Source organism: Nipponia nippon, unplaced genomic scaffold (genome assembly GCF_047370975.1).
Source record: "Nipponia nippon isolate SJK-2023a ecotype South Korea unplaced genomic scaffold, ASM4737097v1 scaffold_7, whole genome shotgun sequence".
Taxonomy (NCBI): domain Eukaryota; kingdom Metazoa; phylum Chordata; class Aves; order Pelecaniformes; family Threskiornithidae; genus Nipponia; species Nipponia nippon.
The window spans coordinates 44,653,328-44,941,685 of NW_028262391.1; the positions used below are offsets into that span (position 1 = coordinate 44,653,328).

Sequence of the window (288,358 nt, forward strand, 5' to 3'; positions counted from 1 at the left end):
AACATGCATTCACCAAAGGAAAATCATGCTTGACCAATCTGATAGCCTTCTATGATGGCATGACTGGCTGTGTAGATGAGGGGAGAGCAGTGATGTTGTCTACCTTGACTTCAGCAAGGCATTTGACACTGTCTCACATAACATCCTCATAGGTAAGCTCAGGAAATGTGGGCTAGATGAATGGACAGTGAGATGGATTGAGAACTGGATGGATGGCAGAGGTCAGAGGGTTGCGATCAGTGGTGCAGAGTCTAGCTGGAGGCCTGCAGCTAGTCGTGTTCCCCAGGGGTCAGTACAGGGTCCAGTCTTGTTCAAGTTATTCATAAATGACCTGGATGAAGGGACAGAGTGTATCCTCAGCAAGTTTGCTGATAATACAAAACTAGGAGGAGTGGCTGATACACAAGAAGGCTGTGCTGCCATTCAGCGAGACCTGGACAGGCTAGAGAGTTGGGCAGAGAGGAACCTAATGAAGTTCAACAAAGGCAAGTGTAGCATCCTGCACCTAGGGAGGAATAACGCCCATGCGCCAGTACGGGTTAGGGGTTGACCTGTTGGAAAGCAGCTCTGTGGAGAAGGACCTGGGAGTCAGGGTGGACAACAAGTTAACAATGAGCGAGCAATGTGCCCTTGCGGCCAAGAAGGCCAACGGTATCCTGGGGTGCGTTAGGAAGAATGTGGCCAGCAGGTCGAGGGAGGTTCTCTTCCCCCTCAACTCTGCCCTGGTGAGGCCACATCTGGAGTACTGTGGCCAGTTCTGGGCTCCCCAGTTCAAGAAAGACAAGGAACTACTGGAGAGAGTCCAGCAGAGGGCTACGAAGATGATTAGGGGACTGGGGCGTCTCTCTCATGAGGAAAGGCTGAGAGAGCTGGGTCTGTTTAGCCTGGAAAAGAGGAGACTGAGAGGGGATCTTATCAATGCTTACAAATATCTTAAGGGTGGGTGTCAGGAAGATGGGGCCAGACTCTTTTCAATGGTTCCCAGCGACAGGATAAGGGGCAACAGGCACAAAGTGAAACACAGGAAGTTCCACCTGAGCATTAGGAGAAACTGCTTTACTTTGAGGGTGACAGAGCACTGGAACAGGCTGCCCAGAGAGGCTGTAGAGTCTCCTTCTCTGGAGATACTCAAAACCCACCTGGACGCAATCCTGTGCAACCTGCTCTAGATGAATGTACTTTAGCAGGGGGGTTGGACTAGATGATCTCCAGAGGTCCCTTCCAACCCCAACCATTCTGTGTGATTCTGTCTGATTGTTTTCATTCTAGTTTTTTTATATTTCTCTCCATGCTTTCCCTTTTTAGGCTGAAATTCTGCAACATGCATTAGTATGTAGTTCCTCTAAAAACTCCTCTTACTGGAAGGCTTGATTATTAATGCGGAGATTTGGAGCTAAATGCAGGTAACTTGTGCCAAGAATGAGGGCAGAATATGACTATACCGCACTGCAATATGGCACTTCACACCTGGTTTTTCATCCCATGTCAAGTAAATGTTCTCAAAACTGACTTGACATGTGATGAATGGGCAGAATGGGCATTCAACCCTTAGCTGTACCAGCCTGTAGTGCTATAAATTTAATTGTAAGTCTAAAAAAGGCCCAAGATTTTTAGATTTACTATATTGTTTCCAAAATATACTTTGATTAGTTGTGAACAAATATGTCGAAGTAGTGAGTGGCTTTCATAGTTACCCAAGGTACATATAAGATATTTTAAAAATATATTAGCCATAGGTGAAACTAGCTAATACCTGCATCAGTATATTTCATCATTTAAGCAAATGGGCTTGAAGTCAAATTAGTTACTTATTTTGCTGTCATCTCTGCTCATTAGTGGAAAAAAAGATAGAAATAAAGAAACAAAATTGTTCTAAAAAGTAATATTTAAGTAAATGTGTGCTAGTGTATACTTAAGGCTATGCAAATAAGAGCTCTGCTGTGTTTGTGCAGAAACATAATCAAAATATTTCCTTCAAATTAATTTACCTTCCTTTAACAGGATATAGTGTGTGAGGTATTAGAGGCCTCACGTTTCCTCTTTCTGGTAGCACTAGATCTTGTTTACGTGTTGCGGCTTTTCACAAGTTTGGTTGGCCTGAATTTTTTTTTACCCTTTTCGGAAACAGTGGCTTCTTATTTTTCTGACATGGGATGAGCCTAGTGTAATTGTACTAAACTTTATCCTCAATTTCAAAATGAGTTTTTATTGTTGTGGTGTAGAAAAAAAGGAATAGGAACAGGAAATTACTCTGGTTTTAAAATAGGCTTTTTACAAGTGCCTTCCAGGAGTGCATTAAGCAACATGCCTTACATCTGTCTCGTGTGTTTTGTTCTTTGATTCTCTCCCTAAGGGAGAATGGTGTGTTCAGTGGAGCATTTTGTTTTGGTAGGGTTTGTCATTTGATTTGCTTTATATACAAACTGTCTCTGTTTATATCGGACAGGAGTGTGCCTTGCATTTGGAGCACAGGTAGTGAAATTTGTGATGCCTCTTCAGGCCTGTAGGAGTCATTGAAGGGAACACCACGATGCCAACCCAGTAACATCACTTTAAAGAGTGTCTTAACAAGACTAATTCTTGTTAAACATTTTGAAAACTCAATTTATTCAAAGCATTTTGTGGAGAATTCTCTTGTTTTTGATTTGGGGATTTGTTTTTTTCTTAGTTGCATTAACAATTCCTACATATAAGTGGAAAACCTCTGTATCTAGAGGGGACACTGATTGGTATCATCACCCAAGTCCCACAGAATGAAGAAATTTCAATTTAGGAAATGCCAACCAGAGCTCCCCTCCTAAAGACTTGCAATACAAACCAAACTTTGAATTTACTAACAAAAAAACTTTTTTTTATCTCCTCAGTGAAGGGCACAAGAAATAAATGATAGGAATAATAGCTGATAGGAACAAGTATGGTTTGCTATTAGTACCATTCTTTATTGGTTTTAGGTAGTGTCCAAAAAGACCAATTAGAATTAGATTCCTCTTGTGTTAGACCCTATGTATACTAGAAGAAATTTTACAGGTTTTTCTCAGTGCTGTATCCTTCATAAGTACATTGCATGGTGTAGGCAGACAGGCTGGATACCAAGAAACACAGACAATGCAGGAAAATGTGTTGGCCTCCTTTACAATATACGTAACTATGAAATGCAATATTTGTTTTTGCTGTTTTGTTCACCTCTGTACAGCAGAGAAGTACATATGTATCTGGGCTGGGATTTTTCTGTGCTGTACATTATCTGCTAGACAGCAACAGTAATTAGACTAAATTTAGAATGTACAGAGTGGTGAATTTAAGTTTTCAAAACAAACATGCTGGAGTTATGCACACAAGAATGCCTTAAATTGATCATTGAAAGAAAAAAAGAAATGGACTGAATCACTTTTAATTTTCTGGGAAAAGATGGCTGTAAAATATGCTAAAGGATACAAATAGGCAGAAAAATACCATTGTAAGCTGGGATTCAGATCTGATTTCATTTCTTGTCCAGCTGTAAGACAAGGAAGAATAGAATTTTTATCAGATTGACTGTGTCACTGTGATGCTGCCTCGGTAACAATGAGATCATTTCCTTTAGTCATCCAGCAGATGCAGAAGGGGATGCGTATCCTTCTAAAAAGTCTAACATAATTATCTGTAATCTGTGGTGGGAATACAGCATTGCCCATGCAATTGGTATGAATATTTGAAAGTAAAGAGAGAAGTGCAGTCTGGTCTAAAGATGTGCCCTAGAAGCGAAGCTACTTTTTTGTTGTGGGGTTTTTTTTGGGGTGGGGGGTGGGGGGGGTGTTTGTGGGGTTTTTTTGTTGTTGTTGTTGGTTTTTATTAATTTATTTACTGTAAGGGCTCACAATAGATGAAAATGTAGATTAGGAAATTTCATATTGGTATAATTTTTGTTCTGTTTACAATTTTGCCACTTTATTATATGGCAAATTCAGTCAGACATTTGAATGGAACAGAAAATCTGGTTTGCTCCAATGCTATTTAATATTGGAAAAGTTAAGAAGAATAAGAAAAACTCACGCTTTTTATTTAAGATACTTCAACTTATAACTGAATCTGTATGAAAGGCCCATCTTCTTACAGAACATGTAACTAAAAATCTACTCAAGGCCAGTGGATCTGCACATAGAAGTCTGTATACGCTTTTCTAACATTTGAAAATAACATCTATAAATCATGTCATTAAGAAACTGTCTAAAACTAATACAAATACCTTACATTCTTAACTCACTGTTAGTTTTGAAATCAGAAGCAATAGTCTCGTTTCCTGCAGTAGGTAAGGCTGAAAAGTAAACACTGAACAAACGAGTCGTGTGGCTTCGGTTGCTGAAGCGATACCAGAAGGGTTGCAGCCTAGTGCCAGGGAGTGGCAGATTCATCTTCCCCTGATAGGCAGTTCCTTGCTATTTTCTATGTTGGCAGATATTAAATATTCTTTATTTTGCTATACATACTTATTTGGAAGTCATAAATTGATTTATCCTAAGTAATTAGGGTAGTTTCAAGTAATTGGTATCTAAATTATTTATCTTTTTATTCTGCCGTTTTCTTTTTTTTGAGACAGAGGGGAAGCATATTTTTATTTTACCTTTTCAGAGAAATAAAACTTGCTTGGAGAGCTGGGACTGTAAGGAAAACATGCAGTATGTCAGAATTTGCAGTAAAGTAATGAGCTCTCATTAACACTGCGTTCCACCAAAAAGTTTCTTACTCTTCCTAATAGCTTTTCGTACCAACAGAGTTTTCCCCAGTACAATTAGAGACTATGTATAGTACCTAACTTTGAAATGACAGATACATTCAAAGACATGTTGCTGAGATTTTTTACTTACCGATTAGCTAAAATAAATACACATTTCCTTCTAATTTCCATGGCTAGCAAAACAGAGGCACACAATTGCATCTTGATAAAATGTTATGTTTTTCAGCTTTTTTTTTGAACGTTTTCTAATATACGGATTCCTCAGACTGTATATTGTATTTAAAGATATAATGCTTGCTGAATTCTTGCAATAGCTTTGTGCAGCATTTCTATGGAAAAAGCAAAAATCGAAAGGGCATTTAAATAAGGGTGGGGTTTTTATAAATTTTTTTTTTAGTAGAGTCATTCTACTTATTTTCTTCCAATCCATCACCAAAACCCCACACAAATAGAGGATTTAAAATTATATCAACAAGACACAGGGGCTGGATGTACATGTAGACGACAGTGGTCTGTTTATTCAGGTCTTAGAAACTAAACAAAATTGTGTTTGTAATGGGGTAGGCAGCGTGTGTGGGTGGAGGGTGGATGTGGAGTGAAAGAGAAAGTGGTTGATAGCTTGTTGCATTATAAATGTTTCAGCAGGAGGTATTTGGAATGGCTCCCTCACTTCCATGTTGTGAAATCATAAGGGAGTTATGCTGCATCCCAAATGAGTGCTAATGAAACCTTTATACCAAGCACCATCATGTATTCTGCATATGCTACATATGATGTGGGAAAACTCAAATTAAAATTGAGGGAGAGAGAGAATATGCGATGGAGTGGCATAAAGGTTTTATCAGCATGAGGTTGGGAGGGGGTGCCTTACTCACAAAAGGAAAGCTGAATTTATTAGTTCGCATTTTTTCTTTCCCTCTGAGCCTTCAGTCTTGGCACTCACTGTAGAACTTGGGCTTATGGGCACAGGCTACAAAAATAGTTTCAATAATCTATTTTAAAACTCCTTTTATCTTTCAATAAATACTTTTTTGACAGAATATATATGAGACAGTTCAGGGTACAAAAGTCTTACGAGCACTTGTTTGGAATGTTCTGCATTTCTCACTCCTAATTTTGCAGTCTGAAAATGTGTGTGTGTGTTTGCATTTTGGGTGCTTTTAAACTCCCATATCTGAGCTTCAGCCATTAATCTAGCTAACTGAAACAAAAACATCCTTACAAGAAGCAACATTTCTTCCTTCACCTTCCTTCTTCCTCTTCTCTGCCACAAAATGCTTTTTTCCTTCTCCCTAGAGGTATCATCTGCTCATCCCTTCCAAACTCTCAGCATCTGGACACTGTGCAATTCTGGATTAGTGAGTTTGATGATGTATCCCAAGAGTGATCAAAAGTTGGAAATGTGAGAGTGTGCTGCACAGACTCTCCCAGGTGTTTAATGTCAGTAATGTAATGCTCATTGTAGCTATTGGAGGTCATCTTGTAAAAATGTTAAAACTACTACCTTTCCAGCCTTTCCAAGGTCAGTACGGTTTCGAGTCATACTGCCTTTACAAATCAATAAACATTTAAAATACCTTAAAAAAAAAAAAAAAAAAGACCGAGATCTATAGTTATGCATCATTTGGCTTGTAGTAATGATACAGTCATATGTGCAAAATCAAGCTTTTCTAGGAAAGTAACCACTGTGAAGTGGTTGTGCCATTAGGAAGTAGCTTCCTATATTCACCTTTTGTTTTTGCAGTATTATTTCGGGTCTCTCTCTCTCTTTCCATTCCATTTTGTTTGACTGTAGTTCTAGAACAACCAGTAGTAGTAGTAGAATTTTTTAATATGTTAGCTGACTTCCGATTTTCAAACTAGAAGTAGTCAGAAACAGTCTTTAATAAAGATGACCTTTAGTTATGCTGCAAGATAAGCAGTGAAAGAGGGAGGGAAAGTATACTAAAGCATGAAGAGTTTGTGGTAGTTGTTAGTGACAGGAAAAAACAGTGCAAGTCTTTTGTTATTCGTTAAGGTCAATTGGTCATTATGTTATTGCATCTATTGACTTTGAATCATGGAAGAAGAAAATCTTTCAGATTTTACAAGGAGGTAAGGTAGCATGGAGGAGGATTTTTCCTTCCATGACTTGTCTTCTTCCTGACCTGATGCTTTCTCTCAGCAGGAGAAATTCCTCACCTTACTTTTTCCTGCTTGCCCAAAATGAATGCTCTAACAGCTTCCCTCCCCATCCCCCACCAAAGAAAAAATTCATATATTATCTACAAAGAAAAAAAAAAAGCAGGTAGGAGGTCCAGAAGATTTGTTCCTACATCTGATAAAGTTTTTACTTTTTTTTGTGGTTACTCTACTTGAATATATTCTCTCTGATCTGTAGATAACAGGGAGAAAAAATCAAATCTTGGAGAAAGAAATGGAAACTATTCTTGCCATAAATCTTCCTTTTTTCCTCTTTACTGAAATAGAAAATTGACTAGGAGTTGAAAAGCAGTGTGTATATGCCTGTGTGCATGCTTATGAACCTTTCTTACCAATGTAAGAAGTGACATTTTCCTAATTTCAGTTTATATAAAAAAGGCTTTGCATGACTTTGATTTTCATAACATGAAGGTCAAACAATTCAGAATAGTAACAATAATATTCTTCGGAAATTGACCCATGAAAATGTATTTAAGTTGTCTCTGGAAAACTGCCCTTCAAAGCTCCTTCCCAAGTAAACTCGCAATGACATTTTAAAAACAGAACATGGATGCCAGTAACTATGGGGAATTTTTGGATTGTTTTTGCTAATTTGGTAACCACACACAAAATACCCGTTACACAAATCAAACTCCAGTAATTTACTATCCAGGTGCCTGATCTTGTAACAGCCAGCATGCTGAGAAAACATTTGAGGATATTCAACTCAGTTTATATATGTTCTGTATTGCTTTTTCTATTACTTTGATTGCCGATCTAACTTCCCAAGGCCTTTAACATTGAGAGAGATAAAGCTGCTACCCTGTTTAAGGCACAAGGAATTGAAATATCAGAGTAATTTGATGTCAAATGGGTCATTCAGTTAAGAATTAAGGTTTCATCACGGTTTTATATCATTTTTTGTTCTTTTTCATAAAGAAACAAAATGTGGTGTTGCCTGGCTAGACTCAAGTGTTTGGGTAAGATAAATGTACTGACTGTGTAGATATAACACCCCCATGCCTTTAGCAATAACATGGACAGGAAGGATTGTTGAACTGGAAAATCGCAGGTCTGGAGTGTCCAGGGATCTGCGTTACCTTCCCATCTCTGTCAGACTTCATAAATGAAGCTTTGAAACAGCTTTCAGAGGTAAGTACAGATCATCCTCCTTTTACAGAAGGGAAAACTGAACAACAGAGTGATTCTCGGGAGCTAAAAGGTAGTGTGTGCATTTTACCTGAAGACACAGAAGTAGCCTGGCAGAGTTGGGAAGCTAGCTCAGAAGCCCTCCTGAGGTTTGGTACAGAGGATTTGTGTGGAAAGTTCACCCTCAATTTTCTTTGAATGTAGAGAGTCAAGTTAGGAGGCTTTGCTTTTATCAGAGACATTGCAAAAGGGTGAGAAGGGGAAGGGGGGTTTAATAGAAAATGTACAAGGATGAAGTCTTCATATAACCTTCTGTGGATATTCTTTGACCTCTGTTTTGAGCTCTCTCTCCTTTGTTGCAGTGTATTACCTGATACTTAAGAAGTATATAAATATAAAGAATACTTTATGACTATGTTAAGTAACGTATTGAAAAACATACAAGTCACCACAGTGATGAAGACCTGGCAAAGAATAAAAACTCCCATCTATGATCAACTGGCATGGAGGAGTTCATATGCTGAGAAAGCTCTGGTTGGGTCCCCCGCCTTGTGCTGAGAGCACAGTGGTGTAAAACCAAAAGGCCTTATTCCTAGGGAAATCTTGCTTAATGTCAAGGTAGTTTTGCCTTCCTAGGTAGCGCAGTACTGGCCTAGTGATTCTTTTTTTTTAATGCCTGAATTCTGGAAAGGAATTACTTGACACCAGCTCTCATTAGTCTTGCTACTGTATCTTACATAGAAGTTGAAGAAGCTCTATAGAATATCTGGTGGATTGTTATTCCATATATCATAGAATCGTTTAGGTTGGAAAAGACCTTTAAGATCATAGAGTCCAACCATTAACCTAGCACTGCCAACTCCACCACTAAACCATGTCCCTAAGCACCACATCTACCTGTCTTTTAAATACCTCCAGGGATGGAGACTCAACCACTTCCCTGGGCAGCCTCTTCCAGTGCCTGACAACCCTTCCGGGGAAGAAGTTTTTCCTAATATCCAACCTAAACTTCCCCTGGCTCAACTTGAGGTCATTTCCTCTCGTCCTATTGCCTGTTACTTGGGAGAAGGGACCAACACCCACCTGGCTACAGCCTCCTTTCAGGTAGTTGTAGAGAGCAATAAGGTCTCCCCTCAGCCTCCTCTTCTCCAGGCTAAACAACCCCAGCTCCCTTGGCCCCTCCCCATAAGACTTGTGCTCCAGACCCTTCACCAGCTTCGTTGCCCTTCTCTGGACACGCTCCAGCACCTCAATGTCCTCCCTGTAGTGAAGGGCCCAAAACTGAACACAGTACTCGAGGTGTGGCCTCACTGGTGCCGAGTACAGGGGCACTATCACCTCCCTGGTCCTGCTGGCCACACTATTCCTGACACAAGCCAGGATGTCATTGGCCTTCTTGGCCACCTGGGCATGTTGCTGGCTCATATTCAGCTGGCTGTTGACCACATATATATATATATATGTATTTTATATAATATATATATATGTTGACCATCTCTCTCTCTCTCTTCTTAAAGACCAAGTGTAGCTGTGGATAATATATGGGTTTCTTGGCCCCACAAAGACATACCTGTGAGAACAAATGTTGTGAGTTGTCCATGTTTTGCTTTAATGATTTTGGGAGTGATTACACCATGAATCTCTTCTATTTGTTGCCCCCTGGTTTTAGTTCTTTAAACTTAGACCTGACTAAATTTTCTTTTTCTCTCTGCATTTTTAAAGCAGGAAAAAATATTTTTGGACTGAAAACCTTACGACATGATTTCTAAAGGAAATACCATGTATTGATCCATAGTCATGTGGTCTGTTGTGGTTGGCATTGTTTTATTGCCTAGGTTTAATGGTTTTTATTGGTTAAAGCTTTTAGTCTCAAGTCACAGCAGTTACAAGGGCGCATTGTGAATGTCTTGTGGTTGTAAGTAGGGTATTAACCTGTCTTGTTTAACTGCTAGCTCATTCCTCTAGAGGCATCATGTTTGTCAGATCATTTTTCAACTGTGCCACACAGGCCTGTGTGTGATATTTATTCTCCCTGTAACAAGTTCTTTAATTAATTTATAGATGGGGCACTTAGGAGCTCCATTTTGTTACCTACTATTATTATCATTACTTTTAAAGTAAGTTTTGGATAAGTCTTCATTTTGTCAGTTTGGTGTTTGTTTGTTTGTTTTTTGGTTTTTGGTTTTTTTTTTTTAATTAAAGTGTGTATTCTGCACCGAGTAATCTTGTTATGATCGTGCAGTAACTGAGAATTATATGGTTCTGCTCTGGTTTAAGTGTGAGCACAACATGACAAGATGGATGGTAGTAGACAGTGTAGTTTCTCTTGTTGCTACTGAATTTCAGCTTAGCTTCCTGTAGACCTCTAGGTACTTTCAAAGGCTTCTCAGAAGGGGCTGGAATCCCAGGGTTATCACATAGTTTGTGTGAAGCTAGACCACGAGGAGATTGCTGTTTGCCTCAAACCTTCCAAGTTCAGTTAATTTTACATCTACTCCAGGGCCAAAGTTCCTCGTTCCTGGCTGTGACCCTTGAAACTGTGTACCCATTGCACAGAAACAAGCAAGTGAAAATGCAGCTGTGTTAGAAAATCTGATGAATGAGCCCTGGCAGAAGCAAAAGGCAGTTTCTGTGTCTGAAAAGCACGTTCCTGAGGTGAAGACAAAGGAAGTATTTCTTCATCTTGAAGTAGTTTGCTGCTTCCTTTTAGCTCCTGTCAGTCACCTTTATCTATCTCAGGTATTTATAAGGCACCTATCACTTCAGGATCTAAATGGCACAGGCCTCCTATGGAAGGCAGTTTAGATAAAATAACAACGTGGAATAACTAACTGACAGACTGCAGAGTCTCTTCAAATGTGAATTCACTTGGGAGAATCATAGAATGTCCTGAGTTGGAAGGGACCCGCAAAGATCATCGAGTCCAACTCCTGTCCATGCATAGGACAACCCCAAAAATCATACCATATGTCTGAGGGTGTTGTCCAAATGCTTCTTGAATATTGTCAGGTTTGGTGCCGTGACTACCTCCCTGGGGAGCCTGTTCCAGTGCTCCAGCACCTTCTGGGTGAAGAACCTTTTCCTAATGTCCGACCTAAACCTCCCCTGGCATATCTTCCTGCCGTTCCCTCGGGTTCTGTCATTGGTTGTCAGGGAGAAGAGATCAGCGCCTGTCCCTCCTCTTCCCCTTGTGAGGAAGCTGTAAACTGTGATGAGGTCTCCCCTCAGTCTCCTCTTCTCCAGGCTGAACAGACCAAGTGACTTCAGCCACTCCTCATACGGCTTCCCCTCTGAATCCTTCACCATCTTTGTGGCTCTCCTCTGGATGCTCTCTAGTAGCTTTGTATCCTTTTTGTACTGTGGCATCCAAAACTGCGCAGAGCACTCAAGATGAGGCCGCACCAATACAGAGTAGAGCGGGACAACTGCCTCCCTCGGCCGGCTAGCAACACAGTGCTTGATGCACCCCAGGACATGGTTAGCCCTCCTGGCTGCCAGGGCACACTGTTGGCTCATGTTTAACTTGCCATCGACCAGAACCCCCAGATCCCTCTCCGCAGGGCTGCTCTCCAGCCTCTCGTTCCCCAGTCTGTATGTACATCCAGGGTTGCCATGTCCCAGGTGCAAAATCCGGCACTTGCCCTCATTAAACTTCATACGGCTGGTGATTGCCCAGCTCTCTAATTTGTCCAGATCTCTCTGCAGGGCCTCTCTGCCCTCAAGAGTGTCAATGGCTCCTCCCAGTTTTGTGTCATCAGCAAACTTATATAGTAGTCCTTCAAGTCCTGCATCCAAGTCATTTATGAAGAGCACTGGTCCTAAGATGGATCCTTGCAGAACCCTGATAGTGACTGGTTGCCAGCCTGCTGTAGCCCCATTTACTATAACCCTTTGAGCCCGACCCATCAGTCAATTGCTCACCCATTGCATTATGTGTTTATCCAGCTGTATGCTGGACATTTTGTCCAGGAGGATACCGTGAGAGACAGTATCGAAGGCTTTACTGAAATCCAGAAAGATTACATCGACTGGCTTCCCTTGGTCAACTAGGTGGGTAACCTTGTCATAGAAAGAAATTAAGTTTGTTAAGCAGGACTTTCTCCTCGTGAACCCATGCTGGCTGGGACCAATGACTGCATTGTCTTTCAGGTGTTTTTCACTAACTCCCAGAATAATCTTCTCCATGATTTTGCCAGGCACAGAGGTGAGACTGACAGGCCTGTAGTTACCAGGGTCATCCCTGTTGCCCTGCTTGAAGATTGGTACATTTGCCAGCTTCCAGTCAACTGGGACCTCTCCAGATTCCCAAGAGCATTGAAAAATCATTGAGAGAGGTCTCGCTATGCATCAGCCAGCTCTTTGAGTACCCTTGGATGAATCCCATCAGGACCCATTGACATATAGGGATCCAGCTGGAGCAGCAAATCCCGCACAAGTTCTGGATTGGTTGGGAGTTTATCGTTCGCACAGCCATGGTTCTCTAGCCCAGGGCTCTGGGACCCCCAGAGCCCATTGTTGGTGTTGAAGACTGAGCGAAGAAAGCATTAAACATCTCTGCTTTGTCTACGTCCCTGTTTGTGAGGTGACCATGCTCATCAAGTAGCGGGCCAGTGTTATTTCTGGCCTGCCTTTTGCTATTAACGTATTTTTAAAAGCCCTTTTTATTGTCCCTCAAAGTACTGGCCAGCTTCAGCTCTAATTGAGCTTTGGCCATGCAAATTTCCTCCCTACAGTGGTGAACAGCATCTCTGTAGTGCTCCCATGTTGCCTGACCTTGCTTCCACTGGCCATACATTTTCTTTTTTCATTTTCGTTCTAGAATAAGATCCCTACTCAGTGAGGCCAGCCTTCTACCTCGCCTGCTTGACTTCCAATATTTTGGAATTGCCTGCTCCTCTGCTCTTAGGAGGCGGTACTTAAAAAGTGACCAGCACTGATGGACCCCAGCACCTTCAAAAGCTTTTTCCCAGGGGACCTTACTAACTAGTTCCCTGAGCAGCCTGAAGTCAGCTGTCCTCATATCCAGAGTTGAGGTCTTGCTGGCAGTTTTCCTCCTGTTACCACAGATTTTAAACCTGGCTACTTCATGGTCACTGTGGCCAAGGCAGCCACCAATCGCCACTTCACCCACAAGACCCTCTCTGTTAATAAGCAACAAATCGAGGAAGGCACCTTTCCTGGTCAGTTCCCTTAGTACCTGTACCAAGAAGTTATCATCCAGATGGTTTAGGAATCTTCTGGGCCTGCTTGTAGCAACTGTGTGGTATTCCCAGTTGACATACGGCAAGTTGAAGTCCCCCATAAGGACAAGGGCAGATGACTTAGAAGCATGCCTTAGTTCTTTAAAGATTAACTCATCCGTGTCATCATCCTGGCTGGGTGGCCTATAGTAGACTCCCACAACGACATCCGCTTTATTTGTCTGTCTCTTAATCCTTACCCAGAGGCTCTCAACTGTGTCATCGCCAACTGCTAGCTCCATGCATTCCAGCCCCTCCACTACATACAATGCCAACCCCCCTGCCTCGCCTGCTCTGCCTATGCCTCCTGAAGAGCCTGTAACCATCCATCATGGCACACCAGTCACAGGACGCATCCCACCAGGTTTCACTTATGCCTATGATGTCATATCTCTCGGACTGGGCCAAGGCATCTAGCTCCTCTTGCTTGTTCCTCATGCTGCGTGTATTTGTGTAGAAACACTTCAAGTGCAGTTCATTGTGCCCATTACCTCATGGAGCAGTCTGAGGAGTTTCACTAGCATGCAGCTCCTTGAATGAATACATCCCACAACATTTAACTACTAATATATAAACTCAATTGTAAATATTTATACTCTACAGTATAACACAGAGTTTTGGCACATTGTCCATAAAATCTTGATATTTTGAGACTAGTAGAATTTAATTTTCATATATTTCATGCAACTATATTTTTAATCAGTTTTCCACAGAACTGTATGCTGAACTGCAGCAGGAGTAAAGTAAATATTAATGAAAATACATTTGACATAATCTTTTAATAACGAAGATATACTGGGTAATACCAGAATATTATATTTACAAAAATATCCTTGGCTAAATTCTGAAGTAATACTGCAAGATGAGTTTCCAGAGCCTAAATTAGCAGATGACGAATGGAGGAATGATAGATTTGGGGCAGTATATGTTTTCCTGTAGGTACAAAGGATGTTGGGTAGAAGCATTTTGCAGAATGTTGCTTGGGTATCACTGAAATGCTACTTTCTGCAGCGGTAAAATTCAGGATCAGAAATCTATTGCTCTTTTACACTTAGCCTGAATTACAGAAAGAAGTATTGTAATTTGTCTCTAATAAAATATCTGATAATCATTTTAGTGGAAACCAGAACTATTCAGAAGATGGAGGTTACTTTAAGATGAATATTGTATGGGCAGAGGTAAATTAAAGAACTTAGCAAATTTTAGTGAAAATGCTTAAAAACCATCTAAATCTCTGTGTATTTTAACTAGAGGTTCTGGCTCACAGTCCTTAATTGTACTCAAAACCATTGTTCCCAGTAATGTTGAACTCTGGATTGATGTAACTGTACTGAATATACTATGAAGAAATAAGTGCAATTTATTTAAGTAAAATCCTAAAATCAAGGGAAGAGAAAACAAGTTAGAAATTACTTGCTGTTTTGCTGTTATTAGAAAAGCAAAAGTTGTGGGGTTTGGGGGAGGTTTTTTGTTGTTTACACTGAGTCCATTTCATATGTTCAGGTGTTGTGCAGGTAAAAATACTACCAGGTGCTGAAAGCGCTCCAATTTATCCCACCTCATGGGCTCTAAATCTGAAAAGGTGACAAGAAATGGCTGTTTCAGTGAGTTCTTTCAGTGTCATGCTAGACCTAAACCCCAGAGCATCTATAAGACACGTGCCATGCTTTGAGCAAGTAGAATATGTTTTCTGTTCCTAAATGAAGTTTAATATTTTTCATCTGGAGTTGGTTTTCTACTGTCAGCAAAAAAAGACCGTGGATGCAGTTGTGTATTTATGAGCAAGTTTTATCTCTAAACAGATTTGTAACTAAAAACAGAAATATCTTTTTATGGGAGACAGCTGGTTGGGAGATTAAAGAAACACAGCAAGGGAGGGGAGTTCAAATTAACAAACATTCCTAGACAAGGAATGCCTGTAAGCATTAGCAAGCTTTTAGCTAGCGACCTAAAAACATATCTAATCTCATCCATGGGTCTGTACTGATGGGTTTCACTTTGTTATTTGCTGATAAAGAAGTCTTTGAAAAGTCCAGTGTGGAGCCATAACTCTTGTACACCTTTAAGTATCAGAGAGACCCTAGAAATATGTGTCAGCCTAAAAATCTCCAATTATACCATGAGTTGGAGCTCAAATGGTGTCAAGCAGTTAAATCTAACCAGATGTTGTGCTGGTAAAGTTTTCATTGGGACAAACTGTTCTGAGTCTTTAGCAGCTTCCCAGGAAGCTTCAAGGTCCTTGAGCAGTCTTGCAGAGGCTTTTCACCAGAATAGACATTTTGTTCTAGGGAAAGCAAAATTTGCTCCCTGAAGAGCAAAATATCTGAAGATGGGCAGACAGGAATCAGTTTGTCCACAGCCCGCTCAGTGTGTAAGTCAGGTCATAGTAGTACATTTTATCGGTCATTTAAAACCCTTTCTGTTACAAGAAACTGTGCAAGAAAATTTGCATGATGTTCCTGCTGGTATCAAGATGGTAACCCTCAGATGGGAGCTTCTAAGCATATTTTTAATAACTATACAGAAAGTCAGCTCTTGAAAAAAGAGGCAATTGTTCTGTGCAGTGAGCATTTGAATAGCTAGACCTTGAGTTATTTGACAAATCTGGTTGAACTTTTCTCATAAAGTATACAGTAATATGTCATTTAAAAATAGTTGGAGTATGCCTGTGCATATTGTATTCTGTCTTTCCTTGTTTAAATATTATTACTGGGAATGCTGCCAATTTCTAACAGAACTATTGTTTGTTTTTAAATCAGTATAGTTACATTTGGATTTGTGTTCATTTTTATATGATTTTTCAAGTTTGTCTTATAAGGGCACATCTTCTGCTGGAGTAAGTAAGCTCAGATTTACTGAATTCCAATTGCAGCATAACAGAATCTTATCTATGTTCAGAAAATTTCCAGAAATATTTGGGCCAAGGAGAGAAACCAAATACCAGCATTCTTGATATCAACTGCTTTGAAGCCAATTTTTTTTCTTCTTAAGCTTTACCTGTTGCATGATCGTGTTTTTGTGCTATATCTCATACATATCCCCTAAAAAATCAAAGGGTGGAAAATCCTGTCCTCAATGTAGTTAGTTTAAATCCAAGTTTCCCAATATCCATATGTTCATCACATCTGCTTTACTTGTTTAAAAAAAAACAAGTTTGCTCTGAAAGAATGAAGAGAAGAAGGGAGACTAAAATTATTTATTCTGATAGCTAATAAATGCATGAAGGAGGGAGAATAATGGCCAGTACATGACTTTCTTTATGTTGCAGATAAGAACGTGAAGAAAAATTTGAAGGAAGTTTGTATGCTAGAAATCATGTGCTTGCACATCTTTGTGCTCTGGCCCCAACTCCCCCAAGAAGCTTCTGAATGCTGATATTCGGCCATAAAATACGGCTTAATGAAAGGGATGTAGGTGAATATGAACAGAAATGAGTTGAGATACTTCAGCCCTGTTCCCTGGGTTCTTTTCTTCTGTTTCATTTACGTGACGTTACTCCTTCTGTTCCATTCAGGACTCCAGGTACTATGTGGAAGATAATTTATCCCACTTATGTTTGACGTCCGTATTTCTCAATAGAGGTTTGTTTGAAAACTTGCAAAACCAAACCTTCCTAGACAATATCAGAGATTATTTGGATGTTGTACCATTTGTACCATTTGTTGTACACAAATACTAAGTCATATGCTCTGGCAGATTTCTCATTACGGGCTTTTAGATAGAACAACAAATTATGTGGTTGGTGAAAAACATGCAAATTAAATTTCTAAATGGAAGAGTTATAAGATCCTTAAATTATATTTCTGTCAAATCGTAGATCCAATGGAGATTTTTTGTGTGTTTGGTTTTTTGGTTTTTTTTTGTTTGTTTGTTTCTTTGTTGTTTTGTTTTCTTTTTTTAAAGGAAGATATTAAAAAGACTTATTTAGCCACTTAGATATAATTTAAGGGTGGGTTTTTTTCTGTGGGATTGTGACATAAATATTTTGGGGGTTAAATATGGAATTTTAGAACTGTTCTATTTACTTTTTAAAGTGGATTGAATGCAGGTGTTTGTAGCGATTTATGCTTTCACCTTCATAGTTGTAATTATGTATATACGTTACAAATCAGAATCCTATCTCTGAAAATCTGTTTCTTTCATTGCTTTGTGAGAGTATCATCAGTTTAGATCTTTCTCACACATGTTCATGATTATATCCTAATGAGGAAACATTTTTCAAATTCGTAAGTTAAAAAAAAGGGGAAACAATGTATCTGATTCTTCAACCCAAGCAAGTAATGTGAGATTTGCTTTATTTTGACTGGAATTCTTTCTTCATTATGTGCAATTCTAATCCAGAACACATTTTTATTTCCCTCAAATTGACATTCCTTCAGCATGTGCTTGGATGGAGATCTAAAAAAAGACTGAAATATATTGTGAAGGCACAATTTTTTTTTTTTTTAAACATAAAAATAGTATTGGTGAGTATCTATTCCATATATTTATGCATGGAATATTGCCCTTTTCATAATCCTTTCTGTCAATTTTCCAGTCATAAAAATTGAGATGGAAGGGACCAGTAAATTTTTTGTGTATTTGTCTGCTATACAAAGATATTCACTAGGTATTTCAAAATTAGATTTGTTGTTTTGGTGGTGGCTAGTTGTGTGTTGGGTTTTTTTCCCCCCCTCAAAATTATGTTATTTGTCTCTTCCATTTACATTTCTGCCATATGAACTAACCTTGGCAAGTCACACCTTGAATATTTCTGTAGATGGCACTTAAATCCTAGTTTTATTCATTCTAAGAACATACCTTGAATACATCCTGGTACATTCTTTTGTTCAGAAAAAAAAAAAAAAACTTAAATTAAAAAAGTAAAAATGTGGATATTTTTCATAAACATAAAAAAATGAAATCTAAACTTTCATTTGAGCAACATTCATTTTTTCAGTGTGAATAGCCTTTGACTGCCTGGTGTGCATACTGTAGAACATTCACACCCTTTGTTGGTGAGGAATATTAATGTTGAAAATATCAGCCATAAAGCCATAAGGGGACTAGTTCTATAACCTGTGTTTAAAAAAAAGAAAAGTTAATAGACATCTTTTGCTACCCTGTTTCTTCTCCTTTAAAAAAAAAAAAAAATCAATGTGGAGAACAATAGCAGCTGCAAGTAAAGGAGCACTCTGAAGGAAATTCCTTCTGTAGTACAGGCATGTGTATGGAGCTTAGAGAGCAAGTAATCAAAAAGAGTTTTTAATTTCAGGATTGGATGGAACCATTAGATTATCTAGTTTGACCTTTTATGTGCAATAAATCTTGCCCTTTTACTTTACTATACTGGTCCCCATGATGTGAATGAGGCAACAGTATTTTAACAAGAAAAGCATCTAGATGGGAAAAGATGAAGGCACCATGCTTCCTTAATTATTGTTGTGTTCAATTATCCATTATGAATATATGCCCAGTTTGGATTTGTCTGATTTCAGTATGTTTTATGTCAGGTATGTTTAGGATTTCCCCAGCTAAGTCTGATGTCTGTTAAGTATTCATCAAAGAGTTTAATACCATTCTTCTGTAAAAAATAGCGTTTGGTCTCGCATGTCGTCCATTTGTCACTGAAAGTTCCCATTGTCACTGTGACATTACGGAGACAAAGTAACAGTTTGTTGTTGCAGTTCTAGCTACAAATCAAACCGTTAAGTTCTAGTCTTGCTTGCATGTTTCAGTGTCTTCGTGCAGGGTGTCTGGTTAGAATAATGTTTCCTAAGTAATTTCTTTGTGCTATCTCATCTTCTGGAGTCCACACCATTTTCGGCATGCATAGTCAGCTTAAATGAATTTCCTAATAGCATTTCTGTGAGTGAAACTCAAGTATTTCCTTAAAATTAAGAGCCAGCTGAAAGATTCTTATTTAACTTGTTTCATTTATATGCACTGTTTGTTTTAAATGTTAATGTTAATATTTTTAACGCTTTACAACATTTTTGCTAGTGCTTTCTTAGTAGCCATAATACTTATAGTTATTAATTCTTTTAAAATGGTGTTTATACTCTGCAGAACTGAAATCATAAAAGTCCCTGGTAATAGGTAATATAATAGGATATCCAGAATTACAACAAAACTGAAAAGTAGGTATGTTATTTTTTTCTTTAAGCTTGTACTTCTTCCCCTTATTGGCAGGGCTACATCAGCACCAGTATTCTAGTACCTTCCTGTCACCTTATCAGTGAGAATTCCAAGGACTTTTACGTAATTCTTATTTAAATGTTGAAGGATACAATGGACTGAACAGTTGCTGTCATATAGCCAGGTCTAGAGTTCTGCACCGATCCCAAAGAAGTCATTGGCGGGAAGATGAAATTAAGCTAAGGGTCTTAGTTCCTGTCACTGGAGCGTTTTTCAAATTTTGGAAAGTAATAAGTACAGTTGCAGTAACAATTAAAAGCACTGCAAATAACAGAAAATACATGCTTATCATACTGGAAACATTAAGAAAGTGATGTTAAAAAGAAGAAAACCTCCTGACATTAATGCAGAAAGCAAGAAGATTATATACCACACTATTGATTTGATACAACCATTACTGCTGTTCAGTGGTTACCTAAAGGGTTAGCTGAAGGTTAAATAAGAGTAGTAGTAAAGTAAAAAGAAAGAAGAAAAAGAAGCAGAGGGAGACACAGAAAGATAGAGTGGAATTATCTTATCGATAGCCTGGATCAATTATTTTTTTCCCTGGGAGAATTTACGAGGTGTCCTATCATCGTCCATAATTATCTCCTGCTACTGCAATAGCTTTTTCTCTCTTCTAGCAGCCAGACAGTTCTGCATCTACAATGTAGAATCCAATTTATTTTTATGTTGCATTCTTCATTCAAGGGATAACAAAATGCTTTTCAAATAGAGCAGTGTTACATTTTTTCATAAAGTTTCCATTGCTGTTTTCCCCAATGAATTTTCCCAGATGGAAGCACTGTTCGCTATAGCAGTAGTCCAAGACATGTAACATATAGATGGTTTTTAATTGGATTAGTTGATACTGCTGTATTGTAGTGAGCAAGTCAATATCAGCAGGTCACAAATGGAGTTAGACTAACAGGAGATTTTGCTAAGAATGTCTAAACCAAACATTTCTTCACTGGATGTTTTAGTATGTTCTGGTGGATATTTTAGTCCATATAAATCCCTTAGCACTGTCAACGTTTCAGGATTTCTTTGGCTTCCTCTAGGGAATCTGTAAATGCTAAGACTTTCATGACTACAAACCCTCAAGATGATATAGAAGGTTTTAATCATGACTTGTGGGGCATGTGCTGTTTATTCTCATACTAATAAATGAGTCATTTTATACAAGAAAATTCAAAGGAGGAAATTGGCCATGGTGCGGCTTTTCTAGTTCCATAGATTGTATATAACTCAGGTCCTAGCATGGCCTGTACCAAAAGGATTGAGGAACAATGAAATGTTGTAACCTTGGATAAGTGACTAAAGCTGGAAATAAGTATTTCAGCTGAAACAGGATGGACATTTCAAGGGGAAGACAAGATCCTTCGGTATCCCTGAAACAAGATTTCATGTAGATCAGGTCATGAAAGGCAAGACAGAGTCAGGTGTATCTCACCTTTTGTGCAATGGAGAGCACAGTAAAGGTTAGAAACAAGAAGTGTAATGGCTGTATGAGAATCGAGAACAATAACTTTTTATCCCAAAATCTGTGAAACACTAACTGAGAAAAAATGATAGGAGGGAGGTCATGTTTATTTCTGCATTGCATGCCATATTATTTTTAATCTACTGAGAGAAAAAAGCATAGACGTGATTTGGGATTTACTCATGTAGATCATTAATTCTACTGTTCTTGATCTTTTGGAATTTTTTACTTTAAACATTATCTTAATGGACATCTTAGCACATTCAAAACATCAGTGGAGGAAAACAGAGCTAATTCTCCTGTCAGAAGACATTGAAGCGTATGAACACTTCGAAAAAGCATGGCTGGGTATAGGCACTCCTACTCCATAGTGATGGGACTGCAGTGTAGAGTCTGACTAGTTCCCAAAAGGTTCCCCAAGGGGCTACTAAGAATGAAATCTAACTAGTGTTTTCTGAGACTAAGTGGTTTCAGCCAGCCAATTAGGGCTCTAAGCGTATAGAAAGAGCTCCAAGGCTTCCATATGCTCCATATTTCCTTGACTAGAACCTGTACAGCTAAGAGTATGTTTTCCTGCAAATTTCTGTTGACTAAGTGAACACGATACCTAAAAATGAAGAAGAAAGTGCATTCTGATGTGTTTACTTTAACAGTAAATATAAGAGTTAGTTAAAAAGCAAACATTTTTTTTTTAAGTGATAGTTTAAGCAAAACTATGATAAGCATTATAAAGGAATAAGCCCAGGGACTCCTAAAATAATATTTTATGTATCACCAGATGGTTGTGCTAAATGATACAAATAATCATGTTAACCTACTCACTAAGACATTACCGACAAAGGATGGTGTAATGATTAAAGACAGTTTACTACATTCTCATGTTTTGTTTTTACAAATCCAATGAGTTTTAGTATAATTTACTTAGAATATTCTGGGTTTTTTTTCTTATTTGGCTTTTTTTTTTTTGGCTTTGTATTTGACGTGTTCTACCTGAAATGTTATTCTTCCATACTAACAGGAAGAGTATGGCTAGTTACAGTGCTTTGGAAAATTGCATACTTCTAAGATGAATGGCAATTAACACCTTTTTATTTTAGGATTTCTGTAATATCTCTTTTCTTTGACCTTTGTATATTGCCTTGTAGCTATTATCCTTACTGTTCCATACTGTATTTGATGTCTTACCTAGGTTTTTTCTGTCTTGTGAGTCAAACATCAAGTGTTTATGATTTTTGTAGGTCACTTCAATGTTATATTCATACTGGATTCTTTCAAGCAGTCTGTGCTTTGAACAGAAGCAGCAATATGTGATTTCTTTCTGTACCTTTCCCTTCACTTTATATTGTTTTATTGGGCTTCCTGGACAGTGTTTCATATGTCTCTAAGTTTTATTGGAGGATCAACATTTTATTTTTTATAATCATGTTGTGAACTGGAGAGGGACAAGGATCAACATATAAATAAAGAAAAAGGATATTTCTCTTTGCAAGTGGCGTAGATGTAAATGAGTTTAGTGGTGATTTGAAGAATAGCAGCATAAGAAGAGAAATTGTATTCTGAATCAGAGGAATGATCCAAATAAGTAGTTGTGGAGAGCAAATAGTACTTTAAGCAACATTAACTTCCCTGTGTACTCTGTGGCCTTTCCGTGAAGACCTGGTAGTCTGTAAGCCAAGAACCAGTGAACTGCTGGTTCTTATACACTGCTAAGAAGATGGGAACTACAAGCAGTTGTGGAGTTGGCACCTCAGTCAGAGCTTCCTGAGATTTTGGTGGTTTGGTCTCCTCTGACTTCTGAGCTGTAGAATATGTCCTACGTGTTCTGAACTGGTCTTGTAGACAGGGAATAGAGTTTGTATGGCTGCAGAGCCTGGAGATTTATCTGTTCCCTTATTTGTCCTGGTATGAGGAAGGGAGAGAGTAGATTGATTTTACAAGTTTTAAAATGTTTGTATTGCCTTTGTAAATCATGTTTTAGAAAGCATTAGTCAGGTACTGTTCTGTGACAAGACACTTTAGTAAGCAAACAGGTTGAGGACAGATTGTGGTAGACAGATGTGTGTCTATGGTGTGGAGATGTGATACTGAACTACCCCAGGAACAAAATCCTAGACTTCCTCAGTCTACAAGATTAGCACTGTGATCATCATTTAGCAGACAGGATTAGCACTATGCTAATCATTCCTCTGAATGATGAACATGTATGTCCAATTTGCTCTGATGGCTGGTCAGGGTCAGAATGAATAGCAATGTCAACTGCTTTTCACCCTTTGTACATGGCATATATGTCCTTTAATTACCCCAAACCATTCTGTGCTAAGAGCTGAGAATGCTGATAATTATTTTCCAAGCCATCAGAAAAAGCAAAAGAAACTGCTCCCAAACTAATCTGTCTATTATTCTATTAAAAGTAACAAGCATGTTAGTTTCCAGTGTACTCTAATGGAAACCTTTTCTGTATATCTGATACGATGTTTCCACAAAGAATTACTGTTACCTTGAACATTATCAAGGCAAAATGAACCCATCATTCCTTAGAGGAATTTACATAAAAATGAAGCTATTCCACCCCCATATTGTAAGTAATACAGTAATCTACTCTTTATACTCCCTTGGCTTTTTAAGCCTTTTCTAAAGTGTTGTACAATACAATGCACTTGATTTAAATAAACTGTTTCATGATAAAAAACAAAGAGTCTGGTAGAGCTTTTCTATAATTGTATGATGTCAGAAATAATGGGCAGAATATTCTGTACATAAAAACTGTCATAACTCCTGCCTTCAAAACAGTTTTGTGAATTAATATCATAATTTAACAGTTGTAGGGATAAGTTGCGACAGGCCCAATATGTGAAGACTGGACAGCACTGTTGAAGTTAGTAGACTGGTTTAGGTTTAACTGGAGAAGAACCATGAGAGCGTGATCCTCCCCAAGAAGGAACAAATGACTTCAGCTACAATCAATAAAAGTTACTTTTATCCAGGAGAGGTCCAAAATCTTTAATATACATGTTTTCTCTCTGCCCCAAAACAGTAACAAAGAAATGCAAAACAATTCAGGAGAGAAACAAAACAGAAAGGATTAGTTAATTATGGTTTATAAATGTACTGACTTGCTGAATATTCTAATGAACCAAAGCAGGAATATTTAATTTCAGTGCTACTCAGCTGAGGAATGTTGCCAAAACCAGCACCTATGGAAAGAAAGTAATACCTGTCAGACTATGGTTGAAGATCAATAAAAAAATGTAACCTTTTAAACTTTGATGTAATTTGTTTACTATTAGATAAGTGAGTAAAAGTGACAGATTACCACCATGGTATAGCTGAACCTTGTAAAGAATCATTAATACTTAATCAGTAGGAAACATCAGTGGCAAAAGCCATAACTCAGGTACAAGTCTGCCTGGCAAAGGGGTTCGTTAGAGCTCTGTCACTGGTGGGGAGCATCTGCAATGCTTCCCACAAATTTGTCTGCGTATGATGCTGACTGCAGCAATTCTGCTGCTGTATCACAGTGGATGAGTTGGTGTTGATATATGGAACCAGAATCTCTCCAACAGAAGTAGCACAGCCCTGCTATTTTAATGACATAGATCTCAAAGTAAGTCTGTGTTGCTGCCTGGAACAGCAAAAAAATTCTCAATTTTCAGCTAATACTGAAGAAATTTTGGAGGAATTAAGTGTATTTGTGAAGATAAACTACTTGCAGAATTGGGGGGGGGGATGTTAAAATACAGAGGAAAAGGGTCGTTTTTTCAAAAATGGTATTTTCACTTTTTTATTTTATGTGTCTATATATATATTTATTTTGGCACTCCCTCAATGCAATATTCTTTAGAACAGGACTTGCATGAGCTGAAAAGAGACAATTAATATGCACAGTGTCCTGGAGGAGAGATGCTCCTGAGCTGCAGCTGCTGCTCGCCGAGGTAGATGCTGAATTGACACGACATAGACTAAACGTGCCTGCCCTGTACTAAGCTGTAATTCAGATGCAATTCTCTGTATAGCAATGACATCTTGGGGCTGGGAATAAAAGAATATAGTCCTGATAGTTTCACTCGCTGGATCTGGGTTTGGATCTAATAGTAACAGCAGCTTTACACTGGAATAAGTGAGCTGTTAAAATCACAAATTAATTCATGTGTAAAAGTGCCCTTTCCTAAGGCACTTTGTTTGATGACAATGATAATACTACTTTGTATTATGATGATAATACTTTGCATTTCTTTGGCATCTTTCATCTCAGGATTTCAAAGCGCTTTACAAACATAATGAGTCATGCCTCACGACACCCTTGTAAAGGAGATGAATGACAAGTCTCATTATAATTGCTTTGTTATGGAGACAGATTTTTAGCATTTATGTTTAATGGAGTTATGGTATTTTGTTTGTTGAGAAGGCAGTACATAAGTTTTTAATTTCTTGGCAAGTCTGTAGATTCTTTAGACAACATTTCATTTTAACTTAGTTATTCTTCCCTTTTCCTGATGTGGATCGTATTTCTGTAGATTAGTATGGATAGGAATCTGATTAGATTTGCTGTTCTTGTTTTCTTTCTACATGCCACTGCTAGTATTTCAAAATATTTAAAAAAAAATGCATTGGAAACACTCTTTATTTTGAACATAAGGTCTTCATCTTTAGAAAGAAGCCACGTGTAACTCTTCTACACACCAAGATGAAGTTTCTTCCCAGATCTTAGCCATCATCAAAAACTCTTCTATTTTCTTCCCCAGTTTGAGCTGGTAGCACAAAACACAGGTCACCAGTGTATTTAATGGCTTTTCTGTGTTTTGCATAACTATTTCTGTAATTGGGGCAAATGTCTATTTTTGACATATGGATCACATTTTTTTCTGAGTGCGCCTTATAAAGATTATAATACAATACAATGCTTTTGTTTTCTGTGGAAGAACTATATTATGCAATTATAAGCAACACTTAATACACATTTTCCTATTATTTTTACACGTTCCCATGATTTTCTAGTTATATAACAGTTTATAACAATGGATATCTAATCTTCTCTCTTTGCCTTTTAGATAGGTTTTCAAATATGTGCTTTCAAGGACTTTGATTACAATACAATATTTTGATGGCCAATGAGGCTTACCTGTCAATTCCATCCAGAAAATGCATAATGGTATGATAACCTCGTTATCTTGAACATTGCACTGCTTTTAATAGAACTTCACTTAAGCATCTTCATCAATCATCAGATGTCATGTAATCTGCACCATGAATAAGTTGAAATTTGTGCTCAGACTTGATTATATCATTATAAATGTTTGCTTTTACGCATTTTAACTGCTGCCTTTTCACATTTCATTGCCTTTTACATATCTAATACGTATGAAGATTGATACAAATAGGCTGTTCTTTTTTTCATGGAATATGTAAATTATAAAAAGATATTTATACTGGATACATTATCATGAGAACCCATCCATAAGCTCCTGGGGAACAAAGTCATAGAAGTAATTTATTATTAAACCAGTGAACTTCATAATTTGAAAGTTCAGCAGAATATTTCTGTGTACATCATTATTGTATTAATTGATACAAACACTCATAGGTGTTCTCATAAAACTCATTTAAACTGAGAAGGGAACTAATTTTTTCCATTTTGTTAGCTGAATGAAACAATTTAAACATTTGGTTTTTCTCATTGAAATGAAACTCAAAATATTTTTGTAGATGAGCTAAATGCTTTATTCTGCTCAAAGAGGGCATTACAGCTAGGTTTTAACCATTTAGATTTGAAAATTTAATTTTAGCTACATTTCATTTTGGTTTACAATTATAAATAACATTTTCACACATTTTGTTTAAAATATATGAAAACAATGTTTTGACTTTTCTAAAATGTTTCCCTTTCCCAATTCCTCTCAGTCAAACCTGCACATTGGATATAATATCCAATACAATAGTTTGTTGTTGAAACTTCAATTTAATATTTTGACTAATAACAAATAAAACTTCAAGTAAATCTATTATGGAAATGAACATTCTAAACTGTAGCTGATAAAAAGACATGCAAATTAAGGCCCAAATTAAACAAGGCACTGAATATTTTGTGCTGAAAAGAAATATTCTTTTTGTTAATTGGGATTTTAATTGGACATTTACAGAAGCTGAAGTGCCAAATGCTTTGGAAAGTGAGACATTGAGTTCCACGAGGGCTATTTGATTTAGGACAGAGAGGTGAAATGCATAGAGGCCATGGATATAACTTCAAGCTACACAGACTAGGAATACTGTACTGCAGAAATAATTTTTATTTCATGGACTACTCAGGAATGGCATGTAGGACATGCTTCAGTACATAGTATACTTTTTTTTTTCTTATAATCAATAAAAAATACCAGTATTTATATTTCCTAGTGACAACTTCATTTCTAGAGAATGAATTTATCTTGAAATTTGAATATTTTCTCTGGTCTTTTATATCAGGCTCTGCAGCCTTTATGTGTGATTGTGGGCCATAATTGCTCTGGGCAATAAAAATAAGCTATTTTACTCTGTATGTGCATTTCTGTTCCATTTTATTTCAGAAAAACTGCTACGTAATTGTATGAAATGTGAACTAGAGTATTGTTGCGTCATATCATCCAAATAATAAAAGGTCACTTCTGAATTAAAGAAGATGTTTTCTTTAAGGTTTTTCCTCAGCCAAATTTAAGGGCAGTAGAATTTGGAGATTTCTTCAAATTAGCCCATTATATAATGTTTCATGTTTACTGTAAAATGTCTACATGTACTTTAGATTATTTTAAATTATTGTCTTGGTATATTTAAAATCTGCATACTTCAGTTACTGCAGCATATCCCTGAAGAGGATGATTTACAGTGCTTGATTTTCAAGGCTAAAGGTGCAAAAAAAGTGTATGTCTACTTTTTGTGGGTTTTATTCAATACCTTGGTGTACAGAACCATTATAGTTGTACGCAGAAAATATCCATATATCTGCTCAACTTCACGACTAGTCATTTTGTACATGTGTGCATAAGCAAATTGAAAGGACACACAATACTCAAAATTGCACACATGGTTTGGGAATGTAGCATTAATCTCTTCTCAAAATCTCTTCCCTATAGATCAGCACCAGAACAGAATTCACTGTTTGTTAATCAGTTCTTTGGGATTCTCGTTTATTCAGGAAAATTTGTCAGCTGAGCCTATGACTTTCAGAGTATCAGAAGATGGATATTGTGTCCTTTTATGCAGATGAGAAATTAATTTGAATGAAATGAAAATCATCCTCTGCCTCAAGAATTACAGATTAGATTGTTGCACTCATCTCATTGATGCTCTTTGAGAATTCTGCAAATAACAGCTACAAAGATCTAAGAGCACAGGCCTCCAGACAAAAATAAATTTTTCCATTAAATTCTAGAGGAATGCTGTTTAATGAATGAAGGAAAGGAAGATGAGGCATCATCACTGGAATCAATATTTAGACATGGAAGTGCTGAATATCAGTCTTGTGTCCAGAAAAAAGCAAAATAACTCAGACCAAGATATTGAAATGTCTTCTGAGTTGATTCCAGTATGAGTATATCATGAACAGGAATTAGGTAGCCAAATGTGGACCTTGATATCAAAATACATATATCTATGCTTTAAACCTATACTTAAAGTTTTACTGAATGAGTGGCGAGAAGAATAGCATAAACCTATCCAATAACTGAAGTCAAATGAATCCAGTAATGTACATATGCTCTCATAAATGCCCTCGGAGTTCCCTTCCGCTTGCTTGCAGCCTTGCTTGTTCTATTACGCTCTTCCACGGTGTTCAGTTTCTCTGCCAACTTCCAGGTCCTTCAAAGAGGTTCTTTTGGCAGCTGCAAATGCTCTTATGAGCAACTGCATTTGAAATTTATCCAACTCTCAGACAGTTGTAAAATCTTGCAAATTGAAAATCCTTGGATCTCCTGGGATATCACTGTTTAAGATCATGTTTAATCTCCTTTTAATATCCTCTCAGCAGTTTGATCCTGATCTTACAGTGATGTAAATTCAAAGTAACTCTCCCGAAGTCAATGTAAAATCTAAGTAAGCCAATGGTGTTATTTTGGATTTATGGCATGAGAATAGAATCTGGGCATAGCATCCTTATGTTTAAGCTCATTGATATAGCAAGTGTAAAATTTTCTGAATCATGTACTCTTCCTTCTCCATCTTTACTAGCCAAAAGGTTTGTTTGCTTTATTTGAGCTTGATCTGAAGACTAATGATGATAATAATTAATCAATTACATTCTCTAGCTTCTTTACCTCATCTGTTTGCCTCTTTATGTTGCAGGTCACCTATAGAGTCTTTGTCTGTTAACTTTTCAACAGAACAGATACTGAAATGGTACAGGAACAGTATTAATTTAATTGCCTAAATCACTGCAAGAAAAGAAAAAAAAAAAGTCTCCCTTTTCTCTGCATGATCAGGAACTTCAACCATTTGGGCATATTTTTTAATCTTGGTTTTGTTGGACACTTGTAGCCATCACTACTATCAATTTTAGTATTGCAGTTAAAGGGCTAAAAGGTCCATGGATCCAGTCTTTTTTTAAATGTGCGAGCATGCGTAACTCTTGGGGACATAAGGGTGTTATTTATCAATACTGTTCTTAAGTTCTCTGTTTCTAGTACTCTTGAATCAAAATTTTCAAATACTATCATCTACCACAAGCAGTGCGATCTGATTAAAACTTCAAAGCAATGCCAAACTGCATTATCAAACTGAAAAAGAAAACGCCTAGGCCTATAATATAGTACCATGTACTTTATGCATGGCATCATAAAAAACAAGTTGTAAGAGGCAGGGACATGACTTTATTTGCAGAAGGCTAGATGAGTCTCCATTGCAATAATTTAATTTTAGGATCTGCGGAATCTATTAACTGGCTCATTTTACCGTCTTGTAGGTATGCTCTTGAAATTTTAGAGCAGTATCTTGGTCCATTGAGGACAGGTCTTGGTGTCTGTTATGGAATACAGAGTAGGCAGCAATGGAAGAGAATATCCACATCTTTCTGAAACACCACAGAAGGCAACTTCTTTCCAAGAAGATGCTTAGAAAAGTTAAGGAAAGTCAGAGGAATAAATACATCCCTAAAAGCAGAAAGCAACTACAGAGAACCTCTTAGAGGTTACTACATGGGAGAGGGTTGCAGGTAATGCTTTCCATGGAAATGAGTTCATCTAGATGCTAAACAGTTTAGTGAGGGCTACTTGCACATTCCTAGACTGCAGCAGTGGAAAATGGAGAAAGATGAGGCTTTCTCTGAGTAGGTCTTATGGAAATGAAAGCATTGTCCGTGGATTAAGGGCTCTGCATATCCAGAACATATGTAATTTTCTCCAATGTTCCTAGGAAAGAGCCATTCAAATGTGCTAAATTGTATGAAATGCTTATGTGAAACACTTCTTTGTGTTGTATAACCTGACTATAGGCTAGAGAGGCCTAGTCCATGTAGAAATTCACATTAGTTTATTTTTTAAATATGCAGTTTTTCTTCCTTTATTGACTAAATCAATGGGGATGGTGCACTTGATTTTCAGATGGAATATGTTTTTCTTCTAGGTGTATTTGACAGTGTGGCAGCATAGTTTGAGCATGTTTTCCATGATTTGTTAGCACCCACAATATTTCACTGGGAAAAACCTGACATTGTTTGATGCTTTAAGCATCTGTGTTAATTTACCTTCTGATTTTGAATAATGGAAGGCAGAGAGTAACACATCTCAGCTATTGAATCAACAGAAGATGTGTGGGGGGGGTGGGTCTCAAAAACTAAAAAACATCCCCAAACATATAGAACAAATAACCAAAAGCATCAAATGACCAAGAAACAGAAATGCATTATAAAAAAAAGCTGTATTTCTCACTGGTGTCATAAAATACAGTGGGGACAGAAATCTTATTTTTTAAATAGGGAAACGTCAAAAATTAAACTGGCATACAAAATGTAAGTCACATAAGAATTGTTTACATTAGTTTACATGGTTGTTGCTGTGACATTATTCCTATAACAGTGGTAGTATATTTGTAGTGGCTGTTTGGCTGTATAGATACACAGTGGATCTATGTGATGAGTTGAGCTGTGCAGTTGAAGACTGACCAGCCAACACGTCTTCTCATGAGCACTCACTGGTTGGTCAAAGGATAAAAGGAGCTCATTCAGCCCTTTCCCATGTGTGGATGCTGCAAAGCTACAGGGCCTGATCTAAAGGTCACAGAAGTCAATGCGAAGCCTTCCCCAACTTCCGTAGTCATTGGACATGCCCTGTTGAAGTCTCCCATCTCATGTTCCTTCGGATGTAGAAACTTAATGTTTGTACTGATTTCTAATAGATGCCTAAAGGACACCATTTTTTTCTTAGAAGCTTGTTAAGATTATCTACCTAGACACGAATTAAAGATAAATATAGATATATATATATATGAGCTTCCTGAAGTAAAGCCTATCATTTTCAAGCATGTCTCTCATCACCTCTCTGAGTGTGATTTATAACCCTTGGCCTACTTATATGTGGAACTAAAAATGCTATGCAATATTGGTTTTATGTTATTGGGAAATACAGAAAAAATATCATCAGACTCTTTAAATAATTATCTGGACTCAAACAAAATGATACCTTATTATACGTAGGACTTTTAAAAAAAAAAATCTTAGTGATCAATGAAATTTTACACCATGAGGCAGATTTATAGTAAAGCAGTGCCATTTCATTTTTCAACAAGTTTAATAACTGGGATTGTTTTCGTGTTTTGTGATTGATTATTGTGTGAACCATCTAATGTTTATAGTTATGACTCATCTGACAAACTCTAAAGTCTAGTTATATTTTTATCTTCTGATAAAAGCAATATTAAAGAATTATAATCTTGTGGTCAAGAAAAACTATATTTCTTTTTATAACTTTTTTAATCCAACTCATTAGAGAAAAGTCACTTAGTGTTTTTTTCAGTAGCAGATAAATGTTAATGCAGTGATAGCGTATCACTTTGTTCAGTATTATGTATGGCTTAAAGTAGAATTTATGGCTAACCGTTTATAATTTTGTCATTATTTTGCCAGTCTATATACAACAGCTCAATTTATAATTGTTTACCGAACTCTTGCACTCATGATAGCGATTGATCTCCTGGATCTGTGCAACATGGTTATTCATATACTGATGTAAAAATGCCTTTGATTATGGCCTTGTACGGATAGATAAGTAGCTGCTAACTCATAGTACCTGGAATAGCATGGGGACATACACAAAAATCACAAATAACAATCTGAAATACTTGAGGCGCATGCTGGGCAAGATTGACTATCTCAAGCTGTGGGCATTAAATGAAGAAAGATCTTTGTGCTAGATAAGCATGACTGCCTGGTGTTCATCAGTACAGAAGGGTTAGCAGCTGAGATTACAGGAACATCATTCTCCTTTAAATCTTCTTGGGCACAGTTTGGGCTATTTGCAAACTGATGTTAGATACACCCAATATAGGTGTAAGGAGTGTTTGCAGCAGAGCAGAAGTACATTCTAACAAATCAAATGTGTATTCTTTAAACAAAACACAGGAAAATGGAAAAAAATGCATAATTGTGAAGACTTAATGTATTTTTTTCTTAGGTTTTGGAAGCAGCATAATCATTAATTGTACAGCACATCCCACACATCTCTCTAGTAAGATGCAGTGATTTTTTTCAAACTTGTTTTCTAATAAAATAAATTATATGAGCTATAAGTTGAATATATTTGATGAATATATTTTGAGGCCTCATCCTCCTTGACATGCAGACAGTGCCATACACACAGATGTGTGTGCATGCACATATATATATAAAAATGCATTTCTTTCTTTTAATGCACAGTGTCAGAAATAAATGAGTCTCAAGTTCCTAACTAAATAATACCTTGTCTAAATGAGAAATTTAATTTTCTGATCTGTATTTCTAAAAACCCATTAGGAAAAGACATTGATGCATTAAAAAGTTTATGAGGTCTGTCTGACTCACCATTTCTCCCCCCAAATTCTTTTGCGCTGTAATTTTTGGATACTAGGTTGGAACTATAAATAGAGTCTATAGTTGTGAATCTACATTGGTCAGCAGACTCTTTGCATACAGCATTTTTCAATTAATGTCCTTATGAATACTATTCTCTGATAATCTACTTCAGTATTGTAAAAACCACTCAGCTGGGGCTTGATTCTTGATTGGGTCAAATCCATAACCCAGGGTAACCAAAAGGCTGTCTCAGTGCTTCTGCAGATTTCCCAGGCTTGAGAGACCCTTCAGAACATAAAACCTGACTAGTCCAGTCCTGCATGGTCTTCAGTACATTATGGTAGAGCTGAGAAAATGGGATGTTGGCCAGAATGCTGCTGCAACCTTACTTATCACAACAGTTTTTAAATAAAATAATCCCAATAGATTCTAAGGACTGTATCAGGGTGAGATGGTCTCAAAGCTCAGTGACAGAAATGTCTAATTGTCCATACTCAGTACATGCCAAACCACTTCCTTGGATTTTATAAAACGAAGGTAGCTCCCCTCATCAAAGTCTTAATAAAAACAGACCTAGCTTTAAAAAATCTCTGAAAACTGGAGAAAAATAGACTTCTATTCTACTGCAGCCTAAATGAAATTGGACTCAATTCAGTTGTCTTTTATGGGAAGGCAGGTGCTTATTCTGTGGCCTGAGTCTGACCACTTGGGTTTGACTGAAGGTGAGGATTTTCATCTTCATCATGAAAACAAGTTAAAATGTGAAGTGCCATCAAGGCCAGACTCCATTGGCAGATTAATGAAAAAAGCTTTGCTTCACTCTGGGTATGGGAATGAGACTTTTTTTTGTAGTGAACGGAGAAAGGAGATAAACAATGCCAAAACATGGGTTCCTCCTTGATATACCAGGCACATCAGTCCTGTACTTGAATGTACCACCCTGGGCACCGCTTGGAACAGGTAATTCAAGCTGATGATTTATCACTGTAGCTAGTGCACTTACAAGAAGCTCCATGTGCATATCTGAAATTTAAAAAACAAAACCTCCCAAAACCCTGCGTAGCACTGTTTATAAGATTGTAGTATTTCTGTAGTTCAGTTTGGACTTTACTGTAATTCTCTTCCCACTTAAAAATTTCCTTTTCTTTCCAGGTTTCAATGCTTCAAGTATAACCCGCTGGTACAGCCAAAGAAAGATTTTCGCATTGCTAACTTTGTGGAGATAGTTTCTGTATCGGTTGTTTTGTGTAGAATTTTTTTAACCTCAGTGTTTTTGCCTTTGTTTTAACCTTTCTCAAGTAAACACATGTTGTTATATTCTTATATTTCTACAAGACAGACATTTGTTATTGGAAAAAACAGCTTTAGATACCAGCTGCTTTGAGCTGTCCATGCTTGTAAAAGCCTTGTTTCCTTGCCACAAGATGCACACACTTTTCTTAAGTTGTACTCTTCTTACACACTTGTCTTCTCACTGTGCTGGCATTGTGGCTTTAATTAGTTTTCCTTTTTTGGCCTCATTAAGAACAACTTTTTTCTTTCTTTCAATCCTGCTCACGCATTACATTTTCACATAGGAATCAAATTTTGCTTGGTTTCATCAGCAAAATGACACTGAAACTGAAGGGCATTTTGGACAAAAACTTTGTTCAGACTATGTGAAATATCCTTTGTTATAAATCTCTTCTTGTCTTTCACTGTCTCTCTTCCTTCTTCCTAAACTCCCAGCTCCTGTGGATAGCAATATGCTGTTCATGTGCCTTTTAAATCTCTGATACTTCCCAGGTGAGAAGAAAAGTGAAGGAAATTGCGCGTTTGTTAAAGGTTGCTGAGAAGGAAGAGAGTCTGTTGAAAGCCATGTGGGAAAAGGGCCTGTAGGGCCTGGAGAAAACAGGGTCAAAAGATGGAAAGAAGTTTCTTCTTTCATACTTACTGTGTAGATATGCCCAAGCTATTGAGTAAATGGGACATTAATAAATTCTTTTGAATTGCGAAAGGCTTTTTGGAGTTCAGTTTCCAAAGTTCACAGTTCAAGCTTTTTCACGCACCCTAATACAAATGTCCAGCTTAAACTTACAATATACCTGCTTATGCTTATTTCATGAACTCAGCTGCAATGTTTCTTAGAACAACGATTCAATTAGCAGAAGTGCGTGTACTCCTTCAGATGCTTAGAAAACAAATCAGTTAGCTTAATTTCAAATGATAAATGGGTTAATTTCCCAAGCAATGAGCAGAATTTTAACAAACTTCAGATTCTGTAGGCCCACAGTAGATAAAGAAACCTTTTTTTTTAGGTTTCACAGATTTGTTATCACAGATGTTCTTAAGCTAAATATACGGATATGCAAAAACCAATACTGTTTAAAATATGTATAAACTTCCTTTATTTATGTCTGACACTGATTTAATTCTGACATCAGGTTTCAAGCAGCTGTAAATGCTAACTCCAGACCTCACTGTACTCCCCTGCTGCTCTGCCATGACTTCCATGGCAGCAGGATAGCTAAAGCCTGCTTTTTTGGTTTGCATCTAATGTTTTCTGAAGAGAGGTGGCAACTGTAATTAGAAAGATTTCCCACTAGTTAATCTGATCCTGTCCACATTGAATTTACATTGGCTTCAACATGCCATTCGTAAAGTTACCATCTAGCCTAAGGCTTCGTAGATGAAGTGTCACCAACCAGTAGAAATAGTCTGCAAAGGCAGAAATTTGCAGTAGTGCATCCTCTTTCCCTTGACTTTGTGTATGGTAGGAATGGCAAGGTCTGACTTGGGCAGTCTATGAAAATCTCCCGTCTAATGTGCTGTGAGTGCACACATGAGCACTGGTTGAAATTCAGTGGAGTAGTTCTGCAGATGTTCCAAGGTGCGTTTCTTCCCTGCACACTTCTTTTTTATGTGACCCACTGACCCACTGTCATTTCTTGTGCAAGGACTCTGTGCAATAGTTCTCCTGAAAAGACGGCAGGGTAGTTTGGAACTGCCTGAATGTAAACTGTAATGGCTAAAGGGAATGTATACCAAATGTTGTCATTTATCAGCATCACATACTGATTTTGGTTTGACCACTTCTTATTTTCTGTATCTAACATAAAAGGTATGACTCATCTCATCTGACTTGTAGATGGTTGTAGGTAGGTTTCTAGTCTGAGCAAGCTGTTAAGAACCCTTTGGTATAGAGAGGCATCTCCAGCTAGCGGCCTGTCCCAGTTAGAGAGACTTCTTTTTGTTGACATTAAATGAACTCTTACTATAGATAGCCTGTTAGGTACTCAATTTTAAAATGGCTTAAGGTAGGTGAAATTAATTCCACAGTGGTTATTAATGTAATCAGACTTGGGACTTGGCCAGAGGTGCAAACATATAGATTTCAGCAGGAGTTTTGCTTTAATCTTGTTTGCAATAAGAACCGTCTATCTATAGATCCTATAGGAAGATGAACAAATGAGAGAAAAATAATAGCAGAATCTGATTAGTTTACACCGAGATTTCAATGCAGAAGGAAGGGAGGAAACAAGCCACTCATCAGATCAGATGTTACTACACTCATTTGTTAACATGCCTCCTTGAATGGAATTAATGAAACCTTTCATTATCGATCAATACGCTCTTTGACTAGAGAATATTATGGGTACCTATTGTATATGCTTAATTAGATTGAAATTGCTTTCACATTTCCTTTAGATTCAAAAAAATCTGATCTCAGCAGTTTAAAACATGGAATTAAAAAAGTCATTCCCTCCACTGTACTGCTTAAAGCCAGCAAAAAAAGTGAAAAAGGGAAAAAAATCCTGAGCCAACTGCCCAGCTCTGGGCTTCAGCTTAGTGACAATTTTGGCAGAGCTGCACTTAGTACTCACTACAGTGAAAAGAAAGAAAACAAATGGTAATTCTCATACTATCATCACAGGAGACTGATCGTGTCCATTAAAGGCAATAGCTTTGGACTGGGACTATATGGAACTATTTTGAGACATATTTCCCTTCTTCTCATATTTTCTGTCCAAAACCAATTTCTTGACAAAACTGTTCTAAATTAATGTGCATCACCCTCCTTCCTCAGCTGCGTCTCCCCAAAAACATTCTCGAGTGATCCTTTACATGTTTTATTTCTCGACAGCAATTTGTCAATCCTGGAATTTTCTATCAAAAACCACTCCTAAAACTAGTTTTCTTAGCACCACAGTCCTATCCCCATCAAAATAAAGCCCTTAGTACTTCAATACCAATCAATTTGCTGTCTTCTTACCTCATGCTTTCTGCTCAGCCAAGGGTGTTTCTGGGTTTGTTCACTGTTTTCCCCTGTCTGTCCCGAGCTCTGAGTTTTCCAGACCAGGGCTGCTCCCCTCGTTCCTCGCCTGCACTGCTCACAGCCACCTGGGTCCCAGAGCGGGGTCCTGGCTGCTGTGTCAGCGCTCCAGGCCGCGTCGCCCTGCACTCGCCTCAGAGCCCTCCCGCCTGCGCCCTTCCACCTCATGGTACGCACGGGCCTTTCCCTGCTGCATTTGTGAACCAAATTGTGAACTCTCAACACCTCTCTAAGGCAAATTTTAGCCTTAATTCTCCAAGGCTCTCAGCTCTTCAGCCGGGAGGCTCCTGCTCTTTCCCTGGAGCTGACATCAGGCAGGACTTGCTGCTCCATTGTGCGAAGTTCAGTGTCCCTCGGCCTCCTTCGGATGCATTATCAGCTTTCCTCCTTCAAATTCTTTGTTTGTACAGTGGCAGGTTTTGTGCCAATTTTTTTTTCTTTGCCTGGAGTTATTGGCAGAGCTAATTAACCACAGAATATAAAAGCCTTGTTCTTTGGGGCTGAGTGGTGTGGTCGCGGAGCAGCATGAGTGCTGCCTTGTGGTGTGGGGGATGAACGGTCGGATGGGTTGCCTGAGGATGGGCAGATTATCTTCACAAAGAGGTACCTAGTTATTTCCAACAGCAAATGCAATCCTTATTCTTGAGGGGCTGCGTGTTGCATCCTTCCCTGTTCCGCTCTGCAGCTACGCAGATGGCACCGACTATGCTGACAGCCACCTCAGAGCGCGCAGGTCTTGGCCACTGTGAGGAAAGCTGATGGGTGAGCGGGGACTTGCAGGCTCACGTGTGCCTGTGTGGGCATGCCAGGAGGGGACTGCATTCTGCCTCTGGGTTTGGATGGGTACATCGGCCCAGGGCACTTCTCGCTGGGCTCACAGAGCTCAGCTCCACCTGGGAATTGTGCCTGGGATTTTCACTTTAGGTAACGAAAGCGGAGAGAGAGAGAGCGAGTGTGGCAGCCCCTGGGTCAGGTGTGTTTGACAAGGAAAGAGTCACTCCCTCCACCTCCAGTGGGAGGGCAGGCTGCCTGGGCAGAGAAGGCTGGCCTCGGCCTCTGACTGCGAGCTACAATAGACCAAGATTTTCCAAATCCAGAAATGCTCGGGGAACTTTTTCAGGTTTTTTTACTGGACAAATGTCTGATCATGACAGGAAACATGACTACATTCAGCATAAAATGCTCCTGCTGTTTGTCCAGCTCAGACGATTTCTCTGTGCTACGAGGCAGGGGGTAGCCCCCCAGGCAGAAGGCTGCCAGTGGCAGCGGCTATGGCTGGCCATGCTCAGGGCTCTGGCGTGGGTTTCAGCCCACCCGCGCGAATGCCGCTGTGGGGTGGTCCTGGGCTGCCTGCAGAGGAGTGGCGACAGGGAAGGGACGGGGCATCCCTCCCCGCAGCCCGCCAGCACAGCAGGACGGGTGTCCCCATCCCCCTCGCAGACTTGCATGTGGGTGCCCGTGTGGCTGAGGGGGTGCAGAGCCGACCCGTGGGGTGGGGATGGCGTACCCTACCCATCCCCGGGGGCTGGCTGGGCAGAGGGGGAGAGTGCCTCGGGCTTCTCACCCCCTCACTTTGCCCTTCCAACCCCAGCTTCTCCCCCGCAGGCATCAGAGGGCACTCAGGACGCTGGGCCCTGCAGGAGGGCAGGCTCTGGGGTCTGCTTTCCTCTTGGGGTGGGGGGAAGGGAGAAGAAAATAGAGAAGAAGCAACAGCCTCCAGCTTTTCCCTTCCTCTAATCTTGCTTCACTCCCCCTTGCTCCCTCTCCCTCCCTCTCCCTCCCTCTCCCCTTTCCCCTCCCTCCCTCTTTCTAATTCCTGCCACTAGCTCGGAGCCTCATTCAGCAGCCGCTGCTAGTGGAGTGTAATAGGCTGAAGATGCTGCCGTGTCTGCTCAGCGTCTAGTTGTGAATGGGACTTGCCTCCTCTCCCTCCTCCGGAGGTGGCCGAGGGAAGCAGCCAGCCCCGCTGGACCCGCAGGTAAGCGGCGGCCACAGCCGCCTGCCCCGCGGAGCCCCCGAAAGCCGCGGGGAGCAGCGGGGCACGCCGCCGGCGGAGTTGTCTCGGGTGAGCGGGGCGGCGGGCGCGCTGCTGCCGGGCGAGGAGGCGGCTCGCAAAGGGGAGAGGGAAGGAGCGGGGTGGCCGGGGGAACGGTCGCCTCCTGTCGCGCAGAGCAAGGGGACCGGGCGGGAGGATGCGTGCGTGCGCACCAGAAACTTGACAGCAGCGGCGGGGCCGGAGCCGGGGCGTGTGGCGGGGGGCAGGCAGGCGTGCCCCGGGGCGGGGGGCGCCGCCGAGCGGGGCCGGGGCCGGGGCGGGCAGCGCCGGGCGAGGAGCGCGGCTCTGCCGCAGCTCGGCGCGGAGGCGGCCGGCGGGCTCCCCGAAGGGGCGAGATAGGCTCTCCAAAGGGAGAAGGGAAACGCTGTGGAAAACGGTATTTTTTTTTCTTCAGCTCTTGCTTGGGGGGGGGGGGGCGGGGAGGGGGAGGTCGAGCGTTTGTCTGTTTTAAAATGTTCCTCCGGATAAGCAGATATTGAAAGCCCCGAACTGAAAATCTTTTACTTGCGCTGTAGCTCCCAGGCATGAAATGGATATAGAGAAATTATGAGTGCATGAAATGAAGGATACTCTATCCAGAATAAAAAAAGGGAAAGACTTCGATTTATATATATATATATATTAATTTATCTTTCTTGCTGGCTTTCAAATGCATTACTATTCACAAGGTACCAAAATGGTATCTGTCTCTAATACGGGCTAGTCCAAAAAGCATTAGACTCTTGGGTGATACATGCATAAGCACATCCCTGAGAAAGGTAAAATAGATCAGGCTGCAGGTCCCCATAAATACCATTAACTTTTAGAATAAAAGTGCTTCCTGTGCAGTCCTTTGGGAGCACATATAGCAGTCTGACATCATGATACAAATGCCTTTACCTTCTATAGAAGTCCCCTTTTATTGTCTACTCTTTTAAATATTCATTTGGTGAGGAGAGAACCAGTATGTGCTAGGAGATCTTTGTACCATTGCTACAAAGGACAGCGTGGCTATGTAACACAGTATTTACCTACCGAGATATCTGTGACAAAGGAACCTCTTTAGCAAATGAGGTCACTAATTCAGAAATTGGCCCTTTATAAGGAGAATGCTCATTTCTTTTTCACGTTCCAATGACTAGTGTCTCCCTGGGAAAGACTTTCTTCCTGTTGATTTGTGATGGTGATACAATAAGAATTTCGTAGACTCTGCGCCCCTCTATTAAGAAATTAAATATTTTTAATTATTTAATAATGAAACTGTTGAATGAGAAAAGCACTAACAGATTCAGAAGCAGGGAAGCACGCACTCAGACATTACTGTATGTCCGTCTCTTTCCCCCCTCCTTTGCTCTTACGCTTGCTTCAGTGTTCCAAAGTCTGTGTGATTCTCCAGGTAAATACTTTGTTCTCTTTTTCTATGCTGGCTAAGGTATACCAATAAATTGCTTTCACTGTAGAAGTTCTGCAATAATTAACCTGACATGTGCCTCAGTCAGGTCTGTCCACTGAGATTTGGAACACAAATCGATGATTGTACTCAATCCTTTGGATGATTTTATATGGAGAGATACATAGAAGTATATGGAAGTGGAATTGCAGATGTTTGCTTATGAACAGCATTTTCATAGCAGAGCGGCGCGGTTCATGTTGCTGAGGAGATGGGCAGTAAGAACAGTAGGGAGACTGAGAGCAGGTCTGGTTTGAGCTTCATACCTTAACGCACAAAACATTTTTCTAGCCTGTTTCTTAGTCTACTACACTCTAGAAAACAGAAGTTTCTGACTGTACTTCTAAAGCAGTTCTCCTTCCTCTTGCAGGAGAACAAAATAAGGTTACAGAACTAAGAACAAGATCTTAAATAAAAGAATTAGAAATTCTTTAGGAAAATTACCTAAAAGGCATCTTTCTCCTGCAGGTTCCTGTTCTTAGGCCCTGGAATAGGGTATTTATTTTTTTTCACCTCAGCCTTGCACTAGAGCATCAGAGAATGAGCACAGACAGAGAGTGCTATTTATAGACTTCTCTACACCAGCTTTAACTTTGCTAAAATTTTAAGTGTTGCTTGTCCAAAAAAATCACTAAGAGCTAGATTACTTCATTACAAGAAATGCTGCTACAACAGGGTATGTCAAGAGATGAGATAAGTCATTGCGATTTATCATCAGCAGTTTCAGAAGGAAATATGTATGGAAATGCTTGATTGAGAGACAGGACAGCGAAATTAATTTTTGTTTTGCATAGCAATATGGGGAAACTACAAAGATTAGAATGATTTCTGTGATTTATCTGATAAAATGCTTTAAAATATATCATGTGATTTCAGCTTCAATTAATATGCTATTCTGACAAAATTTGACATATTTAATTTAATTTAGTGTAAGAAACATATGCGAAGTTCAGAGTTCCAGTAGACTGAAACACTAACGTTTTTGTTTTCTGAAAATGCTGTAACTAAACAAAGCATAACTTGAGAAACAAATGTTTTATTGCTGAGATTTCTACAATATTCTTAGAAGTTATTTCTAGCTCAGACGTCATAGAAATTTAAAGTAATTTCAAACTTAAAACTAGCATCTCCTCTTTTTGTTGAACCCCCTAAACCAATTTTGAATCCATTTTGTGAGCTGGATGTTTAGCGAAATATCTTCAGTGTGTGAGAAACAGAGGTCTCATCTGGAATCAATTAATCTGAAACAGTTTAGGAACATACTTCCTGGACTTTTTTGTGTCTGAGTCTTTCTACTAGCATTTTAAGCTAAAAATCTGTGTATAATTTCCTATGCTATACTCTTTTTTTTTTTTTTTTTTTTTAAATGGCACTTCAGTTTTCCTTGTGCCTTTGTTGGGGCCAACCCAAAGCTTAGAGAAATAAATGGAAAGATGGCCATTGATTTAAATATAATTTGGATCAGGCACTTTGTCCATATGAATTAAGAGGACTTACTTTACACTTAAGTATTGTCATTTTATGTCATATATATATTTTTTTTGCTTTCTCTCTTATCAATTAAGGAACATTGTAGTCTTATACTTCTGAAACTCTTTTATAGTATTTAGGAGAAAAACGTAGTCCTGTGTTTGAGTTTTGGTACTGAAGACCAGGATACTCTTAGACTGTGAAATTATTGATTCATTTAAGTGCAAGCCTTAAGTGCGTATGCCGAATTATTAAACCCATTCATTTTCTTTTCCTGTGTAAGTAAGGACTTTAAAGTCATTTAAATATTACCGAAGGGTAGCAAATTGCACACGGTACTCCCAGAGGAGAGATTTTACTCAAGGAGCCGGGATTTGTGGGAGCCATTCTCCCGGCGCTGAGCCTTGCTGTCGCTCCGCCTTGCTCCGCAGGTCGGCTGCAGGCGGCCCGACGAAGGGCCGCGGGGGCACAGCCTGAGCAGCGGGACTCCGGGGCTGGCAGGGCGGCCCGGCCCGGCCCGGCCCGGCGCGGCGCGGCGCGGCCGGGGATAGCGGCGGGGCGGCGGGCGCGGCCGGGCGGGCACTAGAGGGCACTGATGCTCTTCGCTGCCTCGCCGCCGCCCGCCCGTCTGCTTTTCAGGGCGCTATGAAAAGCCGTTTTGTTACCACCGGCATTGCTGGCGCTCTCTGGGGAGACAGGATTCAATCACGCTGCGGTTCGGGCTAATGCTTAGGCGGTTTGTCAGGATTAACATCTTTCTAGTCAGTGGATCGCGTTACCTTCGGCGTCGTATTACCACCTTGGCGCTCGCTACAAAGTTTTGGAATCGTGTAACTTCAGATTGTCTGAAGAGTGCCACAGCTGGAGTCTAGGTGTAAAATAAACAGTTCGGTCCTCTCAGTGGCAATGGCTTTTCAGGGGGTTGCTATCTCTTTCTTCCTTTTTCAAAGACAGTGTCAGTTCCTGCTATGCCATGAGAAAGAGTTTAAAGACAGAAAAAATGATACGGCAAAACAAAAAATATTTCTTTCAAAAATATCATCGTGCTTGAGAGATCTTACAAAGACATCCTTGGTAGAAAAAAGACATATTAGGCCAAACTGGTCTAATTTTACCCGTACACATCTAGGTCAGTGGAGCTTACAACTGGAGAACTGAGAAAAGTAGGTTGGTCTAAGTTGTTTCTGTATATCCTGTTGTGCCTTGGAATATAAAAGAAATTGTTACAACCCACCATTGCAAATGCTGACCAAAAAGGACATACATGGCGGTATAGATTTTAAGTAGTTGCAGGCTTGGAAGGAGTCTCATTTCCACCTGCTCTCTTCTGATGTTCTTCCCCTAGACATCCACTTTGGGGTATTGCTAAAGGCGGGATGCTGGGCTGCGCAGATGTTTGATTTGATTCATACACCAAATTCCCGTGTATAAGCAATATATACTATAAGTAATGGAGTGCAAAATTTTATAATATTGTATTATATCCATTTGGGCAAATACGTAGCCAGAGAAGCCAGTGTGTGTAATAGAAATTGTTGTCTACAACTTTGATGCCAAAAATAGGCAACACAGTGCCATAATAATTGTACAGTTTTCTGTCAATCACCTGATCTAGGATATTAATTAAGAATTATCTTAGAGTAACAACTCTTGGGGAGAGAGTTAGTAACTACTGCACTGGAAAATGAGCACCACTTTGCTGAGGAGCTCTGTGCTGCAAAGAGCAGTCTGAGACCCGTTAACTGCCCATGCCCATCCTCTGTGCTCCAAGGCAGGCAATATCCCTCAAGCTCTTAGATGCGCTCAAGGTGGGTGGAAAAGTTAGAGCTGCCAGTCACGTTCAAGGCTCTCCGGAGAACATTACGCATGGCTGGGACATGTGCCTTGCAAGCCAGCAGGAGTTCAGAGACAAATATCTGGAGCAGCCAGCCCCACTGCTGAGCAGTGCCCTTGGGGAAGGTGACATTATGGTTAATTTTGCCTGACTAAGGCATGAGGCCTTCTTCCATAACTGCTTGGGTGGTGTGGTGGCTTTCAGGCATCCCAGTCCCACTGAGCTCTCCTGGCTCCATGAGCCATAATTTAGCTCTTAAAATCTTAAAGTGCTAGCTTAAGCAAATTCTAAGGGTTTTTTGTGTTTTTTCTCCAAAGTTTGGCAATGAGTAAGAGAACTCTCCCTTCTGAATCAGCAAGAGTTCATCAGAATTCTTAATTGTAATGCAATAGCAGGCAGAGTTGGAGTAGTAGAAATCAATGTAAATGGATTAAAAGAAAAGGACTAAGTAACTGAATGTAAAAGAGTAGCCACGATTTTCCAGAGTGATTGGTGAACAATGCAGCAATAGGTTTCCAAATATAATTCATTATTATAATAATGATTTAATAGTTCATCAACAGATAGACTGTAGCCAGATTATAGATAAACTACCATAAAATGCAATTGTGGATCATGAAGTGTTACAAAGTAGACAAAATTGAACAGAGCTTTGATACATGAACGTAAGCTGTAGGAAGTACCTATCTAGACAGTAATTACACTTAAGCTTTCATTTAATTGTGTTGGTACGGTCTGACACTGTTCCAATGAACTCCAAATGATGCTGTGGAGACACAGGCCCACATAGGCCAAGACTGGGGTGATGAGCAGAAGGAATTATATTCAATAACCCTTTAAAACACAATTCACAGCATTTCCATGTTTGTGAGCTTCACAGCCCCAAGCATTTAGCTCCCTTATCTTTGTACGGTTCAACTAGTGCAAGTTTTCCTGCCCTACCAGCGTGCATCAGTACTACCCTGTAACTTAGATGGCTGTGCACAGGTTTGTTCCTTGCTTCTATCCTCATGCTGGCAAGTGGTATAGAGATTAAATTTATGGTATACTCTCTTGAAGCCACCATTTCTTTTCACGTGAGCTCCTCGTCACGCAGAGTCTATGTTAGCATGGTAAGCTAAAAAGTTCCTTAGCTTGATGTCAGTCCCATTTAAGAGCTGCTTCTTCTGCACTGCATTTCAGTACTCTTTATTTTACACAGTGCTATCATCAGATATTCCATGTGAAAGTATTACATTTAAGGTTAAACTGGTGCCGTAGAAACTCTGGTTCAACATAATTTTTATCCCAGTGAGGCTGCTGATATATATTTTTAAATAAAATAAAACTTCAGAAACATATTAATTGGTCTCAGTGGTTAAGTTAAATAGTTAAATACATGCATACATATCATTCTGCCAAGGATAAGTCATTAGTTCAGTATAAACCAGAAATGATAGCTCTATTTGAAGCAGGAGACTAAACCCTATTTCCATTAATGCTAACTGTTTTATTAATACATGCATGTCGGCATTAAGTCATAAATTTAAATGGTCTGTCCCTTCTTGATTTAAAGTAATTATCTCAAAGATCTTGGCTGCTGAATGAATAACTGCGTTACTCTTTTCATCTTTTATCAACTTTTTTTTTTTTTATGTAGACATTGTAAGGGAAACAAAAGAAATAGAGTTTGTGCAAAGTTGGCTGGTGTTTGAACCAAAAATAACTGTATTTTCATTATCAGAGCAGAATACCTTTAACTATACCAGCCCCCAGACAAGGATTCTCAGGCCTTTTTAGAGTTTAGTCATATAACATTATGTACCTACCTACATCTCGTGTACTTCATGCACATTTATGTCTATTTTCATTTATATAGTTAAAATTAATTTTTGTGTGTTACTGGAAAATTTTAATTGAAGCAACAGGTAAGAAATACAACCTTTAAATTGTTAGAGAGAAGTGACATTCAAAAAGTTTATACCTAATTTTTGGAAAGAATAATATAATTTTACCTGAGAGAAATCCTGAGGTAAATACAGGACTTTGAATAGTGTTTACCAAATAAAAAACCTGGTCTCATTAGCACTAGAAAACACACTTGAAATTTTAGGATTAGATCTTGTCCTTTTCAGAGCATTGCTTCTGACAGGCAGTCCTCCCTTTTAGCAGACTTGACTACGTATTGATGTAGTTAGGTATTTCTAAGTATTGCTCAGTTCATTTTAGATCACCATTCAAGACAAGATTTTAGTGCATTTCTTTATTATGGGGTACTTTCTAGTCAGGGCAGAAATGCTTGTAAGCTTTTTCTGAGAAACAACCAATATTAAAACAGTTGAATGCCGCCAGGTTAATTCAACATGTACAGCACAGTGATGAAAACCTCCAGTTTCATATTGCATGTAACCTTCACTATTTAACCACAGAGATTACCAAACTGATGTAACTGAATCACCCAAACATTTATCCAATGCATGCAGTGAACAGATATTTTTAAAGATAACTTCTCCTTCCCATTCTCTTTCAGCATATTTTTCTTGCAATTGGAATTCCGGTGAAGATCTTCAATATTTCTCATTAGTGAAAGTTACTATTCATTCACAGTTTCAAACCCAATTTCTCCAGGCATAAGATGTTCCAAAATTTTGAAAAGCAGTTGGATAATAATTTTACTTGGGGCTCTGATTCAAATAGAAAACTTTGTCCACCACTGATTGTGGCCTTTTTATTTGTTACCGTTCCAGTTATAGCTGATATAGCTCAGAGAATACGGCTGATTAGTATGCATTTCAATTCTTTTTAGTACGGTGGCAATTTACATAGTATTTCTTTTTCTAAAGCAAGAGGAAAACATAGCGGGCACTGGCATTTACATGCAAACAATTTATCATTTACATACAAAGAGGCTGATTAGGTAGCAATGCAAGTGACTGTAGGTCAGACTTAGGATGGTCATTATAGTTCTTTCTGTCCTTAAAATTGTGAATTTTGCAATATTTATATGAAAGAAAATAACGTTCATAAACTATGAATATGTAATCATATTTCAAGTACTAAATTTAACAATCCTCTTAGAGATCTCTAGTATGTGGTTTTCTATGGTGCACTCTTTGGCTATACCCTTGTAGTGAAGCTAGCTTAAGGTGATCCCTTCCTCAATGGTTCCCAATCCTGTACTGCAGTTCACAGTCCACTGATCTATACAAACAAAATTGATTTGGAGACCTGAGAGCTAATTGGGCTCTTGAGCTGCATGATCTGGGTTAAAATAAAACATGTACAATATTTAAAGTTACTGTCTGTATGACCTTGGTAAGATTGAGCCTGTGTTCCTAGGCATAGTTCTTGGCTTCTCAGACCATCATCATCTTGAGTTCACTGAACTTGCTTATGTCTAGATGCTATTTCTTGTGCCTCAGTTTATTAGCTTCTGCTCCCCCTCCACAGCACAAAATGTAATATTCAGTGAACTTTTCACCTTCAGAGCTTCCCACTTTTCAATGCAAACTTTGCTCTGCCCTCCCATAACCTCCATTTTATCAAGTATAGTGGACTCTTCTTTTCTAGCCTTCCTTTTTATTTTCATATTTCTGCTTTACTCAACCATTGCCACTTATCCTCAAATATGGAGATGTTCTTCTCTGATTGATTGGGTCAGGCTAATCCAACGCTTCCCTTTGTCTATTCTATCTGAATTAAACAAGGGCTTCCCATTCCTAGGCTGCAGTGTAATCATAACCCTCACTACTGTCTTGTAGTTAGTAATGTTCAGTTACCTTCGGCACACATTATTTAGTTTTTTGGATAAGCAGAAGTCTTACTTTCTTTGTATTTGGGTAGGTATGTGTCAAATTACTGGGAGCAGTTAGATATAATAAAAACTAATTCTCGGTATGTTCAGTGAGTTCCTATATATTTACTTCATAACAAAGGAAACTCTGTATTTAAATAATGTGACATTAGTGTGATCTGAGAAAGACTCAAGCAACCTTATGAAAAAGGAGTAGAAACCAGCCTTACTGTCTCACTAGACTGTTTATATACAACATGCAGATGTCATATGTAACTAAGACACGATGAACTCCATTGAAAAAGGAAACACAAAGATTTGGTCCATGCTGATGTACCATGATTCTACAGCATCACAAATTAGTAAGTGGCTGCTGGCCTGTTTTTTCAAGGAGCAGTCAAAGCACATGATGAAAATCAAAAGTCAAATTACAAAAGTCTAATTTTTTATGAATGGCATTGAGTTGATATTGAATGCCACCTTATTGTGACCTTCAGTATGTATTTGTATGTTTACAAGGCTAGGGAAATATCTACCTTATTTAATATGCGCTTAGAATTTTGTTATTGTTGTTAGCAGACTGTTTTTAATGACTTCTATGAGCAGACAAGTTTAAACTATTTATCTGACATTTTTTCTTTACTGGTTAAAATTATGTCTGGTCAACCTGATATAAACCAGAGAAACTGTATTTGAGTCCATGGGGTTATTCAGTTGACATTGGTATTATTGAACAATGCCTTTGATATGGAAATTTTAAGTAGTTTTGGTAATTACATTAACTCATGTTTTTAAACAGAGTTTACATGGAGGTGTGCATTTCAGGGCTAAGCCAGTTTTTAGTCCTACTGGCGTTAGGAATGCTATCAGTACACAATCATATGTAAGAAATTTCACTAATATTTGTTTAATTACCCAATCAAATTGAACAAGAAATGAGTTTGGCTGAAACAATCAAGTCAATAGAGAAAGTGCCAGCTCTGATACTTACCAAGATTTGCCAGTTGCTCGTTGTCATGACCTTGGCTTTTTCTATGTTGAACTAGAGGTCAGAAAGTATGCTAGCTGTAATTACTGCCTTCATAAGATTCTGTAGGCCATCCTCTGTAGCAGACTTGAACCAGATTGCCTACATGTATCAGATTACTGATGAACGGGGTGCAAATCTGTATTTTGTTCTCATAGCTGTTAAATCCTGTTTCTGACTATCACAATGTACAGTCTGTGGAACAACTTTATGATATTTCCCTTCAAAAGTGAATGACTAGCAGGTTATTTCTTGAAAGCTGTACATAATGTGAGAACTAACAAAAATGGGACTTTTAACTTTTATTTATTTTTTGCAAAAAAATTTACAGAAGGTCATTGATTGTTTATTAAGAAAAGAAAGTAATGTAAATGAAATTAATAATGTATACAAAAGACTTTTCCATTGGTATTAAATCATTTTGCCTACTGGAGGAGAGAAGAAGAATGTTTTTGCCTAGAGGTATACCCTGTCTGGAAATTAAATCCATTTTTACTAAAAATGAAATAATTCAAAATAAACTGTAGAAAAGCTTGTGTTTTAACTGTTTCCATGCACTTAAAAGTAGACTATATTTAACCCATAAATGCCTTGGGCACTCTATTACTTTGAGTTAATGAATGCTAAATGCTTCTTGAATTCAAGATCAGGAGCTCCTCCTTTTACGCTTTTCAGGAGTATTTTGAGTCGCTCAGATATGATGGTTTCCTGTTTCACATGTTACTTATGTATGCAGCTCCTGTGACTTAATGGAAAAAACATTAAATTGTATGCATGTTAACTTCCTTTCTCAGTCTTACCAACTGATTATATACATTTCCCCTTTGGGCTTTATAAAAGGCCCCAAGTTTTATTTTCCAACAAATTAGAACATACCAAGTTCTTAATAACATATGAAGTGTTTTAAATGTAAAGACATGAATTTCTATCTACGTCCTCATGCCCCAAAATAATTCGTCTGTTATCTATACTAAGCCAGACATATTCATTATGCTTTCTTAAGCCTGTATCCTTATGAATTGAGATGTCAGTCTGAAAGACATGAATCCTTTCCACAGCTGTGCCTTGAAGGACATATGCCTTTCTACCGTGAATGATACCAGAAAAAGTTGTGTTGCAAAACTGTTTTTCCCACTTCTCTAGTCTAGAGAGGTCATTCCTGTAATCCATGGAACTGTTGCTAGAATTAAGGGGCTGTATATATATGGCTATGTTGCTGAAGCTGTATAGGAAACTGGGGAAGAGATCCCTATACGTTAATTATGCCTTCTAATTATGCCCTTTTAGTAACCTCCTCACATCCCAAAAGAATCCAAGAATGAATGAAGAGGAGCATAATTCCTCAATTATGGAGAGGAATTCTTCCAGTAATTATATTCAAAATTACAAATCAGCTGAGAGGACAGCATCTGTATTGACTTTAGTTTCTGTTCCGTTTTGCAGGCAGCATGGCTAGGACTCTGACTTGGTAATGGCAAAGATGACTCATCCAGGTGCTTGCATCTGAGGAGAGGGAAGAATGAAAGGCTTAAAACTATCTATTTTTTTTTTCCTGTTTTAAGAGCATTCTTTCACCTGACTAGATGAGTGTGTGCCCACTCACGTTTCTTTTGGGGGAAATAGTTGGAAAGCATGGAACATGATGAAAACTCTTATATTGCAAAGGCAAACCCCCTTGCTTCTCAGAAGTATTTTTATGTGGCTTAGTGACATGCTATCTAAAGAGTAGCTTCCAAAGCATACTAAGGCAAGTTAACTTGACTGAAAAATAATTTCAGCTTGTTTAGGAGGGGGAGTTTCAGCCTTTCAATAAACGTCCCATCAAGTCAGTGGTATAAGGATCCTATTGGACCTACTGTACCTACTATACTCCTATTGGAGCAGCATCCCCAAATGATATTGTGGTGCTCACTTTGAAATGCCAGAACGTTGCATAAAATCTGGTACTAGTGGCAAAAGGGTTAAAAAAACATATGGGCTAGTTATCTGTCTGGAGCTTCAAACAGCCACATTCTACATCAAAAAGGGACTGCAGCAACTCCTTGATCAAAGCTCAGGTAATTTAATTATTTGCCTTCATGAATTAAGGGGTCCTTGAGCAAGCTCAGAGTCTCTGAATATTAGAATATGGGAAATTTATTGTTTCACTCCTTCTAATATTCCAACATCAAAGAGAGCTTTTTCCTATAAACAAAGCAGTCTGAAGTCAAAGAATTCAAGTAGAAGCTAGTGTGGAGAGATTCAGTTTTCTAGGATCTTTGTGATCTGGAAATGAAGCAGATTCCTGTGGGGTGAGATATTTACCACTGTGAGTCTGTGTGTTTATTTTATATAACTAGATATCTGTACCAAATCTTGCAAACTGAAATGCTTAGCTTCTATTCCTGTAAGTTCACTTTGTTGACACCATTTTTCCTGTTTCTCAATTTTAATTATTTTTTTATGTTTTGTTTTGCAAATCTCTGTTTGCCAAGCTCTAAGTGGCTCTTTGACCACGTCATGCTTTGAGATTCTAATTAGCATAGTGTAATGTAGACTGTGCACCCTAATGTGGGGAAGAGAGTTCATAGCTGATTCCTCCAGCAGCCCCAGCCAAAAGTCAGAAGAAATTTAGGGTAGTGACAGAAGCCCATGGTCTGAAGGAGTAGTGCTCCGTCCCATGTACTTCTCGCCATCGATGGGAGTCACATTAGTTCAGGATTAATGAAGCAAAAATTGCTTGGCATTTTTAAAACCCTAAACATAGCAGAGATGTGCATGCTGATACAAGAATGGATTCTCAGCCTGCAAAAATAAGTGTTACTTTATTTCTAGGAAAGATTGATTCCTTTGTGTCTTTCCCTTTTATTTTTATTTTTGCATTTTCTTCTTTTGGTCTGCCAGATTTCCTTTCACAGCTGGGGCCCAACTCCTCTTTTTTCCATGTTCATGGACCAAACATAACATACTAAAATTTCTTATGGTAAGTGCTGGTCTTGGTGTGTGTGTTATATGTTTGTCTGCTATGTCATTTCTGTGTAAAAGCTCTCTCATTGCTTGTGTTGTCCTGATTTTTTTATGTGTTATATTCACAACCTGCAACAATTCTGTGTGTCAAACCGCTGTTGAAGCCAGTGAGTTGTCTCAGTGCAGAGTGCTTCCTTGTATCTTAGCAGGAATAGAAATAAATTAGTGGGAGGTAAGTCAGTAGAGACAGGAAACAAATGCAGACACTACATGTGTTTCCGAGAAACGTTTCCGAGAAGAATATAAAAGTTATATAAATAGAAAGAAAATAAAATGGGTTGGCTCATCCCACCTTCTCATATTTACCTATGAAATAATATATGCCACAAATTTCTAATACTGCAGATCCTTTTGCAAATGAATTTTTTTCTTTAAAAATGCCATGGAAATTTTTATAGAACAAAAGCACTGCAAAATGAAAAATTATGATAATCTAATTAATTTTCTCATATAACACAGTAAATAATTAAGATAACAATGCAGTATTCTGCAATTCGTTGTCATGCTGGTGAGGAGCCCTACAAAGTATTTTGTTTAAAATGGTGACATGATGCTTGGAGAGACATGCTCCTCTGCTTCGTGTAGGGAAGGCATAATCTACTTCACATATCGGCTAACTGTAAAACAGCTCTATCAGCTGTGTGTACAGCAGTTCCTTACAATAAGGTTACAGAATGAAATCAACTGCACTCAGTTGTAAAGACATTCTAAATTCCTACCATAATTCCCAGGTAACTCTGTTATGGGAAGAATACATTGTTTGAGTGAAACTTTTGAAACCACTGAGTCCGTTATTTCAGTTTCTTCAATTTGGACAGAAAATTTTCTTTTAAGCTTGAAAGACCTTGCTTTTCATTTCAATTAACTAAACATCTTCAAATTATTACCATGTGATAATCTATATATACACATACACGTTGTGTATATATATATGTATATATATACATATGAGAACACTCACCCTTCCTGAATGCCTATCATAGTTTTACTGTGAAAACTCTGATGTTAAACAGGACCGTATACATGAGTTTATGGAAGCCTTAATTTCTGCCATATAAAGTATGTGGTGGTGTGAGTGGTTACATTTGGCAGTGAATGATGTAGTGACAGTGCACATGCCTGTACCATTACCAGAGGAGGAGGAGGAATTGATTAGCAATAACACACTTCATTAACACTGCACTTTCTCAATCATTGTAATTGTGGCTCTTCCCCTAAAACATCAAGTGGAACAGGTTTCATTTCAACCAAATCAATCTAATGTGTTAAAATTTACATAATTTCCTCTCATTGCATTTATAGAGCAGCAGGAATTTTAATTTGCATTGTCTGTATAGTCTATAATCAAAGTGTTAAGAGCACAGGGTTTATTCATTATGTATGGCATGTGGTGACAAATTTACATAATAGGCTGCATCTTGCTGAAATATTCCTTCTTTCCCCACCCCCACCTTTGCAATTTTGGCTATAACTTATTTTCTACACACCTGTTAATTCAATTACACAATCCTTTGAGTTCCATAGAACATTTATTAGGGAGAAGTATCCTTATAAAAATAAATAAGCCATTTATAAATATCCATTATAAATAATGGATAAAATGTCATACTGAAAGATGAGAAGTGCTAGGGAAAGCATTGAAAACTGGACTGTGTTTCCTGATTTCAGGAGAGAGCTGGTATAAAACCACTGCAGTGGTGCTATTGATGTACACTGAAGGTAATCATTCACAGATTGAACAGAAAGGTACCTTTTTGTTTGTTTAGTTGCAGTTACTATATAGAGTCTATTCTATGAAAATTTTCAAAACTAAGTCAGGGACTAAAAAGCAATTAAGAAATTAAGATGCTGTCAATGTAAACCTCCGTCATTGATCATTGCCTGCTAAGGCCAACCTTTGCTTTATGAAAATAAAAGTGCTTAACAAGGTATTTTTGATAGAAGATTATTATATTTTGGTAAATAGAGAAAAAAATAGAGGATTTTGATAGCATTTGTGGCAGCTAAAAATATCATCTAAATGAGGAATGTAATGCGTCCATTGGTTTAGATACATAGGTCCTCTACAGAGTGTCACAGAGCTACCATAGCATAAGATTTATCATTTAGATCACTGAATTACTGAGTTTTATACGTGGCATGCATCAGACAGTTCCCCTCTCCCTTTTACTGCCCAAGTAAGGATACTCAGACTAAAATGCAGGAATATACATTTATTTTTATTATATCATACTATCTTATAATGCAACAGTATAAACAAATATATTCCATGTTCTACCATGTACAGAAATTCAGACAGTACAAGATCTATCTACCTTTGATCAAAGAAAATCTCTGTAGAACCTCTTAACAGAAATGAAGAATATATTTAGATGTTGACACTCATGCTCTTAATAAAAGGTTATATGGACCGGTGTTTCAATCCTTTACAAACATTCATAAAAATAATTTTATTAATACATAATTAAATTCCTAATCTGATGTTAAGAGTTTAAAACCGTCATAGTGTATTGTATTTGAATTGTATTTTAGTCTATGCTAAGAAAAGGGTGTGTGGGTGTATTACATGCATGATGACTTTTCAAGTTATGTAAGTATAGGATAAGACACAAATCTGACATTTGTGAATATTTCAATCTCTGTATGAAATTAGAATGAAACTTTGGTTTATATAGTAACTGTTAACATCCAACATGTGCCAGAATGTTTCTAAACAGTGTTATGTCAATGTAGATGCAACAATTGCATACATAAAAACGAGAGTGAACACTATAACTAGGTTTACATCACTAAAGTTATAACACCAATACATAGACAGACAGATAACATTCAGTAGGTTGAGAGAGGTGCAAAACAAAAATGTAGAGCCAGCTAACCTGAGAGAGAGAGAGAAAATCCAAGGAAAGGGGAGACTCATTTTGCAACTGAACTCACCGATAAAAGGGCCTATTAAAGTGGTTATGAAGCTGCAATACTGGCCACTTTTTTTGTCAGCTTTTCACAGAAGTTACTGTATGTGCTGCACAGTCCTTGAAAATGCCATCTCATTCTGCTCTCAAGCTCCTCTGACAAGGACTGTTTTGCCTGCCTTCCATCTTCCTTCTTCCTTACCTATTTACCTACCATTTCTCCACATCCATTGAATATTGTTTAAAAATCTGCAAGGAACTATCAAGAGGGGAATGTTTACAGGTAGAGGCACGTAGCAAGGGCAAGTAAAGTAATAATGGTTGTTTGCTCCGTCATATTCTCTGAGATAAACAACGTGCATGTTCAGTATTCATATTCTTATGGTGGACCCATTCTGATTGTATGAGCTGTAGCGTAGGGGGCGAGGGAACGTGCTACAGTTTTTGAATGACTTCCTTTCTATACACAGTGCATGAGAGCTGTATGAACCCCAAGCTGATTTTGTGAGCTTTACAGAATATTCTTGTCAAATTGAAATCTTATTGAACTGCACCTGGTTTTGGACTCCGATGTTTCCAAGCATCAGCACATCTTGCTGTTGATTAAGCATCAGCTGAAAAAATGCCAGTTGGAAATGTCACCAAAGCTGCTCTTTGTTTGAGCTCCTCCTGGCCATCTGGGGGGAGCCTGCCTGCATGTGTAGGTGAGACTGGATGTTCCTGAAAGCCCAAGAAGGGGAAAGGTGGAAATATATGAAGAGTTAGGTAGAATGCCAGTTCATACCATCTGAGGATGTGCCCTCTCTGGGGAATTGCACCTGGAGGTTAACTGAACCAAGGGAAGCTTTATGTTTACATCTAACACAGATGAATTAAACTACCGAGTTCAGTTTGGGAAGCTTCACTTTATGCAGTAGCACCTCAGAGTTGGCTTAGTTCTGCTGCTGTGAGCTTTCTAGGAGAATAAGACCTGCTGAAGTCTAAACAGAAGTACAGTCAATCTGCTATTGCCACGGGAATAAAATACAATCGTCAAAGCAATATATCTTAACCAGCTCTGCTGATGTGATGTTCAGCAATGCACCTACTGCTGAAGGTGCTATCGTTTATATCCCGCTTCATTCAATTTGATATATAGTTTTTCTTGTCTGTGGCTTCAGCAGCTGTCATGTAGATCAGACTTCAGCTGAAATCTGTGTTTGTGGCACTCTTTATGAATAAGAAAAATGTGTTTTACAACTCAATATGAGAGATGAAAGAGAAATCAGGTAAAGTTAAAATGTTTTAGAAGTTTAGCAAGTTGTTTCTTGAAATGGCTACAGAACTTGGCTAGCCAGTAAAATAAAGTAAAATGTACATTAATCAGTTGAAGTAGCAGATTAAGATATTTACTGTAAATACTGTGATGCTACAAATAAACAGGAAGACTTTTATCTGCAAACCAAAATACAGTTTCACTATCAACTCAGTAACTTAGCTTGGTTTGAAAAGACTACAGCTAATCCAATTGGAGAAATGCCTGAGATTACGGTAATTAAAAGACCAACAGCACTTCCTTTCTAACCTCCTGAGGGATAGTTTGGCATCCAGGCAGGAGAATAAGAAATGGCTCACCTTTCTCTTAGATGTTGCAATTTGGGCAGGACTTAGGCAGGCTTAAATCAGACTCACTGGGATTGTTTTTCAATTTGTACTTTTCTTCTTCTGTAACATGGAATATGATTTTTTTTATCGTATCATCCGGGGCTTTTATATAACAAATGTGTTCCTATTCCAGGACCTATGCCAGTGGTGAAACCTTTTGATTTCTCAAGCTCTCTTCTTATGGCACGTTGTACTTACAGGTTTTTGGTCTTGTATTGCATGTCTTAAGTTTACTATAGCATGCGTTGAAACCTATATGCTGCATACATATGATTGTGCTTTTGAGTGGATGCGCCTTTTTAAAGTACTTCTGCTTTGCCTGCCTGAGGTGCCTGGAGTCAGAAACTATAAAAATGTCTGGTGCTCCTCTTCTTTTTTATTTAGTAGTACAACACCAAATGCATAGAGGCAATTTTGTTGTTGCTTATTTGCATAATAACATGGAAGCAAGGACAGAAACCCCTTGTTTTAAGCACTAATATTTACAGGGTGCTTTAAAAAAAAGTTAAAAATATTAATGTTGACAGCTTTCAAGGGAAATAGATCAGCTGCAAATAGGCAAAATATTCCACTAATTTAGTGGTTCTTTCCCTCCTTGATCCTGTTTCAATTCAGGCACTATAAAAAATTCAGTATTTAATAGGTTTTTGGAAACTTAGTTTTAATCGGGGCAAGATCAGCAATATGACATTGCCAGCTCTAGAGGAAAAATGAAATGTCATGTAACTGAAATAAGTGCTACAATTCGTTGTGAGGCAATTTCTGTATTTTTTTCCTGCATGATTAGATTTTATAAATATCCTACTGTGTTCAGGTATGTTCTCATCTCCCCATCTACCAGTACAGGCTGATGGGCTGTCCTGCACTCTCAGATGACAAGCAGCCAACAGCAGTTAATGACAGCATTGGAATTTTTGGCACCTTTTTTACAGTGCACTGACTCCATGCTCGCAGGATAATTATCTCTCAGCTTTGCTTTATGTCACTGAATACAGGACATGCATCAGTACTCCTTCGAGAAATTTCCAAAGAATTTATCTGTGAAGCTATGATTTCTAAGTGTTTGTGGGGAAAGGGACTCTTGACTCCAAATATGACTCATGCAGGGGTATAACCGACGTCAGTTTCTTCGTTTCTCTTTTCTGAAGTGCTATCAGTGAATTTTGGGCAGGGTATAGCATTGTGATAGGGGATGATAAGCAACCTTATATATTCTTGGATATCAAAGGAATCTTAGCACATATTTATGTGGAAAGCATCAGTGCTTTTGAGGATGGATTAATACAATTAAATATAGGCAAAGGGAAAGATCATGGAGGTATTGTACTTAAAATTTCTGTTTCATGTTGTTTTATTCTGCAGCAAGCTATGTTTATGGGCTCCATCGTGAGAGCTGAAATAAAAGATAGAGTAAGCAATGCCAGAGTTGGGAAGAACATGGATCTTCTTTGTTCCATATGCACTCTGTCAAATAAAATTTCTTTTTATTCCTCTTGCATTAAAGAAGACAGAGAGAAAATGAATTCTTGTTCCTGACTTTTCACCCCCAAATTGCTTAGTCTTTCATCTTTTCTGTGCCTGGATCCTTCTTTTACCTATGTCTCTATTGCGAATTTTTAAATATACTAATACCAGAGATTCCCTTTCCACATTCTTGAACTCCTTGAACTCAATGAGATTTTTACTGCTGAACCTTAATGGGTCAGGTCTAACTGTTCAGAGTGCCACATATAGTGGATTCCCAAACTCAGTTCAAATTTTCCAGCACGCTTACTACAGGGATCCCCCCTTTTTTTTTTCTTGGTTTGTTTGTTGTTGTTGTTTTTTAAACTGTGATTCTAATTATTTCAAGCATAATTATGTACTTCAGAATTTTGGGAATACTAAATGATCTGCAAAACACTAAAACAGACAGATCATATGCATCTTATCATTCTCAGAAGCAAATAGTATTAGAAGTCTTTTGAAGAGGCCATAGATTGCTGCAAGGAAGCTGAGTATAGAGTATTGAATTACTTATGCCAGAATATTTACATGGCACTGAGCCTAAGTAGTTGTCAGAAGAGTTGAATGATCTACAGTCCTTCCAACTCATTCAGCTGTACAAACTTTAATTACCTAAACCTGGACTGAACCCACTAAATCAGTCTGGTTCTTCTGAACTGCGGTTGTTAAATAACTTATCCCCGATAACATCCTGGTGTGAGTTGTTGCTCCTAAAGTCAGTTGGAAGAAACACTATTGGAATAGGGATCTCTGAGCAAGGGAATACCAACACTTTTCTTGAAAGATTCTGATAATGAGAAAATAAAGAGTGAAATTTGTTTGTTACAATTATCCGTTTCGGATTTATTTGACATCTTTCAGCTCAGAGAAGACAACCTCTATTTTTAGTGTTTTTTCTGTATGAAATAACTTTTGTGCTCTTTCAAATTAAATAGTACATATTTGTTATAGCCTCACAGAGCTTGAGAAAACCAAGGGGCATATATTTGATTATTGACCTCTGTTGAAATCTGTACTCTTGTCCTTATCATTGAAAAATAAATTTTGTGAAAATTCTTTACAGTATATCAGATCACAAGATGTTCTCTGTATTTCATTTGCTCTTTTCCAATTCCTTTGTTCAAGTTCAATACTACTAATTCAGTTCTGATTATTTTCTTCCTTAGATTTAAAATGGAGGAAATGTAAATATTTCATTTCTTCAATACACTGTTCCTCAAAGAGGTGATGAAGGTACCACAGAATGAAATAAAATTCAGATAAATCTGGCTGTCATAGTCTCCCAAGGAACTGTTAAGGTTTTCAAAAGAGCGAGCATTAAATCAATACAGGCTAATAATTTCTTCAAAGTATTTTCTCCAAATATTATTGTATAGAATTTCAGTAGATTTTTTCCTTATTCTTGAACTCGTATTATTTTCTCCAGCTTCTTTTAGAATAATGCTAGCAAGTATCTATTTCACTCATAGACCAAATAGTTGCAATTCTTTATGCAGAAAAGAAAGGGCATTTATTACCTTGAAGTTACTGTTTCTCAGATGCTAAAAGAGGCAAAAACCATAAAGCAACAGACTTGTGATTTTAGATATTTATTTCCTAGAATAAAAAAAAAACAAATAGAATTTTTAATTCAGAGGAAAATTAATTCCATCCTTTAGTATTCTTAGCAAGTGACTCATGTAAGAGTTTTCAAAGTCGTTAGCAACTCTTTCTTTTGATAAGATGGAAGATTGAATTTAAGAGGAATTGCTAGCTCCCATATCATGTCAGCTGGACTCAACTGAAACTAGTTTCCAAATTTATTTCTTTGTCTGCCTCTTGTTTCTGTATAAGACAGAATATATTGATATATTGGAAATCATACGGATATATGGAAATGTATGTATAGTTAGTAGGAGAGTCTTCTCTTTCATGTAACATCAGTAGTAGCTGTTGCTTTTTAGCATGATGAGAACAGGGAAAATCCACTAGATTAGACTCATGGAACTACAGAATATAGATGTGGCCTTTACAGGTAAGATGTCTGAAATTACTCCTTTTTTTCATATTATTATTTGTAATTAGTTTTAGGTTGAGACAGTAGCAGAAAAGAAGATTTGCTTCAGAAGTAAAAGATGTTACCTTTTAAAGAAATGAACTCTCTCCAAAACTTTTCCTCCAAGTTTAAAGTTTTTTGTGGTTCAAAATTCAAAATCCCCCAAATTTCAGTGAAGAAGATATAGTTTTAGGTCTTGTTCTGCAGTAGAAAGTGTTTGCTAATATAGTTATGCCAGGATATCTGTATCAGTAATGATACTTATTTTAAGCACAGCATGTGTTGGCAAAGGAATACTTTTATCAATTCATGAATAAAACTCATATAGCAGAAATGACTTGTCTTTGCCAGCTGAAATACTTCTGTTCTCAGGTTTTTATCTTACACTGTTGTTAGTGAGGAGGGACTGAAACCATACATCTCTGATTGTTGTAGGCTGGACCCATATTGTCAGGATGCCAGAGAAAATGAGAAATTGCTAATTTAGACATCTCTAAAGTTTCTGCTATTTTTAAAAAAAATATTTCTAAGGTCACAATTTTAAAGGAACACTGATATCACCAACAGAAAAAGGTACCAATGAGAAGGATTTTAGGTTCTGTAAAAACTGACAAAAAAGACTGATAGATTGAGTATATGGGTTAATGTCACATTTTCTAATCTAGAGGGATCTTAGTAAAAAATGTGGGTTCTTCTCCTCTTAATACCATTGTGGATTCTTTTAATGACTTGTTTTATGGCCTTTATCCAGGTCATTCATCTCTTTACACCTTCCCAGATGGCTGTGCCCAGCTCTTATAATATGTTTGCACATGGTTTTAGAAATCAAGAGCCTTTAGGGAAATAGGCCCTACTGTCAAACCAGGAATAATTTCCAACCTAAGTAATCTAAAATGTCTGAAGAGTTTTCTTACATAAAAGCCTTGTGCAGGAGACTAAAAACCTGTGGATGTAACATAGCCTGAGTACCACTGAATATGGCCAACGGTGGCCTTCAATTCGGAAGCTGCAGGAGTTATAGTTAACTATACACATCAACATTAAATTAGCAAAATTAAGCACTCCTTAGCTTGGAAATGTCACTAATATATTGCTGGTGGAACGTATGTCTCATTCATTTGCAGTACGATACAATCCTTAGTACTTATGGTTAACACCATTTTCCATTCTTCTGTGAATAAGCTTTTAAGTGCAAACCATAGTTACTCCAGACCTGGGGTGTTTTCCTCTGTCTGTGTCTGAGGGTATGATTGTTTAAGGAGAGGTAGGACAAAAAAAGAAGTAAAAAAGCTCTCAAACCCCTTAATTACAGATCAGTCTTTGGATATGTCAATAACAGTTACGTGAGGATAAAACTGCTAAATTGGTACAGCTCTTTTGCTTCTTGCCCACCAAGAAAGCTAATATTACTGCAGCACACATGGCTTTCTGGCATTTTTCTGCTGTGCAAAAAGCACTTCATTATTGCTGAGAAACTATCAATGCCAAGTTCTTGTTCTTTCAAAATCGGCTGGCTAGTATTTCTTTAGGTCAGAGCCGTCCCGGCTCACGGTTGTCTTAGGTTAAGATGTGCTAGAGCTGCTAAGCAGAAATGAGACGTTAAGGAAGATGTTCAAGTAGAGAAAAGATGCAAGTGACATGAGATGCAAATATTAGGAGCATTCCTTTCTATGGAAGCCTTTCTGGGTTTGTTTCCTCCTCACCTTTTTTGGTTTATATGCAATGCATCTGTGAGTTTGTACTATGGGGATTTAGTACAAATCAAAATGAAATAGAGTGAGAATCAGCTGACAGTAGATCTTTTCTTTGCCAGTAGGTTGAGAAAAGTGCTTGACAAACATTCTTTTTGGTAGTATTGTCCTTTAGCATGAATTCCTGTTCTATTGTTGTTCTTCTTTCTCCAAAAATTAGAGGTAATGAAAATAGGGTGCAGATTTGGTTTCTTCTTTGTGTATATGTGAGAGAGAGTTCTGACTGAATTTTATATGTTCCATATTTTTGTTACTGCTGTGTATTTAATAAACTGCTTTGAATTTTATTATTTTGGTTACCTTTTCTACATACAAAAATCCCATGAATTAAGAAAAACATGTTATTTGCTTTTGGGATTTAGGAATAAGAAGGTGAGTTAGGCTAAAACAGGAAAAGAATGACCAGTGCAGATGCTAGAAAGATACTTAAGGTTGTGAAAGTGACAAATTAAAAGAATATGTAACTTTTAAAGCACATAAAACTAGCTCAGCTTGGGATGATACGAGTGTGACATATTGGCTGTGCTGATGAGATCCTAGCAATGGCATTTTGTCCATCCAGAAAAAGTTGTGCTCTTTTTAAAGACACAGTCAACTTCATCTTGCCTGCCTTCCAGCTGAAGCCAGTTAGTCCTTAGCTCTTGTTAAACAGATAGCAGTTACAAGATGTTTTATCTCCAGCCAAAAACTACTTGAGAAAAAAATCTGAACTGAAACTGTTACTGAAAACACGCTAGTATTTATAATGTAAGACAGTAAAAAGGTTAATATCAATTTATTGAGTTGGAGTTCTTCCTTCCCAAGAGCAGGAAGAATTTACTCTGGAACTGTATGCAATTTATTTGGAATTGTACTAAATGATAACGAAGGAAGATGAAGTGCTTGCTAAATACTGCAGAGATGCTTCTAATAAGAATACAAGCATCAAACTGAGCTTCTGCTAGTATCTTGCCAGGACTACACAGTAGTACTGGTAATACATCAGGATGGCTTGATCTCTTAAGAACTTTAGTAGTGAGTTGAACTTGCGCTTGTCTTATCTACTTTTTCCTAATTTTGTGGGACTAAATTTTGAGTATAAATCAGATGTTGTCTGAATTGCTCTTATCGTGTTTGTTGTTTCAGTGCAGCAAAGCCATTTATATTGTTGGATAATAAAAATAATAGTTGCTTGAGCTGATATATTTTATTAGGCTTCATATCAATGGAAATTATCTTGACCAAATCTGTATTTTATCCCAAGTGGTGGGAATTACAAAACCTCACTTGTGATGCTTTTGATTGAGGAAGCCATCAAGTTTGCTAATTGTAGCTAATTATTGCTCAAAATTGGGCTGCAGTTTATTTAGATTTGATAACAGAAGTGTTGGGCATTCAACTGGACATAGATAATGAGAAATTCTAACTGTGATTATTATGGTTTATCCTAACAGATGCTCCTAACTTGCCATAAAATCATGGTCATGCATTCTCCTTTCCTCAGAATTTGTAGGTTAAAATTAAACAAATGGATGTAACATTTAATCTCACATGTGACAGAGTTTTTAAAATTTTTTTTATTATGATATTTCTCAGTAGCTATATATCTCCACAGTATCTGGCTCATAACATATATCAGCCATGGTATGAAAGGTTGAAACAGAAGTTAGCACATATTGTGCCACTGAGAGTTTGTCTTAAAAAAATCTTGGAATGTTTATTACAAATGGTTGAAATGAAAACAGACAGCTAAGGAAGCTTTACAACAATCTAATATTAGCTAGGCCTTTTTATGTTTCATAACCATTCATATAAGTGAAAGATATGACTAGGTACAGTAAAAATCTTTCTGAGATTTTGGATTCGTCATGGTTGTGTTAATGATGATGGAGTATGGAAGCATGTTCAGCTGAATGGGTTATATTAAGAAAACAAAGCAATAAGAGCAAACACTGCCTCAGAGGTAGCTTTGCTGGATGAGAGTCTCTATAAGTAGCTGAAGTACTGTCTCATGCCGAGCAGGCAAAGTAACACAAGTATTGACCAAAGAATAATATAGAAGTGTAGGAGTTGAAAATGTGTTGATGTGTTGTAATTATGAACTTGATAGTCAAATTTTTTTTTGTCTACGTTTGTGCAGAAGACAGTACACATTTGGTGACTTTCAGAAACAGTTGCAGTGCTTTAAAAGTGAAAAAAATCATTAATAAATATTGATTTCATCAAAAGAATGGCTAATACGTTAAGGCACAAACAAGTAGCTGCCAAGAGCATTTATTTAACTGGCTTACATTGATTTCAGCTGGAGGTACATTGGGTCTACAAAGAACAATATTAAACCACATCAGCTTAATTTTTAGTTGTTTATTCTAGAATTGTATCTTTTAATAAAGCATTATGAATCTATTTAATATAGAAACATTTTGTGTATATATCACAGAGATTTTTAAGTATTTTTTATAGGAGGGTAGTTAATTTGTAACAAAGAATTTATTAAATGAGGGTCATCTTGCTTTTCTGTTTGCACTATGTTCATGCAATAGTTACATACTAATATATTCATTGAAAATTAGTTAATTTCAGCAAAATATTCAGCAAACACTTGTGTATGTCATCAGCATTCCTCATCTCAGAAGACTGCTTGCACAAGGTCACTAACATGCATTGTTAGCATAATCGTATTTTATTCTGGTAATTGTTGTGAGCCATTTGATGCATTTTGAGCTGTGTTGATGGGATGTACAAGTAATGTGATAACCTTCAGTTTCCTAAATGGATAAGTGTAGTTCTTTGAGTTAGGTTTCTGACACAAATATTAGCAATGCCAAGTTGAAAGTCTGCTGTGAACAGTTACTTGAAACATGCTGTTTCAGCAAATATGCTTGATAGTCTGAATTCAGGGAAATATTTGCAGAAACAGAATCTGAAAGTGTGTGAATCTGATCAAAAAGATTTAATATGAAATGAATATTTATAGATACATTGGCAATATTTACATAGCTTTTTTAATTGCTCATGGGTGTATCAGAGTATCTTCAATTTATCATATAAAAGAGGAATTAATTAGACGTAAGTAGCTAAATACAGAAACAAACTCTTCTCTGCTTTCAGATAACTGGAATTAATGTTCTCCTCAATACAACTGATAGCTAACGTTGTATCCAACTTTGTAAGACAAAGACTTGTAATAGTGAAACCCGTGGTAAATAGCACTGGTTCTGCAGTACAGCACGAGGCAGACTGTTGTGCCGGTGCAGAACAGTTTCCTTGGCTCCCCGCAGCAGCTTGCCCACCCAGGCATTGCACTGTACACTGCTCTGAACCTAAATGTTTGAGAAAACCCTTAGCATGCCACCAGCATCCTACAAGAAATTGTCACTCCTGTAGGATCCTCCCACTCAATACAGCCTTGCTGTTCCATACTCCATACTGTTTTTATATTTGTTTATATTCTGTCCAGATCCAGAACTGAATCCATCTTTTTTTCCCCTTGAAAAATGTCATTGATTTGTAGACTCAAGAATCTAATATGCCTTTCTCACACTGAGGTACTTAAAATATTTCCATTGTTTGCCTTACTCAAAGATAAAAATAGACTTGTGTGTCTTGCCTTCTATCATAATGTTGGCAAGAATGTGAATTTAATGCCAAGTGCTTGTATAAAAATTTCATTATAAAAATTTCTTGACAATTCCCGGCTTTAATTGCTTTACAGCCTTGCCATTGAAGGCAACGAAAAGTTTGCTTTTAAGTCTTCCTCCCACTCTTTGAATACATAAAACTTATTTTTAACCTTTTTAGTTATTGTTACAGCTGATGGCTTCAGCTCTCTGATGCCATTTTCTTACTGACATTTGAGTGAATCATACAGTCTCTTTTATTTTGTTATTTTTCCCGTGCTGCTGATATATCTTTTGATCCATCTGGCTCACATATTCTTAAGCTTTGAATTCAGCTGCAAGATTGGGCTCTACTGTGTTAGACTATTTGTTTTCAACTACTGATTTTTATTTACTGCGTCAAATGTGCGTTTGACTAAAATTTTTGCAGCTGACTTCCATCGAGGACACTAGTTTCTTCATACTGTGTGACGCGTCTTCTGTACAGTCAGGAACTTCTATCATGGCCGAATTCCGCTTTTGAGCACAAATCTTCCCATCCCTAAGTCATCAGGATTCTTTATGTGGTGACTAACAATCAGTATTTGTTTGATTTACTGATTCCTCTCAAGTTACTGGTTCTTCCTTATGGTAATCTTTGCCTGGTTGTGGTCATTGCTGATAACTGGATTCTGTAACTCATTTTTTACCTTCCCTTAATATCAGAATGCCTCATGCAGTTTATTACTGAACAGTTTAGAATAAAAGGTAATTTTGGATAAAGGTTAAATGTAGGTGGGTAACTTTCAGGAAATGCCAAATGAATTTTAGCAAAATGATAAAAACTTTTTTTTGCAAAGCTTTATGAGATGTAACATTCTCTGTTTCTTAAGGACTGCAACATTTTGTGTAGTTATCTCTCTAACCAAATTTGGATGATAGTTTTGTTGAGAGTATGAAAGTTAGATAAAACTAACATGACCTTGAAATTTTATTCACATCATTTATACATCCATGCAATTTGTAATGACAACATTTTGTCCTCTGGCTCATTTTAAATTTAAGAATGTTTGATGCTTTTCTAGTCTATAATTGGGTTAAAATAACAGATATAAGCAACTTTCATTCTTCTGGCTAACACCACAGATAACGCACCTAATCCTGCCTGCTGCCAGCTAATAAACTCCCAAGGAAGTGCATACAAAAGCATACTACCTATATCTTAAACTTCCTCATCCAGATGCTTTATTTATTTGTGCAATATACTTGTTAAAATTAGATAACCTTGTTTCCCCTTATAATTTCTATAAAATTTCTTTATCCATCTCAGGCATTCATAAATGAATTTCTTAAAATTGTTTTCACCAACATAATCTTGGGTTCCTTTTTAGGCTTCAAAATGTTGTTCAAAACCAGAGGGGTTTGCTGAACAGGAGTGTCGTTTTAAAATTCTGCAGCATGCTTGCTTGCACAGAAATCCTACCAAAACCCATGGTCTCCTCAGTTTTTATGTTAGCTTTTAATGAGGTATCTGCTAGGGCAAACGCTTTGCCGCTGCAGAGGCAGCTATAGTGCCCCCCAGCCAGCTCTCCCCTGCTCTCCTGTCCCTGCCTGGTGCAGGACATGGCTCTGCCTGGGCCAGGCAGGAAAGGAGGGAGGCAAGGACACACACAAGTACTCCGGATGCCTGTGGCTGCTTGCAAGAACTAGTGGCTTGTTTGATAACTTCTGGTTCATATTAGTTAATGTGTTAGATTAGATATTAGTTAACAGAACATTTTAGGAAAAGCATAATTTCTGGATCAGGTCTACCTTTTAAAAACCACATCTGCTGTATAGTTTGGAAAAAATAAAAATATTTTTTAACAGAGAATGCAAGCATCCTTGTTTTCCACGCAAGACCTTCATTTCAACTGGTTAAATTACTCATTTTAAATACTGTGCTATACAATTAATAGACAAGATTGTGGTTTATTTAATATCATACAAGTGAAAAGTATTCTGTTAGTGAATATTGAAGGAAATAAGTGTTGAAGAAAAAACAGTTTGCACAGGGCTTTTATCTTTACTTGTGAGGTAGGTTGCTATGGTCCACACCTGGTGCTGCAGCTCGGTCAGTATATCTGGATCAGGTGTGTTCCCAGTGTGTTTTTGAGTAAGCTGCCCTTTATTCATGGCTTGAGACAAACCTCAGCTCAGATGTCTGTGTGCAATGTGTTTTTTTTTAACAGCAAGATGTAAAGAATTCCAGCAAGTGAGCTATTGTGAGTTTACTAGCAACTGATTTAGAACAATGTCATCTGAATAGCAAGATAAAGCCTTGGAAATCCCATTTTTCTGCTTTGAAATACATATGTACTGCTACTGGAACATGTTGAGAACCCAATTCAAGTAATCTTGTGGTTCAAAATGGCAATGGTTCTGTGTCCTTTGACAAGTTCGGGAAATAACCTTCATTTCAGTAGTCAATTTGTCCCTTCTTTTTTTCCCCTTTTCAAATGTAAACATACATAAAATCTGTTTGATCTGCAACCCCAAATTAATATGTTATTTGTGTAGAGGACAGTAGAAAATATTGTGAAATATTTCCTAATACCAGCTCAACTGATAAACCGTTGTTGCTTTAAAAATATAATGTGAAAAATATAATGAAAAAAGTTTGGATTTTGGCCAAAAAAAAATAAAACCTTTACGGTGGATTAAACTGTTTTGCAACTAAATACTGCTTTTGTCTGAAACAGCCCATTCCCTCATGCAACTAAATACTGCCATATGTTTAAATTCTTGCAGGCCTCCTAAGGCTGACCCAGAAGAAATGTCAACAAATGTTTGTGAGTCCTTGTGGCCTTGTAACATTTTCTTTAAAAAGTGAAGAATGGAACAGCAGGAGCTGTAACACTCCCACAGAACAGACATATGAAGGCATATGGCTAACATGGGAGCCTGCTGGCTCTTCAAAGTGTGCTGGCTTCATTCTTAAGGCTCCCTTTTTTTTTTGTTCTCAAGACAGCTAAACTTGTCTTTCTATTTCACAAGTTGCTCTGTTCTACTTGGAGCTGAGTTTAGCAAGCCTGGGGTCCTGTATGGCCCCTGACCTGCCATAGGAGAGCAGGCACGTCTATTCCTAGAGCTGGCATATTAGTAAATGCAGGTACAGTGCAATGTGGTGTCCCTTGAGACTGCTCCTGAGCTTGGCATGTCCCTGAAGTGTCTTTAGGCAGTCATTCGCCCTGTACATACAAGAGCCCAGACAGCAATCTCCTCCCTACCTGGATAGTTTCTGGGAAAGTATACTCTTTAGAGCATAAACCTAATGCTGGCTCTGATTTTGGAAATGAAAATAAATTAAATTTGCTGAAAGGTAGAGAACAGTTCCACTTAAATTTCATTGCACAGGTGGGTTTATTACATTTAACTATGAGGTTTGAGTTTGCTGTTATGGGGGAAAATCTTCAAATGCACAGGATCACAGGTTTTGTCGAAGTCAACGTGATTTAATGATGTAAGAACTTAAGAATCATAGAATCGTTAAGGTTGGAAAAGACCCTTAAGATCATAGAGTCCAACCGTTAACCTAGCACTGCCAAGTCCACCACTAAACCATGTCCTCAAGCACCACGTCTACCCTTTTAAATACCTCCAGGGATGGGGACTCAACCACTTCCCTGGGCAGCCTCTTCCAGTGCCTGACAACCCTTCCGGGGAAGAAGTTTTTCCTAATATCCAACCTAAACTTCCCCTGGCACAGCTTGAGCCCATTTCCTCTCATACTATTGCTTGTTACTAGGGAGAAGAGACCGACCCCCACCTCACTACAACCTCGTTTCAGGTAGTTGTAGAGAGCCATAAGGTCTCCCCTCAGCCTCCTCTTCTCCAGATGAAACAATCCCAGTTCCCTTAGCTGCTCTTCATAGACGTGTTCTCTAGACCCTTCACCAACTTCGTTGCCCTTCTCTGGACACGCTCCAGCACCTCAATGTTCTTCTGGTAGTGAGGGGCCCAAAACTGAACACAGTACTCGAGGTGTGGCCTCACTGGTGCCGAGTACAGGGGCACTATCACCTCCCTGGTCCTGCTGGCCACACTATTCCTGACACAAGCCAGGATGTCATTGACCACCTGGGCACACTGCTGGCTCATGTTCAGGTGGCTGTCAACCAGCACCCCCACGTCCTTTTCTGCCAGGCAGCTCTCCAGCCACTCCTCCCCCAGCCTGTAGCGTTGCATGGGGTTGTTGTGACCCAAGTGCAGGACCCAGCACTTAGCCTTGTTGAACCTCATACAGTTGGGCCCCGGCCCAACGATCCAGCCTGCCCAGGTCCCTCTGTAGGGCCTTCCTACCCTCCAGCAGATTGACACTTCCACCCAACTTGGTGTCATCTGCAAACTTACTGAGGGTGCGCTCAATCCCCTCATCCAGATCATCAGTGAAGATATTGAACAGGACCGGCCCCAGCACTGAGCTCTGGGGAACAGCACTTGTGACTGGCCGCCAACTGGATTTGACTCCATTCACCACCGCTCTCTGGGCTCAGCCGTCCAGCCAGTTTTTAACCCAGCGCAGAGTGCACTTACCCAAGCCGTGAGCAGCCAGCTTCTCCAGGAGAATGCTGTGGGAGACAGTGTCAAAGGCCTTACTAAAGTCCAAGTAGTCCTAAATCTCTTTGATGCTTTGGATTATTTTTTTCTTCCTTGTAAGTATCCTTTCCTGCAATTACTAGTTTTATTTAATTGAAGTATTTCTGTGCTGGAATGAGGTAACTTCAGTACTGGATACTCAGGGCACAAAGAAATCTATAGGGAAAAAGTACAACTCAACAACTCCACTTCCAACTGCCTGTGTTTCGTATTCCTGAAAATATGCAATTTTACTTCCTGTTCCTAAGGCACTTATTAGCATCTGTGTAGCATAAAGTACAGCTTTGCAGGTTTATGTGTTTCCAGAGGCTGTAACGGCTATGCCTGCACCATGCAACTTTGGGTAAATGGGTGGATTATCGTAGACCAAGAGAAGGGAAGAGCAGCGTGTGATTGCACCTTGACTCAGTTACACAACACTCCAGTACGAGTGTGTGTTTGGGACCCTTACAGTGCATTTTGAAAGGGTGTTTTGCCCTGATGCTGTGCAGATGTGTGGGCTTCCCTGCTGTCATCTAAATGTATCTGCTTGATGCAGCACAGGATTTTGCTCTGAAACTTGCAACTTTTGGTCATTTTTGTTTCAGTCTATTGTACCCTATTCATGGATGTGCAGTGTTTTAAACCATGAAATCTTGACCTTTTGAGTTACAGCGTTGTGTATTTCTCAATACCACAAGATATTTTTTCACAAAGTATTTTGGAAGATAATTTATGTAACCACTCACAAAAATTATACTGTCTTGATGTGGGGGATTGTTGAGGTTTATTTTCTTAAATGTGGTTGGGGAAGTTCCTGTGCCCTGAAAAACAAAAGCATAAAACCAGCACATGAATAAAATACAAAATATAAAAGGAAGGATCTAACATTTAGTGGAGTTTCTGTGGTTTATTCCTCATCCTCTCTCTTTCTCTGTGCACTGCAGTTACAGTAATAAGTAAACAATAATGTAAAAACAATGAACATTTTATATGAGATTGACAGAATGAATAATTAGATTTCTTTTTAAAAAAGGAGTGGGGAAGCTTATTATTGTCATTTGAAACTTCTCAAATGAATTTTCTGAAGTGTTCAGCCATAATTTAGCATGCAGAATGCTGTCTGTTAAAAAGGACTACATTATAATTACAATTGCTGTGAATACTGACTGGAGAATCAGCAAGGTGTTGAAGTAAAGTTGTCCACACTCTTAGGTAATTTTATTAGGTGACTTGCTTCCATGTAACTCACTTAGGTTGACAGTTTCTGAAAACCAAATAACAGGTTTGTTTAGATATGTTGAGTTGTCAAGTACTCGTAAGTCTCATGAACCTGAGGATAATACCAAAGGCTTATCTATTTGTATTATCCAAACGGAGAGCTCACCAAATTGAACATTAAGTATGTATATAGCCTTTGGCTCAGTTCCATAACATACATATGGAAAAACGTTTACTCCCTTAAGTAATAACTACACGGCTGTATGATTCTAGTTTTAGAGCATCTTAACATTCATTGTGAGAGTAAATTAACTTACCTTCACAACATCATTTTCAGATACAGGCGTTAATTATTATCTCCAGTTCAGTGATGGAGCTGAGGAGCAGAGGGCATGTCGACAAAGTCTATTGTTGGCAGATGGAATCTCAGCCCACCGGAGCTACACAAACATGTTTATCACGGTGCCAAATCTGAATTAGCAGGTCTGATCACAAACTCATATGCCTCGGCTCACAGTAGGACTTGGTGGGTTGGGCACAGTGTGCTGTGCTAACCACATTTATTCAGCTTCAACTCAGCTTGGAACTTGGGCAGAAAAAGCTCACATCTGCCAGCAATATACTGTGTAGATACTCCCAGCAAATCTGCCCAAGGCCACCCAGGAGCCTTAAGTTATGGCCTGGAATATTCTTCTCTCCCTGTCCAATTCAGTTGAAAAGGAAAAAAAGTAACTGCTGTATGAAAATTATTCCACTTACATGCTTTTAGATAAGCTTTTGGTAAATAGACCTTTCCAGGCTTTTGCTGGGGAGTCACATTTCTGCACAGCTGGCAAAGTGACTTCTTTCATTATTATGAAGTTATCTTTGGTTTTCATTAGGCATTAGGTTATTTCCATATGCAGTCTTCCTTTTTGTCTAGATATGTTAACATTGGACGTTCCTGCCAGAGTCCCAAAAGAAAGCAACTGAAAGTTAGAGAGCAGCCGCATTTCTGACTTCATTTAAAATAGTGGAGATAGGTTCTCAGCTTTCAACCAACTATGTTTTTTGTTTGGTTGGTTGAGTTTTTTTTACTTTTTTATCGTCCTTATTATTTCCTAAACATATCTTCTTGGTTGGCTGAATGCGAGTTTACTAGCTGATTGCTAGTGGTATAGTACTCTGGAGCTCATTTATTGTTATTTAAAGCAAATGCCTTTATAGCACCTAGGACTGTCTCCATCAGGCAAAACTCCCATTGATATCAGTAGGAATTCTTTCCTAATTATGCAGTTTCTCCTGAATATGCAGAGCACTTGCTCTGTTATTATTTGGTTATGCATATTTCTATTTCACAATCATTGTTTTGAAGAAACCTCATAATGCGCTTGCTTATAGCTTATAATAATTACACTACAGAAAATTAAAGTCTCGGTGGTATTTGGGAGGCATAATGAATAGCAGACAAACGTTAAATATTAATATTGTCGAATATTCTGGTTAATTTTGGCAGTGAACTTCAGTGTTACGAGCACTTCATTACACGATGCAGCTGAAATACAGATCTGTGTTTATGTTTCAACTCTCAAGAACAGATAGGTAGGCATGTTACCAAATGACAAAATAACTCCATAAAAAGTAGAAATATATTGTAATTTCTGCAGTAGAATATCCTGAAATGATAGATGGTGGAAAATCATATTATCCATGCTATGAATGTTGCTGAAATTCTGGAAAGCTGTATTAGTTGTGAGTAGAAACTGCACACCAGGTATCATGAAATGCTCTTAGTGCTTGTAAATCTTCCAAGTTCTATACTTACCCATTGATATTTTGCTGTATCTTTAATTACTATTTCTTAAAAATTATATACTGTTGGGGGTAGCATCAAAACATCAGTTAGTATTGTTCGGTCCTGAAAACTGAAATGTTTTGGTTAAAGAGGCTTGTTTTTGGAATCAGTAATGTTTAGCTTGCCTGTCTTCATTTTTTAAGCTTTCTTTTGTCAACACTTAAAGACTGTTTCATGGACAAATTAATGTGTTTGACATTGCCTTGTCCTTGATTAAGCAGCCAACTCTGTAATGTCCTTTGAGAAAACACAAAAGGAAATGAGGAAAAGATGGCTAGGAAAGACGGAGACTGGATGCCTTTTGGTTGACCTAAAATGAGTTTAGTATCCATTTTCCCTTCCTTCCACGCTCCCTAGATCTAGACAAGCAATGACCTGTGGGAGTTTGAGAGGAGAATGAGGGGGGAATAGGGAAAGAGGTGTATTCAGTCCAGAAATAAGACTGAATTAAACTTTTTAGAAAAGCTTTACAAATGTTTGAAGAGTCATTGCTGGGTTTGCAATAGGCTTCCCAGAATGAATCATGTATCTTTCTGGGATGACAGAGATATTCAGTGAGTTGAATGAGGCACACAAAAATTCGGAAATGTCAGATCTCTGTGGTGCCTTTGAACAACTCCTCTTTTCTTTATTTATTAATAAAAGGGAGAAGGTAGGAAAAAATGTCCCTAAGACCAAAGAACTCCGTCTCTCTTGAGTCTCTTGGACGAATTCTGAGCTATTCTCCTTTATGGTATCTCTGATGTCCCAGAATTATTCTTTCTTGGGTGTCTCTAGTGGACTTGGAACCAGCAGGATGATTTTGTAGAACATTTATATAAAGGTTTTTTGAAAGGTTAGTTGATATTTTTTTTTTTTTTTTGTGCTGTGTGTCCCCTGCAGCTTGACTAATGGGGGCATTCAGCATATACTTCAGTGGCTCTCAGTTTTTAGGTTTTCTTTTCAGGTCACTAGAAGAGATTGATAAAAGAGAGCAGAAGAAAGCCAGAGGAAAGAAATAGAGAACAGCCTACTGAAATTGGCAGCAGAGAAAGATAAGATAAATAGAGCACCAAATGCTAGTGAAGACAGTCTTTGCTACAGCTTTGCTCTAGAGAAAGGATCTGGCCATTTGTATTTAGTGGAAGAAAAGCACCAAAGAATATGAATATGAAAATGGCAAGGGGAGGAAACAAAAAAGAAAAAAATCTGCAGGGAAAATTTGCCATAAAAATATTTCGATGATGACAAGATCCCACTCTAGTAGTCTCTGACATCTGCTGCTGGTGGAAGCTGAGTTCCAGCACGACTTGGAAGGCTTTAGAGCAATTCTGTATGCCTCTTACAATGGTAGTAACTGATTTTGTATACTTCATATGTATAATATGTTTATCCAAGAGAGAATATATATGAGCATTTTATTGGTGGTGGTGCAAGAACATATGTTTAAATTAACCTGTTAGCAAATATAAAAAGTCAAGCTTTTAGAGGACAAATGAAGACTTTTTCCAAATGCAGGGAATTCAAATTATATAGTGTGGTATACAGAAATATTTGTTTATGCATGGAAAAGTTGTATAAAATATTTTTATTAAGATTTATTTATGTGCATATATCTATATAGGCAGGTACTTATAAAAAGCATGTATCTACTTGGTGTGGATCCTCTTCTTCTAAATTTATTTTTTGGAAGAAACTCGGAGAAGTTGGAAACATCGAAATGGAGGCCTTGATTTATGATATTTAAAATGACAGAACATACCTGCCTTCAGGCCTCTCAGTCCGCTTGTATTCTTAGTACCTGGATAAGATTGGACTGGAGCAGCATGAAGCTAATTAATACAGACTTTATCCTCAAGGGCCTATCATCTACCTTCAGGCACTTGTGACCCAAAAGCAAAAAAAACCTGATAAAGTCATATTGTATTGGCTGAGCACAGGGCCTGGGCACTCATGTGATCTGTAAAGAGCTTTTTTGAGGGGGGCTAATTTGTTCTTTGTGAGCCCACATGAACCTTTTCTCTTACTGCTATTTTATTTGGCCTTGAACAGGTAAGATTTGGGCTTTAGTCTGCAGTCTGTTAATATTCTGAAAAACGTTAATATGTATTTTTGTCTCTTGTGAGAGCATACAGCTATTCTGCTTTTTAGTTTGTTAATTTCTGCCATCATCTGGGGCCTTAACGTCTAACAGCTTAGTATTCGGGACGGTGAGCTACTTTTCAATGCACAGTATTTGGAAGCAGTCAGACTCACCAATTCTCTGCTTGTGGCATTGCAACCTGCTGAATGTTAGTCAGCACTCAACAGCATGGTGAAGGGATGGGAACACCAAGGGAAAATATTTTGGTAGAGAGTATAATATAAGATTAGAATAGTTCATAAGAAAGAGAAACAGGCTGTTTACCTGCTTGGAACAGAACCTTGTTTGTGTGAAACCTTCTCTGCAGCTCTGGGGTTTTGTTCGTTTCTTACGTGTCCTGCCTTTCTCCATGTCCTGCATTCCACAAGTCTTCCCCCTGGGTGGCAAGGTCCTTCTTTCCTTCTGGAGGAAGGTACAGGGTGATACAATGCTTGGTTCAAAATCTGTTTTCAAGCCTCATTTTATGAAGGCTTCTTATGGGAATTATGGGGTGAAAACTTAGCTCCTCCAGGACTGAACTCTGCTGTAGAATACAGATATTAACACTTTCCTACCTCAGAACCAGGAGGTAATAAAACCAATCTAAAGTGTTCAAGTATTGTGGTGGTGGGAGGCAATAGCAGAGGAAATGTGTGCTCCTCCATCACTACTGCTCAACACAGGGTACACCCTAGGTCTGCTGCAGGTGCTCTGGGTGCTCAGGAGCACACACAGAGTGGTACAAACATCCCCCAGACTCTGAAATGTGGTCAGTCATCAAAGTCATTGGCCTTGACCTGCCAATAGACCCTGTAATTGCATACATATGTATTTATAAGGCAGATTATACAAGATTGCCTTTTTATTCTTTCTGATGTAATTCTTGCCCTTTGTTTTGTTCTATTACTTCTCATGTAACTGTCTTTCAGCATAAGATGGTAAGCCCTTAAAGGGTATATCTCTATGCAGGGAGCCCTTGGTCATGCTGCTAATTTCAGCTATTAACATTAATGAAGTGACAGCCTTAATAAACTAAAGTAACTTTGAAATTGGTGCTGCTTTCAGTGGTGGAGTTGGACCAGATGACCTCCAGAGGTCCCTTCCCACCTAAATTATTCTAGAATGCTATATTGGTTGCTGCATGTGGGGATTCACATTACTTGATTTAGCTGCCTGTAGTAAGTGGAAAAAAGATAGGTTCTCCTGGAAGGTGATTCCAAGCATAAGCTTATTTAGATGCTAAAATAATAGCTTGCAGGAGCAATTTATACATAGCAAAGGATACTACCCTTTTAGTCAAGGCACCCAGATATATATTCTCTAGCAGGGTTAAATGCCAGGTTTGCACTAAGAGGCTTAAACTTCAGTGTAGATCCATTTTTTTGTACCTAAACAGAGAGTGCTGACTATATAAAAATATGGTGTGGTTGTGTGTCACGTAGCAGGAACTAGAATAAAACTATGACAGCTGGCAGGAAACAGATATTGTTGAAGACATACTCCTGAATTGCCTTAATGATCAGAATAACTTTATGCAAATTTTATTTATACAGATGATACAGCTTCAAGAGGGAGGGGAGTTTTGGCGATGCATAGCATAGAATAGTAAACATAAAAAAATGGCATATGAGAAGTCAAGTTTAAACTTTATGTTAAATCAGAACTTATACCTATATCTTTAGAACAGTTAATTATTCACTGAGGAGAGAAGGTGAGAGAAAAAACGGTGAAGCTCTGCACCCAAACAGTAGAGATACTCAGCTGGCATGTGGGAGGTCTGAATTCAGACCTCCTCCCTCTGATTTTTATACTGATTAGTACATTTTTCATAGGTGAAATGCTTTATAGTGTGCCTTTGTTCACTTTTAGAAATGGCTCCAAGGGTAAGTACTGTGTGGCAGGGTCAGACTGCAAATTCATGGCAGAAGGATGGAAAGCTCACATATTGCTAAATCTTGGATTCTGTCTTGTGATTGTGAGCTTAAACCTGTGTTATTTTAAATCTCATTAGACTCTTCTTTGTATTTTCAACATTACTGTTGTTGTTTATTGTGTACATTCTGAATATTTAATTTTCCCACTTGAATATCTGTTTAATATGCAGGTTAGAAATACCTGTATGTTTTGTAGGCTTGTAATAATTAGACACAGGGAAAAAAAACCTCTTCAGCCACTCAGCCCATTTGCCTCAGCTATGTAAAAACATTGTTTCCATATTGGATTTGAATAAGTAGTTTATAATCAATAATTCAGTCAAGAAGTTTCAACTTCTTCAGGTTTTAATTCAGCTGTGCAGATTGCTCTGGCACTTTGAATATGCTCAGTACTGTTTGCTTGAGCAATACTTCAGATTGGTAGGGTTTTTTCTTAATAATTGTGTATGGTGTAATTTGTCTTTCCATAAGCACTTTTCTAGGAAATTGTAATCAAATAACTGTTTATGTGGAAACCTGATGCAATGGAATTCTGGCTACGTTGGAAGTGCTTTTTGAAATTCCGTGTGTGTGTATATATATATATATTTAAATATTTTAGTCTCACTCATTTCTGTAATAGCTGCCAGAATTTTCATTGGGCTTGAAAAAAGTTGCAATAATCTGGCAGCCATTTAATTTGAGAAACTGATCCCTAATGCCTTTGTATCTCTCAGTAACAAGGACTTAAACATATGTAGTTATAAATCCACAGTTTAAATTTTTTATGATTGTGTTTTGTGCCTATTTCATTAAACTCCCAGATATTTTTCCCAGTTTATTTCTGTAATTGCTCTTCTGGAAATATTTAACTTTAAAAGCACATTGGATACAATTTTGTTCCAATCTGAGATCCTTGCAGATTTCTCATATTTTTCATCTCTTTTAGCGAGTGTAATGTACCTAGGTCTTTTTTATAGAGAGAAATGTGTATTTAGTGTAATTCCCTGCAATCAGGAAAAGGGAAAATGAAGAGAGGAAAATAAATAGAGGTTTGGGGCTGTTTGGGGTTTCCTTGATTCAAATCTCATATTTTGCATGCTCCTTGATTGTATTAGTTTATTCATTTTGCCAAACAGACCACAAAGCTGTGAATATTTATTTAGTTCTGTTCCTAATAGTTTTTCTAATAGGGAATTATTTTGGTACAATGAAAGACATTTGTAAATGAAGCAGATAAGCCCTTTGGCAGACAAGGAGTGTTTTGTTCAACACAAGAATTCTATTGTCCACTGCTTTAGTTGTCAAGTGCCTGGGGAGCCCAGGATTTATGATGATGTTACAATGGCCCTTTCAGAGCAAAGTCTAAGAAGCTGTGAGATTCCGTTCCTCTGCTTTTCAGACTTTCAAACCTTTTTATCATGCAAGGACAATGCAGGATTCAGCTGCTTCTTAGGCCACAGGACTGTCCATTTAACATCAAGCATTGTGAAATAATTACCATAGTGACAATGGGTTTGGGTTTTTTTCCCCCTCTAACTAGCAACATTTCAAAATTGTTCGAGTTGTCACTTTGTATAAACTGACTCTGAAGCCACTGCTTATTTTACAAAAAAAAAAAAAAAAAAAAAATCTTGTTAGGAGATTTGATTTAAAGTGCCACTGTGTCAAATCTATTTGGACCATTGGAACTGTTTAATGGATGTTTTTTTAATTTTTCTTGTAATTATAATTGGACTTTGAAAGAGCCTTCTGTAACTACAGCAGTTGTCTTTCTTTTGGCTTTTCTCCCTTTTGTAAAGGTTATAGAGTTAGTAGAACCTCACTATTGAAGCCATATTCAACTCCAGCAGAAAATAAGAAAATAAAAGCAATATGCAGTAAAAGTAATATCTGATACCTATGTATCAATTAATCAGCTAAACTATTTCTTGTGATACAGTAATGACAAATAATTCAGCAGTCTTAAACCATGTTTTTCATGAAAACTGGTATCTGGAGGAGTTTCCTTGCTTGATGTCAATATGAAGATTTATTTGCTTCAAATAATGATTAGTGCTACAAAAAGTATTGATTTGTAACCTCTGATGTCTGTTTAAATGCAGTGTAACTGGAAAATGGAGCCTTTACTTGACAGTTAAATTATTATGTACATGGGCATTTCACTGTCTGGTGGTCAGGTATCTGTACAGAAAAAAGCTTAATAGTGTAGCAGGTCAGGTTGAGGACTCGTAGTATCTATTATCAACTACTTATTGCTTTTAAAAGCAAAAGCAGATCTTGAAAAAAATAGACCATCGGGATATGTAAGAGGATATTTTGACAAATACTTATCTAAGCAACTTCAAATGTCTTGGGCAAAAAGGAATCTTGAGCTGCAAAGTTATCGGTAAAGATGTCATCTGTAAAGATATTGAACAAATTATCAAAATGAGAAAGTTTATTCAGTTTTAGTCTTCCTTTCAATTCATTCATATGAGCTGTGAATTAGTTCAAAAGGGTCCTCTATGAAAAAAAGTTTATTTACTTGCAAAATGAGCATATTTTAAAATGCTATATGTACTTCATAGCAAATTGCATAGATATGTTGCATGTGTAGAGTATTTTTATAAACCAAGTGCTTTATATATTACTGACTCGGTCATCACACAAAACATACCTTACTTTATGAAGTTTACCTTAGCACAATTCACTTTCTAGGAATGTGTTTTTTATTGAACATGTATCACAAATTTTTAAAACAGTGAGTCTAAATATCTGCAATCACAACTGGCAATAGAAGCCACGTGATTTTATTTCTTCCTTCGATGGAGTACGTGTGAAATATGTTTGTGTAATATTGCAATATTGAATACGTAATATTCAGCCAATGCCTATTCATTTCTCCTCAACACTTTTGCTAGCAACTTTGAAATTTGGCCTGTGCTGCTCAACTATGCCTACAAGAAAGCTGGAGAGGGACTTTTGACAAGGGCACATAGTGATAGGACAAGGGGTAATGGCTTTAAACTGAAAGAGGGTAGATTTAGATTAGATATAAGGAAGAAATTCTTCACTATGAGGGTGGTGAGGCACTGGAACAGATTGCCCAGAGAAGTTGTAGATGCCCCATCCCTGGGACTATTCAAGGCCAGGTTGGATGGGGCTTTGAGCAGCCTGGTATAGTGGAAGGTGTCCCTGTCCATGGCAGCAGGCTTGGAGCCAGATGATCTTTAAGGTCCCTTCCAACCCAAACTATTCTATGATTTTTTGCAAGTAAAACTTGGTTGCTTTAACAGGGTGAAAAGTGGGTATAAAATGAAGGATTGATATAGATGAGACAGCTTTAACAGTTAAATACTGCAGAAAACTACTGATTTGGATGTATCAACCCAAACTGCGGAGGCTATTTTGCAATAATTCCTCCTAGAAATTCTCAATTAAGAAATTTGAAAGTACTTGGTAATCTAGCCTGATTTCCTTGTCTGGAATGAATCCTCGTCTGAGGATTCATTTAGTACCCACTTAAGAGTCTATAAAGGTATCAAATGAGCATCAGAAATACAATGTCTACATCAGCAGACAACAATGGATCACACTGAGTATTTCTTTTGCGTTCCATCACATTAACTGTTATTTTTTACTTGTGTGGGAACATGTTGTCAGAAACACACAGGATGATAAGGGACTGCTCTGTGAAACTGTAACCATTCTTAACTTACTAATTTAAATTCAAGAAAAGACTTACCTCACCTCATAAGAAATGATTCAACTGGTTTCTTTTTGTTTCTGCACCTTTTTTACAGACTGTCTCAGCTCAATATCGCATTTATGAAAGAATTTTAACCATCAAAACAACTTCCTACAGGCAGAGGCACCTCTTGCTCATTTTCTCCCTTCAAATGTCTTACCCTAGATATCTTTTCCCTACTGTCATGGTAGTTCTGCTTACTAAAATAATCTTCTCCCTTCTTCATCATAATGGTAAAAATACTAATTTTCTAATATGCCTTTAGAGCACTTAGAAATATTCAAAGCACATGTTGTTGGCTAATGGTATCTGCAGCTGTTATGTTTTTCCCCTACAGTGTGTCTTGTATTGGATAATGTTCCCAGAACAGATTTTTCCATAGAACTCTGTTTTTTCAGGAGATAACGAAAAAGATGTGAAGGAATTTTGATATGGCCTCCAGCATTTTAGTTATGGGAACATTCTTGCAATAGTAAGTCTGTTAAGGTAAAAGCTATTTATTAATTTTCTCCTTGGAATTATAAGTATTATTTAATTGCTGGTCTTTAAACTCTCTTTAGGCTACTGTGATAGTTTCTAGGCTAGACTTTAGTTTTCTTTTATTATGGCACCAACACTGCATTGGATTTCAAATGAACTTTTTCATTCTTTGCAGCCAGAGCTGAAGTACTGGGAAAGTGGCAGCAGAAAACTTACATCTGCATTGTCATCATAGTCTCATTAAGTGGCATTTCAAATGTGTGAAATATGCTACATAAATTGGCAACAAGTTTCCAGTGGGTGAAGGTAAGTAGTACATCCAAACGTATGATCTTCTGAGTGATGTCAGATATGCATAGCTAGTCTCTTGTTTTGTAGTGTCTACAATATTTGTACAATATAGGGAACATTTCTGCAATGACTAATCCCTCGCTCGGTGTGTGCTGTCAGCCAGTTTTTCTCATGCATCATAGAGTTTATCCATTGGTCTTGATTGTCACGCAGGAGAGCTGATGCTATAGGACACTGACCACTGTAATGCATGGTTTGATAAGGTGCATTTTTTGGATCACACTTGTTTAATTTCTTGTTTAAAACATCAGAGAACCTCTTGAAAACTCACAGCAATGTAGCACTGAAGAACAGAAATGTAAGAAGTTTTCTAATATTTAGGCTTCCAACTTGATTTTATCAGTCAAAAAGATTCATACTTTTCTTACTCTTGGCCTACATGAGTGAGTGATTAATTCCACATTTGGTTTATTTCTCTGATATTTTGTGCAATACCACTGAGCTTAATATAACTTGGGTTAGAAAAAGAATTTAGTGGTGGCTCTTAGGCTTCGGAGAAGGCGACTGTGGAAAGTGTGGAAATAGAGCAGTATGGAAAATCCTAGACCTAAAAATAGTTATATCTGCTGCTCTGATGTGTTTAATTTTTCATATCCTCTGTGACTTTCAGTTGTGCTATTATTTAAGCCAGTGATTCCACAGAGGTGAGAATTGTCCACTTACAGGAGTATCCATGCTTTTTTAAAATTAACACACAAACAGATTAAATATAATAGATAATAAATATGTAAATATTATCATTTTTACAGAATCAAAGGCATGATCCCATCTGAATTGTCTAGGATAAAGAGTACAAAGCCAGGATATTAAAGCTCTTTGTCTAGCTGACTCATTCACAGTTTTTACATTCAGTGCACTCAAGTCCTGCTTGACAGATGCTTCATTTCTGTGGAAATGTCCTTGAATGATGATAATCTTATTTCTGGCAGCCAAATGGGCCGTATACTTAAGCATCCTTGTGAGCAGCTATACAGGATATGTGTTTATGGTATCCACCGACTTGTTAAGGTAGACTGCCACCATTAGTATCAGGCTGAAACAGTATATTTGGCAGTGATACCAAAAGCATTCAATTTAATTTAGGTGGGAAATGTGTAAGCTCCTTTGCTTCTTAGGAAGAACTGTAGCTCAGCATGTGAGATTCTTGTCCTGTCATTCACTAAACACAAGGGCCAAAGTTTGCAAACAATGCTCAGTTCTTGTTCAGATACAGCTTTTCAATAGAATGAAGTTAAAGAGTGTTTGGTTTGACTGAAGACTTCCTGACTAGGTTTCAAATTCATATATAGGTATCAAGAAGACGTAACAAAAATATCTTAAATTAGTTATGCGTTCAGTTTCTCTGAGTCTCCCCTCCATGTACAGTTATGTGAATTTTCTTACCACTGTTTCAGTTCGCCTCTTCTGGCATTTTCTTATATCTCACTTCAAGGTTTAGTTCAGGCCTCTTTCTACTCTTCTTGTTCTTGACTTCAGAGCTACACTTCCAAGTCGATTTAATTTTTACAAATTAGACTGTGAGGAATAACCTTAAAGGAAAGCTTGTAGGCCCATCACTCTCACTAGTATATGAGATAAGTGAATTTAACAAACTGGGTCCCTATTCAAGTTTTTTCATGCCTTATCTGAGAAACTGTTGTGTCTATTTTCATAGACTTTTTTACATTTCAGAGTTCAAGCATTTCTGAAAGAAAGCTTCCTGCAGAGTGACTGTGGGATGTTCCCTCTGGTTGGAGTGTGAAGTGCCTCCCTGAAAAAGAGGAGGAACAAGCACCACTTTTGTTGATTTTCATGTAAACCTGGGCATCCATATGGTTCTTAAATTCTCTTCTCTTCTTTTGAAGGATCTTTCTTTCTTAAATTGTTTCCAGCTGTGCCTGTTCAGGAATGCAAATTTCCTGTTATAGTATCTAGATAATCAAAAAGTTGAGAAGGTAAATATTCATGTTTATTGTTAATGGAACAAAGAACAACAGGGCAGACAGAAAGGCACTACTGAACTCATTTGGAGCTTGGCTACTCAGTCACACCGGAAGATGACCAGTAGATTTATTAAGCGGGAATATCCTGACTAGAGATTTCCTTCCTATACTGCTTGGATTTTCTATACTGAATTTCTGGAGGGAGTGCGAGTAGGCACAACAGAAATTTCTTCTCAATTATATTACTCTGAAAAGCATTATATATGAATAAAAAGTCCATGGGACCCCCAAAAAAGAATACTACCGTATTTAAAAATCCCTCTCATACAGGGTAAGAAACGTAGGTTCACTTACTGGAGATATAAATCAATGTTGTATGATGTATACTTTGCCTCTTTCATATATAACCATTTTTATTATTTGTTTTTAATTCTCACATAGTAAGCCTAGACTATAATGGGTAAGACATGGTATTCCTGACAAACAAAGTAGATCTTGGAAGGAAATTTGCTGTATAGTTTTGTTTCTGCACAAATGCTATGTGGAAAGATTAATTTTCAGTTACTTAGAATCACCCTGTCTTATTACAGTGCTAGCATGTTTAATGAGGCTTACGTATCTGAACAGAAAGTGTTACATTTCCAATTGCCTGCTTTAACCTGTATCATGTGTCTCACTTAACTTCTATACAAGTAGCCATTTATATAGGTTTTAAGACCTGAATTTTTGAATTCTCAACTTCAACCTACAGAACTACAACACGGAACAAACACCTAGTATATCTGCAGGATTAGCTTATTGCATATATTTTTGGATGGATATTGGTAGTCTAAATGAAATAGGCTCATATATGAGGGCAAAAGCTTTGATTTTTGTAGGATGATGCTCCAAGGTACATGAAATCCTTAGGTTCTTCTTAAAGTAAGACCTGAGAATGAAATGTTGAGAAGAGCAATCTGCTTGTGTTAGTCTCAGTTCACATGGTCTGTGTAATGAGATGGAGTCTGAATTTGTTACCTCTGCTTTGTTGGTGCTCTTCAAGACTTGCTTGAACTAAAACAACTTTGGGAATATTGTTAGAATAATTATAAGACATAGATCCTGGTCAAACAGGTACCAAAGAAGAATGATTATTTTGTTACAAATTACAGACTTCTAAAAAACATGAAGTGGTGAAATATATTCACACTGCCCTATCTCTTATAGTCTGAATACCTCATAGTATAGACATTTTAGATTTTCCTATCTGCTTTTTAATAGAAAATTATTTCTATGAAGTACCGTTTCCTTGAAAGAATCCTGAGTATGTTGAAAGGTATAGTTTGTTGTTGGAAACAACTAACTTGTACCTGTACCGAAATTCTGGTCTCAGTGACAAAAAGTTTGTTTCAGCTCAAATGCTGAAACAGCTGAGTCGTCAAAGACTCATCTCTGCATTTTCCCAGCCTTCTAGGAAGTCCCAGCCCAATTTGGGCTGCATGTGCTCTGCCCTGTGGGCTGGAGCAGCCTGGCTGGGCTAAGTCACAGGAAACTCTTGAGGTTCCCCCAGGGCATGAGATTTGCCTAAGCAAAGGAGAGACTGCACTGCACAAACTGCAGAGACTGGCCATAAGAGGAGAAAAAGGCATTAAAAGATATATTGACTAAAACCTCACCAAAAATCTGATCATTTGTGAGTCAAAACAAATATTTTGCATTTGGTTGTGAAATACGGGTTCTGATAAAATTAATTTCTGACAAAATTGCTATAGTTTTTTTAAAGGTGAGAAGTCTGAACCAAAAGCTAAATCAAAAGTCTTTCAGAAACAATTTTGATGAGAATTTATTAAGAAAACTGCTGTCAGCTTTAACTATAAATGCTCTCAATAGTTGCTCACTTTGGTCTTTAACAATAATAACAATAATAACAATAACAATAATAATAGTATTTATTGAAACATACACCATCATGCCTCCAAGAACAAACACACACATCCAGGGCTAGAAAAAATAAACATAAGAGAAAACTAAATTATGTGTCTTGCACATATATATTATATATAAAAAGATTACTCTGTACTCAGCCATTCAGAGTTTCCTATGCAACAAAAGCTGTCTTGAATTCTACTCAGAAGCTAGTTTGCTCTCTCAAACATGGCCATATTCTGTATGCTAGAAAATAAAACAAAATTTAGTATATTTAATTCTTTTGAGGTATTTAACCAAACAAATTACTGCATTGTTAGTCACAGTTGAAGAAAAACTTCTTAAAAACGACTTCAGTATCTTTCAGGAATACTTGCTAATATGACCATGCAAACATATGCAATTTATGTGGCTTACTAATCTGTATAAATACTAATAAAGTCACACAAGTTGTGATTGGTAAAATCTAATGTAATGCAAAGGATTTTCCCACTTTATTCCTGACAAGCTGTGTTTGCAACCATTCAGTTACTTTATTTTAAAATAGCTTTTCAATTACATTCTAGTGCTGTAGGGGAAAGCCTTTTGACAAAGGCATGACATAAACCATTTATATTGCAGCTCCATCATAGTTCCCATAGCTAAACTAGATTGGACAGTTCATTAAAAAGAAAAATTAATAGTACAAGGTTGCAGGGAAACAATAACAGATTATGACTGGCCTGTGGCAGCCCACTGAATTCATGTAGTGGAATAAAAATGATTCCCCTGTCTCATAAATGAAGGTTTGTTCCAAGGTTTTAGGCAAAGTCTATACTTCTGTTCCTTTACGGGAAAAAGCTATACACTTTCTTGTCTATAAAAGCAATACTTTATAATTCCTGCCGGAGATTAATACATACTCTTTTGGGATGGAAAGCACATATTTCATTATACTTTGAATGCAAAATAACATACTATAAAAGAGAATAGAATAAGACACACTAAATTAACCTTCTTGGAGATGGGCAGAGGCATGGAGGGGCAAAGTGAGGGTGGAATCAGGACTCAATCACATCTTTCCTTATCAAAGGTAGTAACTGCTCTAGACCAGTCTAGAATTGCTATACTTCAGTGTGGCAAAACCAAAGGATTTGTGATTCAATGGTGTTTCTTTTAGGTTCATTGCTGCTACCTGTGTGAAATCATATGTGATTTCTCTCTTGCTTAAGGTTGTTCTTAAAGGTATAACCAAGTTCTGATGGCCTCTTTCTAGATGTTACTGCATATTTTCCTAATTTCCTCAGAGTTTCATGGTTCAGATTTTCTATATAATTCTAGTGTGTGTGGCAAGTACACAGACTTATAGTTTAATGTTGAAATCTGAGTTTTATTACAGCAATGCTATAAATTCCTGTCTCAGAAGATATTTCAAACAATATGGGCTCTGGGATGCATTAACCATTTCTTTTGGCCGGTAGCCACAACCTTCTAATGAATTCAACAGGATAACAGGAGAGGCCAGAAAAGGGGAAGTCTGAGCCAATATAATGTTTGGAATGAAATACAGGACTGACCCTCCAGGATATTCTCTGGTTCTGTTTATGAACATGATCTTCTTTAGGAAACAACAGCACTTCTAGAAACAACTGAAAAGTCATGGTTCTGGGGTCTGATCCCCTTGTACTTTTACAGGTTTATACCTATTTCTACAAGAGCACTTGGTACTTGGCCTCCCATTCTCTTTCTCTCCCCCCTCAATATAGAAAAATAGATTATGTAACCTCAGAAGTCTGGTCACTCGGAGAGGCCTCCTGGCTATCTTGGCTTAGTTTCATGCTATAAGCTATGTTTTGTGAACTGAGGCTCCACTGAAGCAAAAATAACCAACCAACCAAAAGACTCTCTCTCAACCTCCTGAGCTGTTTTCATACTTTCACTGCAGGCAACATGTATGAGTTGCAGCATGTTACGAAGAATATGTCTCTTAATTTTTAAAGGGAATGTGTTTGCATAAACATTTAGAACTCACTAATGAGCTTTTATTTCAAGACTGGGTATTAACTGCAAACTTCACTGCTATGTTCTTCTGTTTACATGTCCAAAGGTACCGCTTCTGTCTTCTCTCCCTCTCTGCCTGTATAAGACACAGGAGAGAACAGCCCCATCACAGGGAACAGTCTTTCAGTGAATCACAATGACTCACTCCAAGGAAAGCTCAACAAAGACTGTGTTGTGCTGTTTCACAGTAAAGCTAGTGACCGAGTGGTTACTGCTACTTTGCTGTTGCAGGATAAACAGAATAATACAATAGTTATGCATTCAAGCAACCTCACATCAAATGGAATGACCTTTTTTCTCCTTGTAGATCTGTAGTGATTTGATTTGCTTAAAAAGTGCTTTCATTTAACAAATAAAAAGATCAATTAAATGTTTAAGTGGGAAAACTTCCCAGCAAAGAATAGAATGGTAATGGCTTTTTTAACAAATGTCAAAACCAACTCTCCTAAGGAGAGGTTGGTGCTCTGTTGGCCCAGTCATTATCCAGTTTACTTCTGCTCCCCACATGCTGTTACCTCCTTTTAGCCAGACTCCCTTCCCTTTAACGTGAGCTCACACATGGTTGACAACATTGTCTTTTGTTAGACTGAACTACTTTGCTGTGAGCAGTTACCGGTGTGTTGCATCCAGGTTTCAGACTAGGTTGCTTGAAGTCTCCATCAGTTTATTATGCTACAGCTTGTGGAGCTCATTTAGCCAAAGGAACAAAACTTATGTGTAAACCCAAGAATGTACTGTTAACCTAAAGTCTTAACAGTCTAACTAAAGAATTATGACTTCACCCGAGTTGAGCTCTTATACAAATTACGTACAGTTAAAAGTGATACACACAAGCTTTCTAGTATCTACCCTTTCTCTGGTGTCACACTCGTCATCAGCTGCATCTCAGGCAGATGTCTTCAGGTGGGGATGGAGGTGGAGGGCCCTTGCATCCCAGAGCAATACAGTGATGGTTCCTTCTTCTTTCTCACTCTAGAATCCACCTGGAGTAATTTTTATGTTTGCTAACATACTCCACGTCTCCACACATTGCACTTTCTTCATTGGTCTGTGGTTCCACATTACATCCAGTTTTAGTGTGAATGGTATATTTTACATATACTGAATATTGTCCTTTGTTCTCTGTGTTATCTCTAAAACTGGTTTTGTGGAGCTTCCAAGGTTGCATTCATTCAGTAGCCAGTAGCTGACCCCTGGTAAGCAGTTTACAGCCCTGGGGCCTCCACTGTCATCTTGTACCTGGACTTTGAAATCTCCTCATATCATCCCATGCCTGTTTCTATGCTGCATTTTATTTGGGGATCATAGATAGTTCATTCTATATGGAATAGCGAATTATCATTGTTATCTATTAATTACAAATATATACATAAACCAACTGTATTACAACACACAGTCATCTAAAGTTAAACAAAAAGCCAAAACAAATCAGGTAATAGTCACCTGGTCCTTAAATAACCTGGTACAGCCAAATAAGTTAACCAAAACTAAGCCCCAGGCAGGCCAAAACAAGTCCCAGTGAAGCCTAACAAGTCCTAATGGTTCCTGAGGCCTGTGCTGTCAGCTTCACACATAGCCTTTGGCATGTTGGAAACAATGGTCACACTGTTTTACTGGCTTACAAAGCTCTGAAATTTTAACAAGTTCATGTTACACATGGAAAATTATTTTTTACACTATTTAATTAAACCCCATTATTAAATAGGCATTTAGCAAACATTCATATTAGCAATCTTATTCGTACATAATAATTTGTGTCACATATTATAGTTGCGCTTAGTTATAGCTGTGTTTACAAATAGCATAGCATAATATAAGTGCCTGCTTATGACCTTCATAATGAGTTCTTCCTGCTTATAGTAAATATTTATCATTCTTTGGGTCTGATTCTGAGCTCACTTACTGAAGCTTAAGCCAGAAGGGGTCCACAAAATTTGCAGAGAGTTTTAAAAAATAAAATCACATTAAGTTTTTTAAGGCAATGTTTACCCTGACAGCCATTACATTTGAACAAGAAATATGTCTGTCTGTTCAGAAAGATGTTCCCAGTTCTTGGATGAATCCCCAGATCCAGTTTCTCCAGCTGGTGCCTGTGTGGTGCTTTCTTCTCTCTGACCACTGGATTTCCAGGAAGCTATTTTTGATTGTAGGTGAAGTACAAATGGTATGAAATCACTCCTTTTCCTTTTGCTCACTCTTGTGAATTTTTGAGTTGAAAACACTGTCTTTTGGTCTTTGAAGTGGCAAGAAAATACAGGGTTAGCATTGTAGAAGAGCACTATGTCACTGTCCTTGGATACGATGTTGTAAAGACACCATAAAGAAATTCAAATACTAATCCGTATGGGTTAGTCTGATGCAACCTTATATTATTTACCAAAGAGATTTAAAGGAAAAAGGAAGATGGGACTGTTCAGCATGATATACAAAGAAAAACATAGCCACTGAATTTTTGCATAGGCTTTTAAATGAAAAACTCCAGATTCTTTGTAACATGAACAAAACCAGCAAGCATCAGTATTGTATTTAAATTCTGTGAATTCCGAGATACCAGACTAGACCAGAGAACAAGGTAGAGGGTTATGTCAGCCCGTTCTGATAGTTAAATCAGTGGATGCTACAGGTTGTTTAGCAGGTATATGGCAAATTTCCACAAATAACAGGGGAGTCTTTAGCAAAGTTTAAAATAAGTAATCTGAGAAAAAAACATAAACAAAACTCACAGTACACTAAACACACTGCAACTAACAATTTTAGCCTGACTTGTAAGCAAGAGGAAAAGTACAGATGAAACATATAGTAAATGTATTTGGAAATTACTTGGAACTGTGAAAGCCTCATTTCTCTCTATCAAAGATGATAAAATTCACAGAGATGAGAGGTGTTTGATCTGATGAATTGCCATACGCAGAACCTTCTTAGTAGAACTATAGTAGCCTGGTCTCCAAAGCCTCATGCTCTTGCAAACGTGATGTATTTGTGCTCACATGGAGAATGCCATTTTATACAATACACTTGCTTTCTTGGGCTTTCAGTCACCTTCGTCTTGTCCACTAGCTACTTGCTTCTAACATGGTAATTTGGGCTTCTAGTTCACACTAGCTCTCTTGGGCTTAATACATATGGTCTTTAAAAGCTTTCTATTGACACAGCTTCCATTTTCTTTCTCTATGTACTCCCAGGACTGTCAGCAGTCATTTTAGTTTGTTTCTTATTTCAACTGTCAAGTCAACATTTTCTTTACAAAAAATAAAAAGCCCCAAAGTTTCTAAGTATTCCATCTTTCTTCCAATAAATGTAACAAGTACCAATGTATTTAGAAAGATTATGTCTGGTGACAGACTCTCTCATCTCTCTTTACCCTAATAGTTCCTTTTCCAGAAAAAACATAATTACTCCAAGAGCAATTTATTTAAATACCATTATGGGAGACTTCAAAGGAAATTGGTTGGATTGAAATAGTGATATCACCCCAGCAACTTTTTGAAAAGAACATTTTGGTAGAAAATACGCTGAATGCAAGGGTACATTTAATGTGAAAAAGATGCCTAGTCCTATTCTTTTGACTGATACTTTCAGTCTTTTTTATATATATATGTGTGTGTATATATATATATACACACACGTGTGTGTTTGTTAATTCTTTTTATTATCTTTATTGGTCTCTGTTTTTCTTCTATTAAGGTCATTCTATCCAAAAAATACACTGTTCTCTATACAGCAGTTCTACCAAGTGTCAGGTTGTTTTCCTCTTTCTTTTTCACAAGCTCATTTTTAAGTAACTCTTCAGGGGTCTTCATTAGGGAGAAAACTGTCATTGATTTGGAAGCTAAAGCTTTACCTGACTGGACACTCGTTCATTCACACTCAAGTACTTTTATACTGTCCCATTGGTTAGAAAAGACATTGGCGATCTAAGATGCAGCTATGTGCCACAAATCCCTATTACTGCACTCTTAAGGTCAAGACTTGCCCTTGATATCAGAGAAATGGTGGCAAAAGGTAGAGTATTTATACCTCCAAAACATATAATGCACTTCCAGAATATATCTAATTATAGCTGATTCATAGCTTCAGCTAGGAATAACACTGATCTAATTACACAAATGCGCATTTTTGCCAATTTCCCATGACCAGCTTTCTGTGTAACGTCAGTTTCTGAAACTAGGGCTTTTATGCAAGAACAGCTATAGGTTCAAGGTGTTTAAATTTTGCCTCTTCTGCATGATATCATGGTGCCAAACATCGTTCCAACTGTAGCAAGGCACTGCCTTAAAACTATTGTTGTTAATGGTTTCTATCAGAAGAATAGAAATGAAGTGTTTTGTCGCAAATGTCTGTAATTACAGGTCACATATAGTGCCAATCCATAATCTCTGGGCTGTATTAGTGTTTTATATGATCAGTTAGAAATATGTAACGAACAGGTTTAACTCAAAATGAATTATGTTCATGCAAAATATACTAAATAATTTGCCCTTTTTTGCAAATGTATCATTTGCATGAAAAACAAATCTTAATTGAAAGCTGACAAGCCTGTCTTTTTTCTGCTATTTATACGCTTAGCATCTAATTGCATCGCCTTAGCACCTCTTGTTGCATTTTTGGTTTTATATCCTAATATTGGGAATTAATGTCTGAGTCCTTATAGCTTTGGAACAGTGAAAATACAGATAGTTCCTCTGATTTGCGCTCAGAGCAGGTCAGGCTGCACAGGAAGCTGAAGGGAAGTTTGTAACTAATGAAGGTGGTTTCTTTGTGTTTGTTTTTTAAGTGAAATGGAAATATTCTATGGTGACTACTTACAAGACATCTCAGAAGATACTCCTGCAAATATTGTTTGAATTATAATCTTATAATTTAATGGGTTGTAAATAATAATTTAAATTTGCAGTTTTGGTCCTTTCAGCTGTAGCCTCTCATTAGGTACTCAAACAGTGATGATCTCCTTTATTAGAGCTATTGACGCTGTATTAGGAATGCGTTTAAATATTCTGATGTTATTATCTCATGCTAAAATAGGTCTATTCACAGTCTCTGCCTATGAAAAAATTAATCATTGATTCAATTGTTCATTCAAAAAATCTCAAAGTGTCTTTTATGCTCTTTATGGAAGAAATTTGCACTAAACTGGAACACTTAAGCGAACTATCAAAAAGAACCTTACATGTGCATGGCTGAAGGATCTGCGGCTCCAAGAAAGCTGAGAAAAGGAGAAGGGTCTTTGATTTGAAATACAGCTCTCACCTTTCTTTCTCTAGCAAATGTATTTGAAAAAGAAACTCTTAGTAATTCACTAACTTGTCAAGTTTTATAAAGTTAAGAGTTACAGAGAATGTGAACCTCTCTAAATGAGAGTTACAATGGTTGCTAGACTTAAACAAACTGCTGTCAGGGTGGTTCGTATGTGCGTCCGAAGCGACCATCTTTTATCAGAAACTTTCCTACTTGAGGGAGACCAAATCGAAGGGGACCAGAGGACTGAGTAGTCTAGTGGAATTACATTCAAAGCAGAAAAACGTTTTGTAGAGGAACACAGTGGTCATATAAAGACCACACACAGTGCTATAATAGTTTGGTATTTCAGCAGCACTGCTGAAGCTGCCTCTAGAAATGAAGCTGTAAGTACAATACCACAGATTCAGTTTAGATTTCTGATTGCATGGAGGCTGTCAGCCCTTCAGCAAGAGATTATAGATCAGAACAGAAATGGATTGCTTGTTGGAATTCCTTCTGGTTTGGTTTGGTAGCTGAACAGGCCTGCCTGTAGTCGTTAGTTTTTGATAGGTTTTCAGTTATCGCTCTTTAATCTTGACTTTCTGTCTCATTTTTGGCATAAACCAAAAAGACCATCAGTCACAGCACAAGTGTTATTTAGCGATTCGTAAGTATAAATTCTTAGAGAAAAAAAAAATGTTCAGGGTTGGCTTAGCATGTAAGCACAGCATTAGTAGTTGGAAGTAAGTTGACTTTAGTCATCATTTATTTCCTCCTCAGGGTGTCATTTATAGCCACTTACATAATAGCAAACTATATTGAAACTAGCATGGACATAGGCTGCAGCTATATTGGCTTTGAGTATACAGGAAATTATGAGAATTCCGGTTTGTCTGAGATGCACAAGAGCACAATTGCTATTTAAAATAAACTCTACCAAGAGCTTAGTCATTACTTGAAATGACTCTATCAATCACTATGTTCTTTAATAGGACTACCTTTCTTATGCTAGTTGTTTTCCTGTAGAGTTTATGCTTAAAAACAGACAGCCTCTGTCACATTTGTCTTAAGTGGATCTCCCCAGGGCAGCAAGTAAAAGTAAAACTCTGTTTACAGCCATTTTTCATTTCCCAAGCCTTTTAATATTACTCTCTCAGGCTTATTTCTATGTCATTCACTTCATAACGTACTAAGGTGTCTTCCTACTTTCTACTGCTTTGTATGAGGTACACCAAATGGCAATTTCACTCTTCTTGAATGAGTAGAAACTAAATCAAAGCCTGGTGAAAATACTTTTCTTCCATGATGATTTCAGAGGTGGATATATCACATCATATTAGTCAGGAGGTTATTTTTCTTCCTCTTTCCTGTAAAATGACTTCTGTTTTCAAAGAGCCATCATTTTATGGTTTTGTCTATGGTTTCCTAATACTGGGTCTCAAAGCTGCTACAGGAATATATGGCTACATTTCAGAAACGATTCTTTCGAGCAGCTAGGGATTACTGGCTTTAAACATCTCAGTAATGCAATACAGTTCTATAAAACATAATTTAAAATGCCAAGGATTAAGATTTACTTTCATAGGATTCTACAGAACTCAGAATAGGATTCTGCAAAACTTACTTAGCATTTTTAAGGCAACTTCTATTGCTGAAGGTGGGAATCGCCAGTTCTGTAAAGATTTTATTTATGTATTTAGTGCATACAAATCTTGCCATGACCTAGAATCCCTCTGTAGCAGGATACCCCTAGAAGTTTGGCTGTTTTCACACCATATATAAAATTATATATATATACTTAGCTCTGCAGAACTGCAACCTCAGATTATAATCCTTTGCAATTGTATTGTGCTCCCATGTAAAACAGCAGAATATGAATTGGAGGAGTGTGAAGTTCTCATTATTCAGTGGAATAACGAAGAGAATTTTTTTCCCAAGTATCTTTAAATACGAAAAATTTCCTTTTCTGGACTAAATACTTTTGTGTCATAAGACTAATTATGTTTTGTGAATGACACAAAAGACTTTATATCAATTTGCATTCAGATGAGGGTTATTTGCTGTTTGCTCCAGTGAGACCTGAAATATGGCTCAACAAGAAGAGAGATTCAGTGTTTCAGAAGCGGTCACAAAGAGTTAGTTGCTGGCAGTCTGTTTTAGAATTGCACATTGGGAAAAATGAGGTTTACCAGCTACATATACAGCATGAAAATCTTTTTCTGTTACAGAGATCAGAGCTCTTGTCATTCAAACAAAATGTTTTACATTAGACTACTGCCTGTTGGCCTTTAATGCTTGATTCCCGGTAGATACACATACACATGACTAATCTCATGGGGTTAGTCGTATTCATAAAGTCGATTTGCTGGGTATGGAGTCCTTTTTTTTTTAATTTTCCTATTTTGTATGTAATGAGTAAGGGCCATGATCCTGGCACTTAGAGAGGGAACTCTGCTGGTGTATGAACAGAGCTCTATGTCCCAGTGCTGCCCTGGGAGAAGGGGTTCATTTGAGGAAGCAAAAATCCATCTCCTAATGGGATGATTTCCTGACTGGAAAGACATGCATAAAGCCCTTAACTGCTGGGGTGCAGCTGAAACTTAAGAAAGCTTATATTGTCTCATCCTCCAGTTCAGCTCGTTCTATTTCAAGTAGACCTTGCAAATGATGATAAATCAGTGTTGCACCTTTCTCAATTCTGCATATCATATAAATAGCTCTATCAAGGAAAAATCAGGCATACTCTAGTTCCACTGGAAAAATGCAATAATCCTGATTCTAGTCTTGTCCAGATTTAAAGTACCTAGAATCTCACAGAAAGTTTGGCATTTTTCAGGACTAAAGGATCTATTTTAAAAACTGGCTTTGCTGTATGTTATGCAAACTAGATATGCTGTATAGCAGATCTTGATACAGTGCATGTTATTTCACATAAATAAAATGCCTTCTGTTCCACAATTACGTTGTACAGTGAGTCTAAGCTAAAAACTCTTTGAAGATTGATCTGATAATGCAGGACACTTTAAAATCAAAAAGTAGTTGAGAGAATTAAGTTAAATGTGGAAGGTACTGATTCTCAGTATTTTATCTTGTTTCATAAACAAAAGGGACCAGGCTATTTGTTTACCTTTATGTACCATTTTCTTGAAATGAGTCAAGGAAGAGAACAAAGTTTTGTTAAACAGGAAAAAATTAAATTAAAACCAAATGTTAGGTTATCAAGATGTGTGAAACTTACTGGTTAGGGCTGAATAGCTTTCTGCAGCAAGAACTACTATCCTTCAAAAATATTTTCATATTAATTTATATAAATTTCTTGAAAATACTTCGGCATCAGGTATTTGATTATAGCGATCTACAAGAGGATAAAAATACATGCCAGACTGAACTCCTGCATTCACACTGCTATGCATACATTCACCAATGCACATGAGTAATGAAACAGTTGTGTACAGAACTATTCCACATCACTCAATTCATGTATTTTTATTAAAAACTCCCGAAGTAGTTAAATTCATGATATGCCCTAAAGATGAACCACTATGGGCTCAGTGGGACTCAACTGATTCTTTGATCTGGAAACCTTTTTCCTACCTTCTTTCCCTGTGAACTGCTCATTTTTCATGACCCCAATTACAGTATTCAAGGAAGAAAGTCTCTTAGCTAACCATTTAAGTTAAACCATGGAGTATGAGCCCTGAGGCTGCTCAGAACAGCCCTATCCCAAAAGCAGAAAAATGCCCAGGTTCTTGTTAGTTTTGCAATGCCCGATTACATGGAGCAGAGGCCCCTGCAAAGCTGGGTGCATTGCCTGGCCACAGCAGGTCCCTCCCTGCCTCCATGGGCAGCCAGCTGTGCCCACCACTCCATCCTTATGTCCAAAACTCAGGCTCTCTTAACTCCAGAACTAATATGATCCAATATTTATTCTGTGATTAAAAAACTATTCATTTCCTTGTCTGATGATAAAATTATTGCAAAATAAATCATTCATCTTTTCAGCTAATTCTAATTACAGCTAAAATCTCATTTGGACTGGGAGTTTGCTGTATTTACTTGATACTTTTGCAAAACATTTCGGAACATAATCATCCATTATTATATTGCTACACTGTGCTCCCGACTGGTTTCTGCCAAATGTATTCCTGAGAACAATTGCTATTTTAATGTATCATCCAGAAGTTATGGCCTAGACAAATCAGAAAAATTGTTTAGTCTATTATAATTTGGCATATGGTCATTTAATAGCACACAGGATGTCAGCATGAATGTTTGGGATTATTTTTGCTATAAATATAATGAAAGAAATTTAAAATTGGCTAGACTTCACTTCCGCAACTGGTCTTGTCATTAAAATAATCTTTGCTGGCTCTTTATTTTTGTCTATAAGTCATCTATAAGCAGTCATTCAAATTTGTCTGTAAAGTTTTGTAGAGCAGCCTGACTTTTTCTCTTAGCTTATTAGAGTAGGGATAACCCTGTAACACCACCTCTCTGCTGTGCTGTGTGTTGAGAGTCTCTGTACTTTGCAGTCTTTCAGTGCCAGCATTTGTCTGTATGCAGTTAAAATATGTTAATGGAATTCTTCCTTTTGAGAAAAAGCCCATCTTAGTTCAAACCTGGCATCCACTACGTTTAGGGAAATGGGAAGCAGATTTTTTTACAGATTTCTTAGGAAAACTTAGGATTTCAAAATTACATATTGTGCAATTCTAAACTACAATGGAAAAAATCAGGATGTTGCAGTTTGGTCAACTGCCCCCTGACATTTGCTTTGCTGCCGTTGAGGAATACAATCTATGTGCAGAAACAACAATAATGTTGAGGATGTCTCTAAGACTGTGATTTTTTAAAAAAGACTAGAAGCATTCACAGCAAATTATTCTTACCGTTCCCTATCTGTGTAGTGTTGTGCAGCGTCTGAATAAAAGTGCTGCATACGGAATTTGTGGACACTCACCAGAGCAACAGTCCAGTCAGCTGCGGCAATTGCCATCCTCAGATCTGTATTCCATGCTTACAGGATTATGATGTATTTTTCCACAAGAGAAAAGGAATTGCTTTATAAACTGTTCAGCTGGTTTTGCATATTTTCTGCTTGAAGAAGTAGGAAACTAGGCTTACAGCAGCTGAGTTAACGTTAAAATGTTTGAAAGGTTTTAAGTAGATTGTTTAAAAAAAAACAACAGAAAAAAGAGACTTCTTGTTAATAATACTGCTTCATTTTTTAATGAAGTTTACTTTAGCTTTAACTTAAGAGCATCTTGTGTGCCTTGCCTTTTAGGAAGAAAGTAGTTTATAAAAAGCCAAAGTGTAGCTGTTTTGAATGTAAGTAATTTCATAGACTTCAGTGGAACCCTGTTGATTTACTCTATTAGCTTTTCTTATGCCATTAGGAGTCAGAGGGCTGATTGCTGTGGCAACCACTATGTAACTGAACAGAGAGTATGAACTTCAGGAAGGGAGAAGGTGAGAGGGGCACGAGGAGGCCTGGGAGACCTTACTGCCTGCAGCTCTAGCTTTAATTGCAGCCTATCTAGCAGTAGGTCACTTACTAAAGAGCCAACTTGGTATTACTAGCATGGAATCATTTCACATTATAACTCAAAACAGAAGCAATTACCATAAACAGCCTTAGTGATTTTTTTTTTTTACCCAAGTAGTGTATGAGAGATAATAGGTTTTTTTTTTATCTTGAAGACATGTAGCCTTATTGCTTCCTCTCTATACACATATATGTAGAGGATAAAACAAAAGGTAGCAAACAATTTTTGCTTTAAATCCTTATTAGTAAATTAAGCATGGATGTGTGATTAATATTTTGTTTCCAGCACTTCACACTTGAATAGCTGGTAATAAGCAGCATATGTATCAGCTTGGCTCTTCCATTATTGTTAAGCATCTTTATAAAGTGTTTACCGATTTACATAACAGTATGAAGAATTTTGGGAATAATGGTCATATTTGTTTACTTATTTCCATTGTTGAGATCATTATATGATGTTAATGAAGAATAATTATCAGTGAGTTTAATTTTCAAACACGTCCAAAATCTACTAATGTTTATTTACATTTTTTTTTCACAAGAGGTTTAAAAATGCATAGCTGTCTAGGCATACCTTCCTATTTCATTTCTGTTTGGAGCATGTAGGCCCCATTTATCAGTCCAAGAGCCCAAGCACCTCTAACTGCTGTGTACGAGTAACATGCTATAGATCCCTATAGCAAGTGTACTTGTCCAGTGTAATTGGCTATACTGGGCATGGCATTGAAGACTCTTTGGCTCAAAGGACACTCCTTAGCAAACTACATCTGAAACAGCAGTGTCATTGATTAACTAAATGCAATTATGAAGCAGACTGAACTGGCCTTAATATGTAGAATTTGGTTAAATCAATAAATTTCTGCAGACAAAGCAGCCGAAAGAGGTAATCTCAGAGCTTGCTTGCTGTGGGGTTAAATTTACACCTGCCACAAGGATGTAAATCCGGAGGTGTTTACTAAAGAGGACAGAATAAGTCATTTTACGTCTGTAGGATGAGTAGAGAATTTGATGGCTTGTATTTAAAAAGACTTATTATGGTTTAATAAAGTTAAATGATAGGGAAGCTTGGTAAGTAAATACTGCATACTAGGGGCTTCAATTTTATTTTTTCTATGCAAAACTTGGCGGGGGAAAGGGTCCTTTCCTTTTAGAATTACCTATTATCATAGAAAGCCACTATAATAACTACTGTTGAAAGGCTTTTCATATTTAAGCCACTTCCAAAATAAGTTAAATTCCAGTTTATGGGTCCTGTAAGTCCTACCTTATTTTTAGCCCTCAACAAGATGGAGATATAAAATAAGCTCTAAAACTACAGGTCTAATGCTCCATGCTTCACACACACACATTGTGTTGGAATAAAAACATTTTTCTGACCAAAATAACAGAGATTGTTTTCTTTTTCATGTCTTCCATGCTGGTATGAGTCATCTGTAATGTGACATCATATAACAATAGTAAAAAATTAAATGGATACACCAAATGTTGTACTTAATAAATATGCTTAGGAAAGCCAGATTATGTTTGCATCTGTCATTTAATTCATTATGCTGGAGCCATTGTGGTGTTGTAATTGAGGTGATTTCAGTTTTCAATAAAATAAAAAATAAGCTTTCTTTTAGGAAATAAAAACAAATTATTTCATTCCTTATTTATGAATTATTTATAAACCCATGTCTGTTAATGTTGGGTGTGTATTTTTATGTAACTGTGCAAAGGAATGTGGAGAAAGACATCCCAAGATGAATGGGCTTGGTACTACTGAGACATTTATCTGTTGCTGGAGTTATAGAATGTGGTGTAGGTTCAAGCTGTTCCCTGTGTTCCCGTTTTCTCTGCTCCAAATATTATGTGTAAGATTTCCTTATTTCTTGTAAAAATCATTCTGTTTTAAAGAAGATGGTAGCATATATTTATACATATGCCTGTACGAATATAACATTGAGTGTTTTATTAGTATCTTGCAGAAGAGTAAAGTGAATTACACTGAAAGCTGATACAAACATCATAAGGACCTTGTAAAAATTGACTGTTCTGTAAGGATTGAAGGAAAATATATTGGAAACCCCAGGGATAAGTCAAAGTGGCCTTTATGATGGATTGTTAGCTGCTGGAGGTATAGACCTTAGTTCAGGTTTCACTCTATTATGCAATTTCTGCTTCAAATATTAATTCTGACCTAGTGTTTTAGGAATTATTAGAAAGTAAGAAATCAATATAATTCTGGTAATTTGAATCACAGGGAAAGTAGGAATAAATAACCAAATGAAATGTTATATTATCAAAAGTATTTGAATATATTTTTTATTGGTTTATGGCATTTACTGTCACCAGCACAAAGACAGCAGAATTGGCAATCAGTGCTGCTTCTCTGCTTTGATGACTTCATCCTCAGAGGGAGGTAGAAAGGCTACTTCAAGGGTCTAAATCCAAAATGTAGGTCCTCGGAGTTCTGTCAGCCACTGTTCCTGCCTAGAAAAACCTAAGTATTTATTTTCAGCATGAAAATCTGTTGGTCGTGAAAAGGCCTTTTTCCAGGCATGTATAGAAATATTCTATTCTTGATAAGCAAGTATTTTGGTATCTATCTTATATCTAAATCTACAGCTTAATGGCTTATATCTGAGGCTTATATCTAAACTCCAAAGAGGGCTTAGGTATAAATTAGGTATTTCTACAGTTACCTTGCATTTTGGGCTAAATCCATTTGGAAGGATCATGAGAGAATATGATTCTCTATCTTTCAACTTCCAAATGAGTGCCCTAACCACCAAGTCAGGAGATTTTACAAAGTGGCAGTTACGTGTAACGAAACACTAAATATGCTCATTACTCATTATTTCATAATTATTAATATATTTTAATCTTCTTATTATCTTGAAATTTTCCAAGGTAGTCCTAGTTTTATTTTGCTTAATAAAAATATTGTTGTTCCTCAAAGACATAAAAGAACTGTCAATCTTCTCCATTTTACTTTCTTTCAGGAATTAAGTTGGGAAGCTGCAGAGCATTAAAGTGATGTGTTCAATGTGTGGTGAAATCCTATGCGCAGAACATTTTATCTGAAACTTTTCAATAGCCCCAAGCTTTTTGACTTCCAAGGTGGAAGGGGTAGATTATTGGATACTCCTGTGCCTACAAAATAACCAAAAATGAAGGAGGACAATTGTTTACATGCCGCTCTTATCTGCCTGGGCATGCTGTATTACAGCCATGCCATAACTACAGAAAAACTGAACCACGCAAGGCCATCACTTCATGGTCACCATGAAAAAGGAAAAGAAGGACAAGTTCTGCATCGTTCAAAAAGAGGCTGGGTGTGGAATCAGTTCTTTGTTATAGAAGAGTATACGGGACCAGATCCTGTACTAGTAGGAAGGGTAAGAAAGCATTTCTTTTTCATTCACCGATTAAGAATTATTAATTTATATTATTATTTTGTGAGTTGCTTTTTTTCTTGCTATTGCTTTTCTCTTGTACTAGCTGCTTCTCAGCTGCTTCTTCTACTTATTCACCTAGAATTAATCATTTTATTGTAGCTCAAGTAAGGTGCTAAGCAAAACACTACCTAAGTGAATACAGATTTTTCCATTGACCTCAGCAGTCTTTGAATGAAGGTATACAAGCTCCTATTTTACACAACAGCAAGAACCGCAGCAACCACTTGAGCAACAATATATCTCAAGAATATCTGGTATCATTCTTGGGTGTTGGAAAATAGTAATTAAAAATGTAATGTCTAACCTAGCAGCTAAGTAAAAGTTTACTGGTCAATAGGTATCTCTTCATCCTTTCATTTTGAAGTTATCTGTAAAATTAAATATATGAGGGAGATATACATCGGTGTGAACATGTGTATGTACACACATCCTGGACTAATTTTTAATTCTGTTACTGTCTAACACTAAGTCCAGCACAAAAGAGTGGAGAAACAAGATCAATGAAAGCAAATACCATTCTGGGTATTCTGGTTTAAAAGATAGTTAGTATTGTGTAATTTGTAGATGTCAATATAAAATCAATAAATCTGTAACTTGGCTCAGTGTTTCCCTCCTTCATCAAACTGAAGTGTGCATTGGTTGCAAAAGTAAGAATGTTTAGTAAGCATTTGTTATTTCTTTTATATAAAAGATGATGTAATTAAAAACTTTTTGGTAATCACTGATTGGCTCATTCGTTACACCTTTTTAAGTTAACAGATTTTTACTTGCAACCTAGTAGAACATGATTAGTATGAAGTGTACAAAATCTTTGTAAAAAGGAGACTTCCTTCCAACTTCATTTGACTAAAGAACTTGTTATAACTATCTTCTCATGTATGCTCTTCCTTAAATCTTAAAGCTTCGGGCTCGGTAGCACCTTATGTGTTGTGGCATGCAAGTCTGTGCAGGCAGCTTCTCTGAATGCAGGACAGATGTGCTCACAGCATGTGCCCGACTATGGATTATTGCCTGATGTAAGACAAGATTTTTGAAAACTATTAAATGATAGTAATTTCATTAACTTCTTTGTTTCATAAACACATACATGATATGTATACCATGTTGTTAAGGTATGTCTGTTTCTCATTTTGTAGCTTCATTCAGATATTGATTCTGGAGATGGAAACATTAAATACATTCTCTCAGGTGAAGGAGCAGGAATCATTTTTGTTATTGATGACAAATCAGGGAACATTCATGCAACAAAGACACTGGACCGGGAGGAGAGAGCTCAGTACACTCTCACAGCACAAGCTGTAGACAGGAACACTAACAGACCTTTGGAACCACCTTCTGAATTCATTGTTAAAGTTCAAGATATAAATGACAACCCGCCTGAGTTTCTTCATGAAAACTACCATGCTAATGTGCCAGAGAGATCAAATGTAGGTAAGTACTCATAAATGCACTTCAGTTCCTGGCCTTATGGAAGATGTTGCATTGTCAGTACGTCTTGGCTTTATTTAATTCTTATCGTCTAGAATTTTGGGAAGTAAAATTTAATTCATGCTCAGCCAGTGACTCAGTCAGTTTATCTAATATGCTGACCAACTCAAACCCTGCACAGCTACTAACTTTCATGGCTGAAGTGTCTCTAGATAGTTCCTAGAACAGGACTATTTCCTCCTAGGAAGGAACGTGAGGGTCCCTTTGGCATTTATGGAGTGTAAATCCACTGGGGTAAACATCAAGATCATTCCTTTGGCAGAGCTGTATAATAAAGCTAAGGAGTTACTGTGTGCTGGTTTTGGCTGGGGTAGAGTTAATTTTCTTCATAATAGCTAGTATGGGGCTGTGGTTTGGATTTGTGCTGAAAACAGTGTTGATAATACAGGGATGTTTTAGTTCCTGCTGAGCAGGGCTTACACAGCGCAGAGTCAAGGCCTTTTCTGCTTCTCACCCCACCCCACCAGCGAGTAGGCTGGGGGTGCACAAGAAGCTGGGAGGGGACACAGCAGGGACAGCTGACCCCAACTGACCAAAGGGATGTTCCATACCATATGGTGTCATGCTCAACATATAAAGCTGTGGGAAAAAGAAGGAAGGGGGGACGTTTGGAGTGATGGCATTTTGTCTTCCCAAGTAACCATTACACATGATGGAGCCCTGCTTTCCTGGAGATGGCTGAACACCTGCCTGCCAATGGGAAGTAGTGAATGAATTCCTTGTTTTGCTTTGCTTGCGTGCGCAGCTTTTGCTTTACCTATTAAACTGCCTTTATCTCAGCCCACGAGTTTTCTCACTTTTACTCTTCCAATTCTCTCCCCCATCCCACCGTGGGGGTGACGACTGAGTGAGCACTGTGTGGTGCTTAGTTGCTGGCTGGGGTTAAACCACGACAACTGCTGCACTGTCTATTCCATTTTCACCTCCTGTTTGAGCTTGTGTCTATCTCGAGATTTCTACAGAAACGATTTCTCTGAAACTTACTGAGGAAAATGTAAAAAGAAAACTCTATTGTTTGGCTGTCTAATGACAAAAACAATGTAATGTTTAAACTACTGAGGAAAAAAACCGTCAAGGTACAGAGTGACTGCTGACTTTTATATCTTCACTGTTTAGAACATTAATCCACATCACAGCTGGTGACAAATCTTTTTGGATAGTGAGTCTTATTTTGTCATATATAAATTGCCAAGTAATTTTTTTCATTTACCAAACCTGGAAGTAAAAAAGTTAAGAAATAGTTATGCTGTATGACTGAAAGCATCTCTGCATGGTTCTTACAGATATGTTTGCTGTACTGTATTCCTTCTGTGTTTGCTTTCCATTTTTAGGTACATCAGTTATTCAGGTAACAGCTTCAGATGCTGATGATCCTACCTATGGGAATAGTGCCAAATTGGTTTACAGTATTCTTGAAGGTCAGCCGTACTTCTCTGTGGAAGCTCAAACAGGTATTATTGAGCAGTTTATTTGACTAGGACCTCATAACTGGAATACATTAAAATGAAGAACGAAATATATAGACTGAGGCAGTACAGTTGGGTATATCTAGTGATGTGTTTGAGCAAAGCTTCCTTCATTCTCTCTTGATTCTAGCTAAGCTCTTTTGCAGGTTGGTCCCCTGGTATTTTGGTAGAGCTTCTGGGTACACTACACTAGAAAGATGATACTATTTCTTTTGTGATATGATATGGTATGATAGAAATGGCAGTTTCTGTGCTGAACTGTAATTCTCCAGGGTTCTGTGTTCAGCTGTGTTGAATATTTGGGGTACTTTCCTTGCATAGCATAATGTGCAGCATAGGGAAAACAGAATCTGCAACATCACTGCAAATTTTGCTGTATTTTAATGCAAGCTAAAAATGCAGTATCCAATTTTTCATGGTATGAATCTGTGAAAATTTCTATGTGCCATATTTTCTTTGTATTTATAGGAATTATCCGAACTGCCCTTCCGAATATGGACAGAGAAGCTAAGGAAGAGTATCATGTTGTAATACAGGCAAAAGATATGGGAGGACACATGGGAGGCCTCTCAGGGACAACCAAAGTGACAATTACACTTACAGATGTCAATGACAACCCACCAAAGTTCCCACAGAGTAAGTAACAACAAAATCCTTACTCATATTTATTGCTAGTAACTATATTTGTATACTATCAGACATATTCAAAACTTCAAAAAGCAGTAACTGGTGGATTATCACAGCACATATGTGAATAGATAAATATTGCTTACACATTTTTTTCTAGTAACATATAGAGCTTTAGTATCCGGTCTGTTTGCTTTGTGTTGCAAAGTAGACATTTTTTAAGGTCAAGATGAGATTACAAAGATTCCTAACCCTACATTTCATTTTTGAAACCTCTGGACCATGTTATATTAGAAATATGCCTATGATATGTTCAGGGACACATAGTCTGGACTTCTCTGTTAACGGAGAAAGAAGCCCCATTTCTTGAGGGCTCTCTTGTGTGTTAAACCAAATCTGTCAAAAATACTAGAAAACGTACCTGCCCTGCAGCAGTGCTGGGATAAGCTAGTTTACTTCCTTTCCTATTTTCATAATTATAGTGTGGATGTAAAAGACACTTTAAAAGGTAAGCTGTGTTTACTACTCTGCTGAGGCCGCAAGAACTTTAAGAAATTATTGTGGGGAAATAGGAGGAAGTTAAAACAAAAATCCCCTTACGTGTAGGAACAGATTCTTCTGTGTTGGGAGAGTTGCAGTATGCAGTAGTCACATAACATGTATGCAGCAGAAAGCTCTCCAGTTAGATTTACAGTGTTTGAAAGAAGTCTCCGAGTGGCCTCATGTTATGCCTTTCAGTACTTCAAGTTCATAGCTATTTGCAAGCACAGTTACGATAGTAATTTTCAACAAACAAATCCACTTCATTTTTTAATGAAGATGGGCAAAGGAAAGGAGATCTACTTTATGTTCTTACAGCTATATTTCTCAGGCTTGAAGTTTCATACTTTTCTTGGCCCTTGATGGAAATGTTGCACGATCTATTAACAGCTCCTGATTATGCCCTTTCAGGTCTTTGACAGACCTTCAAGTGAGTGAGCATCATTTTTTATTTTGCATAGCCTTTCATTTTAAGTGTTGATCTTCATCCTTTACTTCTGTAAATGCTCTTAGTGAATGGTGAATGTCCATAAGGATAAAAATTAAGACTGGAGACTCCTCAAGACTTATATTTACCATGGCAATACAAACCAAATTTAGTACAATTACATTTTTAAATTGATGGTTGAAGTGTATTGCTGATGGTCAAATAAAGTCATTTTTTATACCTATGCTGTTTATTTTTCACATATAAAATTAATCAGGGCTGACATTAACAGATTCAGTCTTCACAGTTGGGTGGAAGTACATTAATGGACCCACACATCTGTTCTGCATCTCATCTCTGCGTGGTGGGTTGTGTTTTTTTTTTGGAGTGCAGTGTATGCACCATCCCAACCCACCCTGTTTCTCCTCTGAGCAACCATTATGGCACTGATGCATCCTGGACATGATCATCTATCTAACAGCTCTTCTTCCAATGTGGCAGCTTCCTGGACCCTCATGCAAGAGCTTAAATGACATAGACAGTCCCTAAATGTAAAAATCTATGTCAGCATTTTCTACCATTCTAATAGAAAAGTATATAAAATCGTAAAAATATCAGTTTTTACATGCTTCACAAACACACCTTTTCACTCTAAATCATAACCTGGGACCCCAGTACATGGTATTTTGTTGAGTAACTTCATCAAATGATGGATGTTTTTTCTACAAATTCAAACCACTTCACTGAGTGTTTTGGGACAATATTTAAAATTATCAGAAATGTCAAATAGGAGTTACCTTACTTAACCATTCATCCACAACTTAAAACTTTAATTTGGAATGCTTTGTAACTCAAAACCAGGATTTGACCTGTTTATATAAACAGCCAAGTGATTGATTTTTTTAGTCTTCTTTTCCTTTTTCTTTTTTTTTTTTTTTCATTGCTCAAACCCTTAATGAGTTATGTGCTTAAATTTTGGGTTCTTTGTGACTGGAGTTAATGACCTATTTCGATGACATGTGCCGATTGTTTCTATGGGTAATGAGCCAAGTCCCTGCCTCGTGTAAGTCTCCTGATGTTCCTAGGGTGCTCATGTAGCAACAAAGAGCAATTATGGAGGGGGGGATAAATTAGATTATTTTATTTTCTCGTGCTTTTTTTTTCCCGATTTATTAATCGTGATGAAGTGACAGAAAATGCTGACATAGATTTGTACATTTAGGATCAGGTTATGTTATCTGAACTCTGGAATGTGTTGGGAAGGTCCTGGAATCAATGCTGCCTGAAAGACAACTGTTGGAGAGAGATTTATCCAGGCACAGTATTGCTCTCCTCCGGTGTCCCTGAATACACAAGGAAAAACCTGTATGGCAGCACATCTGTGGGATGTTTGGGGATGGTTTTCCTGTTGGAGTTTGATGAGTTGCAGTTGGCAGCTGGTCATGAGTGGTGTTCCCCAGGGCTCAGTATTGGGGCCAGTTCTGTTTAATATCTTCACTGATGATCTGGATGAGGGGATTGAGTGCACCCTCAGTAAGTTTGCAGATGACACCAAGTGTTGATCTGCCTGAAGGTAAGAAGGCTCTACAGAGGGATCTGGACAGGCTGGATCGATGGGCCGAGGCCAATTGTATGAGGTTCAACAAGGCTCAGTGCCAGGTCCTGCACTTGGGTCACAACAACCCCATGCAACGCTACAGGCTGGGGGAGGAGTGGCTGGAGAGCTGCCTGGCAGAAAAGGACGTGGGGGTGCTGGTTGACAGCCGCCTGAACATAAGCCAGCAGTGTGCCCAGGTGGTCAATGACATCCTGGCTTGTGTCAGGAATAGTGTGGCCAGCAGGACCAGGGAGGTGATAGTGCCCTTGTACTCGGCACCAGTGAGGCCACACCTCGAGTACTGTGTTCAGTTTTGGGCCCCTCACTACAAGAAGGACATTGAGGTGCTGGAGCGTGTCCAGAGAAGGGCAACGAAGTTGGTGAAGGGTCTAGAGAACACGTCTACAAAGAGCGGCTAAGGGAACTGGGATTGTTTCATCTGGAGAAGAGGAGGCTGAGGGGAGACCTTATTGCTCTCTACAACTACCTGAAAGGAGGTTATAGTGAGGTGGGTGTTGGTCTCTTCTGCCAAGTAACCAGGGATAGGACAAGAGGAAATGGCCTCAAGTTGTGCCAGGGAAGTTTTAGATTGAATATTAGGAAAAAATTCCTCACGGAGAGAGTGGTTAGGCATTGAAACACACTGCCCAGGGAAGTGGTATTCAAAAAGTGTGTGGATGTGGCGCTTAGGGACATGGTTTAGAGGTGGACCAGGCAGTTAGGTTAACAGGTTGGACTCAATAATCTCAGAGGTCCTTTCCAACCTTAACAATTCTATGATTCTATGAGGGAAAGCCATTTTTTATTTGGTATGGAATCCCATACAATTTGCACAAATCCCATACAAATACTGTTGTGTTAAATTTTAATAATCATTACTACTGTACGTTCACACTCCAAATTAAAGCCATAGAAAGCAGCAGATTTATTCTTCAGCCAGCACAGCAGACAGGTCTTATCCAATTTGTTGTATATAATCTGTGGCTCCTGAATGAATTGGCAGAAACGCTTCTGGACTCTACTGCATTGAAGGTCATACCATGAGTCAGATGAAAGAGAATTTTCCTTCCATTTTTGTAATAACATTTCTGATATGAATGATAACCTTGATGTCTCAACAATTTCTGCATTCTGAATGATTGGTTGTCTTTTTAACCCCACCGTGAACAGAGAGATACACAGATGCTGTGTAAAACATTAGTGAGGAGGTAATTTTATATAGATTAGCAATGTGTTTTAAGATTTCACAGATGACTTGCTTCTCAGAGCTCTTTATAACATAACATAACATTCCTTCAGGGGATTTGAAAGTGTAAAAAATTACTGTGTTTATTTGGAACTTACAAATTAAATGAGTAAATATACAACTGGAGAGCAGACTGCATACTTAAGGCAAATACCTTTTTTTCTTTCACCAGGTGTGTACCAGATGTCAGTGTCGGAAGCAGCTGTCCCAGGAGAGGAAGTAGGAAGAGTGAAGGCCAAAGATCCAGACATTGGGGAAAATGGCTTAGTAGCTTACAGCATCATTGATGGAGATGGCATGGATATGTTTGAAATTACAACAGATTATGAGACTCAGGAAGGTGTTATAAAGCTTAAGAAGGTGTGTAATACCTACTAATGTGTAGTATTCTTTGTTGCTGACAGAATATTTGGTAATAATGGATTACTACCTAAGCTAAATTATCAGTAAATGCAATTTCACTTAATTTGTTTCTAAAGCTGTGATTAACTCTTAATATTCCATTTCCCCATTAGCTGAATTGGAATGGAAGAAAATAACCAAGAAGAGTTACATAAATACTGTACAGTGGATTAATTGCACAAACTAAATGAATTCATAATAAAAAGTCACGGTAAAATAACATGCCATCAGCTTCTTTGTTATTGAAGTTTTGCCTAGCACTGAAAAGTAGCAGACATTCACTGTTGCTTTATATTCAGTCTGAACAGCCTCATGCCCTATGGTTTGAATTCTTCAGCTGTGCATTGTCCACAATATTGTTCTGAAGGAGTCACAGGCTATGAGAAAAGCAGCAAAAATACTGAGGTGATTTCATATACAATCCATCAGTGTGATCTTTAAAAGTGTTATTAAATGCATTTTAAATTACAAATTATAAATCACCAGTCTTATTCATTATTTAAGCATTATTATTTTGCCCTTCGTATCTTTATAGCTATTCATCTATCTTGGAGATAATCAGAACTCAAAGGAGAAGGCCTGGCCAACTTAACTTCAAAGTTAGCCCTGCCCTGCACATCAGGGCAGTCTCTCAGGAAGAGACCCAGAGGTCTCCTCCGGTCAAAACTGTGCTGTTGTTCAATTACTATATCTGTTCTAGAAGTGGGAGTGTATTTTTTGTGTATTTTAGAATGTGGGTGAACTGTCACACCGTTCAGTCTATGGTGTTAGCATGCTTCATGAATTGTGGTTGGCACCTGCTTCTCCGATATTTAGAGGCATGATCATTGTGAGGTTACCAATACTGCAACACTGCAGCCATTTAATGTTGATGACATGCTGTGACTTTGATCAGGCTCCCAAAAGGACTTACCTCACGGGGCATTATTTCAGCTCCCCTTTGTAAAGTGCTATGAGATCTATGGATGGCAGGAACTACAGAAATTAAAGTACTGCAAACCATCTTTATATTTCCCCTAGTACTGAAATAATTTAACTTCTCTCTGTCCTATCTCATGGTGCACCCAGTAGCAATTCAAGCCATATCTATATCCTCTAAAGGAATTCCTGCCAGCTTGGGATAGACCAGGCCGAGCATTTTGTGGGAACCCCTTTTCTATCCATCACTTTTTTGTGCTATCTGGAAGGCTGCATGTAGAAAAAGTTAATTTTCCCAGTAAAGATGAGTTCCTGAGTGATACAGCAAGCAAAGAGCAAGACAAGGACTCTGTCGTGATATTTTGAGTGCCTTCCTATGCTGCTCCCTACATAGGATGTAGCTCCTTCCATTTGAGTCTTTATGTTTTTATACACACACATTTCAGTTCAAGCTTGTTGACAGATGCTCACATTTGTTTTATGTCACTGAATACTAGGGGACTGCTTACTGCTTTTACACTCCAGTTTTCCTAACAGTGGAATGCGTTGTCTTCTTGTTTCTTGCAGCTCTTAGACTTTGAAACCAAAAAGTCTTATAGTCTGAAGGTAGAGGCAGCCAATGTACATATTGATCCTAAGTTCATCAGCAATGGGCCATTCAAGGACACAGTAACAGTGAAGATATCAGTGGAAGATGCTGATGAGCCACCTGTATTTTTAAAACCAAGTTATATTTTTGAAGTACAAGAAAATGCAGCATCTGGTACTGTGGTTGGAAAAGTACATGCCAAAGACCCTGATGCTGCAAACAGTGCTATAAGGTATGCTTCATTAGAGCAGGCTGTTTCTTTCTAAGCATTAGCTTTTAGAATTGTTATGCAAGTTATTAAGATAGTGTGATAGATCTAGCACAGTAATATTCTAAATTCACCCAGAATATTAATAACTTTAACCATACAGCGTTGTTTTTATGTCTTGTTGCATAAGCTACTGGTTTGTCAAAGCCTGTATCAATAAGAAAGAATACCATAGGTATGTTTACCTAAAATATATTTAAGGACATCTGTGTTAGACTGTATTCTAAATTATATTTTCTATAAATTATCCTATGCTATTATCACAGCATGTTTTTTTCTCAAAAGATAGAAGTCCACACAGTAGCTTAGAGATTACGTTGGGTAATTGTTAAGCGTTAATTGCTAACAACAAGCACACACACACCTACTTTCTGCAGTTACATTGGGTAGTCTTCTATTCATTTATTTTTGTTTGTCATGTTCTCAGTGTAAATTAAATTATGAAACTCTGTTTTGTGGGTATAGTTAACATTTCAAAGAAATGCAAGGTAAAGATACAAAAAACAGAGCTGTATAAAGCTGTACAAATGTGTAAATAATGGATAATGATCAATTAACATTCTGAGTAATCCAAAGATCAGAAGATTTAAAAGATCTTCATAATTAATATGAAACAGAAGAAAACATAAATATCTCCGTAGATATTTTTATCATGTTTTGTAAGAGAAGAAAATAAGGAATATTTTGGGGCTTTAATATAGAGACTTCAAAGAACAATAATTTTCACTTACTACAAACATTCTGACGTAATATTTTTTCTAAATGTGGAAACCAACCAGGTGAATCTTCTTTTAAATGAACCAAATATCATCCCTTTGACAATGATATTAAGGGTAACAATAAGTGTACTACTTACGATTATTTAAAAATAATAGCGATGTAGAACAAATTTGGATACATGAAACTGCCTAAAGCCTTCTTTTGTCTAATTACTGACTTCCAATCTTCTTTAGATACTCAATTGATCGTCACACTGACCTTGAAAGATATTTTATTATTAATGCAGAAGATGGCAATATCAAGACAATAAAAGCTTTGGATAGGGAAGAAATTGCTTGGCATAATATCTCTGTCTTTGCGGTTGAAGTCCGTAAGTATTTCACTAAGATATTTTATAATCAATGGTATAAATTCTGTAGTCTTCGTCTCAGTTTGATAAGCTGCTATAAATCCTAATAGAAATATTTTAGCCTATTTCATTTTTACCTGGATACAGCTGGGATTTTGTTTGTTTTGAGAGGTTTTCCTGCTTCTGTTTCATTTTGGTTTTGCTTGCTCCCATAGACAAACAACACCAGGAAGCCAAAGTTCCAGTTGCAATTAAGGTTGTTGATGTCAATGACAACGCTCCAAAATTTGCAGCAGCCTATGAAGCGTTTGTCTGTGAGAATGCTCGAAGCAATCAGGTATGCGTGTGCCCACCACCTTCCCTACACGAGTGTCTGTCTTCACGGTGTTAGCCCAGTTTTGTGTTGGCAGCTCAAATGAGTGGTAGTAGACGAATGTTTATTTTGAAATTTTGGCCAAAATGCCTAGAGCACACAGAAAGGCATTTTCCTGTGTTTTTATTTTGAATTACTATCAACAGTTATAGATGCAGTGCTTTGTGCATTGAATACGACTGGTGTTGACTGCGAGCATCCACCATCACGTGGGCAGTGAAGCTGTTTGGGAGCAGCTTTCCCAGTTGTGAGCCTGTTTTAGATATTAGAGAAATACTCAGCATCTTATGGGAAGAATCACAGTACAGTGCTTGGAGGGTTTAGCCTACAGATTTATCCCTGAACTATCTGTGGGGAAGAGGGGTTAGTATCATATAGAAATACTGCTCTACGTATTATCTGCACTTTTGGAGTTAGTGTAGCATTTTGGAAAGGATGTTGTGCTAACTCCCTCTGAGCTGCTGAATTTTCTCCATAATTTTATTTAGTCTATTAAGTTATCATTAGCACATATTTATATATAAGGATGTATACATAGGTGTATCCTTTTCCATCTATAATTCTGTGTTGGTTAAATGTAACAGCAAATAAAGATTGCCTGTTCTAGTTTTGAGTCTGCTTTGTGTTTATAATTGTATATGTTTGTTGAGGTATTTGAGGGGGTTCTGCTATTTCAAAATTCTTTGTATTCAAGGGATTTCTCAGAATGCTGCGTATATGGGATGTAACCAGAGAAGGAGCTGTTTGTTTACAGAGTACTTTTCTTTTACAGCAATTTATTACAATTAGTGCTGATGACAAGGATGACTCGGCCAATGGACCAAGATTTATCTTCAGTTTACCACCTGAAATTATTCATAATCCAAATTTTACACTGAGAGACAACAGAGGTTTGTGTGAAGATTCTCTCTATACTAGTGACAAAGAAAAACTAATGGCCAACATAATGTCATGCAACAGCATTTTCATTAACTTTGACAGTGTGTCTGTTTTCTAGAGATTTAGGAGAGGAATGCAGAAAAAATATAGCTGAAATACAGGGATGTTCTTGGAATAATGTAATGTCTGTTAACTCACTTTTGGTTTCTTGAATACATATTTTAAATTACATAATAATACCCTACATGAAAAATCCACTGCCATTTTATCTCCCAGGAAGAGGGTAAAAAAAATTGACAAAAACATTCACTAAATGTAATTGGCAGATCTCCTTGATTTAGAAAAAACTTACTTGCTAAGCTAAAATTAGCTGAGGCAGGAAAATTGTCAGGTTGTTATATTTTGTTCACCTTTCTCTGCTTGCTAGTTTTTAAAATTATGGATCACAAGAGACATGGACTAGATTCCTAGTGGAATAAAATCACTGCCACACTAACCTTTTGTAGGAAATACATATGTGGATTTCTGTTGTGAAACATACCCAGATTGAGTGTATCTCAGGCTATGGGTATCCTGATCCCTTTGCCAATTTTCTGTTCATGAAATATAGTATAGCCTTGCATTCAGATTGATGTTAAGATGTAAGAAATTTGTAGGCAAAAAACCCCAGGCACAGGTGAACATCAAAACTTATTTGATCATCTCACATAATAGCATCAGTGAACCTAACTTGCCAGAGGAAGCCAGAGGGGGGTAAACAGAAAAAAGGCAGATTCAGCCATTATAAATATTTATTACATTTATTTAATGATAATCAATATGATATTCTCATTCAGTGTTCATTTGTTATTTTCCCGTACAGGGCAAAAACTGCTTCAGCTTCTAAGAAATTGGTTTTAATTAGCAAGCTTTAACATTTGAAGGAAACTTGACTGTTTTCTGAAATGTAGAACTCCATTGAACTGGTTTAAATAATGAATCCAAAGGATTTCTTCTAGATTGCCAGAAGTACAAAAGGCAACATAATCCAGATACATGATTTCAGTAACAACTTCTTTCTCTCAAGTGTTTTGTTGTGGCATACTTTATATCTCTGTCATATCTGAAGTGAGGGTAATTATCATCAGAGTTCCTAAGCAAAATTTCTGTTATTCTTGAAGGATCAAAGTAATACTGTTGCCTAGTGCTTGACACTTGTACATACATAAGCAATTCATAAAGGATCCAGTGGAGGAGGGATATATTTATTCTCTTTAAAGTAGTAAAACACAATTTTTGAAAAATTGATGAATGTATTTTTACAGAGAGGTAAATAAAAATGTATTCTTTGCTTGAGACCCTGAGGCCAAGTTTCTCTTTAAAAGATATTTTATGGTCACCATATCAAACTGAAAATGGATTAGATTTTATAATCTAACTGAGGAAGCATAGGTCAGAATTGAGATGCTCTGATACAGCTGCAGGCAAATGGTATTATGGTTCCTGACTCCAGCCAACTCCATTAATCCTTCATTTCCATATGCAGCAAATTCATTCTTTTTTTTAATGACACAGTTAACCCAAATAAAAACATTTTGTAATGGAAATGATGATGTCAATTGAATGCAGTGACTGTACCTGCCAATACTGCAAAAGGTTATTTCAACAAGACGGTATTTAAGGATTGAATCTTCCTGTATAATTTCATGTTTAGGAAATGAATAGTGTAATGAAATCCATCCATTTCCATCCTGTCTTTCCCTCATTTTTCTACAATCCTTAGTGCAGTGATGTTTTTAAATTAACTATTTCTGTGTTTGTTTTTTAAATAAGCTATGGTAGAGAGCAAAGTAAAAAAGTTAAAATTCTATATACTTCCATACAAAAAAACTTCTCAGAGAGAGTGTGTTACCATTTGCAAGTCAAATAATTTACATGATCATTTAAAGGTTTTTTTTTTTCAGTTGTAAATCTGAGTAGTCTATATACCATGCCACCGCTTTCAGAGGGAATTGCTAGTCTTAAAGAAAAATGGCTTTATTAACTGTGGAGAACAGTTAATGAAAACTGCAATGTTTGGGTCTATTACAGAACTTTAAAGTGAATACAGTCCTATAATTATCATTTAATAGAGTTTCTTTCTACCAACTCCTAAAAGTAATCACATATTGCAGTAATCCAAAAAACGTAATCACACTCTACATCCTATTAATAGCCTACTGTGTTACCAAATTTTTCAGCTGAGACTATCTTCCATAGAAAACATGAGATAATGGCTTATCACATGCTGTGATAAAACACTGAATTACTTTTGCGCTGTTTACTTACATTATACCACGTAAATAAACAGCACTGTGTTTGCCCAGGCTCTGTTCAATTTTACTCCCATTGAAGTCAGAGCTTCAAAAGAGCTGTAGAGGCTCATGACACTTCACAGCAGAGACAGATTTTTAGCAAAAGGATTTCCTTCTTTTAATCCTGCTCTGTCCTAAACTGAAATGCCCTTTCCTTGGGCTCACTCACCTTGTGTGGAGGCCTGGCGCATAGCCAGTGTTGCTGGAAGGATTGCAACCACCTCGCTTTACCATACTGCACAAGGACGAATTACACTGCAATGGCAAAAGTGAGGTGTAGTAATGTTCTCAAATACACAAGACAGTGCTTTACAATGACTGAAATTAAGTTTATGAGGCCACTAAAATCAGTGACTAAAATCCACTTTTTTAATAGGAAAATGTCCTCTGGCTCTCAGTTTCAGAATTTTCAATCAAGACATTTTGAAACATATGAACAATACAGTTAAAGGATTTTGCCATGGATTATCCACGTGCCACTGCCTGGTAACAATTTTAGACAGTTGGACCCCTGAAATTGTTTAGGTTTCTTGCTGAGTCAGCACTCGTATTCTGATATAGGCGATAATGTTCACACTGCAGTCAGCTTCTTTAATCTAGAAGCCTCCTTACACAATATATATGTTAACAAGCCCCCAAAGCTAAGCTACATTTGCATGTACATAGAGGAAAAATTGGAAAACCATCAATAAGATTGCCAGAGAAAAAAGACGAAAATCAAAGGTCAGGAAGATCACTATAAAGATCACCATAAAGTCATGCAATTTCAACTTCTAATTGTGAAGATTTCATGGAGAGTATAGGTAATCTTCACTTACAACACTTTTGGATATTGGATATCCCAGACAATAATAGCTGGAAAAATGAGAGTGTGGGTATTTTTCTGGATGATATTGAGAATAGCTATTTTCTTCCTTCTGCCTTGTGTTAACCCCCATTGTGTTCGTTAAGACTGTCAGTCAAGTAGCTCCCCTATGTGTTAAGTAATAGTTTTAAGCTGGTATTGACATTTAACTTCTGCTCCTTGGCTTAAAAAATGCTATTATACCTGGATTATAGTTATACTCCTGGGACTTGAAAATAATGAAAAAGCAAGGATGAGAATATTAGCTAGGATTAGATGTTATCTTTTATCTAGGTAAAAGAGTTTTTTTCCTTTTATGGATATTATGTTTCCTCTAAATGTGAGAAGTGAACATAAACAAAAGTTAAAAAACCGACCTTTTAGGGTTGATATATGGTAGTCCTTTTTAAACTTTAGCCAGGCATGTTCATTGGATTTTTCTTTTTTTAAAAAATATATTAAACTAGAAATCACTTCAAGTTAAACCAGAAAAATCAACCACTGGATCAAATTCAGCCTTAGTGTAATGTAATTGACTGCAGTGGAATTGGCCAGTCTGTATAACAACTGAATAATTTGCCATCGTTTTCCTATTTCTAGTTAGGAATATTATTGAAGCTGCTAAAATTCAAGAAAAATATGATATGATATGATATGATAAAATAAAAATGCATAGCCAACAGATCAAATATACTCATATATGATATTGCCTGTGTTTCCTTCCAGATTGCCTTTGCAGCTTTAGGCAGTTATAGCTCCGCCCACTATTAATGTTCATATTTTATGCCACAAGAATAATATGTCCTATTGTGATCTTTCATTTAATAGAGCAGATCTTTGTTCTCATATTGAGGAAATGAATTATTAAATGCATTTTAGAGAACCCTGTGGAATAGTTTTATTCTATATCAATATATATTAGTTCAAGTATTAGTTGATAGGTTAATAGATATTAGATGTTACATTTCTATTTATACCAAATTGTTATGAGCCCATTAATTTAAAGTCCTAAAATAAGACTCCTATCACACAGACACTGATATCACTAAAGTCCTTTAAAAAAATTGTGCTACAAAGCCTACCTGGGCAAATGTTGCATGTAAATATTTAGGAGGTTAGAAAGACTCTGGAAAGTGACAAAGAGCACCTCCAAAAACCACAAGTAATAAATAATGCGATCTTTATCAGCTTCTCTGTCCCTAGCAAATATGACCATCATGTTAAGGAGAAGTTAACAAGCTGTTTTCTATCCAGATGTTATTTTTGTGAGACTTCAGTGTCAGAAAGACTACAGTTCTGTCATGCTGAGGGAACCATACTGGGCATCAGGTGTGGTGAGCCTGGCAGCAGAGGTGTAGATATGGGGAGGTGAATTAATTTGGCATGTAACAAACAGATCCTATCTAGGACAGTCCTAAAAAAATTTCATCCTTTCTGGTGTGATCTGCAGAAGTTACTAGTGGGGTAAGCAGGGCCCTTGTGCTAATATCCTTCTCATCCCATAAATGACCTGTGTCCACCAAATTTGGGGACAGTTTCAAACCTTGTCCTGCGTCAAGGGTGCAAGGGTGTTTAATATAAGGCAAGAATACTTCTCTTTTGGTATAATTTATTCACTAACTTTCATGGAAATAGCAGTGATTAGATCATTAAGAGAGGTTTTATGATTTGCGTTATTAAATTCTGGAATTTATGCTGACTCTTCAACAGGATAATGATTAATCTTCTGCTGTACCCCAAGGCAATAGTAAAATGGATACTGTTGGAGGTGAATAGCCCTCCCTTAGTAGATAAAAGAACCATTCTTTCCTTTTTTTTCTTTCTGTTATATAGTGAAAAATAAAGAACATGGCAAAACAGAAAAGGTTGTGTGAAGTAAATCCTCATCCTAAACTAGTTTGTGAAGGTCTGAAAACCACAGATATGATTGTTTCCTTTTATTTACTTCAGGATGTTTGCAATTTTATAAACTTTGGTTCAGTCTGAGAACTGAGAAACCAGGAGCACAATAAAGAAATGCTGTTTGTGTTTCCTCGCCTTTGTCCGGCGTGACTGGGAGCAGGAAGCACTGGCCGTCTCATCTCAGCATTTCATGTCACGCACTTCCCTTTCAAATGCTTTTGCTGCAGGAAGTGTGAAGGACTATCCAAAATGACCTTCTGCGCTGAGATGGCAGAGTGGTTTCCACCCCCTGCACCAGGACGCCCATGGCAGGCAACTGCTCAGTGAGAACAACGTGAAATAGTGTTAGAGCAATACTTTTAACTCTCCCTCATAGCCACATAATTCAAAATGTGCCCAGGCATACTGTGCATATATGAGCAAGCTTTCTGAATTCTAGCTTTGGGACTTTGGGTGAAAAACAGGTTCTGATAAAATACTGCTTACCTTAGTGTTGCTTACTGAAACAGGTCAACGCTGAGGCTCAAATCTGCTAATACACAGCAAATGTTGGCATTTCATTTTGGTGGGAGTCTTATTTATCCAGGCCATTTTGGTACAGATTTCTACCTTCCATTCCTGTAGGTCTGACACTAAGAACAATAAATCAGGGGGATTTGTTTTTTTCCCTGCCACTGAAAGCTTTAATTCTGGAAAGGGACTAGAACCAGCTCAAACAGTAATGCCAAGGTCTGGTCATTCTGGTAGTTGATGAAGTATTGTGAGTTTTCCAGAAAGTTAGTGGGGTGCTAAAAAGAGGTACTAACAGATATTTTTTCGTGTTCCTTGTGTTACCCTCATCATCCTAAAATAATTAAAATTGAGTGTGGTACTGTATGGATGAAACACAATACTGTAATTGCTCTTGGGTCATTAGGAAGGCGATACATTGTACTGGTTTACTGTACAAATAATGCTAAGGCATCTGAAAATTCAGAGCCATCGTAGCAAGATATATTTTTTCAATATTTACTAAGAGGATGACCGTGGAAAAAATAACGATGACTATCTCTCTTCTTTAAACAGATAACACAGCAAGTGTTCTTGTTAGACGTGAAGGATTTAGTCGCCAAAAGCAAGATTTATACCTTCTTCCTATTGTAATAAGTGATGGTGGACTGCCCCCTATGAGCAGCACCAACACCCTCACCATTCGGGTCTGCGGCTGTGACAGCAATGGCTCCTTGCTCTCCTGTAATGCTGAAGCCTACATCCTCAATGCTGGATTAAGCACTGGAGCTTTAATTGCCATTCTTGCTTGCATTGTAATTTTGTTAGGTAAAAAAGTTCTTTACTTATTACTCTTCTACACTTGTTTGTGTTAAAAAATTAACCTTGCCTTCAGCTCCAAGATGGATAAATGAATCTTAATTTTTTATCTTTTATTTTTATAGGAGGTACTAATCTGCCTGGCTGAAATGCAATATATGATAACTGCAATAGCAAACACCAATGAATTTGTCTAGGTGTGCTCAGAGAATGTCCTTTTGCGGCCTAATATCAGTTAGTCAGGGACACTGTTTAAAGGAGGTCATGACATACAGTTTTAAGTTTTGTGATCTTCCCTGGATGACAGGTTCCTTATTGAGGTCAGCCAGGATTAATGGCTCCTGCCAGCTATTTCCCTCTAACTCCTCTTGTGTTGAAGACAAATGAATGGCTCAGAAGACCTGCTTTTAAGAAAATGCTGTAAAGCATTTCCCAATGATTTGAAAATATTTATATAAATGTTTTCATTTGCCCATAGTAATTTATAGTCTTTCTTTTCTTATGTATTTTAAAGTTATTTTATAGAAATTTGAAGTGAGAAGGAACACAATAACAAAGGCGTGTGTTTTGAGGTGTTGCTTAAGAAAAATTCCATTTTCATGGGAATGAAACATGGAATTAGAGTTCAGCTTTGGGCATACAGGAGAAAGTAAAGATTCATCTTTATTTTGTTGCAGATATACATGTGATTGGGCTGCTCAAAGGCAGTGCCGGAGTGTTCATGCAGCACTGGGGGCCCACAAATGCTTTTCTTGAATTAGTCTTGTAGTAATGAGCAATTAGTAAGAGCAATGGCATTCAGCCCAAACAGAAAACCTCAAATCAGTATGTTCAATTCTGTGTACAAACATCAATGCTTTTACGTAGCTAGGTACACTAAAAATGCACGTGTTAGCAAAAATACATAATGAACTGCAGCACAAAAGCTAAGGTTTCAGTGAATGCAATAATCTATTTACAAAGCAGCTACTGTTGAGACTGCAGTCTAACTTGTGTTTTTTTTCTGTAGTCATTGTAGTGTTGTTTGTAACACTGAAAAGACAGAAAAAAGAACCTCTGATTATTTTTGAAGAAGAAGATGTCCGAGAGAACATTATTACTTATGATGATGAAGGTGGAGGAGAGGAAGATACTGAAGCTTTTGACATAGCTACTTTGCAGAACCCCGATGGCATCAATGGATTTATTCCTCGTAAAGACATAAAACCTGAGTATCAGTATATGCCAAGACCAGGGCTTCGGCCAGCTCCTAATAGCGTTGATGTTGATGATTTCATCAACACAAGAATACAAGAGGCTGATAATGATCCAACTGCTCCTCCTTATGACTCTATTCAGATCTATGGCTATGAAGGAAGAGGCTCAGTGGCTGGTTCACTTAGCTCATTAGAGTCAGCAACAACAGATTCTGATTTGGACTACGACTATCTACAAAATTGGGGACCTCGATTTAAGAAACTTGCAGACTTGTATGGCTCCAAAGACACTTTTGATGACGATTGTTAACAATAAAGTTTCAGATTTGGCCTTAAGAACTGTGTCCGATGTTCTGAAGAATCCAGAAGAAATGTAAGCAGGTATTTTTTTAAAAATCAAGAAAAATCGCATTTAAACATTTAAGTTTGACAGAGAGGATTCCTTTGATAAAAAAGGACATAAAAGTGGTAAATACTGTGAAGTACCTTTTCCTACAAAAGGCAAATATAGAAGTTGGCTGCCAACTTCACTAAAGGAAAAAACCCACTTAAGAAATACAAAATATTTAAATGAAGGAAAATGCTAAAAGTGAACCTACAAATAAGGGAAATCTTTTATGTATTATGAACATCTAAGTCTTTTATGTCAAAGAAGCTTCCACAAATTAGAAAAGATAACAGTTCTGAGCTGTAATTTCGCCTTAAACTATGGACACTCTATATGGTAGTGCATTTTTAAACTTGAAATATATAATATTCAGCCAGCTTAAACCCATATGATGTATGTACAGTACAATGTACAATTATTATGTCTCTTGAGCATCAAACTTGTTACTGCTGATTCTTGTAAATCTTTTTGCTTATACTTTCATCTTGAACTAATACGTGCCAGATATAAAAACTCTGTCTTGTTGCAGTGGGAGGCGCCCTATTTCTATGTCATTTTTAATGTATCTATTTGTACAATTTTAAAATTCTTATTTTAGTATACATACAAATATCAGTATTCTGACATGTAAGAAATGTTACAGCATCACACTTATATTTTATGAACATTGTACTGTTGCTTTAATATGTGCTTCAATATAAGAAGCAGACTTTGAAATAAACTGATTCTTTTTTAATTCTTGTTCTGGTTATTAAGCATATAAGGAAAAACATAGTGTTTCTAATGTCCCATTTATAGTTCTGACTAATTTACTACAATTGTGACCTTTTAATAGCCTTATTTATTATGTGTTTGTAGTTGGTTTGTTGCCTTGTTAAGTGATTATTTAAAAATCAAGTACATTTTACAAATGTTTTTTAGATTAAAAAAAATGTAATGTCTGGTGAACATTTTGTACCCTCTCTATCTACAGCTTGTGGCTGCTCCCAGAACACAGTAATAATCTTCATATAATACTACTGTGTTTTCTGGATTAAATTAAGTGTAATACTTTTCAGTATTTCCCATGTAATATGCATTTATCTTATATCTTAGAAATCCCAGAGGTTTCAGAAATGACTTTATAAGTGGACAGGAGTACTCTGTACTTACAATTTACTCCAGGCTTGTGAATTTCCGTATCTGTGCTAAGCTTCTGCGGGTTCTAGAGACTTAAATCTGACCCAATTTAGCTATAAGTTCCCTAAAGACTGTTCTACCTGACAATTACCTTACCTGAGTAGTAATTAAGATTCTGGCACTTACTGTTTTTTTTCTTTTGATTTTTTTTTTCATTTACTGCAGTAGAATAGCATCATCTACTGATAGGAAGACATTTTAATTTGTGATGACAGAAATACAGAGTGCTTTCAGAGTTGTTCTTTGTAATGTATGTTTTTAATTGAAAAATGATCTATAACTTTTTTTATATTAGTTCAGAATGAGCAAGGGATTGGAATATGTTCCGTGCATCAACATTTTCAGCATCTGTGTACAGCTGTACTTCTGCTAAATTTAATATAGTTTGCTGTTTAGGGTCAGAGATCAGCAGCTGCAATATGGGAAGAGGCAATAAATAGAAATGATATACATTTTTCTACTGTTCATTTTACAGACCCTGTCCTTCATTTGCAGTCAGGTACCAAACTGCTTGATCTGAGAGGAAATCTGATTTGTTGGTGTATTGCTTTTCTGAAGACCCCCATATATGTAGTTAGATTAAAATTTAACTCGTTAAAATTATGAATGATGTTTCAGCTCTATATTCATAACATATTCACTTGTCCCATTATATCCCTATGTTTTATAAGGCAGAGTTTGCTAAATCAGCAGATTTGCTCTACAATGTTTATTGTAATATTTCACTTTATTATAGCTGTATGCATTCTATATAATTCTATAGTTTATTATTAACTCGGTTCAAATTTCTTTGGTTGTTGATTTTTCTCTGTTTATAATCCAAAGAATATTTTGCTAGATTTGCACATTTCTCCATTATAAATTTAAATAAACATTAAAAAATGAAATGAGTATCAATTTACAATTAACAAATGGAAATAAAGTAAAAAAAAGTCATTTGTAGGACTCCATCCTCGTTGATGCTATCTGGGTTTATTTCACTATTGAGCAAGTTTTAGAATTAATAACTGCATTTTCTACATTTTTATGTTTAATTTTTAAGAAGGACATTGTCAACTACATTTTTTAATAGTTTTAAATGCTTTCAGTTTTAGTCTCTATTGTTTGTAGCACTCTCGTAGATGCTTGGAAATAAATTTTCTTTCCCTGCTGGTTTTGTCCTTTTTCATTTGATTATTTTCCCCCTTCCCAGTGACTATGCAATTATCATAGTGCTTTATTAAGTTAGTCTTGCTAATCTCAGCCAACACTGCCTCTGAAATGCTGGGAATTATACTCATTACGTATCATCTGCAGCACCCCCAATGAACAGCGTCTTTTGGCACAAGAACAGGACATTTATTTGTGTTAAACTTCACAGCAGTGGTCGCTGGAGTCTCAGGTTTATAATCTGAGAGTGTAAAAACCAGCCCAGCGCAGCAGTACTGGGTTAGTCCCCGACACAAATCAGAGAAGACTGTGGGCTGGGGTTGTAGTTTGTCGCAGTGCTCCTAAGGATCTGAGCAACCTGGGAAGGGATTTACTTGCACGAATTACTTTAGCATAGTCTCTCTCACTTCCCGACTGAGCTCAGGGAAGGACTGAGCCTCACATCCATGGAAGGCAACCGAAAGATTAATTACAACTTCAGTGGGTTTGAAGACAAACCCTAATTAAAAGAAGGATCACCACGACTGAGCCAGGTAAGGTACGGGACAGTAGCAAGTGTAATGATGTTTTGACCTCTTTTTTCCCGTCTTGTAAGTTCTGCCTGAGACATCATTTGGGGGGGAGTGGGGAGAACAACAAAAACCCTCTAAATACCCTCCGTAACAGATGGTGTGACGTTAGCCAGGAGTGATGTTTATTTTGTGAGTGTATGTGCTCCTGTTGGCAAAAATACTCAGCTCCTTGTCTAGCTGCTTATCACCAGAAGAACTTGCAGCTGAGCAAGGTTGACATGTCCCCCAACTTACGTATATCCACAGTGCATTTGTGCACAGTTTCTCTCATTACCAGCAAGAAGCAATTAGGTATGCAAGTTCAGTGCTGGTTGCTAAGGGAACTCTCAAAACTTACACTGATATGGACGGGGAGGGTTTGTTTGGGATTTTTTAGATTGCCCCTGTCATGTTCTTGCCATTATGTCAAGCAGTTTTTGATACTGTGTCAAGGGGTACAAGCTTGCAACCAACATTTACGTGATCTTGTGCAAGATCATGCCTCAGAAACTGATAACAGCACAGATGAGAAAAGCTTTTAAATGATTTGGATGTTTTCTTGGCTCCATGTTGTTGACTGACTGACAAAATAAAATGCTGAATTTTACCATGTTGGTGCTGATAAGCTTACAGAAAAAGTGAAGAATGGGAATTTAAATCAGGCTCACAAAAAGGCAACCTTAGCTTTCTGGGACCCCAAAGCCTGGAATTCTTTTATGACTTTCCCATCCAGGAGACTTCCCAGAATTATGTGTTTTTATTGAAAGGCTCAGTAAACAAAAATTTAGGTAGACCCTGTGCAGGTTTCCACTTTGGTGACTGATTGAAATACTGAGCTGCTGTAACCAAAGCTCAACAATCAGCACCAAAATCACATTCTGTATTAAAAAAAAAAAAAAAAAAAAAAAAAAAAGGAATGAAAGGAATGACTTGTGAAAGGGAATGAGTGAGCTTGTCAGAATTAGTTAGATGCAGGTCTGTTGAGCTTTGCTGTTGTTTTCACTAATTTGGGCTGAGACGGGATCAACCAGTTTGACCCAGTTCCATGCCCAGGCATGCTAGTGAACGAGTTTTCCACTATTTAATATCACTAATCTCAGCATTTGATAAGGAAGGCTGTTTCAAATCCTTGACTGACCGAGCTGGGCTGGCTACAAATACCCAAGCCACAAGAAGAACAATTTTAACCAAGTCCATTTATAGACTCATAGTCATTTGAAAAACATGCTTCTTGTAGATGTGCACAAAGTCCTGGGCCTTGCCTGCTCACCAGCTTTAGCTCTGTATTTGTTACTCCCTCCCTTAGTAACTGCAAACCCTGCTTCCAAAATTAGGTCTTCTGCTTTCCCACAGCAGAGGAAGTGCAGAAGCTACGACCTCACGCACAGACAGCAGCTTTGCCATGGACAACACAGTAACTTCATGTGTGCATATGCAGAATGGACTTTGCCGATGTCCAAGACCTCCTGTCTCCTGGACAGAGGTGGTGGGTTGTACATGCCCGGGGCAAGTGCTCACCCATGTCGGGGTTTCTGCAGAGTACATGGAGCATTTTGTGTTTCTCCATGGAAAGAAAGAGAACAGAGATGCCCGAAGAGAGGGAGGCTTGCTTGGACTGTTTGTGACTCTAAGACCTCTTTCCAGGTCAGAGAAGTGTCCTTTTCATGAGTCTTTCAGACTTTCCATTGAAGCCAATTTGTGTTCTATAAATAATTAAATATTAACTGGATCAGGGAATCGAACATGAGATTATCAAACTCCTTGTGAGTTCTCTAACTGCCAAACTCAAAACCTGATTTATTTTTCTTTTCTTTTTAGTACTTGTTTAGTCTATTTGCAGTAGCTTATAACTGCATCAAGAACAACAGCAACAACCAAAACACCAGCCAGGCTGGTGGGCAAAGCACTCCATGGCCAGGGGGGAAATCGCTTTGGACTGGCAACTTGGGAGTGGCAAATTCATAGCTGGTAGTGATGGGGAATAAAACATCACCTTCTACCCCATACTGCCAGGAGGTGAGAAGGAATAGACACATCTCTTGTTTTCTGCATTTACTTTTCCTTTTATGTTCATAAAATCGGGACCAATGCCTAATTACTTATCTATCTAAGTCTAAGAGAAGACTTTTGGTTTATCTTGAGTCCTCTTTGCTAGGGCTGTTTGTTAGACTCCTGATTACAGGCATGGTCTTTCAAAATAAATCAAAATAAAAGCTTAACAGTTTGACCTTTAACAGGTTTAAAAACTAGAAGGAGAAAAAAACCTTACTCTGTATTAAACCTATCCCCCAAATTTTAAAACATGCCTAGCATTTTTGGTGGTTAGTGAAAGAGACTTAGACTTTGTGACTGCTTTGGACTGAGGTTACCGATTGCTTTTTTTTTTTTTTGGAACAAGTGAAAAACATGTTTATTTTAATTGACCAAATCCATATGCTGTTGTCCAGACCTTTTTGCAAGTGAAGGGTTTATTTTGTTGTTGTTGTCTTCTTTTCCAACCTAAATCATTCCATGAGTCCATGACTCACTACTTTGGCTGCCAAGACAAATTTCCTCCAGCTCTACCAGCAGCAGGCCTTGCAGACACACCACTCCTCTCACAGAGCTGCTTTATAAATATGAAGCACTTCTGTGTTGTTCTTTGTGATATATGGAGGTCTTAAGGGGGACAGGGGGTGGATTTATTTTTTTTGTTGTTGTTTTGGAGCTATGATGATTTCGCTTCCACAACTACAAAAGTGGCTTTCCATGTTCACATGCTGTGCTCAGTGCCCTGTCTCTGGGTGGTAAGGAGCAATTTTTCAGGGAGTAATAAACTCCCTCATACTTGGCAGGGCATCTTTAGAAAGCCCCATTGTTCCCCTGATGCCAAAGATGGCCTTCCTTCCAGGAGACTGTTCTCCCTGCTGCAGCAGGAGCTCATATTTTCCTTCTTCTTATTAGCGTACTGAAGAAAGTCACCATTAATCAAATGCAAGCACATTTAGCAAAGTTCAATGTGTATGAAAAATTTATGTCAACCTTTAGGCTCTATGACAGCCCCAAGGCTTCACTTAATAAGTTCTATAATGGCTTACTGTTAATGGCCAATTCACATTATCTCTTTGAGGTCTATTGGGCCTTTCAGTAACATTTTCCATTATTGGTTATGGAGCTGTTGTACGTTACCCAGACATACAAGCAAAACTGTTGTTTATGTTCTTTGCTTTCTAAAATGGAAAGTTCAATGCATTAAACTATAAAAACTCACACAATGTGATTTTTCTCTCATGTTAATTTATGTGGCTCCAGTATAGTGCAATAGCAAATGAAAGAGTAGCTATTTGTGGGGGACTGGCAGAAGCTCTTGAAAATTACTAGAAATTTGAAAATATCTTGTCCATTGATCTAGCAGAAATCTACACTTCAAAAAGCATCATCCAACTATCTATAACCCTTGCTAACAGTCTCAGAAGAGGTCAAAGACAGAATGGCTGACTGCCCTAGGTTCTGCAATGAATCATATTTAATCTCAGACATTTAGTTTCTTTCAGAATTTTATCTGGGGAATAAAAAAATCAAAGGGAAAGGTTTCTGACAACCAAGCACTGCCTGTTTCTGTGGCTTTACACAATGCTCCAGCAAATGCTTTTCACTAAACAAAATCTCTCAAGATTGTTCAGTCCTCATAATTGTGGTATTATTTTCTAAACCCTAGATCCTGTATACACTTACTATTTAGCACAATGTTTACTACTGTGAATAAATGGTAGCACTCATAATAGTAAGTATAATGAGGTAACACTACCGTAATCTAAGTGCTCCCACACTACTGGAAGCTACTATCTCGCACTGTGTTGAAACATTGTTAAATGAAAGAATATGAACACTTTATGTGCCTACACATACTGTCACTGCACTGCAGACTACTCTGAAGTGCCCAGTGTCATGTAAAATTCCTTTCATGGAGAAAAATTCCTCCAATAACACCTAAGCATCTCACTAAGAACTGCTAAAATAGCATATTTTTTTGTCATGGCCACCCAAAGAGAACTGATTGTATGTTTCATTCATGTAAGTAACAATACACAACTGTAGTAAGGGGAAAAAATAGAAGAAGTAAATAAATAAAGCCATAGGACTTGCTTTAAAACATTTTGAAAAAGCAAGAAGGCGGCAGCAGGAATTCATTGTATTGAGAGACACTGTAAATCGCCAGCAAGGTCAGCAACTACTATCGAGCCACTGTAACACATAGATCAAAACAGAAGTCTCTCTTTCTTGCTGCCCCTTTTTCCCCTTTCCTATCACACTTGCAAAACTAAACTTGCTCCAAGTGCAGAGATGCAAGGTCAGAAGCCATCTTACTGAACACACAAACACAGCAGCACCTAGAACACAGATACGAGGCATTTTTTTGATGTGCCCTATGGTCCATTGTAAAGCCACCTAATACTAACTTCATCCATCTGTAAATACATGGCATTGCCATTACCAGCTTCATGTTTCTGATGCTGGACCAGCAGCTTGGTGGTGGAAGAAGTGGACGAACACACTCAGAAATCTGCTGGCTGCTTTTCAAGTGAGATCACAGTATAAACAAGCTATTTATCACCAAACCTTTTAAAGAATTAAAAGCTGTGCATAACCCTGAATATTCCAAGGAGGCTATTGCTGGTAAACTGCTTTCAGCTGTAGTGGATAATCAGAAACTTTAGCAAACAAGATTTGCTATTAACTCTGCCTCAAAATAAAAAGGGCATCTGTACTTGACTGTAATAAAAAACTAGTGTAAAATGTCTGCATGATAATAACAGAGACCACAGTTTTAATGAGAGTTGGGGAAAAAAAGAAAGACTAGAATTTCTGAATGTTTATTTGCCCTTGGTAGATTATGAGATAAGATGAAAGTCCCTGCTTTTTTTAGCATGGTGGGCAGTATGGAGTTGTGCTAATAAAAGAGCATTAGACTCCCACTGCACCTATAAAATTCAGAACCTAAACTAACCTTTCCAGTGCAGTGCATGAAGCCGCATGCCAGTGATTCATTGCAGAAATGTCCCCTTCCCATCACACGTACAAGAGGTGAGCCAAATTTCAGTAACAGTGAGCTGTTCTGTTTATTTGGCACTATGGAGGTTACTGTAATAATCTGTCTACAAGAGCCTGGACTATGTCCTTTCTTGTGACCTCCCTCATAAGCCTCAGGCGTTATCATTCTTTGCTACCAATTTGTGTTGGCTGCAGAGTCTAAGGGAAAATTTATGAGGTATTCCCAGGAGTCACAAGCTGGAATAGTCACTGACAGACAAAAAATTCAGGGCCCCCTGCACGACGCAGGGGGCACCCGGACTGTCTTGGGAGCAGTGTAGGTGTGCCAGCTGCGGAGCTGCATCTGCCAGGAGAACAATGTGCTGTGATCAAACCACCAAAAAACCACCACCCCTCCGGCCAGAAAAACACTTTTATTCAGTTTGGGGAGTCAGGAAACTGATGAAGAGAAGCATTTCTAGGAAGGCTGCCTGCATATAAAGGCCAGGCAACAGAAAAGGTGTGAAGAAAAGGCAGCAGGAGAAGGAGGAGGAGCTCACTTTAAACCATCCTAGTCTCCCTGCGCATTACTGTTTGTCTTGAAAGATGTTTCAGGAAAGAGTGGGAGGATAAAAGATTCAGGCAAACTATTTTGTGGCTGATTGATTGGTACAATGTTATATAGGGAGAGAAGCAGAAGTCTACAAGTCAAGCAAGTTAATCTGAGCATGTATGGAGGTGTGAAAGGCACCTGGTTCTCAATGCTCGCCTCAGCCCCCATTCTGCAGCCACTGCTTTGGTTGCATTGCCATGGCGGAGACCTGACACCAAAGCACAGACAGGGGACAAATCAATGTGGGGAAAAGGTTTGCTTCTATGCTAGAAGAAAGAGGGCTGCTCTGAGGCCTAGCAGATGGGCACAACTTCGTTCAGGAGGCCCTACAGATCTGTTGGGGGTGCAACATTTTAAAGAATCTAGACTACCACTGACTTCAAATGTAACCTTGCAGCTCTTAAAATCCTTTTCTCTCATAACCCCATTGATCTTTAAGAATAGTGACAGACTGCTAGAAAACTTTCATCCATTCTCTGCTGGGTTTCTTTCCAGTCATGTCATGCTCTGGGACTCCCCCGTTGGTTTAGTATATCTCTGCTGTCATAGCAGTGGGGGAGTCAGGTCAGAGCAGTGCTATAAAGCATGATAGATCCTTTAAGTGTTTTGCTCACGAAAGCTTCCTCATTCAGAGCTGAAAGGCAGTGAAATGGGATGTCCAGCAGGTAAAAGGCTGTTGCACTTAACTGGCCAAATTAAGAGTTATTTATCTGCCAAAGACTTTCCATCTCTGTCTCTTTCTCAGAACCTTCAGAATTAGTCATTGTCTGTCATTTTGAATCCTGTTGTCATTAAAACTCAAAGACTTCATTGTTTGCATTGGTTTTAGACCTGATTGCTGACACATGAACTCCTAATCTCTTTGAGGTTCTCCAGGTAGAGTTCAGCATGCTTGCTTTTTTTTTTTTCCCCCCCCTCTCATCATGCTACTCACAGGAAAGGTCACATGCTCGATTTGGCCTCTGGTTTTGGTTGTTGTTTTCCCTGAAAGTTGCTATTTTCTTTCTTAATCTCTTTTAGATTACATTTAAAATGTGTTCTGCTTGTCACTCTGAGTACTCCATTACTATCCTTGCCACAAGCTTCCGTAAGTCAGTGTATTACCCTCTGTTAAGAAAATTTACGGTACAGGTTTAATTTGTTTCAGTTAAAGATCAGTGTTGTCATGGAGGAGCATAGTATCACTCTCGGCAGATTAATGAGTAAACAAGATAAATACTAAATCATTGCTCACTTCTACAGGTCCTTCTGGTTCACTCGCAGAAGCTATAAGGAGCACAGAGATTGCCTAAGGAATGAGGGCAAAGTTTGTAAAGTTTAGGGCCTCTATTCATCAGAAGCAAGGCCAGAGGAACCACTAGAGTTATGCTAGGGAGAAAGGTGGCCATATGCAAATTTAATGCAGAATAGTCTCACCCAGCCAAAGAAAAGAAAAACACAGAGGGTTTTAGGGGCTGCCAGTGCATATTATTCAACTTTCATTAACTCTCCTAAGAACAAGCCAGAGAATTGAATTTGGATTCTTGCTGCAATGCTAAACTGCAGCCCATCTGTTTTCCATCCTCAATAATGGATAGGCCAAAATTTATGCAAAAAATTTGCTCTAGGATTTGAAGGTTTAAATAGAGTTACCTCAAAATCTGGTGCATCTCCCCTCTTTCAGAGATGCATTTTATAAGAGCATTTTGTGTTCAGGCTTCTTACGACTGTGTTTGAACACTGCTTGAAATGATTCAGGAGTTTTGCTTGACAAACGGTTGCTGTGATCCAAGGCCCATATGGCTTGTTTTGGAGTGTGTAAAGGTCATTGCTTCTGTTAATACAACTAGTACAAATACTTCCCTGCCATCTGACGATGTTCCTCCTTATTCAGATTGGCAGCCATTTCCCCCCCACAATCTGGAATTTCCTTTCAACGTGGGTTGTTGAAGTGGAGATGATAACAGTTTTAAAATCAAAGGTTGAATGCTTCTGTTGAGTTATACTTGGAACCGACCATGTTCTGTACAGTGAGAACATCCCATATGGAAAGGACATATGTGTTGGATACAATAATACATAAATAGTGGATACACTTTTATATAACCCTTATATTCTTATAGCTGTTACATATACCTCTCTAATGAGACAGGTGAAATAGATGACTTCGATACTGATATTTAAGTCCCTATGTTGAAAGCTTACACAATAAATAAGGAGTTTTGAAGACAGATTTAGTTGCTCACTATTTTTCAAACATTTGCATTGACAGAAGACCCCCTTGAAAACGCTGTTGAAATGGCCTTACACAATAACATCGTAGACAGCACTGTAACCTCACAGTACAAGATCCACCCTGGACAGACACACGCACGTGCATGCACACACACACACACATTCTTAAATTGTCAAAGATGATAAACTATTTAAACTCATTTTTTTCCTGGGTTAGTTTAAAAAAAAGTTAAGTGTTTGGAGGAACAGAGTGGGTGAAAAGTTTCAGTGAAAATGTTAGAGCTAAGATTAAAAGAACCCTGACAACTTTTTTTTGTTATGAAGTTAGAGCATTGCTAAGATTTGGAGCAGGGATGTGGAAACTGGCAGGAGGATAACCATGTCACCACTGATTTACACTCAGCTCTCCGTAAGAAAAACCATCCAAATGTAGAAAATGTATAAGCTTCAGAGGGGAGAAAAAAAAGAAAAAAAACCCTCTCTGTGTGCAGATGCTCAGTGAAGACCTGTTAGTACTTGGCAGCTAAATTCTCTAAAGAGTCTGGGCAGCAAATTCTCCGATAATCTCCTTGCCCTCCCCAGGCTCAGCATCAGCCCCCACGGATGAGCTTGAGCATTGACCTGCCTATAAGGAGGGTTAAAACAGGATGTGGGAGGGGGTCAACATAATGACTTTTCTGTTTATTGTAAAGGTGTTTAAACAAGTTTTCTTTTCTTAAGAAATTATAGTCATTTTATGAACCTGCTTTACTCAGTTTCAGAAGTCAGGGAACAGTGACGATACATTTCATGATCACAGTAAATTAGTTGTAATAATTTTTTCCTTATGACCACTGTATTAGTTTGCAGAACTTTCCAGAAATGGTGGGAATATTTGTTTTCCCTCTAGTGATCAAAACACTAGAACTAGTTTTTCTGGAATAATTTTTTAAAGCTTATTCTTCTAATTTTTCATCTCTTTTTTTCATTTTTCTGTCAGTAAACACCAAGCATTGATATTGCTTTGTGAGAACCTTTTCTTACACTTACTTACTTAGTTTTTGGGGAGGAGGTCTGGGGAAATATGTTATTGTCTTAACATATGTTCCCTGGAAATTAATCACCTATCAGATGAAGAACCTAATGGTTTGTGGCCATGCAGTGCTACGGTCACATTAAGTAACGAAATGTAGATGCCTTTTTTCAATGGTACTCTGATAGCTAACAAGCCTTATAAAAGAAATCCACATGCTTATTCTATGCTTTTTCATATATCTGATTAAAAATCAGCTGTTTTCACTGAGCTGTGTGCCAAATGTATATAAAAGAAGCATTTAAAAGACTTCAAAGCTCTGTTGGTGCCTAGTGCAGGCTTCAAAAGAACCCTAAATATGAAGTGGCCTTTTTTAAAAGCATTTCCCGAGATCCTCCTTGTAAAAGGATCTGTGCTCCATGAACTTATTTGAAAGTTTCCATCTTCTTGTGGAACTAAGCAATTTTTTTTTTTGCTTGTTTGTTTTTTTGTTTGTTTTCTATCTAAATAATTGAAAATACTGTGAATCAAACTGAGTGGAAAAAAAATCCTACAGTGAATATCAATGGCCAGCGCCAGGCTATTAAAGAACAGATTAACACGGCAGAATGGGAATATTTTAACCAGCATGACCACGGCAAACTGAAATCTAGCTTGCTGCACTCCACCCAGGAATGAGAGTGCTTCTTCTCACCCAACAAGTGATTCCATAGTCAACAACTTTACAGTCCTAAGAAACAAAACACCTGACTACTTTGTAAGCACTTACAAACTGAGTTACCTAGAAAAGACTTCATTTATTTTTCATAACATCCTTATTATAACCATTATTGATACGGTTAGGCCTTTACACTAGGTTAGTGGGGATTTTCACACCCACCAAAAATTAAAGAGCAAATTTCCATAGGTTCCCTGTACAAACCATTAGGGAAGTTATGGGGGGGAGCTGGAAAGAGCTGCCTTGCACCCTCCTGCTGCCTCCCCCACACTCTCAGTGTACCATCTCTGGTGCTCATCCAACCTTCTTCTGTGCCATTTAACTGGCAGAATTTTTTTTTAAATGGAGTTAAATTCTGGCTGGTTTAACGAGCTGAAATGATAAAGCAATAAGAAAACTAACTAAATAACAAAATTTCCTGGAAGCCACCCAAATTGGATGCAATGTTTTACTCACTGTGATGACGACCCTTCATTCTTACCAAGTCTTCTGATCACTGCAGGGAGGTACTATCACTTATTGATGCAAAAAATTCCTGTAGCCCTTTGAACAGTGCACGGCGCATTCTGCAAGTCATGCTCTGTATTATCTTTTACGTCTTTCCCTTTAAAAATATTCAGAGATACTGTGAAGCTTGTTCCAGAAGTCATTTCCAAGTAAAAATGGGTTTCTACTTTTTTTAATGTACATATCATTCATTGACTCACACTGACACATGTGCATATAACTTCAGATTTCCAACAGATTACTGTATATTTTGGCAGCCTTCAGTTATATGCTATTAAATTACTTGTGTTTTTATAGGACTGACTAATTGTATTGATAGCCCTTAAACATTGCTCCTATAGCAACTGCTGAATTTTGAGGCGCTTCAAGTAACCAGAAACTTAAACAGCAACACTGAGACTTAACCCATAATTAAAAAAGTAATAACTAGTGTAGTTAAAAAGGAATGATGAAAAGAAAGAAAGAAAATGGAAAGAGAAAGGGAAAGGCAAAGGGAAGGGAAAGGCAAGGAAAGGCAAGGCAAGGCAAGGCAAGGCAAGGCAAGGCAAGGCAAGGCAAGGCAAGGCAAGGAAAGGAAAGGAAAGGAAAGGAAAGGAAAGGAAAGGAAAAAGGAAAAAGGAAAAAGGAAAAAGGAAAAAGGAAAAAGGAAAAAGGAAAAAGGAAAAAGGAAAAAGGAGGACGTGAAGGAAGGAAGGAAGGACAGACTTACCAAAAACCCCACACCTAAAGTTTTGCTTATCACGACTCTGTTGTAACAGAATCTTCAAATACCAATTTCTCCAGCCTGTTGCACCCCCTCTGGATGGGCAGGACATCTATCTGGTATATCAGCTGCTCCTCCCAGTTTTAGATCATCTGCAGACTTGCTGAGGGTGCACTTGGTCCCATCACCCAGGTCATTAGTGAAGGTGTTAACCACACTAGAGCTGCCCAAAGTAAAAGCAGTGTAAGGGGTTAGAGACACAAGCTGTCATACTGGTGCAATCAGAGCTGGCTCCTGGACCACTGGGCAATACACTGTGTAGCCACTGGCTTCACTTCTGGTCCATGTGTTGTTCTTTACTAATTTCTCTTAAAAAATGCGGTTGGCTGCACATTTGAGGTACTGCTAGTCCAGCCAGGCTGAGCTCATATCCTCACCCACTGCAACCCAGTAATAGCACTACCAGCCTAAGCCTGGTCTTTCCAGCTCTCGCACTCTGAAGCAGCTGCAGGACTTCTCGCTCTGACATGTCTTGTACACCACTAGACTGAACATCTACAGATACGCCTTCAGCTTTCTCTCTCTCTCCCCTCTCTGCCGCCTCCCCCCCCCCCCTTTATATTCCTTGAGGCTACAGAGGAATGGAAATCTGACTCTAAAGGCTCAAAAGACCTCAAAAAAAGGACCCTACATTTATTATTTTTTAAATCTCAGGGTTTTCAGCTCATCAGTTTAGTAGGCCTGACTCACTGCTTTTGATCTCTTGGGGTTGGCAGTTTGGGAAGCAGATTTCGTTACAATAAAAGAACAGGTGCCATTCATATACTTAACTTTTTTTTTTTTTTTTAATATCACTGCATGACATACATCTGTCTTACTGCTACAACACAAAACAGAAGCCCTGAGCACTATTTACCAATTATTCCACACCATTTTTCTTAAGAGCGGGACTGTTCCCCGTTCTGGTCAAACTCTAATTAACAGAGCGATAGCATCATTGTAAAATTGTGCCATTTCTATTTTAAATAATGTTTAGTGTGTACTGCTGCCCTTTTCTATTAAAGTATTACTGTGTGTTTTGGCATAAAGATATCTGCATTTCTGTATCTTCTACCAATTTTACAAAGGTTTTATAAGGCTTAATGAATGGAAAATGCTTTGAAAAGCTGTAGATAAAAGGCAATTTTGAAGGCAGTCATTAGTAGTAAATACCCTCATCAAAATTTCTCTTGCTAATCCTTTATCCTCTAGCTGTGCAGCCTGTGCTGACAGCACAAAACTACCATTCCTCCAAGGTTATTCTAATGCTAACTTACAGACGACAACTATAAAAGTCACTTATATTTATAACTTTGCTGGCACTAATGTCACCCTCTTACCAACTTTGATCAGTTTAAAGTGTGCCACCTTAACACTACAGATCAATAGCAAAAAGAAATTCATAGACTTTCTAATAGTCTCACCATTAAAACTAATATTGTGTAACTGGAAATCAACTGCTTCAATTAATGGAAATATATGGCTTCATTTTGTAGGCACAACCTTTACATTTGAAAGTTCGGTGACATATGGGTTCCCACTGGTGCTATAATTACACCATGCCTAAAAGTCATCATTAGTTTAAAATGTGGAGGTACTATTTTTTTATAATGAACAATCTTGTGCTGGTTAAGAGTGCCTGAGTCTTTTCTTTTAGCTCCAGTTTCAATGGACCTCATTCATTTAGTTCCTCCAGTGGCTGCTATATAACCCTTGGCATCAGCGTGGGATTTCCAGGCTGACAGCCGTACCTGTGAATTGTAGACTTACAATGGTCCTCTTTAAAATGCTCTATAATTGTAAGACAATGGTATATTGTTTTTCATTGGGTCAAAGGTAATGTCATTTTCAACACAGTAATTAAAACTCTGCACCCCAATAGTCCTTTCCTGCAAGAAGGTAACAGGAACAGGAATGTTTAACACAGGTGGCAGGCAAAATGAGGCTACCTGAGACAGGTCCTAAATGACTTAAAAAAATGTATGGGTGAGACACTGATGGTAACCTGGGGAGAGTAACTGTCAGAGAAGCAAGAGATAAAAAGGCCCTCTGAGTGCCTAACTGCAGTTGTTGATTACCAAAATTTGCAATATGAAGGTAGTTTTTAACAGTCGTTCTTCTGTTAGTTGCCCATATAAAATTGTGTCACCAAGAATGTCTGGCTGTGTTTGATCAGGACGCTGCCCATGTTGCTTCCAAATTAAGTTGGCTGGGTTTTGTTAATTGAAAAAATGTTAGCTTTGTCAGAACAATGTTTTTAAAGTTTGGGGGGCGACAGGAATGGATTAGAAGCTTACTAGAGAATGAAAGCATTTACTTTGGACTGCAATGAACACTTCATTTTGGATTTCAATATTTTAAGAGCACCTTTGTATGGTTCAGAGGGAAAGTTTACATAAACTTGAAATAAACTTCGAAATGAAAACTAATGCAAATGGAAACAGGGTTATGAGTTTAAAATCTGTCAAAACTAAATGTTTTGATTTTTGTAAAGTTTTGTGTTTGGTTTTTTTGGGGGCATGAATATTTCAATGAAAGCAATATGTGATTTGAAGATGCACATCAATGTCAAGTGTCTGCATTTTCACACAGTTCTAGTAATAATCTGTCCTTTGGTTGTGCATCTTGACAGTTGTGGGTCTTGTAGATCCTCTAACCATTTTGCTACCTTAGACAGGCACTTTAACTCTGAATTAAAAGCTCTACACCCAGTCACATTTCCAAAGAGGCAGTAGAGAGTCATCAATATTGCTCAAATTGGAGAAATGCAGCTGGGTGTATTTATTTACTTTCACCATACCACTGAATACCTATGAAAAACCTGGAGGCCTTCTTAAAAGCATTTGAGCCTGAGGTCAGTGGACATGGAAAAGCATTTTTTTTTTATTGAGCTACACATGATATTAAAAACCAGGCAACACCAATCAGCCTCCACTACCTGCCTGTCAGTCTCTCTATGGAGAAATTGTCTTGTCTCCTATTATGTACTAAATGATTTGTACGAGTCATTTTTATATCTTCTCTCTCCTTGTCAGGCAACTACCATTTGGTCAACAAAGCACTTTTAGGCTGGTGTCTCCCTGTAGTACAAATGAGGATTACTGGCATGATACTGCTTCTGAGGGCCAAGGCTTGGACGTAGCCTGAAATTTTGAACACCCGGGTGGAAAGCTGCATGAGGGCCATGTCAGGATTTTTGCTCATGCTATCTATCTTTCAAGGTGTGTATGGTTCTCTTTCTAAGTGGGCTTAAAGTAACTCAGTCTCTGATTCTTTTCTGTCCTCTTTGCCATTAATTATTTCTTGCATTCACTTGTCTATTATTCAGCTTCATTTTATATGTGTCATAGAGAGGATCAAAGCAACTAGGCTGAAGGAAGAAAATGTTCCTACAGTAAGACAAGGGCAGGTAGGAAAATGCTGTGCAGTAGGAGAACGTCATGCAGTCAGGCACAACCACTAGCTCAGACTCAACATGGGATCCCGCAGGATCTCGTCTGAGCTTATCCTGCAAGAAGCTACAGGAAGGGAAATAAATGTTCATGACTTATTATTACCGTGTGAAATATTTACGTGCACAGTCTGTGTACCTCTGGTTAACTCAGTCTGTAGGAAGTCCCCCTAGCTATTTGAGCCACATGAATACTCCTCTATTTTCTAGAGATTCCTTTTCAATTAAGAAATGCTGCAGTTTGCTTTGATGCACAGATCTCTAACTACATATAAGCTTCACCCAGCTCCCTCATTGCTAGCTCAGGAGTCTTTCCCCAGCCCACGCATACTTCCCTCCCGAGAGCACTTGCGTTAACCCAGTCTGCTCAGCCTTCCAGCACACTAACCTACATTTCCCCGACACTCTCCAACCCGCACCGTGCGCTGCGCTTGTAGCGCTCCTAGCCTCCCACACATGTCCCTGCTCACACACCTGCTTTAGTTGGGAGCTGTAAACGCTCTCACACCAGAAGAGCAGAATAGATATCCACTTTTACCAGATTTCACCTGGTATATCCAAGTAAAATCCCTGAGGACAGTCATTAGGCAATGTTAATTATGGCAATCAGCCTACCCAGTCTGACCTAATTATAAATAATTAGCTTATCCCTTTATTTCCAAACCTATCTCCCTAGTGAGACTGTACTTTTAACATTTTTAAACTAGCAAAACTCCCCTCACAGATTTGCTTTTCAGTTGCAACAACCTTGACATTAAAGTCCATAAGAAAGGCATGATCAACATCTCACAGACCTGGGGAAGAAGAAGGGGCACTTCAAAATTTAAGGAATTACAAATGTTATTTATTTCTTAAGCTATTTCACTGGTGTATGGTATCTAGTGGGATTTTTTAAAAACAGTTATAGGCAACAAAATTCCAGTAGATGCCCATTTCCTTAAAGAAAAAATTCTTAAATGCCTTTTTAAAAATCTTGTGCTTTTGGATTATAGTGATGCCTCTCAGAGCCATTGTAGCAAATAAAGTAAGCATGGCACAAACTATCACTGTTCACAGTTATGCCATGTAGCGAATAAGACCTCTGCTTACGGTACCCTCTGGCCATTCTGTCTGGTTACAGTAATGACAATAGTGTTAAATGAATTATTTTCTTTTAGTGAAAGAACACAATATTTTTATTTTGCTGCTTCAAAAGGATTTACTAATCCTCGACTGTTGTTGAAAAACCAACTCCATACGAAACTACATTTTTTTCTAAGTTTATGTTTTGTTGCTCTCCTATTGCACTTAGAAAATGAGCACCCCACATGTGGGTTGTGTGTGATCTCTTATGAGTAATGCACTTGAAATAACTGAAAGATGTATTCTTATGGTCTCAAAACACCTCTCCAAATGACTCTTCCAATAAAAGCTCTTTGAGGAGTTTGCTAAATCCTCCTTCTTGGCCCAAAGAAACACTTTTTCCTGAGTTCCTGTAGGTAATTTTCACTTATATACATACCTCCATTCCAAGCAGTATATACCTGACATTTCACCTTTTTCACCTGCATGTCTCTCTCCAAGGCCACCTGTTAATACAGTTTATTGTGTAACTGAGCACCCATGGGATTAGGAGCTTCTAGTAACTGTTTCTAGGCTTCCCCCACCCACATCTGGGAGATGATGTAAATGTTTGTCCTTTTCAGACTCTATGCTGAACACAAGTTTATATTGTTATGCACTGATAGACCTTTCCCCTTACCTTTCCCACTGAAAAGGACACAGATAAACCTAGTCAGTGATGTCAGTCTACAATAATTTTGAAATAATTCCCATTCCAAGGATTTGTGCTCCTGGCTCATTTGTGCTAATGCAAAGTACTCCCAAATGCATAAGAATTTCCTACTTTGAATACTAAGTCAAAGCTCATTAAAGCCAAATTATTTTTTCCCTCCAATGATTCCCAGGTTCACTGAATCAAACCCTGTTTACAGAATTCTCCCAAGGCTGCCTTGTGCCTTCTTTGCAAACGACATCTGCAAAGTTTAAAGCCACCTTTATTTCTATGCACGGTATTTACTAATAGTTAGATCTGTTAAATAACAAATCTCTCTGCTTGGTCAGAAATGCAGCCTGTGTGATGACATTTTACTCAAGAAAAATATTCCAATGACTTCAAGTGGAAAATGATTACAAGAAGACTACTTGCTTTGTACCATGAATTCTAAGCACAGTCTGAGGAAAAGATAAAGTTAACCTAAAATACAATTTTTATGTTTTCTTGTGAAGCATGTGATTCTAGACACTTCCAAAGGCATGGTGCTGGGATAAATAGATGACTGAGCATTGCAAATTCCTGCATTCCATTTTATTTTACATGGAAGAAATGCTAGTAATGTTCTTGGGTCACAGAAACTGCCTTGCTAAAATAGATGTTTTGTGCCAATTATCACATATAACACACATTTGCAGACCAAATTACTCTAACCAATCTATGAATTTTTCTTGTACTACTATAATGTGAGCATTATTTTAACTAAATAAGTACTGTACTGTTAGGTGTATTGGTGATACTCCTTCCACAATGGAGAAGTGCACTTTGTTTAGCATGGCAAATTATGACATAAAAGAAAGAATAAACAAATGCCTCAGGACAAAAGCCCTCTGTTATGGATGATAAATTAAACTATATTAAAAAACAACAACAACAAAAACCCCCAAAACAAAAACAAACTTGACATACTTTAAGCTTCATTTCTCCATGGATTCTTATTCTTGCTTTTATTCTAACCCTTTAACATCATCTGTCTTGTCTCTTGTTTTTGCTTGAGTACTACAAAACGATCCTTCACTCTCTTACTCTCCTTTGTAGACCATTATCCTGCCCCAGAGGAAGCTGCGTATCTCACATTTCTTGCAGGAATTCCTCCGTGCTGCTAACCTTTGCCTCGCTTGTATAAAGCACTGCTCTCTGGCAGACTCCAGCTGTCTTTTATCTCTCTGATCCAGGCAGAGGTGTCAGAGTGTCCCAGGGAGCCATTAATCAATGGCCCCTCTGCTATCAGCTCCTTAGAAGCTCTCCATGAACCTGGAGTCCTTTTGGAGGTCTAGAGCAAACAGTGCAAGAAGCTTTTACCACCAATATCTTTCATAGATCATCTAACCCGATTGATGATAATACTGAGCATTAAATATTTATGGTTTAGAAGCATGGGAAAGTTTTGAAATACATATTATAAATTTATATGAGAGGAGTAATGTCAATGAATGTAAGATGCTTTACATGTGTTGGAAAATTAGTTCTGTCCTGCTGTAAATGCCATCTTCATTCTTTTGTCATATTATTTCATATAAAGCACATGTTCATGAAGTTAAAAAAAAAAAAAGGAAGAAAAAAACCACAGAAAGGTGAAACAGAAGTAAGAAATTATCTCAGGCTTTTTGTCTATTTGACCATTAGAAACAAAGAAACAACCTGTCATGTTTCCCGTTCCTGAAGTACCACTTAAGGCAGATGCTATATATACACTACAATAATGAATAATTTACTATGACCATATCATCTGGGGCTATGATCTCACTCTCCCCTCCTCTTCCCACAAGAAATGTAAGTACCAACCATGTCTTATAGCTTGTGGCTGGAAGAACCATAGATACAGAGGCAGAAGAAATGGAGAAACTTCCATTAGCAAATCAGTCCTGCTCTCTTCCATCAGAAGGCATCCTCTGTTCACACAAATGTCAAACATGCTAGAGAAAGCTTTAGCCTCATACCTTTTAAAAAAATCCCATGAGCTCTTCATAACATTTGGGATGCTAATACACTTGCAGGATTTTTAACTAAGTAGGCTAATTTCAGTTTTATATGTACTGCATTTTTGGTACTGATACTGCCTTCCATCCTAAACAAGCCAACTACTACTATTATTATTCGTTCTGTTTACCTTAATGATAGTAAAGCAGTACTTGTGCAAGGTTAAATTATGTTTCATTACCCCAGAAGAGTAGTGACATTTCTATAATCTAAAATGTGAAGTCCTACATATCCTAGATATGAAACCTGACAGCATAATCCTTTATTCCCATTCTAAGCAACAATTTGCATGAGTGAGCATTCTCAGGATTAGTTGCATAGTTCAAAAATGTCCAGGGCTTGTTTAGGATTAACAGACTGAAGAAACAAGGCATTTTTAAATTAAACTGTTGGGTTTTAAGGAATGTTTCCTTAATGGGTCATCAAAACCTTTTTTCCTGACTGAACGGATTTTTTCTAAACCACATGGTACTGAGAAAGTCTTTTCATGTCAGCTAAAAATACAAAGTATTTGGCTACATGATCTACATAAACCAAAGAAACATTATTAAATATAAGAATTTTCTTCTACGCAGGCCAGCATAAAGTCTATGCCCTACATAAATGTTCTGGGCAGCTGTTTAGAAAGGCTGCTTTCACCTAGCATTATGAATTTAGATGTGAAATACCAAGTGTATGAATTAATTGCTTCCATAGGTACCATTAATTTTCTTGCCCACCCCTTTCTTGATTTGTCATTAAACTTCAAAAAGTGAACCCAGGAAACAAAACCCCAGAGTCTGAACTGAGGTCTGACAACATCCCATGGCTTTCTGGGATCTCTGGAAATGAGATGTATAACTAAGCCATAAAGTAAAGCACCCTCTGTTGAGAGAGTCATTGCTTTGAACATAGCATGCTCCCTTCTATTTTGGTTCAAATTGCATTTCCCTCCACAACATTTGTTCTTTTTATAAAAGAAATTTGAACAAGCTTTCTGCATAACCAAGAAATAATTTTACAGTTCTAAGCAAGTTCTCCAGCTCCAGTGGCCCTGCAGCGCCTTCTGGGTCTTGTTCCTAGTCAATGTGGAGCTCTTCTTTTCCAGCATTCCAGACGTTATTTTGGCAGAAGGCTTCCAGCACCTACTTATCTACAGAGAAAGATCTGCCCATCTGGCATCAACAACAGCTCGTTGTGAGATCCATATCTTTTAAGGAATGGCAAATGCTAGGATCAGCTTAGATTGTGACAAGTAAAGTGGAGCATTATCTGTGTTTTCCCTGACTTTGGTGAGTTCATTTTTTAACAACTTCAACATTCCACCAGGGAAGTCTGTTTTTAATATAGACAGATAGACAGCATGATAAATTTAACAATGTTATAACAAGAAGAGCAGGCCCAGTTTTGTCTTCATGGGAACATAGTTAGGTTCCATACTTAGTCTTTCAGCAATGCATTTAAAACTGGAATTGAGTAAGCATCACGTCTAATTGTTCTATGGGCCTGGATCCTGGGCAACTACAGAACACTGAGCCACCATCCCCCTAGAAACCAAACACCAGGAGTCGGACAACCCTCTTTGTGTCTGGTTGAGGAATCAATCAGATCAACAAAGGAACAGATTTTCATAGCTGGTAAGACCAGAGTAAAATGGAGACAAGAGGGAATGCAGGACTTTGGCTGGCTTAGGAATACTGAGGTCCAAAGAGGTGTGCAGAAGATCGTATATCATCAGGTCACAAGGACAGGACAAAAAACTTGGGCTCCTACATCCTACTATTCTAGCTTTGCATATAAGTTCTATTATAATATTCATTCAGGTTGCATATATCTATAATGCTCCTGCCTATCGAGTCATGTTAGTATCTGTGTGAGGTCTACAAATGTTAGTATTTTTGAATCACTGTTTCAAGATGGTCAGCATGTGGCCACCTAATGCATAAAGGTCTTTCAAAGGTTTTATTGTTGCAGTGTAATGCAACTGCAAAGAGGTGGAAAAGCAGGGTGGAAGAAAGTAATATGGAAAAGCAGGGTGGAAGAAAGTAATATGGAAAATCTTGTTTGGTCTGTTTATCAGGAATTTCTGACAATTTCATGTGTGGAATGACGCTGAAACATGATACTCTCTAGGAAACATCTGACACAAGGCACTAATACAAAGAAGCCAGAATACTGACAAATCTCTCTGTTAACACTGCAAGCACTGTAGAAACACATTAAATTAATGAGAAAAAAAAAGCTAAAATTTCCTCTCCAGGTACAATTCTTTTTTTTTTTTCCAACTACAAACAATCAATTTTTCCTCTCTCCTCACCAATTACATTTGAGTTGGTGTGAAGGCACTTTGTGCCTTGAAGGTATTACCTTAAACCAACAGATAATGTAAAGCCTTTATTCACTAGTGACAATTAAAGAAAAGCCTCTGTAGAATACATGTGATCTCAGGATGAGACTCCCCACCCCGGCCCTGCTATGGAGAAGTTTTTGTGCAAAACCAAGACCAAAACAAATGTATGAACACAAATCTTGTGGTGATTGGATGTTAGTACAGAAATCTAATTAGGTCTTACAAGTAAAAGAATACATTGCTAACTAAGCAATTTCTTGAATCAGAAATGTTAATTAATACACTTATCTAGTGCAATTAAAGGTTTGAATAGGACATCTGATGTCACATTAATTTAGAAAAAATCTCATCTAAAACTTTCCCCACAGATTAAAATATGCAAATAAAATACTTTGTTCTTACACAATATTATCTTATCCAAATATTTAGATATTTACTACAACATTCATAAATTCAGATAGGTATCTTAAATTATGTGTCTTAGAAAAATTCTGTTTTTCTGGATGCTTACGGTTTCCTATAAAACCTAATTAGAGATTAGTTTAAGGGTATTTCAACAACCTCTGCAGATGATTTTCATGCCCTGTTTTGAACCTGTCAGTGTCAGAATTTTAGTCAGAAACAGTGACTTTCATCACTGACTAGTGACTTGACTCAAGTCAAGTAGGTTTAAACCAGTGGGAATTAAGATGTTCTGGATTCAGAACCACATGTTTACTAAGAATATCAAGCTGTATATCAAGCTTTTAATTGAGAGTTTTGATCCTTGCTGTGCAACATAAATCAGAAACTGGGTGGTTCAGTCCAGAGAAGCAAAAGTTGTGTGGTCCCATCATGGAATCCAGAGCAACATTGGGCTTAGATCACTGAATGATCAAAGTCTTCAGGACTTTCAACCTCTGAAAGAAGACAGGGAGATGAAATGCAGTCTTAACTCTCTGCTATCAGCTTTGACTTCCAATTTAATTATAGATAACTTGGGGTTAACAGTCAGATCTATTTCTAAGTGGATTTTGCTCAGTTCATTTTTATATTACAGCTCTGTAACCTTTGTCGCATGAAGTATATGGAGTTATAGTTGTATAGAGAGTAATACAATCAAGAATGGAATGAGTTCTCTTCAATCCTGTATCACGTTGTAACTAAAACCAGAAGACTATGCATGCACACAAAACTTACTGAATTCTACAAAGTTTGGAAGAGAATCCTACAATTTTGGCCAACACAGAAAATATCATTGCTTCATAGTTCTTGCTATTATATAAAGCCAAATTATTATTACTTTTTTAGGTTCAGGGAACATGAAAATACTTTATTGGAAAACAGCAATGTGCACTTTTTTCCCATAAATATGTAGTCTGTGTCTTCTACTTACTGAAAGATCCAAGAGGAAAAGTGCAGTAACATTGTGGCTGTAACATTTGCTATGACTTAATGTTAACTTTGTCGAGTTTGTATATCTGCTTTAAAAATCACAGTTTCTTTACACATACTGTAACATTATTTGGATTTCTGTTGATTGGAGAGAAGTGCCTAAGCAGACCTCAATAGATGTACAAAGCTGGTAAGCATTTTCCACAAATTACATTCCCTCAGCATTCCCCTTTCTTTCAACTGCACTATTTCTTTTTATTGCACTGATATTTTCTATTAGTTTTTAAATGGAACAGGTGCTTTTCCATCAGTTTGGGATTTTTCCTACCAAAATATTAACTTGTCTTTTCAGTCTTGTATATAATGCTTATGACTGGTAAAACTTTACCAAATAGCTATTCCTTCCTCATGATGCCAATATTCTTCCAGTCTGATGCTATGATTCATTCCCAGAAAAATATGTCACTGTAGAATTCCAAAGTAATTTGATAGTTAAAGAAAGTATAAACTGGTTTTCTTTCAAAAAATGTATTATTTTTGTGTTTTAGACCTTAAGTGATATAAATCAGCATAGCTCAACTGATTTCAAGACAGAGATGTTAACACTTGCTAAGGTTTTACCTTCTTCAGGTTTTTCTTGAAAATGCTTTTGTTTTAAGCAGCAGGAGATGAATATTCATGATACTGACATTTAAAATTGGTTAAGAGCATCTCATACAATGTCTTTTCATGGACAAATATCAGAGATTCATCCCACCAATATTTCTCTTTACCTCCCTAAAATCCAACCCCAAACCAAACCTCAGATTTTTCTAACACTCTTCTCCATTTATTTAGGGAAATGTACTAGACATATCCTTCATCAGCTATTGCCAGCCAAAAAAAAAAAAATTCTGATAAATTTCTCCATGATAAATTATTCTTTTGCTTGAACCAGACAGAGTCAAGCCTTAAATTTCCAATAGAAAAGTAGCAACTGTAGTGTACTTAAGAACACTCACACTCATTTAAAACTGAGCATGCATTCTGTTTTCAAAGGATTTCTTTCAAAGGGACGATTCTGAATCTACTACTAGTTGCTTTGAGGACTTATTTTTCCTTTAAAATTCACAATATTAAAAACATACCATTTAAAAAACATATCTACATAGTAAAAGAAAGACTATTAGAATAGAGGAAGACTAGATCCAAATGAAATTATCAGTCTTCTCTATGAAAGATAATGAGGAGATGATTTTGTAAATGTTCTCAGCATTCCCACAAATCACTGTGTTATTGATGGCTTGTATTCTGGATAGAGACACTTAAAACTTCAGAGGCTTGAAATATTTTATTTTCTTTCTAGAGTCTTTAACATTCCTATTACATGCCTCTACGTTATGTTAATCAGAACTGCTTTTACACATTATAATTTTCAATTATGCTTCAATTTTCTAAATGCATAAATTGTTATGGTATAATGTAAAACTCCAAAGGTGTGGGAAAATGCTGGATCAGAAAATTGTATCATAATTAATTGTTTTATAAAATACCTTCTTTTTCATTATAGATATTAAGTATCTAAATACTTGAGGTGAACAGTAGGTCAGGTCATGAAAAACTGCTGAAAACCGTCTTTTTAAGTCACTGCATTCTAATAAGTGATGATGAGAATACGAGAGTATTCCAAGCTGCTATTCACAGTTTATTAAACAACAGAGATAAAGTTCCTATGTTTTATCTAATGTTGCCCATGATTCATTAGCCGTACGAAGAAAAAAATCAAAGGCGGAGACAGGAAGAGGTACAACAGTTCACTTAACATTTTTAGTATTCTAAATGTATTATCAACAGGAACAAAGATGAACAGTATGTTGATTTTCCTAGATTTTCCTAGAAACATGAACTTAATTTATTCCAAATGCATCAAGTCTCCTGTAGTGAATCTTTTGTGGACTGCTTTTCCTGTAGTCTCATTTACTGATTGTATACCTGGCTTTCTTTGATTTTTATGTACTAAACTTAAGCCTTTGACAACCCTGAAAAGAGTTAACTATTTTATACATGAAGAGAAAAGTTAATGGGAGTGTAATTTTGAATATTACATTAAACTCACACACATGGTGTTTTTGAGTGAAAGGATTTTCATAAAGGTTCTATCTATTAGTGCAAAAGTTATCAATGTGAACTCCATTGAGTTGTTAATTAAAAATATTTTGTTTGTGTATATTCAGAAGATTCTAATAATCTAACTAGAATAGATGGATGTCTTGAGCTTGCATCAATAAATCTTGATGGAGACTGAGGCTTGTAAGAGCACCTTGTGGTTTAAATTGAGGGAGAAGTAAACAAAGGAGGAACTTGGCAAGAAAAGCAGAAAAGAGGTGTTTAACAGCCAATCTAGATGGATCATCAGCCAAGATAATCTTCTTAGTATTCAAATGTTATAAAGCAGCCAGATGTTTGGGCAGAAAAAGAAGTTGAAGACTCTAGATGCAGACAGATTTACAGGGTTTTTTTCCTCCCAGTACTATAAGGACTTAACAATGCATATAGTTAATATTCTCTTGCATTCTCAGTAGTAAAACCTTGGTCTGAACTGTGTTGTTTTAGGAGGGGCTGGAGTTGAAGCCTTACCAAAGACACGGTTTCTTCAAAAATGAGCATCCACATAATGGATTATGTTGCCAAAACCATATCTGTATTAGCAGTAATTTCTAAACACATCAGGGATATTCAGTCCCAATAAAGCTCAGTACAGGAATAACAACTGATTGATTTGATTTCCTAGGATGATAAGCTGATTCTTTCCTTAAATTTTGGAGATAATAGTTAGACAAACATATCTGATCCCTGTAATGTGAGGATCCGCGTGGTGAAATCCCAACCTTGGCAGAAGAGTTTAGGTATTTTTCCTTGACCCCTTCTCCTTAAAATCTATACTTCAGACATGCAGAGCCAAAGGATTCGCTGGACTCCAGTACTTGTGTTCTGCATATAAACTTCCATAACAAATCTCTTGAGCTGAAAGCTATCCCCAATACTCCTGAGACTGTCTGCACGCTAATACCTTCCACACTCACATTTCTTTCAAGATGAGTGTCTCAAAATGAATAAAGCCTTGGAATTATGTGAGCAGTTCTATTTGAGAAAGAAGTAAAGATAAGAGTCTTGAACAGGAAGTATTTCTATTTTAATTCCAAATTTCTCCTAGGCACACTACACATGATATAGATATATATTTTTTATCATAGTTACATTATTGATATATTTATCTTTCTTTTCTCTGGCCAATATTATGCTACTATATTGATTTAAATGAATACTATATCTCGTTGATTAGTCTGTGCACCTAGATAAATCAATAAACCTCCCATTTGCAAAACTTAATAAGATGGTGGGGAGAATTAATGTTAGCTGAGGTCTTTTGACTAATGAGTTTTTATCATTATGCATTTCCATAAAAATCTCCATCTTTGAGCAAACAATCTTGATTCCGTATTGGGCAAGAATTTCTACCAACTATAATTATATGTAGGCCAACCAATTTCAGGTATATAGGACAACCAAAAGGAAGGTTGGTTGTAGACACTTAATTTGAAGGGTATTATTTTTAGTCCCACTAAGGACTAGTGGCATGAAAACAATTAGGATCTTTTGTCAAGTTAATTAAATTTTACTAAGTGTAGTAATCTCAGTGGGTTTAGTACACCAGAGGAAATGCTAATTAAAACTTAAATTCTTCCTGGTATAATAAGGAGCTCTAACTCTAGTAGCAAATGAATGTTTTGCATATTGATAGATATTCAAACAGTGGCTTTTAACTAGATGAAGGTGAACCCTTAAATGATTCAGATCTGCTGAAGACTCACTTGAGAACACCAGTAAGTATATTACATCTTGGTGAAATCCACCTGAGGTACATTAAACAATCTGGAAAACATGCCTCTTTCTTAATAGAAATGATATCAACTTTGCAGCAAGGTCCAAACATAAAGCAATTCAAATGCAAAAGAAATTTAAATATTTAAAAATATGGGACAAAAGACAGAAAAGACTTCTACCAACTATCCTTTCCTGGTTACTTTTCTGGTGACTTGCTAAGCAACAGAAATTTAATGAGATGTGTTGATCTGTGGCACATACGCATATTTTTTTTGTTCATGCCATTTGATTTTCAATACTCAGCCAATCATTATTTGGTATTTTTTTACACCACCTTCTTCATCATTATCTTCTTGAAAGAAGACATCTCCAATAGCCTAAGGGTTAAAAAGACATAATGTTATGCAATAGTAAAGCTTTTGTCTTAGTTTTATGCTTCTCTTTTACCTTTTAATTTACTGAGCAAATTCTGATATGTAAAAGACATTCCTTCAAAATGACAGTCACCAACCTGGACCAACCTAGAAAATCCTTTGTCTTGAAATTTTATCTCCATTCAAAAAGGTAAGGAAATAGCATTATGGTCTCTCCACTTCCCATAGAGAATTATATTTAACAACTGTTTATACCCTTACCAAGACTAGGCTGTGTATCAGCAGGTACATCCTTACCCTGGGACAGAAAGCACAGTAATGTGAAGAGTCCTCTCTTCTAAAAGTGCGTGTGCTCATCTTTTCCAGAATAAGATCAGTATCACATTGCATATCCGCTCTGTTGCACTCTAAGTACTGTGAATATCGACGAAAATCTCTTTGTCGGATGGCTGACTGCTTAAATTCATCTGATGTTCTTAGCTTGTAGTCATTTGGGCAATTAATGTTCATCTTGCAACCATTCAAAGAAAGGGTCAAACCTAGGACAGAGGGATCTGTACATTACAAGGGATCTGCCTGATCAGGACACAGAGCTGCTCCCTGGGAAAAAGAGTGGCTGTGAGAAAGAGCATGCACATTCCTCTGCTCTTACTTCCATGATCTATGGGGCTGATGCTGCGTCTTTTCGATCTTGGGTCTCTTATCCTTATGCCCCTGGGACAGGGGAATAAAGGTTGGTTGTTTCTCAGTGAGGAACCACTGCACATCCCAGTCGTGGGTTACTTGTGAGGTTTGTTGGGTAAAAGCAGACTACTCCATTTTTTTTTTTTTGGGGGGGGGGGGGGGCGGGAAGAAGAAGAGAGACCTTGCAGCATATGTTGTTTGTCTGCTTGGTGATAAAACACAATGGTTTCCATAGCCTGGAAATACATGGAGCACACTTCAAGTGTGAGAGACAGAAAGAAGCTGAGACTACCTTTGTATCTGTTTATGCAGCTAACACTCAGTAGTCACTCTAAGCTCCTTCTGCTAAACCATTACTGGGTCAAGTGCATAAGTCAGAGAGTCACCTTTTGAGCCGTCTACTTTTTCTTCCTTGCCTACTACTGCATCTTAGTCAGAGGTGAGTAAAGAGGAGAAATACCAAAAATGTACCATGTCCCTCATGACACTCTGTTTTCCCATAGTCTTCACTAGTGAGGAGGGTAGTAACATCTACTGAGATTGTCATTAGAATGATATCCCTCTCCTGTAATACTATAAAGGAAAATAACAGTTAAAATCAATTCTTATTGACTTAAAAGCAGAAATAGCTATGCTGGGTATAGTACTGGGCACTGCAGAAATGTGACTAGAGTTGTGGTAACTTCCAGCTGTGCAGTCCCTTTGGATCAGACATCAATACAGATCTGGGAGCAGAAATTTCATTTGCGTACTCTTTATTCCTCAAAAATAATCCCTAAAAACACACCTTCTGAAATTTCTCCCCTTATTCCTTTCACAGCCATCAAGACTGAACTGCTGATTTTACAGTAGTGTGTGCCCTACCTATGGATTTGACAGACATATCAATCACCTTTAACTCATAGAGGATAATTTTTATGTACGGAAGATCCCCAACACATCCCCCTTGAAATTTCCTTAACAAAGTGCTTTTATTGGAATTCACTCAGAAAATACGCAGAGCTCAAAAGCATCCCGCAGATAACTTTTTCTGGAAGCATTCTCCAATGTCAGACAGATTAAACAGCACAGGGAGAGCGCTCGCTGCAACAGATTCACTTTTGTCTGTTCCCAGGTGCTTCCAGCCAGCAGGAAAACAGCAATGGAGTCTATTGTAGCCATTGAAAAACAACGAAAATTCTAGTCTCTCTATTAGTGTGCTATTCAGCATAAGTTAACACTGACAAATTCATAAAATCTTTGGACCTTGGAAGTTTGAGGTGACTTTCCTTCAGAAATGGAAATACCTTTTAAATCTGCTTGGCAGACTGGTGGTGGATTAGCAAATGCAATACATAAGAAAAATGCACAACAGCATATATATCCATCTTCTATTCTGACAAGTGAAGTTTAAATTATTGATAACAGACTTGTAAACATACTCTTGTGTCTTGCAAACCCGACTTACTTTTTGAGGTTTTCTGATGGCTCTGTTATTGAGTCTTTTCTTCTCAGAAGCATAAAGAAGGCAATGTGTATTTTTGCAATATCAAAGTGTAATATCAGTTAGGTTTATCTGTGATGAACTATCAATAAGGAAAAAAAAGGTTTTATAAAACTGGAATTGTTCTGTTCCTGACACACAGTACACAGTCTTTTCTGCTTCACAGCCAACAACTCTTGTCCATATTCTAAGACAATAATTAAATCAATAAAAGAAATACATTTGCTATTGAACTTAATTTTAAAAAGCAAAAGCAACAGCAAATCTAAAGTATTAAATTAATCAAAAGTAAACCACAGTGCAAATAATTAATTAAAAAATATGTCACCTTGTACTTTTTAGAAAGCCATCTACCATACATATCCATCCCAGAATAGAAACGTGATTCAAACACATTGAGAGAGAGAGAGAGAGAGAGATATCTTTTTTTCCTGCATGACAAGCTATGGCAGGACACCACCTTAATTCCTAACACAAGGTAATTACATCACATCTTTGACAACATCAAAGCTTAATGTTTATTTGTGGAGAATGGTTTACTTTTGGTTCTACTTCAATATAGTTATGTATTTTATGAATAGGGATGGTATTATTTGTGCAGTTAATGTTAAACAAAAATTCAAGTGTTTTGCTGATTTGTCATGTCAGGCACACTGTATGTGTTGTGATAACTGTGCAGCTTTGAGCAACCTTGAATGCAGCCCAGTCAATTACTGTGACACTGTAAAAATGTGCTGTGGAAGAACAGAAAACTTTTTCTTCCTGTGCCCCTACCCTGTACTTAACCCCTGAGAAAACACATAAGATAATAATAATCTGAACAAAGAGTACATTCATTTAAACCACACATATGCTACATGCTATGATGCAGCCATGACTCAGCTTTCAGCTCTGAGTTCAGAACAGGCTGAATGGAATGTGTCATTAAGAGAGTGTCCTGGTTTCAGCTGGGATAGAGTTAATTTTCATCTTGGTAGCCGGTGTGGGGCTGTGTTTTGGCTTTAGGATGAGAACAATGTCGATGATACACTGATGCTTTGGCTCTTGCTAAGTAGTGCTGAGCTGTTGCTAAATAGAATCATAGAATCATAGAATCATAGAATCATAGAATTGTCAAGGTTGGAAAAGACCCTTAAGATCATCGAGTCCAACCGTTAACCTAACACTGCCAGGTCCATCTATACCATGTCCTCGAGCACCACATCTATCCGTTCTTTAAATACCTCCAGGGATGGAGACTCAACGTGGACAGCCTGTTCCAATGCTTGACCACCCTTTCGGTGAAGAAGTTTTTCCTAATATCTAACCTAAACCTCCCCTGGCGCATCTTGAGGCCGTAGTGCCTCAATAGGTGCTAAGTGGTGCTCACACTGGTCAAGGACTTTTCAGCTTCCCCTGCTCTGCCGGGTGCACAAGAAGCTGGGAGGGGGCACAGCCAGGACAGCTGACCCAGACTGGCCAAGGGGCTATGCCATACCATATGACGTCATGCTCAGTATATAAGCTGGGGGAAGAAGAAGGAAGGGGAGGGGACATTGGGCATGATGGCGTTTGTCTTTCCAAGTAACTGTTACGCATGATGAGCCCTGCTTTCCTGGAGATGGATGAACACCTGCCTGCCGATGGGAAGTAGTGAATGAATTCCTTGTTTTGCTTTGTTTGCATGCACGGCTTTTGCTTTGCCTATTTAACTGTTCTAATTTATTTTACTTCAATTATTAAACTGTTCTTATCTCAACCCACGAGTTTTCTCCCTTTTACCCTTCCAATTCTCTCCTCCATCCCACCAAGCAGGGAGTGAGCGAGCAGCTGCGTGGTGCTTAGTTGCCAGCTGGGGTTAAACCACGACAGAGAGCTCATCGTAATTTACACAGTTAGTGGTTTCCAGTACACTGTAATTTTCAGGCAGGTAATACAGGTAATATGGCACTGGCCGGTGCAAACAAGATTTTTAAACAAACAGTTCCTTGGCTGGCCATTATCTATACTTGTTTCACCTCTAATTTATATTTTCGGAGAGGCGGAGTCTTGTTTCTTTCTTAGAATTGTCATTGCAGAATATAGATCTGAAAGGGTTGTTTATATGCTGAATGACATTTTCTTCATTTCTCCGTTGCTTCCAAGGTATCTGCAGTACTATACTATTCTTAATGTTAAGTATTCTTTTCAGACTCCAAGTTCAATTTTATGCCCTTCAGATCTCTCCTCCCCCACTCTTAATTTTCCAATTCATTATAACATTATTTTAAACATTTATGATGGCTGTTCTGTTCCCCAGATAAATGTAGACCAAGAATAAGGACTGCTAAAAATGAAGCTGTGGAGAAAAGAAAGTAACCTTGATGACTCAGTCTTTTCTTATATTCTAGAGCATATACAACCTTATTGCAACAAATGGTATGAACGTTGAAATTTCAGCAACAAACTAGAAGTTCCCAGTCTACTCTCCTGTCTTTTGAAAAGTTCAGTAAGTGTAAAACCTATCAGATCACTTCAAACTACAGCTTCTGAAGATGTGTGTTATAATAATAACATTTTTGTTGTTTTCTCTTTGCTGTTTTCTGGGATTTGGAAACCAAATAAAATTAGCACTGTTTAATGGACAACATTGGAAGGCACAGGAACTGATGTGTTTCTAGGAAGTTTCTCCACTGTCTTTTGGTACCAGACGCTCTCATGGAATGGAGTTATAGTGCCTATAGAAACATACCAGGTGATTTTACTCTTTTAAGATAGGATACGTCCTGCTGTCTTACCATTTGATCATGAACAAAACTTTTATTCTTCCTGACAGATACAGAAAAATATTTTTGTGTGTGCAGCTGGCAGTTATGTGATTTTCTAACTGGAGATTCCATATTTCCTTACTATTTTTTTACAGGTATCTATGTTGCACACTCAAATTCACAAAGGCCACGTTAACACCTCATTATTCCACATTATTGCAGTAACCACCGATTCAGTGAAGAAATCAAGCAATAGGTGTCTTGGTATAACTGCGCTGACAATTCTTTCTTTTTTTTTTTAACTTTCCCTACCTAGATAGAAATCAAGAGCTCATTTTCTTATAAAAGTGATTCATAATAGCAGCAAGACGAAGAGAAACTGATCATCTTAATATATTAAGTGTTTGCAAGGATACTGAGCTGTCTAATGTACTTACTTAGTTATAATCAGATGATAACTACTGCATTTAAGTACTTTAATTTACTTTGGACTACATTTCATGTGTCATTCTAGCTCCTTGGTACCATTGCTTTTACGAAAAGAAATTTCAATAATAAATCAACATAAGCACATCTATAAATTCAACAGAACAGAGAGATTAGAGAACCTTGGTATCAGTTCAATTTTCTAGTAACATTCAACTAGATTTTTTCTACTAGGAATTGTGGAAGGGATATAGAGAATGGTTTCATTAACAATCTGTGTTTATGCATTTAAATCATACAGTTTTTCTGAAGCTACGGTCCAACAGTGGAATCTAGCCAGTAATCATTTGTTAAAACTATTCAAGGGTTTGAGAGCAGCAATCATTTATCTGAGTGAAGATTGCAAAATGCATTTTTATACTTCTTCAGGCTCCTAATGGTGTGGAAATTGAAATTTTCATTTTTGCTCCAGCAAACATATATAATATCATTAATGATCACCTTCATTGCCTTGTTACATCTGCTTCTACCAATGCTCAACTAATGCCTCCTGGCCAAGAACCAGCAATTCCAATTCAAAGTAGATTTACTAAGATTCGCTATCAGACGCACGTGGAAGGTATATTTCAGCTCCATTTATAAAATATTCAAAAATGAAACCACAATATGTGCATCTGCTAAAGTCTTTGCAAGATAGTGCATGGAAATATTTGCATGATAACACCAAGAAAAGGTTCATGACTGAGAGGATGCTTGCAGGGGTAGATGCCGTCAGATGCAAATGAACTGTATATTAAAGGAATGTGATTCCCCAGCTAATAAAACCAGTTATGTTATAAAGTCTCAGAGCATAGCAGAAATCACCAAACCTGAAATCTGTTAAAGAAATATGCTTGGAAAACAAAAATAAAAAAAAAAAAATTAAAACTAGTAAGGGCTCTTCTTCAGGATAAATTTTTATATTCTTAAAGTTTAAAACACATACATCCTCTCTTTATATATACACGGATAAAACTTTTATCTATGTTTATCTGCTGGTTGTGCAAGTAACTTAAAACAGCTATTGATCTATGCTAGCACCGTTAGCAATGTAGATATGTGGCATCCTGGGCCAAAAATGGAAAGCTCTGCTTCCATGGTTAGATTTTTTATATGCAACTAACACATTTCTGCAGGAGCTAAAATTCAGCTTTAGCATACGTCATAAACCCTGTTCTCATAATGTCTACATCTATGATATCTCATCTATTTTTGTAAAGACTTGACTGAGTGCATTTAAAGGTCAAGGAATTTTCACCTCTAAGTGAGATATGGATTCTTGTGTGGTAAATGAGAAAAACAGTCTAATGAGAAAAAAAACTGGCTAAGTGAGCTAAAATAAAAACCTCATTCTCTTCTGAATTAGATTAATTGATGAGATTATATTTGTAAAGGTAAGTACTGAGGCTAGGACCTGTTCTTTAATCTTCTAGAAGAATGTGATGAGTGGGTGTTAATTACCATTCTACATGCTCTCTTCTGCTTGTAAGAGCTTGATAAGTAGAATGTTAACATTTGTTTCCCACTTACATTTTATTGTCTGCCCAGTTTCTGTATTATTCATTTTGCTGTGTTATTTTTTGAACAGCCATATTTTTAGAGAAGAGAAATATGAATACGTTTTTCTTCTTGCCGGACAGCAGCTTAGATCAAGGCCAATAATTATTTCAACATCATTTTATCTTATGTAGTGAAATGTAACTGTACTGATAAATCTCTTTTTAATGTAAATATTTCAACTTTCAGAATTGAAATGCCTCCTGTAGTTCATATATAGCGTCAATTTTTGTCACAAATAAAATCAGACTCAATAAGAGAGTATATAGGTAATATAGCTTACAGCTAAACAAGTGACAAACTTCAGCTTCATAGTTTGGACCTGTTGCTAATTATTAGTGAAGAAATAGGAAAAAGACTGTTTCCCCAAGATAGTGGTACTTTACCAGCATAAGAATAAAGCACGTGCACGCATGCACACGTGTATGTGCGGGCACACACACACACACACACACATATATGCAGAATTAGCTACTGTTTTTAAAATTTTTCAAATGTGGATAAAATATTTAATTACAAAGTTCACTACCTGTTCCAACAGATTTTTACCATCTTTTAAGTAACTTCATTTCCAAACATTTATACTTAGTGAAATGCAGGGACAAAATAATAAAATATAATCAAACGCAAAATAGATTTAATGTCCAGCTGGTTTACTGATGTACAAAATCATTCTACATTATAAGCTCTTTATTTTTTATGTTGCCTAGAAAGAACAAAGAAAGCCAGGATTCATAGCAAGAATTAGTTTTACTCAAGGAGAGAGTGATTTCAACAGACAAAGTTGGAAGCAGAAAGTATGATGGACAATATAGATTAAGGATTTCAATAGTAGACTTTTAAAGGTAAATAGACACCTAATGATATGTGCTTGAAGTTTTTGAATCATCCGCTATCACTGGCTTAAATAAAAATGAAGCATTTAAATGACCATCAGATGTATAGGATTTGATTCACAGAACAATTTGCGCATCACCAAAACACAATAGGATCTAGTCATACCTTAAGTGTAGCTGACAGTAAGGAAGGACTCCCTGACAGGGATATTCTGCTCCTCCTTGCCCTCATCTCCATCTTGCAATCGAGAGTCCTCTCCTACATCCACCCTAGGGTGAGTATAATCCTGTTGTTAATATAAAGAAAAATTAACCCACTCCCCACAAAGCCAAAAATAAAGAAAATATTGGGGTTTTGTAGCTGTACAGATTGCTAGATACAGTGCACAGGAGAAGGGGAGGGACGTAGAGCTGAGATTAAGTGAAACAGGGAGGGAAGGGAGTAAACCTTCTCCTTTCAGCCTGAAATTGTATCCTACTTTCCACTTCAGGGCATCCACAAGTGTAAGTGTGGCCCTCTCAATCCCTTCCCACCGGTGCCCAGTGCTGGCCGTGCTCAGTGTTGCAAGCAGGATGATAGTGCACATGGTGGTGCAGCACAGAGTCAGCTGAGCTGGCTCGAATTGCTCTGGGAGCATAGCTGCTGTATCGTAGGGCCAAACATCTGCAAAGTCATCCCACAGCGAGCAGTGCAAGCAGAGGGTTAGCTGTAATTCAGCTTCCATCTAATATTTCTTCTAGGATACGAACAACCCCATTCACACATCTTCCAGAGCTTCTATGGACATTTACAGGTTAATAAATTTACAGGTTAAAGATCTGTTTGGTTGGTGGCTATTTTTCAGCATTAAATATAATTTACAGCTGGTTGATTTGTGGGCATGGAGTCATTTAAGATATTAAACAGTACCTAGTAGCTGCTTCATAGCTACTGAGCAGCTTCAAGTCTTCCACTCAGCTCCCTGTGTCATCCCTCTTCAACAAAAGGACCATTAATAAACTGCTCTGCACAGAACAAGAAAGGACTGAGTACCGCAACCTCATTTCGGAGGTAATAGACTTAATAATGAACAAATGACACTGGAATAGTTTTAGGCTATTATTTTTAGTAACGTATGTGCCTTGCTATAGCTCTGTATGTGGTAAGCCCAGCTCAAGAAAAACATTCCATGGTTATTCACATCACAGTCTATTTTGTGGTACTTTTCTGTAAAGAGAAAGAGATCCAGACAAAAGCTTCCAAAGGACTACGTGCCAAGGTCAGAGCCAGTTATTACTTAAGAAAATATTGTTGACATCTATGAGAACTGGTGTAGGAGTGGGAGGAGGAACTGGGGCAGTAGTCTCTCAGGGTTTCATTCCACATCTGTCTTTAAAAGAAAGATAGGACTCACACTCACTCTTAGCTCTTTGTGTATTGCTTGAGTGGAATCATCGCAAGGGGATGTGGAGAGAGAGGTGGGGCAGAAGGGGGGGGAGAGAGAGAGAGAGAGAGATGCTTATATCAGGTTTTCTTATAAACCTAAAATTTTGGCAGACGCTATAGAAAACTTTGAAATTACCAAATATTTCAAGGGAACTTGGGGTAAGTACTGAGTGAACTTTAAAGCACCTCCTGGGATCTGCATAAGGATTTATGGTAGCTATTTGAAACCAAACTAAATATAGAGATTTTGCATAGTTCCAACCCCTAGTCAGACTATGCTGGCAGTTCAAGCTGGGTTCTCCTTTGAGCTTTCAATTTTGTTTGAGTCTGAAACTCTAAGCAAAACTCAGGAGATGCAAACATATGCAGACAGTTTCCCCCTGAAGTGCTAACTGACTTGTGAACCAAAACCCAATTGAACTCCAGTCTATTTAAAATCCGGCAGGCAAACACTTAGCTCAGAACAATTCTTTATTCACTTACAGACATAAAAGGAAGATAAAATGGTAGTACAGCATCCAACCACACAAAAGTATATTTAGAGAACAATGAGAAAGTCTCTGTGCTCCATACAATACAATTCGATAGAGGGTGTCGCGTAATCTCCTTGAACAGGCTGTGATTTCATCTGTGGGCTGCCTCTGAAAACCAGAGCATGCCCAGAATCACTTCACTGTTCACCTCTATTCCTTGTACTTCTCTGAGATGACTCAGTTTTAAAGAAATCTTGGGTAAGGGGCATAATGACCATCTTCCTCCTGGTCTTGGCTGCTAGACCCATGACTTCCTTTGTGATACCTCAGCTATAAACACAGCCAAAAATGCTGTAACACTGCCAAAGCCCTCCTTAGAAAACAAAAATAATGTTTATAATGAAAGCCTTTCATAGGAAACTGGAAAGAGGGGACTTGAAACTAAGATGGTTTCATCGTGTGTTGCCAGTTATACATAGCCTGATAAGCCGAGGATGCACTAGCCAATGACTGTTCAATTCAGGCAAATGAACAGGTGGGTGTGTGAATCACCAGTGTGATTAACGGCTTACAGACTGTGTTTTGCTGTATCTGTATAGAATATTTACTTATTAGCAATGATTCCTAGTGTCCTTTGCTCTGTCCCCCACAGTCCCCCTGATCCCATGAAGCAGCAGCTCTTGTAACAAAGGTTGCACATCACCCAAAAGTATTCGGATGCATTAAACAGCTAAAAAACGTTCCTTTTGTGGTGTAAACAGCTGCAACTATAGAAATAGGCAATCGTCATAAACACCTGGAAAGCGAGGAAAGGCCATAGGAAAGAGTGAAGATAACAGTGCTCACTGCAAGAGAAATCCCAAAGCCTGAGCTGGGATGAACTTACTGAAGAAAAAGGAATATTGGGTCTCCAGAGGGAAGCAGCAGTACAATGACCATGTCAAGAGACAGAACAGAGATGCCCAATGTGGGACTTCGGAAAAATGAGCTCAGCCTTAAAGTTACTATATTCCTATCACTACTTAGTAATCAGTGTAACCAAGAGGATCACGCTACGGAACCCACCTTGTCCTTCACTACGGGTTCTCCGATGGAATCTGTCTTCAGGACTACGGTTTGAGCTACACTTCTGATGAAGGTCTGCAACCTTAAGAACTGTTACAAAGCAAAATTCATTACCATCATAATTACCATTCCTATGATAACAGATGGGCAGCTGAGATTATGAGAGTGTTATTTACTCAAGGTCACACAGGAAATCTATGGCAGAACCATGGTTCGAACACAAGTCTCCAGAGCCCAAACCAAATGCTTTAACTGCAAAGCTATTCTTTTTTCCTCGAATAGCCCAGCTGGCACTTTGCTTGCTGAGTGCAGCAGGTAGGGGCTGACATTCCAAGTCCTTTCAATTGATATTATTAGCATATAGCAACAAAGACATGTGCAGTAGAGTATTGGCAGCCAAAGGGATAAGTGATGATTGTAAGATAAAGTGTTTGTGTTTCTAGCCATCTGTTTGCAAATAATCCAAATTATTATTTTTAGGAGTGCTGATTCTGTCATAGCTATATTTCTGGTGTAGGGTAGCTCTCTTCTAGTAGTGGATGGCTGAGAAAAAGCATTTGCTTGTGGTAGAAAACAGAAACACAAAACTTTATATACTTCCAATGCATCCTGCTGATAAAATACAAGAGCTCTACATTCACAAGTTTCTTATTAAACATAACATAGTACATTAAGAAAGCAAAGGTGCAGATGACATATACAGGATCTTAGTGTGCAGAAGCTTTTGCTTTCTATGTTTTAAGTATCTCCTACTGGAATTACTGCAAAAGAAAAATGGCTTTCATAAGCAGTATCCCTTTCCCTCCATGTGCAAGGTACCTTGCACTGCCTTGCTTTCTCTAACACTCACACAAACAATTTAATTCCTACCAAAACAAAATGCTTGAGTGTCCAAGCAGTATAGCAGATACTAGTCATATCTCCTCATGTGCTATAGGAAAATAACAATAGCTGCAAGAGAACACCAGACTAGAGCAAGAATGGACTGGCTGCTCAGAAGACAGTACAAGGCACAGTGATGCAGTCTCTATTTTCAGGCACACAGAACATCTTTCTCGCAGAAAAAAAGGCAAAGCAGAAGGCAATTCCTCTCTACCCGAAGGAGCAGGTTAGTAAATGAGGGTAGCCTGTGGCTGAGGACCAAAGCAGGAGGAAGAAGGGACCTCCCTAGCCACTGAGTTTTGTTAGGAACTTTTTGTAAAACAAAACTGAAAGACTAACTTTTTCTTTGAATATCATAGGTGTCCTCCATGGAAGCTAGCTTAGCATTCCCTCGCAGTTACATAAACTCTGTGTGACTATTTCATTCTGCTAGACTAACGTACCCTCTACATGTTATAAATCTATAAAGTTAGTGGCAAAACAAGTTATACGTTCTGATTTATCATCTGCTTTGGCTCAAACCAACAGGACTATACATTAAGGGGAAAAAAAAAACATGCTGTCTCTATATTTATAACCTTGTCATTTAAACATTTGGCAGCCTTTCAGCTGCTCCATATGTTCACTGTATTAAGCTTTACCATAAAAGGAACTAAGAAGTAAAGTCGAAAGAAAGCTGATATTGTATGGTTTAAAAGTCTGGCAGTAAAAATAATAATCAAGGAAAATTTTCAATAACAGCTATTCGTGGTACCTCTGCTACTTCAAAGGCCTTGTAATGAAACACCGTCATCCTTAAACATTGCTGGCAGACTGTCTTCATACAAGATGGCTTAGAATATACACATCAAAGCTACTGTTAACCTTGTGCTTAACATAAGTAGAAAACCTTTTTTTCAGAAGGTGACATCGGAAGGAGACAAAATTAGAATTTAGAAACTGGGAAAATTCTGCACCATTTCAGGGGTAGTATAAAACAGCAAAGAAATAAATATTTTTGGAAGAAAGTTTGGAAATGGATAGCAATGGGTCTTCCACAATCCTAAGGTGATAATTTACACTTATTAGGGTATTATAATACATCTAGAGACAAACTAAATTTAACAAATTCACATCGTAAATACACTGTTAAGTATACTTCCATATACATTTGTCTAATTGATATATCAGTACCTGTCTGCAGATGGGATACCTCTTCTCTCAAAACTGCTTTCTTTAGGCAGAATTCGTAGCAAATGCCCTGCTAAGACAAATAAGAAAAAAACTACTCAGGCTGAAGTTTAATCTCACATCCTTTAGATTCATATCAGCTTTGCAGGTTTAGAAGTTTGTGGTTGTTACTTAGGAGTTCAATCTTTATGTTTATGCTTTGAGATACAAAATATTTCTTTACCATCAGCTAATTCTACTTTTTTAGTACTTTTAGTATCACAAGGATTCCTTTTAAAATATAGTCCAACTATGGAAAAGAGGCAGCTGAAACAACTCCCACTTCTACGCCAGCATCTCCCCAAAGCCCCATGGCACTTCCTGAGAAATGGGGGCCTTAATCAATGGAGAACAAATCAGAATTGTTTCCTCTATGAACCTTTCTACTTTAAGATTGGAATCAAAAGTGGCTTGTAACATAGTTGCCATTAAACATCATCTGTGACCACATATAAATGATCATTAGTAGGCAAGGTTGCTAATCTTGTGCAATAATCCTTTGCTTCCTTTGGAGAAATTGAGCCTGGAGCACACTCCTAACACTGCACAGATGGAAAAAAAAAGATAGTTTTGTACAGTAACTTCAACTGGGGGGGGGTGTGGATGGAGAAGAGGTATAATTAATAAAAAGAAAATCCAGAATTCTGTTGAAATCAGTGTTTTTTTCCTCACTGTGAACTCCCCTAAAAGTTTCCCATTATTTTCTATTACCCACAGTGTAAGTGAAGAGTTGAAATATTGAGTGGACATACCATCATGGACAAGAGCTATTCAAATTCTTATATTTAATATCCAATCATTTCCCATTTCATTGCCCTCTTGCTTGTGCCACTTGATGTGCCTTTCCTCTGCACAGATCGTCCCACATTGCCAAAGCATATAAGGTAACAGAGGAAGTTTCCAAAGTTAAGACTTGCTATAGTCATATTTAGACAATATCACCATGAGACAGAGGCAATTAACCGTCATTCACTGTCAGAAGAAAATTAACATTTTACATTAATAGTAATAAATTCCTGAAGTTTAATACCTATAACAGTGGATGGTGAATCAATAAAACTTCTGGCATATTGCAAAATTCTGCACCCTAAGACATTCAGAAATGGATATCCAGCTCTATTAAGTGACTCAAACAAGCTCCAGCTGCCTTGCCATCTACTGCCTTATTCTATGCTTTTCAGTATTAGTTTTATTGTGTGAAATGTCTAATTATCCTTCAGTATAATCTATGCTATTCTTTTGGCTCATTCAGCAGCTTGTTAAGTGGAGTGATCTTTTGTGAGAAACTTCTGAATTATTGTCTTAAGTGACTTATATGCAAAAAAGAATAAAAAAGCCTCATTTTCAACTCCTCCCAGTGGAATTCATCTGGTTTCTATTAATCAAAGAATTCATAATTTTGTTGACATTTACACATTTTTTTCAGTATGATTATAGAATAGTATTTAATGAACAAACTGTATTTGATTAGAAAATCATCACCATCATCTCCTGGTCATGAAATACATCAGGCAGAAGTATGGCATGGGAAAACAGTGCTGATTTAGGACCTACGTTAAAACGACATACCACATTTGCAGCCTTTTCTGTTAATGGATCTGAAAAAGAAAATCTACCATTCTCTATTAAGGTATCCTTAGGTAAATATCACTGCAAGACTTTATTATGTGAGGTCTTATAGAATCATAGAATCATAGAAGAGTTTGGGTTAGAAGTGACCTCCAAAGATCATCTAGTCTAACCCCCCTGCAATGAGCAGGGACATCTTCAACTAGATCAGGTTGCTCAGTGTATCACCTTTGATCACAGCATGTGAATAGGTATTGGTACATGTGGACGTGATTCATTACTTCAAAGGAAATACTTAAAAATTAAAACAAATCCAATCTACCCCAACTGAAATCACTGGAGCAGCAGATAAAGCAGAAATGACAGATCAGAAACATTATTAATACTTATGCACGATTCATTCTTCTTTGGCATGCCAAAACACTTTGGAGCAAATTGTTCTTTTAAATACTTGTATATTCTGAAATTTAAAGTAACTTGTCAATGAAACATGAAATTTGTCAGTACTCTCATCACCTCTATGCTCAAAAATTCCTAAATAAATAAATACACTTTCTTGATGTTAAATGTTTATCAGTCTTGTTTTTTTTGAGAGAGAATAATTTGATAGTACATTAGTAATGAAAGGTGGAAAAATAATCAGAATCTAAGTAAAAATGCTTAATTCATGAGACAAATACACAAAACAGTTTCAGTAATTAATAGAAATTCAATGTCTTATCACACTATTGCTGTGAGTCACTGTCTTTCTCAGCTGGATCCAGGAAATATTTAAAAGAGATAACGCACAAAATAATTCATGATTTTGTACTTTTTATGAAGGCATAAGAATGTGGCTGTGCTTTCAAACTGTCTGCCATTTGTTTTGTGTAATTAATATGAATACTTTCCAAAAGCCGTTGGTTTTCAAACTGATGTCCTATTGTTCATTTTAAAAAATTATACTGAGCTGCATTGAGGAAAACTTGTATATACATCCCTTTGTTTAGCTTGTATGTGGACACATTTGTATTTCATTTATAAAACAAGTAAAACCCCAAAATGTTTCCAGCTGGATACATTTATTATTAGAAGACTTTTTGTGTGCAGACAATTACTGGTTGATGTATTTGACAAAACTGAATAGGAATTCAAATGTTACGGTGAAAGAATAAACTACATAGCACCGAGAAGCTTTCATAGTGCTCTTTGCACTAAACCTACTGCTATAAAATCAATTTACAGGGCACAATTTTGGTCATGGAGGAACTCTAAGAGAGACATAAAATTTATTATTGAAGTAAGATGTAAAGTGTGATTTCCTTTCCCAAATACTATTTTAAAATGTCAGAGTAGTGGCGTCTACATACAAGTATTCATATCTCCAAAATAGCAGAAGTAATCTTTAAAATAACATAAGAAATTGTACCAACAAGGCTAAGTTCTACACTCAGAAAGGCACAAAATCTTACTACTTCTGCTCATGTTAATTATTGTTTTGAGGTGGAAGAACTCAAGCTACTTAAATAAGCTGATTGTGACCACAAAGATGACACTACCGGCATAAAAGTTCCCTTTTAATATGCTTAATAGTAAAAAACAGTTCTACCATATAATAACATGCATATATGAGAAGTGGCATATACATATGAATGTGACAAGTCTCAGGAGTTTCAGATCATCTGTGTGTGTCCATACATGGCCTGCACACATACCTTGTTCACATAGCTCTTTCCATTCAGGCAACCCTGAATTTCATCCCCATGCATGCTTGGTTATTTTTTTAACAACTTCCAAACAGTGATGCCTAATACATCAGTACTGTAGTTGCGAAATACCATGAGGTTATAAAACAGAAAGACTTCAAGAGTTTCCTTTCAAAAATTGTAATGATACAGAGTATGTTTGATTCATAATGGAAATAAACATTGAAAAATGCATACTTTCATTAAGAGACAATTATAAGCTTAAAATGCTGTATACAACTATTTAGAAACAGCAGATCTCTCTATATTGACAGAAGAGCAGAAGATTTTAGATGACACTCTGCAAATAGAAGTGTTAAAAGTGCATAAGACTTTCCCACTATGCAATCTGGACAAAAATAGCTTTTCCATTGAGTTACATACTTAGTAGCATGGAATTGCAAATAGAGACTGTTAGAATGGGGAGGCAATATTTCACGACTGTTTTAACAGCACAGCTTTGCCTTCTGAAAACAAAGATCCGGGGTGTCTCCCTACTTAATCATGCTATACAATATTTGCTAAACATCTGCAAACCTTATACAATGAAACCCCTAAATTTGAAACTGATACAGTTAAATGAGAACACAAAATCTGATGAATGCAGATCATTATTGTACAGCAACTCCAGAATGATAAGTTTCTATCACCATAAATAAAACATGAATGAATGATAAATTGCCTAGAAGACTTTAAAAAAGCATTTGATAGGGTGGTGTGTGCATTCTGTTTTTTTCCTACAGTACTTGAAGCAAGAGTATTTATTCATTCAGATGTGAAAAGCTGAGGACCACACTCTGATTTAAATTTGGGTGGTAAAATGAAAAATGCTGGATAGTCACACTGCTGTAATTGATACCACAGGCAGAGTAGAGCAGGTGATAGACAACTATTGTCTTCATGATACCTCCACCAGTGCTTACAATCAGTTTCTACAAAACAGGTAAATCTCTTCTATCTTCCCTTCCTCAGACTGGATTCACAGCAATGACACCTGTTAATATCTAGTTTCAAATGAACCTTATTTCTTATTTCTTGTACGGTTGCTTGAAGATAATTTAAATTGCCTCTTACCCACAGGCTCTTAAATGTAATCAATATCTACTAACACCATGGACTATTAATCAAAGAGGGGTGACATATTCTTATTTGACCTTTATGAGCAAACCCTCTTAGTGATGACACTTTACTGCTTAACATCACTGTTTTATTTCAACATTATTCGTCTTTGGAGAAACTACAAGCCCACGGAAATCAATGGCATAAAGGACAGAATTTCATCCTTGAAGTATGGATTCAAGATTATGCAATACAAGGCTGTAACACCTGCAGATTTATAAGCAGTGAAACTACATTTATGTTTTAACCCAATAAATGCATTAACATCCAAGCAGCTATTTCTGACCATCCAGTTTTGACTGACTATGTGTCCCATAGTCAACTTGTTTCTTGTAAAATAGAATAAAATAGTCTCACTGAACAGAGAGCCCAAATGAATTCAGTGACTTCCTGGAGCCTCTCATGACATTTATACACTTTCCACACTATTTTCACCAACAGGAAGTAAAAATGTATAGACATCCAAGAGTAGAATTTGACCATGTTTTACAGTCTTTACATATGTAAAAATTGTCTGTGCCTTTTATAAACACAAGAAAAAATTGCAAAGTGTCTAATTCTACAATTGAAGTAGAAGAATTTCTTTAAGGAAACAACATTTGTCTAACTTAAAAATGATACCATTTCAACATGTAAGTATCTTGTAGATTTAGGGGCCAATTATATCTGAAACAGTGTGCATTTGAGTAGTTGGGGCACATTGATCTGCAAAGATATAGAATAAAGAAGAAATGTTTTTTTCCCTATGTATAAAAGCCATAATAGCTAGTCTTTTACTTTACATGATGATTTAACTAGAACTTATACAAGCCGTTAAGCCAATATATACGGGTTGACAGAGCTCCTTTGTTTTATTTGTTATATCATAACAAGTCTAAACAGCCTCTTACAGCTAAAGATATATTACCTTGAATTATACTTAACAGCTTAGTATAATGCAATACATTATATCTTACCCTATATTATGGACAATGTTTATATTCCATTAAAGTCTGTTCTTTAATTTTCATAGTGTTACAAGGTATTAGCTTCTGAACTGCAATACTTCTGCTCCTTGCTGCTCTTGAAGCAGACAGGAATATGCCCATGAAGGGTAAACATTTTTTTTTTACCTGAAGTGCATGAATGAAATCTGAGCATGAGATTACCGCTTGGCTATGTTCTGCTGGGGACTTATGAACTGAAAAAGAATAAAATAAGCAAATTCATGAAAGAATCATACATACTGTTTACAATGAGTATTGCCTAAATCATGCAAATCCACAAACACATTATACCCAACTTTACAATCATTCCTACACTATGCAAGCTTGCTAGGGTACAATTTTAATATATTTCACTTGCAGAGTATAACTGGAATCACTTTCTCCGTGCATCAGTTTGACTCAAACGTATTTCATGACTTCTCAGTTCTTTAAGAAATTTTGACCTCATTGGAAGATTTTCTACTTACGAACAGTTAATTCCACCTGCTTCATGTGTTCAGTGGAAGAGCAAAAAAGTCAATAGTGCTGTATTTGTACCACAACAGAGCAATTAATATTCATGTCATAATGACATACCCTGTTGTTTACACAAAGCCTTTTTCAAACCGTGCAACACCTGATGGATTTTAGCAGTAAACACAATGACTAGGAATACTCTGCATTGCAACAGGTGGGAGAGAAAAGGTTAAGCTGAGGAAATTCAAATCTCCATTCATTCCTTGCAGATATCTGCAAGAGCGCTGTGGCAAGGAGGGAAGAGTAGTCTGCCGAATCTGAACTGGGTCCAGTTTACTCTGCTTAGGGATACATTTGCAGCAGTTATTAATTTGTTACTACCTTGTGGACTGAATGACAGACTGCATCAAACACATTGGTGCACAGCTCAAATACTCATCATTTGGCCAAGATACAATTTATTAAAACATATCAATTAAATTACATGATGGCCAATATAATGTAAATTTTACAGCAGTATCTCATATTGTGCACTGAGTTCTCTTTATTTCCACATTGAAAATCTCAAGGTAATCACAGGAAGAAAAATAACCAACCATATAAACAAATATTATCTTTTATAACCACAAATAGATTGCATCCCTAAAGCTGAATTACTGTGCATCTTATTCTGGATTATTTTGTGCAATTACTTCTTTGATTACCAGAGTGATAATGTTGAGATGAGTTTTCAACCTTTCAAAATTAGACCTTTATAGACAAATATGTTTTGGAGAATAGTAAATGATTTAATAGTCCATACATAATAGTAGCAGTAAAAATTGTAGCAGTCCTATAATTGAACTAATGGAGAATCTGATGGAAAGACAAGATAACAAAGGAGAAATGATGCAGGAAAAATTGCTTTGCTTTGAGTCCAAATGGTAAAAGTAGCTTGAGAAGCCTAGGATTTCATGTGCAGTTAGTTTCAAAAATGAAAGATTCTAATATAATAAAAAGACATTATGTAACACATGGCTAAAAAGAAATGAAAAAAAGACAGGAATATTCCACCTATAGTGCCATTCTTTAAAATTACTGCTATCAAGAGGCTTTCACAATTTTGGAAAACTTGCTTGAGAAGTTTTTCTTCTCCACATAAGAAAAGCGCCTTAAAGGGCATGACATTCTTCATCTGGTAAGAGTAATTGCAAAGGTTATTGAGCATGCAAAAAATACAAAATAAAGATGCCTGATTAGAGATGACAAATTGGATGCTGGATAGCAGTAATGAAAGTTACTGTAGACAATATTCAGCAGAATAAAATGTCTCCTGTATGATTTTCCTCTTAAAATGTAAAAACTCATCCTTTCATGACTTCTCTTAAAATTTCCAATTTTCTTTATCACTTTAGCTTTTTTATACAGTGGATCAAAGTTTTATGTCACTGGTCATCAAATCTTTCTCTCTTTTCATAAATAATGCCATTATTTTGAAGAGACATTAAAAAGCAAATACACCACAGATTAGCCAATACATAGGCTGGTTTTGGCTATTGCTTCATTGTACTTCCGCTGAACAGGCTGACGTCAGTTTTTGCTGTTGCCAAACCTTCAGAGGTTTGACTTCAATTTGCAAACCATATAATTGTTACTGAAAAAATAATCATCTGTGTGCTTGCTTGGAGGGGCAGAGGACAATGGAAGGAACGAGAGGCATTTGCCAGAGATGGTGTCAATATTAATATTTTGTAGTCAAACCATTCATCTACATGCTCAATAACATTAGCTTCTCCTAAATAAAAGGAATAAAATTTTGTGCACATATGAAATGATGCTTGTATTTGAGCTACAGTTTTCTGTACCACTTCCTGAGCATACAGATTAGATGCTGTTCTGATCCCACTGCTGTAAGAGGACTGCAGCAATACTCTTTCCACAGGTAACCATGGACTACTTGGCTATGCATTTGCTGCCATAGTAACTCTGGCTGGGACCTCTGTAATTAAATATGTTGTTCCTCAAACTCTTTCAAGATGCACTTGCCCTGTTCACTGGACGCCTTTACACAGAGATGCTCTGCTCTTGCTGGTTTAGACAGGTAGCATAGGCTTCAGTTCCACTAGTATGTTTCCCCAGTTCCAGGAAGAACGTGCAGTTATTATTATGTGTGATGACAGCAAAAAGCACTTTCAGGTTAATACTCTTCTAACCTTATATAACAAGAATTAATGTACAGTGCAAGTTCTTCCATGGACTTCAGGTCTCATATGGCATAAAAATGTCAGAAACCACTTCCTCTGCAGCAAATGTTACGCAATAATCTTATTCTGTCACCTGCTTCAGCTTGGAAAACGTGCTGTGTTTTTTTTTAACTGCTCTCTGTACTCACCTACAGGCAGGAGAGACATCACCCTTTGTGCAGTTTCACATGTGATTAGAAATACAGTGTGGGGTTCTTTTCATTACAGCATGGCTGTCATATTCCAGTGGGTGACTCGTCACTGAGTGCGACAAAATAATGGAGTGTGAACACAATACCATCTGATGTGACTTCAGCTTCAAAGAAATGGATCATTTTGATAACAGCAGGTAGAAGTAAGAAATTACCCATAAAAGACTGCTATTTGCTGCTACCTGAAGGTTGAAGTACTGTGTGTAATGGGTATTAGTTTGTCAGAAGCACCTCTAGTTAAACACCACAGAAATTATTGGACTACTTTTGAAACCACACTGAGGATCTAAACAAGTGAAAACATTCCAAAAAAACCTTCCACCCACATATATGAATTCAAATGTTTGACTTTTCTTCAGATATTTATTTAAACAGGCATGAAAAGGAAAAATACACAACTCCACTCTAATACCATGCAAAATAAATGCATTGTCTGAATTTTAAAAGTAAAGAACTCATTGTGCCTTTAAGTTAATCCTATCAAATAGCTATGCTCTTTAGCTAATACACCAGGATGCGTTGTACTGAAGAGTCATTTTATGGACATTCGTTATTATTGAGGTGAAATTTTGTCAGCCAAAGAAGCCAAGATTATAATGTTGACTTTTTTTGTGAATGAATTCAAGCAAAGACTTGCACACCTAAACTTCACATGCATGTTATAACTGTGTTAGCTCATGTACAAGATAACTTTACTATGCTATTCATGGACCAAAAATATTACTGAAGTGCTGGGTGGAGTGACACCGCTCATTATCTCACCCATTTTTAGTAGAATCAGAGCAAAATAGTGAAAAGCAAGCAGGTAAAAATTATGCAACATGTAAAGAAAAAAAAAACAACAGATATTTTATTCTCTTTTCCTTTACTGTAACCTTCCTCTGATAAAACCACTGTCATATGGTACACTGTGCACAAGAAGCAGCACTTCAGTCCATCTTGACCACAGCTGTGGAGATCTGGCACATAGGTGTTTGTAACTGCTGGATAAGCAGTCACATATCTATTGTAGAGATTATCCTCAGCTGCTTCATAGTGAAGTGTTTTCATGCCCACTGGCACAAGTGACCAAAATAAATCCTCTTCCAAAGAGGATCACTGACAGCAGCAGAGGCAACACTGGCATGTCCATCCCCCAAATGAAGCAATAAGAAAGTTTGCGTTCCCTATAGGAATCAGGGGCAGCTTGTTTGGACTGGAGCTGCATGAGCAATAGAAACACAATATCTGCTAATACAGCAAGTGAGTGATTCCCAGAGCTCTTGGTGTAGAGGAGAGGCTTAGAAGAGAAAGGCATCTTAAAATTCTTTTTCATGATTGCTTTCTTCACCAAATCATGTCAAACTGTACCAAAATATTGCCTTCATTCAGGTATATTATATGACAAGATGATCATTAGAAATGAAGTACTTACTACTTAGACAATTTTGTAAATTGCAATATAAAGCTGCCTAGAGCTGCAGCGATCGCAGTAGCCATTTCTGCTTGCATTGTTCAAGCACTTTTAGAGATATGGGGCACCTTTTAAAGCAGTCTAGAATTTAGGGATGTCCTTTACTGATTTATAGGTAATGCTTAAGTGTCTGAAAAGCACCCTGATCCCACCACAAGTGTTTCAAAATCCTGCTACCAATGATGGGCAGGGAAACAACACTAATACTGCTAATGGGATTTCATTACATCTGCAGGTTGTTTGCTAAACCGTATCAAGCAAATGAACCCAGGTAAAAGTCTCTTTAGTCTATAACAGGACTGTATGGTTTTTATATAAATTTTTAATAACAAAATTCTTTGCTTTAATTACATTATTTCAAAATGCATCAACAAAATGGGTAGCATTTTGCATGTTAACACCATATAGGTATATAGTACAAAACACCTTTTTGTCTTTTTTGTTTAGCTATGCAGAATTCAAAAGAACATGAATGCCCCACAGTCTTGCTTTGATTTAATACCTTGAAAGAAGGGAACTAGCCAATAGCATTCAATAAGTTAAATGGCCATGAGTCACCAAGGGACATCAGTTGGAGATTTTCTGGTCTAGCACACACAATTCAATGAAAAAAAACCCCACAAATCAGTTAAAGAGGTGTTTTGTTGGTTTTTTTTTATTCCTCAGCTTCATTAAATACCTCTAAAATTCAGATTTTGCTCAGTTTAGTTTGCAGCTTCTTTTTTTTTTTTTTTTTTTTTCTTCTCCCTATATGCTCAGATAACAAATAGAATGTCCGGGAATAATATTTTGAGTTTATAACTTTTCATGAAAAACATAACTAATCACTACAAGCAGCATTCAGTAGTCAAAAAAGTCTGACACCTAAATCTATAAGAGTTTTTCATGATTAACATTTCAGTGTACAAACCGTTTACACTGGTTGCCTAAATATGGATCTGACCAAAAAAGTCAGTGACACATCTGGAGTTTTGAAAAGATACTTATGTTTTCTCTGAACTGGAAACCCACACTGAAAATACTGGCATCATACTGTGAAGACATTTATAAACACTATTCCAATAGCTGTAAAACACCGGGCTTAATTTTACTAACATTGTAGCCAGTAGAAAACATGCAAAGGGCATCCTGAACACTACAAGCAATTAAAGCAGCTAGTTTTGCATAATATCATGATGGTTTTTTAAATAGATTTTTAAAATACTAAGAAGGAAGAGCTCATAAATGTGTTCATTATTCTAGCTTGAAATGAGAAGAAAATTTCCTTTAAAAAATTAAAAATGTAATTATTAGTAATTGCTCATAATTAGTCTGCAGAAAAACATGCTAAAATTTTTGAGCAAAATAATAAGTAGTTAAACAAAGCAAACATTTATTCTATATGTTACTGTCATAGAGGATAAACTTACAAACTTTACTTCAGCTTCAATGCTGGTTGTATTTCAAAACCAGTTAATTCAGGTAAACAACATTGTCTACTTTGGTTTATGTTTTTGACATCTCTGTCTTCACCTTCAGAAATAAATATTAAATCATCACAAAAATTAAGTTTGTTTTTACTGTTAGTATTTCCCCCGTGGGATACTGTAATATAAGACTCTGTTTATCGTTTCATGTTCACCTGGGTTACTGTGACTTATTGTTTTTCAATAAAAATTGTTTGAACGTCCACGGTACCATGACAATGCATCCACAAATTCTCATGAAGATGTCAGAAGGACAGGTTTCCACTAGAAATGAAAGACCCTGCAGGGAAATAAAAAGGGAATAGAACTGAAATTTGCACTAAGCCATTTTTGCTTTATCTGGTTTTCCCCTTCATATTCAGAGGTGACCACGCAACCTTGCCATTAGATTGATCTCTGTCGTATGTTGTATGTTTAAAATCATTAGAATTCTGATACAGAATTACTGCACAGATGCCGGGCTGTGATGGAGGTTAATAAAAAAAGAAAACACTGCCTGAAAACAGATGTTTGGATTTTGAAGCACAAATATAGCTGACACTTGGCAGATAAGCCCAGATTTCACCAAGTCTAAGGGATAAGAGACAAACATTTCTCCTTTAATCTGATTTGGTTTACTCACTAGTATTCAGATAAGATAAAAGCATAAAAGATCAAGGTCCTATCTTTTGAACGATTTATCAGTGGCTTTTTATTTTCTTCTCCAATACTTGGAGCATCTGTGTATCCAATAGAAGGCAAATCTCATATATAATAAGGATTCTAGGATTTACTACCAATTGCTTGTTTAAAAAATAAGGTGGTTGGCAACAGTTATGTATAGAGTTGAGTTTTAATGACTTTTCATTAAAATCATACCAACTAATTAAAACCCTCTAGTATATATATTGGTCTTCAAAGTTTTGAAGATGACATGGCTAATAGACAAGAATGGGCTGTAACTATCAAGATGAAGTCTTGTTTGGAGTAACCACTACTTTTCCAGGATACAAGAGAAAAGTAACCTGAAAAAGCAAATAATTACCAATTAAAATTATAAGTAATAAACATTGAGCCAATGTTCTTATCAGTCCCCTTCACATAGAACACTTTTGCCACTAGCTAAAGCAAAAAAGCAATTAACAGCAAGTATGGGATATGCAAATGAACATCTTATGATATCAATGCTAACAAGTTTTCAAGATCATCAACACTGACCTTAAAAATAAGTAAAGAGAGTTGACACCACTCACAATTCACACAAGTCTGTCCAAATGAAATGAGATTTGGGCAACATACTGGAAAACCAGCTCACTGAAGGGGCATAAGCAATGGTTTGCTCATGGTGTGTACACCATGATGATTGAAACAAAAGTGAGTTTCTAAAATACTCATAATGTGAGTACATTAACCTAGGTTTCACCTAATAAGGGAGGAGGAGCTGATTTCTCTCTTACTCGCTTTCAAGTAGCACCTTCACAGATTTATTTTTAATTTTCAACAATTGTCATATAATTTGCAAAATTATTATACAGAATACTACATGACATGAAATTCATAATTTGTGACATTGATAAATATAAAGACTATTAGTTAGCTGTCTATGTGCTAAGTGAATGCTTAGGAGTTGTATTTTTACACTTTCAGCAAAGTGCAAAAATTAGAGGACACTGAAGTAAGCAGAAGTAAGACTGAGTGCTATGTTACCAGTGTTATTGTGCAGTTTGCTGTTACTACAAAAAAACAAGGAAACAAGGATAATGAATCATTCAAGGTAGTATATGAATGTAACACCAATACCACCATTGCATGCATAGGTACATATTCTAGAATAACTACTGTAAGAGCGAACATTCTTCAAAATCCACAGATTGTAGAAAATCGATAGAAGAGAATACCACAGTATTTTCAGTATTCTGTATGCTACAATGGTGTTTTATGGAAAGCAAACAGTAGGATTTTATGGGTGGTCAATGTAACTATTACTAATTGATACATTCTGTAAGTTGTAAGAAAAATAAGGAAGCTCAGAAGTTCAATCAAGAGTGAATTTAGTCAGTTTATTCCAACAATTACAGTTCCCCAACCTTTGTGCCATCTGTGCATACTACACAGGAAAACTAATAGGGTGGCTGCTGGATTGGAGGCTGTAATGTTTTTTTAGCTGGTGGGGATCCACTCCCAGTGAGGGCTATGGAGCAGATGCAGTGTTTGCTTTTCCTTGGGTTGTGGTGCCGACTTCTTTCTTCTGAGAGTCTATAGAAAGATACATGGTGAAATCATAATTTATTTTGCTAAATAAATGAGAAGCAAATCAACTGACATTGGCATGGAGCAGATAACAGTCAGCCACAACTCTACAGTGAATAACTGCAGTGTTTTTGAATGGAGCAGGGTCCTGATTTTCTCAAGTATCAGTTCACAAGCTTTTCTTCCCCATATCTGTTTCTAAGAAGGTGACAAGTATGAAATCAGTGTCTAACCTAAAATTGTAATAATCATTACCTGCTTGAGGTCTGACCCAAAAGCAGCTTTAACATCTAGTTGGCATTGAGTGAACTGCTAAGCCTGAGTCAGTGGCTGCCTCTCAGCAGGTTTTGCAGCACAAAGGGCATATAAAAGCTAGAGTGTCCACCCTCATCTGTGCTCTGCTCTGCCTGAGATCACCAACCTAAAAGTCTGAAGTTAGGCTTCTAAACGAGTATTTTGCCACTTCACTGATGTCTTGATTTGTTTTGCATCCACTTTATTTATTTAGGTGTGTCTTGCCAGTATTTCTTGTGTCTATCAAGAGCAGATTACTGACAGACAAGGTCAGTCTCTTATATCACACTCCAAATACCAAAGAAAGTAATCTTCTAGAAACCTTGGGGTCTCAGGAGCCCTAAAAGGCTTTTTATCCACTTAACTTCCTATAGAAAATGGAAAGGGAAATGTATAGATAATGTTTAGTCCATTAAAAAAAAAAAAAAAAGTAGGGACAAACCCAGCAAACTATCTGATCTAACAAAAGCAGGAGGATGCTAACAGCTCCCCTAATACTGCCCTACTTCAAACAGAGCTGCTGCCAGCATAGCCCTCAGGCAACCCCAACAATATATGTAGTTGTTTAGCTTGGCCATTTCTCTGGCTAACCTGCTTGTAATTAGGCACTTTTTGTGGATATCACATTTCCATGCCACTGGCCTTTTATCTCCCTTCAGTTTTTCTTTTATATGTTCCATATGATTTAATGAGGCAGCACCTTTTTCTTTTAAAAACAAATTAGGTGTTAGAAATTAATCATCCACATCAGGCCTCACAGTTGTCAATACTTTGACAAGAAACCGTCAATTCTTATAAACAGTGGTATGAAATCCAGCAAGAATTTTTGGGATGTGCAGTTCTCTCCTATATGCTAGTCTGAATTTTATTCTCATTGATATTCCTCTAAAGAAGTCTCATGACATAGTTATTGAGAATAAGCAGGAGCGTGTGGTTGAGCAACCTCATGCACACTCTCTGCATCGCTGAGATGGGGACCCTGCAGAGATGCTTAAGCTGGACCCAGATGAGTGGGACAGTGCAGCAGCATGGGGAGCGGCTGCACAGCACTGGCACCCTCGGTGCCCGTATAGCTGCCTGCTCCCAGCATGGCAGGGAGGGTCGACCCAAGCAACAGCATCGACAGAACACCACCTATAAGGTGTGTGGCCACTAACCCAGCAAACACAAACCCCAACAGAGAATGAACAGTCCAAGTCAAAAACAGGGACCTTCCCAGAAACTACTCATCTTTACTTACAATGCAGGAGATTCAGGGTATAGGTGCACTGCTGTAAAGGTGTGTTTGCCTGCAGTGACAGTCACAGTTTGGAGCTGAAGAACAGCTATCGTGTCCACACAGCCTATATTTCAGATTCATTCCAAAGGGCCAGTACTTCTGACCTGAAATCGTAACCCTCATTGTAGCCTTCCTCCTAGGCAAAATTTAGAATTGAATCTTAAAGCAGATTTTATTTCTAGAGGTATCTCCATCCCATTTACTGGCTAGCCAGAAAAGAATCTCATAAAGATGTGTCCCTGGCTAACACTGGAGGAGAACTTATGTGTTTCATTATGGCACACTCATCTAATGTGTTTTAAGGCTAGATCAATAGAAGAGATCTGCAATCTCTCTTATATATGGTTATATTTGATCTGCTACTCATGAACTATTAAACAGTGAGAATAGAGTACATAATCCTTCTAATCATAACTACTTTCAGAATAAAAATATACATAGTAAAACTACACTGCTTCAAATTAGTAAACCTAAATATTTACTTTACATAACCTGTTATTTAATATACTGTGCACAAGGAAAATACTCTGTTTGGAGTTATGCTCATGTATCATCAGAAGGAATAGCTAATACATATCATTCACATACTAACAATGTATCTAAACCTGTAATTTGTAAACCTGGGAAAACTCAACATACATTTCACCAATCCCAAGTATGCATATACAAGATCCACTGAGATTTTTTAAACTGAATTAATTACACACTTTAATGGAAATTACAAATGGAATTAAATACCAGCTGTATATTCATATGCAAGATATTACATTAAAGTTGTAATTCAAAGAATGGCCTAAAAAAAATTAAATTAAATCTGACATGTCTTTCTCTCCTTATATGGATTTTTCAACATTAATTTTGAATTTTCATTTCTTTGTTTTTAGAAGAAGCTTAATAAGGAATATTACTTAAATGTAGCTTTTGATGTTGCATTTCCTTCAAAATGTGATTCATCAAAGAGTTAACAAATCTATTTATTTTTCCTGTAGTATTTTAAGAACAAGCTCTTGAACTGAATATTTCTCACTAAAACAGTGAATAAAATAGAAATATTATTTATTTTAGAAATAAAATAGAAAGAAAAATTTTGCTTAGATGATGTTTTAATATTGGTGTTTTGCATATGGTGAGCAGTATAAAGGACATTTTAGAGAAAATGGGTTAAAATCACAAATGTAACATCCTAGACAGCCAAGGCCAAAACCATCTTGGCAAGTGTTTAGATTAACACAAGCTAAGTCAGGTTAGCCAGATTCAGCACAAAATATTACACAAAACACATGTACACTAGAAATTAACTGCAAACATATAATCAAGAATTTTCTGGTTTTGCTTTTCTTTATGGTTTCACATCGGGGTGCAAACTTTCATTGTATATTAATACATTGAGTGATAACATTACTTATTTTGATTTCCACTGTGAACCTTATATGAGACAAACCATACTGGAAACTGAAGTCAGCCTCAAGTTCACAAAAAAATTAATAAACCTTCACTTAACTTTCAAAGTTAGTCCTAGTTTAAAGTTTCCTACTGTAATCCCTGTCTGACATTAATCTAAGTATTTTAATTACTTGCTCTGTTATTAGCAGCTTACAGGCTCAAAGTGGAGTATACATTCCAGTATGCAATGCTGTTACTTCCTAAGTTAGAAAGCAATCCTCTGATCTGCATGAAATGAAATTTATTTTTAATGAAATTTTCAACAAAATCTTTCATCAGGGATCTCATACATTGAATGTTTTAACTTCCTTTTCTCTAGCTTTTCCAGCATACTTGCATTTATCTTAGTCTCATAGAAAAAACATGGTTGCTAAATTGCACATTATCTGACTGTGTCACCCCAGATGTTGGATATCTCCTTTTTACCTTATCAAAGTCAAAATTACAGTTCTTTCCTCAGCAATCTTCATAAATTTGCACCTTGCTACTTATGTTTTCCACCTCTTCTAATTTCAAAATCAGATCTGCTCCCAGCTTCAGCTCCTCTCATTTATTTTTTCCTTTGTATAACTTCTTGGTACACTGAGTCAGCTGCATGAAATTGGTTAATTTCTGTTCCTCTAAGTTTCTCTCCAATACAGCCAAGATAGATAAAAACGTTGAAATATAGGTGACATTTTATTCTGCTCCTGTCCTTTTATTTCTAGACTGCAAACATCAGGATTTATTGGATGTTGCCAAACACATTTTAGGTGCTACTGTAAAACAAAATGATTCATTGATTCAGCAAACACAGCAAAATGACTTTCCATAGCATTTTCAAATGCCTGTCTCTCCATCAGGGTGAACACATACTAGGAAAAGCATTGAAAAAAACATACAAAATACTATATATTGTATGTGCACATGCATACACACAGACATTTCATACTTAGAAAAGCACACAGAACTGGATATCCTCGTATGACAGGCTACTGAGGAATGCCGCTGTACGACATTATAGGATAACAGTCTCTGATCCACATTTCCTCTAAGATAGGAATCAGCAGGCCATTTAGAGCATTTTCAGGGAGATGCATTCCTAGCTCAACAGGATTGCTGGCGATGAAGCAACATCATGATGTAGATAGAATCGATTTACCTATTAATAACTGAGCTAGCCAACATTTTTTTGTAGTGAACAGCTTTAATGTATTAAAATACATGGACTGTGGAAGCAAAATATGAAGCAGAGAGCTTAATGACTTGTGTTTTAAAATCTAGCCTCTTGTTTCTTCAGCAGTGTTTGATACACATTTAACTTCACTTAGGTTAGCTAATAAATGACTTTGATTATTGCCATCACCATCCAGTGCTACGGAGGACATGCGACAAGGGAAGATGACAGAGACAGTGAGGAGGATGCAAGTCAAAGGCCATACTTCCAGAACACAGGAAAAGCTTTTGTGTGCTCAAGTACAATGATGTACAATCATTTAATCATAAGGCTAAATAGTTACTAATATTCGCTAAACCATTACCCTTTTCTCACACAGTGTCCCATCCCCTAGGTGAGGTTACCAATACTGTAACAGAGCTGCAAAACAGAATTTGTCAGACCACTTAGCTTGCTGAATTTGTCAATCCACTTTCTCTGCAATAGCCAGCAGCTGAATTTCTATTTTTGCTAAAGCTGGATTCAGCCTTCTTCGCAGTGAAGGAGCGGAGCCGTGTGAGCCAGCCTGCAGCCAGCCCTGGAGCAGTGCAGGATGAGCACTGGAGCAGCCGAGCAGGCAGCTGGAAGCCACTGCTGCTCCATGCCTGTCAACGAGCAAAGAAGGTTAGACTTGGTCCTATTTCCTGAAATTCATTCACTTTCAGTGAAACAGACTCCAACACCATGGAAACATTTTAAACACACAGGGAGTCTTATTTTGTGCTGCAAAGACTGTAATAAATGATAGACTGACTACTTTCAAGACTTTCAGAGGAGACTGAGTGAACTTAGAGTGAAAACACCTCGATTCCCAAACCTGGTTTACAAGTGCAGGAATATAAACTACATTAAAATGCCTAACTCAAAGCTCATTCCTTCATAATTCAACTGCACAGTCCTATAGCTGCTAATAAGTAGTTTATTAGCATAAAAAATAGCTATTAACATTTCAGTAAGAGGTGTTATTAAAGTAATAAGTATTCCACTTACAATGTTTATGTTTCACCAAAGTTTAAGACTGTTTCAAAGATCAGATGTCTCATTCTTCAGTCTGCTGTTACAGCTTAAAGGGATTTTGGTGGAAAGTTCCATTTCTTCCCTGAGCAGAAACTTTGTTGTTGGAGTTTGATACAGTGATGAAGGAAAACAGACCGTGGGTGCTGACTGCAAAACTGTAACTGAAAGTAAAGAGCTTTCACTTCTTTCTCTTTGGGAAGTTGTTCTTCTGTTGTCCAATTCTGGGACTCTCTGAAAGTAAAATTAAAAAAGAAAAGCATACAAGTTTCAGCTGTACATTGAATGAAATTTTGCATTCCCAAGTCTATCATGGACTTTAGAAACACAGGGCAACCACGAGCATAACAATATTTTTCCAGTTATGAACACAAGTCACTGCTATCCTTTCATATGTACGTATATAGTAACGGAGCATTAGAGTACCCAGGATGTGTGAGACTTGGATTCAGCTCCTTCTCAAGGGGACTGAAACTCATGTGTGTTGCAACACACACATGCAAAGACATACAAAAAAGCCTTTGAAAAGGAACCTAAATGCATAATTAGAAGGTGAATGCTAATCCCCTGCCAATGGTGCAAAAGGGGTGACAGTGTAAAGGTGCAAGAGGAGAAGGAGCCATAGCCCCTCTCATGCCTTTAAAGAAAGTGACAGTTGTCACTGCTTTCAGTGAAGAGCTATGTTTTACAGGACTATGGCATGTGATTGCCAAAAATTCCTATTTGAATCAGTCACTTATTGAAAGTTAAGTTGGAATGACTAGGGTTTTTTAATTCAGTTTTGCTTACAGTATTAGATAGTCATAGCCTGTCCAGACATCTAAAGTCTATAATGTTCTTGCTATGCAAAAGCGCAACTGCACCTATCCAGTAAACTTTACAAAAAATAAAAAAATCGAGTATTGCCAGCGTGTGAAGATTGAACCAATTTTAAAAGTATTCAGGATTGAGATGGCTAAATTCCTATTCAGTCATTTCTGGATCTGATTTTAATATCTACACAGTAGCAGAAATAGTATAATTTATGGAGCACACCATTAAAGATGGGGCAAATGATGTGTGACAAACACCCAAAGCCTGATCATTTAATCTGATGCAATGTATTTCAGTAACCAAATGCAAGTCGCTCAGCCGTTGTGTGTATTTCAGCCACATTAGAAGACTGTGGAGTTCATCGTTTCTAATTTTTAAAGTAGATTACAGCTGCCACATCGTTAAGGCCTTACAATTATATCTGAACAATAAATTGTATTATTAATAGGATGGTTATGGCCTGTGAGTATTAGATATTGTTGTTTGTGATTTGCACTTAAAGAGGGATTTCAATCAAGTTTACCATTCTCAAAAAGTCAGTTTTGCATTTAAATAAGCATCCTTAAAGATTGATCTGTTTTGCTCAATTATACAATGCCTCATTCTGAAGCCTAGGGGTAATTTGTTATACAGACTCTGTGAGCAAGGAAGATGTATTGCATTGTACTTAATCTTATCAAATTTCTGCTGATTTTTGATGACAATGTCTGTTTATCATAATTATTATGAGTTGTCTGGGCTAATAAAACTTGAAAAACTATGTGGGAATTCAACCAGTATGGAATGTTAAACTTACTATTTGTATAAGGCTATCTGATACCAGCTGTCCTTCATGGGTCTATGAAGCTGTTTATTTCAGTAGTCTCTGGTACTATGGCTGTTAAATAGTTCAAATATATAAAACTCTGATTTTTAGGAATGTATAATTTGTATTATGAACTCTCACAGATGAAAATATTTTAAAATATATTATAATATTGCAAATTATGTATAATTTTTCTGTCGTATTTGATAGAAAAATTTGTTTTCATTAAAAATGACCTGGTCTTCATTTGCATTATGTTGTAACTTTAATGAAATAGCTTCTTTGCCTTAGTACTCACCTGTAGAGAACTGGCTTATAGTGCAAAGGAATTGCTTTGTTCATTTAGAGTCATAATTAGCTTCTATATTGTAAGAAGTATTTATAACCATTTTCTGTACTGGTTCCATACTATACCATCATTTTTAAGAGGCACTTCTTACTGAAAGCACACTCAGGAGGAACTTATTTCTAAAACTAAAAAGCAAAAAAAACTTTAAAAAAGTAAATCTTGATTTAATATACCTTTCAGAAGATGCAAAATACAAATTACTGTTTTTATTTGGGAAGAATTTAAAGCACTTCCTTTTTAAGATTATACCAAGGGTCTTTTGTGATCTGAAATAAAAGCCTGTGTTTGCCACATTCTTTGACACAGAACCATATTGATTTGCCTTAGAATTAAATCTGTAGGCAGTGAGCAAGTTTTCAATCCAAAGCCAGGTCAATGACACTCCAAAGTAACAAGAATGCCACACAACCATTCACAGTAACGAAATGTGGACAAAATACACTTCACACATTCCAGCAGAAACAATAAAGGCACATGAAATTCCCAATGAAAAATGGGAACAAAAAGGTTCAAACAAGGTTGAAAAAACTATTCGATCAGCAGTGTATATTTTCTCTTTGAATACCGATAGTATTCCTGACCAGGCTAAAGTCCTGCTTCTATCATTAGTGAGGCTAAAAATTTTGGGATCCCCTCTTTTTGGCTCTGGCTCTGATTATTTTGCGACCATTCTCACATCATTCTTCAGTTCTACTTTTATCAATAATATACTGGTCATCTTCAGAGATATGGTATGAGCATTAATTTCCAGGATAAGGCACATGAGCTTTCTGATAATAGGCACGGTGGAAATGTAACACTGTATTTCTGCTACAAGAACAACTTTGGAGTTAAAGAATTGAAGCGACAAAAACAGTGTTTAAGTAAGTTCATACTCAAGCCAATAAACTACATGACAAGAGTCAGTGTTGTTCTATTTCACAGTTCAATATAATGTAAGCTTTTGTTGCTTAAAGGAGGACTTTAATGATGGTTACAGATGGACTTTATGACTTATTTGTCACCATGAGAGCCTAGATGTGTCTGTCTTAGTTTCTGCTCAGGAATGCCTGGACCATACATAGTCTATTTTCATACCAAGGAGAAGAAAAAAAAATATAGTCTAAAATTCCTGTATCAAAGCAACTTCAACTTGTTAAGATAATTGTCTTGCAATGATTGATCTAGTCATGTCAAGATAATAAGGTTTTTATGGTCCTGAGGAGGATTTAATCTAATTTTTGGAGGGATTCTGATCTCACTGTTGCTGCTTTATCACTTTTAATCCCAACACTTTTATTTGAATTTGCTCTGCAAAATTCAATATACTTTTAGTTGACAGCTGAAGACATAGAATGTCTTTTTACACAAAGTTTTCCTGTGTTGCAACTGTGTTTTAAATCTTGTTATCATTACTCTGAACAAATCTAATTATGGAGTTATTTTACTACTTTAGACAGAGAATACTCAGTATAATTTCTCCAACACAATAAAAGTACCTCTTAAAGAAAAAGTAGTAACCTGATTTAGAACAGAAGGCAGCTGCTAATGGTGTCTTTAATTATTTGGTAGAGGATCATCTGCGATTTAAAGAAAAGATATCTAAGACTTTGTGTTATTCTTCAGTAGAATCTACTTATGGTTTTATTCGCTCAGTTTTCTAACTATATGAGGGTAAAATAAAATCTGTATTTAAAAAAAAATTGTTTAGCATTGTCTTTCTCAAGTTTCAGTTTTAATAATAAGACACTTTTTTTCAAATTCCTTAAGGCAAAATGGAAAATTACTACAAACTGGTTAACAGATAAATCAGAAACTTTGATTTGTTTACTCTGATCACAGTACTTTAGGCACCAAAATATAGTGTGGAGGAAAAAACATGCACCACACAGTTGAACTGAAATCAGAATGAAACAACTACGTCAATTGAAAACAATTCGGAGCAGGGAATACCAGATCTGTTACATGTGCCCTGGACAGTGAGTCCCAGTTCACCAACTGATACTGGTGCCAGATACATATTAAATAATTAAATGCAGTAAACCTGCAATCAGTCAATTTCCTCTCCCTCCCAAACACAGCCCTGTGGACTGATGTGCTGCTCCCCAGGGTGTGATCCCTCTGCCTGCAGGAGTGCACGTCCCTGCAGACAGCTGCTTCCCGACACTTCTCTCGGGCCGTAGCTGCACAGCTCCCTGTGCCCGTGCTGGGGCTGGCAAAGTCCCCTGTGCTCTGCCCAACAGCAAGTTGTATCTTCTCCCCCACAAACAGGGAAAAGTACTTAGCCAATCTTCTTCTGGGATTGTGTTATTTGTTGTATTTTCTTTTTGGCTCTATCCTCTTTGATTATTTTTAGTTCTTAATCTTATTACTTCACACTTCTGTACAACTGAGCTGAATAAGCTACTTATCCAGCCTCTAAGCTGAATCTATCCAGATCATTTTGAATTTATTTGCTCTGTTCCTCTGCATTTACTTTATCCTCCTTTCCCAATTTGATGTCATTGGGAAATCTAGGTCAGTAAATTATAAAGTAAACAAAAATGGCCCTAATGTTGTGCTTTCTGACATTCCTTTTAACTCCTTCCTGAACTATTTTTTTATTTATAATATTTGCTTCTTCAACCAAAAGTAATTCCTTGGGAATTCATATGTCTTTCTGTAAGAGAATGCTTGCCTTCTTTGTAGATCAAACACTTCTCCTAAAATCTACTTTAAAATAAGCACCACATTTCTCTCTTTTTCATCACCTGAATATGCATTGTCATATTCTTCAGAAGAAAGACAAAAGTCAGTAGTCACAGAGTGCAACATCCTAAGCTGAACTCCAACATGGTTCTCTTTTTGGTCTGGGCAAATCACTTAACCTCCTTTGACACTCTCCCGGGAGAGGAATTCACCATTTTGAAGATTATTTTTTGCTAAGCACTTGCAAGGTTTTGCAGACATAGTTAACATGTCATGCAGAAGCACAGTCTCTGTAGTCTTCAATCTTCAAATCATTTGTTAACATTTTTTTGGCTCCTGATTGCTCAATACTTTCTTATTTTCATTTTTTGGTCATCAACATCCCCTGGCTTGCTCCTTAAATAAAACATTCTCCCCTAGGTGTTATGTAGTGAGCCAGTAGAAAGATGCTGTCATTTGACTCGCTGTGACATGTTTTAGAACACTCTGTGTGAAATTCTCTGGTATTTTCAAATATCCAGACTATGTTATGTAAATATATTTCCAGTGCAGCTCTCAAAATACATCAAAATACTTGTTCTAAATTAGCATTAATTTTGTTTTCAGTTCAGAATGGTCTCTTATCTATACTGATGTTCTTAATTCTGCCTTCTAATATGGGAGTTAGCACTGAATGCAGTAAGTTTTTCTCTGTGAGCAAATACTCATAAAAGGATCATGTGTGCAGTTTCCAAAAAGAATTTTTAAGCATTACTTCCATTCAGTGTACCCTGCTGAGTATAGGGATAGGTGCAGTCACCAGTTAGCATCACTCTGGTGCCATGTCATGCCTTCCTGTGTGCTCGATCACCTCACAGACAAATTTTGTTCTGGGTTTTGGTTCGTTTTTTTTTTCTTTTTTTTTTTTTTTTTCTTTTTTTTGGTCAGACTTCTTGTAAGAGATCCTTGTAGTATTCATAATCTGAAACATCCAGACTGTACAGACTGTTTTTAAGAATGAATCATGAATCAAGCCATACAGCTTTTTGTCACAGAAACTTCCAATCAGTCAATACTTACTGGCTTATTTATGAGCTTTCCTGTGCACCTGCATGTCAGATAAGATGGAAGGAGTGCTCTAATGAGGATTATTCTTGCTACCGAAGTTTGTTCTTAAGGGGAGACTAGTTGCTCCTAATTTGTTATTCCTGGAGAGTAACAGTGTGAGACTTGGTTGACACACAGACAGACCGGGCTGTGTCCCCCTCTATGCACTAGCAGTGCTGCTGAAGGATGTTGTCCACACCAGAAAGTGTGGCCGGCACTTACTTTCTTTCCAGCACAACAAGCATGAAATGGCTGGTTGCTGCCATGCTTGGTGCATGGCAAGACATCACTCTCTACTGCGTGGAGGGATAGCTAGAATGACCCCAAATTCCTGTGTAGGAGCAAGGCAGAGACTGGTCCCTTTGCATCCTACCACGCGGGTCCTCAGCAGGTCCATTACTTTCATTTTGCAAATAACTCCAGATATCCAACTTTCTCTGTTACAATTAAATAAAGGATATCTTAAAAGCTATTACATATAAACCTGTGCTGTGCGCCCTTACACAGGATGAAAGATTAAAACAAAAAAAAATCAGGGCTGCAAACATGAGCTGTTCTGACTGTTCAGTGAGAAAGTACGTGCAACTACAGTTAGATAATTCACTGCAGCAACTTGGCAGTGCTTCCCATTTACCGTATTTACATGACAGCTTTCAGAATTGTGAGTGGCACATGTGAAAATACAATAATCCCAGCATACCTGAATGCTCTAGTTTAAAATGCTCTCAGTAAAGAGTGTGCTTAATAATAAAAAAAATCTTGAGGATTACTTGCTTATGTGCAGGGTTTTTTTCTTGTTGAATGTGCTGGAAGATAGGGTGGAAAACAGAAGCACAGGTGAAGATTAAATGAAATAGAGCTGACTTTGTGCAGCAACTCTGGAGGTGCTAAATTTTCTTGTTGCTGGTTTACACAACCAGGGCAGCAATTCCCTTCCACTGCAAGACTCCAAATTCCTTCGTGCGGAGCAACCCAGGGGGTCACAGTCTTTTCTTGCCATGCTGCAAACCCACATTCTTTTGCTTTCCTTAATGAATCATCTCTCATCACTTCTTGTTCAAGGGCCTAGTTTCTCCTCTGAAGCAGCTATGTACGTTTTAAGAGGCAGAGCAGATCTTGGACATGGGAGGCTTTTCACACAAATGGCGGCTGGTTGTTTGGATACAGTTTATGCTAAAGAAAGTGAAAGTACTACGGTACATAAGGAAGTAAGAGATGAACTTCTGATACTTAAAAGGCACAAAGGCATTTGTCACAACAAACCCAGAGAAATGCTTTTGGTGAAAGACTACTCCCTACCTTGGTTTCCCCTCTAGCCTGAGCCCTCGTGGTAGCTGTCATTTACTAGATGAGCTCAGGGTTCATCCCTGCAGACCCTCGGGGCCCCGCAGCCACCTCTCAGCTGCCCCATGCTGCCAGTGGGACATTCCCAACAACAACTGAAAGATGCTTAATGTCTCCTGCGCCTGCTCTCTTCAGGCACTGATCAGATTGGCAGCAGAAGAATGTGTCAGCCTTGGTAACTTTGTCCCTGGGCACAGCACTGAGCACAGGACATCCATCTGAAACTAGAATATTGGACAGAGCAAAAGGGGAAAAAAAAATACATTATTGGTGAGTCACAGGTATGCTACAGCGTTTCAAGCTATTCCATGTTCGTAAAAGTGGGTTTGCCTTGATGGGATCTCTACAGCCTAATTACTCTCCTGCTAAAGTTATTGTGATTTTTCTTCATTAAAAAAAGTTATCATGTTTGAAGCTCAAAGAAAGCCAGAGAAAATGAACTTTCTCCTTGAAAAATATTGTGGAAATTTCTCTCATTTTCTTTTTTTTTAAAAGGAATTTTTAACATTAAAATATAATTTTTCATGAAATTTCTCTGAAGTATTTTTACAGATTTTTTACAAAATAATTTTTAAATCTTTCCTTTACTAATACCCTTAACAATTGTAGTTAAAAGGAAAACTAATGATATTTTGAGTTTAAAATGAAAACAGTTTCTGAATTATGAAATGCTAGCAGAAATGTTTCCACAAGGAAGTCAGTAACTCTATAGGATAATGGAGTCATCAAAAGAGACCTACAGAGACCATGAAACCTCCTTTTACTGAGAAACGAGTTACTTCCAGCTATTCCTCTTGGTTCCAGTTTTTCTTTTTGCAGACTTTTCTTTTTCTAAAACCTTCTGAGGCTAGCACAATTGCAGCTGAGAATCTGACATTTCTTAATATCTAAAAGGAGGTTTAATGCAAAGGAAACACAGAATACAAAATTAGTGCAGAGGTAGAAAATACCAGAAAACAGAGTCCTATTTTTTGAAAGCTTACTAGGTACTCTCCTCAATTCTTTAATATGATGAAACCAGAAGTTCTTGCATTTGGGAGTTCAGTTTTCCCAATCCAAGCAGTTGCACCATGTGACGTCCAACACAAAATTGGGTACATCCAGAGGCAGATCATCAGGAGCTCTGCCTGAGGGTGATGCTCAGGAAGAGGGGATGTCCAGAAGAGACAGAAACTGCTGCGATTAGCTGAACCACAAGCCCCAAGTTTAGCAGCCCCATGCTCAGAACAGACGACATGAAGAAGAGGAACCGCTGGCTACAGACCCAGTGAATTTGCTGATCACTATAGACAACACTAAGCCAAAGTTCTCCAAACTTTCAAGCTTCGCAGACTGAAACTAAATGGTATCAGCATGGCTGTAACATGTTTTTTTTCTTGAGCACATGTCTGGCCAAACCTCTCTGTGATCTAGCACAACCAGACAACTCAGCCTTTTTTCACAGAGAGCCCTGCCTATGGTCAAAGCAGTATGTCTCATGACAGCCCAGAAGTAATTTATTATTAATTTTAATTGTTTATGTTTAATATACTATAAATTTCTGTAAAGAACTAATATGCTGGCCAAATCCAAAATGGATTTAAAAAAGAAAGCACCAGGACTGTCATTAATTGGATGATGAACAGCTTCCAATATTAGAGGACAAATAGTAGCTATGAACTTGCCACACCACTGAAACAGCACCAGAGATGAGAGGCAAGCGTTCTGCACTTCTGAAAGCAAGAATATTTTGTCACACTGTCATCAGATACAATTTCTGATGTACAGTTAAATAACCTTTACTTTCATCCCTCCAGTGTAAAAGATGAAAATCTTTTAAAAGCGAGAGTCCCAAAGAAATGTAAATACAGTATATTCACTACTGACATTTCAAAAGATTTTGCCCCACCAGTGGAGACAGCCACTCTCTATTATCAGGTTTCCTGTCAGTCATGTTGATTAAAGTTGATAAATACTGCAAGCCACTTGGGGTAGACTAAAGGACACAAAAGAAAAATGTAACTTATTTGAAAAGGACCATATTTCTTGGGAAATGAAAAGCAGACCATATTCACCTGCATTTCTCAACTTCAAGAAAAGCAAATTCCCCTATTTACATTTTTTTTTCCTTTTCCTAGGATTAGTACATACTTATATACTGTAACTAATGTAATAATGGTTTGCATGGACAAAGCAGTGTGATATTGAAAAGTTTGCACAGTTTCTCTGCATTCACACACTATTATGTTTATTGAACTCAGGCAATAAATGACAATTCCCTAGAGCAGTTGTTGAAATTTGGGGTCCAGTAATAGCTACCTGCTAAGGGAACACGAGTTCAAGTGCATCAGGAACATTGGGATGTGTTTTGCAAGACTAAGGTGTCAGTCCAGAAAGCAAACAGCTTTTGAAAGCATGCCATATATTCTCTATAAATATTTAATATGCAAAAGACAGAAGATCAGTTTGGTATAATTCATAGGGTCAAATCAGTTACAAAGATTCTTCTGATTGCTATTGCATACGCATTATTTTTAATCTTCTAAAATTCTTCAGCAGAAGTGGCTATTAATTTCAGAATTAATGTTAGAAAAGCATTGATTTCTGTTTGCCATCAAGGCAAGGAAAAGGAGTGGCCACTCCCACAAAATGAGCTAGGAAAAGCTAACTTTTTTCTTTTTGTTTAGTATGAACAAGCAAAAAATATTGTGGTAAAATACTGGAAAAAGCTGGAAGAAAAGTAAAGTCTGAATCCAGGAGTACTTTGTCAATTACGACCTTCCATTAGACATCAGTGGATGTACTTACACCAATGTGGTGGAGCATGCAAATGTCCAGGAGCAAGAACTATGAATCACAAAATATTTTCCAAGAAAACTGCTCTCCTTATGTTGTCAAATTTTGCAGGAGAAAACTTCTGTAACTTGACTGAATATTGTAATTAGATTAGTAGGAAGGACAAGATGGCAGAATCCAAGTTGGATTTCTCAAAAAACAAACAAACAAACAAACAAACAAACAAACAAACAAACAAAACCCACTTGAGAGAAAGCTGAAAGTTACTGTATGAAAGGAGGAATGAAACTCCTGGTAATTGAATTAAATTTTTTAGTTAAGAGAAAAATCTTATGTTTATAACAAATGATTAATTAAATTCACTATGTGGCTATAAAAGTATTTGATGACCCACACATTTTTTGGCTAATAACATGAACTCTAATGCCAGTAGAATATATTGATTTAAACTCACAGGGGTTTTTAAAAAAGCCTGCAGAGCCTTTAAAAAACAAAAATTATGTGGGTTTGGAAATTCTGAACTAAGCCCAGTTTGCATTAGAATTTTAAGAACATCATGCATGCATTTACCTTTCTGAGCTTATTGTTTAGCTATATATTTCCTAGAGCAGCTGGAGTAGTTGAAAATTTAATGCAATAAAACTACATTAAATTTCTGAACAAACTGTAAAAGAAAGAAATGCAGTTCAACTCCTGTATTTCTTTGGCACAAAGCTGAGGATTTTTTATAATGAGATTCCTTTTAAAGTGCACAGGGTGCCAAAATGAATGTGCCTATTTAAGAATCTCTCAGTCTACCACCACAGAAATCTAGCTAACTGAGAAAACTAGTATACCTTTTAGAGCAATTTTAATACAACTACCTTGGGTCTACTTACTTGTTTGGATGCTTATCCATCATAAAATCACAGTGCACAGAATCAGATTACAAACCCTGATGAGAATTCTACATTTGTGGCTAACTATGCCATTATAATTAATTTAGTCAGAAACCCATTATGTATTAACAGAGGAAAAGACTCTTTTATAAATCCTGGCGTTTTCCTTGGGCTTTAAAGAGTTCTCAATAAAGAAACATACTATGATGCAGCAATCTAAAAGTGGTAAAGATCCTATTTTGTACAGACTTTTAAATAATTAGATTTTTAACACAGTATTCTATAGTTTTTAGTGGTTTTCGTATCATAAAGTTCAGCAGGTTGCAATGAGAAACACCTGATGACTATCATGAACTGATAATGGTGATAGCCCTCCTGCAAGTTTTAGATGAAGCAAAGGGGATGACCCCGTTACTCCTTAAATCAATAGAAACCATGGCAGGAAAAGAAATCACTGCAAGCTATTTGAGCGTAGATTATCACATAGTTTTAATATAAACTAATGGGAACTATACTAGCAATGGTAACAAGATATTATTGGCTCAGGATTTCCTGTATGCAAGCTTGTTTCTGGTAGAAACTGGTAGCTTACACAGCTCTTGACCCTTTATTGTTTATTTGGCAAATTCACTTTTATATAAAAAGGTAGAGGATTTTTTCTAAATCAGAATACAGAAAAAAGAATACAGAAAATTTCAGTGCTGCAAGCTAGTAGTCTACCAAAATAGCTTAAACTGTTCATATCATAGAAATAATATGAAGAGCACCTTGAGTGTTCAGAAGCAATTACTACAGTGATAACTGGAGATGAAATGAAGCAAAATGTGAAAAATTTAGTTTCATGTACACTTTTCTACATAACAGAATGGACTCCATTTATCTTACTTCTTTTTCTGTTAGATTGATTAGTTAACTGGCTTCAGAAGCAAAATATGAATGAGCTGACAAATTGTTCCCTTTGACTTTTGCACAGTCCAAGAGTAAATACCAGATTTAACATTTAATCATTTAAAACAGCAGATCTGGCTACAAGCAAAGATGTGAATATATTAACCCAAATGTGCTGTCAGTACATAGAAAGGAGTTTTACCTTTTATGTATACTTTAAATGCATTATGAGGATAAACAGATATCAACACCTTAATTTTATCCTACATGTGACCCTACTGACTTCAAACACAGGAAAAAAACAGGAATCCATTTGTTGTTTAACATTAGAAAACACAGCGACTTTTAAGGAAAAAAAAGAAAACCTCTCAGTGCAGGGCATAGTAGATGTAAAAATACAATCCCACGCCTATGTCCTACTCACCTTTACCTCCAGTTACCTACAATTACTCATCTGGATTTTTAAAATATTTGGCCTATTATTACCCGCCTTTATTTTTAAGTACAATCTCTTTGAGGGCTCCATGTATACATCAATCAGTCATATCTTTGGGGATAAGAGTTCAAATAAATCCTGACTATGTCAACAGAAAAATAAACATCATTGCCTCATGCCAATACCTGGCAAGTAGTGGCTGCATCACTTAACATAAGAATCATTAAAAAGAAATCATCAGAGTTTGCCCAAGATGAGTTTTAGGGGTGCGCATAATTCATGACTGCTTTAATGGCAGTCTAATTTCTGTGTGTTTAATTTTGAAACATCTCAAAAGACCTCATCAGGTGGACTTTTTAGCTCTTGGAAATTCAGATTTTTTCACAGATAGTCTTAAATACAAACACAAAGATGTTCAAAATCCTTTCTGTCTTACGAAGATCTTTACTTTCTGTCTTAAGTTATGATATACAGTTTTATAGGCTGTTACATGTCTTAATTTTTTGCATGTGTTTCAGACACAGAATTGTGTGTAATATTATACCTCTAAATATTTTTAGTCAGCTTTTGACCACAATTTTCAACCTTCTCATTGGTCAGTTGAACATCAAAGATGAACACCTCCTTCCACATGCAGTCTTCAGCAGGTATGAATCCTTAGGTTTGGCATTGTCTCAGTTTCAGTAGTCTTTCTAATACACCCAAACTACATTTGGCTGAATTTCATGTACGATTTTATATATATACTCTGTATGTCCAGATGCTTGGTGATATAATTCTTTATTTATCATCCCTAGCATCTGAACTACCGAAGAGTTAAAGCTTCTAAGACTCTTTTCCTGGCTTGCTAAGAATCTTTTAAAAAAGGTTTTGGTTGCAACCCTATTCCTTCAATCCCTCATGCATTGTCAAAAGAGCTATTAAAAATCTGTTACTGTTATAGAAATCTACACGCTATCCTGGAATGCTCTGGAGCTATGCCTTGAATTTAACTTACAAAAGATGCGTTCCGGTCTGATTGCTCCAGCCTGTGGTTTTCTGTATCATAAACTGAAAATTCTGTTTCTGTTTTAGACATTTTAATCTCAACTCCCCCATGAGCACTGGAAACTGGGCTGACCGTACAGATATTTTCCAGGCCTGTGTTCATTTCCTTCCACTGTATCTTGCTTGTCCAACTGCTTCTCTTTTTGATCTTTTGCTATTTTTGTTCACTTCCCCTGAAATTATTTTCCCTGACATTTTTAGTTTCTATAATCTGATATTAAAAAAACAGTCAAACCTGTCTCATGCCCCCTTGTACAGTCTGACTTTTAATATACGTGTACAGATCTCTCACTCCCAAAGCTGTTCCAAGGGAAACTCTTAAAGAGGCAGTGTGGTCCAGAGGCCGTCCAACCAGTGTGGGGAGGAAGAGACTGGAGCTCCATTCCAGCTGACCTACCCTGCAAGTGACCTCTAGAAAATTATTTTGTACCCTTCTGATTTCACATGCCTGGCTTGAGTATCTTTTTTGTAAATCTTTAGGGATGTGCATTGTTTGCTTTTTTTCTTTTCACCAAGAGTTTGTGCATTGTTTAGCTCAGAGAGCCCATGATCTCAGTAAGGCCCATAAGTGTTACTGGGCTGAAGCACTGAGGGAACTGTGCTATAAACAGAGAGGATACTTTTGTTCCGAAAACAAGCAGACACTGTACCGCCTTCATAGAATGCAACTAATTCAGGACATATTTTTTCACAAATGATATCTAGTTGAAAAAATTTGTACAACATTACCTCTGGAATGAGCTCAAAAGAAAGCTATTTCAACAAATACGTATGTACACATGTGTTTAAGATTTTTCTTTTCCCTCTTCCCTACCCTTTTTTTCTATTTTAATGAGGGCTTCCTTTCATGCAGATCAGCTTTTTACTCTGGAGCCTACAATACAACATCATAAAGTTGATTTGTGGGACAGACGGCAAATAGATTCCCGTGGAGCCCTGAATTCCGCTTCCTGCATTGCCAGGCATCACCACCACCACTGCACTCAAGAGGGAAACAAGTTCTGTTCATGCACAAGAGGCTGCTGTACTGGAGACCTACTGTGGCAACAAGAGCCTGCCATTAGGAGATGACAAAAATACAGACAGATAGTGTGGGTTAAAAGCAGCTGCATTCCATTCTCCTTTTCCCTTCCTATTTCCTGGTATATATGAAGAAGTTCTGAGTTATCCCAGCAGCAATGTTGATTAAGCACGACATACAAAACTATGCTTAACACACATAAGATTCCTAGAGCCTATATTTTCATCATAAAAAGTAAGCGCTTCCATGTATATACTGCTATCTCAAACTTCCCCAAGAGCTGAACAAGCTCAGTACTCTTAAAAACAAGATCACTTTGACAGCTGAGAGACTGGTTGCCTAAATGAAAATGTAAGTTTAAGTACAATATATTTCCTCATATTTGTATTTTATACATTTACTTCCAGATTTATATCTGGAAAGATATTTATACTGCTGACACTATTTGAATAACTTATTAATGAATAGGTTTATACTTTCAACAGATTCAGTAAATAGGGACGATGATTAGAGAATATGTGCTGTGTTTATCAGACTTTTCCAATGACAGACTCCAATTCAGTCAAGAACTGGATTAAGGTCACATTCAAAAGCCTTAATCACTAAATTATCCTGCCCATAAAGTGAAGATGCTGAATGAAATTAAAAAGACTACCAAAATAATAATATACTGTTGAGAGACTATTGAAGAAAAAGGTTGGTTAAAGTAAAAATTTTGCATTTTGAGGGAAGTTTTGATGTTTTGAAAAAAAAAAAAAATAATTCATCCACCCTGCCATATGAACCAATCTTCTATAAATACAATCAGTGACAAAAATCCATTCATACTAAATGTTATATCAAAATGTCAATACCGTCGTAGCCACAACAGATTAGCGTTTTTCAATTGTTTTACAAAAATCAGTACAGTTTTTACTGCCTAATTCTAGTTTTCTGTATCAAAATTACTTTTTCTTTGTGTTGCCATGAAACAATTTTATGCTTATGTTGTGAATACAAAAGAATTACAAATTAAAACAAAATATATATTTAGGAAAGAATCTTTTTTTGAAATGAGACATTTCAAAATTACATTTTTCAGTAATTTTTCATTTTTTCAGCATTTTATAAAATGCTTTCTTAAATTGTTACTGTAATTACTTAGAGATTCTTAAGGAAATTCTTAGTAAAGTATTATTTTGACAACCATGGACAGGAAAAGAGGCATTCTGATCAGCCTCTCTTAAGACAGCTTTCCAAAGTATTTTTTACTAGAATATTAAAAGTTTCATAGGGAAAAACCTTCACAGGGAGAAATATATCTTTTTGAAAGTAGAGTTAGATTGCAAAATAGTACCCTATGGGCAAAGGCAGAAGTTGCAATACTTATGATGATCATTCAACAGTCGGACTGGAAAAAAATTGTCCTGAAATACCGGAGTGATGGATACCACATTGCTTTTCCACCTTCTTCTTTTGCATTGCTCTTTTGCATTGCTCACCATCCAATCTCCTTTTTCTTGCTTGATTTTTTTCCTTCTATATATATTTTCTTTTCTATCAACTAAATCTGATTGTAATGCTTCACCGTGGTGCAAGAATTACATATGCAGTGAAATCATGCAAGGAACCAAAAAGAAAAGTGACGAAGTACTTTAATTTCATCTGCACCTAAACAAAAAGTAAATGCACATTTAAACTTAAGATGTAAATAACTCTTAACACTTGGGAGGGTGGCAATGTACAGTTTTAGTGTATTTTAAATGCAAACACAAGTCTTTTAGGAGGTTAAATCTGTAAAGCTCTCCAGCTTAAGTTAGTGGAATGTTTAATGTAAAAGACAGGGCATTGTTTGAATTTCATTTGACATGTAATTTGATATATAATTTAAGATATCAGGCTGTAATTTTCTGCAAGAACCACCACATAGGCTTGGTGTTATAATATGCCACCTAGGAAAAAAGTAATAAAGAACTATGACCCTTCAAATATTTTCCTGTGTTGGTCCTGCACTTGGTCATATTTCTTTACAAATATCAGAAATAGTAAGAAAAAGTTTTTCAGCCCATAGCCATTTGTTTGACATTTTCCACAATGAATACATTATATTTTATATCAGTACAGCTGGTATATACCTTGATAATGATATCATCGGAGAGCTTTTCTTCACTCACCCATGTTCATATTTAATAGGCATCAGAGATCATCAAAATTTTATGACATAATGCAGTAGATGATTATCAAACTAACTGAAATTACCAACGTTAGAAATTAACTACACCTTTATAGCAGAGACTCTTGAGGTAAAAAAATGAAGCAGAATGCAATGTAATGGAGAAACATAAATTTTGTATGCACTAAGAATGCATATGAATAATGTCTTTAATATGCTCTTATATTCATCTAAAATGAGAGCAAACAAAGTAAAACATTTTGTAGAGAGGCTTAACATAATAATTTCCTTGAGAATGCTGAATTTATCTTTAACCTGTTTTCTCCAATTATACTCATTGATGTGAATTGGAAAAAAATGAGCAATCCTCAGATTAGCTTTTACAGCATTGTTGTAGTTCCAAGCCAAGAAAAGCAAGGCAGGATGCTTTCCTGCTTTATCCCCCCCCCCCTCCCAAAAATATAATGCATATTAATGTATAACGTATATAATGAACACTCTAAATATGAATATATTTGTCAAAACCTGGAAAGTCAATGTTGAAATTAAGCCACTTTCTGTGATAAATGGTGGCATGAGGAATGTGTAGGAATTAGCAAAGCAGAAGAAAAATTTAACATGCTGATTGCCTTGCTCCTTTCCTGAGTCAGTGAACCTCATCACCTTTATAGCTTAAAGCCATCCTAAACCCCTCATCTGTTTACTGTAAAAGCACATGTAGATGCCTTGTGGCAACCTAGCTTCCCTGATCTTTCGGATATGAGGAAAACCTTTTCCTGACAAATCTCCCTGGCAACTTACTGGGACTGTAGTTCTAGCCACAGCTTTTCCACCAGCAGCCCTCCAGTTCCTCTCCAGTGCCAGTTTCCAGATGAAACCTTTTCCTTATTCCTGTGAACAATAGAAAAATGGAAAAAAAGACACAAAAATCTGTAAACTTCATTTCTAGGAGAATAGTAGTCCAAAGGAAGAAGTAAAGCATGGATAGCTTTAGCACCACTTCTTCCTACTGCTAAAAAATGAAACAGAATGCAATGTCATGGAAAATATGATTGAGACTGCCTGTAAACAACTTTGTCTGAAGTGTTCTGTAGTCAACCAAATTTACATGGTATGTCACAGAGGGGAGATGGAGATTTTGTGTAGGCTTGTTAAAGACATCAACACTAATATCACAGCAGACAGTTCTCTAGATCCTGGACTATGCTGGACTTCAATTATATTAAATCGAAGCTGATCAGTTACAGGAATACATCTTAGATCTAAGGAATAATATGAAAAACATTAGGACCAAAAATAAAGTTAGCTCAACTCCAACTTCAAGAATATTAAAATATAATGCAAATATGTTATTCTATATATTGCGAAGCAAATTCCAGCTTAAATAGGAAACAGCATTAAAGGAGACTGGCCTTACTCTATTATATTTCCTTTAGAGTGTAAGAGAAAAATGAATGCTGATTTGCATGCAATTAGGTAAACTAATGAGCTATATCTATGAAGAAATACAAAGTCATTTTAGAAATTCTTTCTTTTTTGTTGAAGAAGAATTTTGTCAATATTGTGGCAACAATAAGTTCTGTGTCCAGAAGGGACACCTGAGCAGTGGTGTACATAGACAGTATGTCTGCTTACAGTGCAGAATGGATGGAAGAGTTGTTCTGGAGGCATAGCCAACAGCCTGGCCTTCAAACCACATAACAAGTACTGGACAGCATGCACTTTACTATAGTTTATAGGACATTCAAGGTCACATAGCCACTTTCAAAAAGCTCAAAGAATAAGCCATGTCAAGACCTGTACTCCCACTGGAGATCACTTTAGTCATAGCACTGTCTGCAAAACAGGCACAAAAGGAGTTCTCAGAAGGCAGCATAATTAAATAACATTTGAAGGAATACTGACTTCACTCTGCTGAGGTGCTTACATTGCAGTTACCAACCTGATGCGTGAAAGGCATAGCTTGGATCAGTCAGAAGGCTGTCAGATATGCAGAGTCTCTGACAGTAGGTGGATTGAAGTCCTTACCAAATATTCCGTTCTTCTCAGTAGAAACTGAACATCCTGTTGACATACCACCAAGGTTAATAATTATTGCTTTTTATAAGTGCTTTCACTGCTAACCTTCTACCTCTATTTTTTTCCCACTCTGGCAGTCAAACAGAACACAGATGGAACAAAGAGTCATGCAAACTAATTTTAGTTTTAAGTGGGCATTTTCCAACACCCTTCGGAATATCTAGGATTTAATAGCCAAGCAAATATGGAATACATTTTTAAAATTAATTAAAGCCTGTCCTTTTAATGAATCAATTTGAAAACACTTGGAAAGATGGAATCATGCCTTGCTTTCTTAGATGAAAAGATGGTTAATATTAAAGTGATATATCACTAAAAATATTCTTTTGCTTTTAATTTTTTCCAGGTCAGGTGGCTGAAAAGTAACTCAAAGTCTACAAGATGTCTCTTGGCCTTAAAAAAAAGTAAAAGTTCAACATTAGTAAGGAAATATGGTAGTCTACTTGAGAGGAGCTTTTAAGACAGCAAGCTGATTATTTTAGAAATTTTCTCATCTACATAGTCCCCTGCAAGAACTCATTTTTTTCAAAATGAAAATGAATACAGAATGATCAAATATTTTCAGACGCATAAAATCACAGTGAACTTCTGCTAATAGGATTTCATTCATGTAATACAATGACTTATTGTCTTCCATGTTGAATGTATGCTCTAAAATAGGGACTGTGTTTGCAAAAACGAAAATTTGGACTCCATATATAAGAATTATTTTGTAGCTATGTGCCTATTTTCACCTATATAAAAGAGTCACACCAAATAACCAAATCTGAGGCTCAAGTAATGTAATGCATTCTTTTAAAGCAATATAAATTTTAGCAACTTTTTTTTCAAAACATATACAGTCCAGTGACTAAAAAGAAAACTATCCTCTAGGAATGACATAATGACATAGCAGAAATCTTAACGCTGGGGGAAACAAATGGCTACAGAAAAAGACCCAACCCTGATCAAGTATTTCACAGCAGAACGCCTGTTAATGATTCTAAAGAGTAAGCACATCTGTTGCAAATTAAAAGAAAATTGTTCATCTACAATCCTTGTAATTCAAACAAACAAACAGCAGCTTTGATCATTGCTTTAGTTTGCTTAATGCATCATATTAATAAGCATACCCTACACTGTTAACCTGGCACAAAACCCGGGCTCTGAGCTGCTAAGGCCATACAAATAACCAATACACCATAATACTCCCCAATATTCTCCAAGCCCAACAGAATTATCTTGAAGCATCAAGACTTAAAATATTTAGTTTTACTGCTCTTATCAACTGGAATTAAAAAGTCAATCCCAAATTAGTTAATTTTGGTGATGATAACAAAATTTAAAAACAAGTTTATTTCAACCAGTCAAAAAAGAAAGTTGCCGTTTAACTTTTCTGTGTGCCAGAGTCAAATTACATTTCTCAGTTTCTAATAAAACACACCCTTGGTCATAAGCATCTACTCTTTATTTATTACTGCCTGGCAGCCTTAGGGCCATTAATTTATTGCTAGTGTGGAGTTTCATTGGTCTATGTGATACACAACATCATTGTATTTTAAGTATGATATGGTCTGAATCTAAAGTCTTATTCCTTCAAGAGTATGTAATTATGGAGTATGATTAAATTAGCTTGTAATTTATTAAAGGACTTATAAAGCCAACAAGCATTGAAAAGATATTACACCAGCATTCTTTCTTAGTGAGCTGTGCATTTTCTATTGTCTCCCAGAGCAAATCTATATGTACATACCAAACACTTTTTTTCTAGGTTAAAAAGTATTTTTATTAAGAGACAAATATTTTATTAATGCTAAAACACCATTACAGATTATTTATTTGTATGAAATACAATTGGCACTGAACCAAAACTCCCAGGACTCTTATTCCGCTGCTATACTTTTTTAAAACACTCTGTCAACAGATCCAGAAGAACAGAACTCTCTTATCACTGTTGGCAGACTTTCATTCACAGTACGAGATAAGAAGAAAGCAGGTATATTATACGTATTTCAAACTATGGTTTAGACTAACTCACTCTCCTAATTCTATTTATTCTGTTGCCAAGTTAAAAAATGAGTAGACTGTAAATAAATCCGAATTGTGCTATTCTGATCTGTCAACTCAGTTTGTTAAAAGGATGATAGAATAACAAATGAAGTATTAATTTGTATTCCTTTACAAGTTCTGTTTTACTCCAGTTCATCTACATAAAAATAAAGTAGAATTTACATCTAATTTCTACATGCCTCTACACCCCCATGCTATAAAACAGATCTGATTAATGCAAGCACCCTGTATCAGCCAAGAATTGCAGCTTCCCTGAAAAGAAGAATACTTGATTCAGCACAGGTTTTCCTGTTCTCACAAGCAAGAATATCTGTTTTTTTCTGAAAAATGAAACAATTTTAAGAGGAAGTAAGAGCAATAAGAGAGAAAAAAGGAAATGTAAAGTGTATAAATGAGAACTAGACAGCTCTCATTTCCTCAGGGTAGAACTTTCAAAAGCTTAAATTTCCTTCCTTAAATAAGTAAAGTGTTAGTCCTGTCTGGTGCTAAATGCATAAGGATTTAAATAGATGCAGAAGATAGAGTCTTATCTTGTGTCAAAAGTGTAAGGATTTATCCATATAAGTATTAACTTCAGGAAGCCTCCAACCAGATGAATAACTTCAAGCATATATTATTGATCCACTTTTGTACTTCAGCATGAACTTAAATACTTGCCTAATTATTTTGAATTATGTCTGTAAAAAGGCAAACAAGATACAAAGACAGACTGATGGTGCAAGCCCATATTTTCTATATCTGGACAACTCAAATACCACCATCTGTTGCTTTACCTAAAACAATCCAAAGGTAATAAAGATACCCTGACTATTCTGATTATGTGTGATTCGTATTTTGAGGAAATAACAGAGAAACGTGGGCAACAGCAATGTGTCAGTTATAAAAAGCCTTCCCTATAACAACTTCTTTCAAACTGAAAATGAAACTCATTCACAAGTTTTTTAAACTCAGGGATACAAATATGCAGAGACCAAGAGGTTAATTATACTTGCAGTCTTGTCCTTCAAACAGAACTAGTTCAAATTAGTCCTAATAATGTGTTTTAACCAAAAATGTTTCTTTTAATGTACTTTTACATTTTAGCTCTATTTTCCAAAATACGTAAATATTTGGAGTTTTAAAATAATTTTTTAAGCCAAGACATTTGCATATGCAATCATTTTGATACAATGGGTTTCTGGTTTATTCTCCTACCTTGTTTCTACACTGTAGCTAGAGCTTTAAAGAATAGCTTTATCACGGATACCAACTGCAGATATATTAGTTGAAGGAGTGGAAGCTATCTTGAACTCAGATCAAGACCGTAAATGTGAAGCACACACACAGTTTCAAATGTCCCAGAAGACTATTTTCTCATTCCAGTTTTTCCAGCATTACTTGTTTATATTAAACAAATATTCCAAGCTTCTGTCTTTTGTTTCAGTGTGACTTCTTTCACCAGATAAGAAAGATCCTAGAAGTCCAGAACATAAAAAACAGCAGTTAGGACAGTAAATGATTTCATAGCAGTTGTCCCTCTGAACTGGAGCTGGATAGGACTACAGATATCTTACTGCTTCCTGCTTCTTCATAAACTCTTGATTTTATAAACCTACCAGAGCTAATTGCTTTTAATGCTCTGTCTTCATTTTTGACTGCTGCTGAACAGGAAGCAGTCCACCATTACTTCAGATCTTTTTCTCACTTTAAGGTAGAAAATGCAGACCACATCACTTTGAATTTACTAATTCATCCACTGCAGATGGCTTTTCCTTTTTGCATTGTCATTTGTCTGCTTCCTCCTCCTTTTTCATCCCTCCTGATGCTTCTCTCTTTTTCAAAGAGGACATATGCACATGCTCAAATCTCATGAAGTAATGTCTAGATCCACTGTAAATCACAAGCCCTTCTCCTATCACATATACTGCAAATTTTAATTCAGTAGGCTAAAAGGTTGCCTTCAATGTACAGAATATATTTTTAACCAGCTAAATATTTGAAGATTATGATGATATAATGTTGTCTCTATAAACTACTCTGTATCAGAGGAAAAAGTATAAATGAAAGCTATACTCACTTCAGTTGAACTACTTAATTTGGACATAGAAGAAGTATAAATGATTAAATATTAGTATGTGCACTTTGAGGGACCTCTTAGGGATGTTACAGTTCCCAAGCTTCCTTCTTGTTCTGTCTAAAATAGGATTTAGAGGTTTTTAATAGAATTTAGATGGGTTTAAAATCTCCATATATGAGTTGTACTTTTACTGATTTATTGCATGAATTTCCTTTTGAATTTTTATGTGATACTTGATCTCCCCTGAGGGACTTGTTCAGTTCTGATTGGATAATGTAAATTTCCAATGGAGATTAAACACAAATGAGTATGAAATTGATTTATTATAATAAGCGAAATTGAGGTCTGAGGTCCTGCTTCTTTTCTTTTCTCCCCCAAACAACCCAAGACTGTCAGATGAAGGGGTTTTTGTAATATTTTGCCAACAAAGAACAAAGAAAATTAAGAGCACATTTCTCAATTACACATTGGAAATTAGATGAAATATTGTTCCAAACTTGTTTGATTTCATGTGCACAAGAGAGTTGTTGGAATAGTTTAACACAGCTATAATTGCATTGTTGTGGAGCCAACATATTGTCTTACATGATTTCTTCAGAATTCGAACTCATTATCAATTTAATAGAGGGAATGGGAAACAACGTTTGTCAAAATCTTCTGTTCACATCTCTGCATTGGAATATTAATTCTAAACATGTTATGCAGTGCACCATTGTAAATGTAGATGGATTAACTGTAGTAAAGAATTTTTTTGGTATCACTTTCAGATGCAAACTTATTGGCACACAGAGGTGGGTTCATCCACAAAATATCAGTCTTAGCTTCACATTCTGAAGCAATTCAAAAGAATCCATGGTCTCCAGTGACAGTGCTCCTTGATGCACACACAAAAGCTGGCTCTGCATATACTGAGCTTCTGTGCAGACAAATCCACTTCTCCTGCCTGGATTTATGCATCACAAAAAATTAGAGAACTGTGATTTGCCCAAAAAGCAATTATTAATAGAGACTCATGGGCAGCCATACCATGCAATGACATCTGATGAAAGATCACTTCCAGAATAGCAGGGACATTCGGTGCCTGCAACACAGTGTTTCTTGATCTCACAACAAAGCCTGAAAAAAAATCTTCTTTTCTGAGTGTATATATTCCATCACTAATGCAGATGCACATGTGCATGAGGTTATGCACTGTGAAACAACTGCTAGTATTTATGCCTCTAACAGTCACAATACATTTTCTAAAATACTTGGAAACACCATACATCTGTCAGAGAGGTTTAAGCAGAAATTCCATCAATTCCACAGCTTTCAGCATGCACTTTACTGTTAGCTGAAGTGAACGAACAATATGAAACATTCAGTGTCATGAGAACGGCTGGTCTTCTAACCTGTTGTGTTGGAAGATGTTATTCAGCCCAGAAGCCTCTACCTTCAGTGGACAGACACCGTCGATGACCCACAAGCCTAAGCTTTTAATATATAAACTGAGCTTACTCTGCTGTAATTTTAGGAAAAAGCTTCCATGCTATATCCAAGAAAACCAAAAGAAAAACGATAAAACTTTCATGGAGAGCCAGCCTGTGAAATCTGCTTTTGATTTAGCCAATTTATTTTTTCCCTTGGTTTAATTCCATTAACTTGATCATTAGTAGGCCACTGGTAGGTACAATGGTAAAGATCATACAGTTCCCATCCCTCCAAATGCTATCTATGCAAATTGGGAAAGGCTGCATAAGTACCATAAAGTAAAATGGCTTTTACTGAAAAATAATCTGGCAAATTTACTTCTGCGGTTAACTCCCTTGCCTACTGTTTGAACAAAAAATTGCTGTTTGGAAATGTTAAGTTTTAAGCAGCAGCTACAGCAGTGGGCACAATATTTATGCTTCTTGTAACAATGTCCTGGAATCAATACTGTCATTTCTAAATGCAAAAGACTTGTATTGAAAGAGTGATAAGAATGTAAGTACAAAACCCCCAGAATACAGCCCTTAATCTCCTTGGTGGGTTTTAAAAGTGTTTCAGATTCTCTCTCGAAACATTCACCAAAGTTAGGCCAGAAGAAGTCAAAGTAATTTAGATCCAATCTCTTTTCAAAAATGAAATGAACAGAAGTTTTATTAAAAGGAAATGAAGAGGAAATTGAACTTTCATATTTCATGGTGCAATTGTGATGACAGGAAACAATATTCGTCGATAAAAAGTTTAGAAGATAGTTATTTATATGTCTATGCTGCTGTACTGTGGGAGTTGTGTCACAACAGAGGGCAGATAATTTTTAAAAATATAATAGAGCTCTAGTAGAATTACTTGTTGGCTATTCTACACGAGTTCAGAATATAAAACTTTTTACATTCTTATGATCAGGAATCAGAAACATTAATTGAAATGTGTACTTTATGAGGAATTTTGACTGAAGATGCTTATGGGTAATGCAAATTTCACCTGCATAAAAGCTGCGTAGTGCTGTATCTCTATGACATGGAAAACTAAATCACTTAAACTGAAATCATGGGGCTGAGGAAGATTGGTAATATATTGGAAATGTCATAATTCTGCCAGTCAAAATGAAAAGGAGAAAACATGCAGCCAGGCATAGGTGTGAATCACTGCATGTCATCACAGAAGAAAAGGAGAGATATTTGCATTTAGTCCTAAAATTTAATGGCTCCATAGTTAATTTAATGATAGGAAAGCAACGGCTTGAGAAGATGACTTTTGTTCAGGGGCTGCTCCTTATGATTGTGAACTACATGCCCTCCTCTGACTGAGCACACAGTATAGTCACCTGCCATTTATACACTGTCTACAAGAAACTGCTGTGAATGATCCTTCTTAGACACTGTAGTGGATATTCAGGCACAAATTTTCAGAAATGTCCAATAATTTTGATCTCTACGACTTCAGGCTACTTACTGAAGTATTTTTAAATGCAGTACATCAAGGTAGGTGATTTTGAAAAAACTGTTCTGAATGACTCAATCTGGGCCTCGTCTGAGCAAACATCTGAAAAGATTGTCATCCTACAGATAAATGCAAGCCACTATTTTTTCCTCTTACTGCAATGTAACAGCCAAAAAATGCTCATCTGTGACAGGTGAAAGGAATGAAATTTCATTCTTACATTTTTCTGCAATGCATATGCAGGTAAAGCACTCAGCTTAAAAAATAAAAAATTCATTTTGAAGTTTCCTAGTGTGGAAAAAAAGTTCAAAGCTAAACATTTTCTATAGCCTTAATACTACATTATTGCCTAAGAAAATTAGTCAAAATATTCTGTAACGAGAAAAGAGAGAAATCTATTCTGACTACACATTTCAATGTGAAATTATGTACTTTCCCTAATACTCATGTATAACATCATTACAGCTGACAGAGAAAAAGAAGAATCTACCATTGCAACCTGATGTTCTTAAAGCTTCAATTTTAAGTGTGTACCTTGAAAGCATTCTTTATATTTTTCAAATACATGAAATATTTCTAATATGTTTGTGTTGAAAAGAAATAGCTGTCTACTTCACAGCTGTTCCAACTCATACAGTAGTCTGTGGTACCTGAGAGTCAATGGTGAATGATGGCAAGAAAGAATTGCATTTTGAGGCAGTTTTTGGTTATGAAAATACAGAGAAAAATGCTACATGATGTTATTAGCATTCATTGAGACAACTATGGGTTAATTACCATCTATGAGCACTATGAAAATGTTGGAAACCAGTGCATCACCTGTCACACTGATTTGCACATTTAGCAGTTGATTTTTGATAAGTAAAGGACATTAAGAATCACATAAAAAGTTAACAGTAAGTAAAGACTTGCAGAGTAGGCCATGTAGGCAGATAAGAGCGTGATGGCAGCTGAAAATCACCAGACTGACACTGATTAATGAAAATATAACAAAAATTAAGTGACAGGGAAATGAACTTGCAGAAGCAGAAGTGCTGCTAAAGCAAATTATTTTTTAACTAATGAAAAGAGAAATAATGCATTTTCTGGTTCTTTCAAACATGGAAGAACCTTGTATGTAGCATGTTCAGACATTTTAAAAACACTAGGTAGTATAGGTCAATTGCAGTTTTCCAAGGCATCTAAAAATATTCCAGAATGGAATGGATTTTGACATACTGTTCTATACTATCACTCTGAACACAGCCAGCTTATTATAAGAATATTTTTCAAAATTAATTTCATCCACATCTGAGCATCCTACGTGCTCACCCTCAGTTTATTTGTGATGCACATTCTCTTCCCATTAAATCTTTAAGAAATATTGTCTTTCTTCGACAGAGGTATAGGGTAGAATTTAAGAAGATGTAGGAACTGTGACCAGAATGAGCACAACTGGGTGATAAACATTTGTCCTGTGGTGGTTGGACAGAGAACAAATTCATAATGATCACATAGTCTCTGCGCAATGACAGGACTCCTTACTAAGTCTCTTTTGCATGTAAAGCTTCGAGAATAATCAGATACATACACTCAGAAGTGGGAAGTAAAAATAAAAACATACAATAGATTTAACAAGAAATTAATCATTCCTTATATCATTGAGAAAGAGGCCACAATCTAAACTTTCTTAATATGAAATTAATTCCAAGCATAAGGAATAACTTTAACATCTCAGTCATGGTTTTTCAATTTGTAAATTATGAGGTGTTTACCAGTCTCTGGGGATTGAGCTTTTAATCACACAGATGTCCATTATAAATCCTCTGTTTGCTTAGTAGTATAATAGGTGAACTTACAGCATCTTTGTGCTATAATAAATCTGCAGGCTCAGACAGAATGCTCATGATTACCTTCTAAATTCTCTCAAGGTCATTCTACATGATTTCATGCTACATAGCATCCTTTCTCAGTCCATTTCACACTGAGAAAAGATCATGATAAACATTGATTTTTCCCTGCTGGTATACCTGAATTCCACGACATCACCCCACCACACATACACATGCACACTCTGATACACCATCTTTTAGTCATTTGGTTCTAAGCTATGGTGTAGAACCTGAAAATTCAAAACCAAATATGAGAAGAGAAAAAGAAGCTGTATTTGGTGCAATTATTTGAATACTGGACTGAAAAAATGAGAAGAAATAGATGTTTCTTCCAGTGAGAAAAGCATTACTGGACGTAGATAAAGAAACCCTCCACAAAATTACCCAACAACAACCTGGGAACTGAACGAGTAAAATATGTGGGGTAAAAAGTCGTCTGAACAAAGGATTGCTTAAAAATAAAATATGTTCGAAGTCCACAATTTACAAATGCACACAGAAACATGCTTCAAATTGTTGAAGATTTTAAATGTTAAAACAAATAGCCAAATTTAGACTGAATGTTTGTTTGATGTGTTTCAATTAGCAAATGCTCTTCATGAATTACCATCAAAAAAAGACATGAATGCCTGCAAGAGCACAGTCATAGCCCTAGATGTGGTTCCTCAAGCATTCTAGCACAAAAAGAGTGCAGAAGGTGCTAATAATACTTCTCTCAAGAGATAGGATTCCTGAAAGAAATATTCACAGGCACAGACAAAAATTAGCTGCTTGATTTCTACTGAATCTTATTGCCTCAGGTGACTCATTATCTCAATGATTTCCTGTCTATGCAGAGATTTAAGATTAATGGATTAAATTCCCTAAATTCTTGGTGAATTTATTAGCTAATATGATATTTCTGTTTCCTATTTGATTAAAAATTGTTGAAAGTTCACTTTATCCTTTTATAAAGACCAGAATTATCTTCTTTTAGTCCAAACAAACGTTTCTCAGTGCCTCAGGAATAACAGGGACAACGTCAGCTCCCCAGCAGACAGCCTCTTGTGGTCCCTAGCAGTGCTTGTGATTTATCTAGTTCCTTTCTTTAAGAGCTACCAAAAGTCTGGGTTTTCTTCTCCTTTTCTACCTAGAAATCCTGTTTGGGCAGAATTTAAAGCCCCCAAAGCAGTCAAGATGCAGAGAACGGTTTTCACCAGTAGGGAGTAATATTTGTATCACACTTTTCCCAGCTGTCCTGTTGTCGTGGTTTAACCCCAGCTGGCAACTAAGCACCACACAGCTGCTTGCTCACTCCCCCGACACCAGTGGGATGGGGGAGAGAATTGGAAGGGTGAAAGTCAGAAAACTCATGGGTTAAGATAAGAACAGTTTAATAATTGAAGTAAAATGAAATAGAGGAGTAGTAGTAGTAGTAATAGTAATAATAATAAACAATAATAATATACAAAGCAAGTAATACACGATACAATTGCTCACCACCCTCCAACCAATGACCACAGCTTGTCCCCGAGCAGCAATCACTGCCCCCCAGCCAACTCCCCCAGTTTCTATACTGAGCATGATGTCATATGGTATGGCATAGCCCTTTGGCCAGTCTGGGTCAGCTGTCCTGGTTGTGCCCCCTCCCAGCTTCTTGTGCCCCTGGCAGAGCGTGGGAAGCTAAAAAGTCCTTGAGTGGTGTAAGCACTACTTAGCAACAACTAAAACATCAGTGTGTTATCAACATTATTCTCATACTAAATCCAAAACACAGCACTATACCAGCTACTAGGAAGAAAAAAATCAACTCTGCGTCGGCCGAAACCAGGACACCTGTATACTGCGCAATGTAGCCCCTCTCTAGCTGAACAATGATTAATGAAATTGCTGTTAATCAAGAAAGATATTGATTCAGTTTGCAAAAATATGCCATAGTGAGTAATATTTATCCCTTGACCTCTATCTCATGATATGGCTGTATTCAAATAACAGTTACATCATGTAGGAAACAACTCCGCTTATGATGTGTTCTTCTAATGTACTATTGACATTACCCATAACAAAGCAAACGTTTGTAAAACTGCTTTGGTAAAAATGAAATGGTTTCACTTTCCATGGCACTACCTTAGGAATGGGGCTTTACTGCTAGTGTCATAATACTATCATACACTGAGTTTTACTCAGTTCTTGCAACACCCACGTAAAACCCACTATACGAGACCTGTTTATGGAATGTCTATCTGTGTAAGGGAAGACACTTTCCTTCATACCACTCCAAGAAACCAATCCTTCCACAGCATATTCTTCAGCTCCGATAACAGGTTTAGGAACTCTGAGCTGGTGCTTGCTTGTAGACCATCATATTTAGTGGCAACCAACAGATTTAGCTAAACCCTTTTTGGAATCCACTTACACTTTCAGACTCCACAGTCTCTTAGGGCAATACATTTTGCAACTTAACAACATGCTGTGGAAAAGGTAGTTCCTTTTATCTGCTTTAAACCTGAAGCTATATTTTGGATAGTCTATAGCTTTTCTTATGATATTTAAAGACAGATTATCAAGAGCTTTAGAAAATATCATCAAACGAATATTTACCTAATCGAATGACAGAATTCCATTCTTTGGTGACTAGCAAATAATGACTCCAGTATCCCAGATCAAACATCTAACTACCACAACTTACATTTGTCTCCCTTTCAGCACAAGGGTGTGTTCTGAATAAAAAGTGATGCATTTTCTATCAATTTCCACAGCCAAAAAATTCTTTTTTAAAGAGTTCTAAGTTGAAGACAATACACCAGAGCAGACAGATCTGGGCCTTCGAGATCACAAGTCTATACAATGACAGTATGAAATCATAATTCTGCCAGACACATGCTAAAATTCAGGTCACAGGCTTCAGAGCGCTGAGGTCTGAGAGGGCTCCAGGTGCTGATGACAACAGCAACCCGTGGGCTGACATGTACAAAGGATACCAGCAAGTTCCAGTGCGACACCATGAATTTGGCTTCAGCAGCCCCAGCTGATCCTTGTCTTCCCTTGTCTAGATCACCCAAAACCCTCTACATTAGTCAAACTGATTTCAATATTAATAAAGAAAAGCTTACAAAGAAAGTATTTAGCTTTGAACCATCTTCTCAAGAGAGTTGTTTTTCATATTTTAAAGTAGATCAAAGAAACAACAGCAGAGGTACAACAGAGGGAAAGTTTACATTCACAGGGTGGCAGATGATCTAACAAGCATTGCCCATTTTATTATCTTGAGACATCAGGCACCCAACTTTTAAAACATGAATGCTTGAGTTAAAACTGACTGAAAAAAGCAGGACCACGCAAATGGGCCAAGGTAACAGAATCCTTATGTATTTTGAGAATCAAAAGTGATTTCAATCTAGTAGCTAATGTGATCCATTATGTTCTTTACTGGGAATATTTCTTAGAGTCCCACTAAGGCTAAAGCTTAACTTACAAGAGCATTTGCAAGACAAGCATATTCACTGAGTGATTAGAGATCACAACTGAATGACAAATACTATCCCTGAAAATTTTGTATAATAAAAATGATGTACTTTATAGTTATTCCTTAGGCATTTTTTGTTGTTCTTGGGTTTGGTCTTGGAAGGGAGGAATGTTTTGCAAGTGCAGTGCTCAGAAGGTTAGCTTTCCTGAGTCCTGTCAGCTTCCTTGATCTGGAATTACGGAAAAGATTTCTGTTACTGTAGAAATGAAAATGAAGAGATGCATAATATACAGAGAAATCTATACTATGTTATTAATCTACATTCCAAGTCAATATTAGAAATAGACTTCTAATGTGGCAGAGATACATTATATATCTTACACTAAAATTCAGTGTCAGAATAGGTACATTTTGAGATAAAGTTCTGAATACACAAACAAACAGACACACACTATTCTGTTTAGAGCCTGAGCTTTCATTCTTCACCCTATCAAATCTTCCACTGAAGTCAATTGTCTTAATCTGATTTACACCTTGACACTACTACTAATGCATGCAGAGCCCACCAAATACCTTGGATTCTTCCCTGCATAAAGACAGCTTTGTGCAAAATATCTCTAGAGTGGCTCTAACTAGCCATGAAGGAATGTCCTGCGAGCACCATCCATTTATGCTGTAGGTCCCGTGCTGCCACACAGACATCCCTGCTGCAAGTGAGAAGAGGAGCCATTGTGACAGGGCAAAGGGGATTAAGCCCAATTCCTCCCTCACAATAAAAAGTCTACAGCTTTATGAAGCAGAAGAGCTACAAGCTGTGGATGAGAGACCCCACTTGACAATGGGGAAAAAATAATTTCCTCCCTAACCAGGAATGCATCCAGAAGTGGAAATGGATCCTGCTCAAGCTGCAGAACAAAGAGTGAGGCAATTACTGCTGAGAAGTGGAATACAACCATTGCTGAGAGGTACAGTTAAAGCAGCAGGTCCTGGGATCCTTTGAAAGGAGTCTGGGAAGACATAATACAACATGTATAATGCAACATGGCAGAAGTCTGTTATAGACCACCCAACTGGGACAAAGAGGCAGACAGAATATTCTATAAGCAGCTGGGAGAAGTCTCACAATCGCTAGCCCTTATTCTCGTGGGGGACTTCAGTTTACCAGACATCTGATGGAAATACAATACAGCAGAGAGGAAGCAGTCTTGAAGGTTCCTGCAGTGTGTGGAAGAGAACTTCCTGGCACAGCTGGTGAGGGATCCAACTAGGGAAGGTGCCCGCTGAACTTGTTGCTTGCAAACAGAGAAGGACTTGTGGGTGATGTGACAGCTGGAGGCTGTCTTGGGCATAGCGATCATGAAATGATAAGAGTTTTTGGTTCATGGAGAAGTAAGGAGGGGGGTCAGCAGAACTGCTGCCTTGGACTTCTGGAGAGGAGTGGCTGAGGAAACTGGTGTTGTTTAGCCTGGAGAAAAGCAGGTTGTAGCGAGGTGGGGGTCGGTCTCTTCTGCCAAGTAGCAAATAATAGGACAAGAGCCTCAAGTTGCACCAGGGGACGTTTAGGTTGGCTTTTAGGAAAAATTTCTTCACTGAAAGGGTTGTCAAGCATTGGAACAGGCTGCTCAGGGGAGTGGTTGAGTCTCCATCCCTGAAGGCATTTAAAAGACGTGTAGATGTGGTGGCTTAGGGACATGGTTTAGTGGTGGAGTTGGCAGTGCTAGGTTAACGGTTGGATCTGATGATTTTAAAGGTCTTTTCCAACCTAAACAATTCTATGATTTTATGTAAGGAGGGAGAGGTGTGAACTGACACACCCGAGTATTCTGGCACATCGATTCACATACTGATGTTATGCAATTTTTTCCCCAGATTTGAAAAAGTGGGCTCTTGGCAGGTGTCTGTTTCAGACTTTCAAATTTTATGCACTGGAGGGCAAACACAGGTGGCCTCATGAGGCAGTAAAGATGGGGTCTGCAAAATTAAGCCCTGTCCTAACAACTTTACTTTAGTTAAACCTTTCATAATAATATGAAGCTCTGAAAGTTTTAAGGGCTAAAAAATTAAATGGTTCCCAGGAGGGTTAATTCAACGAATAGTAAGTAATAAGATCACCAGCCCCAGGGAAATTCAGCAAGTTTCTTGTGTTCAGAGACTTAACAGGCCCCTGTACAGAGCACACAAAGAATAGGATGTAATTTTCTAAACCTACAGTGAAATTCAAAGTGAAAACTCAACATTAAAAACCATGAAGTAGTTCATGGTAAGATTTCTGACTTTATACCTTGCAAAGAAGCAGGTATTGCTCTAAATGGCTTTGAGAAAGCAAGTAAAAATGTACTTCAGAATACCATCCTTAGCCATGAACAGATGCAACACCCCCACATCACTTGGTGATTTCTGCCAAATGTCTGCAAGACATGCAATTCAGACAATTTTCCTATAACTCTGATGACGTACGAGTACATTCAGAAAATACACCAAGGCCTTTAGCAATTATTTCCCATTCTTCTCAGTGTAATCTCTGTTCCAGTCTAATCCCTGTTCCAGTCTCCTTCTAAGACTGGTCTCCCAAGTGCTTATCAGAACACACTCTACCATTTGGAACATTTATTTCTCTCAGTTGTCTCTTGTTTTAAAGTTAAATATCTGTGGCTTTCTCTCTGCAGAGCCCAGTTCAAAGAGCAGATCACACTGATGCTATGACAACAGAAAGAGAAGTACTACTAGTAATACATCTTTGCTTATACATTAAAGCATGTTCTCCAGCATCAGCGTAAGCATGGATAGAAAGCAGCATGGGTGCAACAACATCTCTGATACAACAGCGAATGCTCACTGAAGCATCTGTTGTCAGTTATCAGTATTAACATTTCTGAAACAAAAAATTTTGCAGTGATACTGTGAACAGTTTTCTGCAACTGTCAAAGTTTTTTCTAATTTCTAAAGGAAGGAAGGTGCAAGAAAAGAAATTTTATCTGTATTCATGCTTCAAACAGCATAAAGTTTGAGGATATTGAAGTCAGGCAACAAGATACAGTGTAGAAACATCTAGCTGTAAAATTCAGCTCCAGATGACCATCTAGGTTTATAGCAATGTCCAGTTTTGTGGGGTAGCAATATAGATGTAGAGCCTGTTTGGATCCTTGCTTATTTTATTTCTCAGAGTTAAGAAGAATTGTAACATTATATAAATGACACTTCTTTGGCTCTTAAATCACTTTGCTGTCTATAATGGATGTAATAAATGTTTCCTATTCCAGTACTACAAAAAATGGTCTAGGCGGTTTTATCCATTTGGCAGTGGAACTCACTTGACCGTGATGTATGGCACACTTGTTATTTATTTGCAGAGGCTAGAAGGCAAATGCGCTATATGAGAATAGTTCTTTAATGTAAAGCATTAAATTAAAAGCTCACCCTCAGGACTTTGACTGCCAATAGTAGTAAATGGATGCCCAAGATAACACAGTAGCTGTTACTATTTAAAAATATGCCATTTGATATTAAACTTTTTTATTTAACAGCAGATTTCCACCTTGTCCCCCTTCCTTCAGCATTATAGACTATATCCTTCCCATGTAGGTTTACATGGGTGTTGGGAATAACACTCATCTCGTTATACAGATATACATCAGATCATATTCTTTAATATTTTTGCATGTTTGTAATTTCAATACTTCTAACTCAAATGTTTCAATGGCTCATGTTAATACAGTACCTATAATTCTTACAATTTAAAATGATCTCACCCATAAGGGTAGTACTGCTATCCCCTCGTATGGAGTGCAGCTGAAGCACAGGAAGGCTAAGGTTCTAATTTTTAAAGACTGCTTTGCTCATCCTGTAGTTCAAGGGCCACACCAACTTTGGAATATTTTTTTCCAGGAATTACTCAGGACTTGAGAAATCGTGGCAGAGTGTTCGGGTGCATTACCTGAACTGCAAGTCTTCCTATCCCAGCTGACAGCTAACAATAATCTGCTCCACCCAAATTATCTCAGAGCCAAGATCAGACCCAAGTGTTCTCAGCTCATGAATCACAGCAAAAGTAACACATCCCTTCCCACCCAAAGAGTCCGAATCATTTTTTCATCAGTGTATTTTTGTACCATTTATGTAGGACCTTTAAAGTTTGTCAAGGGATTCCAGCAAGTAGCAAATCAGAGTCTCATATTGTAGAAAGAACTGCTATATTTAAACAAACAAACGACACACACCCCCCCCCCCCAAACAAAAACCCATGAGAGACCAAAACAGCCAACCTTTACTGATCATTCTGGAACAGCATAAATCAAGGCTTTTATCTGCTGCTCTGCAGGTTAGATGAAACTGTTGAAATAAAGTTATAATGTTGTTAAGACTATTAGGTAGAGCAAATATATTGCCGTGCTCATAACCCCCCCCCCCCTTGTGTTCTTTCAAAACTCTTTTTCAACCTATAGAATTAAAAAAAAACAACCAAACAAAAAAAAACCCAAAACAGGCAAGTAATCAAAATGTTTTTATAATTTCATTCGTTATCCTACTAATTTGTTAAAAACCCCTAGTAGAAACATTGTACAGCAGCATAGTTATAAACTCAGTCATCTGCTCTTGTTATCATCGAACATTTGTCATCAGGCAGTGTTCAAGTGCTCCAGATGTGATTCTGAAGCAAGTGTAACCAACAATTATCACTCTGCTACTAAAATATATATATTAACAGGAAACCTGAAATATTAACGCAATGCCATTATCTTCCAAAGCCTGTCAGCTGAACAAGCTAAATATATTTTTTTTTCCCTTGTAAAAAGCTGCAAGAAAAACATAAAGGTTTTCAAGTTTCTGTTCAGAAAGAAATGACTGCAGAAATTTTGGCTCTTTTAATTTGTTCTATATTTGAAGTAAATCTACTGAACGTTGAAACAACTATTTTTGAGACATGTCTGTGTTGATGCAGATGTTACAGAAGTTTTCTACTGTCAGCTGGATGTCTGACTACACTTGGAAATATAGCAAAAATCTGACATTAGCTAAGGAAATTTTCCACACAAAAAACCAAAAAAACCCCAACTATTACAGACCTCTCCCCCTAAAAGGCTCATTTTTATGAGCACTTCTAATAATGCAGTGAATAATAGCAACCTGAGGAAGATCTGAAGGAAGGAGATAATGTTCTGCAAGGCCAAGTTTCAAAATTCCCTGGAGCAGCCAATACCATGGATTCCAATCCTTGCGGAATTATTTCTTGTCCTAATAGAAGATCAGACAACAGAGATAAATGAAGGCAAACACAATATTTCTTCCACTTGGGGACTGAAATGAAGACTCAATATTTAAATTTCACAGCATTGTCTTGTTCCTAGTCCCCTATTCCAGGGCTAGTGACACATGAAGGAATGATCTGCAGGGACACACAGTCCTGGTGCACCCAGGTGCAGGGCAGCTCTGTACCATGGACAGGGATTTGGGGAGAAAGAGGTGGAAGGACTCAGGTATAATCCCAGAACCACAAGCAGATGAGGAAACTGAAGAAATATTAGATCTCCTGGACATGGCACAAATCTTGCCACAGACATAACAACAAAAACTCATGCTGACAGTAACAGAGAGAGAATGGCAGCTGCAGGCATTGTAGGAGCAACTGAGGTAATAAACCAGGCAAAACCCAAAACACGACAAACAGAAGAGAAAGCAACCAGTGATCGTAGTGATCAGTGGTCTGGAAACTCTTCTCTACTGCCTGTCAGTGAAAGATCTGAAGTGCATCAGAGTTTGCTTTGCTGGGGTTCACTGTTCTTACAGAATAACTCACTCTGAGCTTGTGGGTGAATTCCTCAATTGCATCCTAGATAAAATGTTGTTTAGGAACTATTAGAGGGCACAATTAAATGAAACAAATCACCAGCATAGCAACCAAATGCGAACTCAAATGTTTGCCATAGAAAAATCATTAAAACCATCAGCTCAGTCAATCATCTCAGAACAGCAGCAGTTCAGAGAACAGGATGTTGCACCACCTCAGAGGATGGACAGAAGGAACACAAAGCTGACATATAATCCCTGGAGGAAGTCCTCAATTACATATTATTCAGAATATTAACTAAAACCTGACAACTATACCAAGAATTAGTTCCCAAACTTTGATCAATAGCCTTTTTTATACTTCTTCTTCAAAATGTGTAGAAAGTTTTGATTCCTTTTTTCTAATTATAAAAATTTTAGTTTGCTTGTTTTAGTTTGTCAGGACACATAACATAGGAAACATACTATTACTTAAAGTATTTTACATCTCCCTTTATTTTCAGAAGGGATGGAAAGGTGTTGATAATATTCAGGATAGCTTAGGGTAAGATTAGCTTTAAATCTGAATCATGGTTTGATTTCAGTAGTGCAATAATTCCTCCAGCAGTTCCCACACAGATACTTCAAAATTACCACTCACTGGTAATCACATTACTTAAATCCATATCTAATAACATTTCTGCTGCAAATAATGGAAAAATGAAGTTAGAAAGCAGTTGATCTTGTAATACATCATCCAAACTGAATGCCAGAAATCTTATGGAAAGTTGGGTATTCTCACAAATTTCTGCCAAATTCTGAAAACTTATCTTTTTGCAAATGGACTGTAAAACAGTCTTAGATTCAGGCTCCCAGCCAGACCCTACCAGAGTTAAATTTAAGGATGACAATCTAACACATTCAGTTTATAAATCTTTTATTTATTTCTGTCTCACTCCTTTATATTTCTATGATCTCAGTGTAGCTGAAGAGACTATATACACAGTGGAGATTCTCCTGCTATGCTCTCTGTCATAAACGGCTCATGTTCTTTCTTTAATCTCAATTAAAAGATGCTGCAGAATGAAAAAGTTTTTCCTCTCCAGGTAAAGAGAGCAGGATAGAGACAATGAGGGAAAGAAGGGAAAGAATGCTGCCTCAATTCAGGATCAATTCTGTCTATATTTTAGGAGAAAACCTTAATCCAATTTTCAGACATCAGCTTAGACAGATCTGCTGATTCATCCAAACATGGCAAGTGGACAGCACCTTTGGTCCTGTTTTTAATACAGGAGGTGCCAAGAATTATACTCCTGCCATCTCTTGTTGCTGTAGGAGTGGGAGAGAAAACTAATTACTTCAAGTGCATTAGGTACATTAGAAGGTTAAATTCAAATTTAATTTAAAAAATGTTAGCAATGACATGGGATTCTTAATGAAGAACCTGAAAACCACTTCAAAATCAGAAAGGAAAAGGGAGTCATGTAAGGGAAACTTCTTTTCTTTCCTAGCGATTCCATTATATTATACTTCAGTGCATTGCTAAACACTGCATTCATCTTCTACTTTAACAACGGCAAACTCTGGGGTCTCGCATGAAATAGGCTATTTCATCCAAGATGGTTTAAGCTGGCCTAAGGAGCGACAAGAGGATACAGCAAGCAGTCAGTGCTAATAACAGCATACCATTTTTATAAACTAAAGGTTGAGCAATGAATTTCAATTATAGAGTGTCAGAATGCCCAAATGCAGGTACCTGATAACAAGCCTGAAGCACCAAGCTTTTGCAGATTTCTTCTTTAGAATTTCAATAAAGTCTTTTAGCCTTTAGCCGTGATTTTTTTTTTTAAACCAGGGGCCACTAGATGTAACCTTTTATGAGAAATTCCATCTTTGCTTCCCTTCAAAAGAAATTGTGTTCAAGGTAAATGAAGCATAATTATGAAATGTGGACAGTTATGCAATTTAAAAAAAAGCAAAATCCCCAAACAAACTCCTTGCTTTATTTGTGCCTGATCCCAATAAGCATCTCTATTTAATTTGCTTTTAATGTAGCATCTTTTAAATTATGTTAAAAGTAGCAACTCTTATGACAGATTTTGTTAATTTAGAGCAAAAAACATCATTCTCATTATATATATTTAACACAATCACAATTAAATAAAATTATATAAGAATTAAAAAATTTCGGTCTTGACCTTGTAAAACTTTTGCATACTCTTCTGAAAATTTTCAATTATATCAGTCGTATATGATAATTCTACCACTCAGTTTCCCCAACTTAAAAAGATATAATTCTATATCTAAGCCTACTTAAACTTTTTTCTAAATTACATAATTTAGGCTTTGTTCCTTCTTTGCTTTTACCTTGATCTTATATTAAATAATTATTTATTGGGATTTGGTTACTATTTTTAATTATTTATCTTTCTCAATTTCTTTTTCTGCTAAGTCCTCCAAGTTTATATTTGGAGATATTTTCTCACATGTAATTCAATGTTTTCAACAGACCAAGCTGATGAAACTTTGTAGTTAACATATTTCTTTAAGAAAATCTTGTTCCATAAAAACATTAACATTGTCTGAAACTAAGGAAGTTTATCAGAATTTCATTTCAAAGTCCTCTCCCCAAAATTAATATTTTCTATTTCAGACTATATTTCACTATGTTTTGATAACAATAAAAAATAAAAGAAATAAAAATAAAACATCCTTTATTCACCTGAGGCAATTTATTCAAGGTTTTCCTTTGCAGACCCTCATTCCCTCCCAAACCAGTTGCAGAAGAATCTTTCTAAACAGTTTCTGAAGAAGAGTAGTCATATCATCTAATCCTGGGTATGTAATATAGGTGGATAAAATAGGAACATAAATTTCCATTGGAGAGATGTACTCATAATTTGCTATCTAGGGGAGATTACCTCTTCTCACTGACTATTCTGGGAGCCTATACTTTTAAAAAAGGCATTTTACTGAAGGCAGGCAGCATGAATAACCCACACAATGTAAAATCTCAAGCATGTAGATTCACCTCTTCACCACGTGGATATGAGGAAGCAGTTTCAGAAGAGCATTATGCAAATTGCACAATATATTTATTACAGTCTTCCCATAAACATAATTATTTAAAATTACCTTAAAAGGTTAAATACCTGCGAAAGACTTCTGCTGATCCAAGTTAATTTAGGGAGGTGGGAAAAGGTTTTGCTTGTTGTTGTACATACCATTCTATCTTCTGGAAAACCAGGCTAAATTTCTATATTTCCAACTAACAAGGAAAATACATTTAAAGAAGCACTGATGGTAAATGCAACCATACCTTCAGGTTAAGCCTGTTTCATGTACACAATAATTCTTGGCATGTAAATGAAAAGCCTGTCCATTTTGTTTTTTCCAGCAGTGTGAAACCAAGTAAATATTTCTCACCATGAGTGAACTGATGTGAAGTGTACTTAAAACTAACTTTTAAATTGCATTTGATGGAGACCCCAGCCTTGAGTTTTGTAACAGCCTTTCTACAGGAAATCTCTCCAATAACAGGAAAATGCACTATAATGATGTACCTACTTTAATTCTAATTTGACAATATTAACATGTCCCAAACAGTAAAAAATTAAAATTTAATATCAAAGATAAAAATAACGTCTCACGCACCGTGCTGGGATCTGAGTCACCAGAGCACTGAAAAAAGGTATTCTAGACCCATCAATACCCACTTCTCCCCAAAGAAACTAAAAGCTTCTACACCTAAATGCTCACTTTAATAAAAATGAGAAAACCAGAATATTTTAAAATAAACTTAAAACAGAGAATGAAGAGAGAGCAAAAAGTAACACTTTCCATCTGCTGTGTCCTTGGAGGCATGTCATCAACTCCAGGGTTGCTTGCAATTAAGACCTACCTGAACTGCAGCAAATTTAATCCTTTCTGGTCCATAGGAGGCTCTTTCCATCCCCTTTAAGGTCCAACCAGCAGTTTACTTCATCCCCTCTACAGCAGCTGCCCCTTGTCATCATCCTTTTTCCACAGATCACAGTCCTTTTGTCCCTCCAGGGGCATTTGTTCTACCCTATCATCAGAAAGACAAGGAATCGTGAAGAAAAGTTGAAAATAAAATAAAATAAATTACACATACCTTCATTCTTTGAGGCCTTTTGACAATTTTACAGAACTCAGCAAAGCATTGACAAAACTGAGATAAAATAGCTTACATGCTTGACAATGAAATTAATTCAAATTAAGTATAAGTTGTCCTATACACTGCAAATCAGGAACTGTAATTTGGAACAAGGTGGAATCATGTTACTAGAGTGATATGCTATGATGAGAAATTCCAGATAAAAGATAGATTTAATAATAGAAGATGCAGTTACCCTAAAATGATGTAATTAGTGAAGGAACGTGGCAAGTTTGTACATTATGTGAGGCATCTGCCTTACTTCTCTTTTACACTTAAGATCAAACATATCAATTAATTAAATTGGTAGAAAAATTGATATCTTAACCAACATCTTATTTTGGTCACTTGGAGTATAAATTTACCCACTTAAATACATATGATAGACTTATATAAATGAAGAATAGTGTAATGCTATCTTTGTGCTTACTTTTTTGTACGAATGATCAGTACAATATAATTCCCCTTGCATTCAGTGAGATACATTTAAACATTAAAATAGTACTTCAGATTCTTCATCTATCTGAGAGTAGGTAAGTATGGGTTATCTGTCCTTGGCTCATCTTGTAGCATGTCTCTGCAGGTGAGATTCAGATCATGTTCTATCTTTTAGTATAGAATTGAGAAATTAAAAGGTCCCAATTGTTACCTCCCACACCTGTCACTGCCTGACCATATGGGTAACAGCTTGGAAGGGAACATGTTTGCTCCTTTCTGATATTATACGTATTATTTAATAGGTGAAAAATCATTAGTCGTTACCTTGAGACAGAGGCAAAAAAAAAAAGTTCATAATCCACATTTCAGATCCACATTCAGACTCTTCCTCTAGTCCCATAAGTGTAACTCATAAATAAGTCTACGTCTTGTTGCTTCCTTGGTAAATTCTGCATGAGCTATTTCCAAATAATCCCATGATCATCCACAAACACTCTCAGTCATGTCGCTGGAACTTTACTGATGACAGGGCTTTGCACAGGGATAAGGGAGGGCACAAAATAGTTCTGTGAGTGCAACTTCATTAGCCATTACATTAGTAAGATGAGTCAAATGCAAACTCGTGGTCCATCTACCAGAGCTGTTTGGCTTCTGCAGGATTAACGACAGCAAAATACAATTGTTTAGCTTCATGACAAATGAAGGCAAATAGAACTGAATCCACCTGGGGAACTGACCTGCTACAGAGTCATTCCTTACAGTAGGACTGTGCTTTAAGTTGCCACATAAAGCCATCAATACAGGTCTTCTTTACCACAAAGAGCCTCCCATATTGATAATACTTATCCTCTGCTTGCAACTGTTGATCTTACTTAATGAATATTTACCTTGCATAGTCCAAGAGGAAGTCTTTGTGATTATTCACACAAGGAACTTTATATTCTTTATTTAATTAGAAAAAGTATTCTTATCTGAACTATAGTTCCACATGGTTATTAATTAAAATCCAATAATTCTTAAGTAACATTAAGCTTCAAATATTTCCCTCACTGTATTACAAAGGCAGCAGGTTCTGATTGTTCATAAAAATGTGTATATAGCTGTAGATTCAGATTATTAGATGAATACATAATACAGCAACAGCCTCCCCCCCCCGCCCCGAATTAAAAGCAAGAAACCAATGTCTTTTTCGATGATTTATTTACGGTGATAAACTTTTGAACTAGAAACCTGAATATCCACAATTACTATAAGAACCCTAGTGGAATAACTCTTTGCATAGTATATTGCACATTTTAAATATAAGCCAATTTGTCCAATAAAATGATGAAAAACAATATGCCAGTTTAATAAAGCAGGCTCACAGAACTGTAATCTCAAAATATTAGTGAATTAAGCAGTCATTTACTGTGATTTCTCTGCCCACATGAGTAGCAAAACTGAACATCTGAATGCTCCAGAATAGAAAGTAAAATGAAACAGAGAGACTATCATGGTCTTACCACTACCTCATTAAAAACAATAAATAACTATAATCTGCACCTTTTATTGTCAAGTGTCCTATAAATCTAAAACCAGTAGATATTCCATGACCCTCTCCATCAGTTTTCATTTTGCTGCAGGTACAGCAGTAGATGAGAGTCTACACTGCTTTATCCCAGGGTATGGATCTCTTTATTGTTCTGGCTGCATAGATATTCAGCTGTGGATTTCCCTCCCTCCTCTCTTTCCCAAGTCTCCAAGCAGATTAATTGTTCTGGCTATATTTTCCATGATACCTCACTTTTTGGGCACCCACATTAATGTTAACTCTGAAAAAATCCATGTCCTCAGTAAAAAAGATATGCAGGAAAACAATATTAACATCATAATCCACCACGTCAAACACTAGGAACACTAGTTGCCCTATGAACAGAGGATGCTAGAGGATATTGCAGTTGACTATCAACACAGAAGAGCACTGAGGAATTCTCAGTGCTGGTTGACGTAAAATTCATAAAATCTTTGCCTTTTCACTTAGTTCAGGCCTCCCGAGAACAAGTATCCCAACTGACATCAATAGTCATACACGTAAACTGATTCAACAAATGTCCCTTGAATGAGAAATGAGTTTGTATTCAACTCATTTCGCAAATGAAAATACCTGCTGTATAAAGAACGGTAGCATAAAGAAGTGCTGCCATTTGGCTCTTCATGGTATTTCCATAGAGTAGCCAAAGACTGTTCTTTCAACATTTCAATTTAGATATGCTGAAATAGTTTGCCAAATCATTATTTTGTCACTAAAGTGAAACCTTCATTTTCAAGTGCTGTAAATACAAATAAGAGAAGGAAGCAAGATATGCTTAAATTCAGTATGACACTTCTTGTTTGAGAAACTGCACACCATAGTTTTCCGCACACCATAGTGAAAAACTAAGGAGCTGGTTCTTCAGTCCATGAAGAATGGCATAAAAATACTTCCACACTGTTAGAAGACAAATATGCATAAATAAAACCTGATTTCATTCTGCCTGAAACTAGGTGTGGTGTAGTTACCTTGCAGATGTTTGCAAAAATTAAATAATATCATAGGAAAACTTTCTCACTTTGTCACAGGAAGACTTGTCCAAAATTCTCAGCTGGATTTTGTCTAGGGTTTTGAATGACAGAATATGCTATTTTCTTATTACATCATGAACAAGTACACGCTTTCTTGTCCAAAGAAGGAATTGTCACATTACCTCAGCTGCAGTGGTATTTCAGTCTCTCCATTGCCTCATTCTGTGTGAACCTTTCCCATATCTCTTGAGAACTTATTTATGAAATACAAAAATGATAATATGTTTATGAAAAAAACTTGACTAACCAGTAAATAGTTTTGAAGATCATAATATTTAAAAAAGCACACTTGGGCTATTTGTTAATTGTAGACTTGCTCCTACACAGCCTAAGAGATTATGAAATTTATTTCAATAAGACTCCAGAATAGTTTAATTTATTTTTTAAAACACATTTCAATAATAATAATAATAATAATAATAATAATAATAATAATAATAATAATAATAATAATAATAATAATAATTCCATCAGTTATGGAAAACATAAGGTGGCCTTGTGTTCAAGTCAGACAGGCTACTTGCAAAATGTGTCTTGTAACATTGGTGGTTATAACTTTTAAATAAATAAAGCTACGTTCCCATTTCATCCCTCCTTTCTCTAAAAGGCATTTTGAGTTCTGCTGTCAAGAGAGACATGTAGTGATGGGAATAAAATCAGAATTCACAGAATTAAGGGGGCGGGGGAGGGGAAGATGCTGGATAGGACCTCAAGACATATACTAATCCTTTTCTATCCCCCAAAATAAACCACAATTATGTCATTCCCAGTAGGTACTTGTCAGCTCCTCTCTAAACTATTCCTAAATTTGGAGACTCTATAACCTCCTCAGGCATTCTCTTCCAGCAATAGCTTACCCAGCCATTAGAGTATTTTTTCTCATTATGTCTAACCTAAGCCATGCTTGTTTATTCTTATCCTCTCCTTGATGGACATAATTGGAGTAACATACACCTACTCTTTTACAATAAGAGTTTTTGAATAATAAAACTACAACTGTCCTGGTTTTAGTGTTCTTTCCCTTAGGCTAAACAACCTTAATTCATTTATCTTTTTATTCAAAAGGTGTGCTCTGGTATCTTTTGAAACTGTCTTAGTGGCTTTCTTCAAATGGGCCACAAGTATGTGTCCTTCTTGAAGTGCTATGCTCCAGACAGGATACATCAGTTTGGTCTCACTAATGTTAAACAGATTTGAAATATTACTTCCCATCTTACTCCAAGTCCACATAACTACATGAATTTATATCTCAGTAAAGCTGAGACAGGAAATAAACAGGTGAAATCACTGTTCTGCAGCTACAGACTTACCTGCTATTTTGCTGAGATGTATCTCTTTGATTCCAAAGAGCAAAAGGTATTTTCTTTTTCTCAGATCTAGAACTGTTTGGAATTTGTTGGAAAATGTCTTTTTCTCACCTTGATAGAAAATGTGAATGACACTTTTTTCTTTTTCTTAATTCTGCTCAAAAAGGGTATGAAAATGCTTGGATGAATAGATTTCATTTATGACATACTAGATCCTTATGAAATGCCCTCTTAACAAAAACATAATTATACATTTGTCTTTTTTTCTACATTGTCTGATCTTTTTATATGAAACACTTACTTTGCCCTCAAATATAAAATTAGTACTTTTTTATTCCTAATCATTTATAAACACGGGAATTTTTACAAATATATTAAAAGTCATTTTGTACAGCCTGCTGTCCAGAGAAGGAACACCAAATATGTTGCATTTTAAACCTATGCTGTGAATTTCAAAAGCTATTAAAATAGCTTGAGTAGATGCTCAAATAACAAAAGTACATTAATGAAAATAATTATTTTCATCCATTTTCCTAGGCAATTTATGCTCATGGTCTTCTGGGGCTTAGGTATTATTTAAAAGTGTATAGAAAACAAAAAAGTGTCCCAGGAATCATTACAGTGACTTGAATATACTTTATGCCATGTTAATTGACTTCACACATCATCTGGATATAAACTCAGAGTATACTAGACAGGAAATATAAATATAGTTGAATTAACATTAATTATTCTGCAGTCATATATTTGATATTTTCCTGTAAAATATTTATTTCATTCCAGAAGTCAACGTTCTTCTCTAAAAGAACACCACTACAAGGTCTGGAGCTGCTCCAAAATGCTTATCCCTGCTGCAGATAAATACAACCAATAATCTTCATTTTTTAACCTCTCTTACTGATCAAAAACAAGAAATTAAAAAAAAAAAGTTATGACATGAAAAATCAGAATATGAATCTTATCTGGAGTCTTGTAAGTGCAGTTCAGATGCCTCTTTCCAAGCTAATGTTATACATTACTTGTGATGCTCTCAGATATTCCCACTGGTGAGCAGTGACATAGTGGAAATACGCTTTCTATCAGCTCAGAGCACAGGAGAGGATAAGTATCTCCTGTGAGTCACAAGCTATGGTCAAGCCAACAGAGAGTATTTTTTCTCCAGTGAGTTACTTGTAGAGGAGTATAGAATAATAATATTGTAACAGTAATAGGTATATAGTAACAGTACACATAGTACCATATGTATTATTGCACAATATGTTAATACATAATAATTTAACTTCTTTCACAATGCCACTTATGATACAGACTTCTACTAGTGAGTGGTGTGTTACTGGTAGGTAGGAAGCACACCACAGCTTCAGGTACTCATTTTGCATGTCAAAGTCAAGAATGAAAATTTTGGTCTGAAACCACATTGAGGTTTCCCACTACTTCTCTTTTCTTTGAGGTCACAATAGCTGCAACTCTTCTCATGTGATATCTGACAGAAAAATAAACACTAATGTATGTATGGTGCAGGTATTTTCTTTCTAACTTTTCTGAGAAGTACGCTATAACAATGTTGAAAGACTTTAGATACACTTTGAAGCCCAGAAACAGTAAATGGGAGTCATGCCATGTCTCAAAATGTCTCATTTTGGACCAAAACCCAGCTCTGTGTGTAAAACACATTTAACAGTTTTTGGGGACAGACCTGTGAGTTGCCTGATTTTTCCTTAAGTTGTCTTCAGTGAACAGAGCACCAGAGCAGTAACTATTCCACAGTGTGCAGACATGTTGAGGCCCATCCATTCCCAATCATGGACCCTTTACCAGGCCCCTCATTCAATCTGTGTCTAGCCTTCTTCAGGTTAGAGGAGGGGCTGCAGCACTAGTACATTTTGTTAATAAATGCATTTAGTCCACCATATGGAAAGACATGTTTTCTCCCTTTTCACACGTACGTGTGGGAAAAATTGCACACAGTGAGATTTGTGCGTTTTCATATCTTTATCTAGAATAGATACTGTCATACTTTTTAGACATGACATCCTGGGGTAAATGAGAAGTAACTTAATCCTGCCCATTCTCTCTACACTTGTAAACTGACCCGTGTGAACTCAAACTCCCCCAACACGAAACTATAAAACAGCTGAGTCCGTCACAATGTATTGGAGATGCTGACGATTGAGAGAACTGTAACTAGAAATGTTACCTCAAATGTACACTGAAAGTGGTCATAGGTAATGGATTTCTCAAAATTTTGCAGCAGATATTACATTACTCTTGAGGGTTGACCTGTGGCGCTAGAAGATGATAGACATTCAATTTTAGTGTTGCTGCTTTTAATCAAAGGTTGTCAATCACACCGTATTATTTCAACCAGAATTAAACAGCGGCTTGCCCATGTCAGCAAATGCTCTCTGGTAATGGACAAGTGTTTCATATGTTGCTTTATTTGCATTTAAGTCCAACTTTTCATAAAAATACCCTGGGGTTTTAGAATTTTTACTAACATTCTGTTATCACTTCAAAGTGCATCATATCCTAATGGAAGAATTTATGAAGTTAATATACTGTTGACATTAAACCAAAAGATATTCTTTGTTTCTATAAGTTGAGAGTGAGTAAGAAATATTAAAAAAAAGTCAGATAGAAATTAGTTTTATGAAAGTTCATAGAAGGTGAAAACAATATTTTTTTAAAAGGAAAAAAAAATCATTTAAAGTTAAATTAATTTGGGATGCAATAGTCTACCTGAGGTTCATGCACGTGTATACGTGAAATTCACTATTTCAATCAATTGGCTCAAAAAGCCTTTATTCTAGACACTGACCACTAGCCAAAAATAGCAAGTTCCCAGACAACTGCTTTTGCAAGCCAAGAGCATGCCAAGGCTGCATGCTCCTGAGTGAAGTCCACATGGGTCAGTTGTTTGAGGATTCCTGACAAAGTCCAGTTTACTTTCTACTTTCCTGAGAGAGTCTTACTGAAATACTAATTTAGTTTAGGTTTATGTCTGTGATAATTAGCAAATGTACGCCTCAAAAAATACAACGGTACAACAGACATTTTAATGAGAAGGGCAAAGTAAACAAGGTAAACACCACTATATCCAAGTGAAAAATAACATCTTAAAATGAAGCTCATTTCACTTGTTTCTTCTATTCAGTGTTAGACAGTTTATGTACAAACTAAATAATACAAACCTTCCAATGGTCTCATTAAGTTTTGATTAGCTATACTATGATAAAGTGATCTGTATTTTAAATAATGGACAACAAATTCTACCCTTTGTTTTAAAACTGCTTCAGCTCTTCAGGTATCTGAAATTTTCAAGCTTAAATGTATTAATTAAAATATTTTTCCTCTTACGTTAGCATCTGTTTCCAATTAAGCGATCACCATTTAAAAAGTCAACAACAAAAATCATGTTTTTACTATAGCAAGAATAAAATAGCCCACTGTACGACTATAAAAAATAAAAGTGCTCACACTGCAATAATCTGAAAGGCTGAATTAGGCTGTAGACTGTAGTTATTAAAGGAAGTCATGCAGAAACATGCCCTTTAGCATGATACTTATTCTAAATTATATCACTCTTTTAAGTGCTTATTTTACCATGTGAATCTTTAAATTAAAAATGAGGAAGTTTTAGGTATATCCTGGAATGGCTTGTTTTCATCTTGTTAACCTGTAACCTTTTATCAAATAAGATCAGCCAAGTTCACTAACCACCTATGCAAAACAGTTGTTCTGTTTGAAATTCATCACCTCTGCTCTTACTTATTTTTCCTTCTTTCCTCTAAGCCTCAGGTTGTTTCCTGCACATTTAGAAATCTAGGCAGTGTAACCCCAAGAGATCAAGATGAATGAGAGGACAACATGATCTGTTCTGGGCTGGTATGGTGTGCTGTAGCTAAGCCTGACCAAGGGCTATATGTAGTTACTCTGCTTCACGGTTGTAGAAATGCAGGACTTTTTTGGTTTAGTTTTAAAGGTCCTGGTTTTGCTGAACAAGGTCAGAGTGATTATTATTATTATTATATTAAGTATCACTTTGGAAATTAATATGGTTAGGAATATGGACAAAACAAAACAAGACTGTGGAGCAAACATACCCAGGGACATATCTATGCAAATTTCACTTAACATATTTGAATATTGGTCCAGATTTACCCTATGAAATGGAGACTGAAACACTTCTACTGCTTCCAGGTAAATGACTTCCTGGGAGTATCTAACTTCTCTGAACACTGTGTAAGCAGAAAGTAAGCAAACTGTTGAAGGACAGTAGCAACCTAAAAGCCTCTGCATCAATTTGTGTGCTTAAATATAGGCATACAGGTGTGAGTTGGCCTATGTACACATTTACTTCTGCTCTGACAAGCAAAGTAGGTGGGAAAAGTATAGGATGACTGGAAGCTTTGTTCAACTGACCATTTCAGTCAGAACAAGGGTCTGCAGGTATGTAGGCTGGAAATAATTTACCACTATGCAGAAATACAAGAAGAAAATGCAAGGACAAATTGTGCTGGATATATTGTGCAGGCACTCGCAGGGTGGAGAATGCCTTTCTGCTTTGAACGGTGCTTAAGTCTGAATCCAGTCCTACCTCACCATCCTTGGCACAACATTGCTGTGGGATCAATACTATCCTTCCTATGTCCCTGGCCTCTCAGGCATGCTGTTTGGAGCAGGAACCATGCCATCTCATGTTTTTTATTTGCAAAGCATTTATCACAGTAGGGCTCTGTCTCTGATTTGAGCCCCCGGTACTACTGCAATCCAAACAGGATTAGGAATAGGAACAACAACATAACTACAGGAAGAAGCAGGCGAGTTAAATGAAGTAAAGGCTTAATACAGGCCACATTTTAGCAATTCCCCTTAACCACACAGTTCAGAAGAGGTCATTTCATCTAGAGTGGTTTGATTATTGGGTTGTAATAGACAAAGCTTTAGTTTACCCTCAGGAATAAAAAAATAGGTCAGTTTTTCATTAACAAGAAAAAAAAAGAAAGTAGTTATTTAAAAATTGTTATGATATGTTAGACCATTAATAGCAAGATCATAAGCACAGTTAAGTAGGTAAGAAATAAGTTACTATGAGGAATTAGGCCAGTAAAACATCATGATTTAACTTATCTCTAATTAATGGGAATTCTGGATCTATTTTATTCACATTTTACAATTTATGATTTCCTCTTGACTATTTGTTTTTCCTCATTCCTTAAACTTTGAAGTTGTACATCTTCTGCAGTTTGGTACATTACCAACTAAGAGAACTGTTATTTGATAATAAGCCAAAGTGATAAGTTTATTCTTACCCTTTTGGTGGCCTTATGTTGAAATCTATTATGTCCTTCCTGTACCAGGGTTGTATTATAAATCCAAACATAGCTTCCTCTTTATTTATTTTTTTTAAACTTAGACTATTGGCCAGAAGCAAAGCTGCTGCTTCTTTTATTGCTACACAGCAGTAAATCTGCTGCTGCTGCCTAAAGAACTAAAATAAAACCAGAAATTGTCTTGCTACTTTAGTATATGAAATTCTTAGCAGCTGCTTTGTGCTTACATTCTGTTGCCACCAACCATCATTTATTTGGAAGCAGAAGAAATTTGGGGTTTTGCCTATGAATAAATTTATAATAATTTAACTGTAATTTCCTGCAAACCCAAATCACCTATTGTACCATCATCAGGACTAAATCTTCCTGCTTTATCTATTAGCATTTTGCTATGCATCTCAGAGCAAATATGATAATATGTAATTAATGATGTCCTGCAACCTTCTCTTGTACAAAAAACTCCTGGAACTCCTGTGAAGAAGTTAAAACTAATTACTGACAAATAAGAATAAATACAGACTGAAGAAGTCCAGCTCATACAGTCACAATGAGAAAGGACTAAAAAAATACTTCTGTAATTCTTGCAAGGGGAATTTCCAGCTACTTCAGTTTTCACATTACTTATATTTTTATATATGAGCCAAAATGGGTGTTAATTATAAATGAGGAAAATAAAGTGCCACAATCAGATCTGCATTATCATGCAAAATGTATAAAAACTGAAATACTTAAGCCTAGAAGTTATACGCCTATAATGCACCATCTCTGATAAGTTAACTGAAGGGAGGAAGGAAATCCTTTTAGAGCTATGCATGGGGAGCTTTTTTTTTCCGTGAAAGTAGAAGTAATAGTTGAATTTAAATATTTACTCTTGATTTTTTATGTTACTGAAAATTATTTGCGATGTATTTTTCTCATATGCCTAGGTGACTTGCTGGATTGAGATCGAGACAGGGAAAATAAATTTTATGGACACATTTGAAAGTCTAGTCCCAGCTTCTTTTCAATTAGTGTATTTTCCTAAATTCCATAGATGGAAGACATATGCCCTACAAACATAATGTTGCACACAATAGCTTGATCAATATGTAGAGGTCTAAGAATAAAGAATAAGAATGAAATATCACTGAAAATATTATTGAAATACTGACATTGCATAGCCAATCAGATTTTTTAATGAAATACTTGAAAGCAAACAATCTTATTGCTTTCTCAGGCCAGGCAAATGAATTAGAGCAATCAGAGCTATACTAAGTCTGGCAGACAAAAAACCCCGCAAAACTTGGTATTTGCTTCTTTCAGTATAAGGTGGCCAAACAGATATCTTAACTTTTCAATCAAATTTAAAAAAATGTCACCAGCAAATTTCAAACTTTAAGAAAATATACTTTGAAATAAGCTTCAGTACGAGAGCTTGATCATGACAGAAATACAATTGTGCAAATGATGCTTCTGTAATAATATGGGAGCCATTTGTCATTTCAATGCAACCCATGAATGATGAAAACAGTAATGGATAATAGGAATTAATTGCTGGTCAGAAGGTTTAGGACAAAGATCATAGTATGTCTGAAAAGGAATTATTAATCACACAGTGATTGTTCTTTCTTTCCCTTAAAGGCATTTAAAGTACATAGCTATTGCATGATGTAGAATTCAGAGGGACAATCCAGGTTTATCATTTACATGATGGGCTTCATAGATCTAACAATAATCATAGGGTTTCAACATAGCATATGCAAGAGTCTCTTGTTGCAGTCATTATAGGAATTTCACCCTGGTAGAGTTTCAGTAAATTGCACTAATCTGAGTAATTTTAATCAGTGCAGGCTATCAAAGAGGACGGGGTTGGGGTAGGGATCATGAGTTTCCAGTTGCCTCATCAGACTTAGTCAAGGCTTATTTAAGGCAAGTATCTGAAAGAAATCATGTGTGTAGATTTATAAAAGGAACAGATCCTTGTTTAAACAACAGCAAAACCAGGTTAACTCTTTTAAGTGGACTGTTATTCTCTCCATCTGTCCTGAACATGCAATGTGGCTCCTCTACTGGTATCAGCCCTTAGGCCCACGAGCCATAATTTGAAATATTTCAGTTCACACTGTGGACTATTAGCAGTGTTGCCTCTTGGACCTCTACGACACATTAGCTCCATCTGTAGTAATTCCATGTCTCATTGGCAGATGCAGACCCTTATTAAATAAATAAGTGAATGCATTTAAAAGAAATTTTTACAACTCTTCTCCCTCCTCCATCTATTCAAATGATACATCAAAGTGCTAACTTATCAAGTGGTGTGATTAATAAAAGATGTCACTGTGAAAAAGTAGTAACATTAGCAAATACAAAGCCTTTTTTCCATTTCTTCAGTCTGTACATTTCTGTCATGCTTCATCCAAAGAAAAGTCATGTACTTACTGTTTCAGAAATTGCTTGACTTTGCAAAGGAAAATTTGCATCCTTTCTCACTTCTTTATTTTCTGTTTTTTAACAACAGCTTTTAACAACAGCTTTTATGTTACCGTTGCTACATATCAGCCCAGTTAGTTTAGGAAAGACAACTCCACAACGGAGAGAAGAAAAAAAGAACCATCACATCCATCCAGTGGACGGGATCTTTGCTGCAGTCTTTATAGGAACCTCAGGATAACGTCACTTTCACACTCTGACTCATACTGTGCTTGTCATTTTCATCCAGTATCTGCTGCCTCAGAGGAGTTATGGAGCAATGAGGTTGCCAGTTGGGCTCTACTTCCTTTCCATATAGGACTGCCCACCACAATTTCTCCACTTTGGTGAAAATGAAGATCCTTCTCTTCCAAACCAATAGAGCCCAGACACTTCCCTCTAATTGCTCACCACAGCAAAACTTTTGAACAAATACTTAACTTGAAACTCAGGAGCAAGTCCAGCAAGTCACATAACCATGTGGCCAGTTTCTTCTGTCTTCAGTTATACCTGGTATACCAGTATACCAATTAAGCAAATGCTTAACATACTTATATGTATGAAATACTTTATGGATAGCAACAAATACAAATTACACATTTAAAACTGAATGTATAAGGTAAAGCTTCTTTAAGTCAAAGAATTTAAGTAATCTTGGTAACTAGAACTTGTATTTAAAAACTTTGGACCCTGCTGCTGCTGCCTGCGATTTTTAGGGACCTGAAAATTTGTTAAATGAGCAATGCAACACCAAAAAACAAAGCCAATCAATCAAGAAACGTGAATAAGGCTATTGTCTTACATGACCTAGTTGCCCCAGAAACTGAGATTCAGAAAAAAAAAAAATCTACATTTAATTTATCTTAATCTTAATCTAACTATCTTAATCTTCATTTCCAGTAACTACTCTGGAAAAATATGATGAGTCACTTCAGTTCTTTAGAAAGACCCCAGTAGATGGCATCAGCTGGCCAGCAAAGTCATACACGCATCTTTTCATGTAGCACAAAACTACAGCATAAGGAGACACTTATTAACAAACAAGATAATTTTTACTCTCATAAGAAAAAAGCTAGCCACTGAAGGGCAATTGCAGGCATTCATTAGTTTTATTCTTTTGAGAAAAGGAATAGATCATTGCCGCAGAAAAGGTATGTCCTACACAAAAGATCTTATTTTCACTTATGAACATTTTAAAGTATGAGAACACTCAGTTATTGCAACTGGGGATATTTCTCCCAGATATGGGATGTATCACAGATATTGTATCCTGTATCTGGCACAAATGGGATCCTGATTCATGACTTGGAATCTAGGTGCTACTATAATACAAATAATGTTACTTATTAGTAGTACCTTTGTAGAAGATGAAGTAGAGTTCAAAGAAATTATGTAGAGAATAAGTCCATATCATTAAAAATGATTACTATTTAAAAATGGTTACTATTTGATTTTAGATGAAAAATTTATACAAAATAAAATGAACCAGGAGCTGATTTTCCATAGCTAATAAGAGGTCTGGGTTTTATACCTATGCAACAAGTGAAAGTGAAAAAGTTAGATGCTCTGCCATATGTTATTTATTGAATAGAGCTTTCTCTCCCATGCTAGTTTTCAAAACTGTCTGCGGAGTTCTTCTCTTGCACTTTGGATTAGTTAAAATACTTCTAGCACAAAATAATTTATCATGCTACTTGAATTTGCTAATCGTTCTTGTAATTAACTCCCTAGATCCTTTTTGTAAACCCATTGTTATCATCTATAGAATGATATACCTAGAAACCTGCTTTTCTGTGATTTGACAATCTCTAAATTTTATTTACACCTGCGGCAAATAATGAAAAGGTACCTAAAGGTAGCTTTCAATTTTCTCACTTCTTTATTCATTTCCTCAAAAGCCAGAGGCTTTATAATGAAAAGTCAAAGTCAGCTATAGTGAATGAGTAACAAAATGCTGTTGTTCACAGTACATATCTATGCAACTTTTGTTAATGACTTGTGCTTTTCACTTTAAAGAGTGTGATTTAGTCATTCACTTAAGAATGAGCTTAATATTAACCACATGAGTGATGCTGCTAATGTGTTTATAATTAGACAGATTTCATATACTTTATTGGACCTAAAGCAGCATTCAGGTCACTGAGCCAGAAACAGGCACAACTGAACTGCTAAGGCTATGTCACAAATCTGGTGACATGGTTGATAGGAGGATTTTAAGCCTCTGACAGGGAGTGAAGTCAGGCTGGGCCTTACTCTCCTGCACTAACAAGAGCATCTTCCATCATTACTGAGCTGCTTCCTTCAATTCCCTTTTCCTCCAAGAACGGAGGAGCGTTTCCCCCTGCTGAAAACATTGCGCACACCAGAGCCTGGGCAATAACAGTGCTTGGCAGGAGAATTAAACCAGCGCTTGTCCCTCAGTTGCCCTGTTTGGAAGGAGGAGGGGGGCAAGTCCAAAAGTGGCAGCTCTGCACACTTACCACCTATGCAGCCATGGGACACTCTTTCTCAAAGTGGTGTTTGGCTGGACACCCTTCTTGCCACAGCTGCTGGTACAGGGACCAGATATTAACCCTCCTCCAAATTAAATGAAAATTTGAGGATTCCAGAAACACCCTCCTCTCTACACGCATGCCAATGTACAAGGCAGTGGCCCGGTACTCCTCCCTGTTCCCTCACATAATAGTAACTCTAGGGGCCTAAAGCAGAAGGCGGTAAAGCAGAGGAGGAAAGCTGGATGAAACAAGCTGTCTGGTGTTATTTAATCCCATTTTCTGAAGATTTTTTTTTAACTCACCAGTGCATTCAGCATTCTCTCCCAGGTACCTGTTAAGTGGGTCCAAGTTTCAAAGTTTTTGTTTTCACATTATAAGCAGTGAATAAAAATGTACTAGATACAATGAATGTTGGGATGTGTCTGCTTTTTGTCCATGCATCTGGCTCCAATTGACTTCTTATTTTAGTACACCATCATGCTATGCAAACTTTCCTTTATAGCTGAACTCAATGATACCATAACGTTGAAGGAAATGAGATATTCTGAATCAACAGTATTAACTTCTATTCTCGGAACTAGCTGAACATGTGGTTCATTTATCACTATTTGATAACATTTTTTCTTTTGTTGATTTATTTCATGTATAGTAAAGCAAAACTATCAGATTTAGTATTCCCACTTATTGAGTACTATGTGCTTTTTAAGCCTCTTACATTCAAAGATTTCACAGCACCTTACAGATAAACATATGAATATTTTCTTTTCCCTCTTGCAAAGTGATCTACCCTGCTTGCTGCTGCTCCAATTGTGATATAATAAATGAATATTTTACAACTATTTTAATGTTATTTACTGTTATAATAAACTCCACCTTTTAACTTTAATCAAAACATTTTGAATGCAGTCCAGTAGATTACTATTTTGATTTATTTGCTGGAGACAAGCTGAGATACCTTAGTAACAGGAAGGGAGGGGTTTTGTTTCACTGTCTGTTAAGGAAAGGATAAAGCAAATTAGTTCATGAAATGGGAAAAGCACTAGAAGAACTAGACGCATAGATCTTCCATTCATGCCATGCCTTCACTTAAAAAAATAAGCAAGCCCACAGGCTGTTAGAAGTATAAAGGGATATGGCTGACAGCTAGTCCAGATGTTGGTGGTCAAAAGTTTTGCATCAAACACATCTTTCAAATAAGTTTTTATGACAGCATCTCATACACTTTCAAGGATGTGTTTGTGAAGCATTTTCTGCATAGTGTATAGTACATAGGTACAAAGTTATTTCAATGCATTCTGACACCAAGTTTTTGCATCTCTACAGCTGTGGGCATAATGTAATCGTCTTAAAGGTAACTTTTGTGTGGGCAGCTGTTACAGGACATTTTGGTAGATATTTCCCTTGCTTGGGTATTTATTTGAAATGGAGACTGTTTTCTAGTATATGGTCTTGATCTCATGGGTAGACAGAAGAAGAAGGAGGTTGTGAAACAGGGAGTGTATCTGCCTTTACTCACAAGTGGCAACTGAAATATTATGCCTTTTCTCCAGGTGTTTCTTAATGAGGTGGGCACATCTACCCTCACTTCACTAGCTTTCGCAGACAATGGAAAACCATTTATAGGTTTTAAATAGTATCATTCACATTTTGTATCTTGTCTGATTTCCTCAGATCACCAGCTACAAGAATAGTAGGCAACTACAAGGACAAATTAGTATCCATGTACAAGTGCTTTTATTTCATAGTTAAAAAAAAATAAAAAGGACACTATTCCATTTGAACCTATGTCTGAACTGTAAAATTATGTTCTGTTGTGTACAAGCGCTACTCACAGTGAAGCTATTTTGCAGATATAAGTAACTGCCGCTTGTAAATTACTGTCATTTAGTTCCAGAGAACTCATTTTAGTTTCTCTGATGACTCTCCATTTTTCTATTTCTCGTCATTGGCTTGTTCAGATAATACGTTATAACAGTCATTAAAGGATAAGAACAAGAGATTATAAAAATAATACTACAAAAATCATCATCTTCTGATTTGATTGCAAAAATTGGTAAATATCTGGTTAAAGATAAGAGAAATGCTGATCCACATGATTTTTAGCATCAGGCACTCAACTTGAACTTTAGGAATGATAGATTCTTCATTTTCCCTCCACTTTCAGGTACACTTTAAACACACACAAACACAGAAGCAGAAACAGGTTTTCTATTAGGGGGTACTTCACTGAATTGTTTTGAAGTATAGAGGAGAAGTTACCCATAGCCTGCTAAAAATTAAACTTACATCATGTGCTTCTTGTCTTACAAAACAGCAAAAAATTACAGGTAGGCTTCTCGTTCCAAAAGGTTGACATAGGAAGAGTTGCTTCTGATCAAAGCTAATCATCATGTAGGAACATTTAATTAGAAAAACGATTATGGTACAGGAAAAGAAATTACTGTGATCATTACTGTGATGTTCTTCAATAAAGAAATTAGGCATATATTTTTATTGACTGGTTTATATTAAGCATTTTCCTGCAAGAGCTTTTATTACTATTGGAAAAAATAACTCACCTCCTGTTGCTTCATATTCATTTGTGCTTTAGATGTACACAGAATTTCTCACCTCTTCACAACCTCAGCATGCTGTAGACATCCACAGTATGTCTCAGGTATATCTGGCTGTGTGATGGCTCTGTTCCAGTGCAAAGTCAGAATGTTAATTTAAACCACAAATAGACCAAAATACTAGAAAACTTATCCAAGATGTGATTTACCTTGTGAAACTTGTTCAGAAGGATGAGTTTCTTAGACAGGCAAGTTTGAGCCTGATCAATGCAGATGGAATGACCTAGGGCAGAGTATTCAGGCTCCACAGTGGTTTACAGTGACTGTGCTAGGCTGGTTTCCAGGCAGATGAAATCCATCCTTTCTCAATCTACACATACGTCTGTTCCTATGTTTAATCCTATGTAGAAATTGGGGTTGAACTCTGGACAACTGTCTAATGATAGACAGTATTCAAGCTGAAAATGGAAGTACATTTCCTACCAAATTCAGACAGCTGCTACCCTTGTATCCAGAATCTTTAACATTCATACCCAAAACCTTGGATTTTAATTTTTTTCACAGCTATTCAACTTTGAACATTTAGGATGAAATTTCTTACACTGTCCTCAGTCTTTGACTGGAGTGTTTTATGTAATTATACAGCAAGAAGCACATGATTTGTCAGCTGTATCATTCCTTTAAATAGCTACCTAGAATCAATTTATATTTAAATCTCTTTCTTTCCATCTCCATAAGAATTTCTGCTAAATTTCTTTCAAAAGTTGGCAAAACATTCTATATAATTGAAGTTAAAAATCTCCATTTATTTCTAATTTTAGACGGAGGTTTTATTGCTCCGTATTTGAAACATTTATATGTAATGAATATGTCGTTTTTTTAGTAGGCTGTACTATATTATTTGCTTTCAGGCAAACACAAAAGTGTAAAGCATTTCTGCCTTGTAAGCCTTCATTTACATTTAAAGAGTAATTTTAAGATAATAGGATTCTGAGGGTGGAATTTAGCCACGGACTAGCTGTTTGCCAAGAACTGTTCTGTCTCCTAAGCAGGCAAGGCTGCTGCTTCTTGGTAAGAATTTTATTTAATTTTGTATATATGACTACAACAGAGTCACAATGTGAACATTAAAGGTCACCCTGAAATTTAGTAGAGAGATGAAAAATGCAATAATTAATAGAAACGTGCACTGCCATTGAAATTAAGGTGATAGGACTGAGTTAATAAACAACTTGATTCAATGCTGAAAGACTGTCTTTCTATGGAAAGAATCTCTTATTGGCAGTTAGTGGTTTCTCAGCATCTTTTGCATTTCTTTGTTTCACTTACAACTAAGATGATTTCCTAAAATGAACACAAAATTGAATAAATCTTCTGGATAGTAACCAAACATGCTTTTAATCCTCTAATATTTTCTGTTTATATGTGCTGAGAGTATTGATAGTTTCATCCACCTTGAATCTCAACCCAAAATATTTTGCATATTAGCAAGCTAGACTTGCTCAGACTGCTTGGTATGGTACTGTACATCATTCATGCATAGACCAGCACTGTAGCAGAAGTGGATCATGATTTGCTGAAATACAGTCTAGTATTTACCTGCTAGTTACCATTGCTCAAATGAAACTGTTACTTGGCTATGTAATCATTTGTAGTCTGTCTCCAGATAAGATCCAGCCTATGAGCTTAAACTGCTGTTCAACTTGATCAAGTGAAACTCCGCAGCTATGTCTTGAAATGGCTAGAATACCCAACTCTGCATCTTGGCAGCAAGATAGGAAAGCTGAGGAAATCTTTTAAAGTCTCCTCTAGTATACAAGTATCTTTGTCAACACTTCTAATCTCTTTCAAGTAAAAGTTGTAAGGCTAGCTTAGTCCACTTTTTGCAATGAGTCAAAAATTGCCTGCTTGGCTTTGCACAGAAAAGGAAGAGGAGCTTTAATCATGAATACTGCCTCTCAATTGAGGGCTCTGATTCTGAACAGGTGCTTTTCTGCTCCCCTCCCCCCCCCCCCCAAATGTCATAGTTCATTTCATGGAAAAACATCAAACCAATTAATTTAAATTATTATTGAAAATACTTTAAACTAGCAAATGTTAAGGAAGTTGCATCTTAATTTCCATTATTTCTTAGTTTTCATCCAGTCTAGAGAGAAGTCACTTAAACAATACGGATGTGCCTCAAGCATAACAATGAGACACTGTCAGGAAGAGTCAGAGAGAGTGCTGAAAGTGAGCTTAATGGGAGTGAGTCACTGAAGCAAACAGACCCCTAGATGTACAGGTAGGCATAGATTTGCACACTTATATTTTTTTTTGTAGTTGTAGCTTAATGGAGTTGCTTTGGAAATCTGCAGCGATTTGGTAGGAATTTGTCATATCCTGTATATTTTGAAAGAAATAGGCTCAATGAATTGGTATTTCTTTCATGACACTTTGCTTTAGCAGACAAATTCCAGTTCATTCCTATTAGGTATTCCTACACTATCCCAAGCTTCATCCTAACCACATTAAAATGAAGAATTGACTTTTCCACTGTCTATCAGTAATAGATCCTTGGAAACATTCAAGGCCAGGATAGATGGGGCTCTGAGCAACCTGATCTAGTTGAAGATGTCCCTGCCAATTGCAGGGAGGATGGACTAAATGACCTTTAAAGGTCCCTTCCATCCCAAAGTGTTCTATGATTCTATGATATAAAATAAAGGTGAAATTGTGACTGAGATCTAGGCTTTGAGTTCCTTTGCAACTGCTAAATCAATATTTGTTTATCCAGCCAAAAACTCATAGGGGCTCAATATAAAAAAAATAAAATTACTATATTTACACTCAATCAGAGCAACTTCAGAGTCATGTCTCTGTGCTCCTTTATGTATTTTTTCATCCTAATTTTTATTTAACTCTAGTTTAGATAGAGTGACAACTAATCAAAAAACATGCCTGGTTCTGGAATGAGTGAATTCCATCTTACTGAAATCTTTAGGACATTTCCATTCCTTACAGTGAAAACACGATCATATCCAATAATTTTAACAATAATCTTGTGAACCTTACATTCAGTTGTAACCATCTAGAGCAGTTTTAATGGGTTTCCTATGGTAAACATTAAGCTGAATTTTACTGACAGGAACTGATTGCCTTGGTCATCATTTCATCAGTCAATTGCAACATTAGCACTTATACGCTGCAAGGAGAAAATACAAGCAACAACAGTCTAGTTATCTAAATAACTTGCTGTCTGTGTTTCCATCTTGATCCTGTACAGAACTATCACAACTTGGCTAACAGAAACCTTTTTCATGTTCTCACCCATACTTGTTGATTAATAGTTTTTTATAATATTCAGGGTGTTTATCTTTCATATAGTAAAAAAATATTAATGTGTTGCTAATACTTAGAATATCGCTTACTAATTCAGGAGAATAAACTGAAAAGCTACAGGGTAGAAATATAATTATGTGAAATGTATTAAAATACTTCCATTTCAGTGCAGATTTATCACATAACAACATCCTATGCATGCTTTTGCATAGGTGTCAAAAGAATTCTTCTTTTCATTGTTTTTTACGTAATTGTTTTAATCGAGCTTGTTAAAGTGAATATTCTAGCAATCTGAAGAGATTAGGCTTGTATATGAAGAAGAAGCTAAACAAGTATCTTGTGTATGTGTGGAGTAAAGAGCAAGCAAAGGTGAAGTTTAGCTTAGGAAACAAAAAAAGGAAATCAAATCAGCCTTCTCAGGAGATAACAGTAATTCAAAACAGATACCTTCTTTTAATGGAAGCTCAATACCTTTAGACTAACTGATTCTAACAAAAAACCTATTTATTAAGGATTATCTGTCTCTTTTGCAGAGACATTATTGAAGATTAATGAATTTAATGAAAAGCTCCATGTAAGCATCAAACTAAGAATTCTGTTGCTAAGACAGGGCAGCTGACTTCCTTCAGTTAAATCACACTGTTACCGTATGCATCTAATCCTGAGCAGGTGAGCATGTTATTTAATGGATAACTGTTGCATCTGAATGGCGAACTCATAAAAAAATTTGGCCTGTGTTTCCAGGCAAGAAAGAAAGTGAAAGTAAAGACAATTAGTGAATTGCTGTCAATTTTTACAGAAGCTGTTGCTACAAAAATGTTTAAAACAAATTGTGGAGAAACTCTTACTTATCAACCATTTACATATTTCTGAGACTGCTGTTATTCTTAGGGAAAAAAAAAAAGCATTGATTTTTTTCCTATTATAGTTGATATCTTTCTTTTGATTCAGTTCCAAAAACATATGGTGGAACAGCTTTCCTTTCTCTTCCCAACTTATTTACTTTGGAATTGCACTGAGTGCTAGTGTGAGGTGACGGCTGACATCTGGGGGGCTGAAATCTTCCAGCTTTATCCATGACAGGATCACACCACCACTGCAGTCCTCTCGTGTGCTTCCACAGATAACCTGCGCTCCTGCTTGACAGGCTGTGTTATCTTTGGAAAGGGTTACATGCATTCAGGTTTACTTCAAAGAGAGGAGTGGATGGAAGTGGTTTGTCAGCAATGACAACTGAAACTAAAGCCTTAAAGCAGGAACCTCTACACCTCTAGCTGACTCGACCCATGGATTGTCCCACAACCAGAAGGGTATACTACAAATAGGTGTAGCACACTAATGAACCAAGCTTTCAGAGTGTCTGTGCATCTAGAGTAAAAACTGAATTCCCAGAAGTGCTGAAATTAATGATTGTTATGCTTCTTGGACAAAAATAATTAGTGGGACAGAACTGTTTAAGATTTAGGTCTGGCTCTGTATTGTTCCCTCAGAATCTCAGCTCTTGATTGCATATCTCAATGTGAGATACACAAATGTTTTTTCAGCTCAGATGAATAAATTATGAGCCTGGATAAGGCTCCAAATACTTTTTCTCAGTACTGAGATTACTGGAAGAGGTGCAACTGTTGTGATGTTTACTTGGGAAATTAGGCAGATAGAAATGGAGAATGACTATGCAGAGGCATCAGAGCAGATGTCAGACAGCAATGATGTACAGCCATGGCCTAGCTGTAGTCAATACAAACCAGAAACGATGCGGAAAAACCTACTGGTAAATATAAGTTCATTCTGATAATTTTGAATAATGCATTATTCGTGTTTTATAAAAAAAAAAAGGAAAGCTTGACTTTATATCATAAGAATTACTCAAAATTCACAAAACTAGAATGACTCAAAAAACTATATGTAGCTTGGAAATATAATATACATTTAGCTAAAGACAATAATACTGGAGCTATTGTTTCTGCCTATTTCAGTTTTCAAATAATGAAAGATTTCACCTGCCAGAAGTCAGGAGAAAGAAGGGAATTAGAGAGAGACATTTCACCCTCAGTTGAACTCTCTCATTTTTCTGGCGTCAAGTCATTCTCTTAATTGCCTTTGAATTTCCTCAGGGGCTTAATGTTATTTATTTTAAGTTCATAAAATTCTCAAAAATCCAGATGTTTGAGGTAATGCTCTATTGACCCTAATCTTTAGTATCAACAGATATGCTATATTGATTTCAGTAAGTCCAAATGATCTCTTTTTGCCCCTTACTCCTTTTTGTAGAAATAGAGAATCAGCTATGGCTAGATTCTGTTGGTCAAATTTCAATGTGATTTTCTTTTTTTTATTTAGCAACTGTAAAAACATGTAATATATAGCAGTATTTAAAACTATAGCATTGCATTAACAGAGCTTAAATGAATCCAATTACTCAATTTTAGAAAGCAAAATAAGAGAATGACCTCAAGGTTATTTCCTACCACAATTCTGTATCTTCTGCAGATACCTTTTACCAGACTTAACCCATGTGCCAGCACAGAGCATAAAAATATCATGTATAACCTATCCTAAATAGTTTAGATAGGCTTTACTTTTAAATGCCTGTGATTGCCCATTATAGAAAAAGGTATTGAATATCTACTAGTCAATCCTATCTTCTCAACAGCGTATTAGAGAATAATGAAACTGTATTTTTACTATTGATCTCTGAAAATGAATTTTAAGTTATCTGCATAGCTTCATTTAGTGAGACCATCACTTTCAGTGATGAGACAGATCACATTTTGATAAAATTGTGCCTGCAAATTTTGGACTATGTTTTACTCTTGTATGATGAAAAACTATATCCAATAAAGCAGAGATAGTACATGCAGCTGAAAACTCTGCAATGTGGTTAAGTAAACATTGGGAAGCAATGTGCAAAAAGTAAGGTTCTCAGAGGAATTTTTTGATACCTTAGTTCTTAAATGCTTGATTCAGATGTTTACTGGGCAGGCATTTGGCACTTTTAAGTTTCTGTCCAAAAGTTGAGGTTCTGAGAATTTTGAAATACCCTAAAAAATCTTAGATCAAGCTTGCTGTTCGGCCTAGGCCAAAAATCTTTAAATCTACAAGCAATTCTGATGAAAATGAGCTGATTTTACTCAAACGTCTACAGAGAACATGAGTCACAGTAAAGGGCCTGGTACTGCTGCCCATTGTATCCAGGGAATCTCCTATTCTGAATTTTGATATAAAGTTGTAGCTTCCAAATGGGTAAACTTTCAAAAGCTTTAATGTGATATAAATGGAAGTGTTCACATCTTATTAACTCTGTAGTAAAACTAAAATTTATCCATCCAAATACCTTTTTTTTGATTTTCTTCTCAGCATTTTGTAGAAATATGTGTATTCTTACAAAAATGATAAAGTCTCTTTCTGAAGATTCAAACTAATGCCAGTTATTGTGGTTTAAAATGTATGTTAGAACTAGACCATACAAAAGCACCAGTAGTATGTAAAGACAGATATAAAAGTAATGCATTCTATTTTTTGTTTGCTTGTTTTCTTCAATGATTAGTGGCTTCATCCTTTCCTGATATCAGGGATTCTGCTGGAAAACCTCCCTTGACTCCTTCTAGTATAAATTTAAAAAGATCTAAAATAATTAATTGTGCAAATATCTGTTTCTTTTTCCATCAGCTCAATGGTAAGCTGGAAAAAGAGAATCAACATATTGGATGCTTAGCTGAACTAAGTGTTTGGGGCATCTGAATTTTTTAGTTTTCTTTTTTAATTTTGTTTTCAATCTATTTTAAACTTGGAGCTAATAAAAAAGGGAAGTTTTTTGCTATTTTATATTTAGATTTTTTTTCAGAGCTTTTTACTGAGACAATTTACTAAAACTGACGCAAATACATGGGAAATTTCTGATACATTGAAGCTACAGTTTTCAATAAAGTTGCTACTAAATGTCTTTCCTAGCTCTATCCGTAACCTTTAGGAAAAGGCCTTCTGAATCAGAAAATACTACAATAAACTTGGTTTTCTGCTCCTAACCCCTAGCTTTTAGTAAAATTATTACATTATCATGAGTATTTTCTGCAGTGCTGGGTTGGAATAGTAGTGGGGTTTCTTTTGTACTGATAAAGACTGGCCACAGACTAAAACAAGAGCACAGAGCCCTTCTTGTACAGTGATGTCAAGGATTTTCCTCTGCATTAAATGTCGATTATGCCAATTATTACACTTAATATGCATATTGACTACATATACACATGAATGTATATCTCCATATACGAACATACCATATATATGGTATGTTTAGAATTTTCTCATTGCCAAAATAAACATTTTTCTATTACTCTTTCAAGCAGAAACATAAAGTAAAACTATACATATCTTATAGTTTCCTATATAGCATATCACACATAAAAATGGGTTGGTGATTTCCAGTATAAGTTGTCAAAATAATTTAAAAGAAATAAAATTAAGTTTCACTTTTTGAAACCATTGTGACATGAGGACCAAATTCACGAATTTTTTCCTAAGCAGCCTCTAGCCTCTGACATTGGTGTTCCAAAAAGGTCTTTCCCATGTTTCAGTATTAACCCCATGTATGACAGGAGCGACTAGTAGCAAATGACAGTATGCTGGTCATCTGGCTGTAGTCTAGAAAATGCCAGCAGTCAAAGGGTTAATGTAAGAGTAAAGGGTTAATGTTGCTCCTCTTTCTTGGGCTTCAAGCAGTGTTTTGGAATGTTAGTCAACGGCTAACCCTGTCCCCAACTCCTTTTTTTAAACAAAGCCTGCAGTACTTGAACCTGTCTACTTCAAGCTTTGATTAATGTCGTTAACTGCTATTCTCACTCTCTCCTCATAGCTGCCAGATGGAATGCTGAAGATTATTCTGCGCCATTTAATTGGAGTTTATAATTAAAAAATGGTGTGTGTTATGGACTACGCTTTGCCCCTTTGATCCCTACACAGACAAACAAGCTTCTCTAATCAGTAATTCCCCCATGTCCTTTTTCAGAGACTGAGATCCACATGTCTACTCTAATGTCTACTGTATAGATTATTTTTACATAATTGCCAAAAATTGTGGAGACAAATTCTGGTCATACATGTTTTTCCTCTTTGAAAAAGTAAACCTGCATACAGAAATATAGCTCTTCATATGGCCTCCTGTGCATACCTCCCACAAACACGCAGCAATATACTCTCTATACAGAAAAATAGCCAAACTATACATACAGCTCCTGTAAAGTCAGCTCCAGGACATCTTTTTATAGTTCAGTTAAAGACAATTTTGAGAAGTGACTTTCTGCATCATTTTGGAGAACAGCCAAACTGAACAAAGGCAATTATACCTCTGCTTCTGTTTGTAGCAGCAGTCAAAATATATTTGTGCACACACAGGAATATATATATGTGGACAGAAGTTTGCATAGTGATTTGGTAGCAACTGTTCCTACATTTTTCTATGTAAGCATTAACACTGCAGGCAGAGTTAACATAGGAATATAATGTAATATACATCTGTTGTAAGAAAGTGCATGGTTTCAGACCTCTGTTCTTCTGAACATGCAGCGCAAGCCACAAAACATTTCTAAAAGTCTTCTAATACGCGTAAGATCTTCAGTAAAAAAACAAGCCACAATAACTGAAACATCCTCATTCAGAGAGACAGAAATATGAAAGATACTGTCATTGACCTTCAATCCTATGGTGGCAAAAAGGCTGCTAGACTGTAATGCTGAGGTGAGGTAGGAAATCATCTATGACTCACACTATTGATGAAAGCAAAAGACAAAACCAGAACCAAAACCAAAACCTGCCACTGAAGGGAAAACTCCTTCCTGCTCTTTCCTGAGGTGAAATTGTTCAAGGTGACAGAGTGAGTCCAACTTAGTGTTAATGCTTCTGAGCCTGCTCTAAGTTGAAGTATGGCAGGAGGCAAGAGTCCCCCAGTCTCAGTAAGGAAGAAAATTATGTCATGGTGAGCCACTGTGAGCAGAGAAGAAAGGAAATTCTGTTAACTAACAAAATGGGTCACAGAAATATTTAGGTCTCTAAGCAGACATGTACCCTGATTGTAAAGAGTTAACATGTTATACTAACATCTATTCCAAAATTTTATACATACTAGACAAAGATGGAGTCTAACTTATTTGCATATATGATTTTAGCTCTGGTATTTGCATGGAAGTACTACATTGGATTACATTGATTTGCTCATATTTGAGTCCATCAAATGCTGACTCCATCAGCATTAAAATAACTACTGCTTGGAAGGGAAATATGTTTCTTTACAGTGGCCAGAGTGGCAGGTCTGCAACCTGCTGCAAATTCCTACAAAGGTTCCAGACCCAAAATTTCCTAGGAGGCACAGAGAAAATGCCTAGAAAAGTTACAGAACCAGCAACACCCAGATAACACCAGGGAATGCCTAGAAAGGTACCAGTCAGAGAAAATAGAAGAAAATAAAAGACTAGATATCTAGAAAGAGCTAAGAATCTCTTAGAAAGCTAAGGCGAAATCCTAGAATGGATCCAGATGCAGGAATTCCTAGAAACCTGTGTGAAAGATTCCTAGAAAACAGGGAATGCCTAAAAAGCTGCTGGGGATATTCCTAGAAAGGTGCAGGGGGGAGGGTCCTAGAATGGTTTTAAGAAAAGAAATTCTTAGAAAGCCACACGGAATTTCAAGAAAGGTTCCAGGTCTAGGAAATCCTGCAAAGCTGTGGGAAATTGCTACACAAAAGTGGAAGGAATTCCCAGAAAGCGTGGGGAAAATTCTTATAAAGCTGTGGGGAAGTTCCTGGAAAGCAAAGGAGATTCCTTACAAAAGTTCCAGATCTGGGAATCACTAGAAATACAAACCAAACCTGAAAAACATTTTAGATCAAGAAATGGCTAGAAAGTGCTGGATTACTTCTAAATTGGTTTCAGATCCATGAATTCCTAGAATGCTATATGGAATTTCTGGAAATATTATAGATCCAGGTGTCGCAAGAATAACAAATCTTGCATCTGCATGATTTTTCTGCACTGCACTACTACTCTGTGAATCTATGTTAACAGAGTCTAGCATGTCAGGTTATTACTCATAAAAAATGGCATGTAATCAGTTAATAAGAAATAATACAAAAATAATATACTGGATTTAAAAGTAGAGCCCATTTTCTTTTTAAATTCTTCTTATACACATATATTTATAATTGTGTCATCTTTATCAGAACAGAACTTCCTATCTGTCTGAAAGAGAGAGCATGTTAAGAATATCATGATTGTATATACGATACCATGATCAAGCACCAGATTGCTTTTTGACTAAAGAAAGAATACTGTCAAACCTGATTTATTCTCATGAGGACTGTAGTCTTGACTCAGGGAAACATTTGAATACATGCTTTGTAAGTACTTAAATTAAGCATGTGTTTCTCTGTTGCATTAAATAGGTTGCTTTCTTAAAATAAAGCTAGTTATGTAATAAATCTGTATTAGTTAAGACAGCTTGTTAACTTTCACACTTATGTGTAACTAAAGGAGAATTATACGTCAGTGCAAAAATGAAAAATCATAGCGTAGTAGCTCACAGAGAACATACAAGATAGTAATAAAGTTGAAGCTGTTATCTAGTTCCACATTGAAGGTCAGATCACAGTTGTTCATATTCAGTTTGTGGACCTAGAGAAGAATCTGAGGTTTGGATTTATTTTCTTTAGCAAATGCTATTAAATGCAGTGTCCCTCTTTGATTTGTTTAGTACATGGTTGTTCTAATCTATAGTGACTCATCAAATAGCAGATCCTGAGAAAGCAACAAAGGGAAAAGGACGCTACTACTGTAACATCATTTAGCGTGCATTGGGTGGATGATCTTTAAGCTAAATGTTTTATTCTCTGGGTGGAAAGAATAGAACATTGCTTTTACAAAGGAAGCAAAACCCCAGAAATGAAATTTGGATACATTTTGCAGTGGTAAATGATGAGCTATTTAATTACCTTATGGAGAGAAACATTTTCCCTTAAGGTTCTGTTGTAAAATCACTTTGTAATGACTAGATTTTGAAATGATTCACTTTAAAATGCTTTAGAAATATGTCACTATGGGACACTTTTTCTTTTGTTAAGCAGGGCTATGATTTATACACTGGATTTTAAACCATGTCATATTTCTTATGGAAGCATCTTCCCCTGCCTGCGCCGCCCCCCCTCCCCCCGCCAATTTGTCTCGTACTAGTCCTTCTTTTCTACAGCTAGCTTTATTATTCATGAAAGAGAAGTGCTCCAGAAGAAGCAAGAGCTGAACTGCTTAATGTCATATGGAGCTGGAGAGGCTATGGAAAGGCTAAACAAAGATCCACAATCCCAGAAGAAAGCCTAGGTAATCCCTTGCATGCCAAGAGCAAGCCTGGACTCTCTGCAGGTCTTGAGGGCTGAGAAAACAACTAGGAATCCATCAACTCATGTACCTTTCACAATGTCAGCAGACAACAATGGAAAAGCTAATACATAGGTTTTCCTGAAAAAGGTTTGGTCCTGGAAATGGCTTCCTGTGTTGTACAAACCATGAAGAAGCAACCTAACTACCTAGGCTGGAGGTACCAAACCTCAGCAACGCTGTCCCTACAGGCTTCTACAAATCGCAGTGAAGTATTGCCCCAAAATGGATTTATCTATACACATTTAGGGCCCATAACTGATTATATTGTTCTCACAGTACAGGAAAAAAATATCCAAAAATGCTGAAATGATCATACTTATAGCTTAATGATATAGTTTTCAAGGAAAGGTATTCAGCTTTTAACTATAATATTTAGTGTTGTTCAAGTATAATGATTAGATACTTGAGATTCAAGTCTTTATGTGTAATTAGCTTAATCCATAAATTATAATCCATGAAGGTAATAAAAACAGTCATTTTGAAAATCAACCAACAGAGCCCATAATTTTCTGCAGTTACTGTGCTCAGTAACAGCAGCACACAAAAGTCAAAATGCTGGTTGTTAAGGAAAGTTGCTCATCTCTACCCATATTAAAACAAATTATTTGACAAAACAAGGTCACTTTCATGTAACACTTGTGGTTTCTTTGCCAAGTTCTCCTGGTAAAGAAGGAGAAACCAGAAATGGAGAATGACTACTGATTCCTCCCTTGGACAGAGTTTATGTACATAGTTAAGACACTGGCTAGAAGCAGATTTTTTTCTTCTAAAATTACTATTATTTCAGCATTTTATATTTTCCTATGAACAGCTATGATTGGTAATAAGACTCAGTACTAACCTATACTTAGCAAAAAGAGTGTTTCTTTGTAATTAGGGTGTTTCATTCCAATTCAGGCCAGAGCTATGATTGAGGTACTTACTTTTTTATTTAATTCAGTGTTTTTCCTTCTAATCGTCTGTCCTCATACGTCTTTTCTTTCATAACTTTTAAGGTCTGTAAAATACAGTTTTATAAAAAAGAGAATATGGAGCAGGAGAGCTGGGAGTGTGTTTTTATTTCATGTGTCCATCACCCATAGCTTAAATAAGAATGCTGCACTTTTTTTTTTTTTTAACATATTTTTGTGAAAAGCAAGAACTATAGTACTTTGTGAATGACAAAATTCAAACAACTTAATGAATAGTTTAGTCAAAAATAGTTTCCTAGGCCATAATCATAGCATATAAAGAAATCAAGTGTGCCTCCTTGTTCCTCTAGACATATCTGCAAAATCAATGGATTTGTGGCACAACACTACCGTCTGGAAGTCATTATGGCAAATTGTATCAGTGCTTATTAAATTGCAATCTATAATCAAATCTTCGATTATCATACCTTATAAGAACTCCTTAACATGTCATATACTATATTTCTATTTTTAGAATATACAGGTTAAAATTTTTAAATAAGTGCTGCTTGCTAACTTGTTAAAGTTGTTCATAACACTAGACAACTATGGATCAATCATTCTTGACTTATACATAGATCTAAATTTCAAATGGACATATGAAAAAGGTAAGATTGTATATTGAAATTCACACCATTTAATAGGTACGGCTAAACCCCCAGTCTCACTAAAAATCAATGAGTGTTTTCTCCCAACTCATGGAGACAGGATTTCACATGTAATACTTCAGTATAACAATGCCTAATGCATTTCACAAATGGGCATGCAGAAACATTTAAATAAATACTTTGCTGAATTGGGATTAAAGCACATGCATGATACTTCCTGTGCTTAAGTTTCAAAGGAGAGGGGCTTAGCAGGAACGCTATGTGAACTTGAGGTGTTTAAAGTTGACATTCTCTTCACCTCCCAATGCCCTGGATCATCGGTTTCTAAATTGCTTCCCGTTATAATCATCTTTTTATTGTGATCCCCAAAACTAAAATAAGCAGTACATTTTTGTCAGATTTGTGACCCCATTCATAACAGCTGTGATCCATAACATTGTAACCATTGCCTTAGCTAGAAGTCCAACTAAGAGGCATGGCTTTTTCAAGTTCTAGAAAAGGCAAAAGAAAAGACTCCTACAGGATGTATATAAGGTTCTGACTTTACGATACTTTTCCAGAAGGGGTGAAATTCAAGAGATTTTTTGGTGTCTTTTTGCTCTTTTCTTCAAAATATTTTTTTAACTGCTAACAAACACGTCTCACGTGTCTGAACAGAACATCTGGCACATTACCTTGGGGTGCAAGTGATGGAGAATGAGGATGAAACAGATATGGCCACTTATCTGCCACAGCATTCCTGTTGTAGTCAGGGCTCCTTAGGCAGTACTACAAAGACAACACAGCCTTTCTGAGAGACTCTGAAAACCTACATGGTGCTAACAGAGTTTTAAAAATTCTGGTACCAACATATCTGAGGGGAAAAAAAAGAGCCATTGATAGGTTACTGTGCAGGTTCTATGGATTAAATTGCCCTGTCCTCAGTACGGTAATATTTCATACAACTGTAAGAAATATATTTACTTTGCTCATTATAATATGATGTGCACAAATCTTTTATTTAAAATCCCTCAGTAAAGCTTCTGCATAATTAAAGTTCCTAATGCTTAAACACTCTTTCTGCATAATCATACAAAGCAAGCCTAGAATTGTGTGGTCTACTTTGCTTTGAGAATTAGAAGAAAACACGACAAGGCAAAACATGATTTTTTAACAGACTGTGGTACAATGAGTTTCTGTGAGAAAGGCTTCCATTGTCTAAAGTATTTTAAACAACACTGCTTTTTATAGACTAACAATAGAACTTCTAGTTTTCTTACATTAGTCAGTGGTAGCTTTTAAAGAATCATAATGTATAACATGTATTCTTTACTATTTGTACCTGTGTTATTAAACTGTGTTATGTTGTTGCAGAGAAACAAAGAGGACCAACGCATTAGCCTAACTGTTCTTTATACGAAAATCAAATTCTGTAAAAAGTTCAGTTTTTGTAAATCCTCCCAAAGAGTAAATATAAGAACTAGGTAAAATTGTATTTTGCTACTTAGAGATGTGCTTCTTAACACTGGTATGCCTGAAATATATACCTTCTATAAGCTGCCAAGAAAATAACTTTGTTATAACCCAAGATCCTGAATGCATGTGGAAATAAAAACAGAAAACACATGCTTTTTGCCACTTGCGATCACTGGTCCCTCTTACTTTTGGTATATAACAATTTTCGTCTATGGTAGAAAATGCTATACACTAGCTAAAAAGAAAGAGAATGGACATACTCCTTGCTATTGATAAAAACTGCCATTTCCTTTCAGCTAAAAAACCTTCAGAAACTCACTTGTTTAGAAGTAATCTGGCCATTCTACTATCAAAGTGACAATAATCGGTTGCAATTCTCACAAAACAGTTACAGGGAAATTTCAGAAAATAAATACTCTCACTTAAATAATTTTGATCACACAGAGATTTGGACTAATTTCCTTGCATTGCAGTAAAAGATGAGCATTCCAGAAGGGATTAATAATTGAAATGTTGTTCTAATATGTGCTAGGAAGCAAGCAACAGCCTGTGATATAAATGTTGACCCCTCAACATTGACTTCAATACAATATTTGTTTTGCAAGGCAAAAGGAAAAATTCTAGTCCGTGGTTTTCAGTAGCAACAGTTTCTTTCCATCTTGGCAATTTGTTGGTCCTCATTGCCACCTATCATTAAAGAGAATTTGGAAGAAAATATAATTCTGGGTTGAGTGTGGCCAGATACCTCGAAGCAATCTAAGACAAAAGACAGGAAAAATGCATAAATACACTTGGAGGTTACCACTATTAGAAGCTGGCTAATTCTTTCTGGTTACTTTCTGTCATTTGCAGTAAAGCATCAGCCTACTGCTGTAAAATAAGAGGAAAGCAAGACCTGTTGTTGAAACCAGCCAGTTAGAGTCATGTCTGCCTCTGTAGGGTGCTTGCAAAAAAGGCTGAGCCATTTTCACAGATAATCCATTTATAAATCACTGTAATAAAATGGCCATCTTGACAGAAGCTCAGTAGCATTCTTTCATGTGTTCCAGTTGTATCCAGGCAACAGAAACATGCTAGTCAGATAAAAGCAGAGGTAGGATGTAAGGGTTCTGGCACATTTTCAGTGACTAGGGTGGAAAGGGCAAAGGGCTAAAGATATTGATTAACATTTGAATCTATCAGCATATTAAGAGTTTAGTTGCTTGTTTGAGATACTGAACATTATCCAACTAATATATGAAGACACACTGAAAAAGTATTTTAGGTGAATAGTTAACTGTAAAATCACATCTTCTTGCTATATGTGTTCTTTAAATCTTTCCTTCCTTCTACTCATCCTTTCTGTTACTTCATATTGCTATTGAATATTGACTTCATGGTAAGTTCAGACCATTGCATTAGCCAAGGCTGTAGGACTAGATGGCAGAAACTTAGGTACATACTATCCAGCTGTTATCAAAGGTATTTTGGTTTCCTACAATTATGGAATACTAATTATAAACAGCTTAGATAGAAAAAGCACAACAGCAATTTTTCAAGCACAATTACAGTGAAAAATAATGACAAGTATATGCTTCCATGAAGGAAAAGCTTTTGTAACTTCTCTATTTTATCACAGAGACAATTCAAAAATCAATGGAAACTTGATTTGATACCCATAGATCCTTCTGAAAATTACAGTATCGGGCTTGACATTCGTGTAACATAGTACAGAAATCCCAGTACCAGTTATAAAAGCAAACATATTGGCAGTGTTACATGTCCCTGAATACAATATCTCCATGTAAAACATTTAGTCCATGTACCTTAGATCCCAATTTTATTTAGTTCAATGAGTTATCAGAACAGTTCTCCAGAATGGAAACAATTTTTCTAATTTTGAGAAAAAACTTGTATGCAAAAAAATCCAGAGCAAAGTACTTGTAATACAAAGCAGGCTGAAAATAGTGTAACATTATTTTAGATTGCTATTAAATAGCCTTCTTTCATATAAAATATCCTTTCTGTATATAAATAATAGCCTGAAGTCAAGAGAAAGCACCCATATGGTGGAATTTACCTGCATCCTTTTGAAAACAAAATAAGAAAAGTAATTCCCATTGCAATACTATACCATACTCAGAACTGATAGGGAATATTGCCTACCATGACATATACAGCCTAATGCCTGAGAAATGAGAGGAGCCTTCAAAAAGCATCACACCTCAGCAGAATCTCAGCTCATCAGGGAGCAAACTCCAGAGCTATCATGGAGGTGTCTCTTCAACTTTGAGTCACTCACTCTCCAGACATGTATCACAGCATATTACTGCTAAATTGTTGAAAATGAATTTAGTTCTTATTTCATCCAGTATATTAAAACATTAGGTGGATTAGAGAGCAATTTCTGTAACCTGACTGTGGCATCAGATTCTAATAGTGTTCTGGCTGTCTGACTTTGGAGTGAAAGACAGAAAAAAAAAAAACTTCGGACCAGATTGTGCCTGTGGCTACAGAAAACAATCTGGAGGGGTAAGATTTAGTTGGCAAAATTAAGCCAACTAATCAAAAAGTGCTGAAGCAGCATAAGTACAAAAAAGGCTGTTCATGCTGTAGGAAGTGTGCTGCTCCATTGCTTATGTCTACAAAACTCTTAGCTATGCATCCCTTGAACTTTTCTCATAAAAGTACAACCTAATTAGCTACTTGTGCTCTCATGTAGTCTGTGTACTTTGAGCAGAGCATAGGTGACTCAAACCTGTAGTTCAAGCCCAGAACAAGGGCTTTATAAATGCAAGGCTGCACACAAAATACAAGAAAGAGGGCAAAATATGCTTGGACAAAAAACACTGAAGAAAAGTGGTGGCATGAATTACTTTTAATATAAACATGTAGAAATTATCTGCAGAAAAGAAAGAATTGACAATAAGAATGGGACTTGCTCCAGGTTTACTTTCTCAATAATTTAACTACTTGAGCAAACCAGGAAATGTGCTATCTAGGTGAAGAGACCATGCAAGGCAGCAAGCTGTTGTACACTGTGGCAATTTATGAAGCATGCCTTTGCACTCCCATTTTCCTTTCAGAAAAATTCCAAGGCTGGATTTAATTCTTTAAATATAGATGCCTATTGCCGTTTCAGGTGCCCTGAGGTATCCTGCCTAGCCTCATATTGTGATCCAAAATGGCATGGGTCTCTTCTAAGTCCTGCATCATACCTGCCAGATCCTTGACGATGTTTTGGATGCCATGGGACATCCAACACGGCATTAGATACCTATGATCAGGCTACCGTATTGATCCCTCAATGTCTCATGAGTTTCTGTCACAAAAATTCTCACATTTATTAAAGTTAATACATGTAACATAAAAGTTCAAACAGCACTGAACAACTTGGACAACAAATTATAGAAAGAACAAGAAATACCAAACAGATGGAGAATCAAAGGAACTTCTTCTGGAATGAGTCTTTCAGAAACCTAAAGGTATTGTTACATATCTTTAAAACATTCACTGAAGAAATAAAAGACTAAAAAATGGAATATATGTGGGTAATTTCTGAATAGAAGCACAGTTAATTCCAGCAATATAGTCCATGAAAATAGTGCAAAAGTCTCAGTTGAAATATCAGGTAGCTATTAGCTGTCTGAACACTTTATATATTTGCAGCCTGTTTTTCATGAAAAACACAAAGTATGAGTTAGTTTCATTCCTTTCTTGTCTTGTCAAACTATTTGCTTAGTTTTTAAAGTAAGCAAATAACCATTGTCAATCATATGAATTGAGTATATAATTATGTACAAGCATGTTTTAAACAGCAAAATATGATCATGTCAAAAAAAGGTTGCTTAACTACCAGTTTTATGAAAGTCATGATTTAATATCCTCTGACTGATATCCCAATAATACATGTCTCCTTACAAGTTGGATGACATAATTTCCCTTGTGAGTCCCACAAATAGAGAAAAAAGGCTAGTTTTCTTTAAAATTTTCCATTAAAACAAAATCAACATTTAAAATTTATTTGCCCACATTCCTACTTTCAGTTCAGTATCAAAATCTGTTCCAAGTGTTTCCCATTTACAAGCTTTTTCAAGGTTAATAGCAGAAATGCAAGAGTTCTACTATGGATTTTTTTGTTGTTGTTGTTTTTTTGTTTGTTTTGTTTGTGTTTTTTTAATTTAACAGCAGACCTTCATTCACTGAATCTTCTCCCAAACAGAGCTCTGAAGTAAATTGGCTCCTGAGCTCCAATTCATCAAGTCATCTATTGTGCAATAGCATCATGGACAAGTTCTTTCAAAAGAATACCAACATCCTTTTTCTTCTTCAGTAGGACTTTGTATTGCATATAATTGATAATATTTCTAATGTTTTCTTGTTGCCATAGCAGTTAAAGAGAAGGCCCTAAAAAGCTTGAGCTGGTGCCAGCTGCTTCATTTACCTGGGTAAGATGACTAGCAATGGAAACGCAAATGCCATCTCCTTGCTCCTCACTCAGGAAGGGAAGATATCAGAGGAACATAGTACGCCAGGGATGATGTGATATTTCATCATGGTCTGTAAGTAAGTGACAGGCAGAGAAAGTCATTGCCTTCTGCTTTTACCTCTAATATGAAAGCATCCCCACACAGGGCTGTGAACACATTCAAAGTCTGTCAAGGAGTAATAAAGCTCAGAGAGAAGGGATGTGAGAGACGTGTTGCTGTGGTACCTCTCACAGGCAGTCCTTAATTTGTTAGCAGAATTTGGCTAAGGACCACTTGGTCTTTATTTCTATTTACCAGTCTCTTATTTTTCCAGAACTATTATTTATTTTTTCAGTGCTCTGGGTAAAACTCTCTTCTTTAACACAAACTCAAGCAAACCTAGAAGAATTGAAAAATTATTAGGAAAATGGGAGTAAAAATCCCCCAAACTTAAAGAATTTAAAATCTTTTGCAATTTTTTTAGATTAAGAATTGACATACAGTCTTGCCATACATGCCCATATAGAAGGAATATGAAGCATAATCTCCAGGGCTCCTAACCTAGACTAGCTTTTCACTCTGCATACTATTAGACAAAATACCGCATTTTGGCTGTTCTGGTCTCAGATACACTCTGTGAGCGGTGGGGAGGGGAAGAGAGGGAGTGAGAGAGAGAGAAACACCCTGATGGTATTTAAAAACACCACATGTGAAATGAGTTTTGTGTCTGACTTTTGCACTGCCATTTGTTTATAATCCCAATCAGCAATAGCACTGTTCTGGGCCAGTGAGTCACTAAGACACTCAGCGTTCCCCACCATTTAGTCCACTTGGAGTGAGAGAGACTGACACTTACCTCTTTTTCAGGAGCACATGCCTGTAGATCTGGCTCAGATCCAGAACAGGACTCTAGTTCAGCACAAATCCTTTTAATCTCACAGGAGCAGAAGCTGTGCGCTAGACAGATGACATATTTCAGACCATTGATATCATTACCTGGAGGTATTTATTGGTGTCTGCCTAAGATAATATTTGAAACATGGTGCATCTAGCCAAGAAGTTTCCTTTCCACAATGCCTCAAATACTTCACATAAAGTAAGTTAGATAAAACAGACAGATTGTGAGAACTGGTAAGCTTTGAGCTTACATCTCTAGATATAAAAAGTCATAGTCATTGATTAGATGTCTAATTAGATACTACTGACTCATGTCATTTTGGAAATCAAATACACACCATAAACTTCTGAGTATTAAAGAAATGGAATCACCTCTCACATTTTGGAAGCATTAACTACCGGTAATAGGGGGGTTATATAGTGCTAGAAGATGTGTGTGCAAGAAAAGGCTGAAGTGGCAGTAATCAGTCTATTAAATATTTCACATACAGTCTATTTCCCTTAGTTTAAACACATGAAATCACTTTTGATCCAAGCTGAACAAAAAAAAGTAAAATGTCAAGCTATTATGTTAACATTTTCCAATTTCAGGTCCTTATCAACTTTCTGAGACAATGACTAAATCGAGCTTTCATGTCTGAACATGGCTAGTAGGATACAGTTGGTACCGCACTACTGTCAAACATTTGGATCATTCTTTACCAAACATAGAGAAAAATGTCAGCTGAGATGTTCACACAGAACTTGACATTTGGGTAAGTGAATATAACCTTCAGATCTGGCTTTCCTTTTACATGCAGCAGAAAAATAAAAAAGTGATGGAGAAAGGCAAATCAGAGTTTGAAATAATCATAGCACAACATCTTCTTATTAGTCCAGATCCTGCCTACAGGATCCAATCTAAGTACTTGTACCAGGAGCTGTATGTCACCTTAGAGAAAGTATTACAAAAAATTAAAATAGAGAGCAACATAGTATACTTTTCAACTCCAGCCTGCTGAGGTTGTGATCTCTAAATGGGTTCTACCAGTAAGTGGTGTACCATCTATTACCCACAAACGTAGGACATGCAGAACATGGAATACTCACCCTCTGACTATCTATATGATAGAGGAACTCCAGCACTCTCCAAAGAGGAGATGCCTCTCCCTTACAGTGCATAATCATGTGCCTGTGAGTGTGTAAGTAAAGTCTGTAAGTTGGTAAGCTTAGCATCACCATCTATAAAGTACCCTCAAAATTATATCACTAAGTTCATAATGGAAGGGGTAAATAGTATTGAAGGGTGGTAAACATCCACCATTGCAATTCTCCAAGTCTGAAGCAGCAACCTACATTTCCCCCTACGCTTTGCTGTCTGAAACAATTCAGTAGAGGTAAAAAATGGAGAGAGGAAAAAAAAAAGGAGGAAAGAAAAAAAAAAAAAAAGGAGGGAGTGCTATTATCAGCACTGACTCTGGCTAGTGCTTTGGAAGGGTGCTATTTAAAAAAAAAAAAAACCAACACAGAGGCAGATGCTTCATACTAGGTTTGTTTCTGCAATTTAGATGATTGCAACTCCATTTTTTAAAACACTTTAGTGACTTGCATTCTGTCTTTAATGGTTTTTAGAGTTAAAGGTTACAAAAACAAATAAAACCTGGGAGCTGTATTTCAGCTAATGTATATTTTGTCCAAAACACTTTTGATAACATTTTATTTGAAGATTTCTCATTGATATAATATTTTATTCTAGGATATGCACTTTAATTACTCCAGTTTTTCATCTTTTCAGAATTTTTCAGATGTATTTTTCCCTGATACAATTTTGAAAAAACCTTTACTAATGTTTTGTGATAGCAGAGATAAGACTATGGACATAAACCAATATTACTAAATCTTATTCCTCCAAACAAGATCTAAGAGATGCTATCAAAATCAAATAAGAGAAAAATACTGATCAAGGCCTATTCTTCTAAAATACATACTTTCAGCCAACTGAGTAGTATGGCTGAAGGTGAGAACACAGCATCTTACTGCAGGGCTCTGCAGCCTGCAAGACTGAACGTACAAGGCATCTTCATTTTCAAGGTGCTTGACAGCAATAAAGTTTGGGCAATCTTGATCACTTTTGAAAAGTCTGTTCACTAAATGAGAATTAAGCTTTTAAAATTCTTATCTTAAATTTTCAATAGATGCAAGCAAGTTCAAAATGATATGCTTTTCCATAGCTTTTCTTCATAGCAGCAGTGTAATTTCTGTTAAAGAATTACCCTTTGCAAAACATGTTCTTATTTTTACTATAATTCTCAAATTTAAAAAAAAACCAGACTTTGCTGATGATAGTAAATTCTGCTATATAACCTCAAAGACCATGACGTAAATCACTTTACCATGCAATCAAAATAACTTCCCCTGCAAAATAATCCCTAACCAAAATATTAAATCAAGCAAGCATCTCTTCTCATGCATGACTGACCAAATAAGCTGTCCTCAGTTCAGCAATGACATAACTGTACAGAATCTAACAGTAAATAAATCAAAATTTCTGTCCTACCAGGCACTGAAATCATCAAGAATCAATATCTCTCTGGAGTTTTCAACATCAAGGCACAGGAAGGATCTGTAAAACTTATCAAGGACAATTCTCCTATTCAGCAAACTAGGAAAATACTGGATCTGACAAACCAAACATGAAAGAAACAAGAAATCATGGATTTGTGTTGTAAGCCATGTTGTGTATATGTTAAAGGTTAAAGGTACTCGATTCTCAGTGATTTTAACTCTACATGACTCATTTAAAATATTTTTCAAACTATCTCCTCTGAATGAAGACTTGGTTAATAATGAATAAGCCTGCTCATAAGACATGTAAAAACATTAAAATCCCTGCACAGTAGGAGCTGTAGTTACCTTCAGTACATATATTTGTATGATTTATAAAAGGTGTCACTATGAGGTTATATCAGAATAGAACATATTTGCATCCTAATCTTCTATCAGAAAGCCAAATTTTTTTAATTACATAATAAAGTTATCATGATCTTTGGCCAGATTTTTTTAGTCTGTAACATCTCCTTGAAATCAAGTGGAAATTACTCACCCACAGTCCTCACTGTTTTTTTCATATGTTGTTCTGGCATTGTTTCCTTCTGACTTGTCATATTTCCATCTCCTTGTATTATTCAGTTGAATGATTTCCTCGAAACAGAAAAAAAACAAACCTAAAAATTTTCATTTCAGTAATATCTAAATGAAACACTGAGATTTTTTTTGGTTTATAGTGATACCTTCAGCTGCTTTTCCTACTTTCTTTATCAGGAGAAGAAATGAAAAGTCAAATCTTATTTTCATTTGCTTGTTTTCTGTTTAGCTCATGAACTTTGAATATTAGACCTCATGTTCCTGGCTCTGAAGAACTAAAACTATGTATACAGACAACTCAATGTAATCTTCCAAATTTTACTGAATTATCCTGAGAATGACAAATGTACATGTTACTCCTTTAATTTGGGTTATGTTTTATTTCAGTTTTTCTTGGTGGAGAAGAACTTTAAATAGAATTTGCATTTCTTTTCCTCTCTTTCCAACTTTTTGTTGTCTCACACCCCTTAAGTAACATTGCTTTAAGTAAAGTTTCATATTTAACAAAAAAAAGATGCTTTCAGTGTATGTCAGTAAAAAGAAGTATACAGCTACCTATTAAGTAAGTGCACCTGTTGCACTAAGTGCAGGGGAGAATACTGGGAATATTAGAAGGTGATTAGGTAATAAATGACCCTATATGCTATGTACCTGTATCGTGGGAATCAAATTAAACTTACATTTGACATCCAGTGCTAAGCACAAAAAGTGTCAATGACTATACTACGACTACACATTAGGTGCTCTGGGTGTCCACTTGGTCAAGGCAACATCATTCAAAGTCAATGTATTTCCAGCAGTGTGATTTTAAGTCTTATCGAAAGATGACATTTAAAGGAAAATATTTTGTGTTTTTATGAACATTATCTCAAGATTAATAAAAAAGTTATGTGAGAAGTTTTCAGTAAAAGCTACCTGAGGACTAAGATCACAGGAGACAACATTCTGTAAAATTAATCCTTATAAAGAGTTTGAGATGAGGTGTGAAGTCATTTGGAGTGTTCTCATTTTCTGTTCTATGTGCCAGAGAACACACAGCAAAGAAGTTCAGACGCGCTTCAAATAAGGTTTAATTACTTTCAGACTAGAATAAAGGTATTAAAATATGTTCAAGGATTATTAAGAAAGGAACATTTAAGCAGATATCAGTTTTAGCTACAAATCATGAATTTCAGCTGAAAAAGGCAGAGAAGCAAAAATTCTCTCTCATAAATAATATAAAGCCATTCTAAACTTTTATAAAATATGAGGTTTACAGCAAATTTAAGCTTGTTCTGGAAGACCTACTTAGTTCTCTAGTCACTAGAGGTCACTATTACAGTTTTGAATCTTTCAAGTCTGCTGCCTCTTATTATTTTCCTCAGTATACTCTAAATTTGAAAACTTCTCTCTGTAAAATGTATTCATGTTTGAATAATGGTACTTGAAATATGTACGTAAGTGTCTTCTTCAGAAAAATAAGTCCAGAAGTACTAGTGAAAAGTTCTGTTCAGGAGATAATTTTAAAATACTTAATTTATTGTGGTTCTACCAGTGACAGGTTTATTCTAACAACTCCAGCAATAAGCATATTGAGATGAGCTGCCCTCAAGAACAGCAAAGATTATCTTGACATTACAGCACACTCATTCAAGCCACAACCCACCAGAAAAAAAAAAAAAAAAAAAAGAAAAAGAAAAAAAAAATCAGGCACAGTGGGTGGTTCTTGAGATACTCAGGTACTGACTCATCAGGAGTCCTTAACTCAAACAGAAGGAGACATGATGAGAGATATTTGAAAAAAAAAAAAAAAAAAAAAAAAGAAAACCCTGATGAAAAATATAGGCTTTTTAGATGTTGTCTGGACCTTGTCTAACATCTATTGTCACTTTGACCTACATTAAAGTAATTTGTGTGGGGGATTTGCTGCAGAGCGGTCACTGTTGCTGCCCCCACATCACATTTCTGGCACAGAAGTCACCTCTCTGTTCTGTTTCCATTTCCAGCAGAATGTTGGTAGGGGTGAAGACTAAGCACAAACGCAAAACCCTTTTAAAATTATTTTCCTTTTATAAATGCAAACACAAGAAGACATGAAGTTAATGGGTCTGATCAAAATCTCAGGTACATCCAGTTTCTCTCAGGGACTCTGGACAGATCATTAGGTGACCTGATAGTTCACGGATCATCAACCTACCACTGCAGTGGTCATAACCTCTGGCTAAGGGTGACTGAAAGCAGACATGGCAACCACATTCAGGCATCAAAGGTCAAAGAAGAACCACATTAGCACCAGCACACCAGAAAACCACACACAAACCAAGGAAACTGGGCCCCACAATTTAAGAAGGATGTTAAGGTCCTTGAATGCGTCCAGAGGAGAGCAACAAAGCGGGGGAAAGGGCTGGAAGGAAGGTCCTATGAAGAGTGGCTAAGGACTTTGGGTTTGTCTAGTTTGGAGAAAAGGAGACTGAGGGGCAACCTCATTGCTCTTTACAGCTTCCTGAGGAGGGGAAGCGGAGAGGAAGGTGCTGATAGGACAGGTGGGAATGGTTCAAAGCTGTGCCACAAGAGGTTTAGACTGGACATTAGGAAGCCTTTCTTTACGGAGAGGGTGGTCAAACACTGGAACAGGCTTCCTAGAGAGGTGGTCGATGCCTCAAGCCCTGGCAGTGTTTAAGAGGTATTTGCACAATGGCCTTAATAACATGCTCTAACTTGGTCAGCTATGAATTGGTCAGGCAGTTGGACTTGATGATCGTTGTAGGTCCCTTCCAACTTAAATAGTCTATTCTATTCTATTGAAAGTCAAAGGCAGAGGTGTCAGGACAAAAGACCATCTATATACAATATTCAAGTGACACGTGAGCCAAGACTGGAGTCAAAATAAAAGTCAAATTTTCTGTGTACAAAGAACATTAAGACTCCATATGGGCTTGGGACTGGAGTTAAGATTCAGAGTTCACAAAACAGAAACAAAATTATGGAAGTGATTATGACCATTGAGCAAATTCCCTGCCTGGGAAGCGCAGACCATCAGTAGTTAAAGTATAAACCAGGTCTGAGCTGCAAGTCCCATAATTACTGCCAGCTGCATCATTTGAAGCCAAAGATGTCATGTGAACTGATTTTGAGTGCTGCAGAGAAAGCTGCAGGTGCTCTCCAGAAATGTATAATTCCCTGAGACAATTTAGAGAAGAAAAAGCTCTCTCACCTTCAAGGCCTCTCTGGCTGGGCTGCTTCCTGGGATAATTTTACCTTGTTTATGTAGGATTAAGGACCTCTAGGAACCAGAAGGTATGAATATGTTTTTTTACTTTCTTATATTTTCTGCTCTTATAATGACCAATTGTGTATCTACTGACAATATTTGTCAGGTTTCTGACATTCCCTTTCAGCATGAACTTCACCTTAATTTTCCCACCAGGAAAAGCAAGCAACCTCCCAAACAAACAAAAGCAACAAAAATCCCACAGCTAACATCACAGGCACTCTTTGTGCATCTTCCATGCCTTTCATGAGACAGTGTCAGGGATCTGTACACTTAACTATGAATCACAGCCATCACTGGAGTTCCCAACTGTTATATTTATTCAGCAGGTGACTGAATAACACAAGATGAACCCAGACATCTTAGCATCCTGTCTCCACTTCCATACTGTCAGTCCCTTCCTCACAGAGCACTGTATTTCTTGTCATTTTTCCCCCATTTAATCTTAGAACAAGAACACAAGACTACTGAAATTACAACATTTTGTGTTGCTGGAAAATTAAATCCTGCACAGTTCTTTGTTATGTCTCTAAACAATACAAGGTGAGCTTTATGAACAAGAAGCTCTTTTAAGGGAGACCAAATAAAAAGATTCAGCCAGATGTGCTCAGTTTGCACAACAGTTTTATGTTCTTATGCTCTCAAACAACAAATGCTTAAAAATCATAAATCTAAGAATTAATTCCACTTTCACAATAGGGAAAATGAATCTCTCCTTACAAAGAATGAGAAAAGACACAGCCTGAATACATGTTGTTGAAAGATATGAATGGATGTCTCACGCATTCATAAGTTCTTTGTGCAGTAAACCCAGTAAAGAAGGAAATATAGAGAAGGAATGTATTCACAGATGAAAAGCAGGGAGACAAAACATGCAGGAAAACTAAAAATATTCTGTCACAAAAAACTCCTGATTGCAGAAAATGTAATCCCATAATCAGAGATTTGCAATCCTCATGGCTGGCATAAAACATTATATTTCTATTGAAGACCAGAGTCTGTAGCAAAGCATTCTTTGTATACAAAATTTTCCACAAATATAATTGTATATCTATTCAACAAACATTAGTGCAAATCTAAGAAGAATTAAAGCCAGACAGTGTGGTGAACATAAAGGTCAATCAGAGTTACATTGAAAACATTCTGTTCCATCTTTCATCCATTCAGCATCCAGGGGAGATCACTATGCTTTGGAATGAAAAGAGAATGTATGGGGGGCAATCATTTCTTCTTACCATGGAAAGGGCTGGTAGCAAGAAAAAGCCTATTTAATGGTTTTATTTGCAGAAAAATGAAAGTGAGAGAACAGCCATGCTAAAATACTGTTTGTCGTTGTTGTTAAACAAAGTATAATCACTATACATGATGGATGTAGAGAGAAAATAACCAAAGTTAGGTCTTGCTCAAGCCTTTGCTCATTTCCAAATAATTTTCCTGTTTTGGGTCTGTTCATTTTAGGCTCCTGCTCCTAATAGGACTCTAATTCCTCTCACGATACATAGAATTCTTCACTTCAAAAAATTCAAGGGCTGACAATACTTTAACACTGATTTTACCCTGTAGTAATGTCTCTGGCTCCTAGTTAACCCTCGCTCCATAAGATAAAAGAATGTCATCCATCATGTTTTATCTATTTTTTACTGTTCTTGAGTGTGAATAAAGTTACCTTGCCTCAATTTTTTTTTTTTTTAATTATAGGGTTGAAATTATGGTGACAGTAGTTGCACAAATAGACACATCAAGATCAATAGTCAATTTGATCTGGAGAAGCTTTCTTCTTTTCTACCATGTCAGATAAAAAAGAATATCCATGGTTACTGCTATTAATATTTATACCACTCTCCAATAGGAAAGAAAAATGCTAGACAACAAACTTGGACATTGATTCCAGTTGTACAGGTTATTGTGCAGCATTAAAAAAATGGGACCTTAAGATGGGACTGAGAATAGTTTTCTATGTTACCTAAAGCCCAGAGACCTGAGAAGGGACGACTGAGTAAAGCTGATTTGTCCGGATGCAGAACATCCAATACCTGGTGTTAAAAAGGCTTCTTTCAGTCTTCTGCCTCTGAAGCACTGGAAAATCCTGGAGGAGGTGCTACAAGGTCACAAGGATCTGGCAACATTAGATAGCAAATGTCCAACCCATTCAAACCACAAGTTTTCCTCCCTAGCGTGCTCTGAAGTGTACTTCAAGTCAGTGAGTAAATTTGCTTTCTCCTATTAATTTGGGCTAAAGTGCAAGTCGAGCCCCACACTCAGATATACAGCATAGAGGAGCCTGAATGACTATACAAGAGAGGGGAAGAAAAAATGCAAGACTGAAGAATGTGTTCAGCTTCATGTGCTTGGCCTCTGGTTCTGGGCAGGCTCTTCACTGAGGACAGAAGGGTCTATCCCTCCAAAACTTTGCTAAGGGTCATCCCAGTGAAGTCCCACCCCAAGTTACTCTCATCTTGCACCTGCAGAGATGGTAATATTAGGCACACACCACAACAGACTGGCCCCACAAAGACATATACTGTGCCTGCTGGCTGAGATCCCCAGCAAGGTTAGAGCTGCCACCAGTTAGGTCTTCTAGAAGGAGGATTTTACACACGTTTGCTTTTCTCAGATCACACAGGAAATCCGCAAAGGCTCTTTTATCGTAGTATCAATACCTCTAGCAGAATGGTATAACTGAAGACTGGCACAAGTTCATATAAATGTCCTGAAGTCAAAGTTGTTGCTGCACCTTGAGCATTAGTCAGTGCTATGTAAGAGGTGAGCATTGAAAAAGGGACTGAAAACTGAACTTTTCCAGGAAAGACAAAATGTTAATTCAGCTCTAGGAGTGTGTTTTTTTTTTTTTTTTTTTGTATGAAACCTGTGGTTTAGGGAATGCTTTGCCCCCGTGGTGTTGCTAGAGAACTGCGCTGGATGGATGGCACCAGACAGCTGAAATGTGTATACCTGCCCTACTGCCTTCCTACCAAAGTTTACCTATGCCAAGACCAGGCCACTTAGCCTTTGAAAACTGTCCTGTCAGTGTGTGGATCTTAGCAATAGCAATGAACACATAGGATAGATATGTATGTATGTAAAGAAAAAACCAATGAGCACAAGAGTAATTGTGCAAGGAATTCTTATGGTGGTTATTTATACATCCTTTAACATAGCCTCCTATAATTGCCAAGTGTGTTTTACGGTGGTAGTTACACTATCATCATCAATGCTACCCCTTTCCTTGGAAGGACTGCAGAACAGGCGGTTCTGGTTTAAGCAACACACAGATCAGCAATTAACAGCATTATCCTGGAAACTTCTGCTTCTGTAGGAGCTGCATTGTCAGTCGGATTCTGTGCTTTTGACTCAGCTGCTGTGACCATTGAGCAGAAATGACACATTTTAGATGCACACATGCAGTACATGTATCACAAGCTCAGATGGCAAATGCAGACAGCTAAGGCAAAAATGGCTTGCTTTATTTACAAGTATATATCAAGCCTAGAATATAAATAAATCATTCACAGCAGATATCTGCCTCGCTCCTTCCACCCCAAAATCTCATCCTGCATCAATAAAAGCCTCATTCTCAGTAAGAATTGACTCTTCCTCCAAGAACTGATTCTAATAAGACAGATTAAGGTGGAGAAAAATTCTCTGCGTAGTCACCACTGCCTCTCTCCAGTGACTACTGAGTTAGCAGACTAACAATACATTTCAACCTTTCTGGGAAAAATCAAATCTCACCTGAACATGGAGAAATACTTGTAGAACTATAAGTAACAGGGCCATCTCACGTCTCCTGACATAACAGTATTAAGTTAGGGTGGAATAGAAATGAGTAAGAAATGATAAAGGAAGCAGCAGGAAAGGAGACAAGAACAGCAAAAAGAACCACCGTTAAGGAGACAAACTAGAAGTTGATGACAGACAGGAGATGTTTCTGTTGCTGTAGTGAGGAATAACAGGACAGTGGGAGGTGAAGGGGAGATGCAGTCTGCAAGAAAACCAAACTGCTGACACTGACTGCTCTCCAGGAATGTAGCTATAGGGAGTGTCACCAGTCCCCACAACCCTAATGCTGAAAAAGTCCAAGAGAATAAAAAAAATCAGGCTTCCAGGAGACTATTTCATATTGTTATAATAAAAAAGATGAGGAATCACAAAAAATAATTGGCATCATGGCACCTAATAAATTTGACAACATATCACAATGCTGTGTGTAGATTATGAAAAGATGAGCACTTCCATTTAAGTATGATTTTTAGTTGTTGTAGATTGGATACTGCTCTATACAAGCAACGGGGAAAAGAGAACATTTGTTTTCTCTCTCATTTTTGTAACTGACATCTCAAAAACTTTAAGCTGCCAGTTTATTAATCAATTATCTTAGATTGCAATTTAACTAGTCTATTTATACTATCATTTCTCATTCATGTTTTCTACTTTATGCCGCATGGAAATTTACAGCAAATTTGGGCTCATGGGCACCAACCATTGCTGCTAGCCCTTTAAAATTAAAATTTGGGCAACTTCCAAATTTAGGGGCAAGAGATCAGGAAACTTTTTATCAGAGCTTCAAAAAAGATCATGTTGGTTTTTTTTCACTGTTTGAGAGAGTACATGAATATTTATTTAATTAGCTCCTCTGATCACTGAATACTGTTTCTTAGCCTTTCAGAATGTGTTTATTCCTATTTTAAAGGACAAAGAAAGAAGTGACCTCCAAAGTTTAAAGTTTAAAAAGATAGATGCATGCATTCAAGTCTCCAACTCCTTTCTAATTACTATTTTTATTTATTATTAAAAATAATCTAAAGTTTTTTTACTCCGAAGGTATCACATTAGGAAAACAATATATGAACTATATAGATCTCCATTAGTCAAGAACCAAAACCTTCAAGCCTTATTTCAATATTCCTACTTATTTCAATTGAACTTCATTAAATTTTAAACTCAGCAATTCATTTGCTCACATGGAATTCTTAAATAATCATCCAATTTGTTATAAATAGCTTTTGTATATTTGAAAATACCAACATTCATTTTGAAATCGTGTCTTATTTTTGGATAGGATTTGGCTTCTGTGACTCTGAAAAGCTATCTGTAAATTTCTCAGATCAAGGTTTTTCACAGTCATAAATGCACTTACCACATGCATCATCGATTTTGAAAAGTGCTCAGCTCTTTCTGAGAAGAAAGATGTGTTTTGACTTGGACTTGCAAAAATAGTGAACTGAAAGTCACTTGTCACGTTGGCAAAGCTTGGCTAATATGTGTTTAAAATCAATTAAATGTAATGACTTTAGTCTATCATACTTAAGTTGGCACTGTACAGGTACCTGTAAATAATTTTCTTTTTGTTTTCATGAGAGCTAGAGAAAATTAATCCTAATTATTTTAAATGGGACTGTGCTGACTGTTTAATGTGCTGGTACTTCAGCAAAACACCCACTCAACATATTGCACATTAAAAAAGTTACCACTCTTTTTTGGGGCCAGTGCTTTAGCATTTAGAGACAAAGAGAGATAACTGTGCAGGGGTGCAAACCATCAAAGCTCTCTACATTTAGAAGGTGTAGAAAAAGGATCAAGGAAGTAGGTGTAATTGATGTGTAACATTAACTTTATTAGTATGGGCAATTTTCTACATTGTATGGAAAATGTCACTAGTCATCAATTTATGGCATATGCAGAATTGTAGAAAAAACTGATTGAGACAATCTATTTTTTTTTTACTTTACAATATGATACACACTCCTCTCTTCAAAAGCAGCTCTCCAAGTTGTCTCCAAAAAGATTAGTTTATCTTCTAATAATAATTATTATATAATTTTTGCACAACCTTTCAAGGTCCTCACACAGCAATAGTACTAAGGTAACTAGAAATAGATGACTTAAAATGTGAAATTCTACCATTGCCCTCTAGATGCAACATGATTGATATTCACATGGAAACACAAAATGCATTCTGACTGGGAAATATAAAATTAAAGGTATGTCCATGTAAGGAGTGGCCTGTACAGTGCTATCATGACCCTTTCTAGGATAGCGCTGATTTTAATAGGAAACACTACCTACACATACAGAGATAATAAAACCACATTCTTCACATGTTATCAGATCCTCACGTGCATTTTTAGATCATATTAATGATGGTACATACTACCTTGAAAGTGCTCATAAAATTGTCCTACTGCTTACCTGATGTTGCTTCCCAGTGCACTCCTGAGAATTACAAATCTCAGGTCCATAATCTGCTTTCATCATTTAAAAAAGCTGATTTGCTTTGCATTTTGCAAGTGCCAAAGATGAGATAGATAGACTGACTCTTAATTGACTATGCTGTTTCTTTTTTTCCTTCAGGTGACCCTAATTAGTTTTTTCCTGCTTAGAAAAGATGATGCAAATAAAGGAAACATATGCATTTATGCATATGAAGATCTTGTATTGTATGACTTGCTTTAAAGACATTATTATTAATGTCATTCCATGTACTGCGGCATTCACATTGCTTTTCTTCAACTCTAATATACAATTAATTGCCTTTTTATAAATCTGTAATTTGGTCTTAATAACACCAGTAACCATTGCATCTTTCCACTGACATTTTCATACACTTTGCAGATTAACTGGGGTGGCAATCATGTGCAAAGTAATAATCCCATATGGGAAGTGAAACACAGCCAGGTGGATTGCTTTCAGACTCAACCATGTTTTCTTGCTGATAGGTTCTATTGTGCCTGACAACAGGCACTTTAAAACAACCGTTCTTGCTTTTCATTGCAATTGAACTGTCCTGAATACAGTCACTAATTGCAGAAAGAAAGCAAATTCACAGAAGTTTGCTTAGATTCATTCTTATAAAATGGTATAAAAATAGAAAAGCAGGTGGTATTTTTTCTTTAACTTAAAGAAGACCCAGAACATGAAAATATGAAACAGAATACAACTTCCTTGAAGTTAATAAAATAATGAATATATTTCTCCATCTATTATAGCAAAGAATATTCAGCTGAAAGTAAAGAAGTGGACCTTCTCTGACAAGAACAACTGAGTAATTTTCTCCTATGAACTCATGAAACCCCTGGAACTGGATTCCTCACCTGTCAGAATATTTTGACAGTTTTAAAGGCAAAGATGAGCCATTACAAGATACACCAAGAAGAATAAAATCTGTTCTGTTCTCACAGATGGTGGTGTTGGGATAACTCAACTGAGTTATTTAAAAGCATTTTGGAACTTAGGAAAGCAGGGACACTGCAGAAATACTCTGTATTTCCACATGAATATGACACATATCAGGAAGCCTTCTTATCATATAATTTGCCTACTGCTTTGCTGTCTTTTCATATATACGTTACTATATTTAATGTATATTAATTATTATCATGTCAAGGAGTTTTAACTGAGAACTCTACATATGTGTTTGTACACAGAGAAAGAAAGTGAGAGAAAGCACACTGTATGAAATGTAGCAAAATGCATAGATAATAATTAAATACTTTAAGATTTAGAATTTATTAAGAAACAATAAATTAAACCATAAATTTTATAGCTGGCACTTTATCTCCATAGACGGCTAGCTGATATCAAACATGTTCTAGTAGCTATTTCCTTAAACTTGAGGAATTCGCAACTGGAAACCTCCATCTTGAAACTGACATAAAAAAAGTATCAGTTCTTCCCTAAACAACGACATATGCACTAGCAAGCCTTTTTCTGAGTGCTTTCAAGTTAAAACTGCTTTTTTTGTTAGGAAATGTAATTAGCTCTGACCTTCTTCTGGTAAAACCAGTAAAAAACCCAGAGCTGAAGCTATGTCATCTGAAATTTCTTGACTGTGCAATGGCCTGTAGGAGACAAAAGAATTAAAACCTCTTCACTTTCACAGAAAATACTTTTTGATGAAACAAATATTGCAAAAGCAAAAACATAATAGATAGTCTGATGGAGATAAAGATGTAGAATTGAACACTGACCATGATGTAGAATTAAAGTTGAACATTATAATTACAATTATAGGCAGGAAGAGAATCGAGACAGAGAGGTTAGGCAACCTAAAAAGTCCTAAAACAAATAACGCTTTCTGGAAAGTTTCTCCACTGATAACAATTTAAATTTCTCTATTTAAATATTACTCAAGTTGTCAAAATTCCTTGAAAATATTTCATATGAAAAGTAGCAATGCCCTGGTAGTTCTGCAATAGTTTCATATACAGTAGTTCATAAAATTATCCACAGTAATGTCAAACAACTTGTACATTATTTAAACATTGGGGAAGTCTTAATTTCTCACTATTTTTGCACAATATTACTAAATGCAAAGCCTTGCTATATGGACCTATAGTATACCTCTAGTCCTCTTTACCTTATATGAGCATCTGTCCTTGAGGAACAGGATCTCCCATTATGTAACATGAATTGTCTTAGGTGTACCTGAATCACTACACCCATTAGTCAAGGACTAAAGTGATAAGCAATTTAATGGTGGACATTTTAAAAGCAATGTAAATAAATAGATTGAAACAAGACAGTACAGTCTGAAGATTACTGAAATTTTCCTTGTGATCAAAAAACCTAAAAATGAAGTGCTTCTGACTTTTTCCTCCAGAATTTGGTTTCAGAACAGTTTGGGTTTTTTTTACTTTTTACCCAAATAATTGAAAAATTCATATTATATAAATATTCTGAATTTTATTTGTTTTTGTTTACTAAAAGGTTTTCTACTTTTCAAAGCCATTATAATTCCTAAGTAAAATACATCTTAATCAGTTGCAAATGGCACTAAAATGAATGGGTGTCCTAGCCTTTGAAAACTGATCTTAAAAACTTCTATTTAAAGTAGTTATTTCATGTACACTTAAGTGTTAAATTCAGCAACTCTATGTAATAACCTTGAATGCTTAGGCACAAGGAACTGCTCTTTACTCCTTTGCAACAAATAACCTCAGAGCAACTCTGAGATAGAAAAAAAAAAATATAAACCCAGCATCTTTCCCAAGCACAGCAGCAAAAACCACACAGCAGTGATGTAGCAAACGTGATTATGGACACAACTGCTTTGACAACAGATCATTATGGGCCTAACAACAACAGCACATGAAAACCTTTGAAAAAAGTGAGGGCAACTCTCTGCCCATCTAATCCTTTGATTTTTTTCCAACATCTTGAGTGCTAGGACAATGTTTTGTATGACACAAAACAGGACCAAGACCACCAACTGCTTTAACATCAGCCACTGGAAAATAGCTGTTAGACTGACATATTAAAACCAGCCAACCAGCCAGAATTCAAGGTTGGATTATCAAACTTGCTATAGAGAAGAGACTTTGCAAATACCTGACTCCATCACTTACCATTTCATAGGATTCTTCATATTATTTTTATGCTGACATGTGTCATGTAAATCACAGCCTTGAGAAAAGATGTCAGAAACTGGTATCTTGCTTCCACTGTGTTCTCAAAGTTTGGATTTCCATTTCCTTATGTAGTCTGGAAAATACGAATCTTGGATCTTATATATGTGAAAATTATAGAAGTCACAGGAGTTGTAAAGTAGTTTTTTGTAAGAGTTCACCATTCCCTTTCCTAGTATATGAATACCAGATGTAGAATACATTAAATAAAAGAGTAAGGAGAGAGACTAATCAATTTATAACATTTGAAATGTTATTGTTATTTTTAAGCACAGAACAGCAAAGCACAGCACCAATATAAGTGGAAGACTGAAGACAGCAAGAGATATTAACATTATGCTCTAAAATATGCTCTTAAGCATTCTCTGATCTTTAATAAAATAATTCATCTAATCTCCAAAATGTTAACGTATTCCACACAAAGTTCATTGGTGAAACTAATTTGCTAACTCTTCTTCTCTTTCTCACTCTATCATTTGTCACTTCAGTTTCACCAAGAGAAAAAGCAGTACTGTCCAATATCTTTAGCACAATTAGAATTATTGAAAAATCAGGTCTCATGCTGTTCATGTTTTCTTTATGCCTTTTTATAACCATCTGCTATTTGCACTGTTTTGTGCTATATTTTCCTCTGTTAATTAGAAACAGTGACAGTTAGGTTGTTGTTAATTAGAGACAGTGACACTAAGGTGGTATCTTTCTTGTATCACTGGAACATCTTCCAGACTTTTGTGATACATCTCTCTTTTCCAAAATGTCCAGGAGGCATTAGATATTATTATTCTTTTTCGCCTGGCAGCCATTGTAGACCTAAGAGGAATCATATGGTATTAAAATTGGATAGTAAAAAAGGATGGTTATTTTTTCCAACGTTTTGGTAAATAAATGGATCTTTGAGATCTTTAACAATAGGTAGTACAAGATTGCTGTAGCCTATAAAGCTGCTGAGTTTTCATGACCTGTCCTGATCTGCTAGACCCAATTGACAGGGTTAAGGGTTGTTTTGTTTTGTTTTAAAACCCATTTTGTTTGTATTCTATTCATGCTGAGTTTTCTCTATGCAGTCAATTAAATTCATATTCTCGTTAAGCTGTCTTCTCTCTTTTTTTTTTTACTTCCTTTTTTTTTTCCTTTCTTTTTTTTTTTTCTTTTTTTTTTTCCTTTTAAAAGCCCTTCTGGTTTTTCTGAGAGCTCATTGTGGCAAAAGATCAAATTATAAGCACCCCAAAGCTCTGGTTAACTCATAGTCCCATCTCAAACAACTTGGTCCAAATTCTGTTAAGTTACACCGTGTAATCATAGTTTAATTAATAGGTTGCTATGGATATCACCAATATAACCATCAGTAATATTTTTGCCCTGATTCCACCATCCTAATACTTGAAGGTTTATTTAGATCAGATTCTGAAAGTATTTACAAATTCTAGACATTTAATGACATCCGACCTACTTATATTAGAATTGCTGAATGTGGCCACAATAAATCATAGTTTCAGAAATAAAAAACATTCCTGTCTTGAAGGGTTTAATCTATTGAATCAGCAAATCATAGGAGAGTTTCAGCAGGACAGAAGGGAGGTCTAGGGCTGAAGGGAGCACACTGGAGATGTCCTCAAGATGGTGGGAAACAATTTGAAAGTTCACTTGGCATTGCACAGAGCCATGTGTTTTACCATGTGTTTAGACCTTGCTTAGGTCTAGAATGAAGTATAGCTATGTCTAAGTTAATACACATTACTTCGTTATGCTTCTCAGCAGAACACAGTATTTTACAACTGTAATACCTTGCACGTATGAATTTGTCTCTGCACAGATAACTCTGGAGTATACGCACTGCAGTCCCCCAGTCCCCCATGCTTCCAGACCTGGAGTCAGTAGCAAGAATAGACACAATTTCTGCTTCTTATTATTGTCTCACCTATTTTTTTCCATATAAAGTTTGTTTTGCCTTGAACCTCTATTATATCCTCCACAGGGCTCAAAAGTAAATGGAAAAAAAGTTTAAAATAATTCCACTTAAAAGTTGACAAGTTCACCTCTTCCCCTGCAATTTGTGTCACCGATTTTTTTCAATTTGCAAGTCAGTGATAAAGCACAGAGTGATTTGAGCTATTGAAGCTCTAGACTAGTGCTGTAACAGCTGGCTCATTCTTCTTCTGTAAGGCAGTACCATAATCGGTAATTATACAGTTAAGAACTAGATTTTCACATCGATTTTGTTTTCTTAGGATGGATCAGATCCGATATGTATTTTTAATTCCATCACAATTCCATATAGTTCTGCCTTATTAAGGAATAGATGTTCAGTCCAAAACTACATTTGTTTAATTTCCATTGATTTCAACACTTATTTGTCTAATGGACAGCTCAGAAAGGCTCTGTTCATTTTACTAGGGACTATTTAGAGGGACAAATGGCAATTCAGCTGATTTTTTTCCTTGACTGCCAGTTGCCAACTGCAGGTCCTACAGATTTTTTTTCCTTGCAATATGTAGTAGGAAGCGCACATAAACAATCGACTTTCAGTAGGAGGAGAAATTTTGCCATCTGGCAAATAACTCACCCACGACAATTCTCAGTTGGATTTCACTACATAAAGATACAGACTTCCAAAACCAATAACTCATCCCTTAGAATTAACTATCCCTGGGAAAACTGCTTTAAATTATTTCTCCCATAAGTAAATTACAAACATTTTGCACAGAAATCGATATCTGATTATGTGTGTACACACACATTCATCTTAGGATGTCTCTGAAAATAAACAGAGATGCTATTTGGGCAAGAGAAAGATGTCACCAGGTTTCCTACAACTAAACAACGACATTAAGAAAGCCCCAGTGATTCATGTGACATCTGGCATAGTGCTATGGAGCTGCCTGTCAGAACACAGGGAGACTTGATGGGTTGAATGAAATTGGGGCAAAAAGGAGCGAACTGCCTCAGGTTTAGGTTTACTGAGCACGGCAATATAACAGCTACTGATTGCAGGGGAACAGCATGGACATGGCTTATAAGAACTCTGAACTGATGGGATAAATCAGAAAAAGAGAACTATGCAAAGCAATATGAGGCAATATATTTTTACACTTCTGCATCTTTTATGTTAAATATACAACAATAGTTTTGTAACATTAAGACATAGATTTGCTTTTGTTTAGTTTAAAAAGATACAGCCGATAATACAATGAAAACCAAGCAGACAAAAGTGTCAGTGACATTGCTATTTCTAACCTAGACTGATTTGTTTTGATAGAAAACTGTTTACTCTGGCTTGATAATATTCTTTATGGCCACGTTCAAACTAAAGCCACTAATTTAAAGTGACATAACATTAAGGTCTAATTCAAAATGGTGCCATTAAAGAGCAGAGCTGGACAGTCTAAAAAAAGATTGTTTGACAGAGGTTTACTGATGAGTGACCCTACCTCAGCTCATTTAGGAAAGAAAATTGATCTAGTTTGAAAACTAAATTGGCTTTCATGGCTCTGTATGATACAAACAAAAGAAACTGTGTGGTTAATGCGCAATGTACTGTGTATACCAGTTTAACCATCCAACCAGGCAAATTTGGAAATGCCTTTTTTTTTTTTTTTAAATTCAACTTGTTGGATTTGTGCCATCTCAACCTTTTGTAGCTTATATCCCTCCCCTTTGGCTGATTGTGATTGTTGCATTTTCCAAAGAATCCATATGTCATTTTTCTTCATAATTTACCATATATTACCTCTTCCTTTAAAGTGTTTTAATCTAATTAAGCATTTAAGTTAGTAATTATTATCCATCTAGTTGACTTGTATACGATTTTAAAAGACATCAAAATTAATGAATTATTTTTAACAGAGATTTCCAACTAAGCACAAAAAATGTTCTAAAATAATTAATGAAAGCTCCTGTAACCTAGAAGCAAAGTTTGAACACTAGAGCATGGCTCACAGTGTCCTAAAACTAGACAAGACCCCAGACCTGAATTCTATATTAATCAATTAATTCACAAGCTCCTGGAATTTCAAATTTTTATCCTTGTGGGTGCCTTTGATTGCTTTTATAGGTTAACCCAAATATCCTCAGTTCAAACTATGAGGTTTTGAGAAATTAGATCCAAGTGAAGCAGCTTGAATCCTTCTTTGCTGATGCTACCTTTTCATATTTGGGAACAGTGTTTGAGTCAGTGTAGACAACTGACTCTATGAACAATAACAAATTACACATTAGTCACACACTTTTCCTCTCTCCATAACCATGCTAGATCTCCTGACTCTAGACTGTCAAAGATATTTGTGCTTTAGCTAGTATAAAATCTCCCCTTTCTATATTTTTTCCCCATCTGATGTAATTACAGAAAAATTTTTGAAATATAACATAGAAAAAATAAATCAGATACAACAAGAAACATATGAAATTGTAGATTAGCTCTGATGAAACAGCAGCATGACACATGGTTTACAAAAGACTTAGTCACACAGTAATATGAAAGTGTCTGATCTAAAATTTGATAAATCATCAACTGTCAGGTCTTTGTGAATGAAAGTTTTGTGAGCTGGGACTCCCTCATTGTGCTTCCTATCTGTGTCTTGACCTACTGTGAAAGGAATGAACAATCCCTCCTCGCAGCCCTGAGTGGTATCACACACAAGACAGAAAGCACCATAATCTGGAGACAGAGATCTATATCCAGACATATTCCTGTCATAATAATAGTAGCTGTACAGTCACTGGAATATTTAAGTACTCTCCATTGCATCCAGTAGCTCTGTCTTTTTTTATCAAGGTTTTCAAAAACTTTGAGGAGTGTCTTACAGACACCATGCAAGTATCCTGTAACATCCTGAAGAAATGTTATAGTTCTTTGAAGAATAGTATATTGGAAATGAAAAGTAAGATCAAGAGTATAAATAAATAAATATAGGTGTGTAGTAGAAAGATTATCCAATAACTATCAGAATGGTTGTTTTAGTCTTGACATTTTACAGACTAGATGCACTTACCTTTGAGTTTTTTTGTCAGATTCATTCTTTGATGAATAATGAACCAGGTACAATTACAATATTTCTTGCGGAGTTGAAAAAGTTGCTGATATCTACCTTTTAACTCTCCTTCACAGTCACATAGAATAAGACTTTAGCTGCCAGTATCAATTGTCTTTCTTTTTCTTCACCTGCATCTATCACAAATTTTATGAGATCCATGTTTTCTATGCCAAACTACCTCCATTTGATGAACGGCAAACTTGTTCCAAAACATGATAGAAGTGTGAATGAATGCGGTGGCCCTGGCTGGACGTCAGGTGCTCACCAAAGCCACTTTATCACTTCCCTCCTCAGCTGGACAGGTGAAAATATAACGAAAGGCTCATGGGTTGAGATAAGGACAGGGAGAGATCATTCACCGATTACCATCACGGCAAAACAGACTCAACTTGGGGAAATTATTTTGGTCTTTTTTACCAATCAAATCAGAGTAAGGTAATGAGAAAATAAGAACTAAATCTTAAAACACTCTCCCCCCACCTCTCCCTTCTTCCCGGGCTTAACTTTGCTCCCAATTTTCTCTGCCTCCCCCGTGCCAGTGGTGCAGGGGGATGGGGAACGGAGGTTGCAGTCAGTTGTTGTTTCTGCCGCTCCTTCCTCCTCAGGGGGAGTACTCCTCACACCCTCCGCCAGTGTGGAGTCCCTCCCACGGGAAACAGTCCTCCATGAACTTCTCCAACATGAGTCCTTCCCACGGGCTGCAGTTCTTCAAGAACTGCTCCAGCATGGGTCCCTTCCATGGGGTGCAGTCCTTCAGCAACAGACTGTTCCAGCATGGGTCCCCCGCGGGGTCACAAGTCCTGCCAGCAAACCTGCTCCAGTGTGGGCTCCTCTCTCCATGGGGCCACAGGTCCTGCCAGGAGCCTGCTCCAGCCCAGGCTTCCCACAGGGTCACAGCCTCCTTCTGGCATCCACCTGCTCCGACATGGGGTCCTCCATGGGCTGCAGGTGGATATCTGCTCCACTGTTAACCTCCATGGGCTGCAAGAGAACAGCCTGCCTCACCATGGTCTTCATGATGGGCTGCAGGGGAATCTCTGCTCTGGCACCTGGAGCACCTCCTCCCCCTCTTTCTTCCCTGACCTTGGTGTCTGCAGGGTTGATTCTCTCACATATTCTCAGCTCCTCTCTCCAGCTGCAAAATATGCAGGTTTTTGTTTTCCCCCTCTTAAATATGTTATCCCAGAGACACTGCCACCATCGCTGATGGGCTCAGCCTTGGCCAGTGGTGGGTCTGTCTTGGAGCTGGCTGGCATTGGCTCTATTGGACATAGGGGAACCTTCTAGCAGATTCTCACAGAAGCCACCCCTGTAGCCCCCCCACTACCAAAACTTTGCCACACAAACCCAATGCATTGTTGTACTTGAGTATGTTGCATGCTCAGAATATATAGCATCATGTGCCTATTAAAATATTTCAAACACTTATTTAAGAAACTTGCTGTTAAAAAGATGAAATGAAAATCTACAAAGTAGTTATCCATGTATTTCTACATGTATCATCTCCTGTGCATTACTTAAGTTATGTAAATTGCTAAGTAGTTCAGTGTGGGGTTTAATTTTCTTCAGACTCAGCATTTTTCTCCAAAATATCACTATTCAAAATAATTACAGTCCTCTGTTAAATTGTCGTTCACACAGCTTATAGTTATATTAGAAAGAATCATTCATAAGTTCTCAGATTAGTCCTTTTCTCCAAAACTTGTCTCAATCTTTCCAATAAAAGAACATTTCTATTCCATTTTGAGAATGCTTAACATGAACAACAGGTTCCTCCTCCTCATTTAATATACAAAATCCAAATTTCTTCAGAAGATATATGCAAGTTTAGCGGAAAAGAAAAAAAAAAAAGAGTAGTTTAAAACACTGACCTAATAGATAGATGACTGAAAAGAGACAAATTGGATTGACATAAAATGTTGATTGGCTTCAAGTTCATACAAGCCATAGTAGCCATTAAGAACAGCAATAGCAAAAATCAGAAAGAAAAAGAGTAGGCATAAAAATAATGATGACAATTGACAGTGAGGCAGGAGTGAAATATATCCCATATTCACTGATCTTAGTCGTTGCCATCTAAAATGTCATGGATAATACAACCAAATAACATTATCATTTCAGATTTTAAGAGCTATGAATTCATGGCAGAAAATGCACTATCAATGATGATCATACTGTCATAATTTTTAAAAGATCTTGCTACTAAGAATAACAGCTATAAGATAAATATACCAAAGCATTCATCTGTGGAAAGAAATTATGAAGCTTACCAGAGATGACCAGAGCACAGAAAGCTCATACAGCCCACATAATAACAGAGAATTCAGCACAAGACAAGGACCAAATGTCCAATGTTAATTCGTGCTTCTCATAGAGTACTCGTTATGCATTCAGTAGTTTAATTTTTCAAATTCCTGTGTTCCTAGGAAGCAAATGCTACATAGCAACCCCAACTCTGAACTTCCTCCATATATTTCTTAGATCAACACAACAAAATCTATTAAAGAAAGCTGCCAGAATATTATCTACAGGTCTTTGAACATGCCTGAGAAGCAGTTGCGATGCCATTACTGTTGGCTACTGAAGAGGTGTTTCAAGGGGGTGGGTTGCTTCCTCCTCCAAGTCAAACAGCAGCGTGATTATTGTATGTCAGGTGGGTGGCCATCAAGTGTTCTCCTGACAGCAAGTGTAGTTGTACCATGGTATAGGCTGAAGGGGTTATAGAGCCATGTTCCTTCCAAAATACACCACTCTGCCAGTGTGGAACTGAATTGGATTTCTGACACTTCTGAAATATTCACATACATGGATGTCTTTAGGGGTTTCTCTCTTCTTTGTCTGAAAGACAAATCAACAGACTTATCAACAAATGAACAGGCAGAAACAGCAGGCTAATGAGGCCAATTGCATTATGAATTGATGATAAGACACATCTGAAGTGGACACTTTTTTCCTGCCCTGTCCCATTCAGCTGGAAAATGGATTCAGAATAGCCTATTATTTTAAATGTATATTTCTTTCACCAAAGAAGTAGAATGAAATATGTTATTATAGAAATCACTGGACAATATGAAGGCTCTGCCTCAGTAAAAGTACAAAACCAAAACTTACTCTTTTTTTTTTTTTTAAATAACAGTATTTCTTAAGGAAGCATAACAAGCAAATGACCTACAAAGGTACCTGACTCTTGAGAGCAAGGGGAATTACATCTTTCAGTTTTGTGACCTATTTAACATCAAAATTAGTGTTTATCCATATGTGGCGTAATGCTGAAGTAATTTGGGAAAAACTGATGGTGTGATGAAAGCATTTAATAGAACATCTGACATACAGAAATGCTATTTGAAAGTATCCTCCAAGCATCACCATTATGGCTTTCTGAAGTTTCCAGAAATGGAAGCTCAAGAACTTACTGAACATGGCTTTTTATCTTTAACGGGGCTCTTTGGTGATACCTTCTATGAAGAACACATCTAAAGAATTAAATCTAATTCCTATATTTTAAACAAAAATCTTTTAAAATAAAATATATCTGTTGAGCCATTTCTGGCTGTATCCAGAAAAACCTACTAAAATGTACAGGCCCATTCAAAGCGTCAAATGATTTGAGAAAAAAATTTAAATCTTAACCAACTTACTTAACAAAATAAACATCAGTGTGCTTCCCAAACAGACTGCTGAGTAGTAGTAAAGTAAGTAAATACTCTTAGCCCAAAAATTCATCAGAAAATAACACTTGATTTTAATGGTATGATAGCATTCTTACACATCTGCCTTTTGTCCAGAAGTTCCTTTTTAAACAGGATGAGTCTGTAGATGCTAAATGCCAATCACAGTTCATCATGTGTAGGTCTCTCTGGTTTTATTTTTTCCCCAGTTGGTCTAGTGGTGACAAAATACTAGGATCGACACTTCATGAATCCCAAAGGACTGGGAACAGGTGAGTTTGCAGCAACTATAAATTGATAATTAACACTCTCCAAATTCCTCAATTCATGCAGACCAGTGAACCCTTATGGTGTTGAATATCTTAACTTTCCATACCCAATTTGTCCTTTGACAATCTTGGAGGCGTTTACTGCAAACAAGGGATGTGATTAACTAATGCTGCAAAGAATACTGAGATTATCAGCAACAGCAATTCTGAGGAAACCAGTTAAATCAGTATTTAGTTTACCACTTGATTTCCTAATCATTTATTCTAATAGCAAAGACTGGACAATATTATAGCACATGCAGCTAATTCTCAGTGGCATGCTTTTCTTTTGCACCATTGCCTGCTTATTTAGCTGTTAGCAAGCAGCAGAGAAACAAACAGCATGGGGAAAAAAAATATTATATCCCCAACAAAACAGAGAATCCTAAGATAGGTTTTGCCTTGAGCCAGAGGCTGAGCACTCTTAGCCTGTTTTGAAACAAATGAACAGGTGGGTAAAAAAAAAAGTTTTCTATCCATGCAAGTACTTGATTAAAGTTCATATTAATTTCTGGATCGTTCACGCTAGAAATACCTTAACCTTAATTCTGAATACATTGGTCATCTGACTATGAAATAATGTTAAAAGATAAGACGTTGGAAACTTTCACAGCAGAAAACTACAAAATATACTAGTTACTGATGTGTTGCATACTTATGCTATAACAACATATTCATCTATTAAGACAAGTGAGTTGACTTCCAGAAAATTGTAATGAACATCACTGCCAGTTAAGCATGACCTTTGGAAGAAGGTATTTGGCCTTTAATCTTCAAGACTATATGTTGAAAGGTAATTAAAGAAAAAAATAAGGAAAGAGTGGCACTAACATGACAACTTTTGAGGAAGATGTAAATAAACATTTGCATCTGACAGTAGAAATATAAAGTTTAACATTTGAAGACTTATTAATGATGAGAAGTAAAAAGTCTGTCTCTGTATTCTCTAGACTGCATCACTGTAATATTGGAAAAAGCTTTTAAAGTCAATAATTTGGAAAATATGTATTTACCCATAAGAAAGCACAACAGTAGCATTCTTAATTCATTGGCCTTGGGATGTGAAATAACATGACTGTTTCCAAAAAGGCCCTTAATTAATTTTGAAGAAATAAATAGAGAATGGATAGGCTGAAACTTAGGTAACAGAGATAACGGTCATCTTAGAGAGTAAAGCCCTCTGGGGAAGAGAAATATCTGCTATTAAAGGACTTTGTCAATATCTTTTTTAGAGTAGCTTTCCAGAACTTTTGCTATCTCCTTACTGACTACACAACAACTTTAAGCAGACTGGTTGGGCTTAAATTGGTAATTTTGTTCAAGAAAGTACTGGTAGTCTGCCTATTGGAAAGAAAGCATGGAACTTCTGTGTTCGCAAAAGTCTAGGGAAGTTTGCCACAGAGACAACATCAAAACCATCAAGCCCTTTATAAAGTCTGTCTTCATATGAGATTCAAGAGAATTTAAGAAATCAATTGTATTTTGTTTCTTCCATACTGTAGAATAGCCTGGATTTAGACTTACTGTCCCCTAATCACAGTGTAAATCCCAGCTTTGGTATTAGTTTTCATGCTGAGCTGTGGTTTTGACTTCAGTAATTTGCTTTAGGGTTTTACATTAAGGTAACCTTAGTATTTGTTTATCAATAGTTGAACTTTATAGAGGTATTTTCCCATTCATGTTACCTATCTAAATCACATTCCCAGATACTATGGCTCACCAGAAGCATTGATCAATGATTTCATATCTCTACAAGCAAATGCTAAGAGTTGGCAGAAAAGAGCTGAGTAAAATATGATTCATTACATGCAGGTATTCAGAAAGAAATGCCAATATAAAACAAAAAGAGGAAATAGAGAAAATGTAGTTACTGGACCAGATCCTGATGTGTTATACCAAAGAAGAAGAGATCGGAATCTGCCCACATGCATTCACTGCCACTCCCAGCACTGAGAGGCAAACAAAATACCACCATGAAATATGCAACACAAATACAGGTGCAGGCTTTAATAAATAAGGGCAAATATAACTTAGATATGACTGAAATGATTCTCTGATCATTCACGAAATGCTTATACTATAATTTTGTTCTATCTAATGTAGACATCCATATTGTGCTTATTTTCCAGGGCAGTTCATTTCAAAAGTTTATATAAGGCTCTATTTATGTTCCAAAATATGATCATGTAATACCATACTGCCAATTATACTACTCAAAGAAGAAAAGACTATGAGACAGAGAGAGACATCCAGCCAACCTGGATGTTCCTGAAAGCCTTGTGGTAACCCCACCAGGGAAACAAAATAGTGCTACAAGTACATTTCTGGCATTCCAAAGTGAAATGGTTGAAAATTCTAAGAAATACCAAGAAATACCAAGTGGCCACTTGTTTTTGGATCTAGTACTGCCTTACCAGCATTCAACACAGTATGTGCACTGAAAAGATGAAAAGGAGGGAAAAGACAAAAGGAAGACCTACAGGGAGAGCAGTGAGAAGAAAAAAAAAAAAAAGCAATAGTTCCTGTGCTGTGGTTCCTTCTTCTCTAAAATACAGCTACTCCATGTATCAAGCTCAAGTCAATCAACTGTCAAGTTCCATCTTCAGCAGCACAATTTAACAAGATCATCTAGAGGTGTTTCACTAAAAGACATACTTATCCACATCCATAAATCTCACCTTCTCGCAGGTTGCGTATTGATTTTCAATAACTATCTGCAAATTGTCCCTCTCTGAAGCTGACAGCTTATACTTCTGAAAATCATTTGGCTACAAAACAAAAGTTTGCATCATTGACAGATGTTATTTAATTCTAAGCTCTGCACAGATCTTAAGCAAACTATGCCTGTGGAATTAAGTTTTTTGGGAAAGGAGGGGAGAAGAGGGGAGGAACTGTTTATTTAAAAATATCAGGCAAGAAAATGCATAGAATGTGATTAAACAACATAAATATTAGCCCAATTTTTTGAACCAGTTCCTAGAGAACATTCAACTCAAAATAAAATAACCCACATATATTTTTGGAAAAAAAATTAAAATTCAAAATATTCGATCAGATTCTTCCATTTATTCAGATCATGCATTATTATTTTTATTCCATACTCCAGCTGAGAACAAAAAACATTTATAAAAGAGGATAATCTCCGTCAGTTTTAGGAGGTCTCACTCCCTCTCCCAGATACCTTTGGAAGGGAAACATCTGTCTGATTATTTTCCAATATCCAATTTACATTAGATAACCTTGTAAAGCTTATAAAAAGAGCAGGCGCACGGTTTCTCCTCTCCAGAAGTTACACACAGACTGTTCTAATCAGCTGAAGTTATTCCCTGGATTCACTTCCCCAGTGACTCCTGCTAGCAACCAACTCAAAATAGTTTTGGGAGAAACTTTTATCTATTCACTCGGCCCTGAACTGCTACAGATGTCTTGCCTAGATTTCAGGCAGAAGCCTGGAGTAGAGTAGTACTCAGACTCATCTTAAAGTCCCCTTTAAGATGGCTGCCTCATTTCATTATAAAAATATCAGAACAGAACCAAAGATACCAGATAAAAATATCTCCTTTTCTGCCAAAAAAAAAAAAAAGAGGCCATTCCTTTATGTATTTAGTCCTTTTGTGGCTGTACTTGTAGCTTACTGGTAACAAGGAACCGAGTTTTAGGTTGACTTTACTTAGTCAGCTTCACATAGCTTCTGTGAGAGATACTGAGCCTGAACTTCTGCCAGACTAGTTGTCATCGCTCTACCCTGTACTGTAGTTTTGTAGTTCTAATCAGTATTCAACAACAACAGGAGATTTCCTGCATTTTCTCCCTGGATGGTCTGCTTGGGACTATAAAAAGTAAGCAATTCTGTATTCTTACAAGCAACAAGAATACACATTTTTACACATGAAGAGTTTTGTTAACAAATCAGAG

The 288,358-nt window shown here is 36.9% G+C and overlaps 1 protein-coding gene and 1 long non-coding RNA gene across 7 annotated transcripts; both read left to right on the forward strand.

Moving 5' to 3' along the window:
* The first annotated feature begins 39,068 nt into the window (after positions 1-39,068).
* Positions 39,069-123,765, forward strand: CDH11 (cadherin 11). 6 transcript variants are annotated; one of them, XM_087739392.1, is made up of 14 exons: positions 39,069-39,220; positions 81,074-81,161; positions 81,331-81,461; positions 101,120-101,515; positions 102,712-103,006; positions 104,395-104,514; positions 104,998-105,165; positions 109,139-109,326; positions 110,854-111,107; positions 112,097-112,233; positions 112,428-112,549; positions 113,358-113,475; positions 119,609-119,860; positions 120,861-123,765. In XM_087739392.1, exons 4-14 carry the CDS (start codon positions 101,288-101,290, stop codon positions 121,355-121,357), a joined length of 2,379 nt encoding a protein of 792 aa, XP_087595518.1. In that variant the 5' UTR covers positions 39,069-39,220; positions 81,074-81,161; positions 81,331-81,461; positions 101,120-101,287; the 3' UTR covers positions 121,358-123,765. The 6 variants fall into 6 exon arrangements, with proteins under 6 accessions (XP_087595518.1, XP_087595517.1, XP_087595519.1 ...); XM_087739391.1 differs by having other exon boundaries at positions 81,074-81,147; XM_087739393.1 differs by lacking the exon at positions 81,074-81,161 and adding an exon at positions 100,093-100,251.
* A 300-nt stretch (positions 123,766-124,065) lies between these two features.
* On the forward strand, positions 124,066-151,936 carry LOC148051051 (uncharacterized). The gene is made up of 3 exons (XR_015700710.1): positions 124,066-124,296; positions 138,166-138,351; positions 151,820-151,936. It is a non-coding gene; the product is annotated as an uncharacterized LOC148051051 (long non-coding RNA).
* The last annotated feature ends 136,422 nt before the right edge of the window (positions 151,937-288,358 follow it).

Coding starts and splice junctions, on each gene's coding strand:
- CDH11 (XM_087739392.1), top strand. CDS start 101,288: ATGAAGGAGGACAATTGTTTACATGCCGCTCTTATCTGCCTGGGCATG. Junction 103,007..104,394: donor GCCAGAGAGATCAAATGTAG/GTAAGTACTCAT, acceptor TTCCATTTTTAG/GTACATCAGTTATTCAGGTA. Junction 104,515..104,997: donor CTCTGTGGAAGCTCAAACAG/GTATTATTGAGC, acceptor TTGTATTTATAG/GAATTATCCGAACTGCCCTT.